Raw genomic sequence first — 288,358 nt, forward strand, 5'->3', positions numbered from 1 at the left:
AAATTAATCTCTTGTCACAAAGTTTTAATCTCTCACTAACCCTTCTTACCCAATTAAGCCAAAACTTTCTCAGAAACTATCTGGCAGGAGAAGATTTCCTTGCTCCATCCACAGCAAGCAGTGGATTGGCTGCTTAAAGAGAGTGTTGAGAACTTGTGTTAAAATAGAAGTTGTGTCTGCAGTGATTTAAAAGTCTATTTTCCACAAGTCTTGTCTATTTATTCAACTATACTAAAGGAGTAAGGAGTCATTCTCTGGTTTAAATTATTTCCTTTTGTTTGGAAAAATAGACATCCAAGGAGACTGATGGGACTTGCACTTCATACTGTCTGGCCAGAAGTATGCATTTAGCATATCTTTATTAAAGAGAAAAACTTGGAGGACAAATTATAGGATATACACAAAGTGATATACATCCTTTGATAAGAGAGCAGTCTTTCAACAGAAAGGACTACCGTGTGTTTGCTATCCTGACAAAATGAAGATTTCTTGGCGGTCATTCCAACCTTGATTCTATGACTCCTCACCTCTCAAAACTGTGATGGCTGTTCTTTATCAAAGGACCTCTTTTCCATGATTGTCAGATGTATACAAGTAATCTGCATATATTCTTAGAGCAATTTGTAACTTTCTTGAGATGGAAAATTTTGAGGATTCTTCATTTTGCTATCAAATAGTGTAATTAAAGTTACTAAGGTCAAATTACCCTGACTGTTTTCCTCTGATGCTTTAGCAGATGTGAAATAGGAAAACAAAGATGTGGTACAACACAGTAGTTCAGACAATTCATCTTCAGCAGCACTCTACATCCACAGGCAGTGAGAAGTCTCAGGGAGTCTCTACAGCAGCTGAGAGGAAATCCACTAGTGCTCCTCAGGAAGTTCTCACCACCTCTAGCTGGAAGTTTGGGACAGACAAGCTTGTCACCAATAGCCTAAGGTTTAGCTCTGATTTATTCTGTTTTTCTGAAGTTACTCATGTAAAGGTGCACATCTGTCTAATCTCATATGCTAATTGGACCTCAAAATGTTTAGTGAAAGTGAACAGAGAATATCTTTGCAGAAAAGACTTTCAGAACAGTTACACTCACCACATAAGATCAGTTCTTTCTCCTTGACCAAGAGCCTTTTTAACACACACTAACTACTCCATGTAGATTTAGACAGGCTGCTGCATGGCAAAAAGGCCTCAGCTGGACTGAGACTCCAGCACTGAGGCTCCCTTGAAGCAGGAATATGGCTCATCTGTGATCATGTGCCCACCTCAAGGGCGTGGGTTCTGCTCCAAACAGCCCTTGTTCTAAGATGACAGATGACATTTCTGGTCTTACATTGATTGCTTTGTAGGTTCTCCCTCCTCCCCCCAAAGATTTGATGATCGTCTTATCCTAGTTATTGTCTGGCAAGTGTTTGAACAGACCATTATTTCATCCATGACTCAGGGATGAGATAATGTAGAAAATGCCATATTAAGAAACAACCAAACAAACTTCATTCTGTGAACCACAATGGAGTGACGATAGAGCTAGGATATTTACAGCAAATCAATGAATCTGCCTAATTACTATGCTCTAATTTAGATCATTTGCTTCTACAGTGGGAGGCAGACTGCTGGTGGATTGTTCCTCCCTCTTTAAGACCTAGAGCTACATATGTCATATTGTGAAAATGTGATACAAAATTGATTCTAAAAAATTGCCTTCATTTTACTCACTAGGAAGCAATTGGAGTCAGGCCAGGAGCAGATGGCAGCTCAAAAGGCAATCCTCTTCCTCCTCGAGAAGTACTATTACTTTGTACTTCAGTGGCAGTATTGATCTAAGATACCTGATGCCTTTTACAAACAGTAATGAATGTAATTTTATAGTGCCCTGGTAGCAAAGTTAGTAGGATTTCTCTGCTTTAGCACATGGGGAAGCTCATGCAGGCCAGGTTTGCAGCATTCCCATGCCCACAGTTTTCCAAGAGATTCCATTCTTCATCTGAAGAAAAATCAGCATCTCTAAAATCCCAGCATTCTGCCACAAGTGTGGCACCCAAACATCAAGCACATGAAATTAAGGGATGCTAATTAGAGGCAGAGACAAAGCCATTGGAAAAAGGAGACTTTCCCAAGCCCCACAGGAAAGTAGGTAGCAAGACCAGGACTCAGAGCAGCTCAGTTCTGGGCTGTGCTTTGTAGACTCTCCCTGTGAGCCCATGGGGAGTATCCAGCTACTCCTGAAACAGCTTGCCCACAAAAAGCATCTCTTGTACAAATTAAGCACTTGTTTAAAGTGGAACTGAATTTCTGAATGTGAATACCTGCTAGTTGTTATACCTTGCATCACAGCTGGATCCAGGGAACCTGCTGAGATGGTGAAACTCTCCATAAATAGGCATCAGTATGTTTCCCTAGTCAGGGCTGAGCACACCTGGGTAATGACAGAGATTTTTTAAATGGAAGAAGCAGAAAGATTTTACTACTTCTTACACTAATATAGCAACCAATACAGTAATGATATTGAAATGTGAAGAATTTCAGCCCAAATGTTGGGGGATGGTATAAATAAGTTAACTTGAGAGAGGGAGAAAGCTTGCACACTTCTCAGACCTTATTCTTATATGCAGTGAGGTCAAAAACAAAACCCTCAAGCACGAAAAACATTGGGCACACAGCAAACAACTTGGCTGTAAATTACAGTGCGTATCCCCAACAGCAGATCTTTACTGGGTCTAAACTCTATGCAAGTGAAGCTAGAAAAACTTGTATCAGCCAAACATTATCTTCAGATGTATGTTGAATGTATGTGGAATACATGGCACGGTTTGCAAAGTTTTCAGTAACACTTAGGTAGATGTGAAACTTTGGCATGATTTGAAGTGGGGTTTCTCCTCATAAGGATTTTATTTCATGCTTATGGAAGGGTGGTTTCTCATGGGTATTCAAAAGTAGACTTTTTCATAACGTATATACTTTATAATGATCTTCACCATGTAAGTTAGCAAAGGAGAAAAAGAAAGCTGAACCAGTAGCAAACTACATAGGAGACAAAAAATACAAATTTCTGAAGAGTCAGATTCCATTTTTCTACAAGCAGTTCAGAAAATTTTGTAGTGTTTCAAAGAGCAAGCTACTTTTATAAAAAGGTGTTTTGCTTTATAGAATTTAATTAATGTATTGCTCTGGGTGTATTTCAGTGCTGACACTCACACCCTGCCAGGCTACTTTTCAAGAAAGCAGGCTGCATTATAAACTAGGATCCAGTTCTGGTTTCAGTGAGGTCAAAGTGCGTGTTGGAGTCAGACTTGATTTCTTCATCTCTAAACTTTGCAGCATGTTGTATAATTAAAAGTCACTTTTTCTTTTGATTGCTTACACACTAATATTTTAACTCGTCTTTATTTCTGGGATACTGAAGTGAGGTATGTTGAGGTCTTTATATTTTTTTATCAACTCACCTTCCCATTCTTTGAGGCAATGAGGTAGGGCATCATTCTATTGTCATGTGTGGATAGACCAAATGTTAAGAAACAGCAGGAAATAGAAGTATTTCTCCAGGACATTGAAACACTACCTGATGGTAAGTTTTCAGAAAGCAAGCAGTAACTGACCCTAAGGTTCAGGTTGGACATTGGGAGGAATTTCTTCATAGAAAGGGTGATTAGACATTGGAAGGAACTGCCCAGGGAGGTGGTGGAGTCACTGTCCCTGGAGGTATTTAAGGAAAGACTGAATGTGGTATTTGGTATCATGGTCTGTTGATACAGTGGTGTCAGGTCATATGTTGGACTCGATGATCTCAGAGCTCTTTTCCAACTTAGCTCATTCTGTGGTTCTGTACGATACCAGTACTGAACCTTGTGGTCAGATAGCCTTTGTATCTGCAGTGGAAGGGTCCTTTCACTCAGGTGCACAGGAGAACGTGGCCCTCATTATAGCAAAATGCAGGCATGCAGTATCACATGAGAATCATACATGGCTATATAATTTCAACATCATGCCATATGAACTCCTGCTGCCTAACTAAGCATGAATATCTCTGGGAAACACCAGTGCCTGTATCATATGATAGGACAGAGACCAAAGGGCATGCAGGAAAGGGAACAAGAGGGAGAAGACTGTGCCCTTTATACAAATGGTAAAAAGACTTGATGTGACCAATATGTTATGGCATGTGTATCCATGCTCTAGAGATTGATTAAAAGAACAATATTTTGGAGTCATAATGTGTCACAGCAAAGCAAGGATCACATTTAAAGACAAGTCTGCTGGTGCAGAACAGAGCTGATGTGGAACTGGAAGGCACAGTTAAATCCATGCTGTGACAGACAAAGGACTCTTTTCATTTAGTAGATAGCATTCACATACAGACATCCTTCCAGTCTCTGTTATTTGCTGCACCAGCATATTCAGTGCTATTTACACAAAGGAAGTAAGTAAATTGTCTTCCATGAATAGCAAAAAACCCAGTCTCCCTTTCTCCTTGAGAAATACACAAGCCAGTAAAGGTAAGCCAACACCATCCCATTATTTGTATTACAAGAGTTCCCAGGAACTCTGATTGCATGACAGAAAGTCATTGCACTGGTCAAACACTGGAAAACATTTAATTAGCTTATAGAGCTATTAGTTGATCTCCATTTTACTAGGTGCACCCCATCATAGAATACTCCATAACTGAACTTGCCCTTGAATACAATCATAGGAAGTCAAGGTGTTCTCACTTTCTCTAACAGGAGGGTTTTGCAACAGACACAGCAACACAGCTTCACACTCACAGTGTGAACACTAGAGTCTGTGTTGCACAGAACCTTGACTGTATGATGACACTGGGATAGTTGTATCTGTCCAATCTGTCCCTGCTGCATATGAGTCCTAAGGACTACTGGTAACAACAGGACTGGCTGGGACAACTTGGGTAAGCAGGCCACTAACCCTCTAATTGCAGGTAGTCATGGCAGGCAAAGACTCTGAATACTTGAGGACTTCTATCATCAAATTCAGTCTTAAGAAATTCTCCTAGTTGGTGTACAATCCCTTTCATGAGCTTACAAAGCTAAATGATAAAGCAATTTTAGTTACTTCTCTTAGCTCAGTTCTTCCCAATTAGAAAACTATATCAGAATTGCATTCCTCAGGTAGTCTGCAGCCATCTTCTAATTTCCAGCCTAAATATATTCACAGCCAATCTTATTTCCTTCCTGACACCATTTGTCTGTCTGGCCTATTTGTGACTCAGTCCTTATTTATGACTCACTGGTGTGAAAGATAAGATTTGTGGCTTAGTGAGTGGCCTAATTGCCCAAGCAATGATTATATTAGAAATACACTAAGGGAACATGTAAGTGCCCTTCTTAAAGTCCAATTAAGGAAATATATTTACATCTAAAGAGCCATAAATAAAAATTTTTAAATATATTTGATGTGGAATTTTCTGGATAAATATTTATGCTGTGTTTGCTAATCACTGCAGCAATTTTCTTCCTGAGCCTCTTGTTTAACATGTGTACAAGGAAAAAGGCAAGGTGGCATGGATTATATGATGATGCTACCTTTCTCTGTTTCATTAGTCTCCAGTTGTGGGAGTGACCAGCTTTCATGGTGTCTGTGCTAGGTTGTGGTTCATGTGAGCTTGGCTGAGCCGACGGTATGTGGGCGTCTTGGCAGAATAGCTGGAACAAATGGCAAAAGTTAACTTGGTCACCCATCTGAGGGAGCATGTTCTGGCTTTAGTCCATCAGCTCTGCCCCATAAAGATCTGGCTGGAATTTCAGCTGCTTATGGATGTTGGGATAACAGCAGTGGACAGCAACATTTTTCAAAATGTGCTGAGATCTCAGTTCTGCAACACACTAATCGTGGTTGGATTGAAGATTTTGCAAGAGCAAAATTAAAAGTTCATATAGGCTGCCTGGAGAAGGCCCAGGAGCAGTTATCCATTACTTGTAATTGTTCATTTTATTATTCTTGCAGTACAATCTAGAGACTTTAGCAACAGACAAGATCTTCATTGTCCTCAGCACCATAAAAAGCCAGAACAAATGGCCAATTTTTTTCTGCATTTGGTGGAGTATTAGCAAACATTTTCTTGGAGGAGGCTGGTTTTTTCTGATGGCAGTCTATCAAATCCCAGTTTCAGCTCTGCTACCCACCGTCTATTCCATGAGTGTTATTACAGACTCCATCCTCAGGTAGCACAGATGAAATACACTGCTGTGTCAGTCACCCAAACCATGCTGATTTATGCTCGCTGTGGCACTTCAGCAAGGACAGTGACATTACACCAACTGACACCAGCGCAGAATCTGGCCCTCGGACGCTGTCAATGCCATTTAGTACCACTCTTCTCTTTCCGCTTCTTCCTCAATGCAAGGAGATTATTCTGGCTGACTGCAACCAGGAGCCAGGCGCAACTCGGCTCCCTTCCTGCACCCAGCCTCCCCAGCTCATTAGATCCCAGAGGAACAGGGGGTGTGGGAGGGGAGAAGATCCGGCCCTTTAGAGGTGGTTCCATTTATAAATATTGACTTTAATGCTAATTTCATGTAGTTGCTTGCAAAAGTCTTTTAGGCTGAAGCAGAAGGCACACTGCAGATGGCAAGGATATTTTTCACAGTTTTTATGGTGGATAACAATATACTTGACATTTTGCTCATTAAATGTGAGCCTTGGTATGTGAGTAAACATGCTAAGCATCTGCGCTCTAAAATTACCAGTGTGAAAAGCAACAACTCAAATGTTTCAGTCAATAAATGTACAGCACAGAAGCAACATTCAGCAACTTTCGGAATGCTGTGTGCAAGGCGAGGACTGAGTTTGCAGTATTACATGGAACACTCTAGAACCAACAAGGAAGAAATAACATATTGCTTTACAGTCCATATTTTTGAGGGAGAGAATTACATCCAAAAATCTCTAAAGTCAACGTAAACACGTGGTAGACCATACCCATCAATTTGTGTTTCTAGGGGAAATAACATGTGCCTTGTCAAGCCGCAAAACTACATCGGAAAAAAAGGAATGGAGCCAGAATGAGCTGGAAAGGTGGAAGAGATGGTCTGTGGAGAAGAAGGCAGTCTGCCATTGGGAAGAACAGTAGACTGGGACGAGAAGGGGCTGAAGGACAGATGTGTGGTGCAGTGTGAGCAGTTGTGATGAGTGACCAACCATGAGGAGATCAAACAGAAGAGGTGCCACAGAACTACCACACACACTTTTCTGCTGCCCTTCTTTGGGTTTTCACACATTCATAAAGAAATGAACAAGAGGAAGGATGTGAACTCAGGTGGAAAGAAAAGCTCAGAGGGTAAGATAGCTATAGGATATCAATCTAGTATACATGCTTTCTGCTTGTCTTTTAAACATTTTGGAGATACTACCTTGAGATAGCTGCAATTCTGAGTGAAATAAAACACACCTGAGGAAAACAGAATTATCTTAGTACATCTTGTGATGTTCATGACTCCAGGCTCTTCCAGAAACCAATACCATGTAGGCAACTACAGCAAGGTTAAAATTTAAAAACTAAAGGATATCTAGATTGAAGTAAGCAGAAGACTGGTGTCTCATAGTTTTACTCATGGATTTAGCACGTTCTTTGGCACATTTCAAGACAAACAATTTGTTAAATCTCTGTGATGGAAACGGGTATGAAGAAAGTGAGACTCACCACATGAAATGATGATTTATTTAAGAAAAGACCAGGAGGATTAAGGTAGTGCTGACTCCTTCATTATCCTCCAGCTCTCACAGCAGTGTTGGCCTATAAACATATTTTTTTGTTTCATAATATACACAGATGTCCTCTCCCTTTTCTCACGCCTTCCTCTTCCCTCATGTCTCCCAATTAAATCTGCCTTCATCCCAGAGTTAAACTCCTATTTTCTTTGACAGCTACTCTTCAAGTCGTGTCTCATTTCTCCCTCCAAATAAAACTCCTTGAAACTTTCGTTACCTGCAGGGAGTCAGGTCTTTGGTATATCACATCATGATGTTAGAGACACTATTAAAAAGAAAAGATTTCAAGATCAACTTGAAATGGGAACTCTGATACGATCTTGGCTACAGTACTTCTTATTGCAGTAGAGGATTCTGCCAGCTGAGGCAGTGGATAAAACTCTAGTTAGTGTAAGTGGAAATGAGGTTAGATCTGTAATTGACCAAACTTAAAGAGATTGGAGGGATTTTATGCAAAAAGAAGGTAAGTATTCAAAATCTTTTCACCTTTAGACCCATCTAGTCACTCAATCTAACAATCCTCATGCTGAAACCACATTCCAGCACTTTTTTTCCAATAGTTAACAGATGAGCAAAACTTGAATGAGAACAAAAACAAACCAAATCCTGAATTTGTTACAGAAGAATTTAAGTAAGTGGCAGTGTCACACTTCACACTTAGCAAGATCAGAAGAATTACTGAAATCCCAGAATGGGGTAAATGAATTTGCATAACAAACTGTACATTAGGACATCTTCATGACACTTGAGAGTTTATCTGTAAAACATCTTCATCTGCCTTCTTAAGTACTTCATTCTCAGAGGTAGGCCCTGATTCTTTTATATACAGCATCAAAGCTCACCGGGTTAACTGTAGCTGCGAAGTTTCCAGAAATTATTGTGACAGCTAGGTATATAATTTATAGCGGAGAAATTAAATATTTAGCAAGATAAGTCTGGTCAGATTATTTCTGAAGGTTTAATATCAGGTCTGATTGAGCAATGGCCACCTTACCAGGTTAGCCAGCTGTATAGATGTCTACATCAAGATAAATAAGGCCCTAGAACCTGACATCATCTTCTTGAAAGGGTGTGTGACAAACAGTAATAAATAGGAAAAAAAGGATGAGGGGAGCAAATATGTAGTTAAATTAAACAGGCCTCAACACTGAACTGACACCCACTAATTAAGCATGTTTACTCAGGCATACATTTTTCTTAGGAGCCTGATGTTTCTTCATGAAGTAGTGTGAATTTACTAGTGTGAAGTGAATCTCTGACATTCCCACTGAAATCAATCAGATATAATCCATCAAAAGAAAATAGTTTTCCTTCCTTGTCCTCATTTGCTTCTGGAACTACCAGGTAGGTCCCCCAGAAATCCTAAAGCACCATCTCATAGTTCAGTTATCACACAATTTTGAACCAGGACGAATATGTCTTCTGTTTTGTGTTATGTGTCCAGTTCAGGCAGCTGAATCAAGAGAATTTGGGGAATGGAAGAAGCACATCATTGGTCTCCTATTTGTAAATACCCTACTGCTGTTTCACTGAGGAATCCTGCTCTTGGAGTAGCTCCGGAAAGCAGGAGGTGTTTGCTGAGGTAGGGTTTGATGTGAGGAAGGGTGACAGAATCTAGAGTTTGCATATGCTGTTATATTTTCCTAGAAATGCTTATAATCAGTTTGTTGTGATGATTGATCTGTTCCACTGCTAAATGATCTCAGGCCGTAAGTCCTCATGCAGCAGGGAATTAGTAAGATCCCATGCTCAATATTAATATACCCGTTAGCTGACACCAGGGCACTCAGAGCAGGAGACATTTATTCCAGACAGATAGCAGTGAAATGTTTCCAATAATTCCTGACAAGGAGACTTGACATCATGACATATATTCTATGATTTAGAAGAAACTGTGATTATTAAGCTGTGGCGTCTGCTCCATATTTCTTAAAAAGAAATCCTAGATACTTGGAAGGCAGAACTGGGAAGCTTTTCCCATCTATTGAAAAATGGACATGTTACTAACATGGCTTTCAAATGGTAAATACTACTCACTCATGCCTAAGGTCCTGAGAAGCCTCAACAGCAAAATGTCAGTATTGCGGTGTGGTGTGCTGTGACATAAGAGCTTATCCAAATTAAGACCTCCTTTGGTGATAAAGCATTTATATCTGAGAGCCCAGCATCTTGCTCAAGTTGCCACATAAAATATACCACCAAATCTCAGCTGTTACAGGACTACCACTTACCAACTTGTAACAAACCCATGGTACTGCAGATACCCCCACAAGACAACAGACACATGTTCTGGGTCAGGATTTCTGGTGTCAGTTGCAATAATGTTGGAAGAAAGATAATGTGGCATCAGAAGTAAACAGTGCAGTCATTCAGGGGTTGGCATCCATTCCTGAACATGGCATGTATATGTTCTTTGTCCACAGCACCACCATCCTTCTGAATTGCTAAGGGGGAAAGTATGTCTCTGGGGTTTTGCCACACAAAACACATTCAGTGCTGGTTTTCAAAAATGCCTTCTTTTTCTCACCTGAGGTGCATTTCCATGGCTGCAGTCAGGTGAGGAATATCAGCACACAGTGAGCCCAGAGGATGTGAAGAAAGAATGGCTGATGTATCTCTCTGGGACTGGTGGAATGTCCATCTCACCGTTATCTCAGGTATGAAGGCTAGATATGCATCAGCTAGATGAATTTTTAGAGATACGAGCAGTCAGTATCTATCAGGGGCATTGATTTTCCTCTACTTGGAAGGAAAAGATCTTCAGAATTCCTGGACAGAGTATCTGGAATTACCAATTCTTTGCTAGTATTTGGTCTTGATAGAAAGTTGATCTAGCCTATTATTTTCAAAGTTCTTGAAGAGAGCGGTGCTTCAGAACTGGTGGCACTCAGCTCCTGACCAGTTGGGCCTGTGAACATAACAGTGGTGGTACTGGGTCAGACCAAGGCCACCAGCCCGGTGCCCTGCCTGGGGGGATGGCCAATATGTAGATGCACGTGGGAGAACATAGCAGCATATCAAACGCAAGTGGTATTTCCTTCAGTAGTTCCCTGTTCTTAATGTTTTGTGCCTCAGGGATTCCCTGCATGAGAGCTATCTTCTTTTAATTTAATGTATTTGCCAATCAGATTTTGCACCCATACAATTTTTAAGTCTTCACAAAATCCTGTGATTAAACTGAGGAGCTACTTGCTATAAGTTGCATAATGTGGTATCTCTGTCTATTTTAAACCTGTTGCCTGCTGTTCTTTTTTGATATCCTCTGATTATTATATCATAAAAGAAATCAGGCACTATTCCCTGTCCACCTGTCTTCTGCTTTGTTACTCATCTCTTGGAAAGAAGGTGGCCTTCATGGGGTGGATGTTAGCTTTGTTCATCCCTGTTTCATTCAGGCCTTCCTGCACTGCGGAAATATTTTGCACCAGGCTGCCTGTGATGAGAGGAACCTCTTATCTATCTCCACTTTTTCCTCACAGCTACTTCTTAATTTCACATGCTGTGAGAAGATAATCTTTCTAACGAGACAGAGCTGGAGCAAGAATCCTGGGAAAAAAGAAGAGGATAAGAAGGAAGAAAATTTCAGAAATCATGCCAGAAATGGGAATATCTTAGCACAGAATTCCTCTTAGGGGCTTTCTATATGGCAAAGGGAAGATAGAGGAAATGTAGCAGCTCCTTTTCTCTAACTGAGACCCACAGCTGTAGAAAGAGGCATTCCAAAACCATCAGAGTTTATCAGGTCCTGACACAGACTCCAACTGCTGCTGTACTAAAGAGGGAGTCTGGAATAGGTGTCCAGGGAAAACACCACAAGATCTGTGCCATGCAGAGAAACAGAGGATGAAAACACGGGCAAGAGCATCCACACAGATTCACCTTGAGGTCTGCACTGCGCAAGGACTTACGAATTAAAGAAGGATGTGGGTTAAGGCATATCTCTGGATGAATTTGCTGTCTTTATGGAAGTCCCCATCACTCAGAGCAGAAAGGAGCCTTTCACTGCAGGACCTGCTGGGTCTACACTAACCCACCTGCATGCCAAAGCAAACATTATTCCCGCAGGCCCCTCTGTGCTACGTGAGGAGTACAGTTTCAAACCTCCCCTGCTCCAACCACTTTGGGCACTAAATGTGAAACTGTAGACCAGCTTCTCAGCTGGTTTAGACTGGCTCAGCTCCTTCAAAATCAGTGGAGTTCCACTGCCACCATCTAAGTGGGGTTTTGGCCCAATATTCAGCTTTCAGTTCTTTAAGAAGGCAAGTGGTGAATGTTTTTTAACCCATTGCAGATGTTCCTTTTTTTTGCCCTTTTCTCTCCCTTTCCCTTTCCCTTTCCCTTTCCCTTTCCCTTTCCCTTTCCCTTTCCCTTTCCCTTTCCCTTTCCCTTTCCCTGCTGCAGCCATCTCTCCCTATCTCCTCAGCTACCAGAGCTCACATAGAGGGCATTGTTAGTTACACTTTACGGGGGGTGGAAAGCACTAAATCATGGGTTAGGAAAATAAAGTTCTTACCCTGCAGCAATCAGAGGCAAGCAATACTTCACCACCAAAACACGGCATGTGCAATGGTGCATTTTAACTGGATTCCAGGGCACAGAAATATTTGCAGCTCTCGATACTAAATTATACTCACATCCAATATCTCGGATTTTCATATTACTCAAACATAAAACTGTCACCATGTACATTTGGGGCTTAAATTATGTAGAGATGATATTTTATTGCATAGAATTTGTTTGCATCTCTGTGGAAACCTGGCAGCTATCCCACTGCTGAAGTCCAAAGGGGCAGTGACAATTTAGGAAAAAGCTGAGAAACAATCCAAGAAAAAAAGCTACATATGCTTAGTTATCTAATTGCTTTTTTTTTTTTTAATATTGGAAGGAAAAAATCATGGAAGAAAGCAAAATTAAATAAAAGCTGACCTTGAGTAATTTGAATGAATGACCAAGCAGCAGCGTAGGATATTTTCACAGGAATTGACCTTCACCCTGTTTAGGTTCCTGTTTGGGGTAGACTTAACTCATCTCCTGGATTGCACAAGCTACCTGTAAGTGGTAGAACTTCAGCCTGGGGGAAATAAACCTAGTTGTCACTCCTCTGCAGCCACGGAATGGGTAAAGACAGGTAGGTGTGATGCCCTGGGATTTTGCTATGCAGGAAAAGGGCTGCAGAAAGCTTAGGATTTCTCCTCCTATGCACTGAGGAAGTGTGTGTTCCTGGATGTGCAGTCGCGATATCTCCTTAGCCCACTTGGTTTGGAAGGAGTGGTGCTGACACCAGAGATAAGGTGAAAGATGGTGGAAACAGGACCTTTCTGACCACTCCAGGTGGCACAACAACTGCCAAAAGAAGATGTGAGTTCAAACACCTTTCCCTTGGAATAAAGGACGGGTAGGGAATAATGAATTTTAACCCCCAAATGTGACCTCGCCTCAGCTCCATGAGCAGCACAGCTATTCTCTCATACATTGCAGAATCCAACTGGTGAAGATGTTCTCCAGCCATCCAAGGGGCAAGCTTGCTGCCTGTGCCTGGGAGATATGTGCTGGGACCACATGGCTTTCACTTCTGTATTCTATCTGAGCTGGCATATCATGCCCAGTGTGAAATTTGATGGGAAATGACTCTTCATGAAGGGTCTTGTGTTTTGCTTGTTCAGGTGTGTTTCTGTATGTCTTAAGCTCTGGGAGGGGGAAAAAAATTAAATAATGCATTGATTTTTAAAAAATGAAAATAATCAGGCATTTAATTATGACTGGACCTTGATAAAGTAAAAAAAAAAAAAAAAAAAAAAAAGAGAGAGAAAAATAATGTATAAACAGCTCTCAACAACATTTCCTCCAGAGTAATAGAAAATTTTGTTAGCTGATGTTAATTTTCATGCTTCTGTGGGAGAAGTGAAAAAGGCATGCTGAAAGTGATATTTTTGAGATACCACTAATAAAAATGCAGCATAAAAGTAGCACCTTAATTCTGTGTTCCTGCTGGAGAACACACTTTTTTGGCTCACGTTTTTTCCTGTCTCTGCACTCTGCACATAGCTATCACCAAATCTGCACTCCAAATGATGATAACAGCACAGCCATCCTTCATCAAGACCAGTTCATTTCCCAAACTACACTTCATGCAACCAAGTTACTCTAGCAGGTATCCAGTTTCTTATTCTTGCCCTCACTTTTAGTTTTGGGTGGATCACAGATAAGGAACTGCCCTGCTGGCATCCTCATGGGCCGCAAATGGAAAGGGTACCAGACAGACCAGATGTTGCAACCTGCCTGGAAATTTTGCATGTGCTGGTCTGGAGCTGTTTCTGACTGGGACACCCATTAGTCTTCCCTGGGAGAGGTTGTGTGAAATGAAAGCCCATCCCAGACAACTGTTCTCCTATCCCCCATCCTGTGCCTTTGGGACAAGCCATTAAGACAGGGCACTGCCTGCCAGCAGTTGTCCATGTCTTGCGTGGTGCTTATCTCAGTCAGTTCCTATTTCTGCACCTGTTGTGTCTGGAAAAGGGTAGGCAAGAAAGCACAACCCTGGGCAGCTAGAGGAAAGCACAAGGAAGGTAGCCTGTGCTAATGAATGTCTCCAAAATACAGGTGGAGTATTTTAAGCAGGTACTTACTGAGCCTGCTTCATACTCTCTGTGTAAGTAGTTCTCTCCCAGGGCAACTGCAGGCGTTTCTCTCCTGTGTGCTGCCCATACTTCTGCATTCAGCCATAGTCTCCTCAGATGCCACCATTCTGAAGAACTCTTCCTCCTCCCACTGACTTCCCACCAGCTTCCCACCCTTAAATGCATTCATGCTTAGCATGTCCTTGCTCCCCACAATTTCTATTTTGAGGATGGAAGGCTCCCTGCTCACCGTGCCCCACCCCCATCTTCACGCTGGGGTTTTGAGGGGACAAGAGGGTACCTGAGCTTCCTTCCCTCTCTGCTGCAGCCTGTAAGAACAGCGTTGGGCACAGCGAATCCACCTGTCCCTGGTACTAAGCCACACCTTCTCCCTGGTGGAAAACCCTACTCTCGTTGAAGAATAAGAGCGTTTCCATGTCTGCTGCTCTGCTCTTCCCATGCTTCTCCCCAGAACTAGTGCAACTGTGGGGGAGGGAGGCACAGAAAAAGCACTCCCTTCTACGCAGAGGATTTGCAGGCATTTCATGCTTTTGTTATATAAAATTTTACGAGTGGATTTGCAAATATTGAGCACAGATATCATAGCTGTCCATGTCTTCTCTGGAAGAAGGGCCCTGGGCCAGACATATATCAGGGCAAGAGAGGAAGGGGGAAGGAACATATGTAAATCTGCTAAGCAACCTGTGTTATCTTTCATTGAAATTTGTACGTAGAGCACATATATTTGTGAAGTGTAAAACCCCTGTAAAGAAATGGTCTCAGAAAGATGTCTCCAGATGCATATTTATTTTTTTAAAGAGAGTACATTGCTATAGAACTCTCCAGCCAATTTTTTATTATTATTTTGTTAGACTGCCTGAGCATTCCTTTGCAAAATGAGCTAATAAAGCTAGGAAAACTGATGACACTTGTGCTTGGACAGCTATCAGAGGAAAAGAATAAAGTATTCGTGTAGGGAGAGAACTGAAACATTTCCAGAACTCCATTAACAGAATGAGCAGTGTTTTCAGAGAAGATGAGCTTCTATATTAGGAAAGCTTCACTTATTTCCTCTGAGATTCTGCCAGTCCCATGGGAGAAAGAAAAGGCAGTGGTGGGGGTAGGAAGAGAAGAGCAGCAAATAGACAGGAATTGAGAGGATTATGTGGAGAAAAATACTTTGCCACTTTTTCTGCAGGATAAAAAGGGTATCCTGTCTGAGCATGAGAAGAGCTTTCTTTAAGCAGCACCTGCCATACAGTTTTCCTGCAGCTTCCCAGGACTGGGACCAGATGGGAGAGAACAGTTTTCATCCTTTGAATTGGTGGTACACACTGAGCACTGAGGGATTACACCACCAACCTCCACACACCAACACTGCAGTGCGAGCATGGCAGTCGGAAAGTGAAGCTGCGAAGAAAGTGCACCCACCCTACACACACAGGGCAGGACAGCAGAGCAGAAAGAGGTTAGAGGAGAAGTGTCCTTTTGTACAACTGAGCTGTAGCAGCAGGAACTATTAGAAGCTAAAGTGACAGCAGCAATTAAAAACAAGAACCAACATCTGTTGATAAGATGTGCTGCTGTAAGTGAGATGTGTTTACAATAGCTGAAAGAGATTAGAAGAAAATTTCTACTCCTCCCCACTTACTCAATATGTTTGACAGCTCTCTTGATATTTTAAGTTTTAGTGTCTTTACTTGTTAGCTAGACAGTTCTCCTTGTTTGTGCAGGTCCTGCATGACAGTGTGTAAAGGAAAAAACTTAAGTAAGAGAGGAAAATCATCTGATTGTAACCCCCTTTCCCCCCAGAATGGGTGGGCTGTCTGTCTCTTCTCTTTGAAGAGAAAAGGGAATTTAATTTCTAGTTCGTGGCTTTTATGTGAGAAAGTGGATCCATGGCAAAGAAAAACCTTGAACAAAAGTAAAAGAACCATGGTGGGAGAGGTGGAAACTATATGCTATAGTAATATAGAAATCATAATTTGCTGTGCAATAAAAGCCTGACATCCTAAGTGACACTTTTCCAACACTGGTTCCTGTATGCTCCTTCAGTCTCCTTCACTGCTTTCCTCTGTCTTGGTTACCCAGGCTCATCACTGTGTTCATCAGACATGGCTAAATTTATGGCAGCCCTGTTTGCTGGGAATTTACACCTTACTTACACGGACGCAAGCCAGGAAATCTACAATGGCAACTTTGCAATCACCACTTCGGTGAATGGGGCAGGGACAGAAAAGAAGTGAGATGCAATCAAAATACAGTATGAAGGGTAGCAGCTTGGCATACAAAAAGCATTCCCTTATGTTGCAAAACAGCACAGGCTCCTGCAAACCCACAATAGAGAATCGCTCTGTCGTCAGCCGTGAGGGACCAGACATCCAGTGGGGAATCCCTACAGTGGATGCAACAGCAGGACCCGAAGACAAAACCATTGTTGCCCAAAACCTATGAGGTCCCAGACTTCTGATGAAGTGGCATTTCCCACCCAGACCCTACAATACCTCCGCTAAGTACTTGTCATGCCCCTGTTTTTCAGCTGCACTTTCCTACCTCCCAATAGTAAGAGTATTAATTAATTAGCTCTCCCACCTCCCTAGGAAAGGCAACAAAGAAAAAAGAGGGAGGAATGCAAATGCAATAGTAAAAGAATTAGCAGAAGGAAAGTGGAATTTAATATGTGGATTTAAATCTGTCCTTGTTAAAGATCACAATGAGAAATGTATGCTACAGAAGTGTAAAGGAGCCTATCAGAGTAAAGGCAGAACTACACATCAGACAGAGCTGTAAAAGGGAAATTCTGACTGAGCTTTTGCTTGAATTGATGCTTGAATACAGTGCATATTTTTCAGTCTTGCTTCGGTACAGATGGACTTGATTTGACATCCTCTGGAAAGAATCCACGTTTCTTCCTCAATTACGCAACTCCTGGGTGGCTATGAAGCTCTGGTCTGATGTGGCCTCTGTGTTGCTCATCACTATATATCCTCGTAATTTCTGAAATACTTTACAGATGTCAACAACTCTAATGTCTTCCAGCCATCAGTGAGTTGCCTCACAATGAAATGCTTCATTCTCCACCCAAATCCAGAGCTGGACGCCATGACTTTAAATATGAGAGATGGAAGAGTCCCAGCTTTCCCAGACTTGTTCACAGTTCAGTGACAGAACGACCCATAAAAGCTAAACAGGGAAAACAAAAAACTGTTTCTTCCTTGTGTGATGATTAGTTCTTAGACCTTGCAGTCTTTACATATTTGTGTTGTGGCTAAGTCCTCAAACAACCTCAGTAGTTAGTCATCTAGATTCTGTTGCAATTTTTAGGATCTTCCTGCAGAGACCTTTAAGGTGGAAGGGCTTTCCCTCAAAAGCCTCTTCCATTTGTATCTGCTGGAGAACTCTCCCTAACCTCCCCTATTAATTTTATATAAAAGAACAGATTTTCTTCCTTCCTATCTTTATAGGAGTTAAAAAGGGGAGAAAATTAGAGGGCTTTTTTCACATGTTGCATAGGAGAGAACAGGTCCAGGATATTCTGGTTCCAAAGAGACATAATTGTAGAGGCTTTCTTTCGATAGCTATTTATTTTTATCCCTTGCTCACAATTAGCTAGAAGGAGTTCATGTGCAAACTGACAGTACAGCAGAGACACCAGTCAGATCTAGGAGAATTTCCTCCCCTACTAAGTGGCAGTTCAAATCTACTTGAACAGCAAAGAAAATGTTCCCAATTTGAGATTCAAGATCATACTATGAGCATAAATCCTTACCATTCCCTCTATACAGCTAAAGAAAAGTAATTTCCTTCTATTCCTGATAACATACATTTGTATCAGATAATGTGTCTCCACTGGATCATGGTCTTGGCAGTAGGGTAGTCAAAGCTAAATGACAGGCAGTGGAAGGATAGTTCAGGCAAACCCAAACAGGTCCGTATTTTAGTCCTTCATTTACCACTACACAAATAAACACTGCATACATTTAAAAGTTATTTTATCATTCAGCTCAAATAGCAAGTCCCTCTGCTTCTTATATCCTTGTGCTTTGTAAAGCTTCTGACCCTATCTTGATAAAAATGCACAAGGAATTTTCCTTCGCTTTCACTGTAAGGAAGGCCAAACCCCCTGCAATTTAGAGAAACAAATCTAGGCTCCCTCGTGTTCAAGCATGAACGTTTCTGAGTAGATAGCTGACCTCATTTCCCTAGGCAGTTTTCTGACAGATAGGGAGCAATGTACCTGTAAGTTCCTCAAGCTTCTTTTTGTTTTCATGTCTAGCAGGTTAATATTACCTGCTGTGGGTTCACTGGGAACAAAAGTGCAACCAACACATAGGTGAGCTCTGTCTTATCGCGTAACACAGGTTGTAATGAATCACATATTTATGACCCAGTAAAACCTTCTCACTGTCTATTTTCAAGCTCGGGTTTGAGGCATGTATGCTTTGCATTGTCCTTTAGGAGGAGTAAAAATTGATTGCTCTTTTTATTGCCCTTGCAATGGTGCTGTGGCACCCGTTCCCGGACAGGGACGGGCTGAGCAGCACTTGGCATGGCTGGGAGGCAGCGGTACAGGAATAACTTTGGAGCCTATTTTCCTTCTATCTTGGGGCCATTTCACAGAGGTTTCCCAATAATGCTGTGGTGACTTACATCAGCAATTATCAGGTCCAGTGAATGGTGTGTTTCAGACTTATGAGTACTGTCAGGACATAGCCAAAATTTGTGGTGCGCCAGACACGCAGCAAGCTGAATCATCCTCATGTGTAGTTATCTCACTGCTGTTTGGTCTTCTTGGAGAAGTAAATTAGGTCTCACTTTGATCAAGGTGCAGTACATGCATCTGTTGCTACACATGCAAAAGTGCATAAGAAGTTGTCTGAAAGGACTGACAAGACAAAATATCCTACTGATTTGTAATGGAAACCTTTTCACACAGATGAATAGAGATGTGGGAGAGAAGAGGTGGAATGATGAAGAGACAAGCCAAAGGAAAAGTAAATCAGCTCATGACATGATCTGAAAGACTGATACTTCTTTTTATTTCAGGAACCATAAAATGGTCAAAAGCAGACTTCTTTGGTTACTCATATCACAAGGCATTGTATTAAAAATTCGTAAGGCTTCTTCAGTTTTATTTCTTAGTTGTTTTTCTTGAAGGTTGTTTTGAATTTCAGGAGAGAAACAATTTTTCAAAACGTGGACAGTAAAATACTCAGGGCAAATGAGGAGGTTTTAAAAAATTCCCTGAAGAATGAGTATTTGAATACTTATTTCTTTCTCAATACATTGCTTAAAACAGGCATACAACTCATGGAGGTGAGGTGATTATGAGTACCAAATCATCTCCATTGAGTTCAACTGAATTAGACATCCTGCTGGCTGTATTTCTGTGCTTAGACATTTACAGATTTGGGCTGTTGCCTAGGGAATTGGCCTCATTAGGAAACTGTATTGTATATAACTGTGACTATGAAGTAATTTATACAAACCATGACTGGCTATTCTTTCTACATCACAGAACAGGAGAAATCCCACTTGTGTCAATTCTGATTTAACGTTGGTGTTAGAAAGCAGATGGACAACAGAGAACGGATATGTCACATCAGTTACAACCATATCAGTGATAAGGAATTGTTAAACATTCTGTATTCACAGAGGAAAGCACTTCAGTCTAGAAATACTAGGATTATATTAGTGTCTCAGATAGCACTTCTCTTCATTTTATTCAGTGAAAGTGTCTCTAAGCAGATAAAGACATCTAATAAAAGCATTAGCTATGTCAAGAGAAGTAAAATATATCTATATATATGTGTGTATATAAACCTATATATATATATACACACACACACATATATATTTTTTTTAAATTTAGCATTAATTTAAAATGCCTAGAGACATTTTCATTTATTTAAAAAAACCCAAAACAAAGCGCAGACCTTCATCTGAGTCCAAGACTGGAAATTGTGCAACAATCCAATTTCTGTCCAAGTCAGAAGCTGGATGGTGTTGGTTTCTGTAGAATTTTTATTCATGCATACATCCAAAGTTTTATATAAACACACGTTTTTCAAAAGAATCTATTTCAACTATGTTAATCTAAATCACTTATAAACCAAATGACATTTTTAAAAATCCATGTAAGAACAACTTTGTTGTGTAGGCAAGCCCTTAAGAAGTGTCAAATGTGGGAAGCAGAGATTGTAGATGTATTTATCTGATAGTGTTAGCGGGGAGGTCTTCAACACTGCTATTAGTTTAGAGCAGTAATTTGTCAGCACGTCTAATTTTTGGAAGGGATAATGCTCTTCTCAACGTTAGTGATCCTCTGACTTGCCATCAGGCTTTATACATTTTTAAACTTCTTAAGATTCCCTTAGCCTAGTATGTCTGCATCGATAAATAGACATAACTAGCAGATGCCTACCTTTTTGCCTGGCCTTTGCATCCACCAAAACTGTATGTACCTGTTGCCTCAAAGAGCACAACAGTATCATTTAAATCTGTGATTGCTGGGTGCCAGCCTCACTGCCAACTGCCGGGTGGGAAAGCCGGTTAGTGAAAGCAGCACCAATACATAAATATTATGTAAATGCATCTGTAATATAAATACCACAATACTGACAGCAGACTGGCAAATGAACATGGAGACATTCCTCTGTCAACATCGTAAAATAGGATCACTGAATGAAAGACCGCCGTTTGTATGCTTTGTTTTGCCAGCTGTGCTGAAGCACGTGCTTCTGGGGTTGGATGGCTCATGTACAATAGTACGGGACTTCTGGGAAGGGACTGAATGTAGCCTGGTATATCATAGTTCCTGGGCAGGCCTAACTGTGAAGGAAACATGGGCATTAGTGTAATTGAGATTCTTCTCGTGGTCATTCAGTGTTGAGCCGTCAGAGGAGTTTTTGACGCAGTGGGTGATGAGATAAAAGACTTTCTCTTGTAGGACATCTGCTCAGTGGGATTGCCAGTCGGTGGCTTTCTCTCCTCCATGCACAGTCATATTGTGGTCAGCCAGGGGATGGACTTCTGGCATTTACTCTCTGCAGTGTCCAAAATCCTGCAGCATCACTCTCTTTGATACTTAGCATACCCTGACTTCCTTTTGGAAGACACCCTTGGGTGTCTTCCGTATGTGATAGAAGTATTTTTTCCCTCCCTAGGTAGGAACTTCCCACTTTGATTTTTCTTTTACACATTGTTTCATTAGTTGTGTTCTGCTGAAGGAAAGCCAGGCATGATACCAAGACCTTTGCTTTGGGGCAAAGATGTTTTAGAGAGCAGCACTTGGAAAGCGTTCACATCAAGAGAAAGCTGCAATGGGGATCTAGATTCCCAGAGAAAGAAAGACTGCCAGTGAGAATATTTTAATTCCACCTATTAAAAAAGGAGAAAGTCCATTACACGTGGACTAAACAGATTAAAGGTCTGGGGAGCTTTGCAGGGGAGATAAGGTGATGAGCAGTAGCTTTATAAATTAGAACGGAATCTAGAAATGAAGAAAGATCAAAATGTAGTGGCACCAGCAAAAGCAAAGTGGTTTTTTTAAGGGTTGAATGAGCCATGAGAGGTGATCTTAAAAAAACCCTTATTTTGTGACTTAGGTCTAATTCATAGCATTAACATATATTGAACAAAAATAAACCCCAAATTATATAGCTGTTTATTTTTCATAAGATTATAATGGTAAATTTATATTATGACATGAATAAAACTAGTATGGCCAATTAGAATGTCAGCAATTCCACCATCTTGTTTCATCTTGTTTAACATGAAGAGGAGAAAGAAGTCTCTGAGCCTCTGGTTAGTTTTTTGTGCACATCCTGACCATGTCTTAGATGCATCTTATGCATACTGAAACTGATTGGCCTGATCTTCTCTGCCTATTTCCATGTAACTGTCTCCTGTAACAGGCCCTCTTGGAAAGAAAACAAAAAGAGGAAAAACAAAACCCAGAAGCACAGTACTTGGACTGCCCTCTTGCTTTTTTTCCACCCTTCCAGTCAGGCATGATTTTAACAGGTTCTATCTTGAGAAGTACTAAATCCAGAAGCCAGTATTTTATGCCATCTGGAAGCTTGATATCCTTGTTTTTCAAATGGCTTACAAAATATATCTAATTCTAAATACTCACAAATTACGGGTGGCTAAAATCCAATTCAGAGCAGAATAAAAGCTAATTGAGCGAGGTAAACAGAGACCTAATGTATTGCAATGCACCAGGCAACTGGGGGAATCAACACAAAAGAAAGAGATGTCTGAGACCTGCTAATGGACTGGAAAGGAGAAGAAGTTTTCCAGACAGAAACACAAAATGAAAATGTAGAAGTGCTTGTATAGCAGCTGGAAAGAGTAAGGAGAGCTGTGCAGGGTGTAAGACTTGGGGCAGGCAGGGAGGGTGTTTAGCAGCAGCACTCAGGAGCAGACGGGTGCCTATCAGAGTGGGGCAGCAGCAAAGAGGCTCAAGGTGGGAGATGGTAGCAGTTTTATTGCAAAATGCTGAGGAAATATAAATAGAAAAAGAGAAGTGAGCCATGGAGGCTGAAAAGAGAGGCTTGGTAATATTACCAGAGGATGAAAAGCTGACAGATGAAGCAGGCTTTTGGCCGCCCTCCCGTCCACTCCAGAGAGAAGCAAGTGAAGAGGCTGCAAGGATGCTGCTGCTCTGCAGACAAGGGTAGAGTCCTTTGCCTTGGGTGCTAGGAAAGACTGCAGTGCTTACCAGCTTCTCAAGCTTGGCTTTGGGTTTAAAGCTTTAGTGAATGTTTATCTTTAGTGTGTAAATAAAACTGCAGATATATGTACACATACACACACTTTTTGGTTTCTTTCTTTTCAGAGCTGTAGTGAAAATAATCAACAGCATTGCCAGGTAGCCTTGAGCTTATTGCCTCCTCAAAGATATGAACCGCTGGTTCCACAGCATATCCACAACAACTACAGAGGGTGAAAGAAAGGCAAAAGAATATGCACAGGAGAAATAAAGAAAAATAAAATTCAAATAAAGGAACGATTCATCTTTTCTACCTTGTAATTCTTGGGTGTAATATGAAATCAAACTTCTGTTCCTGAATAAAAATATTTGCAGTACAACTTCTGAAGAATAAATGAAAATGAAGGCTATTAATGGCTACATAATAGGCAAGGAAAAAACCCAAACAACTCTGGCTGTGATTGTGAGGAGTTTTGAAAACTTAGTGAGAGAAGGGAGTTTTCCACTGCCTGAAATCTTAGAGAGTCATTGTGGAAGTGTATGAGAACTGGGTTCAGAACATCTCTTGGTACTGCAACCAGTTATGACTTCTAGTTAATGTAATCCAAAGGCAGTGATATGCAGCCCCTTGGCAAAGTTTAAATCTGCTATACTAATTAAGTCTTTTCAAAGAGATATGTTAGACACATGCAGATTGAGGGAAAGGACCCTGACTTCTATGAATAGGCTAATCTTGTGCCCTGTGAAGGAAAGGGATTTTTCCCACTGCTTCATCAGGAAGGACAAATCTCCACTCTTACAGTGGCAGCAGACTTTCCAAACCTAACCAAATATTATTTTAAAAAATGAATCATTGACCCTTAAATGCATCCCCAGATGTTCATATTGAATTTGCAGTATTTAGCATACTGAGCTTAATCGTCCATTCAAATCACCCTAACTGAGGAGTGCTCTGCTTAAGGGAGTCACCATATGCCAATATAAAACCTGTGTTAAGTGACTGGAGAATCAAGCCTACGCTGTTTTACTTTACATCACTATGCATTGCTCTAATCCGAGGGAGAAATAATTGCAAACGTTTTAACTGTGAAAGAATAGGGAGTCATCAAACCTTCAATCATATTTTAATATGCAGTCACACTCCACTTTCATAAATAGGAATTGGAATAATTATAAAGACATCATTTTTAATTGTCACTCATCATTTATTCAACTCCTTAAGTAGAACACACATTTAATTAATGCCTTAGGTTTTAGCGTCAATTACCACATTAGATGTTCTCCCATATTCATTCCATCTGCTACAAGTAAATACTTTACCACTGCAGAGTTATACACCCATATAAGATCATGATCACAAATTTTCCTGTCTCCTCATGACCTATTGTACAGCAAGTGAAAAATTTTGCAAAACATAGGCACAAAAAATAAGTTTTTTGGCTTGAAATTAGAGATGTTTTCTTACAAGCATAAGGAATTTGCTCAGCTCACAGGTATTAGTTTAGCTGAGAATGATATGTTGCTCATAATGAAGATATAGAGCATGTTTAGCCTCTGAGATGCCAGTATGAACATCTTTGGATTACCCAACACTCAGGGCACGGGACATCATTTTGTTGTTTTATGGTTTCAAGTCTTTTTTCATCTTGTACTTTTTCATAGCCAGTTTGATTTAAAGGCTTCAGGTGATTTAGGTTTGACCATGTTCTGCAGTAAATTGTGCTAACAATTGCTTACATTCACTGTTAAGTGGTTAGATCAGCATCCTTATGTCATTTACTATAAGGCAAAGCCTTCCAGCCTTTCTTTTTGCCCTTTTTTGACCTTTTCCAACTTTTCGTGCCCTTTTTCTAGTGTAAATCTTCCATCTTTCAGCTGAAGTCTTTGTATTGCCTCAGGCAGCCACAGGAATCTCCCTTCTCAGTGCCCCTCAGCTTGTTCATCCCCTTATTGACTCTCATGTGCCTTCTCCACACTTGGAGACCCACTCAGGGTAGCTGTGTGCCACTACTCCTGGGTTTCGTTCAGGTCACTACGCTCCTGAGCACTGCCTCTATGCCATCTGCCTGCTTTATTCCCATGATCTACATGAGTAATCCCTCAGCAGTGGGGGCAGACCCTGCTATCCTGGTTGCCTTACCCAGTGAGGAGCCTGAAGCAGGGTGAAGGCTAAGACTAAGGCAGCCCCCAGTGTGTTCCCCCGCATAAATGCACCTTGCCCTGACCCCATTGGCAATGATCATTGTGCTGCTGCCAGGAAAACCTTATGGCAGCTCAAATGGGCTGAAAAAATAAGACAAAAGAAGGAAAGGAGAACACACAGGTGCCCCTAATTTGGTCTGGTCCAAGACAGAAGGAAGGGGAAGAGAGAAACATCTCAGGTGGAGGAAGATGGTCTGAATGTGCTGATATTGCTCAACAAAACCAGCTCCCTGAGGATCATGTCAATAGGGTACGCTGACCTCTCTTGCACTGGGGCCCTACTTCATGAGAAAGATCATTTTTACCAACTGGTCTTTCCGTGGCAGAACTTGGAGGCCTTTCACTTCTAATTCCTCCTTTCTCACACCCTGCCGGGAGCCCCGTGCTGACCTTTAAGAATGGCCAGCACAGACAGGAGGGTACCGAAAGTGTTCAGCTCCCGGAATGTGCCTGAAGCTGGCTTGCCAAACTGCTTGCAAGCATTTTCTGGGCCATTTACTGCTGCTCTGATGTTTTTCAAGTGTCCACAGGCTTTAGGTGCAACTGGCAGTACCTCCTGGGAGCACTTCTGCAGGGAACAGGTAATGATGGTCTTTACCCCAGTGATCACAGGGTGTTAGGAGAGAAAGGAATGCGAGCCCGAATGGCTCCCCAAAGGTGCCAGAGGCACATGGCAATTATCTCCCCAAACACAACACCAAATTCTTCTGTTCATTGTAGTTAGCTTTTCCTCTTGAAAGCAGTTATTTCCTCTAGCAGAGTCCAGACAAGTGAAAATCCCACACTACCCCACGGTCCTCTGTTGAAGTGGCATCCCCAAACTGGTAATCTCTATTATGACTTCCCCAGCATCTGCCCATTGGGTGGAATGACCTGAAAATCAGTAAGAACAATGAATCCCAGGATTCCAGTCAGCACTGGCACTCCTAATTGCTGCCCTGCACAATGGGTTGCTGTGTTACCCCTGCTAGGGGCTTCCCTGGGAACACTGTCATCTTTTGAGTAGTCATTTCAGTCTTTTAAAGTCACCTTAAATAACTAGCTAGTGTGACCTTAGCATTTGCTCATCACCCAGCAATTTCCTAGGCTGAGACAGGCTGCATGTGTTGCAGAGATATCCAGTTCTTTAGAACAGGGCTGTAGCTTACGTAAGTGGTCGTATAATTTTAAAACAATAGCACAGATTTGGACATTCATTTAAAAAGTGGATGTGCTAAATATTAAAAATAAATACCCAGCAAGTTTATATTTTATAGTAATGATGCATTTATAAATTTTATAGGGTTAAAAGAATGTTACAGGCTTGACATGATGGTCCTATAAATGAATATGATGTGTGGTATAAGTACTTTATGAGAGAATGCTGAAATTGGTCATGAAATGTGGGAATAAGCAACATACTGACTTGATGAACTTTGTAACAATTGATTAAGTATTAATAAACCTTCACAAATAACAAGTTCAGCCTTATTTGAAAATGCAGTTTTACTTAGAAGATTTTTATGAGCAACTGAATACCACAGACCACAATGTAAAATGAAAATCTATGAAAATGAATGTCTCTTCAGGAATTCTGAAAGACCAGTCCTCCTGAATATTTAGTTTGATCATTTGATGTTGACTTGTTCAAGTGCCAAAACCCATTCAGTGAGGCTCAATAGACTGCCTCCCAAACTCCTGTATTTTTAATAGCCACAAACCTCAGATTTTGGAGTCAATTTGATCACATTTCACATTCCATCCAAGCAAGGCCTGTGAACTAACCTGCCTCAGCAATGTTACTCTTTTCTATTAAGTAATAGTGAAAAATATCCATTTCATTCAGATTTTCCATATCCTTCATCACAAATCTAAGCAACCCCCTGACCCCTAAACCCCAAGAATTTATAATAGAGTTCATTTGCAGAGGTCCCAGTTCTGGCCACCCATACCTTACCAGATGAAATTATATTTATGTTTTGTTGTACCTATGTCATCAGTTCTTTCAGTTACTGAAAGAACCAGATCTTCTGTTCTTAGTACGTACAAATAACAAGCATAAAGATCTTGTGAGAAATAGGGAACAGAAGTGCAGTAAGAAGGAAGCATACATTGAATATTATGCCCAGCTACTGACTGCTCTTGGAAACAGAAAGATCTGCTGAAGAATGAGGGGAGCTGATCCTTAGAGCTAATACTGCATTTTAGTACACTGTCACTGACCACATCCACATACATTCCCTGTTGGGACAGACTAGCACCTAATGTGTCTTCATTTAAATGTTTCTAACTTGATAAAAACAGAACAAAAGCCTCAAGCAGACAGCCTGAAGTACAGGTACTGACAGAGGTGATGTTTCCCTATTTGCACGTGTGAGTTTGAAAGAGGATTTGTTCTGATGTTCACTTTTCCTGTTCCCACATCCATCATTGCCTTTTTTTCCCAAATGAAGGCTGCATTGTGCCCAAGCTCTGTGTGCTCATCTAACTCCTTCTAGCAATTCTAGTAATGGGCTGAGCAGAAATGGCACAGGAACAAAAGACAGAGTCAAAAAGCAGGAGATACTACCCAAAAGCCAGGAGTTGGGCATTTCTCTACTGTTTCTGTGACTCATTATTCTTTCCGTACACTACATTTATTGCCATGGTGTTTAGGAATTTCAGCCTTGGATTCCCATAATGAGCTATTTCTATGAAGTGCTGTATAGAGGCAGAACAAAGAGATGGTACTTCCTTTAAGATCTTTCCGTGGACAACAGCAGATGGTGATGAGCAGACAGAGGGGGAGTACAGGAAAACAACAAGACAACTGTGAAACTAATTAGGATTGTAAAACTCTGGACAAGTCTGGTCACAATAGAAATATTAGTGGGTTTGGAGGGTACATTATTTCAGCTTTACAATCAAAGAAGCAGCAACCAGAATAAATCTACAGGCAATATTTTATATGTCCTTGTTTCTGAGAAGGGAAAATCTAGTAGAAAACATCTCGAGTCAGTATGGATGCACGCAAAATATGGATGCAACCTCTGTATAAAATGAGACCTTTTATTTCCCTCTTTTTGTTACCCTTGCATTATTGCAGACAAGCCAAGATACAACCCTGTTTTATTCTACACTTAAGGACAGTTAACTATCCTTTTCATGAATTCAGATATCCTGCAAGGGACAAATGAATACCCCGTTTTTTTCCTTTTCTGCTATGTGTTAGTTGTGCTTTTTTTTGTAGGGACACTGCTCACATATAACACTAATTTTTACCATTCCCAGGAGAGTATTTTCTTCTTAAAATCTGCAATGTCCCTATGATAATGATGCTTAAGTTAAAAAAAAGGAAACAGACACTACTATTTTTCAGTTTAGAAATTACAAACACTGCTTCCCTTCCCAGCACCATTTTATTTCTCCCTGAGACATCCACATACTGTCATTGTCTCCATATTAGTCATGTCTCAGAGATGGCAGAATCAGCTGAGAATTTATAAACTGCTTTTATATCTTTGACTGTTTGGGCTTCAGATTCCTCCCTGGTTCTCCTATGTTGCATATTTTGCTGGTGCTATCTGTCACTCGTGCTCCTTGCTCTTATCTTTGACGGAGAGCTTTTCATTAGAAACATCCTTTCCTACAGCTTTCTTTGCATTCCTAACTTGGTTCAGGATATTAGTCTATATAAAGCAATGCAGTGCTTTTCTGTGATTTATCTCAGCAGACCTTGGAACCATGCTAATCGCCAAGTTATGACTGTCTGTGTGTCGGGCAAAGGAATGTGTGGGTAGCATTTGTCTCTGTGAGGAGGGAGTCCAAGAGCCAGCCACTAGGATATTATTAACTTTGTGTCTTAGGTTGAAATATTAACATGTCTCCTCAGTGCACTGAAAAACGTGCCTGAGGATTTTGCCTAATATTCCAGTCTCCAACAGCAAAAATACCCCACAACCCAAGTTCCAGCTTGATTCTACAGCAATCACTGACATGCCACAGCCACCATGATGTGAAAATGTTTCTGAGGTAAAATATTCACAGAGCACATCACAACAAGAGTATTTACTCCCAGATGCTCTTGCCCTTGGAGCTGATGTCCCAGCCATGGTGAGCAGAAGTCTGTGTAAAAGAGGTTAAAGTGCCACCTTCCCCACACTGGGGAGTGGGAGACAGTGACTGCCCCGCCTGGGAAACATGCTTAAGGTCTCTGCAGCCGTTTGCAAAGCCAGTTAGCACCAGTTACCCTTTATTTCTTCTTTAATTCTAGTTACCAGGGAACTTTCTGCAGATCAAAAGAAGAGTCAGGAAAAAAAATGTGGAACACCATTAAATGTGTGTTAAAAGTTTTGCCAGGTATGTTGTATTTGCAGTAATAGGCTACAGGGAAAATGGCTTGTTATATGGGTTTCACTAAATGCTGAAACATATGTATATAACATTTGTATAATACAAGTTTGTTAATACTTACGTAATATGAGACATATATATTTATATAAATAAAACCACTAGAAATATATATGTATACCCACACACACACACACATATATATATTTATATATTTATACATATATACGTATGCATATACCAGCTTTGGCCACCCAAACATTAGGCATCTAATTCAAAATTATTGCCTAAATTGCCTCTATAGTCGATGAGCCTGGGTGACCTCCCCAATAGATTAGACAGGACTAGATTACTTTTAGACAGCATGGTACATGTTCAAGTAGTACCATCCGATATGCTCAAAAAAAAATGTATAAAATAGAAGATTCCATTGGAATTCATAGGTTAATGTACCTTCTCACATAGGGTCCTAAAATTTTATACAGAACCAGATCTTTTCAGGTCAGCTGCACTGATCCATATTGTACTGTACATCCTCACCAAAATTAGTGATGCTTGTAAATGGAGTAAGGTGCTGCCTGGCACTGGTCCACAGTGTTGGCACAGAAAAAAGCCCCATACTGAGGGTTTGAGCACATGCTGTAACTTCTGTAATATATATTGTGATCCTGGCATCCTCCAGTCCTGTTGGGTATCTTTGTACACAGTCAGTGTGAGAAACTCTGGCAGCACACTCTCCAGGTGTCATATTTACAGCAAGGACTGAAAGACCTTTCTTAAGCAAAAGAATATGTGAGAAACACTTTGTGTTGTCATCTGTTGTAAAAAGTTGTAAAAAGAGAAGATGCTCTGGGCAGAGCCAGATGCCTTTCACTGGACCTGAATATCATCTCTTCAGTGGAATGAATCAGATGGCTGTTCATGAATCCTCACTTTGACCACCTTTGGGTTCTTCAAAAGCCAGTCTACATTTCTATCAAGAAAGATCAAACCCAAATTAGATAACTGTTCAAAGCTCCACCAGGGAACATTCGATCTGGACATCAGGAAACATTTCTTTACTGAGAGAGTGGTCAAGCACTGGAACAGGCTTCCTAGAGAGGTGGATGATGCTCAAAGCCTGTCAGTGTTTTAGAATTGTTTGGACAGGCCCTTAAGAATGAGCTTTAACTTGGTCAGCCCTGAATCAGTCAGGCAATTGGACTGAATGGGTGCTGCAGATCCCTTCCAAATAGTCTGTTCTGTTCTATTCTATTCTATTCTATTCTATTCTATTCTATTCTATTCTATTCTATTCTATTCTATTCTATTCTGTAAAATCTTAGCTTAAGAGGGATGCCATTCACCCTGCTATTTCCTCCAGTACTCTCTGTTTCCTGAAGAATGAGTCAGCCTGCTCAGTATTTCTGAAAATGTGCCTCCTGCTTGAGGCTTGGTTGGGAAGGAAATATTTTTTCGTGAGTGAGCATACACTGGGGGCTTTTTTCCCACCTGCCTGCAGAAATATATTATTTTGTAGTCAAAAACCTGAACAAAAGTTGTCTGCAATGGAACTTACAGGAAACTGTTGGGAATTTCATCTTGTAATATCTTTAAAACTACCTTTGGATACACCAGGTGGGGTAATAAATACAGCCCGGTGTGCAACTGCCTTCCTTTTACATGGATATTTTTCATGTATATTTGCAACAGTCAGTTGCAAATTTTTAATAAACAGTAATGAGTATTGCTGTGGATTACTTCCTGAATATTTTGGTAAATGATTTTCTGGCCTTGAAGAACCTGAAGGGGAAATGTTTTTAGTGGTGACTAAAAGGAAGTACTGTGCTCCCATTTTTTCTTTTCAGGGGAGGGGGATTTTTCCCACTCTTTTTACAAGATACTGTTTTTATGGGTAATTACTTCCCTTAGTGCTGCATATAACACTACTGTATACAAAGCATTACTGTCTGACCTCCTCGTTAATTATGCTAAGCAGTACAGCTGCTTTCCTCTAACTGATGAAATACAACAAAATAGCTTGCCTGCCTGAGGACATTGGCTTTCTGAGCCAAGAAAAAGGCAGAAGCACAGTTTGACCTTTAATCTAAAGTTTAGGTACGTGCTGAGGGTTGCTGAAGACAGGGCTTCCACACATGCTCCGACACTGCTGTCTCCAGCATCAGTGTGGCTGCACAGCACATCAGTAGCCAGGGCTGAAGTCCTCCTTTCTCCTTCACCAAAACAGAAAGTACATGTGATGTTAGGAAGTGAAAATATGGCTTGAGCATTAATGACAACTCCCAATAAGATCAATAAGCTGCTTTATTTTGAACGCTGCTTCCAAGGCACTTGAGGAATTTGCGGAGGGAACATAAATTTATAGGTGATGCCCTATAGAAAAGAATTTCATCACAGCCCGAAATAAGCATTTTTGAAGAATGGATAAGTAAAGCTAAAAAAGGCAGCTCCTTTGATACCATCTGGTGCTGCCCATTAATCAGACAACTATTCTCTTTTAATTAAGGACTAGCCCTGGTACGCCTTGTTATATCCGTATCACCACAGACAGAGATACAGAGAGCTCTCTATGTTCTTAATTTCCACTTTGTCCTCTACTACACAATAATTTTAAAAAGAATTAGTTTTCCACCAGGGGTGTTAAGTGATTTCAAACCTTTGTTGTTGTTATCCTTATCCCAGGTAGACTTCAGTAAAATAAAATGCTTCTCTGTAGCAGTAAGCTTGACACTGCTGGACATTATAGCTACAAGGACACATTACAAATGAGTGTGCAGATTTACTTTCTCTGTTTACAAGTGATGGACCTGAGATGCAGAGGAATTGTGTTCCCTAAATTCATAATGATTGGAAAATGAGTACCTCGAGTTTTGCTTTTTCGTCTCTGAAAATGTGTTGTTGTTGGACAACATCCCTGACTCTGGTGGGAAATGGGGACAAGTCTTTCTTTCCCTCATAGCTTCAAAAAGAAAAAAAATCCATCTAGAACCAAAATTCTTGTGGTCCTGATGATTACCTAGGAGTATTCCATCACCTAGGAACAATAACACCTCTCTTATTTTGTGGGCTTTTCTTTGTCGTTGTGGTGTCAGAGAACTTCCAGCAGACCGAGGGAAAGACCCTTTCTGGGTCCATTTTCCAGATGACTCTCAGATGAAGAGGATGATTTTCCTTCTTGGCCCTTTGCCACTCTGTTAGCTGGGCTGCAGTGAGCCATGTTTATAGTTCACATGGCTGAAGATAATCCCAACAATACACACAGTATGAGGAGAGTACAGCTGGACTGCTGGGAAAATAAAACATCGGAGGATGAAAAAGCAGAGGAGGTGGGGGTTTGGGAGCTTCAAGCTTTTCCCCCTTCAGCCAGGGTAATCAACACAGTCATAAATTAAAAATTTATTCCAAGACAACACATAAGTTACTCAGAAGTCATCATCATCACAGGGCTCTTGTTCACAGAGTCCACACAGATTTGGAGAGGAAAAAGAGAGTCTGCAAAGGGAATTGTTATTTTTATCAGTAGTTAGTCATTATTTGTGGTCTTTCCAGATAAGAAGGCAGAACATATTACAGTACTTATCACCAACATTATCTGCCATTAGACACAACTGAGCTTTATTATTGCTTCTATTTTTCTATTTGTTTACATTTTTCAGTCTCAGAGCCGTTACACAGAACTCAGCTCCACAGCCTCCCTTTTTTGTCTTTCTAACTATGTATAAATAATTTTCTAAGCAACAGCTTTTTCAGAAATTAAAGTTCATTTTTGACAAGTGTGTGAGGTCTTTGTGGCATTAAATGTAACACTGGTCTTGTATAGAAAGAAAATCTGTTAAAATTTGTTTATTCCAGTATAAAATAACATTGATACATGCTCTTCATTAATCCAGAATTGAACTTTATGATCTAAAACACTGTTGTATCCATTAATAATATCTTTTAGTGACAGAACATAAATTCTATAGAGGTAAAGAATGTACTTGATGGGTTCTTGTTCTGCTTTAAAGCCAAGTTCAATAAATAGTGTATAAATAACATACATTGGAAGAAAAGTATCATTGAAGATCACTGAAGCCAGCATTGCATACATTTCTGTGACATTCTGTCTTTTCTCTGGACTGCTCACCAGTCATGAAATCCTTCCTACTTTTGCCTGTAAATATCATTTGTTGAAAAAATTTGCTGGCTGGTTTGGGTAAGTGGTATGTCTGCCTGTAGTTATTTTGCAAGTTGTTTGCTCTGGCTTTTTATCATGCTGTGCTGTTCTGCATAAGTGTAGCACCTGGACTAGATGGCTGAAAATGTTTAACAGAACAACGTTGAACAGCAATTAGGAAAAAAAAAGAGGAAACAAAAGCCAGCAAACCAACCACCTCTTGCAATTTCAGATCAGATAGATATTTTAAAGGAACAAATACCATGACGCTACAAACAGCTCAAATAACAAAAGCTGCTGCGCTATAAGCACCTGTAAGGTTATTTATTCACACATACATTTGTAAATCTTCTTGTCATCATTCACCTGGCTCCTGGGATAGTCCAAAGCAGTGTTTATCAGGTCCCTATAATTGTAATAATCCCTGAGAGTCTGTCCTGGAACTGAGTCAAACAAGTCCCTGACCAGCTTCAAACACCAAGTCTTGTTAACTTCCCCCTCCAAATCTCTACAAAACTGGTACAAAACTTTCCAACAGTGGAAGTCCCTCTTTCCCTTCTATTCCCACAAACTGTCTGGGACCGTACCCAGGTGTAAATTCTATCAAGGCAAAAATCAGACACTAGACAGGTACATATTCTTTCTCATATTCTTTCCATTTAAGGATTGTTAGAATGTATGGAAAACCTGCTGCAGCTTTGGTCTATTCAGAACTTACCCACCACAATTTTTCTTGGCTGTCTCAAGGCCTGTATGGTGGATGTATGATATGACAAAGTCTGAATTTATCACAGACTAATTCATTCATGTGACAAATATAACTTATATAAAATATACATTTCTGAATTATTTCTAAAAATAAGCTTTCTTTCTTTTTCTTTTTCTTTTTCTTTTTCTTTTTCTTTTTCTTTTTCTTTTTCTTTTTCTTTTTCTTTTTCTTTTTCTTTTTCTTTTTCTTTTTCTTTTTCTTTTTCTTTTTCTTTTTCTTTTTCTTTTTCTTTTTCTTTTTCTTTTTCTTTTTCTTTTTCTTTTTTTTCTTTTTCTTTTCTTTTTTTTTCTTTCTTTGTTTCTTTCCTTCTTTCTCTCCTTCCTTCCTTGCTTCCTTCCTTCCTTCCATTCTTCCATTCTTCCGTTTTTTTTTTTTTTGGAAATAGCACTCAGAGAATGTGTGGAGGTACTGTATAGCTAAGATTCTATTGCTAATAATTGGCCTAATTTGTAATTTTTTTCTGGCTTATCACCTTACAAATTTTAATCAAAATCTCAGTTTCCCAGCTCCATCTTTACTATGTTCCAGGCCACACCATTTGGATACCACTGGTGAGAACAAAGCACATTAAGGATGATTTAATCTGAAAACTTTGCTTTTGGGAATTTTGAAAAACATGAAGAAACATCAAAAATGAGTCTTCATCAGTTTTCTGCCTTTCATGTCTACAGCACTAGTTACTGATTTGGGTCCCCAAAAGTAAGATAAACCATTTATTTGCTTCAGTGTTTTAAATAAATTGCTGTACAAAGGACTAAAGCTGGGCAAAAAGGCAGTGGTTGGCTTTTGAGCATAAAGTGGTTGAGTCTCAGAACAGGCCCACGAGCTAGAAAAGCACAGGAATTGTGATGGGAGTCAAATCTGACCTTTTTACTCATTCCAGGAAAATCTTATTCATCTGCAACACTGAAAATGTTCCCTGTGCCACTTTTGTTTCAGCAGGGCTGGGAAGCACGAATACAGCAGCGGCAGGACAAAAGCTATTCTTGCAGATTTCCCAGCTCAGCTAAACCTGGGACCAACAGGAATGCCCCTGAGAAAGCCTGGAGACTCCCAGCACAACCCGGAGGCTTCAGGACACTTGTCCACAGGGAACAGGAATGGGAAGTCAGGCTTGGAAAGCAGCAGGAACAGCCTTCGGTGCGGTATTTCTGTACTGCCGCTTCCTGCCTGGGCTGAAGCGGGGAAGAGTGAAGTACGTGACTTTTTTAAGCAGGGTTCTCAGAGCCCTGGTCTGGTGTACTCTGCCCACAAAGGTCAGGAGCCAGGCAGCAGAGCTAAGGAGATTGTGTGGGATGTAAGTTGCTGGTAAACATGGCAGACTGTCCCTTATATAGCAAGCACCGCTAAGTGGATAAGCGAGGGTGCCAGGGAGCAGTGTCAGGGTGCCGGCCCTGTTTCTGCAGTGCTTGTCTTGCAGCTCATGCAACTGGCTCCAGGTGGTTGTACCTGGCTTTCCTCTGCTACAGAAGCACCCTGCAAAGGCCATTTGCAGTCCTAAGCAAAGGCTTTGCTATCTACTGATAACAAAGATACTTCACAAGTGATAAGTGTTACCAGTTCTATAGTGCAGCACTGAAGGATGAAGAAGTACTTGGTACTGTTACCTGTGCCAAAAGGATGCTGTGGTGTCTAAATCACATCAATCTGCAATTTTTCATATATTTTTCTTACTTTCTTGCTGTTTGTTGACATCCACAGTACACTTTAATAAGATTTACCCAGAGCATTACTATAATAACACCATTACAGTTCATTTCTGTAGTGCTGCTGTTAATATTTAATGGAAAATGAGACAGGTGCCCCATTTTATGAGGCAATAATATGTTTCCTGACTGGATAAACGATGAATGCTGAAGGACTGAATAGTTTTGCCCCTACGTGGGAAGGAGATTATTGCTAAGGGAAATAGAATGTCTACTGTATTCTCCTATTCTCCAGTGTTGTCCCAGTTTAGGAAAGGACAACATCTCCCAAGCTGCCTGCCAATCCAGTTTGCTGTGATCAGCTACCATCTTCTGTGTCTCAGAAACTATCTATGAGACTTCAGCTGCTTAGCAAATAAGCAAAGGGTGGCTACCAGATCTAGAGTGAGAATGAAATAGTGTTATTTACCTTTTCCCACTTCAAAATTTATCTTTCCTAAAAGTACACCAGGGAGAAAAAAAAGGTTGTGTGCAGTTTTGTTCAGTGTGAAGGAGGCTGCTGCACTGCAGAGTCAGAGCATCATCTGAATCTGACACAAGTCAGTAGAGCTCTAGTGCTGGGATATGTTGGGTAAGAGTTTGCCTAATTGCATGGTGCACTCAAAGCCTCCTGAAATGAAGCCAAAAGGAGCATCTGTGCTAGAAATTCAACCCCATGATCAGGGTCTTCTTTGTTCTGCCTCTTGCAGAATATGAGCTTTCATTTTAGGTTTTAACCCAAAGGTTTTTGCCTTTTTTCTAGGATTTTGCGGATGGTCTAAGAGAAAATGAATAATCGTCGGACATTTTGGAGCTGAACATCTACGACATACAAATGCAGAGAAACTCAATTACCCTTGTTGTCCTGGGTACTCATTTTTATAACTGTCAGAGCTATAAAAAACAAAGCCATCATAGTTTATGGTGATATGATCCTGTGTCACATGTGAACATAAGACTCATAGCATGCCCTCCCTACTGTGTGCATTTCAGCCCAGATGGAATGTCATACACTCACCATGGGACCCTCTTGTTTCTGCCTCCATGTCAGACAGAGCTGTTTAGCCTGACTTGTTTCCCTCAGGTGCTAAGATGTGTAAGTGAATGAGTCCCTTAAGGAGAAACCTCATTACAAGCCCTGTTTGTGAGGTCAGCAGGAGGCTGGAGAAGCTGTGCATCCTCCAAGCAAACCCAGAGGTACAAGAGGCCAGCCTTTTTTTGTGGTCATCCTTTCTTTCACCAAGTTGGTTTCTATCTTCCTGTTACGATAATGGACATGATAAGTCTAAGACTCTTAACATTCCAACAAAAACCCAAATGCCAGACTTCAGCAAGTTCACTTGGTTCTATCTGAAATGAGGTCTGCAGAAAAAGACAAACTAGGGATGTGGAGACTGACTTAGTCACACTAGTACGGGCAACATGGCTGAGCACCAACCGGTCCTTTATCAGGGGATGGTAAAATGGCAATGGCTCTGCCAGAACTTTCCTTCTCAGGGTAATTTTCTTACTATTTTGAGGAATCCTTGAGAATGGTTGCCTCAGTGGAGAAGGCAGCCAGGTCTCAGCACCCTCTGCTGTTATTTTGAATGGCTCAATTTTTCCTGATCTAAATTTGATTCCCAAATATATCAGCAAGTCTGAACATTACATCATAAGTGACACCGGTCTTTGGTACCTGGAATACTAGGATGTGTAGCTTCCCACTTGAAAATATTTTAAACTTTACTTTTTCAGTTAAAAGTCATGTTTTAAACAATGGGATCAAATATATGCAGTGAACTTAAATTCTTCTCTCAGGATCCCCAGTTATGCTTAATTGTTTTTATGCCATTTGAAAATGCAGGTTTGTGTTATCTTCTCAGGAAGTTTTTACTGATTGCCCATTATTCAGGCTAGGTATGGGGGGAAAAAAACAACCACATGCTCTGTGTGGTTTGATAATGGGCTTGGGAGAAGTCAGACAAAAGGACACGTGAAAGGGGGCACATCAACAGGCACCGCCTTTAGATTTCAGGAAATTCGTAATCTGACTAATTACGCCTTCGATGTTCTCTATCCAACATTTTGACCATGTCTGTTTTTTATGAGCAGCAAGTTACTGCCTGTGTCAGCATTCTGAAGTCTGTCCTGTGATTTTCTTTACTTTATAGGGACATGGAGTTTCCTGTGGTCTTGTCTGTGTAACTCTCCCAGCTCTGAAAGGTGAATGCTGAGTATTGTGGAGCTATTAATTAATTATTTCATGACTGATAGGAAGAGGGAAGTTGCTGTGTGATGTCTTATCTTAAATATCCTGGCCTCATTTCTTTCCTGTTTCCTCTCAAAACAGAGCTGTCTTCCACCCAAAATGAAAATTAGAAAGAATAGCCACAAACTGCAGCTCCAAAAATCACAGTAGCAATGATAGAAGAATGTACTCTGAGCAGCATCAGTTTATAATTAAACCATTTGTCTTTCACAAAAGGTGTCTAGGCTATTCTTGGAGGATATAATATTCTTGGAGGATATAATATTTTTTTATAAGCTTTATTTTTTTCAGGTTTCTTTTCTGTTGGAGAACTGAGAATTTAAACACAGTCAATAGCATCAAATAATCTCCTTTTACTACTGCTTTTAGCTGATGCTTTTGGGACTTTGGCAGACTGCACTGTTCTTTCAGCTAATGGTTAAAATCATCACTACATGCAAATGCTCCTCATAAATAGCTCCAGGATCTGCCTCTGCAAGGTGCTCAGCAGCCTCACCCCTTACCAGTATAAAATGGGAGTCTGGCAATCATCTCATCCCTTGGGATCAAAGGATAGAAAAGGCTGAATGCTGAGCTTTGGGCAAGATTTATTTTTCCTGCAGCTGAAGTATTCTTCAAGTTAAAAATCAGTTCATAGTTTGAGTGGTGTCAATCTGACATTGCTGTTCATCAGGTCTTAATTTTTCCTAAGATCCAGTGACTCAGCAATCAAAGTTCACCATATTAGAGGTGATGGGACTCTCCAGTGAGGATCTTATCTGGCCCTTTGCCTGGCTTCAGCAGGGTGCCACTCTCTCATTCCTCTCTCGGCTCTCATAAGGACTAAGAAATTATCACACAAAAGTTCTCTGTCCACCTGACCCCATGGGTCAGAGCTTCTGAGTGGTGTACTTCAGCAGAGTCCCGTCAAAGCCACCCAGAGAAGACATGGGCAATGGCTTTGAGATAAATCAATGCATCAGTGCTTTCTGCCCTCCAAAGCCATTTCATTCTGTCCACCTCAGACCTTGCCCTGTCTTAGCTTTGTCTCTATTGTCTCTCTGGCTCCTCACAAGTTATGAAAAGCGTTTTGTCATGTTCTCTTACCTTCTATAGCCAGCACTTCCTAATCATCCAAGTGCCTTCCATTTTCCACAGCTGGCCTCTAGGACAGTTGCAGCCTCAGGCGTAGGGCTGGGTATATCGGCTATGGTCATGATTTATTTTTGGGATGCAGGAGTATGCCCACATCTCAGCAGCTGTGAATGCTGGCATGTGCTGGGGACAGGAAAGGTTTACATTGCCTGGATTCCAGGCGACTGATTTAGAGCGACTCATTTTGAGGCAGTTGGCCAGATAAAAGCCATGCCGACGCCCCCTGGAAAGCTACCATCTAAAACCAATATGGTCTTATCTTCAGCTCTTGGGCAGTGCCCCCAAGAAAACCAGGCTTCTTTTTGGTTCCTCTTTCCATTGGACCCCTACTCCCTGGTGGGCAGAGGACAATGGGCATATGCAGGGATTGTGTGTTTATCTTTTGTGTATGTCTAAGTTGTGTATGTCCTTTCTTAGGAGGGCCGGGGTGCCAAGCCCACCTCTCCCACCAGCATATGGGGAATCAGAGCTGTACAGCTCAGCAGCCACCTCTGTTGATGGAGAGGTGATTTGGGGTTTGTTTTCCTTTGAGTCAGCATCCCTGGACCACAATGAGACAGCAGGTGATTAATTTCTGTCACTTTTTGGAACTGTGACCAGCCTGTAAAACATTTTGCCCTAACACAAACAAGATATGATGCAATGACTAAGAGAACAATTAAAACTCTGAAAAACTTCTATTTAACAACCGTAGTAATGACAGAAATGGCAGGACAGTTCACCCTCTTTGAGCAGGCATTCCTTAGCAACGTAATACATTTCAAGCTTTAAAGCACTCCTGTGTGTGTGATAAATGAAATGATTCAATAAATTAAAGATGGTTCAGAGAGAGAGAGAGTTGGTGAGTGCTGGATGATACTTGGTTCATGTGAAAAAAAAACAAGACAGCGATCCTGAAGCTTTGCTTTGTGCAAAGCTCTGCTTCTGGTTAGGCTTGCTCGTGTGCAGTGTGAGGTGCTGTAACCTGTTTAAGCCGACTTGCAGGAATCAGCTCTGTCTCATCTGCCCCTGATTCACTGCATGACAAATGCTATCTCCCCTGCACAGCTGGGAATAGAGACATGTCCTGAGATCGCAGCTCATGAAAAATCTGGGTGGGACAGCATATATTTTAGAAATGCCTGATGCAAGTAAATTGCTAAAGCAACCCCTTTTTATATGATGATTTAATTAGCAACCATCATATTACTGCATTTAATGTGATTCACAGTGCTTAACAGAAGACTCCTTTCCCGGGGCAGGGACCGATCCTTCCCTTTATGATTTACCAGGTTTTTCCTCACTGGTGTAAGGAGCAGAGAAAGTCCCTTGTCTTTTACCTGAGCCGGCAAACTCCAGCACTCCAAGATGTGAGAACTGGAAACAAAAGAAATCACAACCAAAATCACTTTTGTCCAGATCTGGAGCCCATCAGCAACAGGCTGAGGGTGCCTGAGGATTCTAGACAGAGTGGAAGGTAACCCCGTGTAACAGTGCCAGCCACAACAGAGAGCACTTTGAGCAAAAAGTGCACAGTCAGCTTGCTACTATTGAGGGAAATTTCTGGAAAATATTGGGATCCTGCACATTTTGAAAGGATGTTTGTGTCCTGAGCTTTTAAACTGTGAGGGAATTGGACCATGCCTCTCTCTCTAGATTGTAAATAATTTGCAGTGAGAGCTGTTTTTATCACTGTGCTTCAAACAACACTCAGCATATTGCTGGAACCAATTATATAAATAAATTATATAATATGTCTTTGGGTAACTTAAATACCATGCTGAGCAGTCAGTAGTTGAAAACTGAAAGATGCCCAAGCCGAATTTGAAAATAAGGAGATAAAACATTAGATAATTCAGTCATATTTAGTACAGTTTTTATTATCTGTAGCAGCCTGGTAATATGGAAAGATATTTGCATTAAAATACCACTGTTCCTTAGAACAGATGTTTTTATATTACTTTCTTTATTGTGTTTAATAATGTATTATAAGACATGCTGTAGTCATAACACATTGTTAAAAATTTTCTGTAGTTACAACATTTACTTTTGATTAAACAAATGTGCTGGGAGTTTAGGGTATCCCAGTGTAATTTAATGTTATTACTCTGCTATTTTGGTGACATTCATTGAATTGCAGAATGGGCTACTTCAAGAAAATATGAAGAATATCTTTGTTTCTAAATCTTCAGGTAAAAAAAAATTTACTCCTGCATGATTTAGTGATGAATATCTCATACTGTCGGAGTTCAAAATAAGTGGAGTTCAAAATAAGTCATATATTTCCCTACTTAAGCATAGTTTCTTGATAGTGGCAAAATGTTAGTTCTCAAAATACAGATTACAAAGCAAAGACCCAGATGAGCAAAGTCAGCAGATAGCAGATATATTGTGCTGGACAGACCACGAGTATAAACAGATTAAAATCCATGGAGTGGAGAAATGGAAGGTCAAGCTTTTTAATCCTTTCTTATTCAAAAATTCTCTCATGAACATAAAAGAGAGGTAAGTTTCTCTGTACTAGAAGACTGTGTGTACAAGAAAAATTAAAAAAAAAAAAAAAAGAGCAACAGCAAGATCAACTGGTTTCAAAGAAAATGATGCCAGTGAAGGATGAAAGTGGGAGAGCAGCAAACATGAAATTATCATGGGTAAAGAAGGGAAGGCAATAGCTCTCATGACAAAAGGTCATCAGTGGCTGGGAAATGCACCCCTTCCTTCTTACCTTTGATTTTTGAACACGTTGATGCCTCTGTATAGAAGAAATTACAGAGGCTAGTCTCTGTTGCATTTTGTTGGGACATTGACTTTTTATGCACATTCTGGATACTTTGAATCTTGATATCCAGAAGGCATTTGACTGATAGAGCAGTGGGAAATGACCAAGATTGTGCTGCAGGAGATGAAGGAAAAATAGAAATCTCTGGGCAAAACACTGCTTTAAAGTTATTAGTCACCATCACACAAGCACGGCCCTTTGCATCCCACAGTAAAAGGGAAGCTGTCTCTGTTCAGGTCACCAGGTCAAGGTGTCCTTGACGTAGATAACTGGATCATTAGCTTCTTAGCACGAAGTTTGAGCTTTAATATGTATTACTTAGCTGCATATCATATAACTTCAGTGAGTCTGTGTTGCAGACTATCCTTATCTAAATGATTAACATTAGATCATGAGTGGTGGCTAAAAAAAGGTGCAGGAAAGATCAAAACAGTGTTCTAATTAAACAGCATCCCCTTAAACACATTTACAGTCTCAAGGTGACTCCTCAGTCTGTGCTCCTCAGCCCAGCAACAGGGTTGTTTGCCAAAGCTTAGAGGAGAGCAGTGGAAAGACAGCAATCTGCTCAGGGCCTGATTCCTGGAGCAGGGAAGAGAGGAAATTCTCACTTGCAAAAACTGGCATGCAGAGGAGCTGAGCCTGAAGTGAAACCAGGGCTCAGCTCACCAGAGAAGGGCTGCTTGAATTATGCACCCCCAAAGCATGCATTTAATTTCCAAGGAGGTCCCACAGCATCTAAAGGGCATCGTGCTCAGCTGGCATGAATGTATGGCCTGCAGATTGAAGTAAGGAGACATTAGTTCATTACACCAAGAAAGAAGTGAAGGGACCTGACTACTTCTTGGAAAAGGTGCCCTTAGGGAGCTGGGAGAGGTCTCAGGAGAGGCAAAATAGGGAACAGCTGGGGTCAGGGAATTGTGAACTGCATCTACAGCTCATTCAAGGAACATTAGGTCACATTTATAGTATTTGCTGATGAATGGCAAGGTTTTACTGTACATCCTGGACAGTCTATCCTGTGCTGTTAGGAATCATAAAGTAATTCAATATGTGATAAAGGAATAGCTTGATACTCATCAAGTATGAAATCTCAGTTTCTGAAAAGAGTCGCGCCCTTCTGCTTCGATGAACTATTGAATAATAAAAGCCTTTGGACTTGGCATCCAATGAAATGTGAAATCGAGGTTAAATGCCAGTTCTTCAGTCCAAACACTTGGGGTTGGCTGAGGTGAGGCAATCAGTCAGTGCAAGGACGTAGTGATGCCTCGCAGAACCAGCCATGTCTTCCCTATTTTTTGAACCAACTTTAAGGATTTTCAGGCAGACTAAAAGCTAAACACTCCCACTTGGGTAGAAATTTCTCTCCCCTATTTTGTTTACCTCACTCAAAAACCTTGAATTGCACTTTAAAATAGTTGACAATGTGTAACCTTAGGAAACCACATTCCCAGTGTTCGAACATATTTTGGGACTTTGTTAATATGATATTAAAGTGTATGAGACACACTGGCTACCATTTGGTCTGAAGGAAACAACAGATGCCAGGTAAAATAAGAATCCAGTGCTGCCAGTTGCAGGGCTTGGAGGAAATACCAGAGATGTCGATGGAGTAGAGGATGGTGATAATTCTAGGCTATGTCTACACAGCTTGTCAAGCACAAATAGGGAAACTCTGGTGCACCCCCTGACCCCATGCTCTGCATTTGTGCCACCAACTCTATGCTATTTCTCAGTCAGCCTGTTGGTATGAACATTGCATAAGAATCTCTGAGCTATAAATTGTGTTTGCTTCTAGGTGAAGCAACATCAGGAACCATGTAAGAAGGATTGTTTAGATGTAATTTTTGTCAGATAGGGTATATGGTAGTTGCCAAGGCAGTAAAATTTCATCTGCCCTGTCTGCACAACAAAACATCTTTCTCACATCTGACTTCACCCACCTTCCTGCACATCCCTCCATTCTTCCTTTGAGTCTCACCTGAGCTCAAGTGTCAGAAGATTGTTTGTGCCTGAACTGTTTTTGACAGCACTGTGCTTCTGGAGCACTCTACACAGATGGTATTTGTTCTCAAAAGTACTCTTTCCTGTGAGACTTCACATGGAGAAACTGAGCCTCAGGTCAGACTTCTCCCCTGGCCCTGCTAGGAAGCAATTGCCAGTGATGTCCTCCATCAGCAGAAGAGCACACACTAGAAAGTTTTACATGTTTTCTCCATCTCCATGATGCATCTCTGCTGCATTTTAGTTTTTGGTCTCTCCTCTTTAGTTTCCTGCTAGTTATTTCTTGCAGAGGAGGGCTTTTATCTCTCCTTCTCCACACTTTCCTCACTGTGCCTTTTGTAAATTCTTAATTTCAAAGGTGTTCTTCAAAGACCTTTTGTTCCCTCCTGTACTAGGTGAAGCTTAATTGTCCTCAGATAAAGGTCCTTACTGTTTCACTAGAGGAGAATGAAACAGAAGCTTCTGTGGTCTTAAATGCAAGATACACATGAATACAAAAACTATGGATGAACCATTTCAGATGCTAGAACAGGAAGGCTGTTCAGAACTCTGGCTTTATGGAAAAAATAGCCAGAACCAGGGTAGCTATAGCAACGTGCATATAGCCTCGTTTGAGGGAAATCTAGCCCTCATAATGAGTAATCCAATGAAGCAAACAAAGCAGATACCTAAGTAAATCTAATAAAACTATTAAAATTAATTTAGGATTAATATAACAATATAAAAATCCTTTGCACAGCATGCAACAGTTTTAACTCTTCAGCCTCAGCAAGCAGTCAGGCTTATCACATCCCCAAACTGTGTTAGAAACAAACTGTTTCTTAGAAACCAACTTCAATTGTCAATCTGATGCCTTATGCACACGTGTGAATGCACATGCACCCCATTGGCATTCCATCACAGCTGCTACCTGTATGCAGGGTGCTTGTGTACATGTACGTATTCTGCAATTCTTTTTAAGAGCTGTGCTCTTCCTTGATCTGCATGATAATATCAGCAGTGAAATCCTTGCAGATCATGCTGGTGCAGAATTCGTGCCCTTCTCCTCAAGCAGCAAGGGCCCTTGGCCTTGCATTGGAGCCTATCCTTGGCCTGTCAGCAGCATGGGGCCTTGGGCACAACTGTAATTCAGCAATGACAAGGCAGCACATGCTGGGGTTGGAGCTGTTTCTTTATGATATCCATCATCTTCCCATCAAAGTCACAACCTCCCCTTCTCCCAGAGCTGGAGACAAGCTTCTCAATGAGTGGAAGATAAGCGGCTCCCTTTGTCTGAAAAGTAGTGAACAATTCCTAAAAGCACAAATTTACATTTTATGGTTTTGGCCCTTTTTCTGCAGTTTCTCATTCTTGGAACTCCTTCCCTCTTTTATGATCCAAGCAGCCGCCCATTTTCATTTAAATCATTCCTTGAAACACACTTTCTCTGCAAAGCCTCTGGCTACAGATGACTGGATATGGCAGAAATAGCGTTTGAATTCAGAGCAAGGGTTTTGTTTGAGCAAATTGTTTGGGGGATAGCCACTTTTTATGCCACACCTGATATTCCACAGAGTATTAACATGCAAACAATGATTTATTATTCACTAGTCATTGTTTCATTATTCTTCTGTTTAAAAGAGATCCACTCATCTAATCACAGCACCAAGGGAATAGAAACATATCACGTCATTTAGTGTATCAATTACAGGCCTTAAATGAGGATGAGCAAATAGTCATGGTGAGTGGTTTGCCATTTTACCTGGTCTCTAGGGTGAAGAATGAGGTTCTGTCTGCAAGCAAACAAACAAGTGAGCATTTTTGGGTAATTGTTTGCAATAGTTGAGGTAATAGTTGAGGTGAGTATTTTTTCCAGCAGAACTCCATCATGAAGAAAATCTCATTTTAAAATAGTTGTGGGGGGGAAAGTTCTTAACTTTATTGTTTTGAATCATCTCCTTTACTTGATTTGTGGAGGGTCTTTTTTATCTCTATGTTCTCCAAGTTAGTTTGCAGTGCCGTAGAGGAAGGGCTCCTTTTCACAGTAATTGTCAATGTTAATATTCCTAATAACTTTCAGCCAACAGTGCAAAAGGTTTTCTTGAGCTGTAGTGAAATGCAGTGGCAGAGGAGGGAAGAGTCTCCAGGAAGCATTTGGGACAGAACCCCTCTATGCACTCCTTCTCCCATGTGCCTGTGCATACTTGCACACAAAGGCCTGTGTGCACACCATGGTGCCAAGTGCTTTGCCAGTGCCACTGAAAGCTGAGCACCTCAGAGGAGCAGGCCAGGAAAATGACCACCACAAGCCCTTTCGGTCCTGTGTGTTTTGGTCCTGGGATTCCTTGCACAGAATACCAGCAGCAGATTTATGTGCTACATGCAGCAGGCCAGATACAGTCGTGGGAGGAATGCCCAGTTGTCTGTGTGGGTGCAGAGTCTCATCTCTGAGTACCATAAATTCTTTCTTAGATCAGCCAAAATTGTATCTATTCAATCCAAGACATCATTAACTTCAATAATTGTCTTGTCCCTTTGGTCTCAAGGCTCTGTGGCTTTTCATCTACTTTCTCTCTATCTGGAGGCCCAGAAAATAAGCTGGATCATGCTGACTTAACTGATCCATCAAGGACTCAGTGGATGGGAACAGCCGTCCTTCCCTGAGAAGAACCCAGCTGAATAAAGTTAGCAGAACCATTTCACACTAAATAATCAGGTAAATGATGATAAGTGCCCTGTGGTGAGACAGAAATATGACGTAAAACAAACCAAAGGCTCTTGCTAAACATTTGTGTTCACAGGCAAATATCATGTGGCCACAGGCCGTCCATTCATAAGGTGGCACCAGCAGGTTACTGTGCTGAGCGTGGCCATTCCCCTTGGTGTCCCCTTCCCACTGAGACCACAGGGGAAAGCTGCTGACCTTGGCCAGGGCTGTTCTAGGGGAGTACTATCCCACACTGGCCCCAATCACAAAAAGTTGTTAAAGAATTAACAAAAATATCCCAATTTTTCCAAACGGTAAATATGTGTGTGTATGTGTGCGTGTGTGTTTGTGTAGGCAAAATAGGATAGGTGTGAAAAATCCTATGGAAAACCTGAAAATCATGTTCTCAGTACAGAGTTGAGATGTAGACTGCCTTTAGTGCAAATACATCTTTTCTAGTTTCCTTGCCCTCCGAATCTAAACCCAGCATGTCGTTCCCTTGCTTCCCTCTGAGGAGATGAATGTTGCCACTGCTTTTGCTTGTGCAGTAGGAGCGATGCCTGTGCTCCATTGAGCATTGCCTTATTAGCACATCCTGCAAAGTGATAACCGTGGTGTAAAGTCCTTGCCTAACATTTATAAACACTTCCTCAGAAGAAACGCCAGGCACTCCATTGCATTTAATTTTAGGGAAGCAGCTGGTCCAAAACAGTGGAGACTGTATTATTAGTCTCTCTCTCTGGGGCAGGACTGATCATGCTTTCCCATGGAGAGAAGGGGCAGACGTGGGTTAGGAGCAGCTTTGGTGTCATCTGGGAGTCTAGTTTTCACTGTACCAACAATGGCACTGCCCAGAGAAGGGGAGATGACCAAACTTGGTTTCAGCCAGCCACATCCTTCTGTGGAGCTTGAGGACTGAGCTTGAGAAAAGGGTTAGGGGTACTCAGAAGGGTGAGATGTTGCATTTCAGGGGGTGCTGTGGTGAGGGGAGACAGAAAAGTAATGCAGTTGCCTTTTCTTCAAAAATGAAGGCAATTCAATTTTCCTGAATTGTTACAGGGAAAAAACCCTATTAGAATAAAGGACTCTGTCTGTTGAAAGCCCACAGGGATGCCCAGCAGAGCTGAGTGGTACCAGAATATCCATCGGTCTGTACAGACAGACCTAAGCTACAAAACCTCTTACCCAAGCACAAGTTCCTCATCCCAAGGGCAGTGAGGTGGTGCTGCCTGAGCCCTGCTTAATTACTGAGTAAGGAAAAAAACATATGGAAAACCTCAGGATGGGGAAGCAGCACAAAATGTCTTTGTAGAGTGCCTGTGCCAGTAACACTGCCCTGCATCCTGCTAGGAAGCAAGCCAGGGAGCAATGCCTCAGTGAGAGGAGCTCTGAAAGCCTTGATTCAATTTGTACCCAGCTCAGCTCCACGACTGTCTCTTAGCTGCTTCAAATTACTTTCTTTTTGGCAGCTCAGAAATTAAATGTTAACTCAGAGAACTGTATTAATCTCTATTAGGAAGGAGCTGGAGTCTAAATAGCTCGAACCTAGGCTTTCTGGTGTGTCAACTGAAGGAACATGCATTTTCCCAATCTATAAATCAGTTTGTCTGGCAGACCAGCCAAAAGTAGGTGCCACAAAAATACAATAGTCTAAGCAAAATGTTTATCCTGAAATTTTTTTATGACCTCCTTAAAAAAGCCCAAAACAAGTAAGCAAACAAAACTATGAAAAAACCTAAGAACTAGTCTGGGAAAGCTAAAAATACTAAAATAATTTAAAATTTATTTATTTTAAGCTCTTTTCCCAACAGTGCAGAATACAATGGCATACTGCAGGTTTTCTGCTGCTATTGTACTGTTTACATAAGGGAAACTCCCTTTTAAGTCATTCTTATTTAAGAGAAGAAGTTGAAATTCTTCAGTATAATACACTATGCAGAGAAAATGTCCGCTTGCCATCTAAACTCATTTCTCTTGTTGAGGCAGTGGCCAGCACCACACGTTCAGAGAAAAAAAAGGGCAAGAAGTGTTAAAATGAGCAATTACCAAGGAACCTGCCCCTAGCAAAAGTTGCCTTCTAATCACTGGGCAATTTATTGTTATTTAAGATCTAAAGCATGGTGATTTATATCCCTTGTAATTTGTTATTCTACTGAGTGCAATGGTTGGTGTTTTTTATTATTCATGGGCCTTTTTAAATCTTATTTCTTTGCTGACCTCAATAATAGCAGCTGGGGCAGTAAGTTTCACAAGTTAATTATTGGTTGTGTATAAAGGCCCTTCCTTAAGAGCACTGTATTTTACTTACTTTTGCCTCCTAATTTGCTTGATCCTCTCCTGTTCCTGCACTCTGACTATGAAAACTTCCTCCATAAGGTTCATTTTTCTGCTTTAAATACATCCGCAAAAAATCATTGCTCATTTGTCTTCTTTGTCAGCTCCAAGCCTGTGCATCCCTTTCTGCACTGACAGAACCTTTGTGTGACCATTCGTATGAATACTTTCTCCATCTGCCGTCCTCTGGCAGGTTTTGCCAGAGATCTCCAGGCTGCAGAATTGCTTTGTCCTAGCTAGGTGACCACCAGGATGTTGGTAAACAACAGCAAAAATTCAGGAAGTCTTCCTAAATTCTCTTCCTAATTAGGAAGTGAGCCCCTGAGCAGAGCTTTGGACCAGCCACACTTGCACCGTCTGCCAGAGCTGTCACAATGGGGAAATATATTGTCCCTGAACAAATCCTGCCTGCCAGTACAGACTGAAAATAGTGCTTTGCTGGGGCTTGCCTCCTTCCATGACCCTCGCTGGAGTCTCTCCCCTCCCACCACCTCTCCTGGCCTTCCCACTGCCCCCTTGGGCCAGAGCTCCTGTCTGCTTCCCCCTAAGACACAGCCGTCAGGGCCAGAGGGCTGGTGTCACACAGACCCAGTGCCAAAACTGCCTGTCCATTTCCTGCCCTCTCCCTGCATTTCCCCAGGGGAGAAAGGGGAGGTCACTCAGGGCTGAGGCACAATCAGTGACTTCCCAGTCTTGCCCTGTCCCAGCATCACTCTGCTCTTCCTCAGCTCACATGGCAGTTTAATTTGTCAACTGTCTTAGGAGGTGAAAAACCTTCCTTCATTTAGCCCCTGTGCCTGACCCCAAGCCCTCTTCCACGCTGCATGTCCAGCCCCTGCCCATGCCTCCAACCTCCTCCTGGTGCAGAAATGCCTCACCTACCCCAGAGCATCTCCCTCCTTTGTGTGGTCTTGAAGAAGGAGCAGTAGAGCCGAGCTGGGATGCCACAGAGCACTGTGTTTCTTGAGTGGTGACTTTTTCCACTGCTGCTTGTAAACTGTAAGGTCCTGCCATGAGGAGTAAGTCTGGGCAGATGCTCCATATAACAGAACTCCAAAGCAACCACAATTTCTTGTCCCAATGCACAGGCAACAGCACCAAGACCCGCCCAAACTGCTTTAGCTGCAAAACATGGTTGTCTGGATACCAAAGATGTGAGAAGTGCTGGTGAAAGATGATGGGAACAAGACGTCCTGACTCTCATTGTGTTTCCTGGTGCTCTCTCTCTTGGAAGTCAACAAAGAGAAGGATTTCCCATCCTCATCCCCATCCCCAGAACAACAGTATCTCCACCGCTGTTGCTACTGTCTCTACCTTGCTTCAGAAGCAGGGATTAAATGACCCATGAGTATATATTTGTGGTGGTATGCAGTAAATCAAATGTCCATTTGGGCAAGTCATGTCTGGTCTTCTAATTATCTTGAAGTATTTGATGTTGACAGCTCAGGATCTCATCACAAGTTTTGCATTATGTTAGTTTTCTTTTCCTTTTTCTGTTCTCAGCCTATTGCCTGGATGTAGTGGTATCGTTTGAAGGCTGATAGTCATTTTTGAAATGAAATAGTAGTTCTGAGCCTTCCCAATTGCACTGAAAGGACTCTAAAATGAGAAAAGAGACAGAGAATCCAAAGTACATGCTTTTACAGAGGTTTAAATTAATCTTACTAACTTGGTAGAAAAAAATCCCCATGTACTTTTTATTTACTTGGGCTGGTGAGATGATGTGTACATCTCAATCTCACTGCAGAAGATCAGGTATCATGCAAGAAATACGAGTATTCATCCAGCATTACTCATTACTGAAAACACTGTTCCAGCAGTCCTGGAGGAAGTGAGATACTAGGAGTCAGAGTACATTGGTGGGATGAGAGGTGACCCAGCCACCAGGGCAGCCATGGGCAGGAGATGTGAGTGGACTCAAGGGCAGACCCCTGTGACAGGCCCTGGAGCTCCTCTGGACAGGGAAGGACAGTGAGCAGAGGATGGCTGTGCAGGGGCACAAGATGTGTGTGTGCATGTGTGTGTGCATGTGTGTGTGCATGTGTGTGTGGCAGGAACTGTGACCTTGCATGGGAACGTGCCCTTGAGTGCAGGAGGACACAGGGAGAAGCACTTTTCCTTCAGTATGGGGGGAAGGAAAAATGGCAAAAGCCCCTTTTATTGCAGCTAAGTGCCAGAGACTCCAGGAAAAAGCTAGGAGATTTTGGTGTGCTTCTTTAATCAGGGAGGTTTTGTTACTGCATGGGGCAGGCATCCCTGTTTGTTTGGGTGGTAGGGGAGGACTGGTGCAGGGTTTTACAGAATGAGTAGACAGGTTGCTGAGGTGGGAAGGGTGGGAGAGTGGGGGACATTGTCTGAAGGAAGTGGCAGAAAGAGTCAATATACCCAAGGCAAAAGACTGACATGGCTGTAAGAAGTAATGGGGCATCTGAGGGCAGCTTGGAAGAACATGACAAGAGACACAGAGCTATACAGCTCTTCCCTCATTGGGCCACATCTCCTAAACTGAAAATTTGTGTTGGGTTGGGCAAATGCCTGTTTGGACCATGTAATCTCCCCAAAGCCATAGGATTTATAGGTCATCCCATGGTGCTGGCTCAGGCTGGAAAGGGCACAGCAGACCATGGCAGTCCTGACAGCCCTGCCCATCTCAGCCCTGTCAGCAGCATCTGCTGGCCTTCAGGCACCTTACAGCTCCCTTGAACAGACACCTGACAGTCACTTTGGGTGCATCTAACCTGCTGTGGAGATGGACACGAGAGCACCTGGCTCTAGTTCCTTCCTCTTCCTTAAGCTCTCTTGAGAAACAGACCTCTCTCTCCACCTTTCTAAACCACAGCTATAGCTGTACTTCCAACAACATATCCCTGTAAGGGGGTCCAGCAAGGTGGCTACGGACACTGGCGCTTTGCAGGAGGCCAAGCTCTGTTTGCAGAGCTGCTTCATGGAGCAATGGGCAGTGCTGCACCACAAGGCCCAGCTGGGTGAGAGAGAGAGCTGCCAGGGCTTTGCCGACGTAACCCAAGAGCTTGGAGGAAAATCCCATCATGCTCCAAGAAGTCCTGTCCTGTAACCAGCATGGCCATGGATGGGGGGCATGCTGAATATATGTTAAAAGGCCTGTCTTGGAGATATGAGTTATAAAGTAGTGTAAAGGATACCCAGGGAAAATCCAGGAAAGCTCTGGTCCTATAATGCTGCAGGGAAACAGCGAGTTTGGGGATGTCACAGTTTTCCTTCTCCTGATGCAATTCCTTGTTCGGTGTTAGAAGGAAAGGACCCCAGCACTCCCTCCACCTAGCAGGAGCTCCTACTTTAGCTTAGCTGGTGTCACATGTATAACTGAGGAGTATATCAGAGAGAAGCTCAGGCCATTGCGTTCGGTCTCAGGACAGGAGAGCTCTGATCGCTGACTCACAGGGGCTGCTTTTACTCCAGAAGAAGAGGATTTGTCCACAACCAGCAATTAAGATATCATCTCTATTTGATACAGAAATCAGCACTGCAAATGCTCTACAGAGTAATTTTTCCCTACAAATGCACCTCAGTTCTGTTAATGAAATTGTGAGTTTTTTGCAATATTCAGTGCAAGACAGGACCTGTATAGCATGGAGGGTGACAGCACCCAGACTTTTCCTATCTAAGAAAATACCCAGAAATTCTGTACAATGACAGCAAGCCTGACCTTTTTCCAGACAGCAGCATCAAATTATCAAGCTGAAAAAAAAAGAGCAGCAGTCCTTCTAAGAAGGAAAGTGAGCTCTGGAAACCAAGTAATTTAATGTCCTTTAATGTCTCCAGCCAAGCTGCATATCACTTGGAGCAGTAAGGAAAAAAAAAAGTGGCAAAAAAATCAAACCACCTTTCATTCCCATGAGGAGGTCACAGAGTTTATCATGTCCAAAGGCTTACAGCCTGGCCCAGGGGCTACAAAAACCAGCAGGAAGCATTCCCTCAGAAAATGATACATCTTTCCCCCTTCTGTCAGGATCTTGCTTCTCTAATCAGATAAAACTACGTATTATATTCAGTATCCTCAGAAAAGAAAGATATGAGATTGTGCCTTTTATTCAACTCCTTTAAGGCCTTAAAGAGAACCATAACAAAAAGTCCAGTCTACCTGCCTGACTGCTTCTCTCATCTCATAAAAGATAGGAAAGCTGTTTATGTATTTTCTTTAAACTTTAGCTCAGAAATTCAGATTCTCGCTCTCTTTTTCTTCTTCCAGCTCAGACTTTCAGGCATGCCTCTTGCTGTCATACTTGATGTGAGCACTGAGGACTTGGAGAAAGCCATCCACCTGTGCCTTGTAGCAGGAGAGCCTGTGGAGTACCACTACCACTAGCAAAGCAAACGTGCAGGTGAACCCAAATGTTCTCAGCTCTTTGCTTCTACCCATTGAACTCCCAGCAATAGAGAGACAGTTTATCAAAAATCATATGATGGTGTCGCTTCAGCAAATGGTTGAGAAATGTCACAATCCACTTCATTAGTCCTCTCAACAGGCACGAAAAAGGCTATCAGAAAACTACCTTACAGGTCAAAAAAATTAAGCAAACAGTCTAGGACTTCTTCATGCACTTTTAGAGTAATAACAGAGGAAAAAACTTGTCTTAAACAGAGGTTGCTATTGCAGAGACATCAAAGCTTTTAAGCACGGGCTATTTTAAAGCAAGATGATCCTAAATATTGCCCTAAAACAACAGCTTGTTAAGCAGGCAGGTACTTACCTGTAAGGCTGAGCAGGCTACAGAGCCCATTTCTACCACAATAGCTACCAGCTATTCTGCTGTGCAAATACACTCTTCAGCTACATGGCTGCAAGCAAGCTCATATCTCAGCAGAGGGGAGAAAACAACCCTTTTGTCCTTCTACAGCAGCTGCCTGACACAGGGATGTGGTTGAACTTGCAGAGGAGAGAGAGGCAGGGCTGTACCTAAGAGCTTGCTGTGGTTGAACATGAAGTCAATGAAAGTCAATGTTTAGCCCCTTTTCTCAACTCACAAGATGTACAGCATTTCTCCAACATTTCCAAGGGGAGAAGAACTATGAACTGCCCAGGAACACATGTTGACTAGGCTTAAATAAGGGACAGAAGGACTGCAACTGCCTTTCAGCTGCTGTTAAGTCTCCCAACCCTAGTGCTGGAAAAGTGATGATCTGTGAAGGGAAGAGTGTAGCTTGCAGCAGCAGAGCAAAAAGACCACTTCCAGCTCTATACCCCCATGGGAAATTTTTCTCTAGGAAGTTCACAAGCTAATGACAATCACATAGACATGACCTGGCAAAAGGGAGTTACAGGTCATAAACCATCCATAGAGCTGGAGCAAAATTTGAGCTGTGTCACTGACAAACTTTTGATCATGATCTGAGAGCATGATTGGGGGAGCAGGTTTGTGAGACAAACCAGACAAACCACCAAACTCATGGTGGAGTTTTAACTCAATAGCCTGTGGTGGGGTAGGAAAAGGGAGGCCCCAGGACATGGAGAGCACTTAGGGTTGTTCCTTCAATAATACCCAGCTACTGGGACTGTGCTTAAATGAAACCAAGTATGAGCAGGTTCTTGCTGTGCACCTTTGACTGTCTTCAGTCAAATGACCCCATAGGATAATAATTACTCCAGAAACTGGCCCAGATCCCACCTCTAGGACTGCATATGTAAAAAGAGCTTAAGGCCATCACCAGTGAATTCATTTGCCACACTCTGAGAGGCACACTGCACTGGGCTGCTTTTGAGAGGTGGCTCCCTTCCCCTGCCCTCTTTGTGGCTTCTTCTTCCCTTCATAAGATTTGCTTGAGCATCAGAAAAATCTGTCTAGGTAGCCTGAGCCATCCCAGCAGCTGGAAAGACCTGTGCCCTGTGGGAGGAAGAAAGCCAAGCTCACTCAGCTGTTTTTCAGGAGGAGCCAGGGTTATCCTAGCAGTTGAGCTGGTTGCTTGCCAAGAGGAGCAAGGGAAGCTAGGAAGGGAGTTTCTAAGGAAAACCTCAGTCTTTGGCTTAAAATGTGTGGCACAGGACCCAGGGATGAAGTTGGGCTGTGAGTCAGGACCTGAAGACAAAATATTTATTGATGCTTGAGCAGCATTTGCAGAGGAGAGAGGGGAGTTGTAGATTCTTACCAGTTATGCCTGGAAGTGATGAGGCACAGAGATGCAACACACCATGTTTTTTCAGACATCACTAATGTTTCTGCATGAGCCTGGGGGCTCTGTGGGCAGCAGGGTTTCAGTCCACATGGGGCTGGGTGCATGTTCTGGAGATTTTCAAATGAAGTTTTAATAGGTCTGTCATGCTTATCAGCATCTCTAAGAGCTCCAGGTTTAGATAAGCATTGCAGAGGCTGCATATTTAAACTGACATAGGGAGAACTCTTATTTTTTCATCCATCACTTTACAGGTTTCTTTCTTAACCTCCTCAGGAGGTAAGACACCTGCTTGTGTGCACATGTGTGTGTGTGTGTAAAATCTTTCTCATTCCATCTGTGTTGTGATTAATTTAAGTACAAGGCAGTCAATATAATGCATTGTATATATTTTAATTTCTAGATATGTCATGTACAAAGGGTTGTTTAGGAAGATGTGTATCAGCCCATCTCATTTCAGCAGCTTAGAGAGGAAAATCTTTAGGAAAGAATATATGTTTTGAATAATCAGAATTCTTCATTTTGTCCTGTATGGACATTTTCTTTCTTAAGCCTGCTGGTTTATCCTGAACCTTGGACTTGGAAAAAACCCATATAATTAAAGGATTTTTGTTTTTGTTGTTGTTGATGTTGTTCTGTTTTGGTTTTGTTTTTTTTTTCTTTCAGCAGGAAAAAGAAAATTGAAGGGGGAAACAATCTATTCCTCTCATGAATAATCTTCAGCTTGGGTCTATGACTGCTCTGTGGTCAGCAGTTTGTTGACCACTATGGTCTGGCTGTGCTGGCTGTGAGGAGACTCTGGATTCTGAAAATCTCTGACCTCTTTGCCAAGCAGTGATGCCATGAGCTCCATGCCAGCTGCCAAGGTCTGCTCTTGCCCCCAGCACCGCAGCTGGAAATAAGGCCTGGGAGATGGTGGGAGCAAAGCATGTTATCCCAGAGCTCAGCACTGCAGTGGGAGCCTGGGACAGATGACCTGGTGGGAGAAGCAACCTGCCAAAAGAGCACAATTAGCCCAGACTGGACGATTACTGAATGAGATTACTTGTGTTAAAGTTGTCATGTGGTTGCACTTGCTGGACCACCGCCACAGCTTGGTTAAAACTCCCTGTAAAGGTCCTTTGTGATCTCCTTGCTTCTTACTGAAAGGACCTGTAAGGGGCAGCACAGAAGAGGGAGAGCAGCTTTGAGCATCATAGAAGACTTAATTAGCTGGACAAAATTTACCATGGGTATAACTAGGGGCAAGGCATGACACTTCTGCAAATGTTACTCATTCAACACTCTACATTTAATCATGCACTTCTGCAGCTATTCTGTGCCTAAACTGTCACTGCTGAGAATGATCCTGGTATTGCCCAGGTTATTGTGGTCCAGGATAACACATATGCATGTGGGCTTTGGAAACCTGTTTTATAAACTAGCTTTGGAGTTCAATTGTCTGTCTCTATCTGGATTTATAGGTGAAATGGTTATTTAAAGATGACATGAGAATATAGCGTACTTTGCCTGCCAAATTTTTGTCTCACTCTTTCCTGGATTGTGATTGAGGTCCTACTTCTGCTTGTGCTAAGACTAATTAGAGTTATAGCATTTACTTTAATCCTTCTGCGACCAATGCATTTATGTGAGCACTTGCTGGGACCTGGCAGTAAAGAGAACTTAGCACCTTTACTCTAAGCAGTGCTTCACAAACATTACCCACACCACCTTTCTGAGGCAGCAACCCACCATAAACCTTTGCAGTTCGACAGCCAGGGAAGCTAGATGGGTTAAATAATCACAGTATTATAATGTTCATATGCTGCCCAAGATTTGTACCTCCCCGGTGCTTAACTAATGCACACCAATCCAGCCCCCTCCTCGTCCTCTGGCAGGTTTCCTTTGAAGCAGACAGGACAGGGGAGGCCAGCAGAGAGGATATCCTGTATTAACACAGGCCTGGAAACCAGGACATGCAAGAATAGAGTGACTTGCCCAGGGTCACAGAGGAAGTCTGTGAGGAGGCAAAAATGTAACCCAGGCTTATTGGGTCTCAGGACCACCCTCTGTTCCAAACAGGGAATCATGGCCAGAAACTGCACAGAAACCAGGAAGTTTTAGCTACTGGATACATACTGATATTGTGAAATTTTGTTTTGTTTGGGTGACTGTTCCAGATTCCCTAAAATTGCCACATGTATTTTGGAAGTCGGACTGCTACCCTTTCAGCAAAACACATTGAAGCCTGGGAAAGGGCTGAGAGAGGAGCTGAGGGCTCATTATGGCAGGACACTGTACCACAGGGAAGGTGCATCTCGCCATAGTCTGAAACCACTGATATACAGTTCCCTTACAAATCCCCAGCAAGCCTTTACCCTCTATGGGTCCCCCATTTCCTCTTCACCCTGAATCAGTTTTTTGTTCTGCTGATAAAGTCATTATCTTTCTTTCTTTCTTTGACCACATTGGGCACCCTGACCTTGCAAAAATGAGACAAAATACCGCACACGGACCTAATGATTTAAATATGAGACTGCACATTTCATCTTGAAATTCAGACGATCTTATTCAAGTGTGGAGGGAAAACAGACAGAAGTACAGCCTTTTGTGTTTGGTTGGGTACATGTATTATTTATGATGTAGAATGAATGACTGATTACCTTGAATCTTGATATGTGAGGCAAATGAAGAAACGTTACCTCTTTATATGCAATGCTACAGGAAAGTGGTTTCTTCAAGCCTCTGATGTGGGAAAAGCTGGATTATGGCACATTTCATGTGTTTAATCTGCAGCTGAAAGGTAAACAGGCAAGAGTTGATTTAACAACAAGGACCTACAGTCATCTGTGGGGCAAATTCCATTGTATTTAACAGTATGGTACCAGAGCTGTATCTGCCCAGTATTTGCTGATTAAAACTTCATGTAATGGCAATGTGATTACTGGCAGAACAGTGACCTTCACCCCTGCAACTCGGCTTCAAGGGCCACAGAGCTCTGCAGCTGAATAAAAGACTCATGTCTGCAGAAGACTTTGGTCATAAAAATCAAGGCACTTCTCTGACTTTGTGATTTTCCCATAATGGCCATCAGGATAGCAGGTGGATTAATCCATTTTTCACCCTGCCAAAACGACCTCTAAATTATTACAGACAGAGAGAGGAAGACTGAATTTGTATTTAGTGGGAAAAGACTTGGGTCACCAACTTGCATACTCTGTCTATAATGCCATAAGTAATCATACTGTCAGCAGGCATTTAAAAAACATTTCCCCCCCATTCTTTAAGTTACTTTTCTTATCACCTAAACGGAGAGGCCGACTCCATTTCCGAGCACAACTAGAGGCTGCGAGAAACAAAGTCCTGCCCTTCCCTCCCCTCCCACAGGAGTCCCACAGGAGCCCCAAGAGCAGGAGCTCGACCGTTTCCCAACCACTGCTGTGCACAGCTCCCTCATTTTCCTGCTACATACACTGACCTGTGAGTGCTGCCTATCTTCCTGGTATGTTTACAAAGAGCATAGAAAAAAGGACAGAGCACCCACACAGATAGACTCGCAGAGACGTATTCCAGTGATATGAGTTTAAATATAACTAGAGCTTGTAAGGCATTCTAAGGTGAAAAGCTTCACATAATTGCTGACTACCCTTAAAAGTTGTATTTCTTCTTTTTTTTGCTTAACATACACTGTCTGTAAGCGATGACAACTGAATAGGCTATTATCTCACAGGATAATGGCTTTCTGCTTCTACATCGTGCTGAGTTAAATTGGAGATACCCAGGTGTGAGCAAGGGAAAGATGTTCATTTCCAAAGCAGAGAGCCACGCAGTGACAGGCTTCTGCTACCAAAGCTTTATTTCTCTCCTGTGAAATGAACTTAAGAAGGCATTGTAAAAGTAACTCTTCTTGTTGCAATGTGTTACAAAAAATGGACTCTCATTTCTGTTGTCTGCTGCCTCTAGATACAGCAAAACCATTGCCAGTCCATGCCAGATACATGGACTATTTTAGCAGACAACCAAAGTAAATGAAAGCAATCCTCCTCCTCCTCCTCCACCAGGTTTTGATAGCCTGATCCAGTGAAATAACTAATACCTGAATACTCTCATTGACTTTCTGCAGCTTTTTGGCACAGCAAGGCACTGGTCATCTTGAGGGCTTTTCTACCCAGAAGGTGTACTACTGCAAAGGCTTGGCTACACAAAATTGTAACTACACTGGTATAGTAAAAACGGTTTAATTTTCATAGGGTAGAAACAGTTATACCAGTATAAAGAAGCTTATTTATGCATAAATTTCTATTTCCATACAAGCAGGTGAATAAGCTGTACCAGCATAAAGCACCGTTGTGCCAGTACAAGTGTCCCCAACTAGTGGTTCTATTGGTTTATCTACTTCAGTAAAAAATACCACACCTCAAATGGAAATAGCTGTACCAGTACAAAACCTGAGTCAAACAGGCCTGAGCAAAAACTTTAAAGGCAGTCTCCTTTTTTTCCCGCTCAATACTATAAAAACTGTCTTAATAAGTAATCTGGCTGGATATATTTTGAGCATTGGCTCGAACGACCTTTCAGTACTCACTGGCAAATGTGGGTCAAATATTCAGTAGTCTGATAGCATGAATGACAGTGCTTGCAGGGAATATTGTATTTTAATCCTTCTTATTCTCATTCTTTTCCTTTTCAAGCAGCAATTAATGCCCTGTGTAGAGATACTGGTGTGGACAAGGGCTGAGTGAGAAGCTGTGCTCATCAGGGCTGCCCAAGCACTGTGCTGACTCAACATCCCTTCTCCTGGAACTGCTCACTGCCTTTAGGGCCAGTTTGTGTTTCCCTGCCTGACCCCGCAGCACAGCTGGGGGGACAAGGCGGGAGAGGACGGTGCTGACAGCTGTATCCACACCCCACAGACAGACAAAGGAGTTTCAGAAATCAGGCAGACCAAACCACACGGCAGAACCTGTTCCCTTAAAAACAGAAAAATGCAACCCTCATCATACTGGATACTAGTCTCATGATTTTGTGGGTCTGACTCATCATTCTTCATCTCTGAAAATTCTGCCTCACAAACTGAAAAATAAAATCTGCTTCTAGGCACAGGTCAGGTAGAGATGGGTTGTATTTTTTATAAAACCAGGTTTATGTCTTCCATTTGGTATTTCACTGGCAGACTTCAGTGCTGGACTGATTTGCTGCTATGGAGAATAATGTTACCTGCTCTTGGAAGAAACCTCCCTTGGCAAGTTAAACTTTTTCTAATGCTACCTTTGATTATTGGTGACAATTTACTGTCCCAGACATATGAGGCAAAAGGGCATTTTTGCCATTTTTGGTAACAGTGGAAAGCTTTCTTCTGGTTAAAGGTATGCAAAGGGAACTGGTTGAAATTAGTTTTGAAATCTCATTTGCATCACATCCTTAGACATGTAACATGAGATCTGTATTCCGAGGAAAACAAGAAGTTCTCACCTTTTGTTCCTGGTTTTGGGAACAGGCAGCATGTTATTGCCCTGGGTTGGGCTCAGTGCTGTCAGTTAGCACCAGGAAAAACACTCTGGAAATACACTGCATCTTGCCATAGACCATGCAAGCCTAAGAACAGCTCTTCTGAATCCAAGGCAAAAAAAAAAAGGGGGGATGGAGGGAAGTACAGGTTGTCCCCAACCCCCTTTTTTTGTCTGTGCAATTATTGTGCTCACCAAGTTCTGACTTGTTTTAGAATTGGGATTAAAATCCTCAGTCTTTCCACTGTGAAAAGAAGGGCAAGTTGTGAGCCTGTGCTGATGTAAGGCTTTTCCTTGAGAACAGGACTTCTCCTGTGCTGGGTCATTTGTTGTGAATTTTATTAGCTGGGAATAGTCTCCATTGCCTCCCAAGTGCAGTGTGTAACACAAGATCCACTCTTTGCAGATCGTGCCCGGTGATTTAGAACGTGCCAATGATTTAAAACGATCTGTGCTCCCTCCACCCAGAGTTGCCTGCCTGGGCTGCCATCCCGTGTTTATACAGGGGCTAATAGAAAGATCCTTGTTAAAGCACTCGGGCGCTGCTGAAGCAGTAGTATCAGGAACCTTTTCCTCTTGGACCTTCCCTTGGGGATAGTGGGCAGCACAGCTACAGGTGGGCAGGAAGCTCTAATGGAGATATTGGCTATTTAACTATCAGGGAACTTCTACCACGCAGAAAATCTGTTTTAAATTTAGCAGCTGGATTCCAAATCCCTCTTGTATTATATGTTTGTTGGAGATGTGTCTCATTATAGACACGAGTACCTAGGAGCACTATCTAATATTTCATATTTAATGCATTTGGGAGAACAGGCAAAAACACAAGGGCATGTTAAGGTGTCTGGTATGAAAGCCAGGGGAACAGCTGTTTTCTTTGCCTCTCTGAAACTTGAATGATACCAAGAGAGGTTGAGTCTGTTTCTTATTTGATCCCTACTTACTGTATTTAGCATATAGGCCAGGAAGCTGTATGACTTGGAAAACAGGGCTAAAGAACAGCACAGGGATCCCAGGCTCCAGTTCTGCCTCTGCCACTAACAACTTGGGTGACCTCGTGCGAGTCACACGACTGCTTTGCTCCCATCCTTCTCTTCTGACTTTTCTAGTTTGTAAAGGTCTTTGGGGCAGGGACAGTCACTTCTGTGGTGTCTGCACAGTACCAAACACAGCAGGACTCAGGAGCTCAATTAAGACTTGTATTTACAAATATAAGTAAATAGTAATATAAATAGAAGGCATTCTGCCTGCTCAGCATACTGCTGCTGCAGAGGATTAACCCATTCCAGAAGTCCAATGTCTTCTTGACCGCTTTGATGCCAGGACAAGATGAATAAAACATGCTACTCATTACTTTTAAAAAGCATTTGCATAAAATATATTGCTATATTTTACTACATTTTCCTGTTGTGCAAGCCCACCTTTATGTGGTAAGATTTATTGCATGCTAAGATTTATTGACTTATTTCAGCATGGAAATGACTATTAAGATTGACCTGTCAGCAGTTTTTAATTTAATTGCTCTTTGATCCTTCAGCCTTGAACATATTTGCATTTGCAACTAAGCATCTCTTGGCAACACTTGTAGAATACGGCAGAGGCAGTCACTGAGATGCAGAGTCCTAAGGAAGCCTGCGAGTTTCTCCATTTCTGGATGTGGACCATGTTGAGCTACTGCAGGTTTTCAATCTCACTTTACCCTTACAAGCGTGCTTTTGGGTGGCAAAAATACTCCTTTCTTTCCCTAACCTTTTAATCCTGCTCTGAGTACAGAAAAGGCAGAATCTCAAAGGCACAGTTTCCAACCTGAAACCAAAACCAGATATATCTACATCTGCCCATATTCCATGCTCCCTGCCCATATTAAGTGCACAGGCTTCATCCACAAGGGTAGGGGAATGAAACCTGTGGCAACTCTGCATGAAAATATGTCCTAGGTTGCACTGTGATATAAAGCAAAGGTCTGGAGGATTGATGATTTCCATGGCTTTTATATGGAAATGTATTACATAGCATCCTCCTCTGTGGGGAAAACCAGCACTACTGCACAACCTAGTGCAAAACTGACTACTTAGAAATACGCAGGATGATCAGGACTATAAAGGAGAATGAGGATGTGGAACTTCCCTCTTCTGGAATGAAAGACCTGCTCTGCTTCCCAGTTTGAACCTAGAAAAATTATCTATAATGACAGATGCATAGGATAAAACTAGCAAGCTTTAACTTGTATAACTGGGCTCAGAACACTTTGTACGAACATTGGCCCCAGTAGCAGTAAAGCAGTAATTTTACATAACACAGAATTGTTGCTAAATTATTCATCAACACATAAAAATATAACTCTTTGCAGTTCTGCAGCACTGGCTGTCAGCAAATTGCCTCTGACAGTTCCTTCCATAAGTTAGGAAGTTTGGAACATTAACAGCAAGGCTAATGAATGAGGAGGCATGCACTGTGCAGGCAGCCAAACCACTGCTCTGTGTTTGGTGCTGCTGGTTGGGAACATGCCAGGTACACCCACCTCCTGGGCTGACTGAAGGACTGAGGGCTGGATTTTATCAGCAAAGGGTCTATGCTGGGGAGAGGTGGAGTCTGGTCTTGAGCATGTTGACCCACCAGGTAGCTGTATCAGCAGAGATATGTGCAGTCTCAGAATCTTGTTGGTAAAATTCAGATCAGTAGTTTTGGTGGATCTGCTGCTTCCTGAGGCACCTCCTGCATGTCCTTTGCATTCTTAGATGCTGCTGGGGCAGGAAGGGCTGCAGCTCTTTGAATTACATGTGCCTCACTCCTAGGTTCTGTCAGAGGGCAGATGCATCCATTTCCCTCTCCCTTCAACGTTATCATTACCTCCGGCTTAAGAAGATGAGATTACACTGGCTACTGGCATCTGGGTGCTGTAGTTGGCAAACACTGGATCATGGATCACTCTCCACCCCAGCTGCAGTCCACATGTGGAGCCTTTGCTCATTGCCGCAGGACAAGCACTTGGTTTGCAGTCTTGAGTACTGGCTAAATCAAACCACATTTTGGCTTATCACAAGGCAAAAAAAGCCCAAACCAGAGACACAATCCAGCAGTACTGCCACCCCAATTCAGTACCCTCAAGCTGTGACCCACTCACCCGTGCCAAGCACTACTAGGGACAGATGCCAGTGCTTCTGACAGAAACCCCTCTGTTGAATGCATGGAACAAGACAAAGGCAGCCCACGCCTATTTGCACTATGTTTGCTTTGTTCCTGTTACAGTAAACACAGGTTCTGATGTAGAAGACAATGATGTTCCACAGTCTTGCTCTTTCAATAAGGTTTCCTCTTCCAGCTCCTGACTTGCAAACTGGACAGTGGTGTTTGTGTATGAATAAATGTCCTCTTTCAGTCTGGTGTTCAACTGCAACACCACTATGCTTTGTTCAGGGGAAAACCTTTTACGGTTTCAGGCACAATAATGACCCCAGAAAAGAGACATGGCATGTACATGTTTTTATCAGTTCACAGACAAAAAAGCAAAGAAGAAAAAAAAAAAAAAACAAAGGAGAAGAAATTGGCTGAAGATAGCATTATCTGGTGCTGGATTTGACATTGCCTCCAGCAGGGACTGCACATAGCTGCTGTGACTGCGCCAAAACTTAGTCCCTGACTTTCTGGAAGTTCCTATTTTACAGGACAAAAAAAGCTACTGTTAAAAATGGAAAAGGATCCCGTGGTAAAGATGCTTTTTTAACTATTCCTGACCTTCTCAAATGACGAAGGAGACTCTGCGTGCGCGCGTGCTCCTGTACATATGGAATGAGTGATGGGAGGGAACAGACTATGGAAGCGAGCTTGTTCCTAAACTCCTTAAGTGTGAAAAACACAATATTCCTGTTAAGTAGTTCTATTTTCTCTCTCTTTTTGAAGTCTTCAATACTGCAATAAATCAGAAACTGTTTAAACAAGAACAAAAAGTTGGTAGACAAACACAGGATAGTGGGACTTTGATATCTGGCGCAGCATCACGTAACCTGCTAGTACTTAAGCAAATTATATTTATTTGACAAATACTTTATAATATTTGGTAACAATAATAAAAAAAAGTACCTTTTTGCTCTTAGAAAGGGTCATCCATCTTACCATACTTTGATGAACAACCCTGAGAATGCAGCTACACAGAACCTTTCTCCAGCCAAAGGAAGACATCAGCTAAGAATCAAACTCCATGCCCTACTCAGCAACAAAAAATAAAAGCAGACCAAAACAGTGATGCACAAAATCCAGGTGAACATTACTAAAACATCAGGAATTTGTTTCATTTTATGTTTAAAAAATAACTTTATTATTGCAAAAGTAATTTTCTGCAAGCAAGGAAATGCAACCATGATGGCAGCTAAAGCTATAGCAGGGGAATGGCGTATTTTACTGTGTGTGCTCAGCAGCAACCAATGGAGTAACAATGGGAATAGTCTAATAAATCTTAACAGAAGCATCACAGGCAAAGCACGTTGGTGCACATAATGCATATGTAACCCAACAGAGAATTAGAGATGAGAAACAATACACACAAATAAATACTTTAAATATGTAAAAGTTGCTAATTAATGGTTGCAGAAGACAACTATTTTTCATATTGCACCAACAAAGAACCAATTTATAAACATTCCATTCAGACTAACTGATTCAAATCAAGATTTGTGCAAATCTTTGGATTCAAATTAAACCTTGTGCTTACAGCTAAGCAGCACTCAACAAGAGAACTACTTCTTTCTTTTCTGGAGAGGTTAGAGGGAAAACTATCTCAGGGTGTCATTTTCCATTGTTTCATAAATGAATCTCTTGTTCTCTTTCTTTCTCCTTCACACTGATGAAGTGACAATTTTTGGCTGTGGCAAATGTAGCATAAATAGTGCAAGTCACTTGTATGAGCTACGGAAGTTGAACCCTGTCATGTTTGGAACTCTGCAGATTGATGTGCATGTCAAGAGGGCTTTTGGTCCAATACTATGCATGAACAACAGGCTGTCTCTACAAAAAAAAAAAAAATCTATAATGAAGTCCTATAAGTCAAATAGCTCATGCAGACAACCAGTATTATTTAAAATTAAATATCTAATCAGAGAGATTTAATGCTGACTTAATGGTTGAAAAATGGTCTGAACTAAAAAAAAAGTTAATAAAAATGTAAAAAAAGGGAGAGAAGAAGCAGAAGGAGAAATTTTTATTTCAGACATGAGATTAGATTTTTATAAGCCCTAAATATTGAATTATACCTGTACAAAAAATAAAGATACCAAATCCAAACTCTCCATTCAGTTTCCGTGGTGATGCCATTTTTCCACTTAATTTCAATCTCTTACTAAAAAAGAAAATATAAAGGGCTGGATGAATCAGGCATATATCTGAGTCTTTCCTCTGGCTGAACTGAGGCAAGAGCATGTGGGGATAATCTAGGGTGAGAGACACTAAAGAAAAGGGGAGCTCCCTGTCCTTCTTGCAGTCTTTCAAAAAAGACAGGAGTTTGCAGACTGTGCTATGACAGGACATGTCAGGGTGTAACCTGGGCGACGTACATCTCTAGACACAGGCTGTGTCTGCACTAGCAAAAAGTGTGGGACAGCAAGAGCAGCCATATAGATGAAAATACTTGGTGCTGAGAACACCATGTCTTTACCAGACATGTTTCAGGGTTCCTCTTTTAACTCAGGATGAGCTAACTAATATTACTACTAGAAGCATGAACAGAAAGTTACTATATGGAAGGGTCATACCTGTAAGTAGGTTTCACCATAAATGGGTTTACAGTAAAATCTGCATTCATCTGGGGTTTAATTGCGTTCCCACCAAGAGTTCAACAGCACCTGGATGACAGTTTAAGAGTAGACACAACTCCCATTAACATGAGAAAGGAATGAACACCCAGCCTAGGCTTCCTCCTGTAGGCAGCTGAACTCCCCCTCCATTTTTAGTTTGAGGTGTGACTGAGCCATCAGGATTTTTCATAATATTTTTGCTGTCAAAGTCAAGATGACATCTCATCTTGTAGCTGTTTTTATAGCTTTTGATAGCTTTTACTCAGAAATTTATCCATGAATAAAACTTAGAAACTTTAGTTCTATATAGTGCCAGCACCCAGAACCAGAACCTTTGCATTGTGAAACCCAGAGGATATTATTGTCCAAGAATCCAGTTTTGGATCCCTTACATTGAAAAATAAGTACTTATATAACTTATTACACTAAAAGGCTGTTAGTGTGGAAGGGCTACGCACCCAGGGCCTCCAGGCAACACTAAGAACAAGAAGAAGGAGAGATGCACCAAATTTTGTCTTGCAGCAGCCAGCCAAGGAAGCAGTATTTGCTGCTGGCGGGAGTATTTTACAGCATCAAACCTATGAGTGACTGAATCCTTTCCTGTGACAGCATTTTCAACATGCTATTGTTTCTGATCTTCAGCATACTGAGAAGACTTTGAAGGCAAAAGAAGCATAATCACAATCAAAAAAGGTGATCTTATTTATCCTAGGGTGCAACAGAGCACCTTAATTCAGAATATATAAGCTCCCCTGATGAGGAAATGGAACATTATCAGTACTCCATTATTTTTGAAATGTATATAACTCACATATTGATCCCAGCTGGTGATTTCTACTGCATTTCTAAACTGTTAGTGTGAGCACTTTCCTGGCTTGAGGTATTTTACGTTAGACTTGAGATACTGAGCACAGAACACTGGTTTGCTTAAGTCTATCTCTAGTCCTAATTTCTTTGAGTAAATAGAAAATATCTGGCAAAAAAAGAGCCTTTAAAGTCATGTCAGGTTTTGATTTTGTTTTTATTCGTGGCACTAACAGACATCAGTATTTTACAATATATAATATATAGTCACATTAAATGCAGATGGCTAAATAGTCTCGTGCTTCAACAGTCCATAGCTATACATTTTAAATTCCAGCTAAAAAAAAAAAAAAAGGAATCTGCCACCACTCTAGTCTGTGATTATAAAAATGTAAATGTACAAACTTCCTCTTCTTCAGTTTCACTACAATATAGGAAACGTGAAAAAGCATTTTCATTTGTCCTTTTTAAGTTAATCAATTTAACGAAATATTTTCAAAATATGTACAACAACAACTACCAAAGTAGTTAGCATTGGAAAAAGATGCTGCTATAAATACTTGTGAGACAACATACAACAGCCATACGAATTAGAAACCAAGGGCCAACTTATGAATGACCTGAACAATAGACCACAAAAGTCCTGGATACTGATAGAAAGCAGCTTCACTTCATTTTGCAATGCAGAACGAATTCTGCATCTTGGACCTCTATACTCTGACTCTTGTTTATAACCTTCACAGTCTGTTGCAAATAGAGATCCTTTAAGGTGGCTCAATATTTTTGAAGTGCCATGAATGTTACCAGGGTTCAGCATATCTCTGCACATTAGCATTCTATACGTCATATCCCATAAGTAACTTTTCAACAGACACTGTCTCACATTCATTATTGATTGCCTGCTTTCTCAGAGCTCCAGCAGAGACACAAAGTTCATTTAATTTTAAAAACTGATGACCCCAGCATATGACAACTTAGGTATCATAAGTTTTTTCTTATGATTGTTTTTTATAGACCTTTATTCTGGTTTCACCCTAATCACTTACAGCCCTTTTTGAAATCAAAAAAGAAGCAAGTAAATAGTTTGAAATACTTACATACTTTTAACAGCTTGAAATGAGTATTACTTTTCAGATAGCTAGCAAAGTTTTTAATTTTGCCCATAAACACAATTAAGTATTAACACAGGACTGCACAGTGTTTATATTCTTATTAACCTGCCAACAAGAATAGTTTATTGGCAACCTTAAATATTCAGAGGCAAAACACAATTCCTTGGCACAGAAGCTTTACAGCAGAGCAACATATTTTCCCCTTAGAACCATTATGCAGGAACACACAGAAAATTAACTACAACTTATTTTGGCTTGTAGTCAAGAGAATAAACTAAACTTCTTGATGTTTTTTGCCACTTCAGACTCTGAATGATGATTATGGGTGCATATGGGGTTAGATTTTCCAGTTACCTATTCTTTTTACATTGTTCAAACGAGCAGAGGGACCTGTAACAAAGAGAAGCACATGATCATTCAAGATATTTTTAAACCTCCAACTGTTGACATTGTTAACCAAACATTCTCCCGTGGGGCTGATTTCAAGTTTGGTCTCTTCATCTGCTCCTTGAGACTATTTAAGCTTATCTGCTTTTTTTCTAGCTATATCACTTGGTCTAATGAAAAGTGCTGTCCTTCCCTAAAAACCCACCTAAAAGTCCTAAGGAAGTATGGTTGCAATTGTGTTGTTTCTGGAGCATACGTGATGCATTTTTCTGAGAAATTCCTTCATTTTGTGGAATGAACAGAAGCCCAGGCTGGAAGTATGCAACATCTGACAGTCAAAATCTGTTCTGTATTGGTTAGCTGTCACTGGCCATAAAAATCAGTTGATGAGTACTTTGCTTCCTGATTGGATGAAGGAAACTCCCAATGGCTTTGATTCAGGAAAACACTTAAACAAATGCTTATCTTCCTTCCCAGTCCTCAGGTCATCTAAACATATGCTGAATTTTAAATACATATGCTAAGGTGCCCTTCCAAAATTCAAAGTTACTGAGCTTTGGTTCTATCAGAGAGATATACATTAAGGTCACCGCAAAAGCTAAACAGGAATAATCCATTTAATCAAGTCTAAATTTTCCATTTTGGCCTTTATTCTTGAGAAAAAAATAGGTCATGGTATTAATTATTAGCAAGGTGAAGAGTTCAAATTAAGTTTTATCTTCCAATTCAAACAGAGTAACAGCATGCAAATGCCTGCCTCTCACTCTGCATGGGAACTGGAATCACTTTATAGGCTCATTATAACCTGTATATCAAGCTTGGCCAACCTTATCATGGGGCTTCCTGCCCTGTTTCCAGCATACCAAAGCCTACATCAGCTGTGGCTTTGAGTCTGTAATTTCTGTCATTGACCCACAGATACTGATGATAACAAACTGCATTTGCTCATTCACAATTATGCTTCTCTGTTTATGTGAGAAGAATAGTCCACTGCTTGACCTAAAGGTATGGAACTAGGCCATGCTTCCTAGAAGACACTCAACAGGCCATAATTCCAATCGATGAGTTACTTGTTGACAACCAACTCCAAATAATTCCAGAGAACACCAGGGACTCATTGCAGTTGGTGGAGTAATTACCTTATCTGGCTCCTTTGATTGACAACAGAATGATACACTGCACATATCAAGAGCTGACGTGACCTAACACGGATGCCAAACATTGCCATGAATGCTTGTGCGAACTGTGATGAAGCCAAATTCATTTTTAAAACCTCAGTGAACAAACAGAAAAGGCTACTTCGGTGCAACTCCAATCTTTATTGGAAATACACGGAATCTGCAGAATCTCCCTTACTCATACCATTTAAAAGTAGTCTAAAGCAATGATTTTACCAAGAGCAACAGCCTGTTCTTCAGAGATACAACTTGCTTTCTCCACCATGTGCAGACACCTTCTGCTGCAATATTTCTACCAAATCCCTGGGTACAACTCTACCTAAAGTGAGTGGATGGTGTATGAGCTAAAGCAACTTTTATAGCTTCTCTTTGTTGAGTAAGATTTTTAATCCTGCATGGACTTGTGCTGCAACTATACCTACAGCTAGACATCTAACAGGTTATTTGCATGTGTAGTTACGGTTTTTTCCACAGATAATCATGGTAAATCCCAAGGCAAGTTACACAAACACAAAAATACTCATGCACTGATATACAGAATTTCAGAAATCTAGCTATGTTATTTTGCATTTTCTGAGATGGCAAATAGAAAGTTAAAAAATGGACATATAGATCTTAACTATATGACACTTTGACACAATTTAAGGAAAACACTAGTTCACTTTTAAAATCAGAACGTCAAATGGTACAGCCCTATGGCCTGAGTCTTGCCCACCAGAATTAGCCAAAATTTGGTCTCAGATGAACTTCCTAAATCAACTGATTCTCCTTTGCACATGCAGCAGGACCCATGGCTGGGACGCAGCCTCCTCGTTAGTGAGATATGTTCATTTCTCAAGACAAGAAACCACCAAAGGCACCAGGGCAGCCATCATGGCTGGTGGCTTTACTTAACACCACAGTTGAGCAGGCTCAACTGGGCTTGGCACCTGCAAGGACTTTTCTTCAGGAGTCTGTGAACAGCAACAGTGTGCAATAAAACAGAAGCCATTTCTTCAACACAAAGAGAGATTTATTTCCTAAAACAGGCACAGTACTCGAAAAAATGGATTAAGGAAGAGTCAGGAGAGCTGTGCATATACTATCTTACCTATACTTGACATTTCCCTGAAGCATCTATTTCTGCTCTGGTTTGTTTTGGCTGACCCAATTAGAGACTGTGCTGTGCAGACCCTGACTCTCAGCTAGGCAAGGTCAGTCTGCAGCAACTTCTCTCCTCACTTCCTGCATAGTGAATCTTTTAACCTTAAAGTTCATGACTTTAGCAAACAGCTGTGTAATCAGGGGAGGAGTGGAGGAGCTGCCTTTTCACAGATATTACTTGAGCTCAAATGTTTGTTGGGATGCTCCTTATCTAGGCAATTGGTTGCTTTTTACATTTGCTTCCCCTGACAGCTCCGTTTGATCTACTTCCATTGCAACTAACCCCACATAAATAAGCATCGAGTCACACATAACTGTGCAACACAGATTCTTCCCAGTTTTCTAAAATATTAGCTAAATAAATGACTGTTGTCAGCAACACAGATTTTTCCCAGTTCTCTACAATATTAGCTAAAAAATGACTTTGCTGTCAGAAGCCCTTGTCCCAGAAGACTTTGAGAAGACAATGGAAGAGAAACAGATGCCATTACTGAACTACCTACTCCACTGTCTAGTTTGCTGCAACCAAAATCTTCCAGAAAGCAAAGCCAAAACCAGCCCTGTGCTCACATCTCCAAATCACAATATCATAGAACTTTGATAGAGGAGGCAAAACAAAGAAAAAAGTTTGCTTCAGCCTTGGCATAAAGCAACCTGTCAGCCACTGCCTACAAAAAACTTAGTGTTCCTTAGACACGAGAAAAGGAAGAAAACCCTGATATTCAGCTATCATGTACTCTCTCTCCTCTGTGGATTCAACTTTTGCTGCCACAACTTGTCTAACTGCAGGGAAGGATCAGAATTTGGCTCTCAATATAATGCAGAAAACTAGAAGAGATATTAAAACAGACTGGATAGAAAGTCTTTTCAGAAATCTGACAACATTTTTACTTTAATCAGTTATCAAGGACATGAGATCTCAGATGTCAAAGTGTCATGATGACTTTGGCGTATACAAGACTAACTTGCATATCCAATATCTGGAAGGACAGCAGAGTAATAAGAAAATCATACTCTGTCTTGGACAAAACACTGCTCTCTTGTATTTTCATAAGAGACCTATATAATGAAATGTACTCTTCTGCTGTTCCAATGTCGAAACTAGCTAAAATTACTCTGTCTTGGAAATGAGACAAGACAGGCATAGTATTTAGCAGAATACATCAGTATATCTGGTGTACTTTCACGACCTGCACTGGTTATCCAAGTGTTTTGAAATAAATCCCCCAAAGATATGATAAAGACTTGTTTTCATGAGTAGTGCTATGGATCCCCTCAGAGCAATGCAGTTGTAAGAATAAGAAATCTGAAGTATCTAGAAAACAACTGCATGAAGTACCCTTGAATGTCCAAGTCCCTTTTTTTTCTGTCAGTTGGTGAAGTGAGGAAATAAAGACCTGACTTCTTCATAATTTGTAGTCTTAGAATCATAGAATTTCTCAGATTGGAAGGGACCCATAAAGATCACTGAGTCCAATTCCCTGCTCCTCCCAGGACTGCCTAAAACTAAACCATATGACTAAGAGCATTGTCCAGCTGCTCCTTGAACTCTGTCAGGCTTGGTGCTGTGACCACTTCCCTGGGGAGCTGTTCCAGTGCACAACCACCCTCTGGGTGAAGAACTTTTTCCTACTGAACAGGAAAGTCATATGAACTTCCCCTGACACAGCTGCATTCCATTCCCTTGGGATCTATTGCTGGCTGCCACAGAGAGGAAACCATTCCCGTCCCTCAGCTGCCCTCCTCAAGGAAGGCACTGACTGCCATGAGGTTGCTCCTCAGCCTTGTCCAAGCTGAACCAACCAAGTGTGAACTCATCGTATGCAGTACACAGACGTAATTTTTCACATGAAAAATTAACTGCACACCCAGATTCCTCATGTAATCAGAACATGCTGATGTAAATTTCCATGAAACGCTGATTTGTTTGTGCCATTGGTATGATTCTGTGGAATTTCTGGTTTATCAGAAACCAGATTTTTTTGACAACTTTTGAATGTTAAAATTTGAGTGCATTTTAAAATTTAAAAGAGGACAAGTGAGCAAGGTTAAAGTCTATTTACACACTTATGGTTGGCATCAGCTAAATCATGCGTTGGGAAAACTACATCTGCTTTTCTACATTCCCTTAAGTCCTTGGATCAAAATCTATTCTTGGATACTGCAGTGTAATTGGGATGCCTCCACTAAGGACAATTGATCTGCTTCTCTTTACCAAGAAATACAGTGTAACTTGAGATTAGGAACAACAAACTTTGATCAAAGAGATAAGTGAAGTTACTCCAAAAATCACACACAGACAACTGAGCATTTTGCCATCTGGGAGCTGACCAATTCACATCTAACCAGAAAAGTGAAATACACATCATTCAATTAATGAAGTTCAGGCAGACATTAAATTGACCTCACAGTTTTACCGACAGCTCTCAGCACATGTGACCAAGGTTTAAGTGTTGGGAATCAGGGTCGAGGACACAATACTGAAATTAGGAGACAATATTTATTTATAAATTTGCTTCAGGGTCTCATATCTGATCTTTCTTAGGCTCACCTTGTCTAAAGGACATCTAGTATTATCTCGGATAGCAGAGAATGAAAAGGTCATGAAAATGCTTTCTGAAATTATAGTCATGCTCTTGATGGTCTCTTTAATAAAAAGTATTGTCTGTTCACATGGTTGCATAGGCACACAGGTGTGTTTCATTAGCTGTTCAAAGGTTTCAAATATATTCCTGATCTTTGATTCAGTTAGAGGAAACAGTGCATGTAGCTTCTTCTGATGGAAGGAAGAAATGTGTGCCTAGAACAGCTTAAAAATGGTTCTGAAAACACAGCAAGCACAAGTTGTTTCATCCCCAGTAAAATATAGAAGTACATTTACCTTTCTTAACTTTGCTGCTCCAGCACCAGAGCGAATGGCCTCCATTAGGGCTTGCCTGGCCTCTGCTGGGTTACCTGTAGCTGTGGCAGAGGATTTAGGAGCTGCTGCTGACAGCTGAATGGGAGGTGGTGGTGGCGGCTGGGCAGGGGCAGGTGGGATATACAGCTGCTCTTCCTGAAGGTCTTCTGCCTTCTGCAAGGACAGTTCTGCATCCCTAAAACGCTGCAGCTCTTCGGAGGCCAATGAGGAGATCTGCTCATCATGCAATTGAAAGAAGGTGGTTAATATCAAGCATGGCTAAACTGTAATTATCTGACATTTGATGCACTTTCAGTATGCCGATTTCACTTTTCTTGGACGATGTAAAACACTTAAAACTTTTGTTTGCTCATGGGATTGAACATCTGTTCCTACTCACTCACATCACTCAGCTGGGCTGATTACCAGCATCGAGGACTTGGCATTAAGTCTGTCTCAGAAACTCAATCTTTATTTACTGTGAGCTTCAGCATCCTGTAACTCTTCTTGGCATGTAAGGTAAGAGAGAAAGTTGGACTTCGTATTAATTTGGAAACAACCACAAGGGTTTTGGAATCAGGAAGATATATTAAGTCTGCAGTAGCCACCCAGGAATATGATTACATTTTGCAGTCTGGGCTGCACAGAAATAATCTCAGATGACAGGGAAGCTCTTCCAGATCTGAGCTCTCAGACATAGCTTCACTGAAAGAAAAAGCCATTAAACCTAAAGTTTCCAGCCATAGTTAAGGAAAAAAAAAAAAAAAAAGACCAGAGAGAACTGTGTGAAAGCCTTGAGAACAAAATCAATTGATTATTCTTCCAAGCGTGTTTCTGTGGAATTTCTGAAACTAAAATTTCTGCACCAATTACCAGCTTGGAAACTCATCCTACTTTAAATACATGCAGGAGAAGAAGATAGCCTTTCAGACTTTTCCATCAACTATGTCAAGAGATACTTTTGTCATTAATACCATCACTAGTAATAATCATGATGAATTGTTAGTAATTACAATGATTCAGCAATTATTAGGAAATTCAGTATTATGGGCCAAATAGGAGTTTTCCAAGCAGATACATTATAATTCATTTCTCAGACAAACTGAGGCACAGAGCTTCTGTGGTGAAAAATTAAACTATTCATCTCCCATCAAATAATCCACAGAGAGCTCCTGTATTATATTCTTTCCCTATCTCTCTCCCTCTCTCTCTCTCTCTATATATATATATACACAGTATATATGAGCATCATGTCATGATAGATAAAAGGTGAACATTTGAGACAACATGACAACATGAAAGGGACAGTTCTTTCATCACAGCACATCTGTATTGGGCTCTGTACACACACAAACTGATTTAACTAGCACAGGTGACACAGAGTGAAAAAGCATATGGTTTCTAGGCAACTTCCTTTAAAATCATGGCATAAACTTCTCTGCCAGAGGAAAGTTTTCCAAAAAGTCTCTGTGATGACTTCATTGTTAGAGCCTCTTTTACACAAATTGCTATTTATTCCTAATGAATGCAGAATGCAGTTAAGTACATGTAAAGATTGCTGCTGCTTAGCACATCCTGCTCACAGGCTCAGAGGAAGCTGTGCCCTACCTGGAGCAAGGGCAGTAGGATATTTGAGGGGTGAAGTAATTCCCTAACACAAGAATTTTTCTATCTAATGCCAGCTATCTGGATATGTGCTAATGAACTGAGTCATTGCACGAGGGAAACAGGAACCTCCTTGCCAAGGACACATCTTTGGCTGGATTAGTCAACTGAGTGAAAACTAAGGCTAGAACAATGCAGGTTTTGGCTATTAGGAATAAGAGATACTTTCATGATTAGATAAATCTTTCAGAAAGAAGGAATCATCCTGCTGTGGTGAATGTTGAAGAAACATCAACATTGATTACACGCATACAACTTGCACCAAGTTAGCAGATAACCAGGATGTATGAATAACCCCTAGTGTGTATTCAGGAAGATGGGATTGGATATATATGGTAGGTAATGCAAATATATTAATCTAACTGCAAACTCCTAAAGTATAGCTCCTCTGTGCCGAGAAGCTGTGGATGCCCCATCCCTGTTGGTGTTCAAGGGCTGGTTGGATGGGGCCTTGAGCAACCTGGTCTAATGGGAGCTGTCCCTGCCCAAGGCAGACGGGTTGGAACTAGATAATGCTGAATTCCTTTCCAACCAAAACCATTCTACAGAAAGACCCCACCTAAAAGTGAAAATGATTAACATTTGATATCTTTGATGTAAACTCCCTGTAATTGGTTTGGATTTCTATGTGCTTCTTTCTAAGCTAAAAGTTTAGAAATTTTTATGGCAGAGAATAGGATTGAACCTGCTATGCTCTCTGCCTAAGTCAGATCTGGTCTTCTGTCATATTACAGGGTTGAGGGTTACTTCCCTCAACTTCTCTCTTTGAAGCACAGCGTTTCATTTGTGGGATATTTGGGTTTATTCAAAACACCCAGTAGGAACAGACAACTTCAAAGATCACTTACCATCTTGATTTCTTACCTTTTTTAGCTTTGAGGTGCCACTGTGGCCTCTAATTGCTGCTAGTAGGGCTGAACGCTCATTCTCTGGGTCAGCATATGAGGGCTTCCTGTGATTGCCATTTAGTGCACTGTTTGAAACCTAGAATAAAAAGGGAATAAACCTCACATTGTTATTAGATATTTACTTAGAGATAACTTGGAAACACTTTTTGGCACTTGTACCAGAATGCAAACTATGAAGACTAATCAGTTCGTCTTTTTTGGGGCCTGCTTGTAAAACCTCATTCACATTGAACAGTGAGGGTATGTGCAGATAGTAATGCTGTACTTAGAGATGCAGTTCATATCCCCTGAGCATGAAGTAAGTGGCATACTATTATCCCCGAGTGATACAAAATGCAGTTTTCTTTCACTGCTGGTATTTACAAGTTTTCTCCATACTCTGTGTTCCTCTTTTTACACAACACACTGAAATGAAGGTTTGGCTCTTAGACTAACCTCCACTACCTCTCCTTTACCTGTGTCTATGCACCCTCTGCCTCTTCCAGCTAGTGCAGTAGCCATAATGTTGCATAATATACGGGATGTTCAGAATAAGCAGCAGCTTGGTCTGAATTTTGCTATTATAAATTTTCCAAATACCTTGTGTTCTCCAGCTCACCAGCAACTGTACAAGTTACCAAACCTCTGGTGTCTGACAGAATGAATACAGGGCTCTACAGTCTGAACAGGTTAAAAAAAGTTTCCCCTTTACCTTTCTGAGTTTCTCCTTTCCCCCTCCTGTTTGAATGGCTTCCATTAGGGCACTGTGCAATGATGTGTCTTTTGGAACTGGCTTTTGGATGACAGGCTTGAACTTCTTCTTTGGTCCGAAGATATTGGTCTGCACGTTAACATCCAGTTCACTGACAGTATTAATATCTGAATCATCAGGTTTATCCTCCTGCTCAGACTCTGCATTTGCTGCTGCACCATTTAGTTCAGGTGAAGCTTTCAGTGAACCAACTTGTACACCATTAGCAGGACGCCATTTAGTGACTCGCAAAGATGAGCTGGAAGAGGATGGGACTCCTTGGAGATCAGGAGACTTGAGGGATGAGGCTGAATTAGTGTGGGTCAAAGTCTCACATTTCTGGTCAAACACAAGCCGTGTCTTTTTCTCTGCTATACTTTGTTTGCTGTTTAAACCATGATCATCTTCTGCACTGCTGTTATCCTTTGAAGAGGATTTAGTAAGTGGGACACAGGCATTCTTTTTATAGAAACTCAGAGGAGTTGCTTGATTTGGTGCCCTGATATTAACTACTTTGTTTTCCATGCCAGAATTATCACCTGGTGTAAATCTGTGGGATGCTTTCTGACTGGAAGCAAAAATACTTGAAAGTGTTTCTCTTGTTTCTGCTGATTCTGTTTCCACAGGGCTATATTTGGCCACAATAATACATCTTTTTGGTGAAACTTCTGCTTCATTCTTAACCTCTCCTGCCCCTTGCTTGTTTTCATCTTTCTCATGATATTCCATAGTGTCAGATTTAAAGGTAGTTGCACTGATATGTCTTGCAATGGCAGAGGCAACATACTGACTTGAAGTTCTCCTGTGTGGCTTTACAAATGGGAGTTCCAGCTTGTCCTTACTAATGGTTGGGGCTGCTAATGGTGTTACCTGAGACTGTGTAACTGAAAGAGCTGGTTTGGTCCTTTCATTCTCAGATGGTCTTTCAGCTACCTGGGCAGTAACAGTTTGTGGTGCTGCAGGTTTTGGAGCTGCAAGACAGACAGGTTTGTGCTCATGTTTTATAGTAAAGGGCTTAGAGTTTGTGGTGACTGCTGACTTTTTAGGAAAATGCTCAGCGGGGTCATCACTTTGCTTTTCCATAGAACTTGACCTCCAGAATGCCTTCACTTTCCCAATATGAACTTCCTCACTTTCAGCAGAAGAAGAGCCTTGTACTTGCTTACTAACACTGGTATTTAGGCCTATAAGATTGCCTAATTCATCTATCTTAATGGCACCAGTGGAGAGTGAAACTCCTCTATCAAAATGTCTTACTTCAGGTTTGGGAGGGACAACTTTAAAGGTTGTCAAACCCATTTTAGGTTCATAGCTTGATCCTGAATTCTGGGCACGATGACACCATGTGGGTGTTGACGGGACTTCTTCTACTTCCATTTTTTTTGCTGGTGGCCATTTGATTTCTAATTCTGATTTACTTTTTTTCAGAGATCTTTCCCTGCTACTACATTCATTAATTGGATTTAGCTTCTCTTTTGCTGTACTGATTTCAGTCGTGGCCTTAGAGTGAGACGGACTCAGCTTAGATTTACATTCCTCAGACTTCACACCGTGTTTAGGAGAGAGTTCCAGTCTTAAGTTCTTTTCACTTCTTTTTTCAAAGGAGGATGTGAGAGATTCAAACATATCTCTCCTCTGTTCCACAGGCAAATGACTGAATTCATTTTCAGATGGTTGCTGATATATTAGGTCCTTGCATACAGCTCCACCATCTGTGTGTCCCTTATCAAAGGAACCTGCATTGTTGTTTTTATTTGTGAAGTTTCTTGCATTAACAGAGTCATCTGAGATATTCTGTGAAACCCTAATCTCCACCTCTTGATTTTCATCTGAGTTAGAGGTGCTAACTTCTGGAGCATCATCTATGATTGTTACTGGAACAGAAATGGAAACATCTTGGGTGGCCTCAACTTTTCTTATACGTAGGTTCAAGGCTTCACTGGTGTAGTCGGAGTCAGAGTTACTGACACCATCCACCGCTACAAAATACACATACAATGTTACCTGTAGGCAGTATTTAGGCAACATGACTATAAATTACACAAACAGACAGTACAAGCATAAGCAAACCAGCTATTTTAGTTACACTAAAAGTAACAGGCATTTTTTAATGCCTTTATTACAAAAAAAAGGAGATTTCTCGGTCCTTCTTATTGTCTGGTTGCTGATTAGGATCGGCAAAATACTCCTGCAGTCCTCCTGGTTCAGCCAGTGGGAAACACACAAATGCAGCTGAAAGCAGGATTTCATCTATTGTTCATACCTTATCTTTGACTAACTTATCTCAGTGATAAACATTTCACCACATGACTCCAAAGGAGAAACATTTCTGAGAAACAGCAAGCAGCTCCAAATTATGTTTCCCAGACCTGGTTAGTAATAACAGCCCAGCTGAAGGATTTCCTTGAGCAAGCAAACAAAGAAACGGTACTTTTATTTTTTCTCCATTCTTCTCACTCTTTATTACCAGTGACTCCAGAAGCCTCATTGTGCAACAGGGCTATATATCCTCTCAAATTTGGTGGTATAAATCAAAGGTTACAACACAGAAGTTAAGGAATGGCTGTGTCTGAGTACTCACAAGAAATCAAATCAGACTCAAGTCCACTGCAGAAGTATTAAAATGAAGATGGGAAGTAAAAAAAAAACGTATTCAATGTCACTTGTTGACAAACCAATAATAGAGAAGTATTTTTAATTCACAGTAGGAAAAAGAGGAACACAATATGACATTTTATCTCTTCCCACTCTTTCATGTTTTCCCATTTTTAACTTTTAAATATGCCTTTTAACACAGAGGAGGCACTGGATACAAAAATGTTCCATCCTTTTCCACTTCATTATGATAAAAACAGAGAGATTCTTCATTAAACACAGAGCTAAATTCACAACTGATTTAACGTCACTGAAGTCAATGAAATTATACTAAATTTGGCCTATAAAATGTGTCCATAGAGTGCTGTTATCTGTTTTTGGTAAAAGACTCTGAAATATAATGACAGTCTGATATGCAGCTTGAAAAATATTCAGTGTGAGCCTATAAAGGGTGTCTGCTCCTGAAGCAAAGGAGCCACTTTGGGGGGACCACATTCTACCATAAGCTGTTCCCAGTGATCTTAGTGAGAAACATACGGGTGGTCTCAAGAGTACAGTTTGATTCTGCATCTACTAGCTGTGTCTCTGTGTTTTGTACTTCAGAGGTCACACACGCTTTCCTACCTTCTAAATCTTCATCCAGGTCAGCCAAAGTCTGCTGGAGCTGTGCTGCAATGAATGGATCTTCATTCTCATGCTTAGCCAAAGCCATTGCTTCATCTTGCCTGCTAAAGGAAAGAGGAGAAAATCACTGGGTCTGTCCCCTTTCTTTCACTTTGCACTGCTGCTCTGAAACACACTGTAATTTCAGCCCCTTTGCTTCCACTGGGGTTCTGAAACCCATTCCCCAAAGTATGAAAAATGTGTAGCCTTAGAGATACACACCACCACAGTGACACATCCACATCTAGGAAGGATCTTGGTGGTGCCTGAGCATACTCAGTGTGCCGACAATCAAAAGATTAAGATTAATAAAGCCTGCAAAGAAATGGTCTGGCTTCAGTGTGAAGTACACACTTCAGCTGGACTGCAGAAACACAGCATATGCCAGGACAAAGGTTTTGCATATCCATACAATTTTAAGGCAGACCACTAACCATCCTGTGCACGCACTGTAACAATACATATACACATTAATTAAATAAAAATTGCATGATAATGAAAAATAAATACAGTCAAAGTACTGTTAGACAATCACTCTGCGTCTTGAGGTGTGGGAGGGAATGAGAGGAGTTTCTAATGAAACATATCAAGGGACCTGATTTTGGCAGAAAACTGATGAAGCTGTACAATGACCTAAGACAAGTCTGAAATCAGAATGACTGCCAAGTGTTGCTTTGGCCTATTAAAAGAAGAAAAGAAGAAGAAAATGAAACAAACTAAAATCCTAACAAAAATTACTAAAATTTAAAAAACTGTAAAACAACCCATATGGCAACCTTGTACACAACAGTCCTCCTTTTTCTTAGAGAGAAAAATCTTGATCAAAACATTTTTATCTAAATCATTGAAATGAGAATTTCACATTGGACAATTTATTTCTTTCAGTTACCTCACCTGAACTTAAGATGTTGTGGTCTATGACACTGTATCTAAGTTCTGCCTCTGTGATTAGCCTGTTGAAAAAGTAGCTTTCCATTCTAGCCACACTTACAACTATCCCAAGGTGGGTGAAGCAGATTTGCCCTTTTCAAGATCATACCCTGAATCACAGAGATACAATAAAAGATGACAGATCTTTTTGTTAGTTCACCAAACACTACCTGAAAAACGCCATTTTTCTTCTTCCCTTTAAGATAGCAATCTGAATAAAAATTCAGGGACATCTCCTGACATTGATTTAAATTGTGTCCAACAACGTAGCTTCATTTTTTGCTATTTTATTGTTTGATTTTCCCCTTGCTCATACCAGGAGCAACTGAAAGCACTTGTTGAAGCATCAGGTATTTTATTTTATTTTAGTTCATTATTTATTTAGCATTTAACTCTCCTTCATGTCTTTCGTAGTAGTTCTGCAGCCTGATCCCTGTACTTTTACCTAAACTGCCTTGCACTTACAGAGCTGAGTTCACGTATGTGGTATTGATAAAAACAACAAGGTACACCTCCAAGGAAGCCTTCCAAAACTGCCATACACACGTTCTTGTGTATCTGAATACACAGATGGGATTAATTCAAGACAACAAGGCTTGATATATGACTAAGAGGTTTCCTAAACTGGAATCTAAGACAGAAATCAGAATGGGTTGTTTTTAAATGCAGAGGAAGAGACAGGGTGCTCTGTGACTGGAATAAAATTTTTTCCAATACCTGCCACTGACCTGAGCTTTGACAGGCCCTGAACATGCCCACAAGCCAATGTGACCTAATGATGCTCAGGTTCAACATCCACACCGCAAGATTCATGGTGAACTGAATTTCCCCCTGATGGATTATGAGGATGGTGGTGCAAATCAGTTACAGTCTTCAGTGCAGGCACCTGGCGCTGTAGGACTGCAGTCCCTCTGTACCCTGAGGTGCACACACACACACAAATCAATGAGATTACTCATCTGAGCCATCTGACAAAAAGATTTACGCTTACTGCAACATTTAAATTGGGAGAGAAGACTGGCAAACAAAACCCTCAATGTGAAGATGTCAGAAAGAATGAACTAATTGAATTTCATATTGTTCTTGCAGTGGAAAGTTTCATAAAATTATTAAAAAATACTCTCCTCTGAGTGCATTTTAAAACAATTTATTTGCAAACTCAGAGAGAGCATTTTGAATGGGAGAATCATTCAAACTGTGCACCAGCTAAGCAACAGGTCTATGCATCATGGAAAGCAAATACCACTTTCTTCCTTACAAAGCTGGTCCTTCAGAATAGTTGTACACAGATGGAGGCAAGTAAGTGACACTGAGACTCTGACCTATTGTGGACAAGTTGTTTCCAAAGCCTTGAAAGAAAAATTTGTAAACTCATGAGACCTAATTTCATGGAGGCGATGACAGCTCACCACCTTTTTGGTACCTGATTGTATTTTGCTGTCTATTGATGGATTGTTCTACAATATAACCAAAATCTGTACTACTAAGGTTGTCGGTGCTGGAATTTCGACAGGAAATAATAGGGTTGAGAATTGTATGGGAAATTTATCTAGAAAAACATATTTGGGATGGGAACACGCATTCCTGGGCTTCAAACACAGAGTGTAGGTCCACTGCACTGCACTGCACTGAACTGTTCTTTTCTCATGTCTATCAGTGGGAATCTTTCAATGACTCCTCATAGCAAAATTATCCTCTCCTTGCTGGGCACAACAGTCAGCAGTGGTCTCTTTCATTATCCCCTGCGCACTTATGCAGTGACTATACATAATTTGCCTCTCAATCTTTGCTTCAATCTCCTTACTTAGACAACTGGGATAGTATTATCCAATTCACAAAATTCTTCTGAAGGAAAGAGAACAATGCAGTGCAAATGAAAGGATTCTTATTTGCTGCTACAGAGGGAGCTTCAGAAAAAGCAGATCTTTTCTTTTGTATTTCTAAATCTCTGAAAGAGCTACTGTTCAATGCATCTCCAAACTCACCTACAAAAGCAAGCCAGAAGGTATAGATTAATCATAAAGGCTTTTCTTAAAATTCTTACCACTGGGAATTTAGAACAGGCTATGTGTTTTGTGAGGTGAAGGTCTGGTAGTTTCCAGTAGCTCACATGACTTAAAAATATGTCTAAGAAGACTCTTTCTCACAGGAAAAGGAAAACAAAAGGGCCTCAAATTTTTTTTTCCATAGTCTTCTTCCCTTCTAAGCCCATACACTTTTCTTTTGTTGACAGCTGTTCTGGCCAGAAGCCAAGAAAAATATGGCTTATTCTGATACCATGTTTTACATTCTGGATAAACATTACCAGTGGTATTTTCTCATACATGCTTTTTTTTTTTTTTTTTTTTTTTTGACTTAGGGAAGAACTTGATAACCTTCACGCTGCCTTCCTGGTTAAAACATGAGGTGCTAAAAATACAGCACTGGTGAGCATTTAGCCCAAGCTCAAAATGGCAAATGTGCACAGTTCCTGGAAGCCTGCGCACGTATTACTTATGTAGATTAGCAGAGATTTGTGCAAGAGCACAGAACGAAGCAAAGTGACTACTAAACTACAGCATTTAATGTTCCACTGAGCTCAGGCTATAACGCCTAAATTACTCCTTGGCAGTCATTTGCGCAGTTGGAGACAAAATGAAACTTACAGCAGCATTTTACCAAATTAGTGCCATGGGAGACATACATTTATGAGAAGGTTTACATTCTAAGAAAGAGAGAAATGTCTCTGATAAAACTCGCTGGAAACGCTGCATTAAAAGAAACCCAAACTAGTGGTAAGACAAGGGATTTTCAATGAGAGAAGCTGCCATTTTGTTATAGTCAAAGCAGGGTCCATAAATGATAAAACTGACCCAAGTCTCTCTGAGCACTTCTTAGGAGTTCTGGTGCAGAAGGACATGCAAGGATGTAGTGACAACTGTGAGGCACATTGAGAGCATTCAGCTTCTCACATGTGCCTTGGGCAGCTAAGAGGGACTGACCAACATGGAAAACTGACATGGTTACTCCAGTTCCAAGGACTGAGTTTTGAAGGATTCAGGCTCCCCTCCCAGCTCTCACAGTTGTCCCAGTCGTCCCAGTCTGGTACTGGGGAATTACATTAACCCATCTTTATGTATCCAAATTTGTCCTCTTTAAAATGAATCCATGATATTCACCTCACACACAAATGCTGCGAAGAGAAATGCTTCTACCTTGTGTATATATCAAGGTGGGTGTTAAAGAAGAGACTGATATTGAAGGATTTTAAGTCATAAAAAGTATGGCTAAAAAGTTAAATGGCTAAATGCTATGGCTATGGCTAAAAGAAGCCTTTTGAAAACAACTTGCTACTCAATCAGGCCAGAAACATGGCATTAAGTAAACTCAGGGTGTTTATATATTCATTTTTGTGAGTGATGCGGTGAAGTACTCTTCAAAAGTGGAGGTAACTGTTTTCTGGAGTAACCAATGGTTTCTACAATCTTAGAGACCGTTTTCCCATTCTTTGCATTTCTTAGGCTAGGTAACTTTTTTTTCATTTCTTTTCAAGGAAGTAATATAACTGCAGCAGGAGAGCAGCTAGTGTAAGCGCTGGACTTTCTAGTCACCTAAGCCATGACCTGACTGGTGATATTTTCCATTTCTACTGCCTCCTGTGAACTTGAGAATGAATTTTTAACCAAAGCCTGTTAAAATTCTAAAGTTGTCGACCGAGCAACCAATATAGTTAGATAGCAAAGTCATCACTTGTGTTAGAAGCATGAGTTCTGAAGTGGCAGGCAACTAGGAAAGGGAAAAAGCACATGGTCATATTCTGTTGAATACCAGATAACCTTCTTTTTTATGTTCTTAGATAGGCAGTAAAAAAAGGCTGCACATATTTTTGAGAGCAAGGTACAGGCATCATTTCCATTCAATTTTTACTTTGTGTTCTGTTTCTAGGTCTGTGGGACTACATCAAACAAAGGTCTTTACGCTGCATTTGTATCTGTGCTGAATAAAAGTCATCAGATATTGAATTTAACGATTTTTCAGTCCTGTAATACACAGGTCCAGTAGTGACTTCATATATACTGCCACCCAATTAACAACAAGAACTTGCAAATAGAGGCAAGGAGGAAAACGAAGCAATTTTTCAACAGCAGCTGGGTTTATGGTCCTTTTACAATTTTCCTCCATGGTTACTGGTCAGGAATCTAAACAGAAAGCAAACGAATATGCTTTTGTATAGTATCATTTTGTGTTTTAATGTTAGAAATCTCTAAGCTCGTTATATACCAGGGTGATTTAAGCTTCCAGAGTGCCCTGACATATGTCAGTGCCAGGGTCCTGCTGCATAAGCAACAGCTTGTAGTTGCTATACAGCTGGATTCATGCCCCCACTCCCCCTCCTCTGGCAACAGCTTCTCAACAGGAAAGCCCACAGGCAGACAGCACTGCCAGAAATAGGCAGGAAAGTGGACTAGCATGATTTAGAGCTTAATACAGCCACATTACCTGTGCAATGTAACATTGCAAGTTAAAAGATAGCACAATTAAATAACTTCTCTTGATTTACATGGAAAAATAGAAACAGAAAAGGACCAGAGCCTTTCTCTCCTGGAAACCAGTACCAGGCCTTCAGCAACCCAAGCGCTCTCTAATATTTAAAATACTCTGCAACTCCAAAGAATAGAGTATTTTTCCAGTGGGTGAGTTTAACAGAAAGACTAATCAGTATTCTTGGCCTAGAACAACTACGAGTATCCATTACTTAACCATAAAATCCACAATATCTTTCCTCCATGAAGATCTGCCAGCAAAAAAGTGCACAAAAGTATCCAAATTTAAAGAGTTTTCTGGAACAAGGGGAAAGGGAAAGCCAGAGATAAGGAAGGAAAACTATGTAAGAAGCAGAGGCTTGCAAATCTGTCAGACATCTGGGTCTTAATTAAATAATTTTTCATCCCTGAGGTTCTCCCTGTCACTTTAACCCTTTCTCTACCTTCCTACCCCTTGAAACTGTTTTCAAAAAAGTAAAACATGCCTACCCAGTTAAAATAAAACCTATCCTATAGAGAAATAACAGAACTAAACTTCCTCCTGTTTCTCAGAGACAGTTAAAAGAGACAAGTAATTATACAGAATGTGTTTGTGCACAGAGGTATATATAATATATACACACACTGCTATTTTTCACTGCAGTTTTTATCTTTCCTTCCTGCCTTCTGCCATTCACTATTTTTATTTCCTCTGACCAGCTCCCAGGCCGAATTCTCTCCAGCTGCTGACTTCTCCTTCTGTCCTGTCCTTCCCAAGTGGAATACAAAACCCTGTAACATTTGAATTTGAATGGACTGAAAATTAAGCAGAACAGGTTCACCCACCCCTATCGTTTCAAGTTTTTGTTTTAAACTAACTTCTCAAAACCTGAACAGTTTAGTAGCAAACAGCAAGTATCTCTCAGGTTGGTAACTAAGAGGACTGTCCTCCCAGTAGCTTCAGCTACCCTGACCAGAGCCAAAGGTAACAAATTCTTCCAAGAGAAAGGGAGGAAATGGGATTATCTCTAGCCAGACCCACTGCACGAACTGATCTCTGGAAGGTTCCCCCACCCCCACCCTATGTCCTCTGCTAGCTGTACGTGAAAAAATATTCCTCTCTCATGGCTACTGAAGCAGACACTCAAGGGAGGGGAAAAATCCCTTTCAGACATTTAGAAGGTATTTTGTCTTTTCTCCTCACACAGGCCTGTATTCATTTCTATCTTTATAACTACAAAGTTCCCTTCACATTTTAAGATACTTTTATTTCTTAAACATATCAATAAATTTAAAACCTTTCAGAATTAAAAAAAAAAAAGTCTGGTATTTTAAAGTGTTTTTCCTTGTCCGAGACAGGCCAGCAGAACCACTCTTAAGAGTGACCCCCTTTAAAACACTGATTTCAGTTGCTTGTAAATTTGAGAACTACACACCTCTGTGAGGTGACAGTCCACAGGACAATTTATAACATGCCCATAATTGTACTATTATTTTATTCCAACCAAAATGTTTAAATTTCTTCCAAGAACAGAGTTTGGAGGAAAAGGAGAGCTGCATTCTGATACATGAAATTCTATTTAATGCTCAGTCCTCTGAAAAAAAGGTGGTCCTTCATGCTCTAACTGTTCACTACTCTGCCTTGACTCTCTGCCCATCAGGTTTCCTTCCCTAAAACAGGAAAATGCCAGCTCTTCATATCACATGAGCACTGTGCAGAGAAACGAATGAAAGTCTGCATGGCATGTGAATACTACTGCAATGAGGAAGATAAAAAGAGCCAAAGGAAATTAAGTCTCCAGATGAGAATTTGAACTGAGTGAACATTGGTATGTCTGTTTTATTAATTGAGCTCTAAAACTTAGAAAGAAAATAAAATTGAGTTCCATCACTTTATCCGAAGACGTTATCATACTGTACAAAAGGGGGGAGCTGAGGTTAAAAGGAGGGAATCTAAGATTACACACAGAGTCTTAATATTGAAGTTACCTAACTTCGAGCACATGACCTAGCATCCCTAATAATATTATTTTAACATAATTTTTAATGTGTAATTATTTATAAAGCTCCAGACAGTAGGTGTGCACGATGTTGTACAGGCGTATAAAACTGTCTGATCCCTGCCCCTAGGAGCTTGCGTGATGACACCACACAAGGGATGGGAAAAGAGGGGGTATGGGAGGACAGGGTTGCAACACTGTGAGATCATGAGATGCACTTACTGCTACATAAGCAACATTTCAGCTTCTCTGTGGTTTTCTTGTTACTCATTTAACACTATATATTAAAATTTGGTGAACAGATACATAATACAAAGACATCAACTGTAAGAAAGGATATGAATAAAGAGAACTATGTAGTACAATGCTCAGACTCAGCAGTTAATATTAAAACATTCACAGCCGAACGTTGCATGTAGTCAATTATTTATACGGGTTTAGCCCTTGGCACCTCCAGCTGAGGTCTGGATTCTGCTCCACCAGGCACTGTACAAATGTATTGTGAGATATGATAGCTGTGTAATGGTTTTTACTGTAAAAAACCAGTCAGTGGCAGAAGGGGATCTCACAGGAGGCGAGACCAAGATGGTTTAACAGGTTAAAGGCAGAGCTAAGAGTAGAACTAGAGTGTTTTGGTATTTGTTTTGATATTTTAATTGCTAAGTAGTTATGTGTATTTAGATTATGATTGCTCGAACAAGAATCCCCAAACCAAACCAAACCAAACCAAACAAAAAAGAGTGCATTTGCAAGTTGCTCCCATGTACAGGAAAACAAAACAGAGGAGGAAAGACCTGAGCTTGGAAACCCTGGAACACATGTACCTTCTTTTAGAAATTTCTGTTTCTGTGCTCTGGGAGCTGAAGGAGATTTGAGCTCTGCTGTGCTCTCATATTCGTTTGTGCAAAGCCCGTGCTTGGTGTAATTTCTGACCTGGCCACGCTCTTACCCTGCAATGTGCTGACAAACATATCCCATGTCAGAGACTGTACCCTTAAATGCTCACAAGTTTCCTTGACTTCAGCAGCAGATGAAGACCCTGATGTGATATTCTAATGCTATCAGGCATTACTGCCACACAGAGACCACCCAGGACATCCAGAAAACAACTCCAGAAACGCTAAGAAAAATTAATTTAAAACTAAACATACAGCTAATTAAAGGAAGCAACATGGAAAAATATTCTTGATCTGGAGCACAGGCTAACCCTTTGGAGCAAGCCTAGGTAAGAACTGTGGACTTGATTCTGCTCTTCTTCGCAGTTCTCCACAGCGAATGGGCAAAATACTGCCTGGACTTTTTTCACAGCCCTTCACACTCCAAATATAATTTGCTTCCACTTTAAGGGTACTTTTCACAATCCACAGAGTACAAAATGATTTTAGTACAAAATCATTTTAGTAAATGATTATTAATTCCTAGGAATTAGTTATTTCACTGGGTGAAAAGCCCAATTTTTAGTCAGTTTTACAATTTAAAATGACAACCTAAATGTTTCCATTATTCTTATTAACCTTTTTTTCCCAAGCCTTAGCCAAATTAGTCACTAAATAAAATTTCTGGCTTCAGTGGAGCTCAGATTCAAGGAGAACTCAGTCTCACTGCTGCTAACCCCTACTACTTTACAGTAGCAGAATGTTCTTCCGATTTCTTTGCTCTTGTCTTCCTTTTAGAATTGAGTTTAGATCACTAGTGTACCAAGTAGAAGATAGAAAGGAATGAGTAAACTGTGTAAAATTTCCCTTTAAATTTTGTAGCTTATGAAATGTACTTAAAACTCTGTATAGCTTGGTATTGGTTGTTCACATGAAGTGCATTTTGACTTGTCTGGGGATTTAAGAGGCTGGTTTGGTCCTGAAAGTAGTCCATTCATCAAAGAACTATGTAAAATTTCTGAGCTCCCAACACATTTTACTAGCAGGGTGGCAGTTGTTCTGACAGTGAAAATGGAAATTGATGTTCTCCAAATTTGGCTGTACTCAAAACTGTACTAAGAATTGATTTATATCTGATTAAAACAAGAATTTGATGCAAATAGTTTTAAAAACCTACTTTTTTTCCCTTTTTTAAACACTTAGGAAGTGGCTTTTAAAAACTTAGCAGCTTGACCTCAAAAGGATTGAGGGTAGCACAATTTTCAAAGCTGTTTTGTTTACAAAGATATGTTAGGAGTGGAATTGGATTTACCTTCAAATATTACTGGAACATTCAGAGCATAAAATTTTAAAAGATATTACTCCCAGCAACACTATAGTGTCAATATAAGTGGTTGTTGACATAAGATTAAAATACATCACAAATGTTAAGTGTTTTGTATATCCTTAAGCTGATCTGGAGCAATTTTGCTGTCCCAGAACCTAAAAAATAAATAGTATTTATGAAAAATAACTGCATTCCCCAAACAACAACAACTGTCTCCTATTTCAGTCCCAAACACATTTTTAAAATTATAGATATATTAGCTAAATAGAGAATATTTAGCATGATAAAATCACAGAAAAAAAGCAAGTAGGAAGCCTAGCCCAACCTCCTGCTCCAAGCAGGGCTAATTTCAAACTAGAACAGGCTGCCCAACATTTTGCCTGGCTGAGTTCTGAGAATCTCCAGACATGGAGATTCCTTGACTTCTCTGGGAAGCCTCTTCCACTGCTTAGCCATTCCCATTTTGAGGATTTTCCTCATATTTAATTTTTATTTCCTTTAGAGCAGCTGGTGACAATTGCTTCTTGTCCTTTCACAGTGTATGCCTGAGAAACCTCATAGTCCTCCTTTTGTTAGGGAAAGACTGCAACCAGGTCCCTCCTTACCAACGTTGCTTTCCCAAGGTGAACAACCCAGCTGCCTCCCATCCCCCTCATACCTTGGCATGCTCCAGTGTCCCAGCTCCCTCAGTGGCTCTCCTCTGGACCCTCTTCAGTTTTCCAGTCTCTCTCTTGAACTGGGGGCCCACTGACAGGACACTACAGCACTGGCCTCTCAGCACCTCCCTGACTGCAATGGGCAGTGCATCACACTATCCTTCCAGCTTGCACTCCTTTGGCTCAGCAAGACCCCTGGACAGCAGTCCTGCTGGACAGTTTATGACACATCCTGCTATCTCTTCTCTGTGCACTCTTTTCAACTAAGAAATATTTTGTGTGTGTGGCAAAGGTAAATCTGAATGCCATGGACATAATATATATCTTTGGCTGAAGTGAAAGATGGAGGGAATACTGCCTTTCAAGAGGAAGTGCATCACAGTGACCTGTGGTCAGTCTTTTATTTGATTAAAAAACCAGAAAAAGTTCCCCCCAAATTGTAGCTGATTAGTATTGTTATTACAGGGCTTTGCTTTGATGTCTTTGGTCAACAAAATGCTAACTTCTTCCTTCCCCACCGAATGTACATGTGTATTTTTCAAACCACTTTAGATCCTGCATTTTGAGGAAAGTTGGGACAGCCTATTTAACTCAAAAGGACCAATCTAAGCCTACTGAAATTAATGGGTTGCTTTTTTGGATCAGGTCTGGAATGTTAATTGCAGTTACGATACCAGCCTATCTAATCCTTCCAATAGAAACTGCATCAGGACCTAAGACACTGCAAAAGGAAAAATCACAAGAAAAATGTGTTGTGGAGCAAGTATCTAAGGGAGGCTTGACCTTGTCCCCACTGATACTGATGGATAAAGAAAAACCCCAAGATCATTCCAGTAGGTTAAATACTGACTTTGGTCTAATTTATCCCTAGGTTATCACCCACTGCATGATCCAAGATGAAGTTCACACTCAGAAATGTGTGGATGGAAATAACTAGGTCATGATACACGCTTTTATGAAGGGGCTACAGATTAGCAGCTGAATGGAGAGAGACCAGAAAGCACAGACTTCATGTCAACTGAGAATTCAGAGGAATTTCTGGCCCCTGTCCCATGACTCTGCAGCATCACACAGAGCGGATCCCTGTCAGTATTACCAGGCCACCCTCCTTGCTGGAGGCACAGCTTCCTATTTGGCCAGTTTGTATTTGCAAAGTCCTATAAATTTTGGTTCCCTTTGCAGCCCTGCCACCAGCTATGTGAGTTTTGGCAAACAAACAGTGTCAGAGTCATTTGTGCTTGAAGGCAGTTTCTAGGTAAATTCCAGGTTCTCGTATTTTCTTGCAAAAACTGCAGAAGAATGTTTGTTTATGCTAAAAAAAAAGAAGGGGGAAAAAAAGGAAATATGCTTTCCAAAGTACAGCACCAGTGGAGGTTAGCATTAGGTGAACAGATACATAAACATACATATATATATATATGCATGCAAACATTTCCAAACCAATCTCCAAAGGTCCCTGCATACAGTCTTTTTCCACCTGGCTTTCGTTGGCTTGAATTTTCCATTATGTGGCCTGCATGTCATTTTTCTGGATCGATAAACAGTAATATTTTAAACACTTCAGGTGCTATCAGAAGTAGAAAATAAACCAAACTGCAACAAAATTATTTCAGACTCCTTGAAGAAATCAACTCTGGAGGGCAGTGGTATTTTGCAAGAAATGTAACTACAAGTTCAAACAAAAAAGTGACCTTTGCCTGTTGCTACAAGTGTGTCGCTGGAGGGGATTTGACAGTGAGCTTTTCACTGGGAGGAGTCACTTGGCATTGGTACTGGTTTATGAAAGAGCAGAAGAAAGTATAAGTTGGTTTTCTTAAATGAGTCCCTACCAGGAGGACATGCAAGATGTTTTCCAAGTGCTGGTGGCAAGTAAATACTTACCTCAGAGGAGCACTGTCAGGTCCCACGCTGCCGCAGTAGGCGTTCCGTACAGGGCACATCTCTGTGCCACACACTGCATCCGCCTCAGCTGGCTCCATGTAGCCATTGACCAGCTTCATGTCTCTCAACTTCATACTGTCATTTTGGGAATCCAGAGATACAATGTCAGACGGGGAGCTCACAACACCCGAGTCCTCTGTGGTGTCCTCTGATGCAAAACAGCTGCTTTCTGACGCCGTTTCTTCCACCTCCGATAGCTCCAGAACCGTGTCATCCACTACATAAACATTATCATGTGCAGACAGCAGGCTCTCTAAATGAAATATAACAAGGAAAGTTAGCTGGAAGTCATCAGTACATAAATCAGAGAGCCGTCCCTTTGTAATTGGAAAAACCCACATGAAATACATTAGAAATGGTGGGAGGCTGCTCAGTATTTGTATATAAGATAAAGATGATTTGAAAAGTGACAAAAATTATGTCCTTTGCTTTTAGGGAAGTGGTTTGCTATGCTGGTCCTGTGGAGTTTGGGTCTTACAAACTTCATAGCAAATCAGTTTCCTAAATTCTCTGAAGAAACAATTTTCCAGGGACAGTTTTTTGAGGAATTAGACTCAAGTTTAAATGACGTGGTTCAAGAAATCACTACTGTTATTCCTTATGGCAACATAGTCTTTTTATTTCTCTTCTATTCTGCCAAACAGATGACATTTCCAATAAGAAGTCTATAAACAAGTAAAACCAGGCAGCATTTCCCCGTCAGGACACTTAACTGGTAAACTAGATCTACTGCTGGCCCAGTGGGTGTCACTGATTTTATCACCCTTCAATTTCGATTTTGCGTTAAGTGGGAGAATAACAATTTTCTATTCTTCAAAGCATACAAAATCTGCTAATAAGTGTACAGAAAAGTAGACAGTACCATGCTTAAAGCAGAAACTTTTCTGATGTTTAGTTATTTATAAAGGAGATCAAGGGAGATGCCCTTTGCATGTTTAATTCTATTAAAAGCTGCAAATTTTGAGAGGAGAGTAGACGCAGTACAGTTTCTTGTACCCTGTTTTAGTTTGGTTCCTATAAGCTAGCCCCTTTTGTGTTTTTTGATAAAAAATACCATTTTAATTTCCCTTAAGAAATGTACTCAACTTCATCCTGCCAATTGTGCCATAAAGGAGAGCTCCCAACCAGGTCAGTAATTTCAGTGACTGAAATTACTCAGTGACGAAACATAGAATCAAGTCTAAACACACTTCTCCTGATCAAAAGGAATCAATAAAGACTAATCTAAATGTTTAATTTGGAATTATAAGTGTGCTCCATTCTCTTTGTGAACCTCAGTAAGCAACAAGGAAGATTAAACAACAGTTTATGGTCTAATCTTCCAGACACTTGTGGTGGATGTTAATTACATGAGAAGGCCCAGGTCTGCAAGTGTGACTAAGATTAAACATACACTTCACTGTATTTTAGGCTCAGAATCTACAACTTTTTGAAGCATACATGAAATTATAGCTCAATAAAATGATCAACAGAGAGAAATACTTCTGAATTACATTGTATAGACAAAAGTATTTTCTTTAAGTCAGAGAACTGAAAACAGCTTTGTCAAAGAATGTCACTGAAATAATTTTGTCAGGATATAGCTTAGCAGTGAAGCTTCAAGTAAAACTAGAATAAAAATCCAGCCAACATTCTCCTTGACTGAGGTTACAAGATGCCATTAAGTACTGAAATTGATTTCCGACAGCAGAAGCAATAAAATTCAGAGGGTTACAAATCATGATTAAACTTTTAAGTGCTGTCAAGCATTGATATTAATGATGGAAGATGATCCAAAGACTCTATTGCAACTTTGGAAGCAATGTTATTTGATTTCTTTGACCTTATTTTCTGTAACATTAGTTCTAGATTCTGAATATAGTCTCAGATATTGTTCCATTTAAAAATGGCAATTGCAGGAACTAAGGATGTGCCACTGAATGGATTTGAGTATGCTTATGACAGAACTACAGTTAGGAAAACACCAACATGAAGGATAAATATAAATAATTTGACATTGAACATCAAATAATAAAACCCCACAAAAACAGACAGTGAACAAACAGGTATGAGTATATGGCTTCTTGGCTTTTAGAGGAACAAAAAAAGCCCAGTAACAAACATTAGTAAAAGCTACAATATGTTAAAACCAGGACAAAGTAGGATAACAAAGAAATCAATTTAAAGAGTGGAAATTGAAGAGTGAAAGCACATGGGAAGATTTTGAAGTAATGCACAATGCAGTATATACACCTCGATGCAAAGAGACCTCTCTGTAACACATGACAAATCTATTGTCAGATGGATGCCATAAATGACCTCCACCCTATAGCTGGCATAGCAATTTATAACCGAGTACCTACTCCCACATCCTGACACAAGGGGGGCAGCCTTTTCCTCCCTCGCTGTCTCTCGCATTTCCTCATCCTCTTCTTGCCTGCCTGCAACTATTTCCTGCATCTTTCTGCTCAGGGATTTAGATCCTTTTGGTCACAGAGACCTACTTGCCTACTGCAGTTCTAACAACACTCAAGTCTCTCCCTGCTCTGCAGCAGGATCCCCACTCCCAGCCCACTGTCCCCACATGTTGATGAACAAAATAAAAACCAATCTCTTATTATCAGAGTCCACGGGTGAATTGATCCCTGTTACATCTGGATCTTGGCAGCTGAATCACCCAGTCCAGAATAAGAACCTCATTTAACAGCAGTTTTATCCCAAAGCATGGATACACAAATAGACATCTTTCTACTCAATGATTAAATTCCCAATGCTCAAGGAAAACCAAAATGTCTCCCTTTCTTCAAGCCTATCAGTTTGACAAAGTGCTTCCCTATCTTTTATCTTCACCAAGACGATTCATGAATTTTTAACACAGCTAACGCATGGCACTGAACAGAGTTATTGGCTGAGACAAACCATTTTGATTGCCACTACTACTTGTCTGAATGTGCAAGCACACATATAAAACACGACTGTGATGGTTCTGTGTCATGTTAACAACCTTGTTTCAGCTAAGAGCAGCACTAAAACACCCGTTTCAAATTTGAGCCATTCTTGGATGGATTAAGTAAGAGCTATTCTTCCTCCTACATGCTTGATTAAGCCTTCACTGGTGCAAACTGAAGATGGGATGGGCATTACTGGGTAATGATACATGACATGAAAAAAACCTGCCTCAACATTACTGAGTGGTCTTGTCTTCAGGAGTCAGAAAATACTTTATAAAACTCTCTAATTCTACATGGAGAACAAGGTAACATTTAGTAGCAGATATGCAATTTTTGCTTTTTCTTTTCTCTGAGGGATGCACATGCAGAAAACCACCCCACACTAACACAGTGTGACCACAATGATGGCACTACTGAGGTTTTTTGTTGGTTGAATGAAGAAAAATCTCAACATTTTCTTCTCTTTCCTCTGTCATAACACTAAGACAAATTCAGGCTCTGATCCTCAGGACCTCATGCAGACATATCCAGGTTAAGAAAGAGTATTCAGCAAGTACTTCAAGATTGAACAAATAACAACTGCCACAGATAACTTATTATTGAAACATTTCTATACAGAACACTGAGTTTTCAAATTTATAACAATGCCAAGATTGTTTTTTCAGTAACATGACCCCATTCACTGGCATCAGGTGGGGTATGATATTGAAAAGTGTGTAGAAATAGGTCCACGGTCATGGCTATTCTGAAGTCTCCATGGGACATCTCAACCCCACGTGAAACTGGAGAGAGTCCTTCAAAGCCTTGCATTGCTGCTTACTTATATCCTGCTTCAGGTTGCAGACACTGCTAAGCCCACATGGGTGCTGCACTGGGGATCTCCCCAGATTCGCAGCAGCAGTGCTGTCGCTGCACAATTAGGTCAACCACAAGTTACAAAGGCTTTCTTACAGAGGGGGATGGACTGGGACGTCTGTTTGCAAGAATGTTGCCTGTGATCATCAAGAGGGAAAAAGGAGAGTAGCTCATGAGTAAAGAATGTGAGCTTCTTGTTTAACACAAAAGAGATCTTGTTGCTTTAATCTCAATAGCCTGTAAGTAATTAGGAAAACACTGAACTCCGAGTTTAGAGGAGTCATATCTGCACTTGTGCAGTTTGATATCGCATATATGTACACATTACTCATACAGAATGCCAATGATGAGGAGACAGATAAACCTCACCTGGTTTAAATGCAAATCAGCACTTTCAGAAATGAACATTTCATTCAATGTGTGAAGACTTCCATAGGTAAAATACTTTGATTATTACTATGAAAATAACCACCATCAAATTTGAATGAGATTAGAATTGGACGGAAGTGTTCAAAAGATGCCTATCCCATCTGGGCTTACAAAATCAGTCACCAAAACCCAAGTCATCACTTCTGAGTCCAGTGGGCACAGGGTGTAAATCCTAACTGTTCAGGAAGTGCTGTTAGCTTCTGGTTTTACAGCACTGCTGATGTTTTGTTATTACATTCAATAAGGACAGACAGAAGATGTAACAGTTGATTGAACCCCTACGTGATGAGTTACCTGAAGTTCACAATCGTTTTAGAGATGCAGAGTTTCCCTAAGTCATCTAACTCTTACTAAGAGGTTGGTAATTGTTTTACAATTTCTTTCATCGTTTGTTCCACTGCCAAAGAACTTTCTTTTCATGGACTAAAATTGCTTTGCTGTAGTTCAAGTGGTCTATTATAATGAAGTTGTAAAAAATTACCACAAACTCTGTGATGTTAAAGAATATTAATTCTTATAATGATCCCCAAATTAGAAAATAATTCTTTCACTGACAGTACTTAAAACTTCTAGCAGGATAAGGAAACACTGCTGTAATTATTTGTCCTGGCAGTAAAAAGTTAACACCGTCACAAAAGACCAGTATTAAGAAACTGCACATTTTTATTCATACACTTGGAAAAGAAGGCTGATGGAAGAAATGGGAAAAGAAAACATTTGTTATGGCAATTATTTACAGAGATTATGAAAATGGAGAACACAGGATTAGCTTAAGAGTTTTCACACAGGTACAATATGTTTTGCTCATGGATCAAAAACCTGTATGTAGAGGTGTTAAAAACCACTCAGTAAGCAGATAAAGTACTAGACAGAATGTGGCAGTCTTCTCCCTATCACAATTAAAATTATTTTAATTCAGTGTGCTTCTTAGCATATCTGAGCCTACATGCATCCTTTCTTCTTTTTTAAAAAATTAAAAGAAACTAAGAGAAAATAAATGACCACTGTTAATACTATTGTTATACCTTAACAAGAGTATTAGAGGAGTGGGGGAATGGATCAATTCCAAAGCACTCCTCTCCCAGCTCCTGGAACTGCCTTGCAGAAACTGAAAAAGAGGTCAGGAAACACTGAGCTGAGGTCCCATGTTCTGCAGCTCCAGCTCTCCTCCAAAATGAGGATGTAGAGCAGCTTAATGTTGGCCCAGTTTATTTAGGTCACAGAATCATAGAACAGTTTTCTTTGGAAAGAACCTCTGGAGGTCACCTAGTTCAATGTCCTGCTCAAAGCAAGGTTATCTTCCAGCTTTGACAAAGTAGCTCAGGGCCCTGAACAGCTTAGCTTTGAAAATCTCCAAGCATGAAGACTCAACAGCTTCTCTGGAAAAAAACATGAATCACTCCCTCGGCAATGTCTAATGCTTCTCCCACTTAAGAATATTATTTTAATGTCAAACTGAAAAATTTCTAGCTGCAACTTGTCACTGTTGCAGTCTTATCTTTTTGCAGCGAATCTCAGAGAAGAGTCCGTCTCAGTCTTTCCTCTTGGTTTAGATGCAAAACAGCGTTCAAATTCTCCTTACCCTTCCCTTCTGCAGGGGAGGGCTGAACAAGCCCTGTTGCCTCAGCACCTTCATGCACATCTTTGACACTTCCTGCCAGACTCTGTTGCCTCTGCTCTGGTGTTTCAGTATCTTGTTACACAGAACTCAAAACTGGACTCACTTCTGGACAATGGACTCACACGTGGCTTCATGGCAGCCAAGTAAAGGGGAATAATAATTTCCTATGATCTGCTGGTTGTGCTCTTGGTAGTGCAACCCAGCCTGTGGTTAGTGCTTCATCACTGCAAGGGCACGTTGCTGACTCACACAGCCCTGCATGCAACTTCCAGCCTCACATTATGAGATATTTTCAGTCTCCTTCCTAGTCTTATGCCCCATCCTCATGTTTTCCAATAGGCTCTTTAATTGAAGTTATTCTCACTGCAAACTCTGCAAACAGAACTAAATCCATTCCTTTACATGCTCGCCAATAACAAAAATTAAAAGACTCACAAAGGACATGTTTCACCAGACACATCATCAGAAAGGTACGAATGGAGTGTTATTAGTTACACCCTGTGAATCTTCAGCATTTCCATAGTCAATCCCAAACTAATGACAGTTACCTTAACTAGGTATACTCTCCTATGGTTGAAAAATAAATGCAATGTGGACTCATTTAACCTTCCTTATGAATTTGAGGTAGTTAAGCACTTCCCTTGAGGTTAAACTTGACTGTTGTTAGTTGATATCACAACAGAAGAGTATTGTAACTTTCACAAAAGCTTTTTTGGCAATGGAGTTTCCTACACCAAAGGCAATACAAGATAGGATCAAGCTAGGGAATGAGAACTGAAGAGTGTTCCAGTCCCTCCATTGTTTTTGCCATGTACAAGCAGCTGTGAAGATCTGTGCACTAATGTTTGCTTTTCCTTTCATATATATACTGCAAACGATTGTGAAGTCTCTCTCTCTCAAAACAACACTACCTAAAATGTCTGCTGGCTCTTGAAAGACTCAGAGAAAACTACCCCTGCAGGTAAATGTCTGCTACCCTCTCCCAGTTCAGACCTTTATTTTTACCACCTGCCAAACAAGCAAAGAAAAATTGCTGAACTAATGCAGCACAGGTTTTCAGACAGGGGAAGATCAGCATACTGGACTTTATTATTCCTATTTCTTTCCCACAATCCTTTCTTCAGTGACTGAAAAAGACTCTCTGACCTCTGCAAAGCCCATTTGACCTAGAATGCTGCTGCTATTGCTGAACCGCTTTTCATCCTCTCCTTTTTGGCACCCTCTTGAACCCACGAGCTTCTTGCTTTTATAAAAGCCTTGTTTGGACTCTCTAACAACTCTACATCGTAGCCAGTAACTAGCCTTCCTTATTCAAAGGGATCAGATGTCATAAAAGCGACACAAAGGGTAAAATGCTCTTTGACAGAAAAAGGATCATGTGTCAAAGTAGATCCTTCCCTGATTAACTGGAGAACATTGTCACTTGGCTTTGCGAAGGACAGACTTTAGAAAATTAATCAGTAGCGTGTGTTTTTAATTTCCTTTTATACACAATAAAGTATGATGGGGAGAGTTTCACAACAGTTCCTGGTGTTCACTATCTGAGGTTAACAGCAAGCTAGAATGATTCACAAGGTGATTTCAGGGCTCTAGATGGTCCCTTACTTCAGGTGAAGAGAGGGGCAGGGTGCCTAATCTGTGCAGTTCAAAAAGACTGCCAACAAGCAGACAACGTAGGTTAGAGGAGGAAGATAACACAGAAATATATTTAAGAGCAATTATAGATAGCTTCAAACTTGTACTTCATAAATCACCACGTGTAACACTGGTAACATGCTGTGTTAAATAACAGGGCTCTTTGGGGGTGTTCACAGGACAGGAAAATCGAGATCTAAAACCAGAGACTGACCAATATAATGAGCCTGGTGAAGAAATAACTCACTCTCCCTGTTTTGCTGGGAATTATTAGTCTTAAGTGATAGATTTGGCCAATCTGCATCCTTTTCAGAGGTGGTCAGCTTCCACCAAGCATGCCGCAGCATCTAAACAAATGGACTGTGAAGGTGATTTTCATGAGCCACCTTAGAGAACACACTCTATAAAATTGCTTGAAAAGTATATGCAGTGTAATGATTAAAACCAGAAATTATTAGTGTACCTATGCAATAAAACAATGTTTTATTAGGTGATTTTTAAGACCACAGAAAAAAGGCCATTTGCTCAACTTTTCTTTTTAAACTTTGCCATCTTTTTCCTCTTGTGCACTCTGTATCAATTCATTCTCTTCCTTAGTTTGTTAACAATTCCATAAAATGTCTACTGCAGTTTTGTATTTATAGCATAATCCACAGCAGAAAACTATAAAACACTTTTGCATAGTAATTATCCTTTCCTTCCCCAGCAACTGGCTGCCAGCAAGCTCAGCAAAGAAGAGACACAAAAACCCAACCCTAAACCGAGCACACATACACATATGTACAGGCACCATTGTGGGATTTAAGGGCTCTTTCCACTGTACAGAGACACCACTCTACTCACAGTTGTACATTTATTTCTAATTAAAAGTGACTGGAAGGGTGGAAGAGAATCAGGTCAACCTGCAATAATCTATTACTGAAACCATTAGGTATTGCACACATACAAATAAAAATTTTGAACAGTTGCCTTCTAGTTTTGAGGACAAAGTATACTTGTTTTGGGCACAGAAGCAATTCTACTGAGAACTGCTGCACAAATGAGAAAAACACCCTTCCTATCAATGCAGACTTAGTAGGCAGTAATGGCAACAAATACTGGTTTTGCTTAATACCAAAAGCTAATAGTGAACTACAGGCTGTAGTGATGGTTAACAAAATGGGATTTCATCACTCTTGCAGAACCCTCCAGTTCCCCCATCAGTGCATCCATCATTTTCCCTTACATCTCTTTCTCATTTTATAGGATAGTACCTATAGTATAATCTGAAGTCAGACAGAGCCCTGAGAAAATTTTGTGAACAAACCACCTCTCTAACTTACAATTAAATTGGCACAAAACAACTCCATTTAATTGGCCAAAACATACTTCAGCCAAACCACCAATAATGTAAATACCTACACAGAAGATTTTCAGCAGCTAGCTCCAGATTTAGATATGAAAACATTTTCATACACCTCTACAGTATAAAGACACAAAGCTTTACTCTGACCTTTTTAGATGTATATTAACTGACTCCTCTTGGACCTCCTGATCAGTGAAATATTTGCTTTCTTCTCCAAGAGGCTTTTTCAATAAACTTGGGCCGGTGGTTTACTTTGGCAATTATATTTCCAGAAATATTTTAACCTAGAAGAGCATGTTTCTTTTCTGAGTTTAGTTATTACACATTTTACTGCACATACATGCTGGATTACTCTGCTATCATATTTCTCAGGGCTGTAAGACATCCAATTATGTCAATAAAAGCATATACCTGGTGAGACGCTAATTTGAGTATGTGAACACTTCTTGTCACTAAAACAGTGTGCCTTCTGAACAGTCTGCCCAGCAAAGAAAAAATTATTCTTGCAGGGAAGAAAACTGAGGGCTGGAGTACCTAAAGTATTTCCCTGGAGTTCTTGTGTGATACCCTCCACAAAGGCATTGTACCATTTTTAAAGGATGTTTCCTAGGCCCTTTGAAGACCAGACTCCCATGCTTGGATGAGGGCAAACCAAGAGCAGTGAGGCCAGGAGAGTGCATGCCAATCACACTCAGCACCTAAAACACTGCCAGGCACCCCTGGGTCTCCACTAGCAGGAAACAGGCACACACATGCTGCAGAGGCCCATAAGGGCAATTGGTTTTACAGAACTGTAGCAAGAGATGGACTTCTTCTTCAGTGACACAGATATAGCCAAGCAACCACAGCACGGGACAAGAATCAAATGCAGGGAGGGTATCATGACTGCAGAGGCGGGCCATGAAGATGATCAGAGGGCTGGAGCACCTCTCCAGTGGAGACAGGCTGAAAGAGCTGGCTTTGCTCAGCCTGGAGCAGAGAAGGCTCTGGGGAGACCTCATAGCACCTTTCAGCTCCTTGAAAAGGGGCTTAACAAGAGAGCTGGAGAGGGACTTTTTACAAGGGCATGCAGTGATAGGACAAGGCGGAATGACTTTAAACTGGAAGAGGGTGGGTTTAGATTAGACATTGGGAAGAAATTCTTCATTTCGACATTGCAACAGGTTGTCCAGAGAAGTTATGGATGCCCCATCCCTGGAAGCATTCAACATCAGGTTGGATGGGGCTTTGGGCAACCTGGTCTAATGGAATGTATTCCTGCCCAGAGCAGGGGTGTTAGATGATCTTTAAGGTCCCTTCCAATCCAAACCATCGTATGGTTCTTTGATTCTATGAACTCCACGCTCCATCCATGAAGTTACCTTTTCTGGCAATGCACACTGAAGCTCTCCCTGGGAGCCTAGTAAGAAGAGGAATATTGGACAAGTAGAGAACAAAGTGCTCACAGAAGAGCACTGCTCTCATGCCACCACTCCTCTTTGACAGAAGATGGACTACATCAGATTATTTCAGACATAAGCAGAGATAGAAATACTTAAGTCAGAGCTGAATTTGGCCTGCTCTTCCACAGTCCTCTTGTGAAGTCAATTATCTCATCAATCATGCTTTGCCCTGGGGCTCTCTTTCCCTATTAACTTCAAAAAATGCAAACATGCAAGAGCAGTAACTGGATGTTACGCTTTGTACTGATTTGTGGATAGTAAAATGTTAATGGCAGTGCCATCTCTGGTGCTCTGGTGAACAATAGCCCGATGCAAGAAATGGGTCATCATCTGAACGCCCACTTGGAAAAAATTTCCCCTTTCATTTAATGTGCAGTTAGTATCAGACCCTGCTTCCTCTGCAGCAGTTAGGTTTTGCCCCTGACTTCAATGGCAGCAGGATCAGACCGTTCACTGATTAAAATGCAAAGCTGCAGATATCTCCTGCATGGGATGAATCCCCACAGGGAAAATTTGTCTGCATTTTTATTCATGTGAAGCATTTTAAGGCTTTCATTTACACAGTTCATTCAATAATAATGTGCATGCTGTATAATGGGGTACCTGATTAAGCATGCTTAAGTGCTTTGCTGGAGCAGGGCCATTTCTAGAATTTGAAGATTTGCTATGATCACACCCTCAAAACAGGCAAGCTAGTTTGGGGAATTTTTCACCTGAGTTAATGGGCTTAAATAGGATCAGCATAAAAGGGGGAAATTTGGAATGCCTTTGAGTTTCTTTCTTTTTAGCCTCAGTTCCTCCTCAGTTTAGGCTGAGAAGGTCACCCTGTTTTAGGTTTTGTCTATGAAACCCTCCAGTAACTTTTAAACTGGCTACCAGCTTCTCCTGAATGAGTCAGGAAGAATAACAGTCTGATGTTCAGTTCCAGATGTTTGTAATAAAGAGGTAGGACAGAGCACAGAGACTTTCTTCATGTGTTGACATAAAAGCTCATTCTCTGTAATTTACCAGGGATACTGAGGGAAGGATGTTATGAACAATAGCAAAACTGCAACTCCAAGCATGGTGGGGTTTAGATATCAGAGAACTCAGTCATTAATGCAGAAGTTCAAAAGAAATGCTTAAGGAATCGATGGGGTCTGGAGGAAGAAAATAAGAAAACGAAGAAGAAAGAAAGAAAAAAGGGAGAAGTTCTCAAATCCTAACATCCATTTTGGTTTTGAAAAGCAAGAACCTCAAGCTCCTGTGATTTTCATCTTCATCTACTTTTTCCCTTTTTTATTCGTTATTGCCCTCTCTCTTTTCTGTTCTTATCCCTAATTAAAAAACCAAAATGGCAATTAAAAAAAAAAAAAAAGGCACCTTCTCTTTTAAACTCCAAAAACCCAGTTAATTTCTTTTCCTAAAACCACTACACAAGGAGTGTGTTTGGAAAATTTTTAAGCAGGTGTGACTGGCCACTGCTCTACTTTGTACAGTACAGTTTGTACAGTAATGCTCAAACATTACCTTAATTCTCCTGATTGCTCATAATTTCAGCATGGTATTATAAAAGTCTCCACTCACCTTAGAGCGGCCCCTATCAAACCAGCACAGAATCAAGCTGGTGGTTTGTTATTACTCTTCCCATTACAGCATGCAAGTCTAAAGGTTTCTGTCTCAATTGCTTTCAGCCTGCTAATTTTCTCACAGGCACTAAATTAAGTCTGTGGAAAAAACCGCAAGGAGTTTCCCTGTGCAAGGACGTTTTTGTGTAAAAGAATGCAATCGATACATTGCCAAAGCCTTGTATTATGAACATGTATTTAATGTACTCTGAAAGTGAAGAAAAGCCTTTTTAGTACAGTCTGTGTCCTTTGTAAGAGCAGACTGAAGACAAATGATTTTATTTCAGGAACATCTGAATCCCATTGATTAGCATGATGAATACAGAACAGGAAAGCTGCCAGGTACAGAGGAAGCTGGGCATGTCCACAAGGCAGTGGAGCAAACAAGCAAATTACAGTATATGCATGCTTTTTTTTTTTTTTTTTTTTTTAACCCAAATGTTTTCATTTGGAAAACTTGGAGACTTAAACCTCTAAGTTTCTTTAACTGACTGGTCAGTTAATCAGCATATTGCTCTAATTCTCTGAAGGCAAGCAGGGAAGAGTTTTAGAAGTGAAAAAATACAATTTTAAACTATAAAGTAATCAATAAAATAGTCACATACATTACATCTAATTGGGATAAGATCTCTTCTGGAAAAAAAAAAGATGTTGCTTATTTTAGGGGAGAACAGTGGCATAAGTTTTACTTAGCAAAAAAAAATTATGTCACTCCTAAACATTGATTTAACACGTCTGAGACTGGTAGTACCCAAAAAGGGTTTCAGAACAAAACCAAGATCCCAATACATTCATGCAGTAGAGCCCAAAGTGTCATCTATTTCCAACACCACCAGGAAGTTATATAGGGTGGCCCTTTACAGTCTTTGTCAGTCCACTGTGAGGTTTTCTGGAGAACAAGTCACGTAACAGTTTGTTTGCCTTCCAAAATGCTCCGTCTTTTACAAGTAAAAGTTAAGTAAACAAAGCTCTTATCTTGAACTTAAAGTCAGTAATTATTTTTTTCATGCAATCTTTACAATTCTTATATATTTCATCATAATTCTTATGTTTTAAGAAGTATATTCATTTAGGTCATTTAGGTCTGTTGAATGAAACACGAAACATGACTGTTTCATCCATAGACACACCTTAAAAATTGAGCTGTTGCATGTTTCCATAAGTTTAGAAAAAAAAGTTGAAACTATTTCTGCATGAAGTTTTATGCTTTTACAAACTGTAAAAATATTTCCCTTTTAGTTTTTAACTTTCTGTCAAGTAAAAAATTGAGAAAAAAACAAACATGGAGGAGAAAAGAAAAATGCTTACCTACATGTTTTAAAAATCAGAAATCAATAACAATTTTTATTAGATGTTTGAAGTGGAAAAATTAGTTGTTTTGTTTGCTCTAACAAGTAAGCAGATAATCCCCTACCAGTCTTTCGCTGTTTATGGAAGGGCACCATATATTTAGAAACTTTATTTTCACCTTTCAATCACAACAGTCTTAGAAGAAAAAATTGTATTTGTCTGTTATAGTCCTCCTTTCTCGTTCTTTCCTCCATCTTCTTTTGTTTTAGGTCTTTGTCCTCCATTACACCCCACCTTTGCTTATGGTTAGAAAGTAATTATTTTATCCATGCCAGGAACCAATTATGGAATCCACAAAAGGAGCTGACAAAAGAAACACTCTCTCTGCTCTCAGCCTTTTGTTCCCTCATGCCCGAAAACCCAGAAGTGAATGTCCATGGCCAGAATTCTCAGTTTCTTAGAAGAAAGTAGGCAGGCATTTTAGTCAGTGTTTACTGACTTAGAAGTGGTAATAGGAAAAGCTGAGTATGAGCATCTCTAAGGATGGAAAAGCACTTTGGTATGAGAATCATCACCTACCTGGAACAGAGAAAAATTTTCAACAGTTTGTTTACTGTAACTCCCTGAGCATTGCCTGTGTTTGAATCAGTACGATCTGGCACTACAAATGCCACTTCAAATACCAACCTTCCAGTTTGATTTGGCCCATACCTTATGTGTAAACCTGGCATAACTTCAAATTCACACCCAGGATGAACACTGTCACACACACACACTTGTACCACATGCATGTATTTGGTTGAACACAGATGTTTAGACCTGCTTGTTGCGGATAAAGTGTAAGTTGTTCTATGTGTATGGGCATGATGACTTCCTCACATTCCACCACACAAGGGCAGCAGAGTGTGTCCAAGATGCCACTCAAATATTAAAAGTACAGTTCTGGTAGTTAAAAATGCTCTTATTTTGACTAAGGAAGAAGAAAAAAGGGAATTTTGTTTCACTTGGAAGAAACATTCACAGCTTATCCACAGACCACTTGGATTGCAAAGCTGGTCTGCAAGGGAATTAGAGGAGAAATGCCTTGACATTCAGTCAGGATGGGAAAAGGGAAGCCCAGGTTTATTCCACACTACAGGAAATAGGTAAATAGCTAGTTAAAAATCTAAATACCAGGAAATGAGGCTAGAAAGACTATTTCATTTACTGGGGTCCAGTCCCATACTTAGGTAACCAGGAAACATTTTCTTTGATTATTCAAAGTGAGTGTGCTCCCTTACAGTCAGACTGACTTCTCTGCCTCAAAGTCTGCAAAATAACAACTTTTATTTCCAATACAGGCAGGCAGCATAGTGTAAGGGAATGTAAGGGGATACAAAATACCCCTACTTTCCAATCAGTGTTTCCTGTACCCAGGACTCAGACTCCTTCCTTAGAACTTTCTCAAGGCATGTCAAAATGAAGCAGATCTGGTGACCCAAATTTACAATTTTCTTATTAGAACTGAACAGAAAAAAAAAAAATCTTTCATGTTCAGGGTACATTTAAGGAATAGAAAGGACTCAGTGGTTGATACCTGTTCCGTATGTTACCAGCTTCTAGAGTCATTCATTCTTTCTTTTGCCTTGGTGCTTTCAACAGTCATTTACTACTTGGAGCCAGAGCACTACAGAAGAATATGCAATAAGAAAGGAACAAAATAGGGGATGCTTGCAGAGAAATATACAAGATCACCTTTCACCTCATCCACCTCAGTAAAAATCAGCATTTATTACCTGTATTCTTCTGGATAAACAAAGAACTAATTATGTCACTTTTTGTTTTGTCAACTTCTTATGAATTTTAGCAGCGGACTTCTCTACCCATGGAGCTGCTACAGCAGAAGCTTGTGAACAAGAAGTGTGTAAACAGAGACAGCAATTTTGTTTCACTGTCCTTGAGGGGGGAGTCCATAGTTTTGCAATGACATCAGAAAACAACATAGCTGTAATTTTCGAGGGATGGAATAAGTTCCATTCTGTCTTCTAAAATAACATGTATTTTTGTATGGAACGTTAAATGGTGCCTACTGCATGTACTAAATATATATTGAAAGTCATGGTAGTGACTGGAAGCCAAGCTCAGAAGACAGAACTGCTGTCATACATACACAAACAGAGCCCAGCTCTCAAAAAAAGGCACTTTCATACTGGGACAGAACAATAAAGAGGGCTTAAACTGGCTGTAAACATAAATGATGAGGGTATAAGAATCATGACCACAGAGTTTTACTTTAAAAAAGCATAATAAAGGGACAGATGATGGGCATGTGATAGATTGGACGGCCATACGTTTAATAAACAAATGCATCATAAGTCTTTGCAATTTATCATACGATTTGAACTGGATGATTTCTCTACCCATCATTCTCCCTTGGCACTTACTGGAGCACTCTACATGCCATGGACAGCTTTAAATAATTCCAGTTGAAAAACAACAAGAAGAGAAATATTTCCTTTTTCCATTCATATATTTAGAATATTTTTATCCATATTTTACCTGCTCTGAATAATTTTCAGTGCTGGACCAGTAGCACATTTTCTGAAGACAAAAATGGAATGAGTTCAAAGTTTAGTATTATTCTACAGCCTTGTCATTAGAAAAGGGAAAAAAATCCATCTCCCCAGTAAGAAAGATAACATTCATTTCAATCCTCAAAGATTCCAACTGTAAGAAAAAAAATGAAAGCATTACATGTAGAAAAGATATTTAAGGATGTTTTGAGAATCAGGGATTTTAGTCTCTGAGTGACTGGATTGCTGAAAATGAAGTAATTTGTCTGTGAAAGAAGATGGGTACTAAACTGATCTGGTCATGATTTTAAAATTCTAAGACTCAAGCTGATAAAATCCACCAGGCAGAACACAGTCTTTCTATACTGGTACTAAACCTGACCTGCTCCTATGCACTTACACATAGTTTCAAGCACGTATACCAACCACATGCACTAACTACCATTTGCACAGCTGCCATAGATACAGAGGAAATATCCATGCAATATAACAGCCAACCCAATATACCACCATCCTCTGAGAAAGCTTGGAGAAGAGATTTGAGCTTGCATCTGGAAGACGCCATTGCAGTGGCATCACCTGAAAATGTAATTTTATCTTAACTTTCTTATTTGTGATGAAACTGATTTTAAAAAAATCTATAAACGAAACGTATTTTTTCTTTTTAGTTGCAGAAAAAAACCGACTCCAAAAAACTAAAAACTGAAACACTTTTTGTAAGTGTGAGATCTATCAGGTTAAAATTCACTTTTAGTGGTATTCTTGCTTGCTCTCTACTGTGAATCTGGGACAACACCGGCTCCCTCTGGTGACCAATGTACAAAAAGATTTCAGTAAAATCTTGTGCACCGCGAAGCTTAATCAGTTTCTAGATCACTGGATTTCGTATGAGTTGAGAAAATTCATCAGAATAGGTTTAATCATAAATTATACCTCTGTCCTTATTCCCTAAGAGCACGGAATGTCAACTGACATTGGAGTTGTATGACAGGAATTCGTTTTGATTTTTAAGTTACCTCTGCATTTATTTGTCCTCCAGAAATGGCTCAATGGTATTTTCCATTTTTTTGGATTCCTTATTTGATTTTCACCCCAGATATCTTAACTTGAAGGACAGCATTTGAACAAGGCTGTTTGGCAATACAGAAAAATCCTGATTATATTAAATGTGTTGTATACTAACTCTGGTAATAGCATTCTGGTGAAAAACTGTATTCTAGTAGTCAATTTGTTATCAACTTCTCCATGTCATTCTCACTACCCTTCCAATGTCTCCAAGATTAAAATAAAAGGAGTAAAACCAAGCCAATGTCCTTTCATATCACTGCTAACCTAAGACTCCATCAAACAGATGGAGACCTAAACTGATACTCCTTCCTGTTATTGCACGACAGAAAAACTCATTCTCTTTCAGAAGCCAGGTTGAGGAGCCCTTACAAATCCTGAGCTGAAGTTTGGAACAAACAGGAATTCCCCAACTGTACCTCAGGGCTGAGCTGTTGCTCATGAACAAACTCCCAGTGAGTTCCCAGTCCTGCAATCGTGCTTTGCTTAACCCTTTTACCTCCTTGCACACATGGTATTATGGATTAACAGTTCTGAGACAGAGTATCTGTGCCATTCCACTCCACAGATTTGGATTTCATGAGTGTCACTGAAGGTTTTTTCTGACACCATGTACAGTACTGCGAGGTTTCAAACTATGCTAATGTCATAGTATAATTTCTTACAACTAGGATGATTTCTTGTAAAGATGCAAAAAATTTTCTTCTATTTTTTTTGGTAAGTTCTGTTTAATAGTATATACGTACCTGTAACTTATGAAATCATAATAAACAAAGAATATGAGTGAACACAAGCAATGATTTTTTTTAAAGTCCTGAAAGGCAGAGCTGGCTAACTTAAGCTGGTCTTTAAAATATTTTACCTAGGATTTCACAAAAAGTGTTAATTCCCACAAACATATTTTAGAGGTAAATTTTGCATTTTAATAAAAGAAAAAGTAAATTAAGTATAAATAATGAACTTTTTGAGTTTTTACCTACAGCTTTTAAGAGCTTGAGGAGGCTACCTGAAGAGACTGCTTTTCATAGGAAACATGCCAGCAATGTGGAGAAGAGCCATAGCTGTATCCTTTCAAAGCAAGGAAATTTTTTCTTTAAAAATGTGATTTTCTTGAAAACTTGTGCCACCTTTCAGCAAAAAAATGGTGTCAATGGAAAGAACTGCTTTGACACTACACAGTATGTTGTACTCAATATAAAACACTTTGTTTCACCACTTCATTACTTTTACCCTAGTCTGAACTCCATGGGCCAGGTAACTCTAGAGTTACAAATAGGATGTAATAGAGTAATGAGAATGGGTAAATTAGGTTCTTAATCTTCACATTGTGAACACCTTGGCTTTTTTTTTTAAGAGAAGACTTACAATTAAACTATTGTCCTGTCTTAAGAAGGTATTACAAAGTACCTGGCAGCTCAGAGAGTTCAAATCTACTCCACTTTTATTAGAAGACCCTTAGGGTACTAAGTATACTTTCTAAAGCATCACTTAAAACTTATTAACTACATGTCGTATTTATATTAAAAACTGTCAAATCCCATTTTAGTCATATTTCATATTATTTGTAGTAATGCTTTGCTTTCTTATTCTCCATTTTGCCTACCTGGAAAGGATTCAAGATTAACATGATTATTTGCTTGAGGGTAAAACAATAATTTTTCATCATTTAAATCAGAGTTATGTATTGCAAGTCACTCATTTAAATAACATGAATGTCTTAAAGCACAGTACATGCGAGGTCAGAATAGTTCTGGGTGTGTGCACCATTACATTACAACTCATAAAGCCTATGTTTGTAGCTCAGGATTATTAAAAATATATGTCTTATGGGCCGTTCTCATGTAGAACTTCCTTCAGTACAAAGAAGATTTTGCCAAGTATAAACTTAATAGATGATATTTTAATTAAAACTCACTGACTGTTCCTAGTACAAGTGCAAAAAGGAGACTTGTGGAACGAGATTTCTCTTGAGCAAACAGTGTTTGCATCTTTTGTTACAGAAATAGAACACACACCTTGATTTCCACAGGATGTCTCCAGCACCAAGATAAAATTACTCTATTAAGCATCAGGATGAAAGCAGAAGCAAAGAATATGAATCAGTGCATTTGGTATTGGTTCTTGGTATTCCTTTTAAGCCCCTTATAGATGCAACAGATCTTCCTGTTTCTTTTTTTCTTGACAGCTTGATTGACAGCTAAGATATAGAAAGAATCTTGCACTTCAACTTGACTAGGCCATGCCCAGCCCAGTTCTAGTTTTGTTTCAAAGGAACAAAATAGATGCAATAAGAGGAAGATAGAACAGTAGAGAATACAAAATTTTATACCTAGAGTAATAGAAAGAAAAAACCAATGTTTTTAGAAACTTTTCATTAAAATTTTTAACAATATGAAAATTAAGACACCCTGTCCCAAACCTACACTCTTTTGCAACATCAAATTGAACCATGTCTCAAAATAAAGAGAATCTTTTGGAAAAGAATGACAGATAATCTTTCTGAGGCTGGTATATAGATTTATGTAACACACCATTCAGTTCTGGAGCATACATCTCACAAATGAGTATGAACCACAGCCAAAAATAATCAATAGTAATTAAAAGAGAATGTGCGAGTTTAAAAAGAAAAGAAGCCAAAATCTCAGTCAGAAAAAGACAGGTTTTTTTTCCAGCTGGGGAGGAAGGAAGGCAACAGAAGAATCAGGGTAGCAGAGGCAACAGGAGGTTCAGAAGTATGAAGGTCATAGGAGGAGAGGCAAGGTCTGTCAGACACGCTTGGAGTATGAAGGGAATGATGCACAACAGTAAACTGTTGGGGGAAAAGAGTAAAAGAATAAAATTATAAGTATTGTGTAGGTCAGTGAGAAGAATGGCTAGCATGCTCAGTAACATTAAAATATCAGATGCCCAAAGGATGTGTAGGTGCATGGGCACGTGTGTTAAAATTTGGAATCCCACAGATGCTCTGAGACTAACTCCCCGGGTTCATGTATAAGCTAACTCAATCCTAACAGCACAAGACCTACTGATATGCAGTATGTCTATGAATTCTGCTTTACCTGGCCTGAATTTTAATTCTCCAGAAGGTGCAAGACAGATGAGACTGGAGATTCAACTTCATTCTTTAACCTCAGATTGCCTGAATGAGTAAAAATAGTGAGGGCAATGAAAGCCTCCTAAGCCATACCTGCAGGTGCTCTTGCTTTAAAGACCACCTCTACGGAAGAAAAGGCTGGGTCACTTGACACGTGCCTTATGAAGCAGTGTACCATGAAAAGCCAGCAAAACTCCCTGCATAGCAGCCCTCAGCTCTCAACTGATTTAGAGTTACATGTAAGAGAGTGAAGTTTCCTCTGTTCCTCTTGAACCCATTTTTGGTTCAAGCTAACAAAACCCAAGTCTTAGAATCTAGCCCTGTGAAGGACTAGATATATATCTAAGGTGACTGAAGAAATATGACTGAACTTCTTGTGAAACTGTCATTGCCTTTGTCAACTGGCTTGTATTACCTGTTCATTCATCAGTGATATAATGAAAAAAAATTAAAAATTAGATATAAGGCTCTTTTCTGTTCTCCCGGTTCCTTAAAATTAACCTGGTTTTATTCAGCTGGTAGTATGTATGTCATTTACAGAAAATAAAATGCTTGTACCCACTCCTTCACCCCTTAAAAACCACCCAATTAAGTGATGATTGACTATTTTGATTTATAGTTACAAACAAGGACAGGTTCAAATCAAGATTTCATTTCTTCAAAGACAGAGCACTTTCTGAAATTTACAAATCAATCAGTTGTCAAGCCCTTACCCAGTGTGAACCCTGAGAGCACTAGCACTTTATCCAGTGCCAGAGTAAAAATTTTAACTTCAGGATCTCACTCTACAGGGAGGTGAACTGTGTATACATTTGCATAGAGCTTTTCTTCCTGCATATCATAATGATAGCTCATAACTAGCCAAAGAGCTGATTGTGGAGTTTCACAGGAATACTGAATTTAACGAGCTGGCTGACATTTCAAGGCAGCATGTTTCAGTTGTTTGTCTAGGTGCAGCAGCCTTTCACTATGTGCATTCTTTACCTCAGGTAAGTAGCACAGAGCTCACCATCAACTCACGTATTGGGAACTCCACAGGCAATGTGACATAACCAAACACCATGCAACCATCTCCATCTTTGCATTCCCAAAGTACACTCAATCTTAGAATCAGGCCATGAACAATCTGATTAGTAAGATAAGGAAGGAGAAAGGATCCCATAAACACATTGATTTAAACCTGCACACAACATGCAGCTAAGGTTCTACCGGTCCAAATGTTAGTGAAACAGTCAGGTAATTAGAATAAAAAGATTTAAGAGCAAAAACTGTGAGGAACTTTTGTACTCTTGTTTATGGAAGAGATTCTTACCATTTGATACAGAAAAGCTGAAGTATCTTATTCATACTCATAAATTACTTACACTCCACCTAAGTTTGGAAAACTCAGTGAAGAGTGATGGCCACCACTCTCTATGAAATGAAAATCCCTCAACATGTGTTTCCCAGAGCACAAGGAGACAACTGTGAGGGAGGGAGGGAGGATGGAAGAAAAGAAGGAAGGAAGGAAGGGTGAAGGACAGTCCCTTCACAGACAGTGGCAGATCATAAGGAATGAGAATTTCAACTCCACATATCACAGAATTTCTAAATGGGAATTTTTTCTTGTGGAAGACATACTGCTGTTGACAGTCACCCACTCAGCAAAGGGAGACCACAATCCTCATCACAGAAAGCTGTTTTGAGAATGATTTCAGAACATCCTTCTCCCCACCTTGTTCTATGAGAAAACACATTTACTGAGGTTAGAGTTGGGAAGATTAAAAATTTTGTTGTTCTTTGAATCTACCACCCAAATCTTATTTGCACTGCTTGAGGCATTCTCAGGCAATAAAAGACATCGTTGCAAAACCTTGTTCTTACACAGCTCAATCGCTACGGTATCTAAGCACCTTTCAGAGTGGCATTAGGCAATGTAATTAGCATCTGTCCTACATGCTGCTGTCTCTCATGGGTACATCTATACACACTTCTCTTGTGTAAATCTACACACTTATCTTTATCTAGCTAGGACATAGCATAATTACAGAGCTAAAACTTGTCGCTCTCCAACACTGATGCTTTAAGTCTAAAATCAGTACCCACTAAGCTCTTGCTCTCAGTAAATTGAGGATAATAAAAACTCATATTTTGTTTCTATGTACAAGCTTAATCAAATCCTTTTGGCTGAGATACTGTGTTTAAGAGCAAATTATCTCACTGATTAAATCAGGGCTGCATTGATTAAAGGGTATTTGATCAGCAAGGTAGATCAGGAAAGCATTGCAAAATTAACAGTGATAGAAACTCAAATGAAGCGAAATATTAATGCAAAGAAGGCCACAATGGATTTTTAATAAAGAAAACATTGTAGGCAAGCTGATGGTATCTAGAACAAAAAGAAGATTTTAAGTATGATATGATTTCTGTGCATAAGCTGGTAAAGATGTCTTAGGGTTAATCCTCAATAAGATTCATGTTTTCTGTTAGTATGATCTCCTTAATTTCCATCACTAGCTCCAATAAAACTTACCATTTGTATTTCCTCAGCACAAATTTGAAAAATATTGCTTTCGATTTAGCTGGTAATCAACAGCAAACACACCCACAATAATGTATCAGAGTAGCTGCAACCTGCAGAGTACTTTCGGTAAACATAAAGTCCTCGAAAGAGACCTTCTGTCAGATTAGCAGCTAATGGAGACATTTCTCTATCCCATAGTCAGGAGACACCCTACTAGTCTTCAAAGGAAGTGCATCCATGAGATGTCATAACGTGCAGAGCTTTGCAGCTTTTATCGGCTCTACATGGGTGTGCAGGGCAATCCCACAGGGAACATAATACATGATCAAAGACTTGGATTGTGTACAAAGATTTAAAGGCAGTCAATGGATAAGCACGAAAAAGTAGCATGAAAACATGCTTTTCACAAGTACATGGGGACGTGGAAAATATTGTACTTCTTTGTCTGATAACTGTTATGCCCCAGGGTGAAGAGCACACAAAGGACTACCAAGAGATGCCAAGAAAGATGTACCCATTAGGACAGGACGGCCTTTAACAATATACAGCTCCTGTAAATGGTTTAATTTTTCTAAGGAGGACACTGTAATTTTCAACCTAGACTGATAGACCCATTGACTCTTGATGGAACTTGTCTCTGGAGACAAAAAAATTGTTAGTACAGAAAAACAAACTTGGGGAATTGATACAAGACAACAGATTTTTTTTTTTTTTTCCAGTTGAACAAAGCAAAAAAGCTTGATGGCTATTTTTAAATGCTTCTGTACAGTGGCCAAGTATCACATGCAAAACTCTCTCCAAACAAGTGTTGTGTTTACTTGATATAAGTTAGTTACACTGCATTGGACATTTTGAAAGACAACAGGCTGGAAAAAGGGGGAAAAACAGACACAGATGTCTAGAGAGCAGAGAGGAAAGTCTGGAAAAGCTACCCCTGAGAGTAATCATCAAAAGAGTGGAAATGCAAATACATATATTTTCAAACATACGTTTAGGTACCAGCTCTGTTGGTGCTGTAACATCTGCTTCTCTGTAACACACTGTTGGATCCACAATGTCACTGCCAGGAGGAGGGTAAGGTGGGGGTGGGGGGATCACTAACTGGGGGGGACCACGAGTGGTGCCCCTAGGAGGCTTTTGTGGCACCTGCCGTCCATCACCTACAGGGGGATCAATTAACTTGTTACTTCATTGCAAGATAATGATTGCTCTGTTTATTGTTATTTTTTTAAAATTACACATTGATTTTCCCTTACCCACATCCAAAGTCTCTCTGAATCTACTTTTGCTCTTATTTACATACAAATAATTAAGGCAGAAGGAAAAGGTGGGTCTTAAACCAACAGCAGTGGGACCGGAATTGAGCCCAGTATGCACATGTACATTACAACTAACAGTTAAAATCACCGGTTTTGGCAGACATAAGGAAGGAGAAAAGTAGTTGAGTTAAATAAAAAAATTGAAAAAAAGCAGTGTAAGAAAATGTGAAAAATATGTTTTATTTTTATCTTCTGAAGTGTCAAACTGCCTGAGTTTGCTGACCTCTCAGATACTTTACATGACTATTTTCCTGACTCTTCCTGAGAGAAAGAGGAAGATGCCTTAGGGCAGTATTTTGAAGTAGGTATCTTACAGGTTTTTCTTTTTTTTTTTTGAGTTGGTTTTCATTATTTTGACATTGTAGAGAAGCAGATGATTAAGTTTTTTTTGCAAAACAGTGTTTGAAGCTATCAAAGGAAATGCCCACAACTTTGTCTGGGGGATTATTTCAACACTATGTGCAATAACTAAACAAATACATGTGTCTTGCACTGTACTCTGTGAACCACTTGCAAAGTTAAAGAGCTGCTGCCAGTTTGTAGGGTACAGAACTTGAGCTACTGCTATTTGGAAAGCCCTTAGAGGCTGAAAGTGCACTGAGGAACCACAACTACCCGCTTGTCCTGCTCTCATACCCTGCCTCAAGCATGTGGTCATTGCGGAACATGGATGCTGGCAGGGACAGATCTTTGGTCTGATCCATTCCTACACTCTCAGGCTTGTGCTTTGGGGCTGCTGAGAAGGGAAGCAGCATCAAGGGGGAAGAAAAAAGATTAAACCATTATGATTTTCTACTTAGGAGTCACTAGCTTCCAGGGGAGTATCTTCCAGAGACACACTTTAACGCTGGCAATGTGCAAGCCCTTTTTTTACTGCTTTGAGGAAATTTGGCACAATACTTTGGTATCACAATAAATGATTCAGTATTGAATACTACAGTGAATTTGCCAGTTTGAGAATATTTTTGATAGGATCTTCTGCTTTGATTCACATGGCTAACTTGAGAGCTACATAGGTACCTTTAATACTTTTCTAATCATGTGGCTGACTATTTCTTGCAGCACGTTTTTCCCCTCACTGGAGTCTTGCTTTTTTCACAGCTTTTCTCTCATGCTTTCAGAGCCATCTGTGCTTTCTCATTGTTTTCTTGCAAGGGCCCCGAAGAGAGGCTGTTTTACCAACCCTCTCTGGCTGTAACATTTTTTCTTTTTAATGAACACATTCATTCAAGAAAGTAGCAGAAAACGAAAAGCACTGAAGACAGGGCTACTGTGGGACGAGTTCTTTGTCAGTGTAAAATAATAAGGCTCCATTAAAGCAAACGATACTACAGAATCCCACATGAGCAGAGTCTGGCCAGCAGGCACTTATGTACACAGTATTGAACAGACTAGAAGTACCTCTGCTATATCTCATCTGTAACATTTGAGCACCAATGCAAAAAAAAAGAACACTTATAAAAAGTTAAAGCAACAAATGTCATCAAAAAGTGACCAGCAGTAGGACAAAGCGTGAGAAGCAGTAGAGCGTGACATCTGTAGTGGTTAAAAGTAAGCCAATTTGCTGAAAACTTCTGTGTTATATGGCCCAGCAATAACATTGCCCTTAGAGAGTTTAAATAAGAGATGTCAATGGAGTCGAATATGTCACATGATAATGGACTCCTGCTGCTACATAAATGCTGAGGCATTAAATGTGAAGCATTTACTGAAAATAAATGTTGGAACAAAGCCAAGAGGTTTCTTTCTAAACTGTAAGGCATCTGTAATGTAAGCAATTATGTATGACAGAATGTCATATCTGTATGTCTTAGGCATTTTGATGAAACATGAGGTCAAAGGCATGAACTGAAGTGCACTGAGTGCATTATGGCACTTGAAGAATGATTCTCTTAATGTACTGAAAAATGAGTTCCAATATGTGGGGTCATTATCTCATATCTTTATCCATTATAAAATCACTTTGCTTGCTAGAAGCATAATCCTGGTGTCCTCACTCAGGCAAAGCTCTCACCAATCTGAACAAGCTACCAGGCAGATAACAACAGAGTTCTGGGAGAATGTTTTTCAGTTTTCCTGTATGAGTAGACGTGGTGCCACATGCAGCTGAAGCTACAGTTTCTTTTGTTGTCTCTAGGTATGTATGGCATTCCTTTGAGAGCATCAGTTCTTTTCTTCTATTGATGAGCTAAAGACTCAGCAGATATTTATTTATAATGAAAGTGAGGATGAAATTAAAAAAAACCAACTTTGTATGGGCAGTTGATGTCAAATTGTTGGAGGACTATATGAAAATCAAATGCCTTCAGGTTTTAGAAACATGAGGAGACACTGAACCAACCTGACTGTACTTTGATTCTAGCAGAACTTCATGGCTTCAGACGCATTCAGTATTGCCTGGCCAATCTCTATTTATTATTTATTAGCATTTCCATTTACTATTTCTGTATTTCCATTTACTAGCAAACCAATCATGACCTTCAAGGCGCAGAATAGGCCCAGGGCTAGTGCTTTTGTATGTAAAGTTGGTGCCAAATATTCGAATGACCTGATGAGTGTTACCTACATTTTACTACCCTGTGGTACTCTGTATGGTGGCATTAAAAAAACCAAGAGGTAATATACAAACACTTATTTCCAGACTTTCATTCTGCAGAGAAATGTAGTTTTTTTCCCCAAGTTACAAAAGTTTCCAATCTCACAGCATAACAGAATTAAGGCAGCTTCAAACAGTGAGCAGTGAAAGCACATGAATAGGATTATTCAGGAGAAAACGCCTCTCACCCATTGTGCTCTTCCTCTTGTCTTCCCTGTCTTCTGTTCTGTTTGGCATGGCAGGAGTGGGCGGAGCAGATGCAGCTGGTGGAAGAGGGGCACGCCTCTTCTTTTTCCTTAAATCATTGAGGGATGCTCCTTGGGATATCTAGCAAAGTTGAAAAATAAGCACAATAAAGGATGTATTTTGTTGATGTTGTAAATTGTCAACAAGCAAAAGAAAAGTATTTTCCATATGACCTAATTTCTCAGCACAGTTTATTTATAATGAGCATTTATAGTGACAACAGGAGATTAAAGAAGTAATGTTGCACTTAGAAAAGGAAAGAGACAAGAATTGCAGATGAGTGTCACAGCAGAAATACCAGTCTGGTAGGCATTTGATGGTTTTGGAAAAAGTGAACTAGGGAGCCCAACACTCATCAAAGCAGAGTATGACACGATGTGTGTTGTTAATCTTAAGCCATAACATGATCTTCTTTTTCCATTGGTTTCTTCAAACCTTAAATTATGGTTAAATACTCCAGTTGGCATGTGTAGTGCATAAACTCTTTCTCATTTCTTTTATTTTTCTCTCAAATTCTTGTCTAAGGACTTCTGAGAGAAGAATCAGAATTGACAGTTTGCTTGCATGATGATATGAGATCATACTGTACTCTATTCATGCCTACTGGACTTCACAGACATACTTTTGAAGATCTGTAACACCTTGGCTTCCAATAATTGCAGCATGCTGGTTGATATGCCAGGACTCCATTACTGTTTATGCCGCTTTTAAAAATATGAAAAATGTTATTACAAATGACTTGGGTTTCACTGGGTTGCATAATGTTTTCCATAGCTTGTTGGAACTTAGCTCTATTTCCTTTTTACGGAAAAATAATAATAATAATAAAAAAACCATGTAGGAAAGTCTGTGGAATTTTTATATTTGAAAGGTACTGACAACAGCAGTCAGTACCAGGCTTTGCTGAGGAAGAGAGTAATGGTGGCTGCCCACATAGGACATGCTGCTGGCATTCCTCCAAAGAAGCCTTCACTTCTTTGACCTAACTGCTCTGCCTGTCCCGATACTCCTAATATCTAATATCTGTATCTACAAGCACTGGGTGGTTTTCTACTATCTCAAAGGCCTAGCAAATAAAAACAAAAATAAAAACAAAAATAAAAACAAAAATAAAAATAAAAATAAAAACAATCATATTCGTAATATTTCCTTTAATCCAGAGGATTAATGGACCCTTAAAAGACAATTGTTGTGGGAGACTTCATAGAACAAATAGTAGTTTCACACTGCTTAAATCTACCATCAGAGTTCAGAGGAAAGGCACTAATTTACAGGTTTCCTTTCCTACGCTGAGTAGAAGTCTGAGAATAAATGAATTTTACTAAGATTAGGATATGAATAGTGTCTCCTACACTTAGTCTTCCTTTTCAAAAGCATGCAGGAGTGTCTTACATTATAAAAAAGAACCCTTTTGTTCCCACCTTTCAAGGATGATGCTTTAACCACCATGCCACATGGCAACTGGACACTCTCCACCCCTTGGTGAACCTGCATCCTGCATGGGAGAAACTTGGCAGTAACTGCACTGGACATAGAGCACAGCAACCAGGATGAGTTTCAGCTTTGCACCAAACAAGAGTGGAAAAGAAAGGTGTCCTGGTCCTACTTCCTACTATTACGGATTATTTCAGCATTTTATATTAAATTTCCACCAGATACAATGCATGACTAAAGACAGTGAGGCCAATCTAGACAAAGTTAGGCATAGTAAATAGGCAATAATGTTAAGAATTTGTAAACTTAAATTTTGATCACCAAATTTCACAGAATTTAAAAAACATTGGACTTACACCCAGAAAAGAACACCACACCAAATGCTCAGGAATGGATACTGCAAAATTTTAGAGCTCTGCTGCAAAGCTTTTGCCCAATGTAATAGTGTTGCTCTGTATTAAGATGGGACACATCCCCTGACAAAGGAACTGCCTGTAGTGATTAGGAACTGAAGTTTAAACAGAATGCCCAATATTGAGCTGAACATGGGAAACTCTGTTCAGTGAAACAGACCCATCAGGCTTTAGTTTAAAGGGGAATTACACAGAGGACAGCTACCTAATGACTCATTCTTCTCTACTGAACAAATGGGCAAATACACACTTTGGGAAAAAAAAGTTGCATTCTTCTGCACTGCATTTTAAATAACTAAAAACATGTAGGTACTTAATACTGCATCTCGATTCTTCAGAATACTACCTTACAGGAAAAAAAAAAAGAAAATCATCAAAGTGGAGATTTTGATTACTACAGAGACTGCAAAATTCAGTAGCTATGAAGAACTTGAATCATCTGGGAGACAGGCAGCATCCGAACTTTCCCGATACTTCACAAGTACAAGCTTGACTTTGGCAGTTGTTTAATGGCATTTTGCAGCTTCCACGTTCACTTCTCCCTCTCCAGACAGAAAGGTCATTTTATTTTAGGACAAAAAATGGTTGGACTGCTGCTTTAAAGGATAAAGCTAGGAAATCTTGAGAATCAAGGCAGGAAGTAAGGAAAAGTCTTCCCACTTAAAATGATAGAGATTACTGATCACCCTTGCCCAAGTACCAGATGAGTGAAGGATGTTAGCTTGGTGTAGTCAAATTCCTCAAAGACACATAAGTGCTTTCCTATGAAGAAAGGATCCTTGTTAGAAGTCAGCTTATCTTTTTCAACTTTATGTATTCTTATCTAGGTCGAATCTCCTGAGGAACATTAGATAGATGTATGGATGGACACACTGCTACAGTTAAAGAATAGGCTAGGAAATAGCTAGTGCACGACTGCAATAACGCAAGTTTGGTGAAATACACACAAAAAAATGCCTTTATTATACTGTCAGCTAAGTGCAGTATTCTTCACAAACACCATAAAGAAGATGAAAAGCTTGTTTAAAGCCAGTCATGCTACAATGTATATAAGAAGTGTCTAGTTCAAGAATAGGTCATAAAATTGCAAAAAGTAGCTTTTCTTTAGTCCCAATTTCGGTAAAACTATGAGGCTAAACATAAATGGAAAAAGCACAAAGAACATTCTGTTTCTTTCTTCCAATTGCATATACAAAACCAATAGAACTTGAAAATAATTTGTTATGGCTGGCTGCTTCTTTTATAAAGAAATCAAGCCTTAACAACATTATTTAATTTCCCATTGAAACTTTGTTACAGGAGCCCATCTCTGAGTCTAACAGAATATTTCCTTGTCTTAGCACTTGTACTTCACCTGTACTTATAAATAAGAAATTATTAAATCAGCTCCTGTTACAAAAAATACATAATTTTAAAAGATGTTCATTAAGTGTTCTCTGACTATAATTAATGCCATGAACTGAGCTAGAGATGAATAAAAAAGGTCAAAAGGACCTAAGTCGGAAAAATAGTATAATTTCTCTTCCCATATTGATAAGACCACACAATTAAAAAAAAAAATTCCTTTACATTCAGGGTTCACATGCTTTTTGAAAAATACTTCCAATACTGTAGACAAAATATCTGAGCAATGTGCTAAACTAGTTTTCCTTCTGTGAAAGCTCAACATACTTACCAAATTTTGAGGGCTCTAGATAAGATTTTAGAATATATTTAGAGCATAAAAACAACATCATGGGGAGGTTATTTGTCAAAATTGTGTGGAAAAGGATCCTACAAGGCCAATGCTTGAAATTTTCAATCAGCAGCATTTCACAGTCACCTTACTTGCAAACAATCTGTGGATACTGTAAGAGTAGATGTGTAAACTGAGTTTAAGTTTCCTCATGTGTAAAAGTCTAGTATTTTCTTTGGGTCAGACTGCATTGAATATGAAGTAATGAAAAATACTAAAGGAGACCCAAGGAAACAAGTCACCACTACTGAAAATTCATCAAGCATTCAAAAACAAGGAGGTTCTCAGATAAATTTCCAGTGTGAGCTCCACTCCTTTGCCTTGCCTGTCTTTTACGTACAGGCCAGACATTGGTGTTCTATTTGTCAGCCATTCCCTTTTAAATTTTCTAACAGAAATATTTATCTATAAAAGTACTAAGTCAGCTGGCAAATGCCAACTTTCTTTTATCCACAGTCCCAACTAGGCCCAATTTCACTGCAGGTTTATGGCTCCCAAAACTGAGCCTCCTTCTGTAAGCCAGAAACTGTACCATTAATCTGCATCGTTTGTGCTTCAAAATCCAAACCAGTCTTTCCAGTATTTTTATAAGCATTACAAGAAACATTTGTCTTATGGCAAAAAATTTTTCCTTTTACTATCACTCCTATCATTTTGCCATAGAAAAGGAAAAATATTGAAAACCTAAGAATTTTCCCATCTCTATATTTAACAAAATTCTCCTTAAAGCAATTTTCTTCCTGCTCAAACAACATAGCTACAGATGATACAGATGTATCAGCAATAGAATCAGGTCTGGAATAAAGATTGCTTTTAAGGGATGCCACATGACTGTTGAGCATATGCAAATAAAAAATTGAAGCATATGATATAAAATGTGTGAAGAAAGCCCTTATACTCTCTTGCTTCTTTCTCCTTTTTATGCAATGCTATACATCAGGACCTTTAATTGTTTTAAGGAGGAATTAGCTAATTTGTCTCATTCGTGAAAACAGTGACTGACTGTAGAAATTATTTTTAGAATCAAAGAAAAAGGACTGGAAAAAGGACACATGGATTCAATCACCTGCATGCCCTCATTACAAACTTGTTCCATCATCCCACACTGACTAGACACACACTCTGATTTAAGCGAGCCAGATTCTGATACACCTGCTGGTGATGATAACGTGTGGGGTCAGGATGCCTACTGAATTATAAAAATGTTTAAATGCAATCCAAAGGAAAAAAAAAACCCAGAGCTGACCTGTAACTGAACAAACAACAGTATCATCCCAAACTATGTGTGGGACCATCCCAACCCTCTTCTCACAAAGAATTTTAGGAAATCTTGAAATAATTAAGAGCCATTTTACAAGAAGTTCTAGAAGAAAAAAAGACACATGCTTTATTAATAGGCTTTAAACTCTTGATATAACCATAACTGCATTAATCCTTTATAATATTCTATGAAAGACAAGTGGTAGCTTGGTGTCATACATGAAGTCCCTAATTAAGTTTGGTCTTTGCATGTTAAGTGCCTTAATTAGTTAATTTTGAATTAAACAGTTCTTTAGATTAAATGATAAAGTTAACCCATCAGCCCAGGTACAAAAATCAAGCTTTATTAGTAGTGTTTTTACTTGTTCAAAGCAGTTTGTCTGTACCAGTCCCAGTTAAAATTCCCAGTTAAAAGTCTACTAGTTAAAAATCCCTTTTTCAAACTCCAAACTACTTGTACATAGTAAGAGTTGTTTTTCCTATGTTCATTGTGTATTTTTATAAGTGTTTTAAGAAGTATTGAATGTATTTTAATGGTTTTTTTAAAGTTTTGCTTTGCACTTTAGTCTTGGGACTAACTCCAAAACCCCAGTTCCTAACAGCCAATTGCTATTTTTAGCCCCATAGCCGTTATTCTGCAAGTAAGCTCCATAGCAACCTGAATCTTAATGAGGGCATGTTACCACCCTTACTTCAACTGCTGCTACCCCCCTAACGACGACAAGCCATTGGTAGACAGAGATGATCTGTCAAAAAGAAAGCACCAATCACTTGAAACCAAAGGGGTGTGCTATGGGCGGGCTGTGGGCGGGCTGTGGGCGGATCGGGGCGGAGCAAAGGCACTATAAAACAACGAGGCAGCCATCAGAGCAGGTGCAGATCACTGCAGATCAGCTGTGGTGAGTGCCAGTGCTGGGTACTTAAGCCTGACTCCTATCTAGGAGCCTTTAATAATTTCTCCTTTTGACTTTTAGACTAGCTAGAAGTCAGCCCAGCACTGCAAGTTTTCTTTCCACTAGAGGTTCAGTGCTGTTAAAGCCTGAAGATCTCTTAATCCCTGCGCTCCTGGGGCATACCTCCTGAGCCATTAAGATCCCAAATTTTTATATTTTTCTAATTTCTGTAATTTTTCAATTTTTCTATTTTTAATAAATTATTTTAATTTTTACTAAGAGTTGTCTCTTTCCTCACAACTCTTTTGGGGGCTCGTCCGGGATCCTATTTTTTGCCCTAAAATCCAGGGATTTTGGTTAATTTTATTATTTTTGAATTTTTGCAATTTTTTTTGGTTTTTTTTTTTCCCTTTGGATTTACTGGGCTGCCACAAGGATACTGCAGTGGAGAAGGGACACCTCCAGTGGAAAAGACTTGCGGTAAGGCTTGAACCCTTCTTAAAGGGGAATTCAGTTAGGGCTTACCCTTTTTAAGGGCTACTAGTTTTGGGGACCTCCGGGTGAAATTCCCTTTGTGAGAGTGAGTGTGGGGGTTGGCCGTCCCCAGTGTGTGTGTGAGTGTGACTGAAGGGATTCGTTCTAAGGGGCACCACGAGGGATCACCCTTTTAGAGACACAGAAGGGGATCGAGGGTGGTGGCCAGCCTTTCTTGGGGAGGTTTCTACAGTTTAGGGGTGCGCGCGGCCCCAGTTATATTTTATTAGTGTCTCAGTCTCCTTGGGTCTAGAACCAAGGAGAAACCTCATTTTAAACCCCTCCTGTTTTTTTTTTTCCTTTTGGCGGGAACGGCCACCATTTTGAAATTTCAAATTTCGGCGGGAACGGCCGCCATTTTGAAATTTCAAATTTCGGCGGGAACGGCCGCCATTTTGTGTCCTTAATTTGAATTCTACCTTTTGTGTTAAGTGCATGTGTGAACTTGTTTTAGCTGGACTTTTGTGGTCAGTGCTATCTAGTACCTTTACTTTCAGTTAGTTCAGATTGTTTGATTTATTGGATTATAATCGTGATTTGTTTTATCTGTTTTAATCATAAAATACCCTTTTGGTATTTTGGATTATTGTTTGTGTTATTCATTATAATCTTTCTTCTTTAATTATAGATATTTTAAATTTATCTCTCTTTTGCTAGTAAAGCTACCTGTTGCCTCTTAAGTTTTAAGTAATACATATATATATATAGATACCTAAAACTCAATCATATTTTAAATAATTCAAATACACATTAATTATATTTAACTAAAATTAATTTCTTTTAGTCCACCATATTTGTTTTTCCCACGGTTCCACCATATTTGTTTTTCCCACAGATCCTCTTAAGTTTTAAGTAATATATATAGATAGCTAAATCTCAATCATATTTTAAATAATTCAAATACACATTGCTTATATTTAATTAAAATTAATATCTTTTAGTCCACCATATTTGTTTTTCCCACGGTTCCACCATATTTGTTTTTCCCACGGTTCCACCATATTTGTTTTTCCCACAGATTCACTATTATTGATTACCTTATACATCTACTATCCCTATTTACTCTTCTCAACATTAGTTGTACTGTATTTTATGGTTATAAATTTATTACTATTGTGCTTTTATATTGTGATAGTGCATTGATTTTAAGTTATTTTATAATATTGTCTTATTATACACTATTGTGGTTGCTTTATACAATATAAAACTTTGGTTAATTTAATTTAGTAAAAAAAAAAAAAAAAAAACAAACAAACCTTCTTCTGCACAAGTTATTTGCTTGCTTCCCTGTAACAGGATGGGACAAGCAAATAGCAAAAGAAAAGACCCAGTGAGGAAATACAAAATCTTCCCAGAGAGTCCATTAGGACAAATGCTCTCAAAGTGGGAAGAAAATCTTTTAACAAAAGAAAAAGATCAGTGCCAAATGATTAGATATTGTCTTTTTAAGTGGCCAAAACAAAAAATTCACAAAGATGGGCTTAAGTGGCCCAAATTTGGGTCTTCTGAAAAATGGCTTTGCGAAGCTCTGTATTCTTATGTACACTGCAGAGCTCCAAAGCATTCTGACGAATTGGATTATGCTAAAATTTGGTTAAATTATTGGCAAAAACAAAATGATGAACAAGAAAAAAAGGGAGAATTGGAAGAAGAAGCAAAACCTATTTCAATAGAAAAAAATTCAAACCAAATTTTCTCTCTTGCAGAAGAACCAAAACAAAAAGAAAAACAAAAGCCTAAATTAAATAAACCAAAGTGGGACCCCCTAGACTACATTCCTCCAGTAACTCCTCCAGAAAGGAGGGTCCAAATTGAAAGAGAAAGGGTCCTTCCTTCATCGAGTCATCCAACCGAAAGGGACTCAGAAAGTGAAAACGAAAGTGAAAAAGAAATTTCTGTTCCTTCCTGCTCCCATAAAAAAACAATTGAACAAAGGATTTCTTCTAGTCAGGATGGCCCAGCATCTTGTACTAGAAAGAAATCGTTTAAAACGCCCGACTGTCCCACCTGCCTTGGCACTTCCCATGAGTCCAAAATTTTACCTCTTAGGGAGGTACCCATGGGGAATGCACAAGGAGGAATTGGTTATGTTGTTGTACCTCTAGCTTCATCTGAGGTACGGGAATTTAAAAAGGAAATGAAGAATCTAATGGCTGATCCCATTGGGTTAGCTGACCAATTTGACCAATTCCTCGGCCCTAATATTTATAATTGGGGAGAAATGCAATCTATCTTACATTCTCTCTTTACCATCGAAGAACGAAAACTAATTAGAGCCGCAGCAGTCACAGTCTGGGACAGAGAAAATAATTCCAATCAGGGTCCAATTGGAGAACAAAAATTACCCCTGACAGACCCTGAATGGAACCCAAATTCAGAAGAGGGCAGGAGGAACATGAAAGACTACAGGAATTTAATTATAAAAGGAATTAGAGAAGCTGTTCCTCGGGTTAATAACATGAAAAAGGCATTTTGTGGGGAACAGGAAAAGGATGAGTCCCCAACAGCTTGGATGGCCCGGTTGAGGAATAACATCCAACTCTATTCTGTTATTGATTTAGATAGCGAAGGAGGCAAAACTATGCTGAAAGTACATTTTGTGCTTCACTCCTGGCCTGACATCAGGAGAAAATTAGAAAAATTGGAAAAATGGCCAGAGAGGGAGCTGGACGAATTACTGGAGGAAGCCCAAAAAGTCTTTGTTAGGAGGGATGAAGAGAGGATGAAAGCTAAAAGCCGAATAATGAACAACAGTACTAGTGCTCCAATCCACAACCCTCCTACACAGAGTAATTTCCAAGGAGGTATCCCACAAAAGCACTGTCCTCAGCAACAGCCACAAACTTGTACTTGCCATATACAACCGAACTTACAATCTACCTCAAATGTCCAGAGACTCAGAAGATTAATTTGTACATATCGTAATAAAGAAGGCCACGGGCACTGGCAATGTTTCAAAAAGCAGCGGGATCAAGGAGCCCTCCAAGTGGAGGGACAAATTTTGAATAATTGAAGGGGTCAGGGGCTCTATTCTCTGGGGCAAAAACATCTTAAAGAGCCCTTGATAAAGTTAGAAGTTGGACCCCAGAGACAGCAAGTGGAGTTTCTAGTAGACACAGGTGCTGAGAAAACCTGTGTCACTGAAACACCTCCAGGATGCTCTATATCACATGATACATTGGACATATATGGTGCTAATGGCAAGAGTTTTGCTGTTCCTATAATTAAAAATGTGACTCTTTTTATACAAGGACGCACCCATACAGGGGACGTCCTATATCTACCTCAAGCTGGAACTAATCTCCTGGGACGTGACTTCCAAATACCTCTGAGAGTTGGGGTGGTACCGCAAGGTGGAAAAATGACTACTAAATTGTTTGTGTTATCTCTAGCAGATGAGCAACACATTGACCCGGTGGTGTGGGCCAAACCTGGCAACCGGGGAAAAATGGACATCACACCTTTAACTATTGAGTTGCTCCCAAATAGCCAGCCAGTACGTGTACCACAATATCCCCTCTCCAAGGACAAAAGAAAAGGCCTGAAGCCTGTCATCATGGACTTACTACGAGATGGAATCCTCGAAACCTGCAAATCATCCTACAACACCCCAATTTTGGCTGTCCAGAAACCAGATAAGTCATTCCGGCTTGTACAAGATCTGCGTGAGGTCAATAAGAGAGTCCAAACCAGATATCCGTTGGTGCAGGACCCCTATACACTCCTGAGTCGGGTACCCCCAACGCATGCCTGGTTCTCTGTTATTGACCTTAAAGATGCTTTCTGGTCATGTCCTCTAGATTCTCATTGCAGAGACATCTTTGCATTCACCTGGGAGGATCCAGACACTGGACGGAAGCAGCAGCTGCGCTGGACTCGCCTGCCTCAAGGTTACACCGAGGCACCCACACTCTTTGGCCAAGCGCTAGAAGATTTGCTAAGTTCCTTTTCTCCACCCGAAGGGATTCAGGTAACTCAGTACGTAGATGACCTGCTCCTCTCTGGGGAACAGGAGTCTACGGTAAGAGCTGCAACAATACAGTTACTAAATTTTCTAGGAAGGAATGGCCTGAGGGTGTCAAAACCTAAATTACAATTCGTACTACAGGAGGTAAAGTATTTGGGACATCTAATTGGCCATGGCACAAAAAAACTCAGTGCCGAAAGAGTAGAAGGGATCCTAAATTTACCACCTCCAACTTCAAAACGAGAGATTCGGCAATTATTAGGCCTATTTGGATACTGCAGACTGTGGATCGATCAGTATTCACAATCTGCTAAATTTTTATATGAAAAATTGATTGAAGAAGAACCTTTTAATTGGGATAATTCGGACACACAAAAATTACAAAATTTGAAAGAAAAATTAATAAAAGCACCTGTTTTAAGCCTTCCTTCACTAGAAAAGCCCTTCGATCTATTTGTTAACGTGGAGAAGGGAATCGCCTATGGTGTCTTGACCCAGGAGTGGGGTGGAGTCAGGAAGCCAGTTGCTTTCCTTTCCAAGTTACTAGATCCAGTGTCCAGAGGATGGCCGGTCTGCATCCAGTCCATCGCCGCAGCAGCCGTTCTGGTTTCAGAGAGCCAAAAACTCATTTTTGGTGGAAACTTAACAGTACATACTCCACACTCAATAAAAACTATATTAGCACACAGGGCTGCAGAGTGGTTAACTGACCCGAGGATGGTCAAATACGAAACCATTCTTATGCACTCAGACCACCTGAGGTTAGTTGTATGTGCAAACCAAAATCCGGCCCAATTTCTTTATGGAACCCCTTCAGAAAATCAAATAGAACACAACTGCATTGATATAATTGACATTCAAACAAAAGTCAGGGAGGACCTAGTGGACTGTCCCCTCAATGAAGGGGAAATCCTCTTCATTGATGGGTCGTCTCGAGTGGTGAATGGAAAACGATGCTCTGGCTATTCGGTAGTCGATGGAAACCAGATGCGCGTGCTAGAGAAGGGCAAATTACCACCAACCTGGTCAGCTCAAGTCTGTGAGCTCTATGCCCTAGAAAAAGCACTCCACCGACTAGCTGGAAGCATTGGGACCATTTACACCGACTCGAGATACGCTTATGGCGTAGTCCACACCTTTGGAAAAATCTGGTCCGAAAGGGGATTCCTGAACACCAAAGGCAAAGATATACTCCACAAAGAATTGATTCTAAAGATTCTAAAAGCACTACAACTACCTCGGGTGATCTCAGTAGTGCATATTCCAGGCCATCAATCGGGGACCACCAAAGAAGCTCAAGGGAACAGCTTAGCAGACTTGGCAGCAAAGGAAGCAGCAGTGGAAGAGGAGGTAAAAGTGATGGAAGTAGACCAACTTCCAACTAACATCACCACAACTGACATTACATCACAAACTAATGTTTTACCCACGCCCATTTTCACAGATCAAGAGAAACAAAAATTAGTTTTAATTGGAGCTAATGAAGATTCTCAAGGTCGCTGGTATTTGCCAGATAAACGTCAAATTCTAAATAAAAATCTAACCCGAGAAATTTTACAAAATATCCACCAAACTAATCATTGGGGTTCAAAGGCTCTGGCGGATCACTACCTCAGAACTTTTGGATGCATTGGTGTTTATGAAATCGCTAACCAAATAACACGGGACTGTGTAATCTGTCAAAAAGTTAATAAAAAGGTAATGAAAAAGAACACTGGCGGGGGAATTGAATTGGCAATCAGACCTTTCCAAAACATTCAAATTGATTTTACAGAAATGCCTCCTGTCCAGAGGTGGAAATACCTATTGGTAATCGTTGACCACCTTACTCACTGGGTGGAAGCTATTCCAACTGTCAATGCAACAGCCCAGACAGTGAGTAAGGTGATCCTCGAGCAAATTATCCCTCGTTACGGGATAGTCCACCGAATAGATTCAGATCGAGGTACTCATTTTACCTCCCAAATTATACAACAATTAGCTCACCAACTAGGAACGAATTGGAGATTACACACCCCGTGGCATCCACAAAGCTCTGGGAGAGTGGAACGGATGAACCAGACAATTAAGAACACCCTCACAAAATTAATGCTAGAAACAAAATGGACCTGGGTAAAATGCCTTCCACTCGCTCTTCTTAGAATCAGAACACAGCCAAGATCTGATTTAGGCTGCTCACCATACGAGATGTTGTATGGGTTGCCCTACCTTGTTACATCACAAGAGCTGAATGCAAAAGAGTGTGGAAACACCAGTGTACAACAGTATGTACAGTTAATTGCCAAAAATCTAGAGTTACTGAGGGAAAGAGGTCTTCTTCCACAAACACCCCCACTTGATTTCAGCTTACATCACATCAGTCCTGGTGACTGGGTGTTGATAAAATCATGGAAAGAAAAGTCATTAACTCCATCTTGGGAAGGTCCATTTCAGGTCCAGCTAACCACCGAAACAGCCGTCCGAACATTTGAAAAGGGCTGGACGCACGTCAAGAGAGTGAAGGGTCCGGTAGCACCACCAACTGAAGAGAAGAAACCTCCGGACAAACCAGCAAATTAAGCATCCTGTTTGAAAACTCCACTCAGCAACCTTCAGTCCAAGTTAATAAAACCCTGTACTCCCAGTTCTTCCCCAGTTATACCCCGTTAATAAGCACAGTTTTTCCCAGTTACACCGTGTTAATAAGTGTTAGCTACAAGTTGTTAAATTAAGTTGAAAATATTTAGCTATTAATTTTGTTCCTTGTTATTCTCTTTTACAGACTCTGCATTCGCATAACCATATTGTCCCATTAACTGTATAGTAAGGCTCCATTTGAAGCCAGCATTCTCTTTCAATAACAGTTTGATCAGACTCCAAATTTATGGGCATAGTACCTTTAATCTTTGACAAGGCCAACCCCAAAACAACCATGAGTTTCCTGAAGTCTGAGAGCACTAAAAGACTATCTGAAGGTGAGAAGCCTAAAGAAAGGACCAAAGAAGCAAAGATGACAAGTCCCACAAGCAGAGGCAACCCTAATGCAAACAGCTCCTCTTGGGTATGCCTAAAGGGGAAAGAAAGCAACATCCTGCTAAGTGTCATCTATCTCTGGATCCTCTGGCTTCCCTTCACACAAGCAGCTGACAGCCGCTGTCACCAATGTTACAAGACTGTGTACCAGGCAGAAGGAAACTCATTCCAAATCCGACACTTTTTCCGAGCACATACTTATGTTAATCCATCTTGTTACAACATAACAGAATTAAGTACCTGCTCGGAAAAAGGACACAAGTATTGGATTGGCAGAAACATTGGCACCCAAATACAGAAACAGAAGGGAGAGTGCCCCTCCCAAGATGATTGGCTCTGTTTTAATTTTAAATATATAACTAGGACAGAAGATTTGGTAAAAAGAAAGACCTATGACACCGACCTGATCCAAGAGGTGGTCATAGAGGAAAAGGAAAAACAAAAAGATAACAATCCTTTGATGTCAAGGAAAAACTTATTTATTGACCTGGCAGAAAGGATTGGACAACAGCTAAATTTAACAAATTGTTGGGTGTGTGGAGGAACTTTAGAATCGGAAAGTTGGCCTTGGCGGGGAGTCAGTCTTGGACCCCCCGATTTACTCCGACTGAGTAATCTTTCCCCCACAACCCGACATGACAATGAAACCTGGCTGTTAAGTAATTCTGTTATTGGAGAAGAATGTATCTGGAGGAAAGGAAGAAAATTTTTAAAAGAAGTTGGTGAGACAATATGCAAAAGGTACCTGGTAACTGATGGGCAAAAACACTGGTGGATACCTCAAGAACCAGATGTATTCTGGTCTGCAGAAAAGATCAAAAACAAAAACTGTGTTTTGCATTCTGTTAAAAAACTCTGGCAGTGCTGGGATCAGGGAAATCCATACTCTGTCCTGCCACAAATCTCCAAGTACTGGAACACACCAGCAAGTATACAACCCCACTTCTGGGAAGCACCACAAGATCTTTACTGGATCTGTGGTAACCGAGCATACTCCAGCTTGCCACCTCGCTGGAAAGGGAGCTGCACTCTCGGAGCCATTCAACCAAACTTCTTCCTACTTGGTGAAAACGCGGGAGCCCACCTTGGAATCTCCCTTTATGATGAACTTTCCCGTACAAAGAGACATGTAATAGGAGGGACCCAAAGATGGGGAGAAGAAGAGTGGCCAGCCGAGAGGATCCTAGAGACTTATGGACCTGCAACATGGGCACAGGATGGGAGCTGGGGGTACCGAACTCCCATCTACATGCTAAACCGGATCATCAGACTGCAAGCACTAATTGAGGTAATCACTAATGAGACCTCTCTTGCTCTTGAACTGCTTAACACACAGCAAGGGCAAACTCGAGCAGCCGTGTACCAAAATCGGCTAGCATTGGACTATTTATTAGCAGAGGAAGGTGGAGTATGTGGCAAATTTAATACATCAGACTGCTGCATCCATATTGATGATCACGGTGAAGCCATCACCAAGATTACCCAAAACATCAGGAAACTAGCCCAGGTTCCAGTGCAGAAGTGGCAGTCCCTAACCACTTCCGAATGGTGGGGAAATATTTTCCAAGGACAATGGTGGAAGAAAGTTTTAATCATTGTTGGACTCTCTCTTACAGGACTTATTTTCCTCCCATGCTTAATCCCCTGTTTTATCCGTCTAATCACCACTGTCGTCCAAGGTATGCCACTGATCCAGGATCTTCAAGGACAACAGCAGCGTCCACCATTCGCTCAAAAGATTATGCATATCAATAACAGTAACAATAAGAAAGCCAGAAAGGAGAGAAAAATTGCCCAGCAAATATGGAACAGTTTTAAAGAACTTGAAACTATCCCTGAAGAGCTACCCAGTTTCACTTAAATGCAAAGACCAAAGATGCAAGCATAAGAGAAAAAGGGGGGACTTGTCATACATGAAGTCCCTAATTAAGTTTGGTCTTTGCATGTTAAGTGCCTTAATTAGTTAATTTTGAATTAAACAGTTCTTTAGATTAAATGATAAAGTTAACCCATCAGCCCAGGTACAAAAATCAAGCTTTATTAGTAGTGTTTTTACTTGTTCAAAGCAGTTTGTCTGTACCAGTCCCAGTTAAAATTCCCAGTTAAAAGTCTACTAGTTAAAAATCCCTTTTTCAAACTCCAAACTACTTGTACATAGTAAGAGTTGTTTTTCCTATGTTCATTGTGTATTTTTATAAGTGTTTTAAGAAGTATTGAATGTATTTTAATGGTTTTTTTAAAGTTTTGCTTTGCACTTTAGTCTTGGGACTAACTCCAAAACCCCAGTTCCTAACAGCCAATTGCTATTTTTAGCCCCATAGCCGTTATTCTGCAAGTAAGCTCCATAGCAACCTGAATCTTAATGAGGGCATGTTACCACCCTTACTTCAACTGCTGCTACCCCCCTAACGACGACAAGCCATTGGTAGACAGAGATGATCTGTCAAAAAGAAAGCACCAATCACTTGAAACCAAAGGGGTGTGCTATGGGCGGGCTGTGGGCGGGCTGTGGGCGGATCGGGGCGGAGCAAAGGCACTATAAAACAACGAGGCAGCCATCAGAGCAGGTGCAGATCACTGCAGATCAGCTGTGGTGAGTGCCAGTGCTGGGTACTTAAGCCTGACTCCTATCTAGGAGCCTTTAATAATTTCTCCTTTTGACTTTTAGACTAGCTAGAAGTCAGCCCAGCACTGCAAGTTTTCTTTCCACTAGAGGTTCAGTGCTGTTAAAGCCTGAAGATCTCTTAATCCCTGCGCTCCTGGGGCATACCTCCTGAGCCATTAAGATCCCAAATTTTTATATTTTTCTAATTTCTGTAATTTTTCAATTTTTCTATTTTTAATAAATTATTTTAATTTTTACTAAGAGTTGTCTCTTTCCTCACACTTGGTATGTAAGTAAGATTTATGGGTTTAGATTTAAAGATATTTTCCTAGGACATAACTTAAAGCAGTTGAGAAGTAAATATTTTGATCCAAGAGGAGTTGTTCTAGGAAAATCAGAGAGATAAATCTTTCAGCTACAGAATGGAGACATAAATCTGTCAGCTAAACTTGATGATATAAAAGCTGTTCAGCCCAGCTGATTCTGCATTTTCACAGGGCAACAGATGCTTCAACATGTCTAGCACTAGAAACCAAAAGAAGTCCCAACTGACCATTAATGTGTCTTAAACACCATTTACTCATATGTCTAATATTCCCTGGACAGGTCATACGTTATTAGTCTTTTCACTGGCATATACTGACAAAGGAACATTCAGTGAATGCTTAAAACCATGTGTATGTACAACTCATGAGGTGACTACTGTAAGCTACATGAATAAAATTGTCTATTCAGCACTGAACTTCTCTACCTTCTTTCTTTACTGGGTGGTATCCTGCTTCATTTGATCAAAAAATGAATGTTTAATCCATAAGTACACAAATGCACTAAGACACAAGTATATTAGAATCTGAGTTCAAAAGCAGTAGCCTGATGTCTCCCAGAAATGTGTCCTTACATTGCAGAATGCATCTGTGTGGGTTATTTAAAATACTTACTAGGATCCCATGCAATACAACAACATATTACCAAAAAAAAAAAAAAAAAAAAAAAGAAGAAACAGAGATACTAAAAAATCTAGCACAAGGAATCACTTGTAAAAAGGGTATTATTTGGAAAACTTGTCATTTTAATAAAATGCATAGAAATAACTACACTTCAGAAATTAGCAAGCAGTTTCTCTGCATTGATAATTTTACTTCTGCACATGTTGATTTTTCAGTCTTGGACCTCACAAGCCTGAAAATAAAATGAATAATAATAGGTTTAGCTTTAAGTAAGCCATATGAGTAAGTATGCTGGGGTAGCAAGACTGATATTCAGACCGACCAGACACGACAGCTTGTGTAACTCTGGACACATCACTCTCCTGGGGAACAGATTTAGATGGGAGACTCCCAAGCTACTGCCAACATGAGTTTAAGTCCACAATAATAGCAAGCAGCTCTTGGAACAGGATAACCATGTTTCAGCCCTTGACAACACCACTCTCTATGAGGGGGCTTCCTCCTGACTTTGAAACTCAGCACCGTGCTTCCTTGTACTGTGCAGGTGTCTGTCTCACCTGATGGCTGCATCCCAGCTGCACTCCCTGCCTCAGCTTCTGAGCTGCTTTGGGCTGGAGGTGCTCAGGCACTGAGGGAAACTAGAGTGCAAACTGCATCCATCTTCTGAAAATCCCCTATCATTAATATTTTAACCAGGTATCACAATATTTTGCATCATTTTGCCTAAATGCTTAATTTCAGAACAATTTTTTTCTTATTTTATTGGTGTTAAACAGAATTTTTTAACAAAATTTAGTATTGGGTATCAAAAATCAAGTTCTGACTGCAAAAGCACCTTGGTCCCAATAACAGATAAAAGCTTAGCATTACTGGATTTTACAGAAATATCTATGGTTCTTGTGCTATTTTATTCATAAAATGAAGAAGACAAAAGCCAAGTATGTCCTTGAATACTTGGCTGATTGGTGACAGAAAGCTAAATCAGTTAACACAAGTACAAGGTGAAGGGGCAAGCTCATTTTTCCGTCTGTTTTTATAGAACACACCCTTTGTGAAACGTCACAGTCAAGGGCAGTCAAAAATTAATGTCATTCTAATCTTTAAACACTTTAACTTGTTCAGTTCAATGTGTCAGACAGGAAACTATCCCTAAACAAATCTGAGATGTTGTTAAATTACTAAGATAGCTGTGATTTCCTTCTTTGCAAAATCTCATTTCTAGCTGCAGTATTATTTCCACTCAAGGAAATCACTCTACAACACCAAATATTTTCACATGCATTGAAACATGTAGACTACACAAGTCTGCGGATGTTTGCTTTGGCAAAGAATTGAATTTCCTCTCTTTCTCTGAATACAATGTAATCCTCCTTACTTATGTCTTCGGGGGGGGGGGGGAAGGATAATCAACAAAAAACCCCTCAAACACTTAAAAATCACATTTTAAAACCACCACAAATTAATTTGCTACCAAGATTTGTTTCTCCTCTAGAGAAGTCAAACAAAAAAGGCAAAATCAACCCCCAGATTTTAATCTCATATTCGTGCTCATCTTTTTAGTTAGAACTATACAATTAACAGAACAAATGAACATTAGTAAGAATGTAAGATGCACAGTAGCAGTGCAGTTCATATTTATTCTGACACCTTTGTTAATGAATTTGATATGATGTCATCTTTTTAAGAGACTTCCTTTTGGGAAGGCACTAGACTAAGGATTTTATACATTATCTTTTCTTTCACAGTCTCACATCCTGGATTGTAGGCTGGATGATTGGCTGCTTGTCTGTCCTTAAAAATCTCAGAGATATCACGAAGATTTGCAGAAATTATTTTGCATCTTTGTCCAATTTTCTGCCAAAAGGATGGGCTGTAGCCTAAAATCTATAATGGCTAGAAAGTGGAAGGGAATTCACACAAACATATGACAAGGAGCAAGGAGAACACTATCCTTTTTACTTCCGATAAACTACTACTTCCCTGGAGCTTAGGTTTCCCTCTAGGGTTAATATTTTCTTCTATAGAGATAGCCAAGTTGTATTTCTAGTGCTTAGCACTAAGTCCTAGTCCTAGTCCTCGGCAGTCTTCTCAATTTAGAGAAAAATATATCTGATTATTTCCAGTGTTCTACCCGCTTTGATTAGCCTTCTCCTTCCGCAGGCACGCAGAATGTCTGGGAAACGTGGCTTAGGCAGTAAGTCAAGCGATAGATTCTGTTTCCTTTCCAACTTGATAGGACCACAGAATGATTTGGGTTAGAAGGGACCCTTAACAATCACCTAGTTTGTGCCACACCTTCCCACTGCCCCCTTCAAATTCCCACTCAAGTCTAGTTCTTGCCTGCACTTATGAATGCCAGCCAAAAACCCCTGTATTTCCACACTCTTCTGAAAGCAAGAAGAGAGGAGAATAGCAGAGTGGTACCACAGTGTCAGTTAGATATATTACTAGGACTGTAGCATAACATGGCTCTACATCAAGCTATCCTCCACAAGTGTAAGATTCTATTCTCCAAAATTACAAGTACACTCTGCTAGGAAGACTTGTTTGAGGAACCCATCACGGCACACTGCTTGTTATCCACACCTGGAAGCGTCAGCAACATAGAGCTGAGCAGGACTCAGAGGTTGTCTACTGGGTCTCAGGAGTTGAAAAATTATACTCTCATTAAGACAGGCACACTGAAAATGAAATGAGGTGTCTATTTCTCTAAGTGAGCTATGCTAACTTTAAAGAGGATGGTGCCAGACTCTTTTTTTATTGTGCCAGACTTTTTTTATTGTGCCCAGAGACAAGATGAGGAGCAATGGCCATAAACTAAAACACAACAAGTTGCACCTCAACATGAGGAAGAATTTCTTTTCCTTGAGAACAGGCTGCCCAGGGAGGTCATGGAGTCTCCCTGTCTGGGACAAAACCCACCTGGATGTGTTCCTGTGTAACTTGCTCTAGGTGACCCTGCCTTCGGGGGTTCGACTGGATGATCTCCAAAGGTCCCTTCTAACCCTAACAACAGAGTAGCAGAAAACAACTTTTTTTTTTATTATACTTGTGATGTTTTCCCTTGTTTTTTTATTTGGCTAAATGATGACTCTGCTATTAAGCCATAAAATGAAACCTGATTTACACAGCACATATTTACTTTGTTAATTTTTCTATTCTGTAATTTTTTTCCTTTTTAATTTAGGATCTATGTAAGGTGGAGTTAGAAGCAAAGTCTAAAAAGTGATGCAAACCCAGTTTCTAAATTAAGCACAGTGTTAGAGTCATTTTTCATTGCTCACTGAATGCCAGCTCTTCAGAAGTCTTGCTGCTCAAAATGATCTTTGTCTATTAACTTCCCCTAAATACTGTGCCCAACAAAGCCTCATAATTACTTGACACATACTTTCTTCTTTAATGAGAGTTAAAGCTTACGATGACATCAGCCTGTTCTATTTGTCTGAGACTCGCAAGCCAGATGAAGTTTACTTACTGAGCGTTGCAACCCTGCCAAAATTCAGGCTGCATAGAACAGTATGTTCCGGCCCTAATGTCTTGCCAGTTTTCAATGAAGTGCTTGACAGAGACCACATGTGGAGGTCAAGTGATACTATCATGATCTCACCAGATGGTAAGTTGTGGTATCATTCCCAAGGCAGGTAGTATAGTCTGTTCAGAAACAGTTGGCAGGTGAACCATGAACTCACAGCCAGAAGCAACTGGATTATTGCAAAAGATCAAGAACGCTATTGATGCTGGCAAAAAGACTGTTCCAAGAATTTTTCTTGCACATAATTCAAGGATTCAACTCTCAAGACATATGTTTTCTTGCAAAAAAAATAGAAGTCCTCCTGCCAAACAAATCTTGCATTTTCGCATGGTTATTATGTTATGTACGTTAAATTGTAATATAAAGACACTGTAAGCTCACCTTGCTTGTGTTCTTGCATATATGTTAACCATCACCAGGTCACTCCAACTTTGATGTCAATTCAGAGGTTATATCTACACAGGTTAGAGTGCAGGACTGGACTATATTTCAGGAAACAACAGGAAAGTAGACCATGGAGGAATCTTACAAAATTTTACAATTACATTCTCCACCCCTCTAAAGTAATAGCCTATCCAAGTCAAACAGTGAAATACTCAGCATTTCACAAATTCCAGCCTTCAGTTAAAGCAGGTAAGCAATTTAAACCACCACTGAACTGGCACTGCTACTATTTCCTGGGCAAAGATTCAGAAACCATATTTCTAAAACTGCAAGAAAGCCACACAATGGATTCCTCTTACATCGTAAAAAGACACAGTTTTACAGCAGACCTCAAAATTTTAAATTCTTCTGGTGCAAAACCTATTAATTGACTGTGAACATTATCTGAGTAAAGACAGATTCTCAAAGGGATGCTCCAAAATGAGTCTTATCTCCAACTGCACTTCTGAGAGGCTGTACCTTGCTAACACGAAATCCTCCACTGAAAATCGGAACTAACATCCTAGTTCATACTGGCCAAGCTTCAGGAAAAAATATGACCAATTGTAGTTAATTGCTTCTTGACTGAGAAAGCTTAGATTCCTTTTAAATAATTCATCACACTGCAACACCTTACTCTATTCAAAATTACAGGAAAAAACAGTTGGAAGATAAGGAGGGACAAAAAAGCTGCGGGAAAATAAGTTGGCTGTTTAAAAAACGTGTTGCCTAAAGTTATTAAAATGCTTTCTGCCTTTTTTTTTTTTTAATAAGACACATGCTGTTAGTAAATAAATGGGCAGCAAAATGAAGTTGAGCATTAGGAGCAGTAAGGAGGATGGGTGGCAATTTGGACTGAAACAACAGAGTTTCTTTAGCAGTATGGAGAAGAAAATTCTGTAATACAGTACTAAAATATAACATACCCTTAACTGATATTCTTTGGAGATGTTGAGAAAGTAGTCACTACACTGCATGTATCATTTAGCTGTAGTTTTTAATAACTACTTTAAAAGAATTAATGTGTTTAAGTGCGCATACACCAGAATTAATTTTTGGAGCTGTTTCTATCATAAAAAGAAGTACAAATTACTCCCTTTCTCTAGCAGCTTTTTTTAGCCTTCCTAAATTTCATGCTTTACATGACAGCAAGATAAGCCTTCAGCCATCATTGCACTTTACTCTTTCCTTTTAATTTGGGCCTGCATCATTTATCCAAACCAAAGTGCAGCTGTTAGTTAAATTAAGCATCCAAACTGCACAGCAAACATTATCTGATGTGCTGTCAGCTGGCTTCATGTTTGCCATCTCATTATTGTTTTGTAAGACATGAACAAGTCTGGATATTTCTCATTCAGATAACTGAATATCATGTTTAAAAGCTCTTTAAAAAATGAACAAACCACCTTCAAATTGGAAATTAATTGTTGAGTTTTAATTTCTTAGTCATTTACCATGGTATAGGGCATTTTAAAGACCAGAGATTTCTTTTACTACACACTCTTGTTTCTACTAATTGGTTCTGGTACACCTTGATAATGGTCTCTACAATTGGATAGCACTAGCCAGGTTCAGCTCCAGTAGAAGTATGAAATACATAAAAATTTCCAGGTTTATGACTGGTTACAGGGACTATTGTTTCTATAAAACTTAATGTATGTCATCACAGAATTTTATATCTGTGAAGGGCAACAGTTTGTACATGGCTTTTTCAACAAAGCAATTAAATGAAAGTCATTAAGAAAAGCTCCACACTTATACACTCTTAAAAAAATATTGTCTGGTCCTTCAAGCAAAAGTGGATAGAGGGAGGAAACACCCCAAAAGATTGACTTTTAGATTTACTTAGAATATCACCATATTCTAAGTAAAACAATAGCCCTGTCACTGCACAAGACAGAAGTGTCCCACCAGTTCCCTCCTCAGAGGACCTGCAACCTAGAGAATATATCTGGCATGCAACTGGATCTCATACTGATTTCAAATGCAAAGGGACCACATCTTTCATGCTGCTTTCATGTTGTCAGTGAAAGGCACATGTCCTGTAGAGTACACTGAACATCACCCAGACAGCTCCCAGCCACCTGTAATATGAGCTACATAAGTACATCTCAGTATTTTGAGATGCAGCTCAAGGGACCTGCAAATATGACCCTCAGAGCTCTGCGCGGCTCTTTGATACTGCAGTTACACCATCAAGTTGTAAAATGTATACCAGGCAAGTTGCTTTAGGGTTCATGGTGCAAAATTCTTACTGGTCCTATGATTTACTGGCAAAACTTCCAGTTTCATTCTGCAAATGCAGTTTTGCACTTAGGAGTACAACACAAAGAGACTGATGACTGGGAATAGTAATCAAAGGCAGCTCTTTCTGTATTTAATGAGAAACATGTTTTTCTGGTCATCAAATTACCACTGATAAGAAGACCTAGTGAAGTCATTGTGAATGCTGCCTGTGACTTTTCTGGAGTGATATCAGATCATATTAGACAATTATTTGGGTACGACTCTCTTCAGTATTCTCCAAAAATAGACACATGGGTTAGATCAAGGGTTCTGCTCAGGCTTCTTTATTAGACTGTAGCAAGTACCTACAAGATAGCAGCAGAAGAGGAAAGGTACGTTCAATGCTACCTCCTCCCAAATACTTTTGCAGCCACCAGCCACCTTCATTTCAGGGACTTCCTGGTGTGATTTATCTTTCAAAATCCATAACGGATTTGTCATCCTTGCAGCATTTCTTCAATCTCCTCTTAAGCCCATGTAAACTTTTAGTGTCATACTCAGCCTTGGTCCTTGTTATTCAGATAACTCAAGTAGGAGCAACAAACTTCTCACTTTACTGTTTCTTTTTCAGGTCACTTCTTAATATGATCAACATGGATGCTCAAATACTCCAAGGCTGCTGCAACATTTCACCACAGATGAGGAGATCATTTAGTCCTAACCTGCAACTTTTCTTTACTGTCTGTTATTTAAGATGATCTTCCTTATTATGGAAGTGAGACTTGGTTTCCTTATGAAATCCTTGATGAGGGAACTTGGAAGCTTTGTGGAAACCCAGACAGACTGTATCAACCAGATCACACCCATCTGTTTGCTGAATGCAAGAGCACTGTAAAGGAGTTGTAAAGCAGGGCTTCTTTTTTACTAAAGCTACATTTACCCTATTCATTATCTTCACAAAGATGCCAACTGGTTAAATTCTCTATTATACTTCTAGTAATTTTTCCAGTATATAAGCCAGATAAGGAGGCCTGGGGGTTTTTTTATATCTCTTATGCTTTCCAAACACCAACTCTACCTTTCACCTATCTTCTCTGAATTTCTTCATGCCAACCTAGAATGTGGCATTGGCAGTATTTAACAGTATTATTCAGTAATTTTTTTCTCTATTTCTTTGCTCCACATAGTAGAAAGAGACTTAATACAGACGCAGTTATTTTGTACAATCTTTCCTGTTTCAGATAGCACTGCAGTCTCTGGTGCACCATCTTGAGAATACTTCACACATCTGCTGCTCAGACAAAGGAACTACAGAGCGCTCCTTAGACAAAGAACTGCACTCCTTATCTCTGTTATTGAACAAGTTTGATGTTCATCATCTGTCTGTGTCAGTAACCTTAATCTGTGAAAAATGTTAAGCCAAGTTCAACTGCTTTACCATCCCAGAATAACAGGCAACTCTCTGGCCAAAGAGTAAGACAAATTATTTCTATATGGTTCCATGAACAAAGGAAAAAGACTCCATGATACCCATAAGCTCTCAACATCTACAGAAATGCATAAATGAAATAAATTAGCTTCTAAATAAAATGTCAGGTAAAATGACTGGAAGAAAAGCACAAAAAAAAGATAGACACTAAAAGCCTAATGGAAAATTTTTGTAATTACCATGCAGTATTTACAGTCTGGTACATCCAAAATAAGAAATTGCTACATGAATTTGATGTGAAACACAGAAACAAAACAAATATAATCTCCATTCTTAATTGGTTTATCAATAATTATCTGTTTATCTGTATCAACAGAGAGAAAGAGAGAGAGAGACACACACACAGCCACTCTTTGACCTTATTAAAATACTGCCCCATACCATTTGTCTAACAAGTCCTCAGCCTCTTAATTTGGCATCCTACAGCAGTAAAATGTGCACTCCAGCACCCAATATCCAAACTCTAATACAAAAAACTAGCTTCCTTCTTTAAGGCTTACATAACTTGGGCATTTGAACAGTGTTCCAGACAAAGAGCTTCTTTAATAAAGATTCAATATCCCTGCCCTCATCACAAAAATGCTGTTGAGAGATATCACATATTGCTTGAGAATTCTAACAAGTCTGCCACAAAGATTGGAGAAAATCACAGCTAACACTTATGACATCCTCAGTTAATGAACAAAGGCAAAGACACTTCTAAAAATAACATGCAGCATTCACATTTCAGGCCTCTGTGCACAAAAAGAAAATCTAAATCAGAACAATTAAAAAAGGCATATAAACCCAGTCATTAATTAACTTTAAATCAACATTTTAAACAAATTTAAAAGTCAGTCAAGTGTTCTCCCTCCTCCTTCTGAATTAATCCTGCTTTCATATCCTCAGGGAACTTATAAAAACTTGAGAAGTGACTTAGAAGATGCAGTAGGTTGTAGAAATAAAAGACACATTTTGAAAAACAGCTTTTTCCTACAGCAAAAACTGATTCATTGCATCCTTCCTCAGAATGTGAAAAAATGTATCTGTTATTCTCAAAGGAGACTTCTGGATGATCCACAGAAAAAAAAAAAACAAAACACAAAGCAAAATGAAAATACATTCACAGAACACTTAAAGGAGAAAGGAAATGTGTCATAAGAAAAAGGTTGAGAAGACCTCACCCAGAAGACCTTTGAGTCAAGAGAAACCTCCCTTCCTCTCTAAAAGATGATAAAAAAAGCACGCATTCATATCTTGTTGACTTCTAGTAGACATTTCTGGTTTAGGTGTAACCTATGATAGAGAGATAAGGCATCTGAATCCATCCACCCTTTTGTTGAATTCTGGGCTTTTTATTAAAACAGAATACATCTGTCACATGTCCCCCATGAACTGCTCATTACCTTGCACCTTATACAGAAGTAGTGAAATAAAGTATAAGGTAGAATGGAAGAAAATACCTATAGCATAAATGGATCCTGTTGGAGCACAAGAAACATACCCCTCCTTCAAGCAGGACCACTATAACTTCTACAAAGAGTAGGTTCAACCAACCAGGTAAATCTAAATTAATTTGAAAGTTTTCCTCTTGGGACACAGGACTCTGATCAGAGTGAAATTTAGACAAAAATAAAATTATAGCAGATGCCCAAAGGAAGAAGTAGAAGAAAATAAGCTGGTAAGAGTACTGTGCTTCTAGAGGTGGTGTTAATTAAGTGGGTTTTAGATAGCTGCCTACAATAACTCTCAGTTCAGTAAGAGCCATGGTAGGTGTTCTCATTCAGCTGTGATTCTTCTGTCCCTCAACTTCCTACAACTGCAGTGCCTGCTGGTATCATGCTCCTCTTACAAAAAGGCGAATTCTCATAGTCCAAGAAAATTTGTGAGGAAAAAAGGCTGTCATCCACACAAACACAGGTTCTTCCTGAAGACTTGGCTGTTTCTCAGAAGGAAAGCCAACTGCAGGAGTATTACTATTTGAAATATCAGATTTATTAGCAATACCCAGGGACAAAGCAGATTCAGGACTCACAGGGCACACAGACAGAGAGCTCTACTGGTGGCATCCATACCGACAGAGATGTACATAGCGAGAACTTACTCTACACTGTTCTACAAGATGTGTGTTCATGGCTTTAAGGCTTAATTTGCAGCCACAGGGAAGCACGTCATTTTGGAATCCTGAGGAGAACAACAGCAACAGTGTGATTTCATATCAATCAAGATTATCCTTGCAGGCAGCAAACCAGAAATCTGTGGCATTAGATTATAAAGAAGTAAGGTGGTATCACTTTGTGCAAACATGCATGAAAGATACCTGTGCAAAAAATCCTGCTGTGCTGGGGGGACATTATTGGAAGAAATGCTTGCTTTGCTCCGATTTTTGTATTAACAACCTCAATTTAAACTCCTTTGGCGACAGAAGGTGGTACACTGAAAAATAATATGATATTAAAATCAGAGTGGCCAGATACTGAGTTGCTGAGCAACCAGACGTAGCTTCTGACATCTTAAAAGTTCAGAAAACATCAAGCTCCAAAATCAGCTTCCTAATTATGGACAGCTGAGCTAACAATTTCTAAAAATCCTGGCCACTGTTTTAAAATAGATCTTACTTCTAAAGAAGATAATGAGTCACAGTTCCAAGTAGGTTCCAAGTCCATGCCTGTAGCATACACACATACACATGGGAAATTTAAGAACTGCAAATTCAGGGACTGATTCTAAAAATTTGGATGAGTCTACAGTTTAATAGCACTTTGAAAAAAAATTAATATGTTAATTGTGATTTCAATATTAAATTAATCATACATTTCCTTTACTGCCTCTCCTTTATTTTTACTGCTTGAAGATTATTCTGTGGCTCTTGCAGACAGAATGAATTCCAGGTATGTTTTCACTATATGCTGTGCTCATTTGCAGTGTCATTTCAAGTATTTCAGGGAGGGGAAGGGAGGGCATGACCACCATAGGTGGCAGTCAGTATAAGAGATCATCCCCTAAGATTACAAAAGCATAGCTGAAAATATCTTTTATATAAGCAAGACATTTGGCAGATTTTTAGTGTATTTTATTTCTCCAGAAAATATGTGAAAGTGTCATTAACATTTGTTCACATTATGATGATTCTCTTAAAGCCAAACTTCTTATTTGGGTATAAAATTGTTTTATTTTAACTGTGGACAGTGGGAAAGAAAATTGCCAAAAATGATGAGAATAAACCTGTGGCTCTCTTTCCATTCTCTTGCTTTTTTATTCAGATGAGTAAGACTCTTCAATGAATAAGTTATAACTAGTGAGAAAATATCAGCCTTGATCAAACACTGGGCACAAGTATTCTGCTCTAAAATACGGCCTTGACCAATAATTCAGAGTCAACAACTGTCCTCAGCAACCCAGGTTTGAGATCTAAATGGAGAAGCGAGGAATATAAGAAGCAGAGCAAAACCCCACAGAGTATGCTATATACATTAGTTCGTCTGTAGCAACATACAGGAGACTACATAAAAACAGAAATAAACCTGAAAATTGTGTTGGTTATTAATGTAACCTTCTAAAGTGTTATTCCAGTTCTTCACCTGCACTAAAAACATCAATACATTTTTTATTTAAGCCCGCTGTCTTGCCAGATAACAACTAAAATTAAAGTCTGTGAAACAAATTTTAGACTACTGTATCTGATATACTGTTCCATTCTTCTATTAGTACAAGAATTTGACTGGCTAGTAAAAAATCCCTGATGCCTCCTGTTACATTTCCCTATTATATTACAGTGCTTCTGTTCTGAAAATGATAGCAGCTGAAGTAACACACAGCTCCTTTATCACAGTCTACAAGTTGCATTTCTGACTTTTAAAGTTATCAGAGCTTTTATACTCACGAAGGCACTGAAGAGTCCTCATCTAACTATGCTGTCTCTAAAAAAACCCGTGAACTTTTTCTGAATAAACCACTGCATTTCATAGACAGAGCTCCTGAAGAAAAGCTTGAGGCCAACTTTATCTCCCCCACTCCAATTTCTGTATATTCCCCATACATGTTGAAAAACAAAAAAAGTAATTATTCCCATAAACTAATTTGCCAGTGCACAATACACTTGACTTCCTAAAGACTCAAATACTCAATTTCACAGTTCTTTCAGGTTCTTCCAAAAGGGTATTTTTTCCAAGAAAAACACACTTCTTTTACATGTTTCTTTTAAAGAGAGATCACTGAATAAGCCTCTAAGGAGATGCCTGTTAATTCTGTCAGATTTCACGTGTGGCTTTTCTCTGTGTACTCTGTCTACAATGTCATACTCATACAGATCTTCTATATTTTGTTTATATGGTGCATGCTTTTTTGGGGGCGTGGCAGGGGGCAGAATCAGTTTACACTATGCTTACCTGAAGGTGGCCCCAAATTCTGCTAGCACATCTTCTGGAGTGCTGTGACAGACAGCAAAGACTGCACAGAGTGCTCAGTTCTAACTCATCCCTACCTTGTTCTGCTCTACTCTTTGGACAGTGTGGGCTCTGTGTTGCAACTTAAGAAAGGAGAGGACCTCCTTGCCTTGTAAGCATCAAACCTACTGGATTTTGTCCTGGAATTATTGTTATATACCCTGACCTTTTGAAGATTATTTTTTCAAGTGACTTCTCACTCTATAATAGCATCATTTGGAAGACGTTTAAAAAAAACAGTGCTGAATTCTCCAGGGAAGAAATCTGTAGACTCCTTTCACTCTGCATTCCATTGCAAACTACTTAGTGCATGTTCAGCACACTCTGAACAGACATGAGTATTTTCTAGGGGAGATTTAAAACAGTTACAGAGGGAACACTACCTTTAAATAGACATGGAAAACTTATGCTGCTGTACTAAAAAGTAAATAAAGTTACTGCCGGGGCCTTATCCACATGGAGATAAATTATTCTAAGCCCTACAGGAACAAAAGCTGCAAGATGGTAAAATTATATTGCAATAAGTCACCTATCCAGAAAAGGGAGTGGAGAAAATCTAAATGTACAGCATAAACTAAAACACCCCAGTCTTCAGACGCATAGAGATTTCTTTCTGGAACCACAAGGCAGGGAGATGAGATATCTATAACCCTAAAGAATCACGTATACCTGGAGCATAACAATGGGTTAAAAATAACAGGCTTATTGGGTTGGAAAGTTACAGGTGTTCATAACAGCTACAGTATTTTATTTCCTGCACAATTTTATGGAAACAGGCAGCTAAAAAAGAAAAAAAAAACCTTTTGGAAGTTCAGAATACCACCTTTTTCATTTTCTATTAGTGTGCTAGCTTCACTGGAAATAAAAATGTTCCCCTTTTGCAGGATCTTCCTGTTAGTAACAGTTGCACATAAATAAAGTTTTCTAAACAAACATCTTATCTTTTTCTGGAAGGAAGTCCATTAATAAGGAATTGACGTCCTTCCCTGAAAAAAAAAGATCAGTGCTAATTCTTTCCCATAAACTAAAGAAATAAACTTACACCCTGAGATTTTTTACTCTATTTTCACAGCAAACTGGCTTGTCTGCACGTAGGTAAAATGGAACTGTTTGGGTTTTCTTATAAACAATATCTCTGTTGCTACCTTGCCCCATAATACTGAATAATTAATTTCTTCCCGCAGTTTTTGATTGCTTCATGGAACTTGTGCTTTATTTCAATTCTACTCCATTCCTGTTAAAATTACATGGCAGCCTTTGAACAACTTTCAGCCTGGGAGCTTCAGAAACACACCATAACTCTCTAACATTTTGACCTATGCCATCATTTCCAGAAAGATGTCCTTTACTCAACAAATGCAGTCAGCTATACTCCAGCACCTCTACTGTGGTCTTCACTGGCTTTGTCAGCCACACAGGACATTTCTTTTGCCCAAAATGAGCTTTGCTATGGAAAATCCTCTGACAAAACCTTTATCTGTTTCCCTTCTTCAATGTAGCTTGTCCTTCAGGCTAAGAGAATTCGAAATTGATACTGTACTGTATACTACTTGTGATAAAATATATACTTTTCTCCCAATGGCTTCAGAAAACCAACACTTTAACCTATTTGCAACAATGCTGAAAATAGAAATGTTAATATGTTTAAAGAGAGTTTATATTTGCAGTGTTATTGTGCATCAAAATTTAAAATCTCCATGCCATACTGCAGGGAGATCAGAAAAAGAGAATGGCAGAATAATGTAGTCTGTGATTACCATACTTGTATAAACTTAGGAGATATAATACCATAGTATTTTTGTATGAGAAGATCTAATTATCTTAAACACATTAAATCTTTAACTATGGGGGATGCAAGAAACCTCATAAAAATATTTACATAGGAATTTCAAGAGGGAATTTTAAGAAAAAAAGTGTACAAATGTTGCAAGAGAAACATGTTATTTCTCTTCAGCTGTGTCTATAAATGAGTTTTATTTCAAAGGCATATATTCCAATTTTGAAAGATGAAACACTGCTAAGTTCCAGCAATCACAGATATCCTAACAATGGGAAAATAAAAATCCACAATCCTTTACCAAGAGTGTGGATCAAGTTCTATTACACAATACTTCACTTAAGAAGGCATTTAACATACGTCTTAATGCAGATAAATAAGAGAGTGACAGGGAGTGGGACTCAGCATCAGGCTGCTCCTCCTCTCCCTCTATAGAGAACTCAAAGATTCCTTTCTGACTCCGTTTTGCACTCGGACACCTTGCTTTCCAAAGATCAGTCTGCTGTAGAGGTGACAAGCCCTAAGCAGATAAGAGTCAGTCCACATTACACAGCTTTGATGATATTGATTCCTTACATTCTTCTTTGGCACCCATATTTAGCTTTACACACTGATTTCTACAGTTTACATTTAGACAGCATTACTGTTAGCTGCTGGTGGAACCAGAAGACTTCATGTGCTTGTGCAGGTTTAGTGACGCACACCTGAGTGTCACTATAAAAGCAAGAGTGATTTCCTCTTCCCTTAGCTCTATTCTTTTTAAAGGCTTAGGTCCTCAAAAAGGTTTCCCCCCATTTCTGTTTAATCCTCGATAATGTACTGCGGAACAGTGACCTTTTATAAAAGCAAAACCAGAGCACTGCTTTAAAAGGTCACATAGCACAACTCAGAAAACAGGGCAGATATTCTGGTATCCCATGGCAGCACTGGAAACAGGGATACAGGCGACAGCTAGACAAGTGTCTAGACAAAACAATATGCTGAAGGTTTTCATATCTCGTTAGAACTTTCCCCTGTTCTCCAGGACTTCCCAGGCCTGTAAGGATACCTAGTCACCTAATACAATTTCCAGCTTTTCTGCCTTGCTTTTTCTTTACCCTCCTTCTCTTAGCATAATGCCTCACAAAACTTTTCTGATTTAGAATGATTCTTGACAGGGGAGAAAGCTCGGGGCAGTCTCAAGAGAGCTCAGTAAATATGGGCAAAACACTAAGGCTTTTAATAATTTTGTCTTGCAAGATGGAGCTTTGGTCAACTGTAGCTAATCAAAATACCTGAATGGCTTTAGGACTGCTGAAAGAACTGATGGTACCCAGCACACCAGACAAAGGAGCCCACTCAGTGGTGCTGCTGTTACCTGTGCTGCTGTCCTTTCTTGTCCCCTGACCTCCGCGTTCGGCAATACTGGTGTCGCAGCTGGTGGAGGAGGTGCTCTGCGCTTTTTCACTTCTGGGTTTGCTGTCATTCCAGAGATGTTACCAAGGGACAGTGATGAACCCAGGCTACTGGAACGAGAGTTCACCGAAGGGGAATTTGGTGCTGTGGAAAACCCCTGTAAATGGATTAACATCTTGGATTATCATCACTCTTTAAAAACAATGGGAAAGAAAGAAGAAAAACAAGACACATCTGGTTACCGTTTAAACAATGATATGAATAATCATGTATGTTCGTCTGCCAAACCTGGTGAATTGCAAACTCCAACTTTTGGAAACTTCCAAAGGTCAACTGGAACAAAACTTACAGGCGGTATTAATAAGACAGGAGGCACGATAAGCACCTACTGCGGTTTAACAGTAGTATTGATGGGAACACTGCTGCTGCTTGCTATTTAAAATATAAAGTTCACATCAAGACACATAATTACAGTTATCCAAATGCATTTGCAGTCACATTTAAATTACAAGTGTTAAACATTTCTGGAAGCAAGATTTACTTTTAAATGAGAACACTGTATTAATAAAATGCTGTCAGTGTCTCAGGCTTGTCTATTTTATTATCAATCTGCCTGATTTACCTGCGTCTTCTCTGCAGATTTATATAAGAGAAATTCTGCTACCATTAAACTATTCCCAATTTACATGCACAATCAAGCATAATCACTTACAACCTACTGAAAACAGCCATTTAACTTGGTGAAAAGAAGTCCTACTGACAGGCACCACTCTGGATTCTAACAGACCCAGATGAAAGGAGAAACAGAAAACTGTTTCAGTAATTCCTTACTGTTAAAAATTAATTTAGTTTTCACTGAAAACTTAATAAAATCAATGGAAAAAGTTTAATGGATTACAGAACCTTAATACATTTTTATATCTATATACAAGTAGAAACATATCCAGTTAGATAGCAGCAACTCTACAAATACGAAAGATTAGAAGTAGGATTGCTTGAGAACGTCCATTTTAATTTTAGCTTTTACTCTTAAATTCAATACATATTTTATTCTACTAATAAAAACCATGCAAAAACTTTTCCCTCAAAATCTGAGTCACCTTGTCCATTTTTTAATTAAGAGAACTTTCCATATTAAATTGAAGATTTTACTTTTTAATTAAGTTATTTGACTGTAACTTCTTCCCAGAAATATCTGCTGTGGAATCACCACTGATACCACTTCACCATGACCTGGAGCTGAATAGCAGTTCTGGAAACATAGGCTGATGAGCATGGTTGATAACGCTGCTCTTATCACAACAGAACATGCTACCACACTTACAAAACTCTCCCGTGTAGGACACAAAGCTCTCTGGTGGAATTTTGTCCAAAACCACAGAATACATACTGGCAGGAAACCAAAGGCCACCCCAAATGCCATTACTTTAAAAAAGAAAAGATAATTTCTTTCCAGAAATGCCAAGTTCAAGCTTAGGTAAAAATTAAAAAAACAGGGCAGCAAGCTTAAAAACACAATTCATTTAGTTTTAGGACCATTGAGGAAGCACTGATAAAGCATAAGGAGCTAAAAAATAGAGCAATGCAGAAATATATATAATATAGGCTCCTTTACTGCCTGGTAAAGTTCCATGTTCTGTAGATTCCCATGAAAGCAACTGAAATGCAAACAGATTCGTGCCTTGTCCTGCATTTACTGTGCATATGATACCAATTACTGACTTAGATGCTTTTGTTAACTTTTATGTTTCACACTGCACAGCACACTTCATCTTGGAATAATGTATTTAGCACAAGTGGGGCATGATACCAGTCTTTTCTGACTAAACGCTGTGTTTGCCACACCTTTTTCATCACCAATTTCTCTGAATTGAATGGCATCAATAGCATCTTTACCCTTCTAGTAAATAAAGAAAAAAGTTTTAAGTAGAAGGTGGAGTTTAAAAGTTTAGGTATAGTCTTATAAAGAAATAGTCTTGTCTTGGCCCTGTATCTTGGGCAGTGGAAAAAATAATGATCTCATCTGTAAGCTACCAGTTTTAAGTCATTATCAGTGCATATTGTACAAGGTACTATCAAATAAAGTTTGTTTACACCTACAGAAATGACAGGGTTCACAGAGTGAAATACAAAGTAGTTTCCTCTTTTCACACATTTATAAAACAACTGAACAAAACAATTTCAAAGTGGATTCTGCAGGTATGCTTTAGTGACTGTATTAATTCTTTAGCCTTCTGGACATAGGGGTTGAGAAATTTCAGACAAAGATGTTTGAAAATAATAAAAAAGTCCTAAGACTTCCCTCCTAGCACTACAAATACAGGATGCTGGTAAGACTATAGGCCATAACCAGTTTTAAACAAATATTCAATTCTATCACAAGATCTTGTGGCTGAAGATCTATCAGAATCCTGTTCAAAGCTACAGGCCATTGTGAAGGAATACAGTGATGAACAACTAAACAGTTTAAAGCTGGTTTGTTCTGGTTTTAAGCTTGGATTTCCTAACAGAACATACAGGGGGAATGATACTGTTCCATGATACTATAAGTAGTTTATAATAAAAAGACTTTAATGATAGAAAAAACCCAAACAACCATGCAAATTCATCTATTTTTTTTTTCCAAGTCCAACCTTTATATCAAGCCCATTATTCCCTTTACTGAACATTTCAAGAATGCTCATGTGAAGACACTTGCCCTAAAATAAAAACTCACCACAGCTTCCAGGGAAATGGAATGAGGACAATTGCAAACTAGTTTTGAAAGCCCTCTCATGCAGCAACAAGAGCTTTGCCTAACTGGAGGCAGACCTTCAAACTCTCCCATGTGTGTAGTCATTTTCATCAGCTTTACGAGAAAAAAAAAAAACCCTGGGCACAAAACACTGACAGGTGGTTGTGGCATGACTTGTCTTTTGTCATAAAACTAATACAGAGAGACAACACCTAATCCAGCTTTTATATTTTATGTTGAGTTAGATGTGATACAGTTTCTTTCCAAATCACGGGATTTTGGAGGATTGTTTTTCAGGCAGTTTAGCAAGGCAACTATTAAGAGCATACAACATTAATCAAGCAAAACTGCAGGGACATGATACGTACATGCCAAATACTCCAACCATCTCTCATTTCTTGTTTTCCTGATTTCTTATCAAAGAACTGATTGAATTACTCAAATTACAGCAGTGTAAGTGAGGAAAGCCAAGCTCAGGAACTGCAGCCAATCTTGCTGGCTTAAAAAAGTCAGCCCTTATCCTCCACTTCATTTGAGAAACAGGTTAGCATGAATACTCTGCTCAGAATCCAAATCAGTTCACAGAATCCCTGTGTTTCACAAGAAAAGCGAACAAAAAAAAGGAAAAAAGAAAAATCAATTCAGAAAAAGAAATTTCATGGAAACTAATTATAAAAAGAGCTTTCAAAAATGTCTCCCAACTTGTAAAATCACAGTCTTTGTTAAACCACCAGTGTTCGAGGACTTCGCTACCAGTTCAAACAGCAATTAATTAATGCAAACTAGCAAGAAAAAGAAACAGTTTGGTTTGGGGTTGTTTTTCCCCCCTGAATTAAAGCAAACCCAACACAAAACCAGATAGACCAGCGTAGGTCAGCAGTCAGGCTAGACACTAGCTGAGCAAGGGTTTGGAATATGTACTGAAGCAAAACCATGGATTAGAGTCCACTCCAATTCCATGAAGTAGGTACTGGAAGGAAGCAAGAAACAACTGCCATACCTACCTATGGTGCCATCAGGTTCCATCACTGTTTCATGTTGAACTTGTCAGATAGTTTTTTTCCTTCTCACTAAACTTTTGAAATTCAAGGAACTTTCTTTTTCTTCCCTAATGTTCCACGTGTTTTCTTTTGGGTTCAGCAATTTAATTTTGAGACTTTTTCCTACCAGTTCTTCTAATTGAAATTTCAGACAAAGATATTTTTGAAGGGCAAATAGGGACTGCTAAAAACACAGAAGTATGAAGGCTAAGAGTAACCTGGTGAGGTAGGCAAACCACTCCCATTTTCAAAAGACACTGAGCAGTCAGCTTTCCACAAGACTTCTAAAGTCCCATAGCGTGCTGAACTCAACACAAGATCATTTAAGAGCCTAGAGCTGAGGTCAGTCTCTGTTCCAAGGTCATCAACCTAGAATGCAATTGTAAAATATCTTTTTCAAACTACCCCCTTTTCAATAATAAATGGAAGTTCTGGTATCTTATGGACACTCTGAAAATTTTAAAGTCGTATATAAATAAAAGTAAGATTAATCTATTAAAAATACAACTGTACTGCTGTGAGAATTCCATTTTACAAAAACTGATGTGCACAGAAATGGAAATCAGCTTATGATTGTTTTTAAAAGATGTCCCCTATATATAACTTTCTTACCCAAAGCCCTGTTATTAGCATTTCCTTAACTTTCTGATGACACTAAGTGGCATTTAAAGGTCAGCAAGGAAAAGACTGCAGATTGCCTGTGAGAGTGATTTGACTTCCCGTTCCCTGTTCACACCGGTCAATAAAAATTTTTCAAAATGTCAAGTTCTTCTCTTGCGAGGTTGCTACAGACAAGCCTTTCTTCCGCAGCTCTTTGCCAAAACTCACATATTTGAGCTCCCAGCCTTGTTATGTAACTTCCTTCTCAGAAATTTCTAAATCAGAAGTAATCAATTGAGCTGTTTTTAAGCACTCAAAGAACCAGATGTATCAGCAAAAAGTAAGGGTTTTATTTTTTCCAAAATAGAGACAAAAATTAAAAGTATCATAAAGGATATAATTTTTTTTACAAGTGTACCATGGGTAAATACCAAAGGTAAGATTTAGAGCAGGCAAAAATCCATCCACTCAGTGACAGTAAGAATATTTATGCCTGTTGGACATTTAATCTCCATTTATGCAAACTTTTATTGATTAGCTGAATGACACCATAAGTGATTACAACTGGCCATATGAGATGTCAGACAGGGTATGTCAGACCTACTGCACAAACTGAACTTAGAGGCTGCTTTCCCTGACATGATACTGGTATTACTTATACTAGCACTAAAATCAACAACACTGAAACTGAATTAATCCAAGCTCCTGCTTAAAAACTAAAGCATTATACTGCAGTCATGAGATTGCTGGGAGACACAGTTAAAAAACCCAACAAAACAAAACAAAACAAAACAATTGTGACTACTCAGATTTTCCTTTCTAACCAGCCACACTGAATACAGTTTGTTTTTTTTGTACTCCCTGAAGCACTTGTGCTGACAGTCTGCAGTCAGAAGAAAAAAAAGTTAACCTTTTCCTGTTCTGAACAGGGAAAAAAAAAGAAAAAGGATTTTAATGCAATTTACTTTTTGCTGCTTTATTATCCCATTGCATTTTGCTACTGGTAGGCAATTGTCTGGTCACACATCACAATAATAAAAGCAAACCAACTATTTCATTCCCACAACAGTTATTTACACAGGCTGTACTGTGTTGATTTTATATGCCTGGCAAGTAGACTCTCAAGTTCTTACTGTAAAAGGTTTGAGTTATAATTCGAAGTCTGTACAACCAGACCTACCTTACACTTGTATGAGCCTATCAGAGCATTTAGATAGCAGTTCCAGATGTTGTGGTCAGGGCCCATTGGTAGACACCAGAACTTACATAGCCAGAACCAGAAATGCCTGAGAACATTCTGTCTCCTGTGCCCCTGCCAGTTCTCCCTCAGTGTGGCTGACCACATTCCTCTTGTTTTAGTACCGAGTTTTTTGATCAGAAATCCTAGCAGTGCCACGTGCAAGGCGGTCACCTCTCATACAAAATCATCCATTTTATCTCCCAATGCTAGAGACCAATCTGTCACTGTAGACGTTATTAAAATTTTCCTATGACACAGGCCCACACCATCTGCAATTATGCTGTTTTTCTTCTTAAGTATCTTCATCATTAATTTTTCTTCCTTATACCTTAACTATCATTTCCCTTCCTAGAAGCTTATATGATTCCTTCTTCCCTTCACTTAGGTAAGCTCATGTGATGGAAAGTGTCTTTACAGATAAGAGTACAACCTTGGTTTCCAGCTCCAACTGATTTATGTTCGCTTTGAAACTCCTACTGCTTCCAAGCTGAAAGAAGAGCCGCCCAAGGAAAGGATCTAGAAAAATGGAAGCCTCCAGGAAAAAGGTTTTCCAAAACACAACAAGAGGCTTAGATTCACCGTGAATTTCTCAGCAGGGAACAAGTGTGGGTATTAACTCTGGCCCCTTGCACTGCACTGAGGACAACAAGGTTGCACAACCACAGAGAGCTTCCAAGAACCTTCTTTCGTTTTTGTTATACTTCTTGCACATAGTACATATAAAAGAAGTGAAGCAATATTCAAAATTTGAAAAATCACATGAATACTGAATGAATATGGCAAAAACCACAAATAAGCTGCTTAATTTTTTTGTGGACTGTCAAATATTTTATTTTGACGTTTGGGAATATAAACATTTTGCTCAAATCATTAGGAGGTTAGAAAACATGGGCTGGGAATACATGAATTCCAGCTAAACATAAACATGCCTGTAAACTCTTGCAAATATAAAGAAACAGATGCAGTAAGACCAACCGTAGCTGCTATTATCAGTATCACCCACTACTACCACCTCCCTCAGTATTCTGCCAGTCTGAGATCACAAATTTAATCTGAGTCCTCCCAGACTGAAGAAAGTACCACAGCACATATAAAGCAGTGGAATACAAGTCTAGGAATTCAACAATGTGTATTAATCAAGCAAGTCAGAGATTGTCAAATCAGTTATATTTTTTCAAGTTTTTATGACAGATCAATGCTTTGAGAATTGAAGCTTTTATATCACTTCTTTTGATTTAAAATGCAATGTATTTCCTCCAAATAGATTCTCCTGTTTCCTGTTTCACTCTTCAGATTTTCTCAAGTCAGAATACCCTTCATGCTTAATAAAACCTTTGTCTATTACTGCTACTCAAATTCCTTCATGTCAATCTGAAGAAGTCAATCAGTATCAAGAGAAATGGATGCAATAATTCTTTTCTGTTGCAGCAATACATGCAGAAAAGGGAAGACAAACTAGCTTGATTTACATTTGTGTCTTTATATCACCTCTTCTGTAAGTGACAGTGTGTTTCAAACAAACTCGTATTTTTTAAAAAAGTAGCATTTGAACAGATTTAGCAAAAAATCACCTTTCTTGACAGAAGAGGGTCACCATGTTTCAATAACCCAGAAGGTGGGTACAGGCAGAATGCTGCCTGGTACTAATGGCAAGACCCAAGTGTATAAATGGGTGTTTGGAAGGCATACACTTATAAATCATTTGTGTCCTCTCCTATCAGTCTGGACACTGAACTGACTGCAGTAACCAGCAAAGCTCATATCCTGTGGGCCTTGTGAATCACAGCCGGGGAACTTGTTAAAAAGAAGAGAAACATAATTTCTTTGATTCAGAGCTGTTAGCGTTGACAAGTCACTCTCAACTCAGTGCAGTGAAAATACACTTGCTACAGATCTTTCTAATGCATAATTGATTTAATTTCTGTCACTGTGTGTTCTGTGAAGAAATAAAAAGTTGTTCTGCTAAAATCTAAAGATATTTAGCCACAAATGAAAGTAACTTAGGTTGCTAAATAATCTTTTCTGAACAAATGTGATCAGCAAAGCAAGGAAGGGTATGTTCAAAAAAGCAAACCTCAGCTCGAACCACACAAACTGACATATTTTACACTTAATATTCCACTTTTCTCCAGATTCTCAATTTACAAAAATGTAGCTAAAGATGATGAGACACAAAATTCATGGGAGATACTTCAACATTAGTATAAATCCAATGACATCCATGAAATAGCTACAGGCTTCAGCATGTGTCCATTACAGGTATCTTTGTAAAAAGATATACAAAACCCAGCACATTTTTAAAAAAGAGACATGCATGTCCAGTCCCTTAAAATGCCACTTTACAGTGCCAGACACGTCATAGAGAAAACACGGACATATACGCACAAGCTTCCAAAACATGCCAACCTCCTTTGTGCCCTTATTGTGCTCCACAACTGAGACCACCAGGTTTAGTGACAGCACACAAAGCATGTAGGCTCTTTTTTAACTTTCTGGATGTGAGATCCATTTTAAATACCTCTAAAATGCAAATACTTTTGCTCTTGTTTTGTATATGTAAACCCTAGTGAGAAAAAAACCATCATTAATAGAGCACAGAAAACATTTTGGGATCAAATGCTCCAGTACTCCCTGGCAGTTTAAAGGAAACATTGCTACCCATCAGTCAGGTGGGAGGTAGGGAGTGCAGGCTGCAGGCACAATCTGAAGTGAATTCTGAAATCAAGCTGAACTGTGGGTGACAGTCTGGGATGCCACCAGATGCTTCGGGTAAGGTTTGTTTGCCTTCCATACAAGTGTAAAATTATTTATCTTGACTTTCAGAAGTGTGTGGACAACTTTGTGTCTCATTTGATAGAATGTTCTCTTTTTTTCCTTTCCTTCTTTCTTTTAATATCGTATTGGGAAAATACTAGAATCAATTTACATCTAAAATGCACACTCTCGGGGCTGATTTACATCTTTCTGGCTAGACTGCTCAAAATTTATCTTCCACAAGTCCAACACTTTTTGTCACAATGCACTGTCAAAATATGTCAGCCTATAAAAAACTACTGTATTTTGAAAATATATTTTTTATAACTGTCAAAAATACCAGTATGTAAAGCCACTATGGGAAGAAATATTAATTTCAAGAGATTCCCAGAAAGGAATATCTAATAAAAGTTAGAGAGTCAGCATATTCAGCTACTCACATAACTTTTTTTTTTTTTTGATAGCTATGTGCTTGTAATGAGAGATGTGCATGGAATCATAAAAGAACTGGTGAATCATAAAAGGAAATACGAAAAAAACATGGAAAACACTACAAATCTCTTTTTGGGTATTTGTCCAAATGGAACAAAAGCAGACACGAAAGAAGTAGGAAAGAACACTGAAGTGTTCTTCATGAAGTGTTCTTCACATGAAGTGAGGATGGAAACAAGAACACAGTAACTGTGGAAAAAAACAAAGTGAACATGTTCACGAGATTTGACTAGAAAGTAAGTCCTTGAAGAAATTCAAAGATGAAAGTCTGGAAAAGGAGAGGAGCATAGCAAAAAGCAGAAGAGTTCAGTGAATGTGATGATAAGAGTACTGCCTTATATCCTGGGGAAGGAACAATGAACTAAGGAGACTGTGCAGGACAGAAATCATACTTTGTAAGAAAACTCCGTGACTGACCATACAGAAAGATGGTGATGTTCATGTTCACTTGTCATGAAGGCAGTTGAGGAAAAGTCACATGAACAGAATTCAAACCAGGAAAGATTTAGCACTGAAAGAAAGGGGGATCGATATATATATAGATTTGTAAAAGTGTAATAAATATTTCTGTGGTAGGGCTTTAATGCATACTAAGACATGGAATGAGGGAGAATGGAAGAAAATAACAAAAGAAACATTTTGAAACCTACCAAGAGAGGTCCAAAATCCAATGACAGACCCCAATAGAAAAACACATTTAAAAGGAACCTGAAGAAAGAATTACACAGGAAAATTCACATGGACTCCAAAATTCCAATCAATCCCAGTATAGAAGGAAGACAGAAAAATATTAAGCCAGAAGGAAAACATGGAAAGAACATTAGAAAAGAGGCTATTTACACTTTGTCTTGGAAGGCCATTAGTAGATATAGTGAGAGCAATCTTGGAAGACTGAGGATGGAAAAAGGCACATTTTTGTAAGCTTGAAAAAGTTGGTTTCTCCTTTCACTTATACTTTTGCACTACATGAAAATAGATTAGCTCAATCCAATAGTGTTGAACAACGAAGCCAAAAATCAAAATCTGTCTTTACTAATGGTCTGGCAACAGACTTCAGGAAACAGGGAGTTCAAAAGGTCAAAGACTGACAATAGAAAAAAAAAAAGACATTTTTCCACTGGTGTGAAGCATTCATCAATCATAAATAAACACAAAAAGGATCAGAAGTCCTGTGCAAAATTAATTCATCATTGCAATACAAATTTATTTCTCTAGAATTACTAATTCTTTTAAATCAACCAGCCAATGTTTTTGGTTCACGGAAGATAGGCGTTATTACATCTGCAATATATGCCCTTCTGAAATTCAAAATATTTTAAAAACTATTGCAGAAAAGTTCTTCTCAGCAAATTCTTTTAACATATAGAAACTATTAAACCACTAGAGTTGACCATCTTCAATATATTTTCATTGTAGATATGCCAGTTTATACTGGAGGAGGAGATGGAAACTTTACATAAAACATACAATTTTAAAAATATCTGCTTTAATGTCTGCATAGCCAATTTTTATGGCGACCAGAATTATGAATGGAATAGCTCCTGGCATGAGGTTTTTGGGTGTGTATTTGTTTGGTTTTGGAGAAATAATTCTGGGTTTTACTGAAAGTATTTTTGTTCCAGTTGAATTAAAAAGTGTTTTCTTCACATTTTAATGTAGGTGTTGTCCTTACTCAAGTTTTCCAGAGACAAGAAACACGAATGATCAATCCTCACAACCTTTCAGTGTCTGCTGAAATTCTGACACGACTATTGGCCTCTGAAAATCTCTACTTATTTAGCTGTTGATGAATGAAGAAAATCTACTGAGATTCAAAGGCAAATTTTCACCAAGATCTGCAGAATTTCTGTGAAGTCAAAGGAGTTGCTCTGATTTACTCAAGCTCAGGGATCTGGCTTCTAGCTCCAGTCCTTATAATCCAATTCTGACACAAATACTTTATTAACTTAGAATGCAGTCCTGCAACAACTTTTCCCTTTGAAGTATGTGGTGATTATAGGTGGTTAGCAAGAGGGAGACAAATACAATCATCCAACTGTCAAACTAAATTTTCAAAAAGGAAGCTTTACACTTTGTAATGATAAAACACTGCCAAAGATATTACTGAAAAACAATATAACCTCTGAAGACTTTAAAACTTAAATTAGAAGAACAAATCAGCTTTTGAACTCTGAAATTAGTGCAAATCTTAAAACAAATCCTAATTACTGAGTCAATAAGAGAATTCTAGCAACATGAATCAGGAGACTGCAGCCAGGAATTTTACTGTTTCAATTAGCTCTTTCAGATGTGCAGGTGTGCGTGTACATTACCTCTGTGCATAGACAGATGTATCTACATACAAACACAGGGATGTATACACACAGAGCTCATCACTTCAGTTAGCTCTTCCTGATACCTGCATGCATGTTTGTGCCTGAATGCACACATACTTACTACACACTGAGTACAATATGCTGAGTCTGAAGTCCTAAGGGCTGGCCTAAGCAAGCTCCCTAAGTCTCTGTGTCTTTCACGCTTTCAAGAGTTTCATGAGAACTTCTGACTGCAAACTACTGCACTGGAGGAGACCAACCCCTTAACAAGATATGACAGCTTTCTGTAGAAGATAAAATCAAAGACAAACTCACATCGTGCTTACAGCTTGATGTTCAAGTACTGATGCCAACAAACCACTTTGAATTCCAAGAGCTGAATATTTAGTCCCAGATCAGCATCAGTGGCCAGGAGTGAAGAGGAGTCAGGAGGACACCATGTGAAAGTACAGGGGTGAAGAGAGAGTTTAAAGACAACACTTTCCTACTGGACAATGGATAGAGCACATCCAGGTGTGGTACACAGCCATTTTCTGTTTCATAATACCTACAGATCGATACCTGCAGAAATTAAGCTTGTCTTTTTAAAGGAGTTGATCAGTTTGGATAGAAAAATACATATGCTTATACCTTGAAGAAGTCAAGTGAATTAATTTCAGGATCTGAATCTTCCAAGACAATGAAATTCAAATCCAAGCTTCCTCTCCATCCTGAAGGATGCTCCAAAGACTATCCTCTTTGGAGAATAATCAATATTCTGATCATGCTGGCAAAAATCACACAAGTTCATTAACGGGGTTCACAGGAACAGGCTAAGAACAAAGAAGTAGACCCTCCCTTGGAATTTTCTTTGAAGTAATGCTTGAACATTATTCCAGTATCCTTGGCCTTTAATTATTTTCCTATTGTGAGCATTCATTGCTATTCTTTTAACTCTAACTTTGTCTAGACCACTTCATCTTCTAAATAAACATGAAGTGATAATATAGGATACCGCAAAGGGGCTGGAAGCACAGCTGTGCTGGAGACCAGGCTACTTCAGCCTTTTCTCACTTTGTATATACATATACATAAATGCATAATTTTATCTTCCTTTGCAGTATACTGTAGCCTACAAAGTTTCTCCAAGTCAAAAAATTAAGTGGTATATCCTTAGGAAACCAGAGCTTGACTTGTGAATGTTTATTATTCCCACAAAACGAATTTTCCTATTGTGCATAGCCTTGTTTTTTTGTGAATTTAGTGTGAAATACTAAGAAATCACATCTCTCCAATCTATTTAGTTCCACAGACTGGCATACTCCAATTCACTGGAGTGAATTCCCCACTGCTAAGTTTTGGCAGAAACTTTTAAAGCACAGTCCCAAATTTAACTGACACAGAAGTTAAAAACCTGTGGAAATAGATACAAAATATACCTACACTTGGACTTCAACTGGCACAATTACAGCTTAAATAGGGCAACCAGTGCTGGGAATTCTGCTCACTTGTGGGTATGCACTGCTCCAGATAACAAAGAAAAACCTGCTTTTGCAACAAATTATTGGTTGGTGAAAGCCACTCCCTTATTTTGCCACTGTTTGCAATTCATCTTCAACAAGACTTAACATGTTTACTTTGGGGTTTTCTCCTTCCCCAGTGAGAAAACGCTCTATAAATTAAGCAACTTCAAGGGGTTTATCTGCGTCAACTGTCCATCAAAAAGGAATTAAGGTCTTATGTTTTTAGAGATGACAGTGAAAGCGCCAGAAGATTTTTGAGAACCTGAAGTAGCACAAGAAGGAATGATTTTAAAATGGACTGGTGTAGGTAATGGCTAGCAACTCATAAAGGACATGGTCCAAAGCCAGTTAAAACCAGCAGGAATTTTTCCGTTGGCTCTAGTGAGTTCTGCATCGAGTCTCCGATGGTCAATCTAACTGTAAGATGTGGAAAGACAATAACACTCTAAACTATGCTGCTGCTGTCATTTCTCCAGAAAAATCTTTTCTTCAGTATACTTTCAAGCTCAGTGAAAATCATGACAATGACAGCCGAGAAAGCATAGCTCTGATTTTTTAAACATAAAATTCGGTTCCATATATCCATAGTTTAATCTCTTCTGTTAAAGAAATGAAGAAAGTAAAGGACCTCCAACAAAACACGTGCGAACTGGATCCCAACAAATAGGCAAGGAGATGTTTTAAAAGCACAATCAAAACAGATTAAAACCAAAATCCGAAGAACCCAATGCATGATCAGATACCCTACACTGATATATAGACTAGTTGTGTAACTAATTGGCAAGGGTTCAAAAAACCAAAACACATGATGTTAAACAGCATATGAAGATGTCTACGAAGCTAACAGACCCTACACTACTTTCACCCTTAGAATGATGCTTTCTTTTGATGTAATATGCAGCCACAGGATATTAAAAGTAGAACGATATATTAAGTTCACAATCAAAACCAAAACCATTAAGAAATCCCAAAGAGTTGCCTTTCCATAAGTGGAGGATAAATTGTTTTTTTCCCTAACTCAAACAGGTTACATACAATGTATTTTCCCAGCTCCCTTGTTTTCCTCACTTTTTGGGCAAGGGGGTAAGAAGGTGTCACAACTTGGGATAGGCAAATTGCTTTTAATTAAATACCAGTTAATAATTTTGTCTGACTTGTACAATTGCCAGTATTTTTAGTTGATATTGTCTTTCTGACCTGTAACCCTTAAACTAGAACAAGGACCTTGTTTAACATTTGTTAAATTTAGACAGCACCACTATCCACTATTACTCCCCCCCCCCCACTGCTGCTGCACTAATCTCCCATGCCAGCTGCTCAAATGTTTACATCTGAAGGGCTTTCTCTGTTTGTGCAGAAACAGTCTCTGCACAGTATCTCTCATCTGTACATTTGCCAGAATCAAGGCAAGAAAAGCCTCCCTGCTGGAATTCTTGATTAATAAATAGTCTTAAATGTTTCTTCTTCCCTTCCCCCATCTGTCAAATCCACTGCCATTAGGTTTTTACAAGGCAAACCTCCACAGTGCACTTTACTGGCCTGACTCTTGTCCTGTGCAAACAACTGTAAATCAGAACAAGCTCCATTTAGAGTCAATGAAATCACACCATCTCTGTGCTGAAACTTCGAGAGACTGCAATCAAGATGCATACCTGAGCATTTGCTGGCATGGAAAGAAGAAAATGTTACAATCGGAGAAGGGGGATGTGGGGAATCTAACACTAACAACATAAACCTACTGGTAATCTCTCCATCTTGCTATATCAGTGCACTTCAGAGACTGCCTACACAGCTCATGACCTACACATTGGTCACGCCTGGCTCACACCAGGTCACTGAGGGACTGAACCAGCAAAACACCTAAACAGGTGCTTGGTATGGCACGGAACAAGTCAGTGAGGCCAATGCCTACAGCTACTCACCTATTTAAGAGCTCTGTATGGCTACGTGCTTGCTATTTGCCTTGATCTGCTTTCTCTTCTGCCCTTCCAGCTGACCACTGACAAAACCAGAAATATTTCCTTAGTTGCCCAAATGTTTTGAGATCTGCTTAAAGATGCAAATGGCACTGAAAAAAACAATTCAAGAAAGTCTAACTGACTGATGGTATTACTACTTCATACCATTGTAAAAGCCTTTAAAAAGACTTACTACTATTTGCCACACTCTTTCCCCGCTTCAGTTTGCAACCCAAAATGTTTTTTAGAATTCAAATGAAGCATTAAACAGTATTAAATACTTTATACAGAGTAAGAGCAAAAGCAATGGCTGAAATTATTTGTAGTCCTTTCTGCTAAGCTCAGAGGGGAAGATCAGTACTGCAGCTGCACGTAAAAGACTTCTAAAACCTAACTCAACAGTTGTCTGTTAAAAAAAGGAAGAAAGAATATGAAACCTACACAGACTACAGGCTTTAGAAGGTCTCTTTTTGTAGTGATGAACAACTGAGAAGCACACACTGAGAAGCACACTCGGTGCTGTACAGTCTTTGCTTCCTACAGACAACTCTTTGAGTTAAAGGAAGACCTGCAAGGGCCACTAAGCCTCCTGTAGGTTTGACTTTGCATGAGAAAAATAGGAAAACTTCCGCATCAAAGTAAAATGCATTGTGTCCTGTCATCAAGTGTTTTGCAAATCCTCCCTCACCTGCCATAAGATGTTACTGAGACATATGGTTTCACACGCTACCAAGCAGCTCAGTTTTGCCAACGAACAATAATGCACAGAACAAATATGTGTGGAAATCATGAGATCATCTAATTAAAAGAAATGTTATTGTATGCCACTACTTTTAATGAAATCGAGTCTTCACTGTCCACAGAAGAGGCTGGAAAGAAACCAAATCCTATTAGCGTTAATGCCTCAGAAATTGTTTGTAAAAGAAAAGAAATTATACGTTAACTGGTGTTGAAAATTTTTGCTGTATCTAAAATTTACATATGCTAATAGGATATTTTAGACTAATATAATGAATCTATGGTTACATGGGATTCAAATTATGCCACTACAAAAACAGGGTTTACTCTCTAAAAAACTTCCATTGTAGATCAGAAATATGGAATCAATGACACACTATCAGCCATTTCTGATTTCATCTAGTAAAGGGCCCTGGCATAAATACACACTAATCCTTTCACTACAGTAGCTACCACAGGAAAGCTTGACAAGAAATATTTTGGATACCTATCATGAAATCAAAAAGAAATGTACTTTTCAGTGGAGTAAATAGTTCCCTGACTAATTCGCACACCATCCCAAACTTAAACAAAAAAGTATTTTATCTACACAGAAATATGTGAGAGACTTTTTTAAGGAACTGCATCTCTGCTTATCCAATTGTGAAAAGCCTGATCTTGGTATAAACTTTTGTTTAGAGGTGGTATTTTCCACACCACTGCATGTTTGCCATAAGAACAATATGCTGAATGTGTTATGACCAAATGTGAATTACAAGGCTATTATAGACTATTAAGGGGTTCTGGTAATATTAATTACCAAGAAAGAGAAGCCTGAGTGGTTGACATGTCACTAGAAAAATCTCAAATGGAATTTGAGTTTGTCTTTGGGTATTTTTTAATGTGCTTTTATTAATGCAAATTAAAAGCCATTGGTCTTATTAGCTGCTGCTTTATTCTATTTTTTTTTTTTCAGTGAGTTAACTTCAGAACTTTTCAGTGAAATCAGTTACAAAAGATGAATCAGACATAAAAGGATTTGGGTGGTTAAGGGCGTGTCACCAGGCCTTAATTAAACATCCGAGGGAGATATCTGAGCCAATTTACACCAGACTGACTGGGTACATCACCATGTAGAGAATGATGCCATACAGACCAAGTCTGCAATTGCCACACGCAAGCCTAACTTAGCGTGCTCCTGTTAGGTTATGCCTCCCTAAATCCCTCAAAGTTTGTGCTTTCCCATCAATAATCCCAACACATATCCCTCTGATGTGCTTACTTCCATTTTGGTGCCTGAATTCTGCTTCTGGGCATGCTGAGCATAAAAACTGTGGAGAAACTATGTTCCTAACCTCCTGCCTAAATTCCAACAGGATCCATAAAATGAGCAAATCTCCTTCTTTGTCAGCCAAGAGGCCTGATCCAATAGGTGTGTTTAAAGCACAACCAAGCAACTGGGCTTCACAAAAATGCAACTGCCTGAAAAGGAAGCGATGGCATTTACTTCTTGTCCTGTCCAAACCCCTACCCCAAGTTCAGGGATTCAGTAAAAGCATGGTAAATCCAGGTCCAAAACTGTTGTCTGGTTGAGAAGAAACAAACTTTCCCCTCTTGTGAGGAAGGCAAGACTATTCTCTGTTCAAGGACATGAACATGAGTTTAGCTAAAAAGAGACAGAGATTAGGGCATTCATCTGGGCAGGAAGCCATTTGGCTCCACCAGTTCTAGCTTTAGTGACTACTTACTTGCTGGATGTAACATCTGCTTAGCATAAAACACAGAAAAACATCTCTGCCGCTGGCACTGGAACCCAGAGCTGCCACCACACTTAAGTTATTTCATTACTGGTCTGAATAGTTAAGCTTGCTCTTGCTCTCTGAGTCACTGAATACTTGGGTATTTTTACAAAAGGGTGCTTCCCACATCAAGAATACCTCACAGCTTTGTTCCAGGCAGTCTCCAGCCCAGTAAGTATTTTGGGGTTTTTTTTTGAAAAGGAGGAAATAATTCTCTGATGCTGATATCTCTAAATGCAAAAAAGAGAACTTAGTTCACTTACATTTTGGATAACAGTGGTAGGTGGTAATGTTCTAGAGCAAAAGCTTTAAATACTTGAATCTAACAGCTGATTCAAGGTTTGAATCTTGAGCAGAGGCAGGTAACAGACAGAGATGGGCAGAGTTTAACAAGCAACTCCTGCTGTGAAGATTTCAGTGGATTCAAAACTTGGGAAATCTGACTCTCGGCTGCTTAGATCCAGAGTCCAGACGCCCACACTGTCAGGTATTTAAAACAGACACTGCCAGGCATATTTGTACCCATTTCCTTTTGTAGACATGACCCTACTCAAGCACTTTTGATTTGACTTAATTCATTTCTCTGTGTTCATCTCAGAAAGTTTCTTGACAATATTTCCTTCAAAATGTCCTGCTAAAACCACTGCAGGAGCTGAAGATTACGAGTTATCTTTCTGAAAGCAACAACTTGAATACCATGAGTTGTAATGATTTAACTCTGAACCACTCAAATCTAAATAAAGATGCAGGTTCTGGTAACCACTGACTACCTGATAATATTTTTTTTTTTAATAAAACCTTTATTTATGGTCACAAAACAGAAGCTTAAATGTGACTTCTACAAATCTAACACTCAGAAGTCAAATGGAGGGAAGTCCCCCCTAATGATTTCTTTTCAAATCTCATGATCTTAAGCCACTTTTGTGTGGTGAGGGCAAGAGCTGACAAGTGATTTTTGAATGCATGAAGTTGGCAAGTACAAGCTAAGCAGCACAGACAGAACAGGGGTCAGCTGACATGTCTCTTCACCAGATATTGTTTTTAATAGCTTGTAACTTCACCATGCTTTAACCAAGGATGCTGAGACTTTCCATTCCAGGTGTCTGCCTCAGGCTATTTTTTTTTTTTTTTTTTTGAGCCAGAGTAGTTCAGCTGGTTCTAAGATGATTTTTTTTGCACTAACTCCAAGGACCTTTTCTTTGAAGAGGTCTAGTAACACCATATTTGGGAGCAAAAACTTGAAGTCTGATGGTGGCAGGCAGCCACTGTTTCAAGCACTTGCCGTCTGCTATCACATACTGTAAGAAAAATCTAAAGACACTATAATATGCAAAACCATCTATGATTCACATGAGAGAAGACAGTTAATATCCTGTAAGTGCACACCACAAAAGGAGGTAGGTACAGCCGCACCTCTCCAGCAGCCACAGTCTGGCTGAAAGGCACCTCCATGGTCTGCTTAATCTATAACTCTGCTCTGAGACAAAATAAAGTACGTGTAGCTCATCCTCTAGACATTTTTGGAGGTTTTGCAGATCAGGTAATGATAAGGATTTCACAGACATTTTAATAGCATGCTCCCCTGTGAAATTTCCATGCAAATTTTTCTCCCTCTCGTATCCAAGTTAAATTTCTATTGCTATATGTAAGGCACATTGCTTCCTGTCCTGCCCTCAGTAGACAAGGACAAATAAAGTTGATCATTGGCATCATTACTACCTACTGAAATTCTCTCAATGCCAGCTCAATGCCAGAAAGGACAAACCTTTCATCTTACCAAGGCAAGTTAACAGTAATGATTTTTTTTTCATGGCGTATCACAGGCTATCAAAATAAAACTAATTCTACTGTGATGGTGAGCCTTATGCTGAGATATATGGTATTTATTAGATCTCTTTTTCTTCTGATCATGTGAACAGATGCACAAATGAAAATGTTTATATCTTCCCTAGTGTCATCCTCTAACTACTGGCTTACAAGCACCCTTTCATGAAAGACTGGGGGAACAGACCTGTCCGCTGCAGGATATTGACAACTTTCCATACTCAGTTTGTTGAGTTTAGTATTTTGCAAACAAAATCACACTAAGCAGAATTGTTTCAAGCCCAGATCACAATCTACATCTTGGACAGTGCATATAGCTCTAACTCTACAAAATGCCAGGATTTGTCCCTGCTAATAACAAATAAACACATCCTGAGCATTGTCAGGAGACCAAGAATGGAGAACGTGAGACCAGGAATTGAAAGCAAATGTGGTTGTCAAACACAAGGAAATATTAAAAGTGGATGACTGTTAACTTCCATTTAGATGACATGGGCAGTATTCTCATTCCTATTACCCTAAACAGCACCTGCCTATGTGACATGAAATCCTTGACAGGAAAGCCTGATCACCTGGAACCTGACATGGCTGAAGAGAAACAACATTCATCTAACTGCACCTGATCCTTCTTTCCAATCATTCTGAACCGAGAAAGTGCATCATGAACTCCTGCCATCAACAAGGACATAAAAGTTACAGTAACAGTACAAGGCTCTGAAAAGGTAAATCATACATGTTTTAAAAGCCTTTATATGGAGAAAAAAGTTGTTGCCATCACTTAAGAAGTGATTGCCAAGATTACTAATGCACCTGAATTTTTGATGATTTTTATCAAATATTAGCACGGTACTTTTCTTCTGGAGAAGATTTTCTTCAAAATAAAAACAAAATCCCCCCTCCCCACATCCTAAACATATCTGATAACTGTTCAGTATTTTAAATGACATGTTTCTTTTCCTCTTGTAGTTTTGCATACAAACATATATAATCATAGCAGGACAGACTCATCAAGCAGAGAACTACTATGGACTACTACTACTACTACTATGGACTATGTGCTTCATTTAATGAGTTGATTCTGTTATGGGCAAAACCTACATTCTGACATACACTGAAGACTCAGTATTTTAAAAATGGTGCTGATGAAGTGCTGATGAAAATCCGCCAACATCACACTGCTGAAGTTCTGTTTGAACTAGAGAAACCTTGTGTGATAAGACTTTGTGCTGAAGTTTCAAAACCTCTGATAAGTGTTCCTGGCTGTACTTCTAAATATTTTTTCCCAAGCTGATATATTACATAAACAAAGTCCACATCAGAGCTACACATCGTTCAGCACTTGGGATGTGCTTTTTCACTCTTGATTTATGAAAACACAAAGGCCCCAAAAATAAAACCAGCTAATTTTAGTACTGTGTTCCAAATACTCTGTCTTAGCTTGATCAACTGTTTATATGAGGACAGTGACACCAAGCGGCAGAGAGGACTCAAGTTCCCTTTTTTTTTCCAGCTGTTCTAACTCCAGCTCTGACAGTCTGCCTTCGGCACAGAAAAAGCTGAATACAGACAACAGCACTGCAACTTCCAACTGCTTTATCTGTATGTTGTGTATTTCAATAGCATTTGATTTGTGAAAAGTTAACCTGGATTTAAAACTCATCTTCTTAGCACAAAACTGATTTTTTTCTCTTCCCAGATTAAGGGAAAGTATTTCTGCTTCATTTACAATACATGGTTGGATTTCATGTCCTTTACTGGTGTGTGGTGTAATGAACTGCTGCACTTTGAGGATTTTCACGGAGAAATCTTTTCTTGCATTTCTGCACCCTCTCTCTAAGCTGTTAACAAATTCTTTTCACCTTTATTTTTGCTGATACTGTGAAAAAATGTCCTTTCACCTCAAGCATAAGTGTTGACTTTGCCATCTTAACTTTGAAAATCTGCTTCTTCATCAGCAACTCAAAGTATTTTTAGAGGCATTAATAATTCCAATAATAATTAGATAAATATGGCATGGAGAATGTTTTGGTGGTTAAAAAGTGAATATAACTTGTGCTTGAATAAACACTTAAGGGTCTCTTATTTCTTACACTTTTATTCCATTACTTCATATTGCTCAGTTTAAACAAAGAAACAAACCAACTCCAAATCAATACCCAGAATAGAATCTTTACTTTTTTTTCCCTACAGTTCAGTGCACATCACCACCATGTAATAGTGAGAAAAGGACTTAAACTAAACATATGACAGTTGATGCCTTTACCTTGGTGATGCCTTAGGATTTAGCTTTTCTATTTTTCAGATCCTGTACTGCTTTAGTCCGTAACTCTAAAACTCCATAGCCTGTTAGCTACTGTTCTGCCACTCTGGTTAGACATAACAAACCCTCTCTGGGTCTGAACTCAAAGACACCTTGCTGTCCCAGGCCCCGAAATATGTAAACTAAGCCTCTGGACAGGGGGAGCAAACTTGGGGTAATGACATCTTTACTTGAAATTATAATTGCAGAAGTAACCCTGATATGCAAGTGAACCAAACTATAGACGTGTGAAAAACCCATGACCCAGGGTGCATTTTGGGTGGATCCCTTGGGCTCTGTACCTGTAGTGTACCTTTATTGAAGGCCCTTCAATAAATACCTGCTTTTATTCTTCTAATCTTGTCTAGCCTCAGTTTTCAGGTAGCCACTCCAAGGCATTATTGGCAGTACTTCAAGAGTTAACTGTTACTTTATGGGCAAGAAAAATTTTCTTGATCCAGTCAGTGTAACTCCTGGTACTGTACCAAAAGCAATGGCAAGATATTTTTCTTTCAGAAATAAAACTGAAACTGCCTTTTTGTTGCCATACAGCAAAAGCAAAATACTTTCAAATCACCCAAAACAGTACTAGAAAGCAGACCTGAAGTAAATGCAAAAGAGGACGCCTCTATGGGATGACATTTTGCCAACAATCCTATCTCAGCAATGAAACCTCTATATAATCATCTCTAAATACATATTTCCCATATTTGGTCCTGTAAGATACCACCCAGTTGGAATGAGGATACTTATGAAGTAAATGGGATATCTTTTGAACAAGCAGAATAACAAATTACTCAGAATTTGAGGGTCTCAAATCTAGTCCATAAGGAACTGCTAAGCTGAACTTTTAAAATTATGATGTGCTTTTGCTGGTGTTTCCATTTGAACTTTATCTTAATACAAGTTATCTGTGCCAACTATCTACAGCAAGTTTGCAACATTTTAGAATTTTTCACCTAAGGCATCACAATTGTTGAACTTTTTCTTGAATCCCATCTAGCATCTTGAAAGGAGGGACCTTCTGTGTTGCTGAGTGAATCTGTTAGACTTATTTAATACACCTTCTACAAGCTTGAACAGAATAGTACCAAATTCAATGCAACAAGGTTAACACATTCATTTAACTATGTGCTCATGCCTTAGCAGGACTGGTGCTCATACAAATACAGGTGTCAAACCAGAAGTGAAAGACATAAACACTGAACAAGGGCTACATTGTTCTTCAAGAATTATCCCTCTTAAGGAGAAAATGGGAAAAGGTTAAATCCATGACATGCTCATTTAACTGAATAAAAGAAAACATTTCTACCTCTTCAAGAGTCTTTTCCTCCCTATAACCTGCACCTTTAGAAGAGAGTTACACGTTCAAAACAGTTTCAAAAACTTTTTTCATCAATGTCAGAGGAAAAAAAATAGTAATTTACAGTTTGCCCTATAATATTCCCTAGAAAAATAAGGTGATGTCTGTCTTCTGGGGAAAGCACCACAGACCTTTATCATAATGTTGCTTGTAATTCCTATCCTTCCTTCTTTTCTAGTACTTGGGTATCAAGATATTGAGATTAATTTATAATGGTAGTGAATACAAACCACAAAATTATTTTATTTTGGCAGAGCTTGTGATGCTTTTTCTATACTTTTACTTAGTCTATTTCAATTACACAGTCACCCTCTTCTAGGACTTTCTTTTAGTAAGAGAGATCTATTAACCTTTATAGCGTTGCCCAAATTTTTAGTATCATAAGCAGCTTTCCCATTTCAGTAATCTTTCATTATGAAATCTTCAGAGATTTGCAGAGTATGGTGTTTTTACACTTTGCAGTCAATCAATTTTCTATCTATTTCTCCATTTGGACTCCTTTTATATAACTCTTTTCATCTGGGATTTTTTCTCTTACTCCTCCATTTTTCCATAATTTCCTGTCACACTTCTCTGTAGCTACTGGGTTCTATATTTTGCATATATGCACTCCTTTTCCAAAGATCTGTTTATGAAAGGGGGATTCAGAGCTGAACCTGACATTTCAGACTTCTATCACACAGAGTCTTCTCCAGGTTTTGAAAATATGACAACAAAAAGCCAAGTAATTTTAAAAAGTAATAAAAAGATGTGCCATTTATTATGATTACTATACCACCAGAACCACCTTATATTTAGGATTCACACTTCCTAATTTGATACCTTCCTATTTAGACCCTCATAAATTGGTAGGCTGTCAGTCACTTAAAAATGTTTCTAAATGTGATTCACAGGATTTTAGTACCCCAAATGCTACTGAGGTACTTCACAAAAATCCTGGTTTTTCTAGTGTTTATTCTTCACCCCCAAGCTCCTTATGAAACAAATAGAATTCTGCCATGCTGCAGAAGTCAGATAAAGGGATGAAAAGGAAAGGTGTGGTTTTATAAGAAAAGCTCCCTTTAAATATTGTTGGTAAGGCAAACATTCTCTTGCATCATGCAGTACTGTCACTGCATGTCACAACACCTGTGTTCCTCTTTCTCACAACTGCTTAGACTCTAACATTGAAAGAAACTTTATTTATAGTGAAGCTAGCAAGTTTTATTTGAAGACAAGGCATTACATTTTAACTTCATGAAGATATGCAAACTGTGCACTCACATAATGAAGCCTGCTAAAGCACAAGCTATTTCTACTTCTACTTGGCTAAGCATTAGGAACAGCAGTGGTTTCTGGTTAATTCAAACTGCAGGATCTAATAAGAATGCAATAGCATCGACAAGCTGTGTTAGTACTTACATCCAAGCTGCCTTCACTTGTAGATGCAGAACTAAAAACATCCTCCTCACCACAATCTCTGTTCATCCTCAAGTATTCTTCTGTCTGCAACACAAACAAGTGTCCTACACAGCAGCAGCAAAGGAAACAAAACTGCAAAAACATGCCAGAACAAAATACCAAGCCCCATCACAGAACTGTCTCAGTAGTGCTGGATCTGACTGCTGAGAAACTCTGAAGTAGTCTGCAAAATTCTCTGATGTAGGCAAGTAGTTAAGAAAGCCATCAGCAGAAAGATGTAAGAACAAGAATACAAAGAAAAAATTCTTAGGCAAGGATAAAAATAGGGAGTAACTAATTCCTGTAATATCAGGGACCAGACTGCTAGTCTCTGCTGTACCCACAGACACAAGGGAACAAGCAGGGAGCTCCCTCCTTGCCATTTCTCCACGAAGGAACTGTTTCTGTGCACTAGCACATACCTTACTTAAGTCTAGATCCCATGACTGTCTGCACAGCACCTCTGCTCCACTGGATTGCTTAGCAGTGCCAATTTCATCTGGATTTAGCCTTGGGCAAACGACTACACTTAACATCAAAAAGAAATGGAGTTCATGCCACCTTTATGGTTTTTATGCCAGCTGCAGGAGAACAGAGGGTAACTGATCCAGCATAAAATTAGAATGGAGAGAACAAGATGATACCTGATCTGGAATTAAGCCTGCCAGTACAAAGTTAACCAAAGAAATACTTTTAACAAATTTGTAGCAGCCACGAGAAAAGGACTTTGCTTTCATTCTGTGTCACAGTGTTTTCAATATAACGGAAAGTTTTTTTTAGAAAAGTTAGATCTGGTGTATTGTCATACCACAATTACTGCTCTCAGTGAGCCAGCTGAGAAAAAAGGCATGTGCGTGGGCATGGAAATCTGAGCGTAGGCCTGTAGTGTGCACTGACACCTGATACAGAACAGTTTGCAACCCAGGCTAACACTCTTCTTCCCTTGCAAAAGAAATTGCCTTCCCCTTGCAAATGCCTGCAAGTCTGCAGTCCTACTACTGTGCAGGACGTTGAACAATTATTCCTATCAAATAGTTCTAAAATATGTATGCCCACATACACACTCCTCACCACTGCAAATTATAATGCAAACAAACAAACAAACAAAAATGAATAAATACGCAGAACCATGGGGTATTTGTGGTATTTACTCCCCCATAAGCCCTGTGGGGGAGTAAAAATATAAAAATAGCCATAAAGAGAAGAGTTTAGGCACCCTGGGGTTTTGATTCCAGTTCCCTGAAATCACAAGGCATCCTATCATCTAATCCCTTCATAAACCTACCACATCCTTTATTAAAAGACCTTTATTAATGTGCCCTCATCCTGCTAAGTCTGTTCAGCAGTTTCACTGCTGTTTTGGTTAGAAATCTTTCACAATAGCAAGTCAGATATATTACGCTTTGTTAACACCTGCTTGCTCCTGTGTGTTGTTCTGTTCTTCAGTTTTCAGTAATTCTTCCACCTATTGTGCTTCAAATTCCCACAGGTTTGTATTAAAAAGGCAACAGTGACTTCCTTGCTCGACTAAACAAAGTGACTGATTTAGTTTCTTTTCCTACAGAGTAACTGCCATTTGAAAGTAAGTGTTCAATAAAGAAATGACCAAGAAAAATCAATTAACTTGTCAGAACTAGAGGCAAGAAAGACTTAGACCTTTTCCTCAGAATTAGAAGCTGTTTTTCATACTTGTTTGTACAGTTCCTACTTTTTCCCAGGTCAAATACTATTTTGAATTTAATTAATCCTCAATATCCTTAGCATCCATTAAAATTAGTATTTTAAAAACCTCAGAGTATCACCTCCTTTGATTAACAACCAAGAGAAAGAGAACAAAAAAAATAGAGGAGCTTACAATCTTTGAACACATTTTCAACTCTGCTGTGAGAAACTCACTGCAGTAACCCCTGAATTAGGATGCTTCACAGCAACTTTTTCTAAGGTTGTAAGCATTAATACTTTAAAAGTTAAAACTGATCTGCTTCAGGAGTTAGAACTGCAAGAACACAGACTACACACCCAAGTTCAGTAAAATGGAATGAGAGGACAAAGTATGATGCATAAACTGCATGCTGGAATGTGTTTGGTTCTTCCAGAGGAGTTACAGCCTCACAGTGTGCTCTAGAGGCTCAGGCTGAGCTTCCTTGTTTACTTGATTCTTCTGAGCAGAAACAGCATTATCACTCCAGTTACACTTTTGTTCCCTTCTAAATAGGAAGTATTTTCTTGCAGTGCAAAAACACTCTGAAAGTGTGTTTAGGGTTCTTATCTCATAAAATACAGCTTCTGTGTGTCCCTTGTGAGGTATTAAGAATAGTTCAGCATCTATGACAAACAAGTGTCCAAGTGTCCTATGACAAAAATAGGTTTTCCAACACAGTAATTCACAATGTCCACAAAGGAATCTATTCCCTGGAAAAAGCACTACAAATTTGATCATGAACAAAAAGGCAGAGAACTATGAGAGATTTTGAACAGCTTTCATAGTTTTGAGAATGTGACTGAGAAGACTGGGTAAGTAAAACACCTGCCCATTAACAAGCAAATGTTTCTTACTGCCAGTTAATCAGATACACATTTTATAATTCCACTCCAAAAGCCTTGGAGGGTTCTTTAAACTAGATAAAAGAAAATTCTGTTTTTCCTCTGACATCCCAGAGTATTAAATACCTTACAAGCAAAATCAGTTAACACTAATATTTTTAACAAAGGATGCAAAAAGTATGAAGTTAAAAGCCCACTATTTTCCCTATGTTCCTGATTCAGAAAGTTCTTCTGTATTTTATTCCTGAGATAAATGAAAACATTCCTCATAAATGCATGTCAACAGAATTATTTTATACAGTATTTCTTTCCTAAATTTTCCAGTTCAAGAATACAAACAAAGTTAAAAATGGCTAACATATCCCCCAGCAGACACTGATCCTTCAGTTCAGTACTGGAAGTTATTTCTTCTACACCTGATTCATCGGCTTTACAGACTTGGAGATGGCAATAGTGTGACTGCACAGAGCTTCCAAGAGGTATAAATGCTTTAAAAGAGATTATCACCCACGCACAGAAGAGGTCATAAGACACATCTACTTGATAATTAAATTGTTCTGTACTATATCAGTCCTTTCATAAACGCATTTTACAATATGAGCATTACTAATAAGCAGACACAGGTTGCTTGAAGCTACTGCCCTTTTTTAACACCTACTGAACTCACAGCATTAAAAAAAATAAAGAAAAAAGTAAATGGTCAACGTGCTTGACTCCTTCAATAAGCAGGTGATATCTCCATCACACTGCACTGATCACACAGAGCTTATGCACCTGTTAACAGATTACTTTCTGTAAGGAAAAGGAAGGCTAGCCAAACAAATGCTGCCTTCCACAGACATAACAGATCTGGAAAGAAATAAATTCTCTTTACTGAGCAGTACACTGCTGAACACTTACCTTGCTGCTTCTTCTATCAGCATTAAACAATCCCAAAAGTCTTGTCTTTTCTTTCTCTATTCCATCACTGCTTACTGAAGCCTTTCGATTTGGTTCTGAAACAATTTTAATGGAATAGTTGTTACACTTTTGAAATAAAGATTCAGAACACAAGTATTTTAAAACACCCTGGTTTAATTCTGGATTTTTATGAGCTGGAGATGTTATGGACTGGATAATCTAAGTAACTGCCAGATCCTGCACTTATTTTGTCATTAAACTTCCATTTGTTCTGAGTATGCTCCAAAATCTAATGGAGACAAATGGAATAATTTAACAAACTTCACTAAATTTTCAATCACAATTCAATAACCCTTATTAAAGGCAAAACATGAGCAAATTGTTTATGACTTCACATATGCTTGTTAGATGTATCACTTAAATCTCACAGGGTACTGTAATACTAAAAACCCTAAACACTTAATAAAAGATATAATGGTGAGTATCTTTAACAATTCACAGGTGTGACAATACTGTGAAGTTAAATGACAGATTCTCAATGTGTAATTTGGATAAAGCTCTGTAAAGAGGAAAAAAGACCTTCCCCTTGGAAATAGGGCTCTCCTTGGAACTTGAACTAGCTGGTTGTGGTCACCTTTCTTATCTTGGTGCTTTTACTTCAGGTGGGAAAAGAGGGGAGTTTATAGATATTTCAGGCTGTAAGAGCTCAAATGTGTCTTCCTTGAACCTGCTTAAGAAATTGTATGAGTTCTCATACCATTTTGTAGCCCTTCAACTTCCCCCTTCAGTTTCTCATCCACAAACTGGATGAGCAAAATGACACACTCATGCACTACAGGAAACAACATTACCTATTTAATAAACAGATGATGAAGCACTCTCACTTTTTAAAATGGACTCTGCATAATGCTATAAATATTTCCTCCTGATTCCAAGCACATCAGAGTATTCCATTAGCATTCAAAAAGTTTAATTCACAGGAAAAAAAACCAACTTTCTCTTGTAAATATTTATTTAATAATAATTAAAACTCAAATTCAAAATTACTTGCTTGTTCACACAAAATAAAGGTTTACTTCACCAAAAAAACCTCATCCCAGAACTCTTGTGAACTTATTTGCATAACATACTAAGTGATTTTCACACACATCACTTCTGCATATAAACAATCTCACGTGTCAGAAGGTGGGTGTTAAACACATACAATGAACAAGAAGGAAAACAGGGAGAAACTATCCTTAAGAAAGGCTGAAACTGCACTGCAAACAAATACAATAATGAATTCATGCATTTCTTAAATACTAAGCACTACCTATGCTTGTATGCTGGTTTCTTGCTTGGGGCTGGGCTGTGACTAGATTGTGATTCCTTTACCCGCACAGTCTTCAACCATAAACAGCGCTGTGGAAAGGCTAACGTAGCAGCTGCTCATCCACATTGTCATTGAACATTGTGTAATACCAATGAACTGGGAATTAAGTAAAGCATATAACATCAAAATAATGAGTCTTTATTCATCTGTGTAGTTTTTTCTTAAACAAATACAATAGATATTCCATCTACTGTTGATCGCCATGTAAGAGGAAGCCACAGGATTAGGGGGAATAGAGCTGACATTAGTGAAGCTAAGAGGCCATGAACTAAGATTTGCTCAATGGCTGTCACCTACTGGAGGTGGGCTTCCATCATAAAAATTTAAGTAAGTTATCCAGTTTTTCTTCAGTTACGTTGTGTCTGCGAGTAATGCAAAGAAGTAAACCTGGTTAGAAATCAACCATAACTTTCTTGAGGATAATTTAAGCAATGTTAAAACAGACTCCATAGGGAAAGGATATACTAAATACACACATTTTCTATTTGACTGGAAGCAGAAGCACCAACATAATCTAATCCAACCCCAACTACTGTAACAATTCAGAAGTCAGCATCTTTTCAGTTACCCAATGTGAATGTATACATTTGATATTAAAATGCTTTGCTGCATGTAAATTGAAATCAGTGGAAGATCTCACAGACATCAAAATATTCTGCCTTTGCTACTAAATAATTTTTTTTCCCAAGAGACCTCTGAAATGTTAGTAACTGTGAAATTTAACTAATCATGATTTAGGTAAACTGAACGGGCTTAGGATCTGTATAGAGACATACCACACCACAAAAGAGTTAAATGGCAGAATTTGTTACTTGCTGGCATTTTAATGGCTATTACTGAAGAGACAGTATGCACAGAATGTGTTTGTTCTTAGCAGAAGCACAAGACACACAAGAAACACTTTGGAAAGACAACACTGATCAAAAATAGCTTGTTTTTCTACAGCATTTTACTTGACATTCTTAAAGATCTATCTACCAAACCCACATTAAACATAGAGTGAAGTGAAAGAGTTAAACACAGAGTGAAGTTTTCTCTCAGCAGCATTGTACAGTACCTCTATAGTTCAGAGAAGGTTCAGACTGAGTTTTTGATGGAGGAACTGGAAGAGGCAAGCAATGAAAGGATAAGAGAAAACACATTAATACAGCCTTGTAAGGCACAATAGTCAGTAATTAGTCCTAGCACCTTTTTTCCTAAGCATTACAGAAAAAAAATTTTGACCGACAACAGAGATGCAGAGCTGCTACTGAAGCAGTTTAGCTGCATTTGTATTAATTCCTGATTCACTCAGGAAGCTGCCTCAACTGCTAAATCAAATTAAGTAAGCAGGTGGCAGCAGAGCTTCCCTTTTTATAATCCTTCAGCTCTTGGTGTTTTCTGTTTCAGGCAAGGAAAGAGTGAGGAGTTTTTCTAGAATCTGCTCTTACAAGCACAGCCTATGGCTTTCAGCATCTCTGATGCCTTACTTGTTAGTGGGAATGTGTTTAAAAAATCTATTTTCTGTTAACTAAACAGGCTAGATACCCACTCAATGCACAAGTCACAGACCAACTGCTACTGAAAACAGTGGGTTTATTCCTCTTGGAGATTACAAATTAGGACACTGAAGAAGAAATTTCCTGAAACAAAGGAAAAATTCTTGTAAATTTACATTTACTGTGCATTTACTGGTTTTCTCAGACACCATGGTGCAGAGTAAGAGGAAAGCATAAAAAATTGAATTATACTCAGGATCAGGGGGATTTTATCATAATGACAGGAAAGGACTACTGAAAGGTTAAAAAAGAACAGAATACAAAAAAAAAAAAGCTGATGTAGAGAGTGGCACACTATGATGTGTAGATCTTTGTGGGTCCCTTCCAGCTCAGCATATTCTCTGATTCCGTGATAACTTGCTGCTATAATCCCAGCCCTGTAGTAAAGTCTTGGTTTTGACTGTATAGGCTACAACCAAAATTCGAGGACCAACACTGCACCAGCATATACACCGCCACTTCCATTTGAAAGGAAAGACTTTCATGAAGGCTTATGATAATTACTCTACAGGCTGTCCCCGAAGCACGTTGAATGAATCCTGTTGAATACACTCCACACTCGATATGTTGCTCCAAAATGGTTAGCTTAATTACAGTAAACATGTCTTGAAAAAAACAAACATGCAACTGAGTTATGACATGTTGTCAGCCTCTTTTTGGAACATCCTACCAATTCAAAAGAAAAGGAGATACCTAGTTTACTTAGAAGTCTAAACTCACCGAAATTTGACTCGCACAGAGGTAGAACTGTCACTTACCAAAGAGTTGGAAAGAAGAGACAGAATGTCAACATAAATAAGTAATTTTATAAATAAAAAATAAGCCTACAGCTCAGCACCTACAAGAATGACGTTATCTAAACAATAAATAAGGACATTTACTGTGCTGGAATTGATAGCAATTGAGAACAAACTAAAGGAGACAATTTTAATGAATATCACTTTCTGACCTCAAAGGAAGTAGTGCTTGTCAATGTGTATTTTGAAAGCAGTTATATTTTAAAGCACATCATAGAATTATGTTATTTGAATACATAATCAGGCTGATAAAACTCAACTCCAAGAAGCTGCTACTACAATTCTGTCTATGAGAACAGAAAGTGAGGATAGGTAAACATGAGAACAAAATTTTAAATACAAATACCTCTTAGCTCTTCTTCACTAAACCGTCAATAACTTTGCTCTTTGGAGGAACCGTCTCTGATCCTATCCAGTCTGTTTCTCATAAGCCCTGCTCTGTCGCCTCTGCCTCTCAGCTTTCACAGCTGCCATGACTATGGCATGTCTCTTCTTTCCTTCTCTCCAACCCACAGCACAGGCAGGTGACAGACTCTGTCTGGAAGAGGCCCCTTGTATTACGCACACCTCTACTGACAGCAGCTCTGGGACACAGCAAAGCTCCTCCTTTTGCCCTGCCCCAGGCCAACCTGCACCTTGCCAGAGTCCAGCCCAGCCTGGCGCAAGGCCCAAGAGCAACCAAGGACGGCTGGGCATGTTGCTGACCTGGCTGCTGCTCTGGGCACAGCTCACTGAACAAACCCGTGCTGCTCTCTGGACTGAGATCTCACTCTGCTGTTTCAGCTGGACCCCAAAAGAATGGCAGCAAAAATGCTTTCAAGCTGCCCATAATGTTGTTGTCACATCATACAACCCTGCAGTGACTGCTTTCAGTCTTGGCTCACCTTTTTTTCTGTCCCAGGCATACAGCTCCTTTATCCCTAGCTCCTCCAACGACTTGGTAAGCTCCAGCTCTTCCCCAGTTATGCCATCTCGCAGAAGAACAATGTGCTCTTGACTGACTTCACACTTCTCACAAATAGCTGGGATGATGCTGTGGAGAGGCACCTCCGGACTAACTCGAACCACAGCCTTCTGTGTCTTCAGGTAGTTCACTACCAGCCTCACAGATTTCTGCAGAAACAAACACAAACTCTCAGTCTCCCTTCTGTGATGGATAGGTCCTCTTACAATGAAAAAGGCACTGGGGATTTCCGTATTGTCTTGACTATTCCCAGGCAAACTTACCCCACACTGCAGAAAATACTATTTAAAAAATTAACAACTCAGACCTCTTGTTCCACTAAGGAGACATTCACAAGAACAAGCGAAGAAAGAAAAGGAATCAGAGGCAGATGTAATGTAAATGTTAACAAATCCCATCTAAGATGGGAGGGTATAAACAGATATAGCTATTAAGAATAATAAAAAATTTCAGCATACATTTGGAAAATGACTACTTCTCAATCATCACTATACTGTGAAATATATTTATTAATGATCAGTCTTCTCCCATATCTTCAGTGAAGATGGTACACAAATTATCATCAAAACACTATCTCCACACAAGCCCACAACACTCATTTCAGCCATTACTGCAATTTTCAATCACCCCAATCTTCAGATTTCCATCTATCCAACCACATGCAACATAACATTTTGTCTAAATGTCTAGACTAGCATCTGTCAATCTACATGCAAAACAGTTAAACTAATAAAGCAGGTTATAGCCAATCCCAAGTAATTCCCACCTGGTTTAAAGATAAAAAGATTGCAATAACTGAAATCATAGGAATGAAATGGTGTTTCATAGCACCATTTTAGCCCTACAGAGTACTGACCTCAGGGACCCTTGGCAGAGGTCGCTTTGCCTTCTCTTCAGGAATCTTCTCTTTCAGAAGTACTGTCTGTACATCCAGTGCTCCTATCAAAGTGTTTGGCTTGTAACTCAGAACTTGTTGAGTTCCCGAAGACTTTAGTTCAAGACTATGTTGGGATGGATTTAAGCGATACTGGCTGCATAAATCAACCAGTACATCCATCACAGCTTTACTACAAGGAAGAAGACATTCACTATTAGCATGAGAAAAAACAGTTGCTACTAAATTTACCTCAGTTTTAAGATGGGGGGTAAAAGACAACACAAGCTGTGGATGTGTCACTAGTTAACCATCTCTGGGATGGAACAGTGCTAGTGCTTTGAAATGTTAAACAGATCAGATAAAATGATAGGAATTAAAATTCACACTTCAGTGTCTGTTTATGAGCTCACAACTAAAACTCACAATGAGGCAAACAGTGCCAATCATAGCACGAACAAACATAAGTCAAGAGAAGACAAAGTTCATTTTATTTATTTTCGGACCACGGATCTCAGAATATTCTGAGTTGGAAGGAACCCACAAGGATCAAGTCCAACTTGTAAGTAAATGGCCCATGAGGGGATTGAACCCACAACATTAATGTCATTAGCACCATGCTCTGACCAACTGAGCTAACCTGGGGGTCATAATGTACTAAATCCATACATTAAACTCTCCAGTTCAAATTCTGTTCTTTAACAGGAAGACAAGATATGAATAAATTATGAACTCACAGTGCAGTGAACTCTACCTAGATTTGAACAATCACGTAACTCAAAATGGAGCACTTAAATCTGGAGCAAATGGTAGATGGGGTTTATTTTCTCCAGTTTACAACTTTGATTTCTCCAAATCTATTTGACACCAGCAATACTTTCCAGTACAGGAGATCCTGTTCATATTTATTTTGGTCAAGATACTAACCCTGCACAAAACCACCTGGTTTTGAATGGCTGTATTATCAGTAACTCTTACTGTGGTATGATTCCTAAACCATGAGGTTTCAAAAGAGTCAGCAACTGTCCCTCTCATTTTATGCCTCTGCACAGAGGTACTCCATTTTGTGTCAAGAGCTCAGTATTCACTGGAGCTTGATACTGCCTAATACAGCAGATATGAACTGTGCTCCTCCACACCCCAGAAATCCTCTTCTACCATGGTACTGAAGGGTTCTTTTATTTTCCCAGCCTTCCCCTCAAAAATTCCACACAGGATTAGGGAAAATAGGTTTATATAAACTGGTCACTTTTCCAAAAAGTTTTGGTTTCATAAACCAATGTCTGTCACCAACAAAACAATGTAAGATGAAAAAAAATTACCAGCTGTAGCTGAAACCTGTAATATACAGTGGGTATTTGTCTTTTAGCAGAAGTGAAAACAAAGGTATAGACAGCAAATTTACCAAAAGAACTGGCACCTCTTCTAATTTTTAAACTGGAAAAACTGTATACAGATTCAAAATGCAAGCAAATTAAAAAAAAATAATAAAATCCTCCACAGATTATTAGTCAGCAACATTACACCTGTAGCTCAAGAACTACCCTTCAAACTGCAAGCTGTTGGCATCTGGGAAACTACTCTGTGTAGGGCCACCCATTTTCTTTCTGTAGGTATGTTGTTGGCCAACAACTGCTCAAGTAGTTGGTGAAGAACCCTGGAGAGCTAATGGCAAAGACAACAAAAATGGAAAACGAGAGCAATTCCTTATTAACAGGCAGGTGACAGCTCTTCCCATGCAAGAGAAGAGGAAGAACCCTCTTTACAGCAACCTTTTTCAAGTTTAACTGAGTTACACAGTGTGAACTGGAAAAGTGGCAAGTGTGGAAAATTTGAAATACATTATCTCACTGAAAAAGGAAGAACACAGTGAGAAGATGATGACTGAACATCAAATAAGGAACAGATGTCATTAATATGTATAGGACACTTTAGAAAAACAGAGCAGTGTGGCAACTGCTAACATAGCACAAATACAAATGTGTAGCACCCAAATCAAAACTGCATCAGTCCATTTCATGATGACTCATTCTGATGCTGTCCCCAAGTTGAAAACATCTGTGTTTCACAATCATGTTCAATTCATATGCTACACACCACATACCAATAGACATTTACACCTACTAAGCCCAGACTGTAGGAGAATCTCACCTACATCAATATTTATATGAATATTCATTAAACTGTGCAGCAGTGAACACTTTTTAAAAATGCTTATCAGTTGTCCTGATACAGATCTCAACTTGTCTGTTTACAGACATATTTCTTCTAAACTAAAATTTTCATGCATTTGGTTTCCCTCAGCCTTATTACTATTGTTTCAGAGAAAAGTAAATAACCTGGCAGAATCACAGCACATGGTGTCCTATGTGCTAAACATTTGTATTTAAAGTGGAATACTAATATATTTCTGTAGTGCATAATACTGTGATAATTCATTCAACTTTGGGCACTTATCTTGCCTCTTGAAAAAGGACCTTAGAAGGGAATACAGTTCATCAAAATAACAGTTTATGACTCCAAACGTGTACCCCTGAAATGATAAAATATATTCAGCAGCAACAGCACCACAACTACAAATCAGATCAGAATCCACATCTGCCATCTGAAAAAATAAGTTACAGACGATCATGCAAGTTGAACAAATTTGTCTGTCCAATGGACAATTAAAAAATCCAGCTGAATCTGAGGTTTCATCTTATTGCTGATTATGAGCAGGCATGAATTAAACATAACACTTAAGGAAGTCTGCAACATCCCAACCTGTGCCATGCTGCTCAGAATATGTAACTGTTCCATGAAAGGCATCCCCAGGCTACATCTGTTCCATTTAAAAGTACAGTTGAAGCTTTTGAAAAAACTTTAAAGCAAATAGTATGCTCTTAAAAAAATGTAAATTTGGGGAACATTTTTCAGAAAACTTCTGAAGTGTAAAGAAAGAAAAAGAAAAGAGGGGAGAGTGGAAAGGAAAGGAGGAAAGGAGGAGAGGAGGAAAAGAGGAAAGGAGGAAAGGAGGAAAGGAGGAAAGGAGGAAAGGAGGAAAGGAGGAAAGGAGGAAAGGAAGAAAGGAAGAAAGGAAGAAAGGAAGAAAGGAAGAAAGCAGGAAAGGAGGAAAGGAGGAAAGGAGGAGAGGAAGAAAGGAAGAAAGGAAGAAAGCAGGAAAGGAGGAAAGGAGGAAAGGAGGAAAGGAAGAAAGGAAGAAAGGAAGAAAGGAAGAAAGGAAGAAAGGAAGAAAGCAGGAAAGGAAGAAAGGAGGAAAGGAGGAAAGGAGGAAAGGAGGAAAGGAGGAAAGGAGGAAAGGAGGAAAGGAGGAAAGGAGGAAAAAATGGAAAAAACGGAAAGAAGGAATGGAGGAGGAGAGGAGGAGAGGAGGAGAGGTTAGGAATTCCACAAACAAAATTCAAAATCCTTGTGTTTCAAGTGAAGTAAGAGCTGGGAAATCTTTGCCATGAAGTTATTCTTATATCAGATTTCAACGGCACCAACTTGAAAAATTTTCTTTCTAAAGAGTTCAGCATGATTTAAAATGGGACTTTTATTTCAAGTGACTCCACGTACATGCTACACACAGAAGAGAGTCCCTAAACACAGCAAGAGAATGGTAATTACTAATCTACACCAACTTTTCTTTCTAACCTTGGGCTGAATATGGCTCTTGGAAGACGCAAAGAGTCAATCCTTCCTTTGCTTCTATCTTGTTCCACACAGATCTGCACTTCATTTTAACCTGCTTTGATATCTGGTACAGAGCATACTCTCTTTTGAAATTCAGGCAGGTCTTAAATCTGAATCTTAAAGCTGAAATGAAGCTAAATGCCTCCTGTCTTTCCAACTACTCAGCTAAGAAACACCTTACTTTTTCATTTTAGTTAGATGTTGCTGAAGTTTTTGGTGGAGTGACCAAACTCTATGTAACAGACACCAAAGGTTAATGACTGACAAGCAAATACTAGAGCACAAACATGAATTTGGAGAGCAAACCCAATTTAAGACTCAGACAAGGTCCAGATGACTATTCTTAGCAAAGGAGAGTACTTTGGCTCTGTTTTGATATTCTATTACTAAGCTGTTTGACATTTAACGCCAGTTCTGGACAGTAAAGAATAACTACTTTATCAGCAGTATTTATCACACCGAAGATCTGATCAAGTTTGAGCAGACTGCTTGTTTCCTGCTGTTCTCCAGTAAAATGGAGGAAAGGCCTATGATTTTTAGGAAGCATAAAACAACTGAATTGTTTTGGGTGTAGCTGGGCTTCATCTCCTGGGATCACACAGAGAAATCCATTTTAAAATACAGCCTTTTACATCTAAAAATAAATTTGTAGGGTAAAGTTGTATTCTATCAAATGAAACCAATTTTCTTTTTACCTTCTACTTTCATGCTACAAATGCCTTCCAGTCCCTAAAGGGGCCTACAAGAAAGCTGGAGAGGGGCTTTTCACAAGAGCATGTGGTGATAGAACAAGGGGTAATGGCTTCAAACTGACAGCAGGTTTCGATAGGATATTAGAAAGAAATTCTTCACTGTGAGGGTGGTGAAGCACAGGAACTGATCCAGAGAAGTTGTGGATGGCCCATCCTGGGAAGCATTCAAGGCCAGGTTTGGATGGGGCTCTGAGCAAGTCCCTGGTGCATGGCAAGGGAATTGGAACTAGAAGGTCTTTAAGGACCTTTCCAACCCAAAACATTCTGTGATTCTATGATTAAATTAAAAAATCTCAAAACTAGAAGAAAGAATCTTTTTTTTAAGGTCAATGTCAAATGTGCATTAAGAATCTACAGTGACAATTGACTGGAAAAGAAACATGATTGTGTAAAGGGGGTGGATGACCTGAAGTCTCTAATTCTTTCACTGTTTTCATTTATACCAGAAAATAGCATTAGTCATTATTTTCTCATGCTCCAAAGTAGAGCAGGTACTTCATGAAAAGATTACAACTTTTTCTACACAACCGAAAATGCATATACTAAGAAGCAAGCTGTATCCAAAAAAGTTCAGGAAGTGTGATAAATAAGACACTCATAAATGTTTTCCATTTCTTTTCTTAGCTTGCTCACGTACATTTGACTCTTATTTTCCATAACTGAGGAAGTCCACAGGAGGAACATCAAGATGACACACAAGAAGAGGCAGAGGCCTTAGGGCAAGAAAGGTGAAGAGAGACCTTGCTACTGGCTGTAAGCATGAACTGGAGGGTTACAGAGCCAGACTCTTCTTGCCAGTGAACAGCAAGACAACAAGTGGCAAGAGACAAGTGCTGCATAGGAAATTCCATTTAGGCACAAGTAAACATATTGTCTCCATAAAGATGGTTCCAGCCCTGGAAACGAGATACAGAGAAATCCAGAAACCTCCGCCCTGAAGGTATTCAAACTTGCCTAGAGACTGTGTGTTCCAGCGGCCCCTTCCAATGTAAATTATCCTAGTTCAACGTTTTTTTTTCCTCCTTAGCCTACACTGAACTACTGTAGTTTTGACCTAACTCTTATTTAGTATTTAGTTAAACTAATTTTTAGTCCTTTTGCCATGTGCCCTGTTTATCTTCTTCAAACAACACCTCTAATGTTTTACCAACCTGGGCTGATTTCACACCTTCAGTCTTTCCTAGAGACACTGTTCTGCATGTTGAGCTATAAGCCCACAATAGAGTCTATTACTGAGAATTATGTGAGAATATTCTTTCTGTGATGACATTAGCTTTATGCTCCATATAATGCATACTCTGCACTGAACTCTATCTTCCAGTATTTGCAGAATGGGACTACAGCTTCAGCTAGTTTATTTCCCTGCTCTCTGTGCTTTGTATGTATGAGACAATTTGTGTAACATGCAAGATAACAGCAGGAGCAACAACTGTCCAATTTACTTTTATGCATATTGGTCATCCATGTGTTGACAACTCCAAACCAAACCTCATTTAGCTTCAAACATCCCCATTCTTCTGCAATGCATTTCAAATACTACTGAGGTCTCCAGCTTGCTGACACTTAATGTCTGTATCTGTGTTAATCAGGAAGGCCTCCTTAGTGCCACTCAGTGTGAACAGAGACAGATGCATGATCCCTTTATTTACAGGTTACCAACTGAAAGTATTACCTGTGAGAATCACAAACAGAACACTGATAACTTGAGAGTTTTCCACTTGTTTTTTGTCTAAATGTCTGCCCATCACCTCTCTCAGGCCTGTTAACAGTTTGTGCGGATGTGCTAAAAATTTATATGCATAAAAAGTGTAAGTGGCCAACACTTTACCTATCCTTTCAGCACACCAGTTAGTGTTCATACACGAGTACAAACACAGAATAGTTGTGGGAATATTTTATAATCCTTTCCAGGGGGAAATAGGCTAACAGTTTTTCATGAATACTTCCATATGTTTTACAGTAGAGTTCCCAGGGATCAATTATTTCAAAAAGAAAACTGTTTTTTAATACTATTCTATTGCTGCACACACTCCCTAAGGATGCAGCTTTGTACCAAAATCTGCACTACATATTTCCAAAATCTCAAACAAATTGTGTGTTACAAGATGGCAATAAACTCTTAAGGAGAGACTGTCAGCTTGAGTTAACTTTCATAAATAAAACAATTTCAAGGTTCCAGATTCCAATAAAATATCTTTAAATAGCACACACTTTTTTTCTTAAACTGTCAAGAAAATTTAATGAGAATTTTCTGCCCTCTTGCTGATATTTACAGGAACTTTTTACATAGAGAACGAAGTTAAATTAACAACATGTTGCTTTGCTTACATATAATGAACAAATTGAAAGACATAATTTTTACTTTTAGTTCATTTAAAATAACCTTAAGTGATACTAATTAACTACAGTATTTATATTTTCAAATATAATCTAGTCTACTTCATTGTTCTGTGAACTGCTTTCCTGAAATTACAGAATCATTTTTCATTACGAATATGCCCAGGGCAAGGATTTGCAAATTTTTTTGAAACAGAAAAGCTATTTCCCCAGGGTAGCCAAAAGGAGATTTTGCAGACTACAGTTTTAATGATGGCAAAAAAAATACTTAAGGTTTATAGCAGTATAAGCAACAGCAGATTTTTTTCTGAAATGTCCAGCCATGATATCAGATAAAAGGAGTGATCACAGAAAATAACTCATTACCTGCACTGGTTCTAATACTTGCCTCAAACTTAAAAAAAAACAAAAAACCACCACATTTTTTTAAATCAAGTATTTTTCATCATTTAATATTTACCCAAGTATCATTGTATTTCACAGCTATTTAGTTCACAATATCAGAACAATGAAAAAAGTTGAAAAAGCCTGGGCTTTCACCCAAACCTGGAGATTTAGGACAGTTCAAACCCTAAAAATTTCAGATAATCTTGACATTATTGTTTTTTACTATTCCACATACCTAAAAACAGAACCAGTGCTAACGTACAGAAAATCGAATCTTCCAGTGATTAGAAAGACCAGCAGCATGCATGAGGTCTGTTCATAGACTGATGCCACTGTAACACAGGGCTTAGTACAGAATATCCTTTTCTTATTTCATAGCTTGTTAGGACGATTAATTCCCCTTCCTCAGTGTCTATCATCTTCCACTTCCCACAGGTGTGGCTATCACTTCTCTACTCCAAGTCTTCAAGACAGCATTGAGGGAGAACAGCCACTGCCTAGGTTAGGCACCAGTGATGTGCAGATTAGCACATTAACACAAGCAGAAATTTAATTGCCACCTAAATCAGAGGCCTAGACCTGTCATGCAGACACTGGAGAGAAGTGAGCACCTTCACAGACAACAAAGAGAACATTCTGGTTGCTTAGAATGCTTAATGCAGATGATATAAATAACCCCACAGAAATATGTGACATTTAATTTTTGCCATTTCTTTCAGGTTTTAGTCCACAGACTAAAGACTCTAATAAACAAAACACTCAGTCTCAATGTATGTGATACATAGTGATAAACATCTGTGTGAGACACAGAATATTTACTGTATGGGACTTTCTACTTGTTCTTTGTTCCTGTAGCATTTACATTCTTGAAAAAGTCACATTAAAAGACCATTTTTATAGTGCTCTTGGACTGCTTGTTTTGGGACTACACTTTTTTGAGAGAAAAAAGGTTTCTAACCATATGGTCATTATCTATGTCTCAATACAATATGCTGCATGAATATTAACCTCTTGTCAGCTCCCAGGTGGCTTGCATTTGCCAATGAAATATGACCTTTCTTTGGGATCCAATGCCCAGTGAGTTTCATGTCCTGTTCCACTTACCAGGCCTGTTCTCTTCTTTCTCTCATTAATGTCCAAATCTCCCCATAAAAACGCTTATCCCTACGCATCTAATCTGAGAGCTCTGATAAGCACTGCTTTCCTTTCAAACCTTTAACATCACTCTGGCTTTGGGGTGGACACACACAAGGTGCACTAGTCTCCCGAGAGTGGATAAGTGAATGCTAGTTTCTAGGGGAAGAAGGAAGTCCCAGACACCAAACATTGCTTTACACATCCTCCTCGGCCATCAAAATGCACTATGAGGGAAACAGTCAAAACAGACTAATATATCTGACCAGAAAGTAGTTCTTCTGGAATGCAGACTAACTACTGAAAACACCAAATGAAAAATAAACACAGAATCTGATTTATCAACAGGCACCTACATACCCTCTGCTTGTGGTGTTACAGTTTCTACAGTTTCTTGACTACTCCTGACCACAACATCGCTTGCTATGGTTTCATCATAGTATTGATTATATCTTTGAAATTTCTGCACATTATTTCCTAAAGTAATGCATCCCTCTTTCAAAACAATTTACACAGAATGAGGATAAAGAAGAGCTCCCATACTGAAGAGAACTGTCTCAACATTGCCTTTCCAACTGCCTTTGATTGTACCCAGTAAGTAGCAAGGAGAAACCCTCTCTCTTTCCATGGGAAAAAAAATATACGCTTTTATATATAAAACACTTCCTAAATACGAGCAGATGCTTTTCTTTCTACACAACTGCAACGTATTTGCGAAGGCGGGATCTCTGAATGCGATGAATCATCCATCTTCCGAGCCTGCTTCTTGGCATGGCTCCAGGCACTCATACTGGCTTATGAGATGTGATACAACCTAAGCCCAGTGACACTACATGAAAGGGACAGATCTGTACACGTGCTGATCCATGGGGAAACAGTGACACAATATCTGCTAAATCCTCCCTGCTCCAGAAGAGAGGGTCCTTTATACGGCTCTCAGGACTCTCTGGTGCAACAGCTGCTTAAAAGGCAGAGAAAAGCATGACAGAGAAGCCCCATAAACTCAGAAAGACAAACAGCATCAGTAAGTATCCCATAGGGAACAAAGGGCTTCAAAAAGTGGGAGCTAATCAAAGCCTTACCTTCCTTGCACTGTGCACTTCTGCTCCAACCCACTGGGTAAAATGACTGTGAAGTCCACCAGTCTGTTTATCATGTTCTCCTTCATGCTCACAAGGTTCTGATCAGAAATTACAGCTGTCTCTGCAGGTGACTTGTGCTCACTGTGAATTCTACTTGCTGCAGAAGGTTGATTTGGCGGAGGGGGAGCACGAGCTTTCATTCTTTTCCTTGAGAAAGAAAGGCAAGAAGAAAATTAATTTCTTGCAAGAAAATACAAACACGTTACTAAGAAATATATGTTCTTTTGGCCATAATCTCAAGATTGTTTTAAAAAGTTTCTCTTGTGCAAGTCATTTTTTCTTTATCATTAAACTTTTCAGTGGAGTTGCACTTTTATTTTTTACCTCCCCTCTAAAAATATGCTAATTTTTTAATGATGCACTCACTCCTACTGTTTGCTTTCCATGCCCCAGGGGATGAATCAGTTCCATAATTAGGATACGATATAATCGTTTTTCTGTCGAGTGTGAAGCATACTCCTATGAAGTGAGAAACAGAAATGCTGGGTCCAGTCCAGACCTGACTCAAGAAAGAGTTGTATTTACGTACATGAATGTTTCCTCCAAGTCAGAATGGCAGGAGTGGAGGCAGGGTGAGGTTTCATTCAGCTATATTTGGGTTCCACAGTATTACTCGACTTGAAATATTGTCTCTTCCTCTGCTCTGAGTTAGTAGTATTAAATCTGGCTCATCATACTTCATAGGGAAGCACCATGAAAAGGTCAACTGTGAATGATATCACTTCTTACCATACAACACCAACACTACCGCTCTTTGAAAGCGCCCTGAAAGGAACTCATTCTTCAGTAGCAGGCTATGCACCATGTGTGATATACAGAAAAGCTGCATCAGCTTGCACCAAACAAGCAGTGTACTTTACAGAGATATAAACCCACCACAGACTTGAAGTTTACTTCACTGGCAAGCTGCCAGACAGATAAGCAACATATGTGTGCTGTTAAACTTCTGAATAGCTGGCCTCGTACCAAACACATGTCTAAGAGGATTAACTCTGATGATTAATACTCCAGTGACCTCTTCTGACTAGATTTACGCTTAGTTTAAGTCAGATTTTAGTGTAACAGATGGAAAAAGCAGTAAAATATTTACTCAGAAATTATTATGGAGGCCTACTGCTTGCATTTTTTAATCTGCCTGTTTTTAGGGTGCAGGATGAGATTATGATTCTTCACACGATTTTCGCCCTGCAAACAACATAAACTGAAGTCCAGAAAGGAAGAGCACAGAAAATGCCCTCTAACTCTTAAAAGCCGGAAAAGCTTAGTGGTCAAATCAGCCAAGGGCAAAACTGTGTTTAGGGCAAAAAAAATTAAAAACTGACCTGAAATACCAAATCAAACTCTTCTTTAATAAGAGATAACCTCTATCTCACAGATAAAAAGACTAAATATAGAGTTTGGATTACCACTGTAAGCTCCTGGCAGAGGAAAAAAGTAATAGTTATTTCACATTAACAAAAAAAACCCAAACCAAACCAACAAAAAAATGTGTTCAGAAGCAATTGAAACCCTCCATACTTTTCAATCAGTATTTGCATTTGACCAACAATCTCTGCGACATGTCTCAACTTGCAAAAATTCTTCACACTTCCTCGAAAATGCACATTTCAGTGAAACCAAAGCAAGGCAGTGTAAAATCAGCAGTGATGAAGATACTGCCTTTCCTGTGTGCCTGACAAATAGCATTTTCTACAGATATGCAGGGAGAGGTACTGCCTTCTTTACTAGCACACAGAAATTTCTCTTTCGTCAGCAATTTCCTTGAACATTCAGTTTTTATCCTGTATACAATGAGTGAGGCATGAAGTCATCAGTCACTAGCTTGCAGCTCCTACACTTCACTCCATCGAGGTGATGATAAGTTCAGGCCTTTGAGAAGTAATTAATTACCTTGACTCTCCCTGAACCAGACTCTTAACTTATTTGTCTATTGAAGAAAAAAAAAAAAAGAGAAATTGGGATTCATCTTCTCCTCAGATCCCTTTACGTTTAGCCACAGTTGTTATTTGTAAGCAGGTGGTGAGAGACAAGGGAATTTTGCATACATCCAGATTCATGCCAACACAGCCTTACAGTTGTGCTGTTTAAGAACTTCACATCAATTTACAAATCATGTAATTCTTGCCCTTAATAATATCAACTGCATCAATATAAGTAGCTATAGAGTTTAACTTGTTTCTTAAAACAAGCTTTCATTTTTTGTTTTTAAAGCTTGTTCTGTAACGTAGGAGGTAATTCCAACACAGTGCTCCTGACAAAGTACCAAAGGGGGTAGGAAGAAAAGAAGCAGGCAAGTGTTCTGAGCCTGGAAGAACTAGCTTTAATTAATGATTTACCTTGTAAATCCAGATCTCACAGTGAACAAAGGTAGAAGAAATAAAGCAATAGTAATAAAATAATCACAAAGCTGAAATCAACTGAAGCTGTATACACTTGAAACTTTAGGGAAGAAGTGAAGAAAGACTGAGTTTTGAAGATAGAGAAAGAGCTGGAAGTAAATTGGGAGCATGCTACACAAGCTATCTGTCTGTTCCCTGGCGATAACATAAACTTGCCTGTGGTTTTCTACGGGAAGAGACAAACAAGGTCAGACACCATAATGAGAGTGTGATTTTAATTTTTTTAATATTTTAAAAAACTTTGTAAGTACTCCACAGCCAATTCTGCAGTTACAGACCTTGTATAAAACTGCTTGGGGCCAGGGGTGAGAGGGGGGCAGTGTGTCAGCAAATCAGGCACCACACCAACAAAAGCATCAGCTATATATTGACCAGCGATGTTCACTTTATGTAACAGGGCATATTCTTTTTGGCATTTTGCAGACAGGGCCTTTTAGATACTACAATCCCCCTTTTCTTTTGTGCAGAAAGGACAGGGCAGGTCTGTTTCCTTCAGAGACATCAGAGAAAGGAAAAGGGAAAACATTCCCACTGCAGTCTCTCTAACCTAGCAACAGTTCAGGTGACCTCATACGAACTTTTCCACAATAGCGACTTACATATTCTCACTGAGACTGCTTGAAATGTCTTGTTTTCAACATTTTCCAAATGACAGATCTCAAACTATTTCAGTGGAAGCAGATCCCTCTGCAGTTCACATTTGTGGAGTGATATGTGGCACAGATTTGCATTTCCTAGCCAGCTTTCTGAAACATCTCAGTAGTAGAATGTAGCTCCATGAATCACAGACTGAAATCCACGGATCTAGCTACCTTGGATTTGACATGAGCAGCTGCTTTTTCTGACAGGCTCCAGCAACTGCATTCAGAAGGTGCCTGGAAGCCTGTTAATACTGAAAGTGAGTGAGAAAAAGAATTCATCTTTCTCTGTCAGAGCAACAATGGTTTTAAAGGACAATACAAAAGCACTCTGTAATAAAAGCCTTATTGTTACCCCACTAAAATAATGCACAAAGAAAGTGAGTGATTTAAAAGCCTATTTTAAGCATGGGAAGCAAGGGTACTTTCCACGCTATAAACACAACATACTAATAAAAAAGTTGCATACCATTCTTCAGTGTGAGATAAATTCAACCTAAATTTAGTTCAACAGCCATCTTCTCTCCACAGACATCTTTCAGTGCACTCACTACTGAAATACCTGTTAAGACCCTGTACCTGCTTCTAGTCTGCAGGAGGAGTTACAAGAGGGAGCACATCAGATCCATGATCAGGTTTAACTCATGGTTACACGAATGCTTCCATTCAGTCCTTGAGACAGAGACAGTGAAAACAAGCAGCTGATTCTAATACACAAATGTACAGTGGCTTTTGCTGAGGCTTGAACTAGTTCTTCTCACTTAACTGTAAGCTGGAAAAAATGCATATAATCGTGAAACAATTAGGCAGAATATATAAATAACCTACCAGCACTGTTCTCAGTTAAAGCAGCAGGTTTTCAAAATGGAAAAACAAGGAAACTGACCAACAAGACCAGTGTTTCTGTAGTTCAGCACAGAAGAAATGCAAGAGAAATGAAAAAAGTTTCATCAGATTATGAACTTCAGGACAAGGTTACACAAGCCCTTTGGACCTACAATTTATTAATATATAACTGCCAAGAAACAGGATGTAACCTGGACTTTACAATCCCATCGTAGAAAAACGTGATCTCTGTTTTGAACAGCACTGGTCCTGAGACTTCCACGCCCATGGCAAAGATATGCAGATTGCCTTTGTTCAGATAAGGTCTAACACGCCAACACACACACACACACACACACACACACACACACACACACACAAACCCCAAAAAACCTGCAAGTTAAACAGTGAAGTCCTACCCATTTCCACCATTCCAAATAAATAATCCTCTCTGCCCTGTAAAACAAAGGTAGCTTAACAGGTACAGGACAGACTTCATTCCATGCACATCAGCAGGACTTTGGCAAGTGCTCCATAATTCACCAGTTTGTAGCATCTGTTCCATTTTATGCCAAGTCTCTCTCTAACCATTCATTTTAAAGAAGCAAGAACAACAACAAAAGCACAAACACACATGTGCGCGCACACCCACCCTCCAAAACAGCAGGAAAAAAAACAAAAAAAAAAAAAAAAAGGAGAAAAAAAGCCCACCAAGAAACCCAAAAAACCCCACCCAACAACAAAAACAAGAAAAATCCAACCCAAAACAAACAAACAAACAAAAAAAATCAACCAACTGTGCACATAGCAGAATTATGGAAAACATTCATTTTTGATATAATGGACAACTAGCACAGTGTGGTCAAGTCAATTTGCAGTCTGGTCAAGAGGCTTGAACAGGTGCAAAAGGTTTTTCTGTGGCAGTTGTGTACATCCCATCTCATAATTAGGAGAAATAAACCAACATGTGAGTGTTCAGTGATGAGCGAATAGAGACACAGCGTCCTTTGGGTGAAAAACAGGAAACATGGGAATAAACATTCTTGATTTTCAGGTGACTGTACTCCTACCGTCTTTTGAGGGGAAATCTGTGCACATAGGCAAGAAAAAAAATGCAGATGAGTATGTTCACTCACTTTCCCCCTTCACCTTGGCAACTTGTGCAGCAAAGCCAGAAGCCCAGCCCTGAGGCATGCACCTGATATTCCAAACCACCAAGTCACAGCAGAGCAGAAGTCACTCCTGCTCAGTGATCCAACTTGTGAAGGAGATATCTTTCAGAGAACATTTCCTTTTCATTCCTTGTTTGTTGCTTATGGCAAAGCAAAGAAAAGCCAGATCACAGGCTAGGAAAGAGACAACCACAATACCAGAATTAAGAGCACACCAAGTTCCCTCTTTGTAAGAACAATCCTTTCAGCTTCTAGATGCAGCAGGTCAGAAAAACTGTAACACAACACAAATGTAAAGGAAATACAGACAGATCAGCAGCAAGATAAAGGCACCTCATGAATTCTGAAAATGGAAACCGAAAGTCAAACAAATCCTGGAGAGATTGAGAACAGACACCAGAAGAGCATGATAACGTCCATAACTACTAAAGAGGCCTGAATTCACCCAGACAGCCTTACATCATAACTAGAACTGTATTCCACTTTGTTATCTATAACATTTAAATTAACCAATTCAACAAACTAAAAACAAAACAAAAATATCCAAGAACATTCTCAAGTTTACTTTGCCTATCACAGGCTAAATATACCAATTTGTTACAATTATGTGCAACACAGGTAACCTAAACCTTTAAATGTCTCATACAGTAAGTAAGTTACAGGTCTAAAACGCATTACTATTGTACTAACTTGTTTCCAGTATTATTTTACAACATTCTGGTAACATTAACAATATTACACAAATATTACGCTTTCTAAAGAGCTGAAATCTTCAGCAGACACTAAGATGTAATGAACTAGATTACTAGCAGATATGGCTCAGGCAACAACTGGGGATCTCTACATTATTTTTAAATAAGTTGCTGCTTTGTTTTTAGCAGAATTCCATGGCTGTTATAGTATGCAATTATTCTATGTTTTTCTCTTTTCAAACATTTACTTAATTTCATATTACTTCTAAAAGATCATCCTGTTTTTAAGGCAGGATCACACTGACAGACACAATGAAAATTATTTCCTTGCGGGCATGATAAAGTCACCCAAAATAGACAAGAAAAAATAATTTGTTTCTGGCAAAGAAATGAAAGTTATTTAATTGTATTTTTGATCTTCCATTTGATTCTACTCATGAGAAACCCTACAGCTTTACATATTTAAAAAATAAAGTTTCTTTGCCAGAAGAAAAGGAAAAAAAAAAGACCAGCAGGAAATAGAATGAGTGCATCTGCAGAAGAGGAAGCAGGGATGGAAGTATACAATCATGGTTGCCCAAGGGTGAAGTTAAAGAAAAATAAACAAAAGTCAATGTGAGATGATACAGTCTAATGGAAGTAGTTTCTAACATCTAATTTCAAACTTTTCACAAACTTAACCAACCACTAAACCAACCACTTAACCAATCACTTTTCACAAACTCAACCAACCATTAAAAAGTGTTGGGCGGCAGTTTCCCAGTCTCAGACCTGCCAGTGAATAAGCTGTTATAAAATTTGCTACCAGGGGCATCTCCCCACATATAACCCATTTCATGAGAGGCTGAAATGTGTCCCAATACAGAGCAGAGACCTGTCCACTCTGGTTCCTGTGAAACATTGCATAGCTGTCAAACAAGAGAAAACAGGTTTCTGCCCAGTCAGGACTCAGACTCCTGCACTGGCACAATGTAGATGAGCTACTGAGGGCTCACCCTCTGACAGGAAGGCCAAAGGATTTGTTAGCCTATGGCTGGTATCCTCAAATAATCTTGTTTTTATACATCACCCACACTTTTGATTAAGAATCATAGTGTACTATCCTCCAACAGAAGCCTAATTCTCCTTCCAGTCACTAAGGCATTCCCTCAAGATCTGGAACAGAGCAGTTGACATACCAGTTTCATAACAGAGTCATTTTTAGGGCCAGGAGAAGCCAGAAGCACTCTAACCTGACCTCCTGTAGGGCATGGGCCACACAGTGCTCCCCACTGCTACTTTAGAAAGCCCTCTCTCAGAGTGAAAGCAGGGATGGACCTGTACATGGGGTGGGCTTTAACTGATCAAAGGATAACACTGGAGCCTGCAAATGCCTTTACACTTGGTAACCACTGCCACACTAGGGAGCCTAATAGATCTACCTGTATCAGTTCCCAAAACAAAGCAGAAGACAAGCCCTAAAGAAAATCTTTTAAAAAGCAGCCAAACCCCAAGATCTGGGTACATGCCCGCTGCAGTTAATGAAAAAACTGCATGAATAAGCACTGCAAGGTCTGTATCACTAATAGCTGTATCACAGGACTTTTGAGATACCACCCACACGTTCAGTGTGTGGCAAAGACCACACTACGAGCTGGTGTCATGCTGTACAACTCCACCGGGCTGCATATCAGTAAAGATGAATGAAATGGGAGAGCAGTTAACATTATTTAGTTATTTGCCTCATCTGCTGAATCACATGCTGAAGAACAACAGAAGTCTTTGGAGGTTAAAGGCAAGAAAGCACAGATAAACTCTGTTTTGGGAAGGTAAAAACCTGCAATCTAAAATGCAGTGATATCTCATCTCTCAGTAAGAGATACACAGATAGTTTTAACTCTTTAGCTTGGGAGATGTGATCAAAACAAAATGCCACCAACAATTCATGCTGGAGGATGGGTAAGAACTTTAATCTTAAAAAAAATGGGGTCTAGAAAAGCAAAGTAGAATAACAGCACTCCAGGTAGGGATAGTGAAGCCTTGCTCTTTTCACAATGACATCTGCCAGAAGAGAAGCTGCAGATGAACCAAAATATGAACAAAGGCAATAAACATTTAGGCTTTAGGACTCAAATATGTTTAACCACCAGCACCTCACCTGAAATTGCCTGCCAGTTTCATGCTGCCCAAAATCAAAAGACTGCTGTTAAACTGACTTTCAGGGAAAAAAGTAATGCAGCAGTGCAAAGCATTCAGTGAACAGCCATCCAATCCTACCCCTCCCAGTATTTTTAGCTTCTTCCTTCATTATCCACAAACTCACAGTGTTTTTCCCCCTTTTATCAAGTATGAGCTATTAGTCTCATTCCATTCCAAGCAACAATAATATTAAAATAAAGAAAACACTAAGGAAAACATCACATAGCTCGTGTTCATCTGAAATATCATCCAGTTCCTTCATCTGTGACTAAATCAGGCTGCTTTGCATGGTATGCTTCAATGGGAAAAGAGAACTATACTATTTTTATGTTATTGATGTTTAAGCATAATGGCACTGGTTAGTTAAAAAACCAAACCAAACAAACAAAATGCCAAAGCCATCCATGCTAACATCCCAAATGTACTTAAGAGAGAAAACCAAAATACTGGTGATTATACTGTAAAATGCCCAAGCCCTGTTGCCAGGGCACTCTGTTCTGTTCTCTGTGCTCTCAAATCTTCACTGAGCTGTTAAAGATGTTCAGTTAAGCAGATAGCAGGCTACAACCATACAGTGAGCCACTTGCACACTGAATTCTCTGTAGAGGGCAAATACTACAGCTGAAGTGTGAAAAACACAAGGTTAAGATCACTTAAGGCGAAGCAACTAACGAGATTTCTCAGCATTATTCATGAAGTTATAGTCAGGTTCATGTTGGCTAACTGGACTCTTACTAACCATGCTCAGCTGTGGAAAACACTGTCATGAAACAAGGCAAGAGTATTTCCAAGCAGGCTGGAAGCACTGCTGGCCTTCTGCATGTTGTGAGCAAACAGGCATCCTTCAGATACGCTCACTCTACTACCCGTCAGCTGTGGTTTTGTGAGGATGCCACAACTCCCTGATGAGCTCTCTAGGTCTGGAAAGGTACCTTGCCAGTTTGAATAGGCTTTATTATGTCACAATAACAACAGCAGTCTTTATCATGTTTATTAACAGCGAATTATGACAGTAATGAGCAGATTATTTGTTCCTAGAGGGGTCAATGGCTAAAGGTATGGTTTCTCAAGCCTGAGGCTGTCCCAGAAACACATGCACTGCACATTGTGTCCCCTGAAATTATAGGTGCTGTTCAGATTTTGGTGTGGTTGTCCTTTCTTAATCTCTTCTCAACAACCACCTTCAATAAGGCTATTTAAATAAACAAATATAAAAGTTTATCGCTTAGCAACACTGATTTATAAACTCTCCTGCGGTGACTTGCACTGTCAACTAAGATGCAATTTCAAAGTGCATTTGCACTGTATTGCTGAGCAAAGGTATCCCAGAGTGTGCTCTATTTTTGTGTCCACAGGCTTTTAACCTCACTACCATTTACTGAGAATCGCTCTCTAGTGGCTTGAAGATTGTAGGTTAGTGCTCCTTGCAGTAAAGTGCTTGCCTTATTCTCACAGAAGATGGAATAGTTTTGAAAGAATCAAGAGAGAAACAACATACATTGCTAATGAAATTCTGATGTGGTTTACTGGGCTGGATAATTCCTAAGTTTTATAATACGCTTAGAAGTCAGTGGGTAATTCAATGGAATACCATTAACATTAATATAGAATATTAGTCCTACCAATACCTGTTTCAACTAGAAGCAGCCTTAAAATACTGTCCATCTGAGGTACAGATGGGGAAGAATTGTTTAGCATGATTACCTGTTTAAGTAAGTACACACATGGTGAACATTAAGACCTGTAACTGTCAGCTGACAGATCATCATTCCTCATTCAGTGACAATGCTCTAGCAGTACACCACTGAAGCTCATTTCACCTATTAATCCTGATACAAACAGATTCCACAAAAACAGGCAGGCAATGGTCATTAAGGGAGAATTTGCAGAATTACACCCATGTTATTCCACCTACCTCCACCCATCTGTCTGCAAATGATGGCAAGATGACAGATATTTCAGAAAACCTTAAATACCAAAGAAAAGGAAACAGACAAAAAGTTAAAGGCCAGAGTAAAGACACATCTTGGCCCAGTTCCAAAGCACCCCTTAGACCCAAAAGGCTTCTCAAAACATTACAAACGTATTTCTAGACAGAAATTAAAATAATCAATGGCAACTACCCCAATGTCTTTAGAGGTTGCAGGCTAGAAGGCATTTGTGCTTCTGAAACCCAGTTAACTGCTTCAGCTACAAGGACCCAGGCAGGAGAGACACAAAGCATGGCAGGCAGGACTACAAAAGCCATTTATTTTCCAGCTGCACTGAGCTCTCCTAAAAGGGGAAGCGCCTCTGTGCTTCCTCCCAAGTTCACTTGCCCTTGGAGAAACACTCCATGATCTTATCATGGCTGACCTTACATCAAATTTCCTGGGGCAGAGAGGCGAAGGCTGTATCCACGTCCAGTGCCCACTGCTCCCTATATATTCAAAAGCTCACATCTGGTGACGTATTGGAAGATAAACAAGAAGACAATTTACTTTGGATTGCCTGATCTAGAAGACAAAAGCATCGATCTACCCTTGTTTTTAAATCTACAGTTTTTCTGTAAATTTTAACTGTAGAAAACTGCATGTCACAGAAGAAGCCAGCACCTGAACTACAGGGCTGATAAGCTTCTCTTTAGAGCTAGAAAAAAATCCCCTGAAAGATCTAACTGCACTTTTGTGAGATACAGTTTACATTCACTCGCAAAGAAACAGAATCAGGGATGCCAGGACATTCCTTACCTTCCCTAATCATCTTAATTAGCATTTATAATTCGGCCTTAATACATACTCCATCACACAGCAAGAAATCATGTACAGCAGTATATGAAATGAAGCTTAAGGAAGCAAAAATGCAGTGTCAATGAAATAAAGAAATATTCAACTTCAACACAACAGTCAAAACTGTTGTCAGACCCTGTACTCCTGGGATGCCACACGTGTTTTTATCAGAAAATCTCACAGCTTCAGCTGACTTTCTTTGTATTTTTCTGGGGCTGATTTGCTCAGTTGAACTTCTTATGATAATCACAAGTATTTAGCTTTCACTTTTATGATATTCTCTTCTTTCAAAATGACACAGGAATCAAGTACTTCTTGGTTTAAACTAAAATTCAAGTATTTTGGTTTATTAAATGCAAATAATAAATTTAAGTAATAAACTCTACTCCAATTATGCTGTGGAGGTGAGAGACCTACATTAATATAGAAACCAGAAAGCCTGACCAAAAAGAACACTGCAGATGTTTGCACAGATAAATACACTTACAACTTCAAACAGCTGATTAGGAGGACTCTGAAGTGTGATCCTGATTTATCAGGTAAGAACAGAAGTCTTTTATGATTTTTATATGCCAGCAAACCCCATTTGTTTAGTTAGTTTCCATTTAAAATTCTGTTTAATGTATCCTGTAGGCATATGTGATGTTTAAAGGATTTTAAATCTCTCAAAACCAAAAAGGATATAGGCCTTGCACAGTGCAAACAAGAGCACATTATGAAGAAAATCTTCATAAATCAGGCATGTCAACACACCCAGACAGTATCAGATGAGAGAGGAAGCAGCCAAATACCCTCCCTCTTTATCACACACATTGAAATCAGAGATGATTATTGTGGGCATTTTACTGATGTGTGGCACTGGCTCAGGACACAGGAAGCAGGAAAGAGTCAAGACCATTATGGACTTTACAGAGTAAAACCAAGACCTTCCTGTCAGCAGACTGAAAGCCATGGGAATGGTGTTACATGTTATCCATGAGAAAACATCACCAAGAGAATGAAGGCATCTGCTGTTGGGAGCTTTAAATGCTACTCAGAGATAATTCAATGCAAACATGCTTGAGGCTGCTCTCTAAGTACTGATGGGGCATCACAACAGTGATTGCAAGATTTTGTAGACATGCCTGAGCCAGCTGCACACTCAGCAGAGCCTACACAACCCACACAGGAAGAAACAGGATATATTAGACTACCTTATAAAATGAACTGCCATACTAGAAGTGGCAAGAGGCACAAATACCTCAAATGCAAGCAACAAAAGCACGGTAATTTAAGCTGGTCTTTTAACCAAGAGAAAAAAACTTCCATCTCCTTTTCAAAAACAAAGAAACAGCAGCATTAATGACATCCAATTTCCTCCAAATTCCTTGTCTTGTCTGAACTGCTTTTCATATCAAAAAGGATGGCAAGTCTCACAAGCTCTTTTCAGTGCTGGGGCACTTAATAACTGTCTTCAACTCCGGACCTTATCCTGCAGCTGTCACCTGACTGATTACAAAGTGGTTACAAGGCCTCTTCTCCCTACCAGCCACCAACTTTCTAGACACTTATGAAAAACTAGTACATTAGGCTTTTCTTTCTCTCTTGTCAATTAAACTGAAATCAAACTAACTCGTGAAAAAACAAATAAACATTTTTCAAGAAAATACAGAGATACAGGCAAAGAGCATCATTAAATAAACTTCGTCTTCTATCTAGCACTGCATGGTCACATGAGGTGTTGGCAGGCTCTGCTGAAGTAGGGGTGCCTGTCCCATCTGAAAGCCCTCACCTGGCAACAATGAATGAAAAGAAGAGTTTGGAAGTGATTGACTACAGAGGTTCCTCCTCACAACTGATGAAAACCAGAACAAAGGTATCCTGGACTCAGTGAAGTCAATAGGACTTCTGCCACTGATGTTGCAGAAAGCCAAGTTTTCAGTCTGGCAGAACCTCAGCACAGCTCAGTTTCACCTCTGTGTTGGCATCGCCACTTGCCGGCTCCCCCACTAAGAATGCAACTTTCAAGTACCAGAAGAACGTGGAGCATCACCAGCATGGCACCTAGAGAAGCTTTGGGATGTGGAGAGGACTGCATGGTACTGCCCTGGGCATCCAACCAGCTGCCTTTTAGCCATGCAAAGGCACAGTTCTCTTATATGTTCTTACTACATCTTATGGAAAACCAGAAGTATCAAATGCAACTAATGTGTTGAAAAAAAAGGGTGGGGGAGGAGGGACAGAAAAAAAAAACAATTACAAAAGCAAGCAAGGCTATCTTTATGTATTACCACCCTGACTTTTTATCATTTCCGATTCTAAAATGAGTCAGAGAGGTCAAGGAAATCTGAGGACACCAGATAAAGTCAGACCTGCCACACCACAACTCGTTTGGTCACCTCCTCTGAAATAGGAAGGCCAGTGGCATAGTGATAATGGGTGACATTACCAGCATACAGAGAGCACTCCCTGAGCCAGGGCCTAACAGTTGCTCACTTGACACATGCTGGCACTGTGCTTCCCAAGGAGAGATGAGAACACTCAACTGCTAGCAAGCAGACCCAGCATCCCCTCTCCTGTTTATTTGACTTCCCAGACACGAAAATCCTGCATGCAGCTTACAGAGCCAAGTTCCTCCAAATCTCTTCTGCTGAGCCCAGCATAAACTGCAAAGCAACAAGCAAAGCAACAAGTCAGGGGAAGCACAGAGTTACACCTACCAAAACAAAAGTGGAAGGGATTTGTCTCCCTTGTGTTCTAATTCTAGCCCTGAAGAAACAACAGCGGTGCAATCCAAGTTACTCCTGCAAGCTCACTTGACCCAGGAACTTCAGGATAAATGCTGCTGAATTAAGCATGGGCTACTCACAACAGCATGGGAAGGAAGGGTGCACTCTTCTTCCAGGAACACAGAAGCATTTCCACAGCCACAGCTGTTGCACATCATAATTGACACGAACACAGGCCAGCTTCACACCTTCATATGACATACAGCATGTAAAGGCTGCTCTCCCCTTAACCAAATGGCATCATGCACATATATCTGATGTGGTAAGAACACTATCCGGCTATAAGCCATGATTTCTCCTTCTGAGTCAGTAATATATGAGAAATAGAACTACATAGTACAGAAATTATATTCACTGTTTAGATTCAGCTACTTCTGTACAGCATTGCTTTACCTTCTATCAACTTCCTCTGCAACACCATGAATAAAGAAATTATTAGGGACATCTACTGACACAGGCACAAGCAGATCTGGTTGATCACTCCTTGTTGCTTTATGGAAAGATGTCACCAAATGCTGACTTCAAAGCAAGGACATTTCCAACTCAGACTGCAGTCACCCCAGGCCTCCTAGCAAGCTAAATTCAATCTCAGCATCTGGGAACAGGATCAGCCAGCAGAAGATGAATGTGTTTAGGAAGCTGCCTGACCAAACATTTTCTTCCCCACCCTGAGTAGGGGATGACAAAATTATATGACAAAAATATTACCATGCTATAATGGAAGACATAAGAGAACCGTAACCATCTGTATAGCATCACTGCCCATGTTCAGAGCCAGAGAAACAGACATGGAGGTATTTGTGCACCATGGTCCTAAGCTGCACCAGGGGAAGTTCAGGCTAGACATTAGAAAAAATTTCTTCACAGAAAAAGTGACTGGGCATTGGAATGGGCTGCCCAGGGAGGTGGTGGAGTCACCGTCCCTGGAGGTGTTTAAAAAAAGACTGGATGTGGCACAGGTCTACTTGATAAGGTGGTGTCAGGTCATAGGCTGGACTTGATGATCTCCAAGGTCTTTTCCAACCTAGTTCATTCTGTGATTCTGATGGTGTCATTTGTTGGCTATAATGTAAATATTGCTTCCTCCCAAGAGGATGCACTATTTTGACAGAGCAGTTGTCTGCTAGGTCCAGAAGCACAGTAACAGAGTACACAGAAGGTTTTGCCTGTGAGTGTCAAAAACCATGCTCCTTGATATGAAAAATCACATATTCTCTGTGCTTTTCATGAAGCAGCAAATATATACACAGAAGCAGATGCCTCCTGACATATGCCTGACATAAGCAGCAACAAAAAAAGGCCACCTCAAGTGAATCAAACACTTCCACGTACTCATGCCGTGCATATGGGCATTACCAAAAGTACTATTTGCACACAGTCCCATTTCCCTGTTAATATCCAAAGACTTATTAATGCATCAACCTTATTCCAATTATCCTGACCATGCTGCTGTTAAAAGCAAGCTATGCTTTATCACAGATGTCCTTGGCCACAGGATTAGGTCCAGAGACAGGGTAGGAAGAAGAAGAGTTTCATTTCACCACCTCTTCTCTAAAGCAAGTAATAACTTAAAAGTTTACTCTTTGACTGAATATCTGGCATGTTGATAGTCTTGGCAAATGACAGCTAAATTAAACATATATGAATAGTGTCACATAACAAGTCTAACAGCTTATTTTTAAACTTGGAAGAGTTTGAACAATTGAAAATATCTGGGTTGGGCTTACAAATTCCACACACCCTTTTCGGGCACTCAGTCTGCATAGCTGGTAGAAGTAGGTGGCACTGAAAAGACAAAAAGAAATCTGAAGATTCAGAAGAAATTTGCAGAAAGAAAAAAAAAAAACAAAGAAAAAAAGGAAAAGCTTCCTACACTCAGGATACCAATGAGAAAACAGAATGTAGCATAATATTGCTTTTCATTTCTGCTGCAGAGCAGGATGGAACAGGCTTAGGATGGAAAAAACCCTCTATGCATGATATTAATATTGAAGAATCGGTGCTAGCATGAATAGAAAAAACACATCATAACAATTAAATAGCCTAACTCTAACCTCACTTAGCAGTTTCTCCCTTGAATCAGCAAACTTCAATCACCCACAAAGAATTGCTGTCAAGTAGACAAGCAATGTGTTTTTGCATTTTCATTATGTGTATGTACAAAAGGAAATTTCCGAAACATCTTCACTACTGAAAAAAGAAACAAGTAATGTTAAAGGAAATCTTATTTTGACTTCATTGGTATTAACAAGTAACTTTTACAGGTAATTATTTTTATCACTTTGTGGTCTCTTCTTCAGCTAGTCTGAAGAAAAGCCACAGACATACAAAGCCCAAACACAGCTATGTACCTCCAAGTATTTTCCTAGATAGTCTCTTGATATAAACTGGGGAAGGGGGGAGGGAGATGAGGCAAGGGAAAGACTCTTTAAAGGACAGGTATACAGGTTTGCAGCACATCTAACAAGAAAGGTGGATGTTCCTCCCAGTGCCCGACTGGCAGCAGCCAGCTGGGTTCATCCCAGTCCTGCAGAGAGGCTCAGTCATGCCCTGCTGTGGAGCCAGCTGGAAAGGCTGTCTCACTCCTCACCGGGGCTGCCCCAAGACCCTGACAGTGATGCACCATACAATTAAAAATCAACAACACTGGCAAAAGTGACGATGCGGAGAAGAAATGTAACTTCCCATTTGACTTCTCCAGTTCAGAAACACTGCCTGAGAATCCACAGCTGAGGCACAAGCAGAGGCTGCGGGACAGTAAGGTTCCATTCATTCCTCTGCTGCAGGCAGATCTCTCCACAACCCAGACAGATCCTCCATCTCTTCAAGCTCATCCAGTTTGTCCCTCTTCAGAAACATGTGTACTACAGCAAAGTGCTCAGACACCGTGGAAGAGGAGAAGTGTTTTGACAACATGCCCAGTGACCTGGGCTGTCCGAGACCCAAAAGTGACTTAAGCACCAGGCTGAGTGCAAGAAGCCTTGTGTGAGAAAATACAACCTCTGGCTATAGAAGAACACCAACCAACAAGGTGTGGAAGCCAACACCAGCAGATCTCACTAAACTCCAGGTTCAAGCCAGACCTAAAAAGGCTGCGCAGAAAAACAATGCAAAACTCTCAGGCCAGTACATCTCTCCCCACCCTGAGCCACCAGGTCACCTCCACTCCATGTCAAACACAGGACGGGCCTTATGCAACTACACAAGACAACTATGAAGGCCAATGAGAAGCTTCACCTGCAGCACAGAGATGGCAGAATTCCTTGTCGTAAGGCCAGCAACACGGGATCATGTGCTGCCTCAGGCTTTGGCAAGAGGGCTTCAGTCTTACCTTTGTCCTGCAGCTTTGGCTGGCAGTACACCAGGAGAAACTTCAATCAAACTCTGAAAGTCTATCATTCAAACAAGCTAGATCTCTCCTTTAATTAAAATGAGCTCACAAAAATTTCATGAATACAAAGATAAAATAAATCACACAAGCATCCAGTAAAATCAAATATTTAAAGAAGTAAACAGCAGTTTCTGAAATCCAGCTCAGGGAATGCTCCTTCCGTGTCAAATGCTGAAGCAAAGTAACAGCAGCGTCCTCTTACAAACTCTTATCACAGCACAGGGATGCAGCAACACATATGGATGGTGGCAGACAAGCTCTGTGTACTGTCTGAAACACAAAACCCCATCCCTGCATTTTTACTTCAGGTTTTCTATCGCCTTGTTACTCAATACATGCCAGTAAGCCAAGAATTACAATCATTAAAATATTAACTTCTCACACAGACTACACTAGCAGCAGTGGTCTTAAAGAGCCAAATTAACCAAATTCTAATAGTTCTAGTAAACATAGAATTTTCAAAAACATAAGTTTCAAAAAAAAGCCAAAAAGCAACTCAAGTCAGAGAGACACCTGTCACTGTTAGTAAGGCATCTGCACTGTTGTAGACTTTCTTCTGCTCACACCTTCACACCCATTTTTTTTGAGTCCCAAGAGAGCTACAGTGGTGCAAACACAACTTTGAGTTCAAGAGTTTCCTGATCATTCACTGTGGCCACCTGTTGGTAAAATGTGTGCGTAAAATGTCATCAAGGAACATGTATCTATTTAAATTACTCACTTCTAGAATCTCAGAATGGTTTAGGGTTGGAAGGGACCTTAAAGATTGTCTTCTTTTCTTCTGCCATGACTACAGGGAGAGGACAAGAGGAAATGGCCTTAAAATGAGACAGGAGAGATTAAAATTAAATATTCACTGTTAGGGTGGTCAGGCATTGGAACAGGTTGCCCAGGGAGGTGGTGGAGTCACCTTTCCTGCAGGTGTTCAACAGGTGTCTGGATCTGGTACTGGGTGATGTGGTTTAGGGGTGACAGTGATAGGGCTTAGTGGACAGTTGGATTGGCTGAGCTTGACAGTCTCTTCCAAACCTGATGATTCTATGATTCTTCCAACCCTCCTGCTATGGGCAGGGACACCTTCCACTAAATCAGGTTGCACAGAGCTCCATCCAGCCTTGCCTTGAACACTTTCAGGGATGGGACATCCACAGCTTCTTTGGGCAACCTGTTTCAGTGCCTCACCACCCTAACAGCTAAGAATTTTTCCTAATATCCAATCTAAACCTACTCTCTTTCCATTCAAAGCCATTCCTCCTTAACTATGACTACATGCCCTCATAAAAATTCCCTCTCCAGAGCTCTTGTAAATCCTCTTTAGGCACTGAGGGTGCTGTAAGGTCTCCCTGGAGCCATCTCTTCCCTAGGCTGAACAACCCAAGCTGTCTCTGCCAGGTCTCCGCAGGGGAGGAGGCACTCCAGCCCTCTTTAATGCTCAGAAGCATCGCTTCTGTTTTCAGATCTTTAAAACCTGTTACGTTTCTCTTGGGAGGGAGGAAAAGGAGAGCGGGAGAGGGGAAAAAAAGGTCCTGTTTCATATCGATACCAAACACTTGTTTGGCGATGCCGGTACTTTCAGGGAAGGAGCAGGGCCGGGTGTTCCCGCGCAGCTCCGTGAGGCGCCCAGGGCGGCAGAGGGCCCAGGCGCCGCCCGGGGGAGCTCCGCCGCCCGCGGCTGCCGGAGCCTCCCTCCCTCCTCCGCTGCTCCTCCCTGCCCTCAGCCGGGCAGCTGCTGCCCGCGCCCCGCGCTAGTCCGGCCTGTCAGAGGGGACGCTCCGACTACTTTTTTAAATGGTGCTTTTAGACACTATTTTTAGCTCGTGCCTTCTTATTGTTCACGATGGAAAACGATTACAGGAGCCAAAAGAGAAATCCCCTTGCCTCTGGCAAAACTGCGCTAATTACGCCATCGTTAGAGAACGAACTTAATCGAATCACAAAAGGCATCTGGGCTGACTGTGGGCCGAGGGGAACAACTGTCTGGCTGATTTTGTAACAATCCCTAGAGACATAAAACTGATAAATGTTTAATTCCCTTGGTGTGTGAATCAGCATTGTCCATTACATTAACAGGATAACCCATCCTTAACCAGTGAAATAACCTGCTCCCGAGACATCTTTAACGTACATATCCTATTACCAAAGTTTATTTCTGAGCGCAACATCTGTGGGGCAAACTCTCAGTGAAATTGAGGGCTTTTATATTTTTCTATTAAAAAAAAAAAATTAAAGAAAATTTATGAAAGAAAACAATGCACAAGGCATGGAGATTTTAAAGTGTTTCCACTTACCATTACACCAACAGAACTAAAACTGTCTACAATGAAAAAACGTAAGCAAATATGTATTACGAGTATTTATAGCATTCTATTTTAACTTAGAAAATGGGAAACAAGTAGATGATTTCTCATGATCATTTCCTGATTATAACTAAATCCAGGACACAACAGCAGCAATGTTATCCTTTTAAAATCTACTAGCCTGGGAAAGAATAATAGCACATGAATCGCATCTTCAGGGTGGAAGGCATCAGGAGAAAAGGAAAGAATATGAAAGCCATGTCTGTACAAACTGGAAAAAAAAAGAAAAAATTAACTTGCAGAAATAAAGAAAATAAAAATTAAAGAAAGAAACAAACAAAAGGAGAAGGAAGATACAGACACGCGACCTGCCAGATCGATCGTATCTTGGCAACTGCTGGTAAGAAGGTATGCTTAAAAATTAGAGTACTACAAAGCTAAAACAGTTATAAAAGATGAAAAAGCCTAAATCCAGCAGGGAAACAAGGAAGAGGATATACAGCCCTTTCTCTGAAGAAGTTTTTTATTTTACACTATCCATTGCCAGTGAACCACTCACTCTCATCACACTTTACTTCTATCAATTACCTGTGTCCTAATAAGAAGTAACATTTAACATTTTCAGCAAAATTCATAACCATTAAGAACAGGTAGGCAAGTTGTTTAGCAATTGAGAAGAGCAGGGAGCAAATACATCCTCCCTCCAAAAAGCAAGAGCAGGGCTGCTGGAAGAATTCGATGTATGAGCTACCAGCTTTTGCTGCTTTGTGCATGCAGAGGGATTAAGAGTTGAGGTTTTCTGAACCTAACCTACAGATATTGTCATTAGTTAATACTGAGAAATCTGTCATTCTGCAACTCAGCACTCAGTTTAAAACAACTCAGTAATGTTTTTAATTATTTTTTAAGAATGGCAGTGGCACTCTACCCAGACTTATCCAAAGGTTGTCTAAAGGGCTGTGCTTTCCAGCTGAAAAGGGTCTGCGTAGAAATCTAGTACTGCCAGAAACTCAGTGTATCTGTTCTTTTTTTTTAATAATCTGTTGAAAGCTAATCTTCAGTATCACAAGTAAGCCATTGTCTGAAAAAAAAAAAAAAAAAAAGACCACTCTCTCTCCTCTTGTTGCATATACAATAAATATTCTACAGTACCCCATTTTGGAACAAGAAAGAAAAGTAGAAGCAGTTTTTTTATAGTCACTATAGCGGGATTATGCACCATGTTCCAGAAAATAATAAATTGATGAATTAAAACCAGAATTAAAACCTTAGGCATATTCAACTTCCTGACAGAAAAATGCTTACTATTGCATCAATCACACTTATTCTACAGTTTGATGCAGAGATCCCAAAGCAGTGGCTGTACATTTGTGCTCACATCAATTTACTCATCTCTGTTTAATTTTTGACTAGATACTGTGAACTCCTTTTCTGTTCTCTAGATAAGCAGAACATCCTGGCAGTGCCAGTGGTTGATTATGACAGCTGGTGAGGGGTCAGTAGCTCTGACCCAGGAAGAGGTGACTGGTCAGGGGAGATGGTCCCAAAAGGAATCGCCTTCCCGGGGCCCGGTGTCTTCCCTCAGCTGCTGGCAGGAGGGCCCTTGCAGAGGCTGTCAGCTCTTCAGTGATTGTCAGCTCGTGATTCCAGCTCAGCTCTGCAGGGCAGCCTCCAGGCCAAACCAGAGAGAGACGAAAGGCTCGTGTGGCTGGTTCTGCACGAGGTAGCTTTATTGTTGGTCCGTACTCCAGCGAAGGGGAAGCTAGGGACGAGCACTCTCCCCTCGAAGGGGCAGAGGGCTACCTTTATAGGGATACAGGGGGTGGGTGCCAGAGGGTAAAGGCCAGTGGGTTACAAGGGATCTGCATAGGGTCTCCTAGAGGATTCTGGGTCGATCTTCTTCTCCACATAACTGCAGAGTAGCTGCCTTCCCAGGAGGAGCCCTGCTGGGAGATTTAGGCAATCTCCTTATCTCAGCAGACATCCCTCCAGGGCAGTGGCTGGGCATACCCTACAGTTGACCTGAAGTCAGTCAGTATCATATTCCATCATTTATCATAATCTATCTGATGCCAGCTACTATGACAAAAAACTAAGAGAATACTCAAGTTTGAATATGAGCTCCAAAGAAGAGGTAAAAAAGTATCCACATTAGTACTTTCTGCGCTCAGGGATATCCTAAAACAAACTGCTCTTTCCCATTCTACTGTTAGATCTTGCATTTAAGAAAACTTAAACATTGCACTAGCAGAGGAGCTGAAAGATTGTCTAATAGAAGGGAAGAGATCTGACATCTGTCCAGGACGAGACAATATTCTTGAAAGAACCTTGTTGGCATGTTGCAGTATTCATTAAAAAAAAAAGGCAGCAACAGCTTTTTCATAGTAACAGCTATTGGACTGCAGATTCACGAAGAAAACACATAGCAAGTGAAGCACATGCAAGCCCCCAAGGACACCATATGCTAAAAGCAGGATTCCTAGATCATCATGAATGAGCTATTGCTGAGAGCCAAAAAAGGAATCCCACTGAAGTATGTTAATATACATGATATCATTTTAGATTTACTACAGAATAGACACTGATATTCTGCTACGGGCAAAGTAACCTTTCTCCTATTAGTCTGATTTAATCCCTGGAAATGAGCTCTACATTCCATCCCATTACCAGTTTGGTTTTAAGACTAAATAGAGAAAACTGCCACTTTAGAAATGCTCCCAACGTTTGTGTTTCTGTATAAAGTTTATAGTCCTCAGCTGCCATAATCTCAAAGATAATCTGTACTTCTGTATTTCATTATGAAAATTTGGCATTAAGGACAGACAACTCAATATCATACATTACTAAACACACAAAACATGTACTTGGTTTTTTTGAAGTGAAAACAACTCATATCTGAAAAAGTTAAGGAAGTGGTATTTGTCTCGTAAAAAGATTCAACATCAAAAAATAAAATCCCTAGATTTCATTGCAGCATCACCAAGAGACACTGGACAAAAATTTCCTCTGTGTTTTGTGGTAGTGTCCCATCTCTAGTGCTAACTATCTATCTGCTTTCACTGCTCGTCAAATCAAGACTGTCAAGTGACACCACCTGTAAAGTCTCTGCTTTTAATGATCCTTTCCAGTCAAATCAAAATTCCACATACTTCAAGGATCTAAGATGTACAAGGCACACGCATTGTTACAAGCAGCAGCCTGCTTTTGAACCCCTCTCTCCATGCCTTCACCACTTTATTTCAACACAAACCTACAAGTCAGCATCTGTACCCACCTATCTGCTACAGAAACTGGCACAAAAAAAAGGTAGAAATCTGAAAGCTAAAATCACAACTGAACTGTGAATGAGAAAGTAGAAAGACAGATTTCCTTCTCTTGTTACCTTGGGTGTATCACTACTTGTTTCTTTGAATATAAATCCAGACAGTTATGCCACCTTTCTTTTCTAAAACAACCTATATGAAGCTGTATATTTATGACACTCACTCTATCATAATATTTCCATTTTCAGATTTAGTACACCGAGTGATCTACCTAGGGAGGGTTTTGTGTGAAATCACTCCAAACAGGAGCCTAATTCAAACTGCTAAGTGTCCCGCCTCCTTCATTTATCCTCCTATGGCAATGAAGGAGAAACAATTTCCATAGAGGGACCAGAGCCCTATTTTGCTTTTCTTCATCTTGGATTTATACTTGCAGCTGATCATCAAGTGAGTCTTGGTAGCTAAATTACAACAGCTCCTCTGTATGTAGTCAGCAAGGAAAATGCCCCTACTGCTACCTTCTCTCCCTCCAGAAGAAGAAAAAGAAGGAAAAAAGAAAAAAGGAATTCTCTCTCAGAGCCAAACTTCAGCTTGAATCAATGCTCCTCTTTTGGTCAGGTTTCATGAGATCCCAATGCCACAGAAATGCACAGGATTTGCCTTGCTTGTGCCCTGTTTCTGCTCACACCCTCCCCTCTGAAGTGGGTTTATATGTGGGAACACCTGTGTTATCTTTGAAATGCTTTGGCCAAGAATAATCCAGCACACAGAATCAGACTCTTTTTACACCTGCCTGCCAAGCACAGGCACACGTGTAACCTGCCCAAGTGGTCTGGAGCCAGCAGCAATGGGCTTTCCTATGAGGCAGCCGAGTCCAAGCAGTGACTTGGCAGGGTGCAGCCTGACAGACACTCAGCTCGGCACAAGCCGGACAGAGGCTTGAGAGGCAGGTGTAGCCAGCAGGAGAAACACAGTGGAAAAGGCAGACTTGAAAGCATATGAAATGCATTGACAGGAGTGGGGGAGGAGGAGAAAGGCTCCATTGAAGTTGATCTGTGTTAAAACATGCAGTGAAACACCGTGAGGGAGGGACTGTCTGCAGGGGCTCCCTTACAGACCAGAGACTTACAACACCTTTTAACAAGCATTTCTTTATATCCTTGGTCCTCACCAAGGCTCTTTGTTCTATGCCACGAAAACCCGAACAGAACTCAAACTCAGAGACAGCTCAATTTTTTTACTTCAGTCTTCAATTCCTCCAATCACATGAGTTAAAAAAACACAAGGATTTTGTATGAATGTTTAAACCGTATTTCCCAACAGCTGGATCTGTTGGAAAAATCCACTGTCAGTGTCAAAAAACATCAGCTTTGCTCATCTGTTACCAATGTCTACTGTGTGGTCAGGGTCCAGGGCGAGACTATAATTAAAGGAATATATAAACCAAGAGACATTCAGGAGCAACTGTTTCTCCTTTTTTTTTGTAGGAGGGGTGGACTGGACTGAATTTTGCTAGGTAGTGTTGTATTTTATTTTAGCCTTGCAGTTACAGAACTGTGTGCATCACCCATGCCCTACCCACAATCAGCAAGATGCAACACAGACACAGGAAGGTGTTCTCTGTGCAGGACCTGACCTCACACAGTTGGGACAACTGCAGTTACATCTGCATTTGCAGAATTTCCCTGTCACAGGGACATGAACTGACTGCACTTCTGAGACTAGTAATTCTGACCTGCAAGGAAGTTTTATATAGACATGTTAGGCCATACACTAAGGGAAGATATTTCTCACTGTAAATTCAACACAAACGGTTTGCTGAAAAAAATAACAAAAGAAGATTGATATAAAGTTTGGATGTACAAATAAAGTTTTTCAAGGGGCTTCTCTAACTTGTACCTGAGGTATTTTAGCTTCCGCAGCAGCGAACTAGAATAAGGATATAGGAGGCATCAAACCACACATTTGCAATGATTTCTGTGCTGCTTCTCTCCCAGAAGATGCTGCACCAAAGCAGCCTCCAGGTCTTTACAAAGAAATCCACAGAGATACTTTACTTCAATCAGCCACTTCCAAGAATGAGTCTCTTTTAACCACAGTTTCAAAGGACATAAAATTTGACAGAATATGCATACACCTGAGTAAACACTTTAATCCCAAATGCTGTTTAAGGTCATGCCTACATGATCATAAAAGGTCTGTTCTGCAGGCTACTTAACTGACCTCACTGGCTCTTGTACACAATGCGAGCTCAGGGTTGGAGACCAAAGCCTCAGACAGGTTAGCCCTTCCAGGCTAGCTCCCACAATCCCCACAGATAGTCAGTTATCATAAATTATAAACATTTTCTCTGCATTAATCAACTTTTTAAAAATTACTATACAATTTATATTAAAATGCTGTATTAAAGGTTCACATCTCATAAAAAACTACTACTTGTGGCTACTTGTCTCAAAAATCACCAATTTAGACTGAAATACTCCTGATTTACAATTACATAAATTAACAAAGAGTGAAGTTTATGGTTGGTTTCTTCCCTATACATGGGAAGGAACATGAACAGGACTCTACCACAAAATTACATGAGAGTGATCTGAAGCTTTGCAGATCATTCATGTTGTCATTCCCATACACTATCCACGATATCAGGAGCACTAGAAAATGAGGCACACTGGTACAAACAATACGTTGAGGAGAACTAGACCAAATAGGCCCCAAATATCTAAGTCCTGTTTATAGAGAACGTAATTGTTAGACAAGCTAGTGACTTTGCTAGGGACAAAGGCTGTATAGGGGAGACACTCATTTCTTCAAAAAATGTGTTACATGGCTTAACAGATTTTTTAAAAATTAAAAAATAACCCAAACACCAAACCTGTAGCTGCTCTTTGCCTGCTGATCACAAAGAATTGCCTAACTCTGTTCTTTTTCCATCCCAGCTGCTTCACAACAGCAGTCTCAACCAACACATCAGCTATGCAGCAGAACATTTTTAAATCCCTACTAGAATGCGATGTATTGTCTGAAGGAGTTACACCAAACTGCTCTGTTTTTCCATTAATGCTAAATTACAATTGTGTACAAAGATGAAAAAGCAATTCCTTGCCAAAAGGCAACTAAAGAGTCACACTCCTTAATTCCCCTGAAAAAAAGCTACCAGAGTAACCTCTGTTTCTTCTCTTCCCAAAATAAACCCACCCCCATGCTTGTACTTGGAACTGGGTAACATTATATGGTCTTCACACATACGCACTATTCTACCAAGGCATTAAGATGTTAATTAAAACTTGATACTATAATGTCTGTATAGACATACACATGCAAATACAAGCAATATATCTGTCTTTTTCTGACAAGTTACATGAAATCAACATTCTTCCATATTTAGGCTAATAGCTACTCCACAATCCAAGACTGGCTATGCTTTTTTGGGGGGGGTGGAGGAAGGCACTTCTATACTCACCCAAAAACCCACTGACTGTAACTTGTTCCCTGTCTTTCACATGGATGCATAACTCTTCAGAAAAAAAAAAGAGGAAAGATCTAGTCTATTTGCTGGGTTGTTGAGCAGAAAAGGAATCTCAAATGAAAACAGTTGTTTGAATGTTTCTTCTTCATCCTTTTCCAAAATAAGAAAGAGCTGTAGACCTGTCTTGTGCATCCCTCTGTGAAATAGCCAAGAAGTTTGTGTCTAGTGGGGTGCTTCTGCTTGTCTTTCCAACCCTTCTCGACACCTAACTGAAAACCTCACTGCCAGCCCCAAAGCCTTAACTTTTGAGTGACCTTCAGTCAGACCTGGTACTGGAGTGGAATTACCAGAGGAGAATAACTGAGTAGGACACAGCACCTTCATACGTTAAATCACTGCTGCGTGGGCGTCTGGACATGAGTCTGGAAGGGGGCCATCTGAGGATTTTTCTGTTTGGTTTTTTTGGGTAGGGTTAGATCATAGTCACTGCCTTAAAACACCACAAACTCACTTTGTGCCCATAATAAGGCTGTCACTGGTAAGCAGAAACACGCTCGTCAGCTAGAAGGCTTGTTTCCCTTCCATAATAGGGAAGGGGAAAAAGAAGCCCAATTGGGCTTTTCTCCCCCAATCAGAAAAAAAAAAGAAAAAAAAAAAAAGAAAAAAAAAAGAAAAAAAAAAAGAAAAAAAAATCACAAAACCTGTTGGTGCTGTTGGTGACATTAGGGCCATGGTGTGCATATACCATGCTTCTATCTGTCTGTATCATTTTTGTATCTGTTCATACTACAAAATTCAATTATCTTCACCGAATTGATAAGCTTAAAAAAAAACAACCCTAACATGCTCCTCCATATGGAGAAATGGTGACCTGCAAAGCACGTATTTATATAACCACTAGCTTAAGATATAAAGAAATACATTGATTTTCAATATGAAGTAAAGCCAGACTCCTCAGCACTTTTCTTACAGCTCTCTTACTTACCTTGTTTCCTCATCTTTTATTTGGATTTTCCTGCTTGGCTACCACTTAAACCCGATCATCTGGTAGTTCCTCATCACAATTTAGAGTGCCATCCAGTTGTAATCTCAACTACTTCTGACTACAGTCAATGGTTGATATCTATTTATATTAAAGGTGAAAATGGAATGAACCCTGGGATTATTAATGATGCCCTTATAATGTTCTTTGCTTTTCCACAGATCTTTTGTGGTTTCCACTTAACTCTGTAACTAAATACTGCCAGCAATCTCCTTGCCCTTCCAATCATTTTCCAATTGCATGTCCTAATAAAAAATGCTGCACAGTAATGACAATTTATCCATGCAGCCTGTACATTCAATAAAAACAAGTTGCCAGTTGCTTCACAAGTAAAAATCCTCATGGCTCCGTGACTTTCCTTTGAGTCACGGGTAAAGAGCAACTAGATGCTAGGAACTCTGAATAACCCACACACCCACGCTACATGCGCCCAAAGAAGATCATTTCCCAGCAGACATTTGTGGACTCGTTACTAACGATCCAGCTGCTAATTTAGCATCTGCTCTTGCTCTCAGGTTACCAGCAGGTCCCTCCCTACCCTACAACCCCGCTCTGAATGGGTCGTACTCACGCACAGCTTTGCTTCTTTAAAATACACGGGTATATTTAGCAACAGTAAGCGACTTTACACGATAAGGAAGAAGCATGGTTCAGATTAAGTAGGTAAATAAAAGCCAATCAACTTAATCAAAAGCAGGTTTCATAAAACAAAAGTCTTTTTGATTTGGTCATTTCCGGGAAAATATGGAAGAGGGAAAAAAGCTTTAAAACGTTATCTGTAAGAAAAAAAACAATTTTTAACCTCCTCTTTCCCTAAAAGACAACTTGCTGCAGTTTATTTAAACTAGAATTTTTTCACAAAGAAACCAAAACTTGAAAGATATGATGTGTATGTGTGTTGTATAAAGTGAAAAATCCCATATTTTCACAAGGGTACTTTTTTCAAAACTGGATTCAGTCATTAAAACATTAATTTTCCAGCAAAGCTGAAAGTAAACTGCCAGCAGTAAAGTTCTGAACTTTCACTCAAAACTAGGTCAGTTTTGTAGATAAAAAGGTCCCTGCTGTTTGTATATCACATTTAATTTCATTATTAAAACTGAACTTCCTGACTTATATAACCACATCATAAAAGTTACACAACATTCACTTGTTTTGATTAAGAAGAAGTTTTAAGATGGGGTGAAAAAAGTAATATACTGAAGTACTAAACCAATAGAACTCCATCTACTCAATCTGTCAAATCATACAAATTTTGTCACATTTTGACAATGTACATGCAAATTTCACTTTGTGATAAAAATAATTTAATGGAATGAAGTATTAAATGCTATTAAAAAAGGAAAACATTTTCACTGTAAAAAATAAGTGCATTATCATATACTCGGTTCTCTCATTTAGGTGTTCATTTACATACTGTTCTATTACATTTCTTTATGTAAAAAAGTGATTATGAATTACAGACTGATTTAAGCACAGAGACATATTCAGACATAAATGAATTGATGGCAATATTTAGATGTGTCATACAGAGGTCATACACCTTGTTATCTGTTTTATGTAATTACAAAGGTGTATAGCAGAATACACTGGTATTGTCTGAGCTTGAAAATAGCTGGAATTAGATTAAGTTAGAAAAAATAGTAATTCTATTCCTGCCTAAATCCTATCTATAATAATAAATCAATGGGGTTTAGCTGTTTCTTATAAAACCCTGGTTATAAAATTTGTATCTAAACATGTAAAAATTTATGATTATTACTATGCCTATACATAGTAATAATGAATAACATTTTTCCCTTTTTTTTTTGGCAGTGCAGTAATGCTCGGTGAAAGAAGACAGCAGAGAGAACTGAAAGGTGTCAGGGCAAAAAAAAGACAAGTGGCTTGAGGAAAGGAATTTATGTAGCTGTGGACTTCTAAAACTTTCCTCTACCATACGCCCTGCTGTGTCTTTACACATACTCCCCAGGTCTGCTCAGTTTGTGACTCCCTGGCCCACTGTCATTGTAAGAACAATATTAGAAAACCAAAGTGCTTCTTGAAGCCTACTTGGGGAGTCTCAGCTCTGCTGAGAGATGCAGGCTTGCAGACAAGACCTGAAAGGACCAAGGAGCACAAGACCAAGCAGAACGCGGCTGTCAAATGACAAGCCATGGCAAAGACAGCTCCTTCTAGGGCTTGTATAACGTAGCCCCCAAGCAACAATAACTTTACTCCAGATACAAATTCAAGGACGTGGTTCTCCTCTTCTGTCATGCCACAAAATTAGAAACTTGCTACAGAGAATTAATGAAAAAGGCCAGGAGGAATAGACTCCACTATCAAGGGACAGTTTCATTTTTTCCAAGTGTTTTTCCAAGTGAGATCTATTTACTCTGAGCTCCCAGGAACATACACGTACTTTCCGACAATTTAAAAAGAAACCCATGAAGATCCGAACTCCACCGCTTGTGAAACCTGCAGGCAACGTCGCCAAACCACAGAAACAGGCTGACTGTGCTACACAAGCCAATAAAGATTTTGGACAATTTTGAGTCTGCACCAGGTGTCAACACGCCTGCACCCTACTGTGCAGCTGTAAAAATTATATTCCTCACCTCTCACCTTCTGCATGTATTTTGAGGAACACAACAATACCACTCCTCTATATAAAGAGAGTTTACTTGGTGAACACTTGGTTTCCCCGTGTACAGGAAATTTTATAATCTATAAGCTTGCATGGCCTGTCAGATCATTATCCTCATAAATTCATCCATGACTGCAACATTTGTTCGAAGTAAATAGATCGCAGAACAATTCTGGAAGGAAAGGCACAGCTGTATGACCCAGTGGACATGCTGGCTCCAGAAGCAAGGTCCCATAGGGTAGCATTTATTTCCAGTATTAATCAACATATGTTGCCCAAACCACAGTTTTGAATCTTCCATCTGCAACTCAGTGAGAAATACGAACACATTAATTCAGAGATATGCTGCCATTTTCAAAGATTCCTAAAATAATCACACGTTTCCTTTTAAATGCCGAGAGAGCCTAACAAACCAGCAGGATAAAAGAAAAATCTGTTTCTTTCTACAAGCAGTAAGCCACGTGCTTGCTCTCCCTTGTGCTACCCATTGGTAGGAAGGCTTGCTACCCAGACCACCTGCACGCAAGGACTAGAGCTGTGCAAGAGCATCTGCAGCCCAGTCCTTCCTCACATCCCTCCCAAGCACTTGTACATGTACTACTCACAAACCTCATGCAAAGAAGCCTCCAAAACAGCTTCCTCTGTGGACCTCTCTACACCCACATAATTTAATTCTGAAAAATTGAGGTCTTTCCTGATAAGCACTATGGAATAAATCACAGGTACCTCAGTAGTCACAAAAGGAACACGAAGTCTCCAATTCACTTAATTCCCTGAATTTTGTAAGAAAAACTATCTCATTGCTGGAAGATAAAGCAATACTATTTTTAGTCTCTTAACTGCATCACTATAGTACAGCTGAATGCCACTGAACTTACTTTTTTTTCCTACACACAGCAATGGTATCCTTTAAAAGAGAAGCAGGAGAATTCAACTGTTTGGCTCATTCACTTGAAGGGTTGATACGTACTGCAGGCTGAGTGGGAATTTACATTTAAAAAAATGTCTCGAAACTCTTCACAGATACACCACTTTTATTAAAAGATAAACTCATCCCCTTAAAAAAAATAAAATAAAATTTTAAAAAATAATAAATCAATATGGTCAGTTTCTTTCCAGGTAAATTTAAGCTAAACTGTAAAGTATGAAGTAGTTTCAGATATTTTTTCCTCTCTATCACTTCAAAATGAATTTAAAAATCTGAAATTATTCTCAGGTAGCAAATTAGTATATAAATAATTGGCAACTCACCGCAAGCAATATTTCTTTTCAAGTAACTCCTTATGAAAATGAAGCAGCACGGGGAATTTACGGTGCTTTTTATGGCAAGAAATCCGCGGTATCTGTATAAACAGGTTTTATACTTCAGGCAGTTTTATATGTGTAAAGTATTTTCCAGTAGACCTGGATCTCATGTTTAATAGGAGAAAGTGTGGTATTTAACCACTTGAATGCAAAGAGATTTCATTCCAAAATAACTATGGCTAATTTGAGGATACACAATAACAAACAACAAACAACTACATGCTTGAGCAGTACTCTTAAATAAGACTAGTGCAATGGCAAGACAAGCTATAGGCTTTATAAAAAAATATAAGCTATATCTGGTCTTGCAAAAAGAACAAGTGAGAACAGAAACAAGTGACCTCTGTATACTTAACCAGCAGGAACAATATATTGTTACTGTCCAAGAGGCCTCTAGCTGTAGAATACTGGTGGAAAGATGGCTCTTTAAAGTTTACCATCACAAAATGAAAATCAGCCAGAGAAGGTTCACATAGGGGAGTGTACAGACTGCACTCACCCATCTTTACCTAAACACCCCGTCCTTTTATAATGAGATACCAAATTTTTGTTCCTTTAATATAAAACATAAACCTGAACCCCTGTACAGCAACAAGATCAGTGTGTATCCACAAGTATTTCCCTGATCTGCCCCTGATCTGCCCAGCTGAAGACCATGTTGGTCTCTCTCACACCTGTATGATGCAGGAGCAGACCCAGAGATTTCAATCAAGCAGCTTGAGATTTGCACACCTCAGCCTGGCAAATGAAGCAGAGCGAGACCAAACCCAAAGGGCTCTTCAGCTCAAAAACTGAATATTAAGGCAATGGGAGCGTAGCCATGCCCAGTCTCCTCCATGCTGAACAGGCCAAATAAATTCATGCTGCTTCAGAGCAGCTGGTCAAAGCCCCATTTCCAATACTGCATTAAACAATTAGCCAGTGCTTTTGCTGATCTTCATTCTTGGGCAAGCACAAGCAGACTCTCCAACTCTGTCCCAACAGAGTCCAACAGACCATGGGGACAGACAGACACTGAGTCTGCCCAGTCCCTAGCAGTCATTTTGTACAGTACTACACTAACAGCCTTAACAAAATAAAATTTTTTTAAATGCAAAAAAAATTTTAAAAAAGGTGTTTCTAAGAAAAAAAATAAATTCCTGGTTTGTTTTATATGGGGCTGGAGGATAGTAAACATTACAAAAAATAGGAAGAAATAGTACCTCTGAGCCAGGAGAGGGAAGACCCTGGATTTTCATCCTGGCATCAAGTGATAAGATCACCTGAGACATTATTATTTGTGAAACAGAACTACTAAAAAGCAAAGAAATCAAAGAACAGCTGCACCCACTGATACTCAAATAGTTCCGAAAGTCACAATTTGTCTTCTTCAGAAAGAATTCTACACCACAACTATAATCAATGTTCTGTACAAGATTAGTATTTCCTGATACCTGTAAAGTTGAAAACTGGGTAAATACTTGTTGCAGAATAACTAATTGCTCTTTCAGGAAGGTATTCTCTTGTTTCTTACAAATCCATGTAGAAGTTGGAAGAGGAGTTCAAGTCACAGTATTTGCTTAGAAGTTCGGAAGAAAAGCAATTTTACTGTCATCATGACTGGCTTTAATCATCGACATATAGTTTTAGGGCTCTGCTTAGGTAGTCTTTTCTGAACTGTTTTATCAAGTTGGTACAATTTCAAGATAAGACTTGGGGTGAAGGGAAAAAATGAGCCAATTAAATTTATTATTTAAAACTGCAGTGTAAATTTTTATCCTTCTCCTACCTGCACAGTAATTTGGAAAATCCACAAATCTCTGAATTCAAGATAAAATTTTGTTAGGTAATGACTCATGTAAAAGGTGACTTCTTTTTATTTTAATTTTAAGTTTGATCCTGGACCCTCAATCCATCACACATGGATACGACTGTGTTTGTCTCCCAACAGAAAAGGTAGGTTTAATAAAAAGAAGCAATTCCGCAGTAACTCATTTTATTTAGGAATAACAGACTTGCTCAGAAGATAGCAATCCTTGACTTGCTAGTGTAAGAGCAGGAATAAAAACATCTTCTGGTTTATAAAAGATATGACGGAGTTGGAGAATGATTTCCTGCCAGACTCTGGTTGGTCCTTATCATCTCTGTGTCAGCCCTGGGCTCAGGCAAATCTACTCTGACACATAGCCCAGTGCTGGACAATTTGCAGCTTCCCTGGGTAAATGAAGGGTTGGGGACTCACTGAGCAGACAATGGTCCCAATCTGTCCCCTGCAGAACAAGTCACTACCCAAAGAATTAAGCTGCAAACCAGACATTAAGGAGCCATGAAACAAGACAGCAAAAAGACTACGTGTCTCGGAAAGCACAAGGTTATACACATCTGACAATGTAACATCATTTTAGCATGTGACGCTGCTCTGTACTGCTGTGACATGACCCTCCAGTTCAGCTGAGGAAAAGCAACAGGTATTTAAAAGCAACCAAAATAAATAACTTTGTTAATTCCAACTCTGTCAGTTTAGCAATGTGATCTGACCTAATTGTAGCTGTATTTAATGAATTGGGAGAGTCAATCTTAGGAGCACCTGGAGGTGTCACAGTACTAAGATTTTAATCACAGCAGAAGCCAAAGGCTGACCTCCTTCCCAAGAAGAAAGCCCTGTACTAGCAGCAAGCGTTCCTCAGAATGACCACAAGAAACATGACCAGCCCCCTTAGAGCAGAGAAAGCTGTGTTGACACTGAAACGTGAGCTGTACCCCCAGGGAACCCAGCAGTAATTTATTTATTTTCCATAAAACTGTAGGCTTGGTTCCAAAGGTACCATGAGAAGTTATTCAAAAGAAAAAACCAGAAAAATAAAACCAAACTCCCAACCACAAAAAGAAACAGAAGGAATCTGGATTCTCTCCAAGATATTGCCTCCTCAACATCCTGAACCATTGCTGAGACGTTCAGAAATAAAGCACTGCCACAGGAGCAGATATTGAAGAAAAGCACAGAACACGTTTTTTCTTTCAATTTGTCTGAAACTGTTTATTGATTTTGGAGACTCCCCTCCTGGCAAACTCAGACAAAAACAGGAGGGGAAATACACGTCCTGTGCTCAGTAAGATCAGACATGCCATGCTTGATGTATTTACCTAGGCAGTATTTTTGCTGCCTATGCAAGATGCTGACCTCAAGCATAAAAAGAAAAATGCAGAAAGTCATCTAAGCACATAACTAAGAAAAAAATTAAATAATATGGTTTTTTGTAAAGTAACTTTGAGTTTTTATTTATCTTTTGGAACCTAATAATGCAGGGAAAAAGTAGTTGCTATCATACACAAAATAACTCTACACAACAAAAGTAAAAGATGAGTGCTTTAAAGGGTTTGAGCAGAATTCACTAGTTTATTTTCTCTTACATCAGAAAACTGCTGCACCCAACAAATCGCCAGGGTGAGCACTGGAGAATGCCCACTGTGGGATGCATGGGGCAAGAAGGAAGAAATGAGCTTTTAAAACAAAAGTCATCTAGATAATCTAAATCTGTGTCCCTGGAGATGTCAGCCTTGATCAAGATGATTCTGTAACTGGTGGATTTACATATACTACAGCAGGGAGATCTCCACACAACCTCAAAGGACAAACTCCTGCTCACGCCACCACCACACCATCTCCTGGCATCATGTAACACAAATAACCAAGAAGAAACATTGCTCTGCCGCGCCCCCCCCCCCCAAAAAAAAAAAGAGAACCTTGCCTTTTCAGAGAAAAGGGGACCAGCAGACTAACAGCAATGACTGTCAGGCTTCGGAGATGGCAACAACTGATCAGCAAGAGTGCATTTGTACTCAGGCACTTGAATTTTATTGCTCCTTAGTCTAACTAACCCACTGAAATATTTACCAAAAAGGACTAATGTAAAGAGGTTTTATATCATCTTACTGTGAAGGATAACAAATATGTTTATTGGAACAATGCTTGAAAATTCAGAAAGCATCTCATCAACCATTAATGTTTCCCATTTTAAATCTCTATTTGTATGGTCTTCAAAAAAAAAAAGAAAAGTCATTAATCATTGATTACTGAAAACCAACAGTTTTGGCGCTACTTCACAGTAACACCTCAGTAACAGTCAATGAGATCAGCAGGCATTTTATTTAAATAAAGCCCAACTCACAGGAAAGGAAACAGGCATGGCAGAAAGAGAATCACACTGCTTCTTAGTCACTCTTGGTGAAAACGTTAAATAACACTTACCTGATTAAGTACTTTTGGATTGGTACTTGCTGTTGGAACCTTACGGTATAGCTATATTTAGAACATTGATAATATAAAATGTAATTTTCTTGCTCAAGCTCCATGTTAGAGGGATGATTTTGCATGTTACCTGCTTATTTTTTTGAACAAAGGAAGTTTTCACCGTTAGCACCACAACACCAGCACGGCTGAGGAAGATCCTATTTTCTCTAGCCTTTGAGTCACTAGTAAGAGCTGGCTACAGAAACACCAACAGGAACACAGCAGCTTCAGGAATACTGAGGCTTGCATCTGTCTGGCTTCTCACATAAAGGACAAAGGAGGACTCCAGGCTGTGGGGTGGTCCTGGCAATACAGTGTAGTAAAAGCTACTGCAGGTGAAATCCTCAGCCCTTCCTTTGCCAAGTAACACAGGTTTTCTGTAGGAGAGTTCCCTAATTACATGGCTGATGATTACTTAGGTGAGGGACTCTCCATCACACCTTACTGAGCTGTTCACATACAACACAGTAACGCTGAGAGGGAAAGAGACAGGACAGCTCACAGACCAGCCTTTAAATACTTAGGCACAGGTCAACCACCTTTAATAAAACAAGACATTGGAGAACACAGAACCAAACCCAAAAATGCAGTCTGACTACTGCACATCTGCAAGTACCTTAGGCCAGACTACACCCCTTCATTTCCACCTTTCCTACCTGCTTTAATGATGCTCACCATGTCAAAAAAAAAAGTGGACTCCGGTTGCATTTTTTGACTACTAGGGAAAGTTTTGTAACTCACATTTCATTTCTGAAACTATAAAGGAGACTGACAACTCTCTTCCATACAACACATCCCAAGGAGCACACAAAACACAGCTTAACATGCAAGTATCAGGTTGAATTTACAGGAATAAGAAATTACATTTTTGGTCCCATAGACACTGAATCTGGAAGCTATAGTAAGAACAAAAGAACATACACAGAAAACCCATTCTCAATCCATTTTCTTTCCCATTTCTCTGGTTATGACAACTCCTCTGCACAAATGCACAGCACCTGAGGCAGCCTGTTATCTGAGGGATTAATGAAACTGAAAATACATCATTTCTGGTATGAGAGGACTAAAGTGGGTATGAGATGCTGTGCATCAGTGCCATCAGAGCACAGCCTTGCCACACAGCTTTGTGACTTGCTCCTTAGTATAAGTCCCTGCCTCATCACTGACACTCTCACGCTCAAACTATGACAACAATACACTATTCCCAGCATCATTTATTTAATGATAAGCAGCTTGGCTCACTGGACAACTAACAGCTCCAGAAAGACTCTCTATATTAAGAGGATTAATAAGGGTTGTAATTTCCATTACCTGTAAATGCAGCCATTTTTAAAAGACCTTTAAATCATAATTTTAGGAAATGCGGATTATAAGTCTTTTTCAATTCCCAGTTTCTCATGCAGGAACTGGCTTATCCCGCTATGGAAAAAACAATTTCTAAAGGCCTGTCAGTCTCTTAGAAGCAGCATTAAAGTGTGAAAACTGTCAATTTTCATGGAAATCACAATGCCAGAGCAACACAAAAAGCTGCAGTATACAGAACACAGTCGTTGCCAGAAAATCAAGTGTTTGCTGATGCTAACAGAGTAGCTGAAGCCCAGACACAGGGGAATACTTGTTAAGGCACTGAATTGCGATTCAGGAGAAGTGAGGTACTTCCCTAAATCTGCCACAGGCCTCCTGGCTGCTTTTGGAGCTCGTCACATAAATGCGTTCACAGTTTTGGCTATATGAATATTGTGGGGTTTTCTACATGTATTTCTTTAAGCCAAATGAATATTGTTAGGAAGTCTTCATAAATGCTTGTAATATAGTTCGTCTGTGACAACAGAAGTCTACACAAGGACAGATGATTAAGAATAAATACACATATTCAAGAGAACTCTCATTCCTTTGAAGGGAAAACAAATTCCTTTCATTCTGGCCATAAGCATGCATTGGGATCTGAATTACTTACCAAACAGAAATATACCACTTCTCCAGCAAGATTAACTACACACAAAGCAGCCATGTATTTACTGAACTGACTTCAATATAAATATTTAGGAAGTTGTTTTTCTTTAAGGGTCAACATCATCTAAAAGTGTACCCATGAGAACACTTGGAACTGTAATTAACACCCCCTTCTCTAGTGCAGTCTCCTGAAATTGACTGTTACTGGTGTAGCCAGCCCAGATGGGCTGGGAAGTAAAATCTGTCCTATCAAAATGTAGTGCTACCTCCTGTAGAGCAGTGAAGTGATTCCATGAAGACTAGCAATTTGACCAAGATGTAAATTTACAGGAGCAAAACCTGAAGAAAAATGAAACTGAAATTACAAGGGAAAGAACATGAACAACAACTGAGACAGGTGACAGTAAAAAAGAGAAGGTTCAATTTCATGTAATGGTGGCAGGAGTGGCATAAAATAGCAAGATGAAAAAATATAAAAGATTCCATAGGAAGAATATAATGAGAGACAGCAGGGAGATGGGGAAAGTCAAAACAAATTCTGAATATTCTACACAGTCCAGAAATGGAAGAGATTTTATAACACCTTCATTCTCTACTCTGGCAGATTTCTGAAAGAAAGGAAAAGGTGAAAAGAAAAGGAAAAGTAAGATATGAGAAATCAGAAGCTGGACTTCATAAAGAACAGCTGTCAGGGCTGGATTGCATTGCATTTATCTCGCCATTTGGCTTACTCTTACAATTAGTATCCTTATCTTCAGCAATCCTGAGATATTAGTCATGACTGAAAATACAAATGTTACAGTATATTAGCTCAGCAGTTACATTCATATGGAGGTGCAAAACACAGAAAAAATTGCCCTGTTTCATTCTATGCGATAGCAAGTGCAATTCTTCTGTCATTACAACCAGGGTTTTATTTAATGTGATGTACCTCCACTGACACAGAAAGAAATACTTTGGACCCAGACTGGGAGGAAGGTAGGGTTAATGTTGACTGTGGTGCCAGAAAAATGCATCACAGGAAAGCTCCCTGTCTCAGGTAGACACATAAGAAGTGTGGATGGAACTGTGCAGGAGTGGTGCAGATACAAATAGGGACACAATGTGAAGGCCAAAGCCAAAAGCAAAAGTGTCAGTCTTGCAACTGGTCAAGGCAGCAATCTTCAAAGTTGCTACCATGCAGGGATAGAACACAGGGGAATGGCTTTAAGCTTAAAGAGGGTAGGTTTAGATGAGGTATTAGGAAGAAACTTTTTACCATGAGGGTGATGAGACAGTGGAACAAGTTGCCCAGAGAAGCTGGGCATACCCCATCCCTGTTCAAGATCAGACTGGATGGGCAACCTGGTCTAGTGGAAGGTGTCCCTGCCTACGGCAGAAGAGCTGATCTTTAAGGGCCCCTTCAATCCAAACCACTCTGTGATTTTACCACACTGCTACTCTACATTTCTACTTCCAGTCATTGCCCTTTGCCATCCACTGCTCGGCACATTACACAGAAATCTCATATAAATACAAAACAAGAAAACATACAAATTTCTCAGTTCTACAGTCAAAAACTAATTACTCTGTTGTTTCTTTTTACCCTAAATCTTGCAACATCTGGAGGTGAGCTAGAGTACGATGTAACTAGTATTACACAGACTAATAGGTGTTCTGTACACAGCAGTGCTCTCCAGGCTTTTCTAGACAAGAAACTAAAACCCTAAACACAACAATAATATCTTTCTTAAAGCTGTTTATGCAGTTTCACAAAGTAACCTGCTTAACTATGTGTAGTAGTCACAGAATGGTAAGAAAGGGTTTCAACAAGTTGAGATGTGCAACTTGCTCTGTAGTTGGGGGTTTGCTCTCCCAGGTTCTGCATGTAAGCATCACTGACATTTCACATCCTTTATCTGAAGGGACACTTCAATCCAGCAGGCAAGTCACTCCAAAGCAGGTGTGCTAAGATATGCCTGTATTTGTTAGTACTATAAGTCCCTGTGTGATAGGGAAGGAGGTTGAAGCTCAGAAAATAAAGGTCCTACTAAAAGAAAGCACTCATACATCCAGTTTAACATAGAGGCTTTCCCCACATTTGCCAGGCTCCAAAGGCAGCTTTTCTGTGCTCAGACACAGGCATGGAGATAGACCCATAAATTGCTGGCTTGTGTGGGAGATGGAGACGCCTTCACCAGCCAGGGAAGATGCGCTGCTCTTTGCAAGGTTCCTAACAGAGAAGACAGAACTGATCCTGCAAGTTCTCACTTTAGGCTTGAGCCCAGCCTGCAGTCCCGCTTATGACCAGTGTATGTCTGTTATGCCATATTGTGGTCAAAAAAGAAACCAACCAGACACCCAGAGAAGCTTCTCTCTGCTCTCCCTAATGAAATAAGAGCAGATACAGGCAAAAAGATACTAGATACTTAACAAGTGTATTTCTGCCTTTTAGTATCCATTGCATAATCACAGAGTAAATCCTAGTTTCTGCTGCTACTGATTGTCTTAAATTCACTTCCGTAAACTAAAACAAATGTTCATTAAATAAAGCATTATGAACTTGGTAAAGCTTTTAAAAAACTCATACCTAACAATCAGTAATAATAAAATTACTGGTTCTGAAGTCTACAATTATTTTTTAAACTGAAAAATGGGAAAACCCCTGCAACACCAGCACAAACTGCAGTTTTTCCTTTGCCATTTAAAACAAAAAAACCCACAACAGTATCCTACTTTTAAATGTGTGATTTTCAAGGAACTGTGCCATGGAACACATATAGTCAATTTATCTGTGTAAGCACACAGCAGAGCTGCTCTACCCTGCACCAAGTGACAGATTAAATTTGTTCACTGTTTAACAAGGGAAGGTCATAATGTTCCTGTTAATGATTTACATAGAAACAAAGCAGCTCTGCCTAAATTTTGTTTAAAATTGTGAAGTTATGGTCATTTTAACCTCCCTTTCATAACTTCAAGATAAGCCAATCAGTAAGCTCGAAACATGTATAGCACATCTTCTGCCATGAAAGGAAGGCATTTCTGTCACAACTGCGTTAACAGCCAGAGGTCCCCAGTCATGCTCCATAGATACAGCTCATGTCTGGATTCATATGGAAACCAAAAGGACAAACAAAGCTGTGCTCTTGCTGCACTTTCCTGACCCTAGCAGATTTCATCACTGAGTGAGTAAAATCTGATTAGGGACCAAACATCCACCGGTGTCTAATATGGATGATAGCAACTCAGGGAATTATGAACCATCCAGCGAAGTCTCCTGCTAATGGCACAGACACATCCAGGCTGGGAAGGTCTGACTTGCAAAAAAAGGCAACATGAAGTAATTCACAGCTGAAATGAGCTCAGATGAAACAGCCAGTCACCCCTTGGTGCACACGACAGTGTGGCCATCAGCTTCCACATGAGCAGATTAGCACCCACGCACTTTGTTCTACAATATCACCAGTGCATCTGCACCCTATGACTGGACTCATCTCCTTGAGCTGTGCCCGCAGCAATACGACTGAAGTTAATGCAGTTACTGTAACTTCTGATCATATATGTGATATCCGAGTCTGGCTGTGGACAAGTTCACTCAGATGAAACTGGTTGCAAAGGATTCAGAAGTTTTGTTCAGAAATGCCCCCAGACCCCAGTGGTCATCTCTGAGATGCACCAATAACATGTGTTCCCATAAAATTTTTTTAATGAACGCTTGTAAACCTAGCACTCGAGACAAATTTTTAATCAGCACTGCATCTGAATTACTCTTCAAAGCACACATGTAAATTGGCACCATAGATCTCCTCTTCATCAGAATTTTAGAAAGCAGCTGTACTGTTACATCAACTAAATACAGAGAGGGGAGGCACTTTACATCTACCACTTTTCCTGGAAGGTTAGCCTAAAAGGTCACGATCAAACAGCCTCATTTTCAGCTAGAATTAAGCATTTTATTTACAAAAAGAGCACCAAGCTATATCATACTCTGCAAGTTAAAAAAAACATGGCACACACAGTTTCATCATGACAGCACTAGCAGTGGCATCTTTTCTTCACTCATTGCTCCCTGTACTACTTTCTGTGTTAGGCACTACAACGTTCCCTATTAAACACAAACTAAGGAAACGAAACTGAACAGAACTACTGTAGCCCACTAGCATGTACTTCAGAGCTGTATCCTACTTTGTTGAAAATAAATTTATGACATAAACATTAGAACTAAAAATAAAAAAGTTGCTGAAGCAATCACAGTCTCTTTCAGTCTGTCCAGACAGTGTGAAATAGAGCAGTAAATTGCAGCGAGCAGACAGCACAGCTCTTAAAACTTGCCCAGCTTTTGCTCTGACAAAAGAGATCACTTAGGACCTCATCGTGCTGCTGTTCTTGTCGTTTAATTAATGGACTAATAAATTCCACTGTTGGCATATCTTCTACTTGTCTCTTCCCGTGAAAAACCCCAAACCCTCCCGCGGTTTGCACTCGGGCTGACCGCTACTTAGCAATAGTGCTGCGAGAGCGGTGCCTGTCACCAAAGGCAGGAGGCACTGGGAGTAGTCACCGCGGTCTCCCACCAACCTCGGACAATTTTGGGCACTTTTAATTCGCGGTTGGCAGCGCTCTTCCTTCCTCTGCCGCGGCAGTGCGCTGGGGCTGAGACGGCTGAATAAACCTTTCAAAGGCTTTTGGCAGCTGCGTCCTGGCGCTCGGGCAGACGGGTGTATGGGCGAGAACCTCTGCGGCCGCGGGGGCTCCCCGGACCCTCGGCCGGACGGGTCCGCCCCGAGCCCCGCCGCGGCCCCGGCTCCCTCCCCGCCAGCGTCCCTTCCAGACCCGGTGGCCTGGGTCGGAAGCTGCAAGCAGCGGCTGCCCTTCGTCCTGCAGGGCCGCCCCGAATCACCCCCTGAAGGGAACAAGCCCCGAACCGGCTCTCGGGTCTCGCAGCCGGAGGAGCAGCGCCGGCAGACGGGCCGAGGCGCCCCTCCCGCAGGGCAAAGGCGAAACAGGCGCTTTCTCCCGCTCCTGACCTTTCTGCACCCGAGCTCACCGCCCAGCCGCCCCCTGCTCCCCGCCGTGCCCCCTCCGTCCCCGGGCTGTGCTCCGAGCGGGCCGGGCGCCGACACCTGCGCGCCGCTCCGAGCTCGGCGCCCCGGAGGGAAGCGAGACAGGCGGGACGGAGGGAAGGCACCGCGGCCCGCCGACCAGCACGGCCGCTGTCGCCGTCCGGAGCCACTCCCGCCAGTGTAGGGGAGCGGCGGCCGGTCCGGCCCGGGTCCCGGCGGGAGCTTACCCAGTGGGGGGCTTGCTGGCCCCGGGGCGCACGAGGGTCTCCATGGCCGGACCCCCCTCGGCACTTCTCAGAGGACGGGCCAGTGCAAGACACGATCCCAGCAGCGGCGAAGGTCGGAGGCGGGGGTACCGAGAGGGAGGGAAGAGAGAAGAGTACAGGAGTGAGAGCCGCCCTCGCCCCCACCTCCCCCGCTCCCCGCCCCGCCACCGGGCGGCACTGCCCGGGCCGCCACCGCCCCCGGCTGCCCAGCCCGGCCGCGGGCGGGGATGTGCTGCCGAGGCGGCCCCCACCCGCCTTACCGGGCCGGCAGGGAAGCCGCGCCGCGGGCTCCGACACCCGCGCCTCCCGGGCAGACCGCAGCCGGGCACGGCGGGGCGGGAGTCAGGCGGCGGAGCTCCCGGCGCGGCGGGTCTCGGCTGGCCGCTGCCCGGGCAGCGCGGGAGTGCGGGGGCGCTGCGGGCCGGTTTCCATGTGACTGCCCGGCACAAACGCGAACACGGCGGCTGCCCCCGCGGGCACTGCCAGGGCGGCTGCCCACGCCGCCTACGCCACGGCGTGGGAGGGAGAGGAGGGGATGGGGTAACAGGCGGGAGAGAGGAGCGGTAAACATCCCCGCCAGCGCCAGTTCCCAGGACCCTCCTCCGTCTCTTTTGCCACCACCTTGGCAAACTCAGTGCTTGTCAGGCAACTGTGCCCGAGACTGAGCCCCGCGGGAAGCGGAGGCTTTTCCTCAGCCTCACACCCTGCCCAGCCCTGGCTCTGCTAGCTACGGCCTGTTCCTCGTCACCTCTGTTCACACAGATATTTTTTTCTTCTCTCGGAGGCGGCACAAACAGCTTTTAAAATTACGAGCGGCTTTGCTCAGGGAGAGGGGCTGGAGGGCCGTGGCACAGCAAGGCAGGCTTCTCCCGGGGTTTTCCTGCTGCGGAACGAGCCCAGCACGGGGAGGGCAGCCCCACTCTTCCGGCGGTGCGAGGCGCCCAACGGTGCAGTCTTCGTGGAAACGTGGACATCGCGTTAAAATCTGTGTCTGCTGTTTCAGGAATATCCCCCCTCACGCCTTTCCCCCAGAATATCGACTGCTACACCTGTGTGTGAAAGCAGAACAAGCCTGGAGGCGGGCGAGTCTGGCTGTCACTGAGTGTGTCCGCAGCCCGGCGCGCCTGGCGTTGGGCAGCCTGGCTTCTGCAAGTATTTCAGGAGTTTCTCTGCTCCTCTCCGTTTGTGCCGCCTTGCTTTGAGGACGGCAGAGACAACAGACAGGTCAGGCCAGCAGCCAACACAGGGACCAGGAGACAGGAGCAAGCAGGCTGAGTGAAGTTACAGGACGAAAGTCGAGTGAGGAACTGAGCTGCTGCCTAGCTTGGCTTTTTACCTGGCTGCCTTGGTGATAGTCACACAGGTTCTGCTTTATGGTCTCCCCTTTCTCCAAACACTTCCATCTTTTTAGTCTTGAGCTCGTATTTCTGCATATTCTGCCCATCAGAAAGTGTCTTGCCCAGCTCAGTAACCACACTGAGTAAATGCAAGCAGCTTCTCTGGCTCCAAAAGTGAGTTTCTTCCTCAGCAAGTAAGACTTGGCAAATCTGGGTCAGAAGCTGCATGTGGCTGATGGCATTGCCATGTGCAAGAAAACCCCATCCCAGGCAGATTGAAAATACTTTGAATCATTCAGACATTGGATTAATTTGCAAGTAACAGAAAAGATATGCTTATCTTTCTGTACTACATGAGTGGAAGATCACTGTAAATGCCCACTTTTGTCTACCAAGGCTTTTGCATTATGATCAAAATACCAGTTTCTATGTATTTACCCCAGTGTATAACAGAATACTTCTTGTGCTAAAGTCATCCTTATCTTCTCTCACTTTGACACCCTGAAGTCTCCCCTTAATTCCCAACTCCTCAGCAGAGATTCGAGAATGCTGGCTTCCATTTCCTTTTCTCCAACCCCCCATGTACAACCAGCCTTCAGGAGGCAGCTGCCTGCCCTAGCTGTATGTAGAGAAACAAAAATACTAATTTGCAGAAGCAAAACATTGGTCTCTAATTTCCCTGTTACCGTGGGTAGACGTTGACTGAGTCACCACAGTTCAGTAATTACCCCGGTCATCTGAGCCACATGCCACGGTAATGAGCCACATGCACGATCTTAATTTGCGCCTTTATGAAAATAAATAGGCTAGGTTACATACCTTATTTTGCATGTGGATTGGTTCAGTCACTGCATGCTGTCAATTTCCATAGCTCCAGGAATGAATGGTCATCTATTAAATCATGGGAACTTGATTTCACAGCTCTGCTCATCATGTGTTCAGCCATTTTTCATCTCTCCTTTTTAAGACTCCTAAGTCTTAATGAACTCTTCCATATTCTAGAACAGTTGCTAAAGCTGCACAGGCACAAAAACCTCTGCAGAAACACCAAAACCTTTCCCCATCTGCATCATTAGCAAACTACACCAAAAGAACTTCCCTTGCCTCAGCTGTAACTTCTACCCTGAGCAAGGGTGTAAAGTACAAAACATCAATTTGCTTATTATGTTCCCTTCTTTTTGTATAGCACATCAAAAGAGTGAAAACCTATTAATTACCAAACTCATGATCTTGCATCCCCAGAGCACCAGCAGGGCCAAGTGCCCATGTCCCCCATTCTTTAGTCACATATATCTGATGGAAAAGCTGAGTGAAATGTGAGGAGCACACTGTGTGATACAACTTGGGAATCTGTTTTTCTCTAGGCTGCTTGGCACTGCATGTCCCTCTTAAAAAGGGCAAAGGGGCTATTTCTAGTGTGCATTGTAATCCCCACAATCGGGGTGCTATGCTCCTTTGTTTGGGCAAAGGGCATTGGTTTGGAAAGGGGCTACATGAGTATTTTCCAATCTCATAAAATGTCTGTGAGATTGGCATGTTCAGCCCCCCAGGACTGCTTTAACCCTTTCCTGTTTGTAGAGCTTCATCTCTGTTCCAATGGGCCTCTTCAATATATTTTCTAAGAAAATCAAGTCATTTGGATGACAAAATCCTTGCTGTAAAATAGTTTAGGCCTTTACAAATAAAAAATAAAGATCAATTATTCAGCAGTGCAATTTCACATTTATGCCTTTGTGTTGTTTTCAGAACCCTATTCCTATTTTTCTTTACCTTCACTGCTAGTAGTATTACTGAATCAAACCTTTAAGGGTACATTTTTCTTCTGCTAAAACTGGCCTGCAATATTTCAGGAATTTGAGTTTATAGTATAAACGTAACTGAACACGTAAGGAATCTAGTAAGACAAGTCTAATACCAAAGAATTTGTTTATAAGGTAGCAAAAAGAGCTTAAAATTAGCTCAGCAGTAGCTAACATGCACCAGTTAACCAAGCCTTTTCTCTAGTCTAACACATAATCTCTCTTTTATGATTTAGCTGTTTGAGGACCATCCTAAAATCAGAAACCAGGTTTGAGCCTAAAAACCAAAGCAAAAATAATAACCCCAAATTTATAGCAGGAAAAAATTGTGAATAGAAGTTAGTTATTGTGGTTAGGTTCAGCTAATAGCAAACATTTTTTAACCACAAAAGGCTTTTTCCCATTTTAAGCAATCTAGAAGTTGCAATTTAAGCATTAGTCCCTGTAAGAGAGTTGACTTACTGTACAATTGTAAAATTCCTTGCTATGTTATTATAGCAATTGGAGTTGTGTAGCCTCAAGCTCACGAAACTCTTTTACTTTGCTATTCATAGTGAAAAGGAAAAAAAGAGATAGTAAGTTAGATTTTCAGGGCTTGCTAAGCCTTTTCCTTAAGTCCCAGAGCACCCATTCTTCAGAAATTTGTTCTGGGAGCTATTTGTTTAGGCCCTACATGTCCTATTGTTTTTGTTGGGAACCTGAAATAGCTGAGAGCAAAGGATATGCATTTTAGAGGAACATGTTGAAATAACAGATAAAAACATTTAGTAGTTTTGTACAAATCTCGTGTCATTGCTGGTCTGTAGCATTATCAGATACCACTGAAGAGGCTGAATTTGCTTCAGAAAGGCACTGTGGGTTGATGAGTGGGGCACTCAAGGGGGAACAAGAAACAAGGGTGCTTGGATCTGCCCTTAGTCATACAGCAAATTGCCCATGAGTTTCTGCTTTATCTTTTGTTCTTCTTGTTTTGTGTGGTGCCGAGAAGCCTCCTTTGAGACTCAGTGCCAAACTGCACTTGCATGACATCTACAAGAGAGCAAAGACAGTTCCTGCCCTGGACAACCTGGGGGTTTTGGAACAGTGATTTTGGTTTTCTTCATCATTCTAGAGACATATGTGTAAAACGTCTCTGATGTCAATTGAGGATTACAAAGAAAGAACCAAAAGAGATAATAAAACATGACAATCCATCTGGATATGGATATGGATACAGATTTATGTAGTTTTTGCTGAGGTAGTTCATGCTATTTCTGAATTATTGGGTAATTGTCTTCTGTATATGTAGAAGTACTGAAGCTTTTCCTTTGTCTTGCTATCCCTCAACCCATTCTGTTTTGGAAGAAAGATCCCTTCAGAGATTTTTTCCTTTTGTCTCCCAAAATTTACTGAAGTCAGGGAAGAGTTTAGTGGGTTTTTGCCCTTAAGACCTAGAACTAAGCATCATGAGTGTGGTGAAGAAAACTAGAGACTCTTGCCCACCCCCTGCATGGAAAAGGCTGCTGAAGAAACCCCTGCTAGACCGTTCACTTCTGCCTTACAACTGTGGCATGCTCTGGAAAGTGGTGGAGAGAGGGATGGAGCAGCACTGCAGACGAGCGGGTGCGTGATGCAGTCCTGGCCCAGCGCCGACAATCAGGAGCCACAGGGCAGATCGAGCACTGTCATGCCATGTAAAAATACTCTGGAAAGGGAGGCTCTTTTTGCCTAAGAGTGTATTTCAGAGCACGTGTGCAGGGTGAGGAATGTGATGTACATTAAAAGAGGCAGGGAAATGGTTTAAACCCACGATGTGAATAGAGCAAGAGGAATTTCTGTGAACGGCACAGCCATCAGGACATTAAAACTGGGTTATTTTAAATGTGGCTAAAAGTGGACACAGCAGACAACCACATAACCCAGACTAAAGCTGATCTCTATAATACACTGACACAGTCTTGAGTGTAAGAACTGTAGAACTTTGGGGATTTTGTTTTAAAGATTGGGTATTGATTGCATGCTTATTCTTCCTTGCTTTCTCTTTTTCCCCAACATTTGTTTTCCCTACCATTTTCTTCTATGTGTTTTGGGCAAATAGCCTTCAATTTCCTTTATTTTCTACTATTCCTCTTACGTGAACTTTTTCATGTAAGTGTAGTCTACAATTGAACTGACATTAATGAAAATACATTTACTGGGACAGACACAGTGGGCCAAAGCTCATGTTCCTGGGCCCAGCTGCGGTGAGACCTTCCTAGGCAACATGATAATAGAAGATGCTTTTCAAAATTAGTAGTTACATGACTCATACTCATCTGAACAGTGAGAGCATGCTTCTCTGAACAGTGTCAGAGAAGGCAGTAGTACTATCCAGAGGGAAAAAAAAAATCAATTTTCATTACCATGTCATATTTTGTGACTGAAAAAAGCCTTTCGGAAATCTTGGCTACCTAACGAAACAAATTTGAATCAAAACACTAGCTAATTTATGTAAAATTATCTTCGTTGTAATGAGCTGGGTAATCCTGCTTGGCCTGCTGGTCAGAGTGACCCAGCTACAGTGAGCCATTCCTCTCTGGGAGGTTTTTGCTCTTTGTTTGCCACGCCAAAGAGAGTCTGAGGTTGTGAAAGCAGCATTTCAGACATGCGACTCACCACCTCACAGGTGCTCATGCCACTAAAATTCACTTTACCCTTACCTCTTTCTGTAATGCAAGTAAGTTGTATTCTTAGAATTACCCTCTGTTTCAGATATTTTGTGAAACAGAAGTAAAGGTCTTAGGCTACCCAGCCCAGCAGAACTATCAGAAAGGGAAACCTAATGAGCCTTCTGTATAACTTTCCATGGTTCCGAAACAGCTCATTTAGAAGTGGTGTGAAGCTGTAGCACATCACTTCACTGATGCTTTCCCCACTTAGTGGGGTACAGACAGGCCAAGGTTTTGTAGAGTCGGGCAGGACTGACAAGAAGACTGCAGAAGGGACGTTCCCTGTGTGGTCTAGTGACACAATAAAGCAGAAAGCTCCTCTCTGTAAGCCATGGATGTGGCACATTCCCAGTGGTTCTTGTGCAGTATACTGCATGCACAACATCACATGTTCGCCACTGCAACCAGACTGCACCCCTCCCATGTATCACAACCACCTCTCCAGCCAGCAGCACGGCTGGAGCTGGGAGTGATGGCAGTGAGGAGCACCTGCTGCCTTTGAAACCCTGACTGTCACGTGGGGCTTCAGCTACTAACTCCTGGAGTCATTCTTGGGGTAAGTTAGTCCCAAATGCTCTTAGGAAACAATTCTCATGAACCATGTCTATAGTGAATACTCAATACCAGGGTTTCGATTTCAAGAAGGCCATTTCTATTTTGATATACAAGTATAGTCATGCTGTAATCAGAAGAACTATATACACTCACAGTCCTCTATGTAAATATTTAACACTGTATGGGAGAAGAAGAACATTGTCCACAGCTATCGTATAGGTCGCAGACTGGGTTAAACTTCTACTACATTTAATTTTTTTTTTTTTCAGGACAGTAATTCACTGAAATTTAGAAATTTTCCATGGTTAGGAGGTAGTTTCATTTTCAAGTTTCAGAATGGATAAATTACAACATAGATCTTATAGAATTTCAAAGTTACAAATGTAATTCTCATTTCACACTTGCATCCTCTGATGCATTTTTGTGTTAATCCTGATTGATAGCAACCCAAGTGAAAGCAGGTTTTGGTTCTGTGTTTGAGCCAAAGCTAATACACTACAGATAAAGAGAAATACATTCTTACTTATGCAAAGATACAAAAGTAGCAGGCTTGGTGCTGCCCCTGTTTCTATTGAGCTACCTAATTGGTGATTGCCTTAGTTCAACAACAACTCAAAGCACAGAAAGCTTTAAAAAGAAATCTCACCAATATTATATCATCATATTCCTTAATTCTTTAGGAAAAAAAGACCCTTTGGCATGTCATATAATCTCTACAATTCTCTGTAAACTGAACAGAACTTGAATAGCTGCATGCTGTTAACTTACTATATGCACTCCCAAAGGCCTACCTTTTACTCATTCCTACCCTATATAGGAACATGCTGAACATCATGAACATGCTGAAATCACTAAATTATATTAATATGAGACTCATAGCCCTGAAAGAATGAGCCTTAACTGATGCTATTGTCAGGAAAGCATCTGAAGAAGGCAGATGAAGTCTGACATACATAAAGCCTTATATATAATTCATATTTAGGTTACAAGTCCAAGAAATGAGAAAATAACTTACCTCCTTACCTTGAGGAATTCTCTGTGATATTATTTAGATTGACATCATGTACAGTAAAATTTTTCTAGTTACCATCCTGTCATGATATGATCAGTGGTGCAAAGGGTGGCTTTCCCATCACCTGAGCCTCTGAGGCCAACAAAGGCTTCTTAACTCTCCCATTGTAAATTTCATAAACTTTACACGTTAGTATCAATAAGTGACAAAACAATAATATTTTTCTTTTTGCTAACATACCTTGAGACCAATCCTGCTGATTATGTCTTTTTCCAGAAGATTTGGGTTAGCTAAAGAACTATGCTTTTGGATATGGCTAAAGAAGAGGAAGGGATGTCTTCTAAAGATGTCTGGTGGTACAAATCCAGGAGATCTTGGTCTGAGATGAAGTACACAGTTGTTTCACCACAGTATCATTGAACTGATGTGGTCACGCAGCAACAAGACAGGGTAGAGCTTCTCTTTTTAGAAAGGATTGTGGTCACCTTCCTCACCCTGCTCCTGTGAGCAATATGTATGATTAGAAACCAGAAAAACTGTCCTTGAATCATCAATGAGGGATTGGAGAATGAAAGAGGGGTGGAGGAAGTATCAATTATCTGGACAATATCACTGTAATGATCCAAAGCTGACTGATATTGAGAGGTTTTCTACTGATTCCAACAGCATTTACCAAATCTTTCATATCCCTTGCAAACACAGGCTGTAATGACTGTCTGTTCTACACAACTTTTCTTCTCTCATTTGTTTCCTTCTTTCTTTTGAATGTGAAGTCGATCATGTCTTAATCCTACCTCTGGCCAGTTGTACTGGCGCTATGTGAATCTTCCCTAAGGTCTGCTGTGTACTGTCCCCTAAAAGACAACATGAAGGTAAAAAGTCTGCCACATCCTTTAAACACCCTTTAAACACCTTGTACCTAACATGATGTAGTGTGGTTGATGGACCTTTGGAACCTTTTTATTTCTCTGTCTTCTCCTGGCTTGCCGCTCTCCTCAACCTGCAATCTCAGTTTAGGGCAGGGGTAAAAATTATTACATAATTGAAACAACACTCCCTTTCTTCAAGTGAGTCATCTGCAGGTATCCAGAAAATGTACAGCATGAGAATTACCTCAGGTTCAGGGCATTAAGAATACAAAAGTCGCTTGTTAGATGTCCTTAGGAAAAATAAATATGGAGCACCAACTTAGAGAGAATAGTTTCTTGCTGTTCTCCGTTGCAAACTAGGAGAATTTCAATACTTCCTGTGAATTTGCTACACAGGGTGGTGCACTACTGTGCAGCTTCAGGAACCGCCCAGAAAACAAACTGTGGTGACAAGATCTGTGCTTGGTTCCTCCTCTGCCCCTATGGCAAGAGCTCTGCTGGCAGCAGCTGGTGTCTGGATCAGCACTTGGTTGCTGCTCAGCCAGTTGGCACAGTTTACCTTTCCAGCAGAGTGGGCGGCAAGCCAGAGCCCCACCTTTTCTCCACATTCTACTCTCTCAGCAGAGAGGGATGACAAGGGAGGAAAACAATAATCCCATTGTTTTCCCATCTTTTCTCTATCACAGAAAGGCCTTAGTGGCTATGAAGGGTCTAGGATAAAGACCACAAACTCTTCAATGAATAGGCATGTGTCCATAGAGATTTGAAGGAATAGGTTGGTTTTATACTTGTTCATAATTTGATACAATATTAAAGGAACCCACAGATTTATATGTGATTTTTTTCTTTTACTAGAAGATGATAAATGAGGGTTTAAATCCTCTTAAAATGCATTAGACTAACACCTGAAATAACTATGGAGGGGCTTTAACAGCACTGGCCCGTGTTTTAAGTCTGTCGCAAAAGCCACATTAACATTATTGATCAGTACTGAACCAAAATGCACATGGAAATATTTGCAAACTTTCACTGATAATGTATTTTGTAACCTGTCTATAGCTTACATGGGAAAACTAAAAGTCAGAGAGTGACATATTAATTGTTTGAGTGTTCTTTGCATTTGATGTGCCATACCACCCCAGTGGTTCCTAGAATCACAGAATATCCTGAGTTGGAAGGGACGCACAAGGACCATCAAGTCAAACTTCTGGCTCTGCAATGGACATGCAGAATCACATCATGTGTTTGAGAGTGTTGTCTAAACACTTCTTGAGCTTGAAGGAAGTGTCTGCTTGAGTCAGATCATGTGTGCACACAAGAGTGACCAGCTGTGAGCCTTGCAGCAACCTCTGAAGCCTAAGTCATTACTTACATAAAAGTTTCTCAGAGTGCTTGGTGTGAGCAGCCCCTGCTTGTTCTCATCCTTGCACGTGCAGGAGATAACCTTGTGTCCTGCCCCGATGTGGGAACAGGATGGGCTCCCACCTGCAGACGCTTGGGCACACCACAGACAGAAGGCTTCCGTGCCCTCTCCCACTGCTGCCTCAGCTCATGGCTACTGAAACCACCTCTGTCGGGTTGCCCAGTCCCAGCTGAACTATTGTCAAGCTCACAGCACATCTTAAGCAGCAGGTACAGCTCCAGTGCTCAGTCACCCTGTGCAGGTATAACCTTCCCCTTCTCGGAGATTTCAATGTCATAACATAGGAGAATATTTGTGCAGCTTGAGGAGTGGCATTTTTAACCCTTTGGAAAAGAATGGTGTGGGCAAGAGTGACACTGAAAATCTACAGTACTTTGCTACCATGTGTTCAGTTTTAAGGTGATTCCCTATAACATTACAAAATAGTTTGTTTATACATTACGATTGCACTTCCAAACTGCTGTCTAATACAGATCTTGAAAACTACATTTGTTACCCTACTGGTTTATGAATTCCTCATTCCTTCCTAATGGATGAGCACTAAGAATGGCTAAACCTGGAATTTTCAGGTGGGTGTAATAAAACTGTAAAATACATGTATTTATCCGTACGTATATGATTGTATCATTCTAGAGTTTTGTTTTCTTTGTGGTAGGGTTTTACGTTTTGGTGGTTTTTTTCTGCATACTGACTTACTTAGAAGGTCCAGATGCCTGTGGCTTCTTCTGAGACCCCACCTGAGGAATGGCATCCAACTCTGGGGTCACAAGAAAGCCATGGAACTGTTGGAGTGGGTTCAGGGGAGAGCCCCAAAAAATCATCAGACGGCTGCATCACCTCGCTTATGAGGAAAGGATGAAAGAATTTATGTTGCTCAGCCTGGAGAACTGAAAGCTCCTGCAGTCTTTCAATAATTAAAGGGGGCATATAAGAAAGATGTGGACAGACTTTTTACTAGGGCCATGTAGTGATAAAAGACAGGGGTAATATTTTAAACTACAAGGGAGTAGATTTAGATCAGACATAAGGAAGAAATTCTTCACAATGGGAGTGGTGAGAGGCTGGAACAGGTTGCCCAGAGAGGTTGTGGATGCCTCATTATTGGGAATGTTCAAGGTTAGCTTGGAGGGGGAAAGTAACCTGGTTTAGTGAAATATGTCCTTGCCAATGCCATGGGGGTTGGACTATAGATAATCTTTAAAGGCCCTTCCCAACCCAAACTGCCCTTTGATTCTTGAGTGCCCAAGTGAGGATTCGGGTGTCTGTGTTAGTGGACTCAAGTCAGAATATAGGATTCATTGCTGGCCAACTAAGGATATTTGAAGTCAACTGATAACACAACTCCAGGATTCAGAACCTTTGTTCCTAAATGGAGTTTCTTTGAAGGGAAACAGAATCCAGCAGCTAAGCCAACAAAATAGATAGGAACACAGCCCTAGTTTAATTTTTACTGTAGAAGCTCAAAATTAAATCAGTGGTTCCACAGTGGCCTAACAGTATGATCAGAAAACATGCTGTGGAAAGCTCAGGGAAGGAAATTTTAGTGAGCATGACTTTTTCAACAGTCTTGTGACGGTCTGTTACAAGAAAATGACCAATGAAAGTCTTAATAACATTTCAATTATTAGATTAAGTCTTGGAAAAGACTAATGGTTAAGAAAGGGAAGAGAGCAATCAGCAGGAAAACAAACCCAAAACAAACCAACAAAAATTCCCCATGGTCTTATTGCAAAATTTGGCTTTTAAATATTTGTATCCAATACCTCTCCACTGGGAGGCCTCTGTCACTGCTCCCTGGGGACTTAAGGCTGATAGTTCCAATATGAATCTGTGGGAGGAGGGGTCAACTCCTTTCCTAAGGTGATGAAATAGGGTGTTACTACCTCCTGGGAAAGAGAACAGGCTGGCTTTATTTTAATAATGATATCTGCTTTTGTAATCCTTCTATGCTCTAAGCAAAGCCAAACAGCTTTTACTTTTTTCTTAAAGTGGGAGTGAAATGCGTGGGCATAAAGGGGATGCTCTGAGGAGGTGGATGATGAAAGATCCTGCTAACATCATCATAAAAGTGAAGCTGCAGCAGGAAGCTGAAAGGACACCCTGGGTAGATTTGTTATCAGAGCTTCCAGTTCTGATGAGAGAGAGGTACAAAAATAAGACAAAGGATTTTGAGTTTCTGAGCTCATGGCTGCTCTGAAGAACTGAAGAGGCCAGGTTGAACCCACCATCAGTGGGACAATGATTTCAGCCACTTGTCAAGGATTTTTATTTTTGTCTCTTGTATTCCCAGGTATTCTATGTTTAAAACAAACAAAAAAAAATAAATGAAAGACACTTAGGCAGCAGAATGATCTTTAACTCAGTCCCTGTGAGTCCTGAACCTGATGTCTTGCTTCAAAAATTTAAGAGCAGCCTTCCCCCTAGATGCCTCTGGACCCCACCAGAGTAGACTCCTTTTCTCTCCAGAGGGGTGGGGCGGATGTGAACAGAACACCCCAATAGTTGTGCCCTAAATATTTCTTTTGTACATTGTGTTAATACGCTTGAGAGTCATTGCTGAGAAATGGAGTTTAAAAACTGGAGAAAAGTTTGCAGCTGTAACAATGATATTTATAGTCTTCAAATTTATTTGAAGCTTTGTGAAAATGTATCTGGGCAAATGGCTGTCCCAGCCTAAGGCAGCAGCTGATGTTGTGCTTTGAGTGGAAGGTTAGTGGTCACGTTTAGACAGCTTGGGCAGGGGGTTCACAAGATTTTGTGCTGCAGACTGTATATACATAGGAGGGAGAAAAAAAACATTTCTCTGCCTCCTTGAAGATCCATGTCCAGCTCCTCATTTGGTTCAGTTCAGGCAGGCGGCTGTGGGTAGTTCTGAGCATTAAAGCACTGGAAGTCCAGCAGCCACTGGAGTCATACAGGTGGCTGTGCCAGGTTGAGAGCAGCCAGCCAAGAGCAAAGGGCTCTTGGCAGAGCTGCCAGGGCCCACGAATGAACATGGAGCAGCCAGAGGCACAACCTTTAGGGAGCCAAGCAGCTACCAGAGCATTGCTTCACACGGCAGTTTATCGCCCAACAGATCTTCACTTTCACTTGTTGCAGGTGGTAGGAAAAAGTCTACCCTTGAAATTACTTCCTTAGAGAAAAAAGACTATGAACTGTTAAAGAATAACTGTAACAGTCAGTTACTATCACTGTTTGTCTACCTGGTCAGGTTTTTGTTCTCTCTTACCAAAAAAAAACCCCAAAAACCATCAACAAAATATTTTTGAACTGTTTGATTAATGTTTGCCTCTTACTTATGCCTCTGCTTTTGAAATACTGGAGTTCAGTATAATTTTTCCAGTTGTCCAGGTGTGGCCTCAAGTCACTACATTTGGAGCAACTCCCTTCAATTTGAACCCAGACCTTGTTGCTGCCAGTCACGTCCTGGCAGGAGGGTTCCTTTGGAACAACAGCAGCAGTGTTTCAATGAAATGACTAAACCTCTCTTTTTCCAGAGGATCCCTGCTACCACTGGTATGTAGGATGGAGGATATGAAGTCTGAGGATATACTAAGGCAGTGTAGTCTATCTCATTAGTTTGAGAATGAAGTGAACAAAGAGATTCTAGCAAAAAAAAGGGACAGTGTATTAAAATAACTAAATACCATCCCAGACTCAACAGGCTCCTTGTCTCTGAGCAATTATGAATAATGCTGGGTACATGGGATGAAACTTAATTTAGACTGCAGTTTCATAGTCACTTCAAGCTAATCTAAATTGGCACAGATTATGAAAGGAGGAATCTCGCCTGCCTGTCTGTCCCCAGCAAAGCTATTCCCTCTCTTTTCCCCTCATCCCACCCCTTCACACACAGAGCAGCTTTATTTGTTTCTGTGTGGCATGGAGTGGGGCAGGCAGCCAGAGGGACAACCCTGCTGTGCCCAAACACACTTTCAGCCTGCCCATGCCCCCATCCATGTTACAGCCATCCTGACTACAACAGGGAAAGCTTTTGCTAAGCCAGATAGGTTTCCTGGTTTGGGGTGGGCTGGGAGGGTGGGCAGTGATGTCTTCAAGCTGTGATGACAGTACAGTGACATACCTTGAGTACTGTGAAACAGGGCAGCAGTCAAGATACATGGACTTGAAATGCCCTAGAGCAGTCACTAATTCCAGCACTTGCTACCTTAACACTGTTTTATATTATTGCTGTGTAACATATTAACTTCTAGAGGTCGCAGCACATCAGCCCTAATCCACTGGTGACTTGTCCAAGTAAATATAGCCAAGCAAAATGCTATTTATTCTAGCCATGGAGGAAAAAAGGGCTTTTTTCCGCTAAGTATTTTTTAAAAAATTGTTTGTCCCATTAAGATAGCAACACTCTTCTATTCCTGTTTGAATATTATAATGAGACGTTTGCATCAATTAATACTTTGGAGTCATTAATCCTATGTCAGTGAGCCCATAGCCACAGTAGGTGCCTGCATGTGTACACCTAATTCTACTTTTCCTGAAGTGCAACCTCAATGCCACAGCTAAATATCTATGCTTGTTTAAAGGTAATTGCACAAGACAAAATACGACTCAAATGCAGCAGCCTCATTTAGAAATCTTAAAAACAAATTACAAATAGGGGAGCAGTGAACAAAAGGTCCCCTGGGATAATTTCTGAGGTCATGTGCTCATCTGGCTTTCTCCTTTATTAGAGGAGTTGAACAACTGTAAGTCAGTCACTCAGGTGCAAGTCTTTTTGAGGTCTGCTCTTCGCCACCAGAGATATGCCAAGGGTTCTCATATAAACAAGCACTGTTTACAGATACCTTCTCAGCAGTGGCACTCTATTGTTAAACATTAATTCTTACATATATGTTGTGCAACATTTACACATGCTATTTGATTCTGTTAGCAATTTGAAAGGACGCTTTCAGTAATTTAAGAGCAAAGCACAGGTTTGGGAGAGTTTCCTGCACAAAATATAGGAACAAATATCTTAAGGAGTAAGCAATTTATTGGTTTTATTTATTTATTTAGTAAAGGTGCTCTGAAGTTTTTTTTACAGACAGTGAACATTTAGAAGGAGAGCCAAAAAGTCCTTGACCGTTGGTCCCACCTGGTGTATTTGCATTCTGCCAGTGGAGGAGAACAGGCACACAAGTGGTAAAAGTGAGTTGGCAAAAAAGGCTAGGGAAATAATGTCAAGATTTGGGATCATTTCTGGGGAGACAAACAAGCAAGCTCACTATTTTTACTGCAAGGCTCCTGTGGAGAGAGGCAGAGGTGAAACATCTCTGCTCCACCTGTTGGTGAAGAAGAAAAAGGAAAATTCTGTGGAGAGAACAGAGAACACCCCTGTTTGCCAGGGATTCTGCAGCAATAGTCAGTTTCAGAGTTTTCTGTGTGTCTTAGAGGATAAGGAAGTGAATCAGAAACTCCAAAAGAGACTCAAGGAAGAAAAAAAGAGGATTTACCTGCTAGTCAGCAGGCAATTCTGCCTGGCCTACAGTGACAGTTTGGGAGAGATGCTTGAACAAATGCACCTCGCTGTACACACCATACAGAGAGTTTTTGGGTGGAGGCTTTTGGGGTGGGGGTGATTTTTCAGTGTGATCAAGCTATGTTACTTTGGAGTGTTTTCATAGAATCATAAAATAGTTTGGGTTTAAATTGACCTTTAAAAGTCATCTGATCCAACCTACCTGCAATAAGCAGGGACATCTCAACTAGACCAGGTTGCACAGAGCCCCATCCAGCCTGGCTTTGAATCTTTCCAGGGATGGGGCATCTATCACTTCTCTGGGCATCCTGTCCCAGTGTCTCACTACTGTCATTATAAAATCCGTCAGCTGGGTTGTACCCAGCAGGGCACAACATCCTCTAGCAGCTGCGAGGACTTACTCCTTGCTATTTTATGGTATGTTCTGCTTTTTGCTTACCTAAGGTTGTAACCACTAAGAAAAACTTCCAATTTGCTGACTGTGGCTATTTGCCAGTGCAATTCTGGGTTGCTCTGTTCAGTATCTAGAGGCTTCCAGGAAAAGTAGAGTTATCTCTCAGGAAGTATTACATCTAGTATCATTACTTCTTGTTGAAAGGTTTAGTTTGTTATTTCCCGGGACAATGGGGATACACTTAGATCTTGTCTGTGGGAAAACAAGTCAGTGACCATGAGCAAGCACACACACACAGTGCAGAAATGACAACATGTGTTAAAACACTCATGTAAGGAGATTCAAACTGACCCTAGTTGGCAGAGGTATCTAGAATATGCACTTAGAGTATCTCATTCAGTGAAGGACAGCACACAGAGCAGAGAGTTCAGCATGTGTCCTGGAGTCAGTCTGTATTTTTAGACTCTAAATCAGAGTGTGCCTGTACAATAGTGCCATTTCAGTATCTCTTTAAGAGCCTGATTTCTCATTGGGGACATTTTTAAAAAGGCCCATGGTGGAGATAAATCACCTACCTACATCTAAAGTCAGGAAAAATTCCTCTGGGAGTCACAGTGACTCAGGAACAGCTGAGATCTGCCAAACTGGAACAAGTTCAAAGGGAGCACTGCCTATGATCAATTCATTACAAAAACCTCAGATAAGGGAGTGGCAAGAAACTTTCCTGCCACCAACCATGAAAACAGTTAAGGGGAAACAAGCCATCTACCACATGGGTTTTTAACAGTCTACTCAATCTTGATAGTGTAAGGGCCCCAGTGAGTCTGGTAGTAAACACAGAAGAAATCAAAACCAGAGAAAGCTGCTGTTCTGAGCTATAAGGTCATTTTTTCTAATATCTCCAGGCACAGAGAGCAGCTGCAGTTAAGTAGATAGCCTTAGGAAATAGCTTCTTAATACAAGAAAGCAGGAGAAAAGTCATTTTATTTCCTCACATTCTTTTTGCAGGCTCTGTTGCTCAAGTTACAAAATTCATATGAAATGTAACAATAAAAACCAACCCTGTGTAGCAAGGGCCTCAAGAAGTCAAAAAAACCCTAAAAGTGGATCTTCAAGGAAGTCCTACATAGTCTTCCATGAATCGATGAGTTTCTTTGGGCACCAAACTACTGGGCACACATGGAGAACCCTGCTACCTCAGGGCTGGTAAGGCTTCTGAGCACAGGTCTCAGCAGAAACCAAGTGAAAAACAAACTTTGAAGCTGTGTCTCGTATTAAATCTGTTATAATTCAGTACTTGGTCATTTGTACATGGTGATGTAAATGACTGGGACTCTCACACAGTTACTCTGCATGCTGTGCAAGAAAATAGCTAAAATCCATGGGAGAGAAGAAAAGTTTATGGTTATGGTTTAGGCACAACTCTTGTAACATTTCAACATGTCCTGGAGAATGCCTGGTTGGAGTAATTAGCAGGAAGCATTTATTGGCTCAAATAAGTTCACATTTGGCAAGCTTCTAGAGACCACATACCGAAAGGTTCTGAAAAATTTTTCAACAGCCACAAACATGACAAAAAAGTAAGGTAACACTAGCCCTGGTCAATGTGTGAAGGGAATATAAAGAGATAAAAAAATCATAAAAATGCATAAGGAGATGTCTTCATAAAACATTTACTTATGCCTCTGCTCTCGAAATACTAGAGAACAGAACTTCCTGAGGATTTAGTGGCAACTTCAGGAATTCATCCAGAGTTAAGCTATGGAAAGCTAATGAAAGGCAATTTGACAACATCCCCAAAGTCTTAAACTTTCCAGGGAGAAACTTTAGCCTCTTTTAGGAATTCATAAACCAGGTTGGACAGGAGCCATTTCTGCCTCCAAGATTGTCATTTTTCATGGCAAGAACAATTAAGTACATTTTGCTCCATTTTCTCTAGGGACTGGGTTGTTGCAGAAAGCAACACACCCAGCTCTGGGCAGGAGAGCTCTCCAGGACAAAGGCTGTGCCCAGCAGCTTCCCAAGAGCCCAAGGCGGCACCACATGAAATCCAGGGCTGTCCTGTTTAGCAGCTCAGTAAAAGGAAAATGACAACTTTTATAACTTTTTGAGTAAAACTTAAATCTTACAGGTATCTTTTCTCTGATAGGAAAATACCTTTTATTACTTGAATTCAAGTCCTTTTCTCACGTGTCTCATGAGATGCATGTTTTGCTGAACTGCATAAAAAATCCCACCCTAAGGCAGATCCACTTGCACAGAGAACATCCAGTTCCATTCACCAGGAAAAATATACTGACCTCATCCAGAGGGAAAAGAAAGTTTGTGTGCAAACAGAACCTGAATAGGATCTTCCTAAAGAGGTTGGGTGAGAAATCTGAATAACCAGCAAAATGTTTCCTCATGGACAAAATGTATTCTGTGTGTGGGAAATGACCCAACAATTTCCCGTACTAGCATGGTACTTTTTCATCATCCATGTTAACATGTCTTTGCAATTCCTTATCACCATCACATCAGGGGTCAGAAGTGGCACTTTAATTGTAAAACATATTAAATCTTTCTCATGAATCTCAGTTAGGTACAAAATGTGTTAAAAAACAAAACCATGGTACCTCTCTGCAGTATAAGTTAGACTAGAAGACTGTAAGAGTATCACATGCCATAGAAATAATTAATCTGGCAACGTCTTTATTCTGTCTTTGCAATTCCTTAACAGCCAGGTTCAGGCCAGGACAACAGACAGGGCTTAGCCTGATGTAGAAGAATTCTCCATTTAAATGCTCTAAGTCAGATCAACGACAACCTAAAGACCCAAGCAAGCAAAAAGCCTCCAAACATACTAAAAAACAACCAACGAACCAAACAAAACCCTCAAGCCCCACAGTTTTGTCAGAACAGCCAGATTAGCTCCAACTAAAAATCCACCTACAATGAGCATCTGGGAAAATAAGATCGGAATGAAAGTTAAAAAGATAATTTCAGGTGCCTTAACAAGTTTTCAGCTAGATAATGTTTCATTTGTTTTTAATTGAAGTTTACAGTCTTTATAGCTGCATGATTTTTCTTAAAGTGAAGAAATAAGTAGAGAGGAGGAAATTTAGCAACACCATAATTAACTACTTAGGGCAAATCCTCCCATCAGATTCATGAGACAGATTTCAGATAAGCAGCTCAAATGAAGGATTATCTTGCTAGCAATGCGGAAATGTTGATCAGCTTGATATTTCCATTCTGCAGACAAGAGTTCATGCTGCTGCTCACTATTTTCTGCAAGGAGGTAAATCTCCACAAAGGTGGAAAGTCTGATCCAAAGGGGATTTTGTTTTTAAAACCCCTGCACATGACCATCTTGTACTTGTGTGTTTTCAGGCAGAAATGAGATCTGAATTTAAATGCTGCTCAGCTGCCCCCTTCGAGAAGAGTTACCAGGCAGATGGATGCCCTGATGGTATGATGGATGGGTTGGAGCACATTGCATATGTGCTAATACGGTGTCTTTACACAAACATTAGCACTTGAGAGCATCACAGAATACTCAAGCATTCTTAAAATATTAAGTTCAATTAAAAATATAATCTCCTATGACTGATAACACTCTCAGCATATGTTTCATGGCATTTAAAGATAAATGGAACCCATCTAGCCAGGAGATTTAAATTTCGAGGAAAAATGTCCTGTCCATCACCAGGAATACTCTGAAAAAAAACCCGTATAAAATTTAAACTGGAGCCTTGTCATAGCAGTCTTGCATATGCCAGTCTTGTCTGGTGTCTGGGCAACCAATGCAACTGAAAAACTGAGATGCTTGCCTTTTACCATGCACTTTTCAGTCCTTTTGCCTCATTCAAAAGCTGCAGAGATGGCTAGAACAAATTCCTTATTTCTATTTCAGGATCTAAAAGCTGTTTGCTGGGTGGGGCTCAAGGGTCTCTATCTCTTCATTCTCTACATAGCAGAAAAACACATACGGATATTTCAGTAAGTTTTGCTTTGAACAAGAAAGAGAGGACCAGAAGCAAATGGGGGGAAAAAACAAACATAATACAAAATATTTATTATTGCTGTATTCACAGAAGTAGTACCAATCTCTTAGGTTTAGTCACTTGAATATGGACTGCAAATTTGACCACAGTGTATATATAAGGTATTTTATACGTCCAGTGGATATACTTCCATTTTGACTTGTGCAAACAGTTTACATGTTTTGCCCCATATAAAAAAAAAACATTGTCCACTATGAGAAAAGAAAAGGTTCTATGGCCATGCCACATATTTCCCCATGTCTTAGGTGCCCACAAGATAAGTAGTCTTCTTTTGTAGTTGGCATCAGAATTCTTCAGAGAGGCAGCTGTTCATTTAAAGTACATTAAAATGCATTTCTTTGCATTTTCTAATAAGTAGAGTGAATCTGTTGGAACATTTTAAAAAAAAATCTGTTTGAAACTTGGAACCTAGCCCTCTCCCATCCCTATTCAGATAAAATCCCACCCCAAAACCCCCCAAACAAAAATAATTTTTGCTGAATGCATGCCTAAACAGATAAGCTTCACAGTAAGATTTCCAACAAATACTCACAAGACTTAGGTATCAAATTCCCATCAACTGAAAAAATTCCCCCATTTTTTCCAAGAGCATTGAGATAAGATCATGTGCAGACATCACATCACACTCTGCTCATGTCTGTGTTTAGTTCTGAAGTACTCATATTGTTCCTGAAATTATTCATCCTTGGGTTCCCTGGCATGTTAGCTGAGCCTAAGAGTTACGGTCTCTTGGCAAGTGCCATTTCTCCTTCAGTTTTTCTCTACACAGGCAAACCCTTAAGATACCACGTCTGAACTCAAGAACATCAGTAGGGCACTGCCCTAGTAAGTAGGAAGGATGCCCATAGTGTCAGGACAGAATCACTTCAAGCTCTACAACTCAAACCCAGCTCTATCATCTCCATGCAGGCAGCTGCTCCCTGTCAAGGAGAAGCAGCTTCTTGTGCTCTCAGACAATAAGGCAGCTATCTTTTTTCTTCCAGTGGGGAAACCCATACAGGGGAAAACAGTCAAATAACAAAACAATCCAGTAAACTCTCTGTCACATGCTCACAGAAACAATGATCACTTGTATGCCTCTAGGCATATGACCACTTACTGAACACCGAAATCTGTGTACACATAAACTGTTGATCAGCTCTCAGACACCAGGGTGGGATCATTTGCATTATCACCCTAAACCTCATTTTCAGGGATTAGTTTAGATTTGCAGAATGGTTTGGGTTGGAAAGGGCCTAAAAGATCATTTACAGTCCAACCACTCTGCCAGGGGCAGGGACACTTTCCATTAGACCAGGTTACTCAAAGTCCCATACAACCTGGCTTTCCACACTTACAGGAATGGGATATCCACAGCTTCTCTGAACAACCTGTTCCAGTGCCTTATCACCCTCACAGTAAAGAATTTCTTCCTAATATCAAATCTGAACCTACCCTCTTTCAGTTTGAAGCCATTCCCCCTTGTCCTATCACTACATGTTCTTGTGAAAAGTTCCTCTTCATCTCTCTTGTAACCTAAATGCTGTAACCCAAAAAAGCAATAGCAGAGAAGGATTTTTAACAAGCATCCAGTAACAGAATGAAGCTCAACATGTCACTTTTAGGCAAGAGGTTTTTGGTTTTTTTTAAATGTTTTGCTCACAGGAATATTTTTTATAACAGCTTAAAATACTGTTTTCATTTTCCTTTGCTTGCTGTTACTCTTTCAGGCTGTCTGCAAGGCTTAGCTTTGCATATAATCCCATTTTACTCCTGTTCCTCCTATGAACAGAAAAAATCTTTAGAAAGTGAAGTGTAAGGTAAAATTTATGGTGGACATTAAAAACAGTTTTAAACACTACAGTCTGGTCTGTAGCCCATTAAAAGCCCAATAGACTGTATAATATCCTTGCAAAAAGTCTTTCCACAGTTACTGCATAAGAGAGAGTAGGAGGAAACAGAGAGAAGCAATGCCCTCCGTGACCTTGCCCTGTAATCATACTTATGGCTTGGCAGTGGTGGCAGAGCTGATACTTGATTGCCTTGGCATTTGCATTAAATCTAGCTCATGTTGTTCTTGTGAAATAAGTTGTATTTCCTACAGGAAAAAGAATGTATCTGTAAAGCACAAGTGCTCTGAAAGTGAGTCTTGTTTACTTTGGTACGGTAGCTGCTGGTTATCTTGGTTATTCAGTAGCAGATGGAGCTCTCAGAGACCTGAATGCTTCTTTGGCACTAATTAATACTCTCAACGGAGATGGTTACCTTCAGGCATTTAACTTGTGTATCTAAGTTCATCTGCTTTTACTTTAGACATTGCCTCCAGGAGAACTGAGTTCAGAGCACTCCAGTTTCTTGATTTGCAGAGAAATATGAATCCCTCTTTCCTTCTCCCTTAAGTATAAAGGGAGGTATTATTCCGATAGCTGAGAAAGTATATGTCAGACAGGGTGGAAACTGCATCAAGACCTCCTTGTAGCTGACAAACAAAATTTGGTCCACGTAGTATTGATGTAGATTGTGAAGAGCAGAGAAAAGTTCTTGGCAAGTCACTTGCCAAAAGCAGCAGTTCCTAATGTCCTTGGAATTTCAGTCATATCAAATGGGAAGGAAGACAATCCAAATAGTGCAAGATAAATGAAAGGCAATTTTTTTTTTTTTTAGGCCATTAGAAAGAGAAGCAAATTCCTTCAAGCCTACAACCTGAATGTTGCAGTCTTTTACCTCAACTTCTCATCTTTCAGTTCATTCCCTTCCTTGCTGTTAAGACTGCTGGTTTTCCTGACAAAAGACACTCTTTGTCAGCTTGCCTAATTTGCAAATAAATCACACTTATAAGTATGAGAATCATGTTTTAAAAGACTTGAAAAGAACTGAATTATTAACCAAATCTGCTGTTTAGCAAACATCAATGTTCCCTAATGAATTCAACAAATGCTAATTCAAAGATGACTATCAGAAGTTCTGCCATAAAAGCAGGGGATACCAAAATATAAATTTGTACCTCTCCACAAAGTTAATAGGTTATTGTTGAGTATTAGGATCCACAAAACATCAGACCTATCCCATTTGGTACCGATTCAAATAATACAAATAAGAAATGTCTGTACAGCAATTGCTGAACATACTCAAGCTGGGAAAAAAAAAAGAAAAACAAAAGAGAGTTTTCTGATGCAAATTCACACAGGCAGAGCTTCTATACACCATGTCACAGAATCACAGAATTATTTAGGTTGGAAAAGACTTCTGAGATCAAGTCCAACTTTTGACTAATCATCACCATGTCAACTAGACCATGGCACTAAGTGCCAAGTCCAGTTGTTTCTAGAACACCTCCGAAAGATGGTGACTCCACCACCTTCCTGGACAGTGCATTCCAGTGTTTAACAACCACTCAGTCAAGAAATTCCTCCTGATGTCCAGCCTGAACCTCCCCGGTGCTACTTGAGGCCATTCTTTCTTGTCCTGTCACTGTCTGCCTGGGAGAAAAGACCAACCCCTACTTTGCTACACCCTCCTTTCAGGCAGCTGTAGAGAGTGATAAGGTCTCCTCTGAGCCTCCTTTTCTTCAGGCTAAACAGCTCCAGCTCCCTCAGCTTCTCCTCATAGGACTTATCCTCTGGACCCTTCACCAGCTCCATTGCCCTTCGTCAGACATGCTCCAGCACCTCAGTGTATTTCTTGAACTGAGGGGCCCAAAACTGAACACAGGATTTGAGGTGTGGCCTCACCCTTGCTGAGACCAGGGGGACGATCACTTCCTTGGCCACACTATTGCTGACTCAAGCCAGGATGCCCTTGGCTTTCTTGGCCACCTGGGTACATGCTGGCTCATGTTCAGCTGCTGTCAACCAGCACCCACAGGTCCTTTTCTGCCAGGCAGCTTTCCAGCCACTCTGCCCCCAGCCTGTAGCGCTGCATGGGGTTGTTGTGTCTGAAGTGTAGGACATGACAATTGGACTTTGCTAATAGTCACTAACAACATCACAGATGCCCATTTCAGGAAATGGGTCCAAACCCCAAAACTTTCCACTACTCAAGCCAATCTTTACAAAGTTAATGTATTAAATGCATACATAGGTGTTATTGTTATTCACACAATGGAATTAGATTAATTTCCATCCTGCAGTCATAACACATTATATAGGAGATAGATATCTGTCATATATCTGGGATCCTTGGTTCTGTGGACATGTAATGTACATTCGACATCTTAATGTTCTTGTGGGGATGAGATGAGATGAGATGAGATGAGATGAGATGAGATGAGATGAGATGAGATGAGATGAGATGAGATATGGATGCTTCCAGTTACATGTCTTTCTGGTAAACTGTGACACTTCAGATCAAAAGCTAAAGGGTATTTAAAAACTGATGATATTTGAGCAGAATTTTCACTCAAGTCCTGCTCAGAATCAAAATAGACTTAATTTCAATGCACAAAGCTTCAGATTGATTGGACATTTGCAAGAGCATAGCATACAATTCTTTGGTCCTTAATGTAGTGTTAGAGATTAAATACTTCTATCTTATTCATATTCACTTATCAAAGGTGTTCATGTTCTACATTAGTTAGAAACTTAATCCTTTTCAACATTGGAGGAAAAACTTCACAGAGGGACATATTCCACCAAACAATTCACCAGTTCTTTGCTTAAGGCAGTGGAATAACGTAGGAAACCTTGACTGTAAGCTCCAATCTACCCGAATCAAGTGTACTTGTTCACTCCCAAATAACTAGATTTGGGGTTCTTTTACATTCTTTCTGGCACTGGCTTTGTCAGCCTTTCATGGCAAGTTTTGTTTATATAGTTCATTCTACAGTCAAGATTCTATTTCATTTTCATATATCAAAACCAGCACAAAATTTCTTTCCCAGTTAACATTTTCCAGCAGCAGCTAATTTCCTAACAGTTCAAGAATAAATGTTGTGGATAATATCAGTCTTCACTGCAATGCTGTTAACAGATTCCATAGGTAATGTAATTTATGTAACAGATGAAATCAGCATGGTGCATCTAAACTAATGTTTAGTTATTTTCCACTAAACATTGTGTGAACAAAAAAATTTGAATTCAGACACAGGGCAGAATTTACTAATATCTTTATATCATCCAGATTTTCCTGAAAATCAATCTTTCCATTGTGCTCTTAGCATTGTTAAAGCACGCTACTATCCCTATTGATATTTTCATGTCACATACTGAAAGAGTTTTCTTTGAGAAACGTCCCCTAAATGTTAGAGATACTATGTAATTTGTGTGAACTTTATATATCGCTACTGTTAAGCAAGAAGGAGTTTACATATGCCTTAGGAAGTTTCTCCTCATTCATATCCCTTTTGTTGGTACCTTAGGCTTTAAATACATCTTTTAGTTGCTGAACTAGTCCAGTATTTGTTTGCATGTGTGGTTGTGTGACCACTTTGTTCTGTTTTCACAACAAATACCCTGTTTCCATCAGCTGTAGTTTTCTTTAGCAGGAGCTCAGTGATTAAGGATGTTAGTGGGCTAGATGCCAATCTCTCTTTACCACATTTGATATGAAAAAGATGGGGTTACACATTCAAAGTATCACCCTACTCAATGAATAACCACAGTGTCCTCAAGAACCTCACTGAGCAGGCTTCTATTCAGAATAAATGGAATTTATGTGTTGAATGAACAGAAAATAAGTCCTAGCCAAAAACCTACAAACCCAGGTTTCCTGATTATCTTCAGAGTCAGAATAAAAACTTGATATGGATTGCTGTCAATGCAAAAAGTTTCTATTTAAATATGTCTATGGTAAGCTAAGATATTTAAAATTCTGACACAGGATGTAATGAAGCTCTTGATTAGCTACAATGTAGACTGTCACATTCCAGTGCATTCAGGTTCATCTTTTAAATAGTCACGTACATCACTGTCTCTGTTACATTTGCTTGCTGCAGTCTGTAGGAGCTTTTATACTTCCTTTAGTTCCATAACAGAGAATAAAGCTGAAGGAATCCACTACTCAGAAGAAGTTACACTGCCTGTTTACTAATTGCAACATGAACACACTCTCTTTTTCATAGCCAGAGAACAATTCACAAGAAAGAGGCAGGGGAGAATTGTTGTGCCCACTTCTGTAGCAAATCAATTCATCAGCAATGAAGGCTTCATTTTCTACCAATGTTTTTATTAAAAGAGTGACAATAATTCATTTCCCATTGCTGTTGGTACAGGACACTGGCATGAGGCATTCACATAGGTAGCCTCAGATGCTGTGTTGTATTAAACTTCGCAAAAGCAGAGATGTAGGACATGATTTCTCATTGGTTTCACTGAACAGCAATAAACTAGATTTCCAAAAGCCAGGTTCTTTACATTGATTTTGTGCTTTTCAGCCTCTCCGTGATAACAGTGCAAATTAAAGTATGCATAGCAGGACAAACCATCCTCTTGCATGACAAGATTTTGGTTTCCAATATAGGAACAGAACTTGCAAGTCAGAGCTATTCAGAACAGGCTGTAGTAGATTGAGACTTCAAAGAGAAAAGGTCTGATACCACCATAGGTGAAAGTGAGATCACTTCTTCATCAGTTTAGGATTCAATGTGAATTCTCTGCAGGATATTAGAGAATCTGAGAAAGCAAATGCCAGAAATTCACCAACACTAAGTGTTTTCACACAGTCCAGAGAACACTGCATTCAAAGCTCAAGATCTACTAAAATTAGCCTGAAATTAATCAAAGGCTGAGACTAAGAGGCCTTTTTTCTTCAGGAGAAGAAACACTGCTGGCTGCTTGATTCACCTGAAATAACTCCCAGTTTGAGGCTGTGAGCCAACTATAGGAGTACATTGATAAAAAGGATGCACCTTAGTCAAAAAGGCAATATGCATTGTTTGAGACCACGTAAGAAGCAAAACCAAACAGCAGCAATTGCAAAGCAGTCTCTAAAGTTATCCCTCCCCATCCAGCACAGCATAATTAAAAGTGTCTTTAGACAATCTGGTATGATAATCATAAGTAAAAATGACATTTGATGAGAACTATTTTTACAGAAGAAGTGGAGAGACTGAGTGGAAAAAACATTAATTTGTCTTTTAAAAGAAAATGACTGAATTGTTTGTGTGAAACAGAAAAAACAGGCTTATAAGAAACTCCAAATTATACTAATCCAAGGTCAGCTCTGCAACAGTGTAAGATTCAGTTTAGACATCATATTGCCATAATTTTCTCTGTTTATTTCCCACACTAGTTGTCACTGTTAAATAATTTCTTTGTGGTTCTGTAACATGTTTTGATTTACCTAGATTTTATTCCCAGGGATGGTTTCATGTCAATTCATGACATCAAGTAATCAGGTGTATGAAACACATAGCATACGTGCAAACATTTGGCAGTCATCCAAGCAAGTGATGAAGATGAGGGTTTGCTTTGCTATTGCTGATATAGAAATTGCTGCTTCACATCCAGGCTTAGTGGCAGGCCAGAAGTGTGGGACCAAGGAAACAGCGTTGTTCATTATCAGCTATGCAGGCCATGGCTGTGCGCAAGTATTTTCCTTGACCTTGGAGTAAGTAAATCATTACCTGGATGCATGTCCTCCTCTGCTGCTTCCATTCAGCAATCAAGTTGATTAATGAGATAGTATTATTGAGAACTAGAAATATGGGGCTTTATTTCTTTTGCTAGGGGGAGAAGGAACATGCAGGTGAGTATCAAAAGGATAGATAGAAAAGAGAAACTTTCCTACTGCCTTCAGTAGCTGCTGCACCATATTGTCACATGTAACAAGATCATGATTTACCTGATTTAAGACATTCATTTTTGCACCCATAGAAGAAAAAGAGCTTGCTGCTGTTAAAAGCTGAAACATCTTTCTTTTCTTTTAATTCACTTTGAGTCAGTCCCCGAGTGGCATGTTGGGACAAAGAAGGGGAAAATTAAGGTAGCACACAGCCATGTATGTACCTCACAGGCTGCCAGCCAGCTCACAAAACCCCTTTTCTCTGGATGGGCTGTCTAAAGATGACAAATGCTGATGTCCCAAAAGATTCCTACAGCAATGCAACTTACAGGCCAGGGCCGAGTTCCGGCTCTTGACACCAAATCAGACTGAGGTTGTGTTGGGCTTTGCATTCCTGTGCCAGGTCCTCAACTGCAAATTTACTAAGGTTAAAAAGGTATTATGGACATTACCCAGCTGAAGATGTGGGGTTTTATTATGTGGAATGTGTGCATAATATTAGATTGTGAGCAAGATGCCACAGCCTTTAGAAAGCTGTCGGGTGCATTGAGTGCCTAACAGCATGCAGATGACTCACTGAAATTCTGTTAAAACACAAGACATCTGCTTAAATACGTTTCCTGCCTGTCCTTTTGCATGGCTGGAAATAATGGGCTAGAGATTCTCTCCTACTCCACCAGTCCTGGCACCAAATGAGTGGAAAACTGCTGTAAGCCAGAATCTGGGACTCCGCTTTGAGTGATGTGAGCTGCCACTTGTCTCTGGGCAGTAAAATGACCCCTCTCTCTCTCACAAGCCTGAGTGAGCAAAACAGGGAGCATCTCTGTGCTACCCTGGCAGCCCCAATGGTTCATTCCCCCAGTGCTCCAGCCATACTGAGGCCCACACTGACTCCCCAGGGGCTATAAACTACAGCAAAGCCTTTGCTACTGCCTCCTTTTGCCTCCCAGAAGCTCAGAGCTCATCTTATGCCTCATACTTACCACTTTGACATCAGTCTTATGCACAGAAATAGCAGCAATGATTCCAATGTGATGTCACATAAAAATTAAGGAGATAATTTCCTATTAAAAACAACACATTTTCTTCAATAAGGAGACTGTAAGCTAGAATAAGAAATACATTCAAAACCCCCAAAAACAGTTTGCCAAAGCTTTTGATAAGATTTGGTTCTGAAGATGCAGTTCTATGACACAACCTGACTTCAAAGGAAATTTTAGCATATAAGATACATAGATCTGCACAAACGTGATGAATAACAAAGCAAAGTCACTTGCAGACTTGCCTGCAGCAGCTCTACCTTAAAACCACATATCATCATACCTTTTTCCCTTGTGCTGAAGGGTCAGACCTAATTGCATTGCTTTGAGAAGACAGCATTTCAGCTACAAATGAAAGCTCACAAGTATTTCATGTTAAAAATAAACTTTAAAGTGAAGCAGCAGATGCTGCCATGGAACATTCCTTAGAGCTTTCATGCGCTGGTTCACATCTGTTCAGCTGGAAGAGTGACTGTTTCAAACCAACTAATGGTTTTTAAGTGGTGACAAAAAAGAGAGCAAAAAGACAAAATACTGTAGAAGGCTCTGGAAAAAAAAACCTAACTTGCAGTTTTGTATTGGAATAATAACACTCAGGTAAAGTTCTGGATGGAAACTTGGGTCACAAACAGAAACAATTTAAAACTGCCAGAAATGCAAGCAGTTATTTCCTAGTAAAGCAGCAAGAAGGGAACTACTATTCACCAACATAGAAATGCAGTTTTAGAGGCAAAGATCCATCTCATCTTATGATAACTTAATTCTTCCTACAACCTTTGAAAATGTCACAGTTTTGCAGAAAAGTTACCCTGACAGAAGCTGTAAGTAGATGTTGGTATCTAGTGAAACACTAGGGAATGATAAATCCTGTTTTATCTAAGTGTTTTCTTTAGTTGTTCTATTCCTTCCTACTAATTTATACAAACACATACCAATGGGACCTCTGTTCCTAGTTTTTAATCTTCAACTCACTGGCTTGTTATCTTTGTAAGCACAGGTAGTCTTCAAAATGTTAGCATGAATATAGCCCTTCTCACTGGTAAATCTTTAAATATGCTTTACAAGTCACCTCAATTAACACTTTACCCAAGTTTTAGAACATCCTTATGGAATAATAGAGGTATTGAGAATTCTTCCCGCTTTACAGAGGTGAAGAGTAACCCAGCAAAAATAGGTTAATCACCGAAGGCCACAAGAAGTACCAGCAAAAATGGGATCAAGCAACCTGTTGTCTGTTTCTGTTAGGAGAGGTAATTAGTATATTTCCCAAACACAAGGGGCAGAAAAATGGAAAAAATTGCAATTTAAGGAGTGTGGTACTGGAAGTAAAAATCTTGTTTCCTGAAATTGAAATAGAACTGTGGCAGGAGAGTGGACTTTAAGCAATACAGACAGAAAGAAAAAATCCCAAACACGCTGCTGTTCTGCCCTTTATATAAGCAATCCTGTGACTCCAATTATGATTCTCTTATGTATTGGCCAGAGATGTCTTGCACCGAACCAATTCTGACTGCCTACAACATCCATACTTAACCTCTGAAAAGCAGTCTCTGGTTAGGATTTTCTGAGCCAGCAGCTTTCAGTGAAGGTGAATGATCTTAAATTAGCGTTTAATTGAGTCTGGCATCTAAACCACTGGGAGGTTTGTAAGCTTTCAAGTATTGATTCAAAAGACTTGTGCCTGAAAACATCTGATTGAGTGTTCCGTGGTCTTCCCTCAGCATCAGCATCTGAAAACAATAATTTACTTTTTTGTACTGCTTTAATTGTTACCAATGCTGCCAGCAGAGAACTCAGGTTCTCAAGCCCGTAGGAAAAAAAAATTTCAGAAAGGTTTTTTAGGGGCACAGTGGTTTTGGTTTGGGATTTTGTTTCAGGTTTTGGGGTTTTGGGGGGGGGGGGGAGGGAGGTGTCCCCCTGTATGCGCATATTAAATATTTAGCACTTTTTTTTTTCAGGTATGAAGAAAACATTGGCTACTGAAGGTGATGATTTTTATAAAGTCCATTATTTTATGGGCTCCCGTTAGCTACTCTGAAAGCAAAGAGAAAACTACTAAAAGCATAAAGTGTCTTGTGCCTCCACCAAATAAAAAAGTTGCATCCCCTCAAACAGTTTACCATTGCTATTTCACCCTTTAAAATAAAAGCTCTTCACCTCAGCTGCAAATAAGAAATGCCAAAAAGAAACTAGTACAGCTCTGGGTCTTAAGAAACATTTTTGGGTGTATTTGTAACCAATCACGAGTGCCAAGAAAAAACATTCTTGTTTCTTCAACACACTCTTACATAATTTGACACAAGGCATAAGTAAATCAGCTGGTAAGCAGTGCCTGAACAAGACACTGAAACAGTAGCTTCAGTCTTTATATAATATCTTCCAGCCTTCTCTTTATAATTTAAAACCTAGTCACAACAAGAGATAAATTTTTAATGGCACTATACAATTTGGGTAAGGTAGAGAAGGGGTTTATTTCTTCAAAAGACTGCCATGTCTGGAAATTGAAGCAGCTTTTCATACTGAGCTTTTATTGCCATTATTCTGTTATTCATTGGCAGGATTTATTAAAGTAGTGTTCCATTAACCCAATCACATACCTTGAGCAAAATGTCACTATAGTAGATGTTCAAACTTCTTCTCTGACTTTCTCTTCAGGGTTGGATTTATTATAAAATTTAAAGTAAAAATAAATATACAGATCAAATGCATGTTTCTGAGCTCTTAGTCTCAAGGTGACTGATGTACCAGGAATTGAGAGATAATAGTCATGCTTCCCAACACAACTTTGGAGTATTTCAACAATACTTCTTTTCACTTATTTTACCAACTTCTTCATTCTTTTAACCACCAGTAATTGCTAAGAAATTTTGGTCGGCAATATTTGCACTTCCATGCACATTATGATTTACTGTTGTCATGAGACAATTTGATCTTTTCCAGTCCTGTCACAATTTTCACCCTAAACATTTCTGATAGTTTTGCTAGAATAAGATCACCTCATTGATAATGGTCCTGCCTAGAAGGTGGCTGTTTACTGGAAAATTTGGTCAGACTACATGCACAGAGCCTGTCCACTGGATTACTGCAGCATTTGTTTTCAACAGATGCTTTAAAACACTGGCAGGAGCTCTAAGTACTAGAAGACTATTTCATCCCAAGGCAGGGGTAAATTCACATGCTATGCTGGCATCTGGTCCAGTCAGAAGGTTTTTTGGCTTTTGGAGGTTTTTTTGGTTGGTTTTTTTTTTTTTTTTACTCTCTCTATTGAAGTAATAAGCAGAAGTCTTTGAAAAGTTTGCAGAGAAATAAATGTACATATTCCTGTTTTCCCAATATAACAGATGTTTTCGTTTCTTCTAGATCCATCATTGTAGATTACAAAGAGACAGCGTAATTTGGATTAGAAACAACCTTTCTCCTTGTAATCTACTATGTGCCCTTAATAAACCCAGCCCCTGAGTAAGAACATTTCCTCCTTTTGCCAAGAAGTGGTCTCTACCTGAGAGGTGGCAGAAGTTTTAAAGCGATTTGTTACTGTGTTCTGTGTTTACTCAGAGTTAGAACACCTAACAGGAGCTATATCAAGACTGCTAAGGCACAGCTCATTCTTTCCATCTCATTTTTATCACCAGATTTAAATACTAATCAACTAATAGGAAACAGCTAAGTTCAGATAAGAGTAGACTGCTTTTGAGATGGAAATTTCATTTGGAGATTTTTTTTTTTCCACTCAGCACCATTGTGCTAATATACAATACATGTTGTTTTCACTGAGTCAGTATCAGGAACCTAGTTAGTGACCACAGAGCTGGAATAATTGTAAACCTTCCATTCAATTTAAACAGTGTTCTTCCCAGTCTTTTTTTCCCCCAAGGCATACTGATTCCGTGCTAGTCGGGTAGATGCTAAAATATGGTGCTTAGTGAAGAGAACTCCTGCACCCTTTTAGGAACAAACTGGGAGCTACTGTAAAGGTAAGGTTGGAGGTGGATCACAATTTGCCACTGAGATCTCAGCCCTCAAAGCGCTGGACGTTTCTCAGAGGTGTTTTTATCATGATGTTCACAGCTGCTTTTTTACTTTGTTTATTCAGTGGACAATGAATCACTCTCTGGGTTGAAGAGTAATTGACAATTCCAGGCGATTTCTTGTTGAAAGACAAAACATCTCTACATTTAACCTGCCCAACTGGTTTAAAGAAACTGTGTTTGGCTCTTGTAAATCCCACAAAGAGTCTTTGTTTCCCAATGATTCCCCCCAATCCTCCCCCACCCCTTTTTAGTTCTTACAGTTAGCAATTACTTCTTTTGCTGCATGTAAATCATTCAATTACTAGGATTTGTAAACTGATACAATTTCACAAAGCTCACCAGTTGTTACACCACTGCCTCCCCCATCTCATTGACCAAGGTGATAGGGATTCTGACAAAAAATCCCAGCCTCTTTTTCCAAGAACGGAAAAAAGCCATCACTGTGTTTTTTTCCCCCCGATATATTCTAGAGACAAGGTTCAATTAAGCTACACCTTTTTTAAAAGCAAAGAACTCAGAAAAATTTGCTTTTTAACATGGGAAGGCCTGTAGTTTTAACTGCTATTTTTCAAAAGGCCTCATGACTAGATTAGGCAAAATCAAGTCTAATCCAAAAAGCCAACCAAATTATTTTCATTAAGAGAAAGCTTAGTTAGATTCTTTCTGGAGCCAGGATCCTCATCTACAGATGTACAGAAAAAGGAAAAAAGTGTAAAAACCTGTAAGGTACTGGAAATTCAAGAATTCTTTTGAGATCTGAGGCTACTTTCTGACAGTTTTTGTTCAAAATAGTTCAACCAAATGACGTGCAGATAGAAAATAAGACTAACTTCTGAAATCTGAAATTCTGAAAGAATACATCCTTTCAGCAAGTGCAGTGATTTGGAATCCAAACAATTAAAAAAAAAGAAAAAGTAAGAGGTCTAAAGCAGTGTTTAAGGCAGAAAATTAGCTAAAATCTGGACCTATCTGGAGGGCGAACCTACCTTTAATGATGTATTCATTTTTTTGCCACGGCTGCTCCCATGCTGGGTGTCTGAATAGAATACACTGTTCATTTGAACTAATTTTACTAATTTTCCACTTGAAAATTAAAGCAAAATTGAATATTTTTCCAATTAGACATTTTTGTCAGTAGCTTCAGTGGTTGCTACTGGAACTGTAAATGTCTCTGAAGTGTAGGTGGGCAGTCTGAAAAACTACTCTTTTTAGGTGCAGTGCTAATGGAGAAGGAGTTTAATCTCATCCCAAAGGATGAGATTAAAAGGATCCCAAAGAAACATGCACTGCCCTGTAGTTTTTGGAATGGAGACTGATTAGGGGAATCATCCAAACCCCATCTCCCTGTGCAAGCTATGCAAAAGTGTTGCCCTCTCATGGCTTTTGTTGCACTGATGTCTTGGAATCATAATTAAAACTGTATCAAATTGCTACTAACAACTGCAAACAGGTATTTAGCTTATGCAGAGGTAGCTTTTCTCACATGGGGAAAATGGCATTGATATTTCAAGTTATCCACTGATTAAACTGTGGATTTAATAACTACATGGATAATTTAAGAACCCTATCTTCTTGTCAATTTCTTCTTTGTAGATTTTTTACATGTTAAACATTTTTTAAACTAAAATAATGTATAATAATTGTCCACCCATTATTTCAGGAACCATACTTAAAATGCCAAGTATTTTGAAAATGCACACAAGCACAAGTTGATCACCCAACCTTTTCTTTTTTTTTACTTTATAAATGTTGCATTTCTGAGCTGAAGTCTTGCTTTCTGTGAACCCTTTCCAATCACTGTTTTAATGCTAAAACTTCCCAAGTAATCCTGCTAGCTTGAGTGCTTGCTGGAAGAAAAGACAAAAAGAACTCGAGTACAAAGCCCACAAGTATTCAGAAAAGAATTTGTTGAATGATTTGTTTGTCAGGCTATGTCCTACGATCAGTAAGTGTTCAGGTCACATAGCAAGGCTTAAGGAAGATGTTGTTTTGCATCAACACAATGAAATTCAGGTGTCCAAAGGCAGCGCCTTCCTTCTGTCTGGATACTCAGAACTTTGTCTCTGCCTTCAAATGTTAAACTGCAGACATTATGGGGCATCATCTCTGCTGGAAGGGAAGAAAGAAAGAAAAAAAAGCCCAATACCCAAAAAAACCCACAGGAAAAAAACCAAAATCCAGAAACCCCTAAACCAGAGAACTTTTCTTGGCCCTAGGAGGGAAGGTCCATAGGGAAAACAAGGTCAATGACAAAGGGATGGAGGAGTCAGCATTTCTCTTTGCTGTCTGCAGCACACTGGCTTGTTCAGGCCACTAAACACTGGCAGCTGTGGAGAAACTTCTAAGTTGTGGGGTAGGTTCTCAAAAATGTGAAATGTGCTAGGCTGCGTAGCTTTTTGCTTCGATAGAATCATTAAGGTTGCAAAAGACCTCCAAGGTCATTGGTTCCAACCTTTGACTAAACACCACCACTCCCACTAGACCATATTTCAGAGTGCCATGTCTATTTGGTGTTTTGAATGGTTCCAGGGCTGGCAACTCCCTGGGAAACACAGTCTAATGCCTGGCCACCCTCTCAGTGAAGAAATTCCTCCTGAAGAAGATTTAATTGGAACATTACTAATTTGGCTGAAAGCATAAGACTTGGAGAGCTGTCAAAGGTATTCTGCATTTTCAATCCAAGAGGCAAGCTTAAGTTACTGTTAGTGTCTCACCTATGTACATTATTATATTTCTTCTGAAGACTTTGTGCCTAGAAAAAAACAAACAAATTCAAGGCAAGAGAGTATAATCCACAGAGAAGCATGATATGTCTCCATTTCCCTGATTCCCTATGTATGACTACTGGCTTATATACCAGCACTTTAAACCAGAAGTTTAAAATAAATAAATAAATAAAAAAAATCTATATTTGTGAAATATAAATTCCCCCTATATTGTACCACCTAAGTGTCCCTTCAGAAGTACTGACTGGTATCCATAGGATCATGCTGTGATTTTCACATGTCCTGTGAAGACAAGCTGTGACAATCCCTTACAGGTACAAAAGCAACACCCAAGATGTGTTATTTGGTGGTATCTTGCATAAATGAGCCTATGTTAGCCCAACTAATTCACCATCTGCATAACTCTGAGCTATAAGTAAACAAGATATTTTGTTTAATTTGCATGGTATTTTGATCTCATCATGTCTAACAATTTCATGCATGTCTCAGTTTTGCTTTTTATTCTGATCTGGATCACTTCTTCCCTACTACTGTGCAAACAATCAACTCTCCAGGTTATTCCAAATCCTGTCCATGCCGTACATGCATAGACATTTCAAGAACAACTAGTGATTCGGTGAATTTTCATATTCTCTTAAACACTTGGATGCAGATGGTTTAACATTCCTCATAGTACGGTTTTCCTAAGACTGTCTCAATCAGGGAACAAAAACAAGGTTCTTCAAATAGAAAGATACCCTTTAAAATTTTGACAGCTTTGTCCATTTCATTTGTTATCTTCTACTTCCTAAAAGTCACCTTCATGAAAGTTACCCATACTAGTACAACCTCAAAGTCAGGTTTTGTTGTTTTTCTTTTAAATGTGTAAATTTTAATGAAATAAGATATTACCTTGTAATATCAGTGGTTATGTGTCTTTAGACTGTAGACATAGTTGTTCTAAATAAAAAGACTTGTTGAAATGTATTTATGATTAAATAGTTGGTTATTTAAGCATTGTCAGAACAGAAATTAGTTAAATAGCGAGGAAAAAGTAAGGGACACCAGAGTAAAAGATGAAATTCCGTTTAGGTAGCACACTGGGAGTTTGCCCAGACAATTAACTCTTGGTGTCATTGCTTCAAGGCTCCGGAGCTGTGACTGCAAACCTTTTTGACAGCTCGTACAGGTACATGCTGGTCTTTCCTAAATTTCAATGGTGATATTATCTAATTTGTTGACAAGAACTGTCCATTCACTTTTTCAGTGTTGGCCCTGGCAGATGAGTACCAGTCTGCCAACACTGCTGTTCAGCACTGCTGGCAGGCTACAGGAGCAGGCAGCGGCCCAAGGGGGACACTGCCTTTGCAGTGGGATACTCTCCCTGACTGAAAAAATGTGGAGTCCATTCTTATCACAGCTCTGAAGTTCTAAAACATATATCAAGATAACTAGACCATAGTGATACCCCAAAGCAGCACTTTTTGTCGTGATTTGCTTGTTTTTAAAGAATATTTGTTTATTACACGTAATTTTCTGTCTTGAATACATTTTTCCACAACTTGTTTCTGAATCTTTTCCTTGTTTCCTTTTACACTTGGCAGCCAATATGAAGTGGTGTATGAGCTCACATAATCTTTTGTCTTTTCTGCTTATACCAGGTACCTGAAGACTAACTGGCAGCCAGCATGCTTCAGCAAAGACATTGAAAACAAATCTCTTGCTTTCAAAGGAAATAAAGTATCTAGCACAAATGCTTAGGGAGTAAAGGACTTGTTTAAACATCTGTGGAGCAAGGGTGACAGAGAACAGGCCCAAGACTTTGACATGTTTTATTCTCTATTTTTCCTGTATCTGTTGGCAGGAGAGAAACAAAGAAGACCCTGCCACTTTCTCTCTTTCTACCCAGAGGACTCTCTGCCTGTATGTTTGAACACATCACCTGACCAGAACTTGTCCTTCAAGCCAAGATTGATTAAACATTGTAGGTTAATCAAATGACAGACATCAGCAAGGACATAAAGCAGTATTTGTCCTAGACACAATACCTTGCCCCAAGGCTTATAAAGATACAACAGCCACAAATTACAGCATAGAGCAACTTATGACTTATGTGGAAACTCATGACTGCTAATAAAGTCTGTTGACAAACATCTGCCCAATATATTATTTATCTATTGCTGGGCCAGCACTCTTGTAAGATTACAATGTTTTTCTGGGCTAAGGAGGAAAACGCTGCTTGATTTTCCATAGCATATTTAATTAATTAGATTAAAAAGCCCAGAAAATATTAAGAAACAGTAATTCAAAACTAGGTCCGTTTGATAGCCTGGGAGGCTATCTACATAAAAGAGCTGTTTCATAGAAAAGGAGCAGTAAGAAACCAGAGATACTCTCAGGATGTTTTTCACGCTGTGTCTTCTGTACACTTCCGTGTATAGAAATGGTGAAATAACTTAATTCCTAACTAGCACAGGTATATAGGTAACTGAACCCGTGATACTGTGCTCACAGCATAGGACAACTGTAAGAGATGCAGATCCAGTCAGCCAAGATGAAACACCAGGCTGCTGTCAGGCCTCAAGCTACCTTGTTTGCTGTGCTGTATACAAGCAAGCACAAGATTCTGATGGGAAGTGCACCCCAACAAGGCTAGCCTAAGAAGCTTAAAAAAAACCCCAAAAACCAGAAACATAAGCCCCCCTAAAACTCACACAAAGGCTATTTGGACTTTTCATAAGACTTAGTGTAGTTTTTGTTTCTATTTCCCTGACTTCAATAATCATGTCTTCCTAACTGCAGAGACTTTTCAAACTATCATGCTTATCAAATATATTTCCTACCAAAAGACTTCAAAGGAAAGAAAATGAAACTATATGTTTTTATAGGTTTGAACCAATAAACTTGAGAGTTGGAGACCAGCACAAACAGTGCTTCTCACTTTGTGTTGTCATCACCCTTACTATTATTTATACCAGCTTAAGAAGGACATGGACCTGCTGGAGCTAGTGCAGAGGAGAGCCACGAAAACAGTCAGAGGGCTGGAGCACCTCTGACCTATATAGATAGGCTGAGAAATTTGGGGCTGTTCAGCCTAGAAAAAAGCAGGCTCCAGGGAGACCTTATCAGAACACGTTCCAGTACTTAAAGGGAGTGCAAGAAAGCTGGAAAGGGACTTCACAAAGGCATGTAGTGGTAGGACAAGGGGGAATGGCTTTAAATGGAAAGAGGGCAGATTTAGATTAGATATCAGGAAACAGTTCTTTAATGAGGGTACTGTGAGGGTGGTGAGGCACTGGAACAGATTGCCCAGGGAAATTGTGGGTACCCCATCCCTGCAAATATTCAAGGTCAAGTTGGCCTTTGAGCAACCTGTTCTAAAGGGAGGTCTCCCTGCCCATGACACGCAGGGTGTTAGGAGATGATCTGTAGAGTCGCTTCCAACCCAAACCATTGTATGACTGTGTTTTTAAGTGCTAGCTAAAAGCCCTTGGCTTACTTCTGCCCTGAATATTATCTGTTATTTGGACACTCCAGAAAATGCACTAAATGCCTTCTGGTCTCAGAGTGCTTTGTACTCTCTTGCTCTCATTAAGAGAAAGTGAGACTATGAACTTTGCTAGCGATTCAGTTTTCAAAAACTCATAAGGTTCAAGCATGTAAGCATTTGGTTCAGGTACAGATTGACAATAGCATCTGGACTTGCTGAATTATGAATTTCCAGACAGATTCAATTCAGCTAAACCTTTCGCAGTTAGACTTTTGGGAGCGATATGACAGCTGAGGCCTATAAATATAATATACAAACATGTTTTTTGGACTATATTAACAACCTCACTTTTCCTTAGAAAGGGGCCAACCCAATCAATAAACACCATTTCACAATTTCTTTCCAATGTGGGCAGCTGCTTCAATGCAGGTAGGCTGCTCATAATATACAATTTCACAAGGTAAAGGGAAATATTAAAATATAAAACCATTACCTCTTACAAACTGTCCTTTTAATTACAATTTTTCATTGAATTCCAGCTCTAGGCTTAATACAAAGGGGCTGCATAACTAGCTAATGGAGTACTACTCTATTTTCTAATAGTGCTCTGAATCTCACCATTTACTTTGGCTCTGAAAATCAGAATTTGGATAAGGAGGCATAGTCCCACATAACCTAGTACACCATTTTCAGAAAATGCTGTATAAAAAGTTCAGAGCAGCTGTTGGTGGATGCAGTTGGCAAGGGTCCTGTTTCTGTGATAGACCTTTCCCTAAATGCATTTTGAACATTCTCAAAAAACTTTTGTTTTTATTTCATGACAGAAAGCCATATGGGCAGAAAATTAGAGTGCCTTAATTACAGGGTTACCCCATGGACTAGTTCCAGAAATAATAGATCAGTTAGGGTTGGAAGGGGCCTTAAACATCATCTAGTCAAATACTCTAAAGTGTTTTCAAAGGATGGGGCATATTTATTATTTTGGTCCAAGGCTGAGACTCTACAGCAATACAAATAAAGATGAGCTTAATACAAGAACAGTTACTAAAAATGCTATGATGCAAAGTTTCACCTTCAAATTTCACTTGCTATTACCTAAGATAAAGATTGGCCTTGAAGACATGCACAGTACAGGCAGCTTATCCAAATTCAAATATTAGCTGAGTTCTAAATTTAAATCTTAGATTTCTAATTACCTGCAGATCATTTATCTAGGCACACATACAGTGTCTTCTAGAAAGTCTGAGTGTGACACTGAAGCCCAAAGATAGCAGAAATCAAGTGATGGTGACCAACTCCTATCATTATGTCTTCCTTTCTGTTAAGCAGCAATTTCTAGCACATTTAAGTGGCACAGGTGCCATTCCAATCAGAAACCAAAAAAGAAAAGAAAAAAAAGACAGCTTGATCTAATAAACAAGGTAACACACAAAGAATTTCAGAGACCCTGGACTCACACCGTACTCTGGGCACATTTACCAGGAAGTGGGATAACATGTAATAGATGCTAAAAAGAATCTTTTTTTCTCTCTCATACTTCTCCTACCAATCATTTATCTCATGGCTTTTCTCACATTTTCGCAAGTTGAGCTCATCCTGTATTGCAAGGGCTTCTGACAAAACGCCTGGACCTGGTTGATCTCTTGGGTAAGATTCAGCCTGAGAAAAAGCAAAGGAAGTATTCAGCCTTTAACCTTTGGCTTCCAGAGTGCTATGAAGGACAAAGACATCTTTTCATAGGACAACGAAGTGATCAGCATTACATCATCATGCTTTGGATTTCTAGAGGAGATGAATTTACAAGTTTCATTTTATAAAAGGATCTCATTTTCACAGCTTTCTTTCTTGCTGTTATGTGCCATCATAAATGAATGCATGTGTAAACTGGGGGAAGGGGGTTTGCAGGGGGAAGGAAGGGGGCAATATCCTTGCCAGTGCTTCAGATACCAAAGCTGGAACAGCAGATTTTTGATTCTTCCCTTTCAGAGAAGTCCACAGAACTGAAGCAGGCAAAGCAAGTCCTTCCCCAGTACAAGGTCTCCTGCTGAGACATTTCCACACTTTCTCCTCTTCGGTTTGTGTTACCCTTTATCTAAGGATCACTTTAAACCAAAGCCTATCACACTGAAAAAGACAGGGCACACACAGGTAGAGCAGAGTCTAATTTGACCCAGTCCCTCCCATAAGGCAATCTTATCATGAAGAAAGAAACCAAAGCATCTTAAACATTTAGATGCAGCAGGCATCTCAGAAGAGATAGTCTTTTTGTTCTAAAGTGAATTACACTAAGATGATTGTTTCCCTTTGTTATTTTTGGTCTAATGATGCAAAACTCCTGTACCACCAACCTTCAGTAACCAAGCCAATAAAGGTGCTGGCAGAGCATATTTTGGCCAGTCACCTCCTCTTGAGAGGTCCTAATTAGAACATTGATCCTGAGGTTTTCCGATGATGTGATTTGGTGGTGCTCCAAACCCTCTTAGTTCTGTCATTCTTGTGAAGGTTGCAGTTTAAAGAGAGAAACAAAATATACACCAACCCAAAACCACAAGAAAGCAGCAGTTGCTGTTAAAAAAAAATACAAGAAGGCACCTTTCACTGAGGTGTCCAAATATATTCTGTAAAAGAAATTATATGAAGTTTGGTCAAAATGAGCCTGCTCTCATACATAGTAAACATCTGAAGTGGCAAGCTTGAATGACAGAAAAGTATTAACTGCCTTTTTATTTCCTCCTACAGATTGGCACAACTTGTTATGTCTTAGCTTTAAATTGAAAGAAATTAAAGCACATTGAAACAAAAACCTTCATCTGCCTCATGCACATAAGACTACTCCCTGCCTTTGGAGAGTGCAGCTGCAAAATGAACCACACGCAGAGCAGGTGACATTTCTCAAAGCATGGCTAATTTCACTCTTTGTAGTTGTGATGAGCAACTCGACTCTTCCCATGCCAGCTGACAGACAGGTCTTGTGACACTTACCTGTCCCAGTTTTTAGAGCTTCACAAAAAAGAATGGATGATAAAAGAAGGCAGCAGGCACAGTCAGGTCACCCTATTTTAAGATTATCACAGGTCACTTCCACTGGCAGTAGAAAATGTGCTAGTTGCACTAATGACATTAAAAAGAGATTAAAAATAATTAAGGAATTGCAGTGTGTTGTGCCAAAAGAGGTCAGTAAGGTAACGTGCTGTCATAAGGCATCATGAAAATGCCAACTACTCAAAGTACACAAGAAATAAAGGTATTTCTTAAAACATGTACTACTAATCTGAAATCCTGACAAAGACACCAATAAATACTTCCCAAATGTTGCTCTTTGTTCATGTACCAGAGCAGAAAAAAAAATGGATAGGGATTGTTTAATTTTACTGTAAATTTGATATCTTAATGGTCCTAATACTGGAATCAAAAAATATCAAAATACATTGAAACTCATGGAAGAAAGTAGGTGCTTCAGCTTTCAGTGCTCACAAGGACATCTGGTAAATTATTATTTTTTTTCCCTTAGGTGAGATAATTTTTTTAATGAGGAAATTTTTTGGTAAGGATTTGTAATTCTATCCATGGATGTGACACTCTTTCTTAGTAGGTTTCAATTCAGAGCAAAGCAATCCCAAAGATACCGGTGTGGGGAAATGCAGAGACAGGCTTGACACTTAACTATGTCAATTATAGTAGAATTTAAAACCATTCCTTCTGCATTTCTGCAAGTACCCTAATGACCAGAAGAAGTAGCTATTTTGGGTAAGAAAACTGAAACTGAAGAGCAGAAGCAGGCACACTATTGGAGCAAAAAGACTGACCTGACCTACACTGTAGAAGCTCATGTTTTTAATCATGCAATGCCACTGTTTCAGTTGTAATGTTTTAGCCACTGTGATGTGGGTTTGTTATGATGTTTACAGACTAGCGACAATTATAACATTATAGAGGGTATTGGGGAAAGTCACTTTCCCCAAATTTTATTTGGTAGCAAAAGAGGACTTACTTGAAGGGAAACCAGTTCGAATCAAATATAGTTGAATGAGATCTGAGGCCTAGGACTTAAAAGCCTCTGTTTGAGATAAAATCTTAGGTAGACAAAAATTGTTATACTGAGGGTAACAAAAATCAACCGATAACCAACCCAGCTAAAATTTCATTAACAAGATCACCAAGATCCTCAAGCATTTGAGGAAAAATTTAAGTAATGAAGATCAGTAATTGTCAAAACCCCTAATCTTAAGCAAAGACTTTCTGCCAGATTCAGCTGTACAAATCAGAGATTTGCCTCAATAGTTATTTAACCTCAGTTTATTTCTCCAACATGTGAATATCACCACAAGATGTGGAAGTAGACAGCACATACCACTCTACCCCAAATCCAAGCTCAGAGGAAAATGTAATTAGCTATGTCATGCATGCACTCCTGATGGGGGAAAAAAGTATATGAGAAGACAGGTCTTGAACCTTAGCAAATATGACTTCCTAGAGCAGGATGCTCAAAGACAAGTACCAAAACCCTGCACACCATGAGCAGCTTCTACTTTTTCTCCTCCTTGATTAAGTTTTCCTAGTTATTCAGAGTCTACACCATTAGATGACAATCTCCGCAGAATTCACATTAGAAAAGCAAAAAAAGGTAACCCTGTTTTCTGAGGCGCTTTTTCAAAGACAAATCTTAGTAAAACACCAAAATCCTGTTTTTCTCCCTTTAAGCCATGAGGGTACAAGAAGATTTGTTATGCGGATCCTGTCAAAGCTATTCTTGCTACCAAAAATGAATTCACTTCATCTGCAACCTCTTCATGGTGTACTTACTTCTTTACATCAGATCAGGTTTAAATTGGAACTTCTTGCAGACCAGCTTCTAAAAGAAAACTACCATAAGAAAAGCTGACTTGCTATCTTACAGCAAACAGCAAATGTTAAATAGCACTGGAAACACGTATATGGTGCTATGACATTTGCTCTGATTCAAGGTCATCACCTGACTGCTTTGCATACCACAGACCTCATGGAAACAGGATACAACAACCGCTGTAAAGCAGGAACTCCATACTGAGGTTGAAGAGGAGAAAGTAAGCAAACATCTTCTGGCATTTATTGTTCTTTACATGGACATCTCACAGCTTGAGTGTGGGTACAGAACAAACATACAGAATGTTAGGCCCTCGGAAGGGGGAAGAATCAGGGCCCCCCAAAACAGGAGCTCTGTTTATTTTGTATTAGAACTAATTAACTTAAAAGCATTTATCTGTAGAGGAGCAGCTTTCTCTCATCTTGAACACGCCTGTCAGGGGGACCAGGCAGAAGTAACTGATGAGCAGGGACATGATCTGTGATATGTCTTGACATGGTTGTGCTTCACCAGTGGAATAATTGTGCATGAAGTTCACTGGATAAATGCTCATTTCATGTATATACCCAAAGGTAACATATCTCCTCTGATAATAATGGGAGTGGTATTTTCCCAAACATGGCTCTCCAGCCAAGCTGAGCCTTTGGAAAAGAACATATCCAAAAAGAGAAGACCTGGAGAAAAATCCGGTATTTTATCTCTAACACCAGACAGTGATGGTGCACCCCAGAGTGACCCAGTGTAAGGCAGGGTACCAAGATCTGAGCTTTGGGAATCCCACTGCACGAGTCAGCATGAAGTCACCAAATCTCTTGGCTAGTGATGCAGCATGGCACCTTAGGGAGAATATACCAGCAAACCCACTATCCAACCTCATCTCTCTCTCTGGTAACAGCTGTGAGCTTGTCACTGCTATTTTCCTGATTTAGAAGGTTTCACAATGACTCTTAACACGGACATCAAAATAAACTTCCTTGAAAAATCCTAAAGATCAGAAAGGAACCGATTCTCCATTCCATTTGGGGGAACTGGAGGGTGAAAAAGGTGTATCTTCTCAAGTGAGCATTGAGCAGGCCTATCCCTTCAGTTCCTTGGTTAGGATAATGGGCAACACAAGAAATAAAACCCTTGCCTGACTTCCTGATGGTTCCTGTGATAACAACATACTCTTAATTCTCAAATGCTGGCAAAAGCTCTGAGATAGTTGGGTATGGTTTCCAACTCAGATACCTCCCTCACTTCTGAGCCGTTTAACCTAAAAATGAAAAACAGGCTGTAGCTGTGGAAACCTGAGTGCCATCACTTCTACCCTTGCAGTATGGCAATTGTTTCCCAAAATAAAACTAATTGGAGACAAGTGATAAATCTTACTAGAAGCCAAGTTCATCCCAGGCACAGGAAATTACATTAAATTTCCCGTAAATGGCTTATCAGGATCTCCTACCTTGTCCAACCCAGCTCCTTTCACAGCTGGCTTGTGTGTCCTTGTAACATGGTGCTGCACAGGCCATGTTCCTGCTGCTGCTGAGGTCTGCTTGAAAGAGCAAATGTTCGCTTTAAATGGTGACAGAAAAGGACTAAAACAATACTGGGGTGTGGGTGTTTTTCTAGCTGCATGCTTGTTTTGCTTCACAGCACTGTACCTCAGATTATTCTGTAGCTTTTTCTGTAAAGTGTCAGTAGGTGTTCATAGCAATTAAGTAACAATAGTTACATGTGCAGATCATTACAATTAGCATGAGCTGTTCCTTTGGCCACCCATTGCACATTACCAGATAGGTTAGACAAGTGCAAAAGTTATTTACTGAGTTCATTGGAAGAAAGTATGAACCTATGTAACTATCAACCCATTTATGTTTCAATGACTTAAAGAAAAATTAATTGGAAAAAAAGAACCATGAATGTCTTGAGAAAAAAGAAAAAAAAAAAAAAAAAGACAAAACTGGAGGTGCCACAAGCAAAGAAGTTTTAAGCAAAGCTCAGTAAGAAAAGTGCTCATAAAAATGACACAGCATCTCCAGTTAAACTCCAAGCAGAGATCTCCTCGCCATTTCCCAAAGTCTTATATTTTCTTATCAGGGTTATCATACATATCTAACGATTAATCAGAAAATTCAGAAGTACAATAGCATCAAGTTGTGTTGGATCAACTGCAACCCGCAGGGCTACCTATCGGCTCCTTTGGAGGGACAAAAAATTCCTAAAACTCTGGATGTGCATCGCCCTCTAGTGACAGTCACCTGCCGCCACAAATGGCTTGATCAAGGCTTGGTGCTGCGGTGGGGGCAAAGCCTTGGGGCCAGGAAAGCCTGTTAAAAACACAAACGTGAAGCGCAAAGAGCCAGTCATTGCTCAGTCACCAGCTTCACCAAGAGACCAGAGACACCTGAGACCTGCAAAAGGGTGAAAAAGTCCAGCTCATCCGTCTACCCATCCAAAGTTTTTCTATAATGTGTACTGAAAAAATAAGTTGGAACGCAGTGCATTTACTCTGCTTAGTCTCTCTCAACTTTTCCTGAAAAATTAGGTTTGAGAAATCCTAGAAAACAAAGTTCTTATTAATCAGGCCATGTGGCTTTCTTGAAGTCGAAGATTTTTAGTTTCAATTCAGTTCAATTCAAATTTTCACTGCATTCAATCCAATGACTTCTGAAAATATGAATATTATGCTTAAAATGTAAATTATAAAACTTATATGTATTTGTTCCTCCAGAAAAGGTTTTCACAGAAATCAATATGTCTTCATTTCCACATTTTTGACAGAGTAACTTTCCCTGTGGGAATACCGAGAGTAAATGTTCCTGATACTAACTCATGTACTATGCATTCCCAGATTGATGCCCTGAGAGTAAAAAAAAAAACCAAAACAAAACACAATTAAAAAACCATAAATTCACTCCAATTTAGCATGGAAAAAATTAGACATAAAAGATCAACACTAGACTGAAAAAAGCTGGAAACTAAACTGGTCTTAGGATGTTCTTGTAGCACACACACACAGTTTGCCAGGTACTCTTACCTAAGTCCATGGTACCATGACAAGACACACCTTCAATTAATTAATAAAAGCAAGCTGCTTCCACAAGTAATTTCTTTTAATCTCAAATACTTGAATACACTTCAGACTGAAGAGGTAAGTGGAAAGCTTCCCATAAGCTTAGTGCTTCCCTGACTGTATTTCTGACTGTCTCTCCTGCAGATGCCCAGAGACAGCAGTCACCAGTGCCTCTGCCCTTCATTTAGAGCCAAGTAAGCCACTATAACATATACCAGCAAGGAATAAGATTATCCAATAAGTTAAATATTTGTGGTACTCCTATAGGGATATTCCCCTAAAAGTGTAAGTAAAATAAGAAAAAAGTGTTTTCAGCTGAGTTCTCCAGAGCTGGGTAGAGAATCTTAGTCTGCTAACTTGCTCGTGGAGCTGCACTGCTTTGAAGAGAACTTTGGTGAGATTTCACAATAGTCAGCAATATTAAGAGATGCACATCTACATGAGCACAGAGAATGTTTAAACATTTGGGATGTAGCAATTTAAATAAGTTGATCACTATAGAAATGCCATAAACAGCTCTGTGGTTATACACTGTTACTCAAATCTCATGAGCCTTTCCATCGCATTTTGAAGCTACCATTAGCTTCTATGGCCAAAACCTACAGAAACAAAAAATGTTATTTCCATTCCTCAGATAAGAGCTACAATACTATCTATTTTTATGTAAGTTTTTCTGAAAAAGATATTCATACATTACCATAAATCAGTGAACTGGAGAACTTAGGAGAACTTTAGCACTTGGTTTGTAACTTGGACTGCTCTTCTTTTGTGTTCCCCAGTAGCACATCATTTGTGTCAATGACCCAGTAGGATTTAGAATCTTCCCAGCTTTAGTGTGCTGCTTTGACTTTCTGACCTTCAGTTTTTAAATGCAAAGTCACCAGCAAGATATCTCAACTACGTTCACTCCAGAGCTTATGGGGATTACCTTCAGTCAATGCTGTAGAGCTCTGCAGGAGTGATCAAGGTTTAATCTGTTTCTAATTAAAAGCTGATCGGCTTGACCCCGTGCTTTAAAAATATCAAGCTGTTTATATAAACTGGTTTTTCTCCTTTTTTTTTTTTTTTTTAATCCCCAAGATTTCATAACGCAGCCAATAAAAGAACACGAGGCATTAGAAAGAGTTGTTTTTAACCTGGTACAGGAGGTTATGCTTCAGAATAATGAACAAAATAAATGTCAAGAATAATTAGAAGTGCTAGAAGTGAAAAGAATGAAGAGGAAAATAAGTAAGTGAACTCATGTTAGATAAACATGACCATTTTTTTGCTACAGAGAGCAAAGGCCATTACAAAACAGTAATAGAGACACTATAAAAAATCACTGCCTGTGTGATGTACTTAATCTAAGATAGTTTAGAGTTAGATTAAGCAAAAATGAAGACAAAAAAAGAAGTCTACATGCTACCCACAAGGGAGACCATGCAAGTAAATAACACTATTGTTAGGCTTTATTATGTTGCATTTTCTAGCTAATATGAGGAAACAGCCACCTGAAATTCTGACCTACAAAGTACTTGAGAACAAAGATTCAGCACTTATCTCTAAGATGGTTTCTCTGAAATACCCTTCTATCTTATTTTTTTCCAATTAGACTTTTTTCCCCTCTTTTCTATTCAGATGGAACAAGCAGGCCTTCTAGATTATTTTATATATTTTTCAACTAAAAAAATTTAAAAAAAAAGAAAGACAAGAACAACTTATTTTTTTAAGTAACTATTTTGTTTTATGTAAAAGATTGAGATTTTCTTACCTCTAAATGATGGCCTCTTAAATCACTGTGATACAGAACCAAAAAAGAAGTTTCTCCAGAACACCCCATTTCTAAGGCCTTTCTCAAATGCAACTCATCATTTTCCAGATAATTCGTGGAGCTCTCACTGTGTGCTGTGATATATAAACTCCAGAAATCCATATACTGAGATTAGAAGGTCTCACTGTCAGGGGCTGAGAACCCTATAAGACTCAGTATTTTCCATTTTAATCTACTTACAGTTGCATGGTCTTTTTTCAACCTCTGCATTCAGTATCAGAAGTTCTGTGACAATGAAGCTTCTCTGACCCACATTCAGCACAGCACGGAGGACAACAGACATATTTGAGAGACTTGTTATAGCAAGAATGAGGATTTGCATCTGAAAGCTCTTTATAACCAGAGGCAACAGTGTTCCTGTGTGCAAGCATTTTTATATCTTTTTGGCAGAAATTGGATGAAGTAAAGCCATTAATTAATTTAACAAGGATGTGCACACAGCTGAAAACATGTAGCACTGTTCTTGGGACACCCAGGTGACACAAGGACATGACTTAAATGTAGCAATTCCAGTTTAGACTTGAAGGTGTGTCTTGGGATGACTTTATGATGTGTATCCCATAACCACGAAAGTGGAAAGCAGCTGTATGGAGTCCCACACGACAGGTTGCAGAAGCTACTGAAGGAGAAGGTGGATTAAGCCAACTTGCTGAACTCAAAGCTGTTCAACTAGCCCTGGACATTGCTGAAAGAGAGAAGTGGCCAAAGCTCTACCTCTACACTGATTCATGGATGATAGCCAATGCTCTGTGGGGATGGTTAGAAAAGTGGGAAAAAGCTAATTGGCAGCGTAGGGGGAAACCAATCTGGGCTGCTGAAGAGTGGAAAAACATCGCTGCCCGAGTAAGAAAGCTGGTTGTGAAAGTCTGCCATGTAGATACCCATGTCCCCAAGAGTAGGGGTAATGAGGAACACCAAAACAACGAGCAGGTAGATCAGGCTGCAAAGATAGAAGTGTCACAGGTAGACTTGGACTGGAAACACAAGGGAGAATTGTTCCTAGCTCGATGGGCCCATGATGCCTCAGGCCATCAGGGCAGAGATGCCACCTATAAGTGGGCATGAGATCGAGGGGTGGATCTGACCATGGACAGTATCTCCCAGGTCATCCATGACTGTGAGACATGCGCTGTGATCAAGCAGGCCAAGCGGGTGAAGCCCCTGTGGTATGGTGGGTGATGGTCCAAATACAAGTATGGGGAGGCCTGGCAGATTGATTACATCACACTGCCTCAAACCCGCCACGGCAAGCGCTATGTGCTCACAATGGTAGAAGCCACCACAGGATGGCTGGAGACCTACCCTGTGCCTCACGCTACTGCCTGGAACACCATCCTGGGCCTCAAAAAGCAAGTCCTTTGGAGGCATGGCACCCCTGAGAGAACTGAGTCTGACAATGGGACTCACTTCAAGAATAGCCTTATTAACACCTGGGCTAGAGGACATGGCATTGAGTGGGTGTACCACATCCCTTACCATGCACCAGCTGCAGGCAAAGTGGAACGGTGCAATGGATTGTTGAAAACCACTTTGAAGGCACTAGGTAGGGGAACTTTCAAAAATTGGGAACAGCATCTAGCAAAGGCCACCTAGTTAGTTAACACCCGAGGTTCCACCAATAGAGCAGGTTCAGCCCAATCTGAATCCCTGCATACAACAGATGGAGATAAGGTCCCAGTAGTGCATGTCAGAGGTCTGTTAGGAAAGACTGTGGATAAATTCTGCCTCGAGTACAGACAAACCCATCCGTGGTGTTGTCTTTACTCAGGGACCTGGTTGCACATGGTGGGTAATGCAGAAAGATGGAACTACATGTTGTGTACCACAGGGAGATCTGATTGTTGTCTGAAAACCACCTATAGTGTGAAATGCTTGTATACCCCTGCTTGCTGAGGGTCACTGTTTGTACATAGCTCTGTATATATATATATATATGTATGTGTGTAGAGCTAGAATATCTTAGTTTGGGCATTGAGCCAACGATATGGGATAAGGGGTGGAATGTCTTGGGGTGACGTTATGATGTGTATCCCATATCCTTGCCCTATGCTCAGAAATTAACTTTGTGCCTTTCTATGCCTTTAAACTGAGCCTGAGAGGAGGAAGAAAAAACTGAGCAAAACTTTTTCAAAGCAGTTTGCAGCTTGTTCAAGGTCACACAGAGATAGCGACCTTTTTTCCAGCTGCGGCAGGGGACGGAGGAGGCACCCGGCTTGCTGCTGCCCCGTCAGTTTTTGGCCAGTTGTTCATTTTCCTTTTCTCCAAAGAGAGACTGAGAGTTGAACTTTTTTTCCTTCCCTGGAATTTCAGATTTTCTCTCTTTTCTGCTGGACTGCTTCAATATCAGAACACATCGGGAGGACTTTCCACTGAGCACAGAGAGCCTGGCCCTGGGCCAAGCCCCAGCTCCGAGGAGACCAAAGGGAGGACTCGAACACTCGAACACTTTCCCAGGTTTTTTCTCCACAGCAGAAGATTTTATTATTTCGCATTATTTTCCTTTCCCGTGTGTTTGTTAAATAAATAGTTTTTATGTCCTTCACTTTCCTTCGAGGAAAATTTATTTTTCCTGAACCTGGTGGGGGAGGGGTGGTTGTGCCTTCTCTCAGAGGATATATCTCTAAATTTGGCCAAACCGGCACAAGGTGGAGTTTACATTATATTAACAAAACATAACTTGCTTTGTCAGAGACAAGGGTACCATTTGCCTGGAGAAACTGGAAAAGATTTCATATATAATTTCCTTTACCTACCTCTTTGTTTTTCCATCAGTGTAGATTCCTTCTATTAGACTTTGAGAAGATAATTGTGAGCACCCTGAATGTCCAGTGAAACTTCCTCTTCAGTTGTAGCATTTTCTTTTCTTACACTTGGCCACATCTCTGTGTTTTCAGCTCATGCTTCTATAGTGCACTGTAGCTGTGCACTGAGGCTGTGACTTATTATGACAAAGAAAACATGATTTTAAATGCATGAGCTATTGACTCATTTGTTAAACAATCTACCAGCAAACAAACTTGCATCAGTGCTTCATAATTCATATTGACTGGTGCTTGCTGCTCAGAAAGAGCTTAGGATCTTGGTCATCTCAGCCATAGCCAGTTGTCCTAATTAATAGCATTCACTTTAGGGGTGCGTTTAAACCAAGATTGATTGCTGCCTGCTCCAACCATCTGAGAATGCCCATGGATTTGAAGCAATATAATTTTAACTGCCAAAAATTCCCTTCTTCACGTTGTAGATGTCACTCGATAAACCATATACTGCTGTGCAGACTTCCCATTTTGCAGGAAACAAAACCTTACTGTTTGAGGAGAGAACATGACCTTAAAAAAATATTTTCCTCATCACGAAATGCCAAGTTAATATAATGTAAAGAAGTCATATGTAAGGTATTTATATTTATATGTTAAAGCTGGGGTTTTTTTTTAATATATACTATGTTGCTAGAAGAGATTGTTCAGGTAAGGGTTGGTGTGTGTTTGCACACAGACCCTAAAATTCCTGAAGTCTTTTGCTGCCCACAGGAATGTGGGGTTAGTAGGATTTACATTTGC

At 39.9% G+C, this 288,358-nt stretch overlaps 2 protein-coding genes across 11 annotated transcripts; one reads left to right on the forward strand and one right to left on the reverse strand.

Annotated features, from left to right (window-relative positions):
- Window positions 1-67,757: 67,757 nt before the first annotated feature.
- On the reverse strand, window positions 67,758-236,997 carry COBL (cordon-bleu WH2 repeat protein). 10 transcript variants are annotated; one of them, XM_069004120.1, is made up of 17 exons: window positions 236,786-236,997; window positions 236,487-236,549; window positions 194,099-194,305; window positions 184,714-184,924; window positions 183,778-184,006; window positions 181,616-181,660; window positions 179,187-179,281; window positions 175,704-175,787; window positions 151,628-151,822; window positions 119,542-119,680; window positions 116,428-116,598; window positions 93,011-93,323; window positions 80,801-80,904; window positions 77,543-79,560; window positions 76,808-76,927; window positions 74,261-74,512; window positions 67,758-69,061 (listed from the first exon to the last, which is right to left on the reverse strand). In XM_069004120.1, exons 2-17 carry the CDS (start codon window positions 236,528-236,530, stop codon window positions 69,044-69,046), a joined length of 4,245 nt encoding a protein of 1,414 aa, XP_068860221.1. In that variant the 5' UTR covers window positions 236,531-236,549; window positions 236,786-236,997; the 3' UTR covers window positions 67,758-69,043. The 10 variants fall into 10 exon arrangements, 9 of the variants coding, with proteins under 9 accessions (XP_068860221.1, XP_068860222.1, XP_068860224.1 ...); XM_069004121.1 differs by lacking the exon at window positions 236,786-236,997 and having other exon boundaries at window positions 80,801-80,901; window positions 236,487-236,680; XM_069004123.1 differs by lacking the exons at window positions 236,487-236,549; window positions 236,786-236,997 and adding an exon at window positions 198,024-198,111.
- Window positions 132,398-134,544, forward strand: LOC138104861 (endogenous retrovirus group 3 member 1 Env polyprotein-like). Its single transcript, XM_069004131.1, has 2 exons — window positions 132,398-134,135; window positions 134,464-134,544. The coding sequence occupies exons 1-2, from the start codon at window positions 132,699-132,701 to the stop codon at window positions 134,485-134,487; spliced, it is 1,461 nt and encodes a 486-aa protein (XP_068860232.1). The 5' UTR covers window positions 132,398-132,698; the 3' UTR covers window positions 134,488-134,544.
- Window positions 236,998-288,358: the final 51,361 nt, after the last annotated feature.

The sequence above is a fragment of the Aphelocoma coerulescens genome, chromosome 2 (assembly GCF_041296385.1).
Source record: "Aphelocoma coerulescens isolate FSJ_1873_10779 chromosome 2, UR_Acoe_1.0, whole genome shotgun sequence".
In the NCBI taxonomy this organism is placed as follows: Eukaryota; Metazoa; Chordata; class Aves; order Passeriformes; family Corvidae; genus Aphelocoma; species Aphelocoma coerulescens.

Coding starts and splice junctions, on each gene's coding strand:
- LOC138104861 (XM_069004131.1), top strand. CDS start 132,699: ATGGGCATAGTACCTTTAATCTTTGACAAGGCCAACCCCAAAACAACC. Junction 134,136..134,463: donor GACTGCAAGCACTAATTGAG/GTAATCACTAAT, acceptor TCTCTCTTACAG/GACTTATTTTCCTCCCATGC.
- COBL (XM_069004120.1), bottom strand. CDS start 236,530: ATGGAGACCCTCGTGCGCCCCGGGGCCAGCAAGCCCCCCACTGG. Junction 119,681..151,627: donor AAGAAAGGACAGCAGCACAG/GTAACAGCAGCA, acceptor CAACTTTGCTAG/ATATCCCAAGGAGCATCCCT. Junction 74,513..76,807: donor GCACCTCAAAGCTAAAAAAG/GTAAGAAATCAA, acceptor CATGATGAGCAG/ATCTCCTCATTGGCCTCCGA.